This window comes from Myotis daubentonii, chromosome 21, assembly GCF_963259705.1.
Source record: "Myotis daubentonii chromosome 21, mMyoDau2.1, whole genome shotgun sequence".
In the NCBI taxonomy this organism is placed as follows: domain Eukaryota; kingdom Metazoa; phylum Chordata; class Mammalia; order Chiroptera; family Vespertilionidae; genus Myotis; species Myotis daubentonii.
The window spans coordinates 5,077,547-5,365,904 of NC_081860.1; the positions used below are offsets into that span (position 1 = coordinate 5,077,547).

The following is a 288,358-nucleotide window of genomic DNA, read 5'->3' on the forward strand; positions in this document are numbered from 1 at the left end:
GTTTTTATTTATTCCTAATCATTTTTTTCTTATTGAAATAACATCATCGCTCACCTATTGAAGGCAGTTGTTGATAGGATAAGTCAAGTAATAAAAGAAATTGTAACCAAAATGTAGGGATATCTATAGATAATCATTAAACTCAACGTGTATTGAAAAAAATCTGGTCTTTCCTGTTGAACTGTTGCTCTTTTCTGCTCATCTGATGAAGTCCTATTCTTCATGTCCAATCTAAATGCCAGTTAACCACCTGGGAACCAACTAAGCACCTTAGAATTCTCTCTCCCGACTAAGTCTTTACATTCAATCATCACCACAATCATATGAACTTGACCTCTCTACTATCTCTGCTTTATTTTGCTACTGTCACCTGCCCTTTGTCTCCCAGGCTTTTTATATGATTCCCTTCCATCTATCCTCCACATGAGGTGTTAGTAAACTAAGGTCCACAGGACAAATATAAGCTGCCAACTGGTTTTACAAATAAAGTCTCACTGGAACACAGCCCTGCCTACTCATTACAGATTCTCTAGGACTGCTCTCACACTACAATGGCAGCCTTGAGTAGATATGTCAGACCACATGGACTAAAATCAGGCCCTTTGCAGAGAAGGGTTGGTGATTCCTGTTTCATACCACAATGAGAGGGCCCTCATCAAATCTAATCTTGTTCCTCTTCTGCTCAAAACTCCAGTGAATCCCTGCAGTAAGTATTTCTGGCTCTCGACCTTAGTTTTCATTCTTGCTGGAGAACCACAACTCGATATGGACATTCACTGTCCTGATACACAAAGAAGCTAGTATTATCTCCCTAACTTCAAACAGGAAAAATGATTATAGTAAGCCCTCAGAGTCACTAGATTACCACTTACTGGTTTAGGTATGAGCACGCAATTAACCCAAGCCTATAAAAAGATAGGGAAGTCAACTGCAAGCCTCTGAGTTTCTTCCTATTTAAAACAAAGGCATAGGCCTAGCCAGTGCGGTTCAGTAGATGGAGTCCTTGGTCCATTGCACCAAGAGTTCGCTGGTGACATTCCAGGGCAGGGCAGATGCCAGGGTGGCAGGCTTGAACCCAGGAGGGGGTGTGCAGGATGCAGCCCATGGATGTGATGGTTTTCCCTCATTGTTGTTTCTATCTCTCTCCCTTTTCCTTGCTCTCCCTCTAATGTCAACAAAAACATATTTTTTTTAAAAAAATCAAGGAAACACAAAACTCAACATCGCTAATCTGGGAAATGCCAATGAAAGTCATGAGGAAGTAAATCCTCACTCCTCTCAGAATGGCTGTCATCAAAATATAAATAAATAACAAGTGCTGGCAAGGATGTGGAGGAAAGAGAAAGCCTGGAGCACGGTCCATGTGATTGTAAATTGGTGCAGTCACTGCGGGGGAAAAAGCCTCAGCCACATTTTCAAAACTCTAACTCTCATCATGGACTTAAAGTGTCTGACACATACTAAACACCAATAAAATGAATAAATAAGGATAATTGTAAGATGCTAATGAGCTCCGACACATACTAAGCACTATATAAAGTAGAGTAAGTAATAGAAATGAGAAGGATGCTAACAAGATCTTAGAGGGCAATGACTGTTTTTAAAATGCTTCAATTCTGCAACATCAGAATAACACTTAGTACTCGAAAGACACCTGAAAGTTAAAAGGCAGACCATTCAGCTGAAAAAGGAATAACTCAATTTTGACATTTTCTTTGAAAATTCTGTTTAGAAAAACAGAAAAAAATAAAACAGTGACACCTCTTCCATATTATGAGCACCTCCAAGGTCAAAATGCCATTTCAACCTTGTATTTCCTATCATTTGCAAAACCAACTATCCAAGTCCTCTGATAAAGGTCTACTAAGTCCAAGGTGTCCTCATACAGTAAAGATTGTACAATGAACCAGGTGCCACATCTGGCATTTTTGTTATTGGGAAACATTTTTGTACATTTATTCGAATTTGTTGAGTCCCAGGTTGGGCTATTTGAATCTTTGTTATCATTATCATCTGACCAATGGCAACAGAGCATCTTGGTCTAAGGAAATTCCAGTGTCCTGATAATTATCAAATTAATGAAGTCAACATATCTCCTTCTGTTTTGACTTCTGAAGAATTAAGTTGATAATAGTGAAATCTTGTTGGTATAATATAAAAAATAGGCTATGCTTCATATCAGGCATTGTCTTTCTGACGACTGTACAATGTTTAGGTACCTTTTATAAACAATCTCATTGGGATTCTTGCACACTGGCTAAGTGTTGTAGCTCTTATCATTTGCCATAGATTTTGGTACCAGAGAAGTATTGCTTACGTCCTAGATTTATTTACTTTTTTATTGAGAAAAATCACTATGTAATAGCAAGTATTCTATTACTAAATGTAATCAATTCGCAGTTTAAACTAAAGATCCATTTTAGAATAAGTCCAATTTGTTCTTGTGAATTTAGAGGAAACATACACCACCCTAACTTAACATCTTTTTTCTTTTTAACATAAAGATACAATGTGGGATTTTAGGGCCCGAACTAAATAAATGAACTTCTTTTCAAACCATATTGCCCCAGATTTTAAATGACCTACAATTAACTTTGTTAATCAGACTGGATACTATGGTATTAAAAAAGAGATTAAGAAAAACTATATATGCAACTTGCACATAGTTTGGTAATTTTTCCCTGCTCTTTCATTATCAAAACTTCCTTCCTCTTACTTCATACATGGTGGACCACCAAGGGAAATTCACCATCAGAAATCTTACCAGGAGTACAACTTTCAGTTGTTTGGGGTCCTTTTTCTTCAGAAGTTAGTTCTTGCTTACTGTGTACAAAAAATGGTGATAGATAATAGTACTCTCTTAATATTAACATAAAATAGTTACAAATATTGTAAATTCTTAGAATATTTCAGATAATATCAGCACTAATATTAAAACTTTATTTATATGATATACTTTAAATTTGTAAGTTATACAACTGTTTTATGAAGTATGGAATTTAAAAAAGTTGTAACAAGTCATGATTTGTGGGTAGTTCAATGAATTAATTAGAGTTAGCTTGACATTATCACAAATGTCTTGAACTCACACCTCTAGTTCTATATCCCACAGCTATTTCTCCTCAAACAAGTCACTTTTCTTTGGCTCAAGGTCCTCCTCTACAAAAGAAGAATCTTACTACCTTATTTCAGAAGGTTGTCATTAGGATTAAATGAGATGATAGAGCAAAAGTATATGTTCAGTAAAACAGTAAAGAAAACAATAAACTTTATTTGTTGAAACTATTTTTGAATCCCAAATAAATCCCGATGTGAACTTTTCATGGTTTCTAACATCCAAATGTTGCAGTTTTCAGAAAATGTTATGAATTTTGGTTATTACCTGTACTGACATTGTGGTTTATACTTCAGGGCATCTCAGCTATTATGTAACTGACAGCTAAATGGAGGTACTAATATATGACCTCATGCAGTCAGATAACACCATGCTGCCTGCTTTTTGCAGCGAATCATACCAACCACAGAAAACTAACAGAAGCCAGCACCTGGCCTGGACTCCTACTACCCTTCTCTGCCTACTCACACTGTGACCCAGCAGATCTTTATGAGAACGATGCTGAATCTCCCTGGCCACCCCAATTGGTTTGGAAGATGCAATCCTACTGGTCACCCGTGGATACTGATGAGTCATGGATGGGCCCTTAGCAAATTTAAGGACCAATAACCTACTTTTGATTCAGAGCTTTCTGTTGACTGGCTTTGCCGGGGTCCAACCCCAGCAGGTCCAGGGGTCCCCAAAGGTGTGGACGGAGTCGGCGAAGAAGGAATGACACGGAGACAGCGTTCAGTTGATCAGCAGCCTAGCCAGGATCTCCAGCCAAGTTCTGGTCTTGATCTCCAGAGAGGCTCTGCTGTTTATTGTCTTGTTACATCCGTATTTATACCAGTTGATTTTAATCCTGTCAATTTCTATTACAAAGGTTAGGGTGTTTCTTATCTCCATTCCAGGGAGTAAAGATTATGTAGCTTAAGCATGATTGTTTGTAGTGATTAACTACCCGCCTGGCACTTAGTTAAGGAGTTTCATCCCCTCCCTGACTTCAGGGAAAAATTCCTACCTGGGGAAACAACCTTTCTAGGAGAGGCATCCCCTCCCTGACTTCAGGGAAAAATTCCTACCTGGGGAAACAACCTTTCTCGGAGAGGTGACCTTGGTTAAAACACACAGCGCTAAGGGGAGCAAACATATTAAGAACAGTATGCTATATACGCCAGGTCCCTTGAAACATATGCTGTGCAGATGTTTCTTTCCTGCAGCGACTGTGTCAGGCAGCAAGGATGGACCGGCTTCCGGCAAATTCCCCCTTTTTTATTTTTTAAATGCTCACGCATGCAAATCAGTGGCCACCTCTCAGATTGGGCCATTTAAGTCTCGGAAGAAGAGTGGCAAGCAATGATAGTGAGCATAGCGATAAACATAGTGGATGGAGCGCAGAAGGAGCCCCATTCCTGTAGAAGGTTGCCAGCCTCTTCAGTCAAGGGATTTCAGCTGTCCTCAAGTTATTGGTTTGATTGTCTTTGTTGGTCTGGCTAGTGGGCGGCGTCACTGGCGACAGGCTTCCTGAAGCGTCTGCAAGTTGAAGGACTGCATCAAAGGGTCCATCAGGGCCGTGGTTGATGGTGGTGTCGATGTCCGAGGAGGAGTAAGCTGTGCCCTCTGGATCCAGCTGATATGGAAAATGGAGGGTAGTAGAAAAAGAAGAGAAAGCAAAAGAACTACAAGGCATGGAAGTGTTTAGAAAAAAGAGGGAGAAGAAAGGGAAGAAGGCAGCATCCTGACACAGCCCTTTCCTTCAGCTTCCCCTTTCCCTGTGGTCCCAGGTAGAAATGGGAAACAAGTCCTGTTGCAGTGAGAGGGCAGCTTCAGACACAGAACTGAGGACACAGGGCTTGGAAGACAGGACCAAGAGAGACAGAGCCTAGGCCCAGAACCTACACAGAGCATTCTCTAGAGACAGAAGAACTTCGCTGGAGAGAGCATGCTGGAGGATCCTGGAGAGGGACTGGCCTCGGAGCCTAGAGACAGAGCCTAGCGGGAGAACATGGCAAGGGATCCTGGACTGAACCTGACTACAGAGATTGGCAGGAGAACCTGACTGGAACCTGGACACTGAACCTGACTGGAGAGCCTGGACAGAACCTGGCTGGAGAACCTAGCGAGGGAACATGGCTACAGAACCTCGCTGGAGATCCGAAGCAGAACCTCTCTGGAGATCCGGGCTAGAGATCCTGGCTAGGTTGCTGATCAACTGAACGCTGTCTCCGTGTCATTCCTTCTTCGCCGACTCCGTCCACACCTTTGGGGACCCCTGGACCTGCTGGCGCTGGACCCCAACATGGCTTCCATGTGAGGCATAATTTACAATATTTTGAAACCTGAGGTAAAATTAGGTCGCTTGGGAAAGTTTCATTGTAATGGCAAAGAGATCCCTTGAGGGGCCAACTCAGTTATGGAACCTCAGGCAAGCGGGTGCTCACTAGCCTGGAAAGGCCTGAGGGGACCTTCCACTCCCTAAACAAAGATGCTCCACAGGCAGAGAGTGACCTGGAGCACAGATCTGGTGACAAAGGAGAAAGGAGCCTCTGGTCTTCCCCTGCAGCACGACTGGTATCTCTCTGGCAGCTTAGCATGGTTCCAACTAACACCGCTTCTTCTAGCCGAAGCTCTTCCAGTTTTACTGCCCCCAGCTTTCATAAATGTTCTCTCCAAATAAAATTTTACAAAGAGCAAACTATTGTACCTGTTCTCCTCGTCCTGTTTTGCACCTCTGGATATTAAAAATTGCACTATGTTACTCTTGTTTAGAAGTTTAGCAAGTGCAAGTGGTGTGAGGCCACACTGTAAAGCAGAAAAAACAATTTATAATTTAAGAAATTACATAGATCCAAATTGAATATTAAAAATTATGAAATATCCTCTGAACTTACACATATAATATAGAAAGTAAATAAAAAGTAGCCCCTTTTGCCCTGGCCAGTGTTACGCAATGGCTGGAGTGTCAGCCTGCACATGGAAGTGTTGGGAGTTAGATTCCAATTCAAAGGTAAGTCCCTGGGATGCAGGTTTGATCCCTAGCCCCAGAGGGGGCCCATTGTGGAGGCAACCAATCCATGTGCCTCTCACATAGATGTTTCTCTCTCTCTCTCTCTCTCTCTCTCTCTCTCTCTCTCTCTCTCTCTTCCCCCCCTCTCTCTTTCTCCCTCATCTCTCTCTCCCTCTACTCTCTCTAAAATCAATGGGAAAGAATATCCTGTGGTGAGGATTAAAAAAAAAATAAGAGCCTCTTTCTTCTCACCCCTGTGAAGTCACTGGCTGTCCATCCCTTTTAACATGCCCTCCACTCCCTCTTCAATAGATGAACTGCAACATCATTCTCCAAATCTCACTTCCAACATGTACAGTACTGGTTCCAAGAATCCTTGTTCCTATCGTGGTACACTGTCATGACTTTGTTGCCTGTGGATTGGGGCTTCCTCTTCCCACTCGCTCTCACCCAGCTCCCCTTGCCGGGTACTAGGCCTCCTCCTCCCACCCATCCCCAGCAGCACCATTTCCTAAGCGCCTGCCAGCAGAGCAGCCAGTCCACAGCATCACTTCACTCCCCCAGGCCTTCAGTCCTTGGTGGGCTCTGAGCCTATCTCCCACTCCCAGGCACTAACAGGAAGTTCTTCCTTCTGGGGTGGAAGGGAGGCAGAGCTTTGCCCCCTTCCGTGGATGCTACATTTCTCCAGCCCCCTCTGACTGGGCTTTGGAGTTGTTTCCATGGTGACAGGGCCTGATATATTCTATTCAGTGTATGGATGTGAGAAAGAAAATGCTTGTGCCCAGCTGGTGTGGCTCAGTGTTTGAGTGTAGACCCATGAACCTAGAGGTCACAGTTGATGACAGGTCAGGGCACTTGCCAGATTTGTGGGCTCAATATTCAGTAGGGGATGTGCAGGAGGCAGCCAATGGATGATTCTCGCTCATCAACGATGTTTCTCTCTCCCTCTTCCTTCCTATCTCAATACAAACATAATTTTTTAAAAAAATGCTTGTAACTAAACTAAAAACATGTATTTCAAATATTTTGAAAATAAGGTTACTTGAGCTATACCTTGTTTCTCGCTTCAATATCTGCCTTGTCCGAAAGCAGCCTTTCCACTATGGCTATATTGTTAGCACGGACAGCATGGTGGAGCGCAGTGTCGCCTTCAATGTCCACTATATTTGGATCGGCGCCATGGTCTAGCAGCACATTTGCACAGTACGCTTTCCGGTGTTGTAGGGCCTGTCAGTATTATGTCAAGAAATAGGTGATAAGTTCTAGGAATCAAAGTAAACATTCCACAAGTTTCACCAATGACTTTTAGTTCAATGAGATGAATTGATTTTTATTCTAAGTAATTAAATCAAACCCATCTCATTCTTTCACCAATGACTTACAGTCAACGAGGTAAATCCATTTTTATTCTAAGTAATTACATCAACCCCATCTCGTGCTGACATAGTTGGCGAGTGCATACCTGCATCAGAGCTGTCTGATTATCGGCGTCACAGAGGTTCAATTCGCATCCTCTCTTGATTAGGTGTTTCACGATCTTCGAATGGCCATAGGCACATGCCACGTGGAGAGCAGTCCTATGGATGTCAGAGGACTCTTTAGGGACTGAAAGGGCACTGTCTCAAAACACACGTTATCCATGTCATTGAAAACATGTGTCCCTATGACTTCAAAACCAATATTTCTTTTTCTTCTGCAAACAGTGCAATCATTATTAGTTCTCGTTACTCAGCACATTAATGAAGGAGCAGCCTATTTGAGTAGAGAGAAGACCTGGGAATTCAGCTCAACGGGGGTCTGATCCTATCTTAACTGCCACTTATTAGTTATCACTTGGCCTTTCTGTGCCTCAATTCCCTCATCAACAAAATCGTGATAAAAAGAGTAATTATCTCCCAGGACATCACTGTTTGCTTAAATGAGAATCTATGCAAAGTGTTTACTACAGTTCCTAGCACACACAAAAAAGCCGGCTCAATAATTGTTAGATAATGTTAGTGTCATAATTACTACCACTTTATAAAGGCATTTCAATTAAATAAAATGACCTCATTATACCTACTCTGCAGACCTGTTTTAAGGATCAGAAAGAACACAGTATCTCAATGATTCTAAAATGTTTATCTTCTCACACTTTAACACCTCTGACACTGGAATCCAATTTCTAATTCAGAACGTGTTACAACTATTATTGGCAGCATTTTAAAAAGTTTATTGATGTATAAAATACTGGCATCATGCCATCCATGGTGCCTTACATTAAGTGACATAACGGTGAGTACAACAGAGCTCTTGCTGTTCCAATCAATGGTTGGCATTTAAATAAATTTTAGTTCTTAAGAGCCTTATGGGGGAAAGAGACTAAAAAAGCAAAACAAGAATTTTTTTAAAGTAATGCATACTTTGATTTTCAAGAAAACGTAACCCAAAGGAAATGCAGGATTCAAATAAATAGGATGACTCATTTTGTCCAATATTTAGATGTACCTGGTACAGATTGTCTGGAAAACAGACGTTCCCAATGATCAATATTATTTAATACTATTATACTTTTCAAAAGGGCAGGTAACGGTTACCCTTTACAATTTCCTCCCTTCAGAAACACTTTTGTTTTTTTTTTGTGTTTTTTTTTATCTTTAAATTCTTTATTAGTTAAGGAATTAAAATGTGTCATCATCCCCCCCCCATTGATGAAAGCAGGGAGAAAAAAGCTTCAACTGTGATTAAGTCCTAATACTTCCATTTTTAATGTCTCATTTTGCTCATATTGGCCAACATGAACCTTTTAAGAATGAAAAAAGGGTCTGGGGGACAGACTGAAAGGGTCCTGAGTACACTATGTCTGCTACATAATAGATATTCAGGTTATGTTTCATGTACAAATGGATTGAAAGAATGAATAAACAGTGGGAGAGTTCAATATTTTTAAAGAAAACTTTTATAAGTTAAAATGATACTTCTGGAATAGTAATAATCACTTCTATTTTCTACTTTTTTAAAGGAATAATCCAGTTGAAGAAAGACAAATATTACATTATCTCACTTATATGTGGAATCTAATGAACAAGATAAACTGATGAACAAAAAATGTCCAGAGGTATGGATGCATGGAACAGAATAACAGATCTCAGGGTGGGGAAGGGGGAACAGGAAGAGATTAGCCAAAGAACGTATATACATATATGGATAACCCATGGACACGGACAATAGTTTGGGAAAGGCATGTGGTGGGGTGGAGGCTGGGTTGAGGGGGGACAAACATGGAAAAAATAGGAGACATCTGTCATACTGTCAAAAACAAGACAAAAATAAAAAAGTTTTAACTATAAAAAATTATTTTTAATTCATTCTAGAGAAAGAGGGAGGGAGCGGGGGAGAGTGAGAGAGAAAAAAACATCAAGGTGAGGGAGAAGCATCAATCAGTCCCCTCCCATAGGTACCCCGACCAGGGATGGAACCCACAACCTAGATGTGTGTCCTGACCTGGAATGAACCCACACCCTTTCAGGTCAGAGGAGGGGTACCAGACAACACTCCAACCAACTGAGTTATACTGGGCGCTATTTTTGAATTTTGATTTTTATAAACACACAGCTAAAATGATTAATCTATAATCATTTATAGGTAATAAATATATATATAAAATAATATATAAAATAAAACACACATGTGTGTAATTAGATATAAGCATACGCTCTACAGGCACATATAAAAAGCAGCGCAAGTGCCCATCGTCAGATGAGTAAAGATGTAGTACATTTGCACCATGGAATGCTACGCTGCTATAAAAAAGAAGGAACTCTCATGTGCTTTGTGACAGCATGGATGAACCTGCAGATTATTATGCTGCGCAAAATAAGCCAATCAGAGAAAGACAAATACCGTCTGATCTCATTTACATGTGGAACAAAATAAATTAACAAACAAAATAGGACCAGAGGCATGGATATCGGGAACAGACTGACAGATCTCAGAGGGAGGGGGTTGGGGGACTCAAAGAGATTAGCCAAAGAACATATGTGCATATTGGCACAGCCCATGGACACAGACAACTGTGAAGTGAAGGCTAAAAGGGGCTGGGTGGAAAGGCACTAAGAGGGGAGATGGGGGTGGGGGATATCTGTAACAGTGTCAACAATAAAAAGAAACGTAAAAAAAAGATTCCCTTTACTTCTGAAGATACCAATCCTCAAAAATCTTTCAAACGTAAGTCCAAAAAATAGGAAGGAAGCAACCAATTTTATCTGTGCAGGATTCATATTATTGCTCTTCCCCAGGATTATTTCATTCATAATAATACTTACTAGAATTTTTGTACAGGATCCTTGCAGAAATCAGATTTTTTAAAAATGTTCATTTTTAATTCAAATTTTCAGAAATAAATTTTATCACATTTTGCATTTATTTTTGGCTATGATCATAATCTGTTTTTGTGTTTGTGTAACCAGACTGACCTTTTTCTTCTCATTATATTGCTATTTTAAGCAGTGCTGAATAAAACAAACTATGTAAATTGTCTATTTCATAGAGATATTTTAGTATAAATAGAATTGATGGGTATAGGAAATATAAATATGTTTTTAAATGTGTTACTCAGCGCCAAATTGCCTATGGCCAAAGTCAGAAGCAACTTAAACTTTAAGCAGCAGTATAAGGATAATCACTGGTCATCTTCACAAACCTTGTGGATGGAAAATATTATTTTCCTCTTTTAAGTTATATTCCTTTTGCTCCCAAGGACACTAAATATTTTTTCCTTTGTCATTGGTCACTTGCACATATGCAAAAAGTACTTTGTCCACTTTCGAATTAGTTTTTTTCTTGCCAATTTCAAAGAACTTCTCCATAAAGTGAGGACTTTTTTTTCTCTGATAAACATACATTGCAAATATTTTGCTAGTACTTCTTCTTTTAGCCTGCTAATATTATTTTCTGACACACAGAGGGTTTGAATTTTTTATATTGCTCAATCAACCTCCAGGGGTTTGAAGGGTTTATAATCATTTAACAAAGTAGAAATAGCCCTAGCTGGTTTGGCTCAGTGGACGGGGCATCAGCCTGGGCACTGAAGGGTCCCGGGTTCAATTTCGGTCAAGGGCACATGCCCGGGTTGCAGTCTCAGTCCCTAGTGGGGCCCACGGTGTGTGTGCATGATGCAGCCAATTAAGGATTCTCTCTCATCATTGATGTTTCTATTTCTCACTCTCTCTCTTACTCTGTGAAATCAATAAATTTTTTTAAAAAGGAAAAAAGTATAAGTCGGTATTTGTGTTTTCTTCTGGTACTTTTCTTATTTTGTATACCTAAATTTTTTAATCTGGAATTTATTTGGAGGTGATAAAAATCTAGCTAGTTTTCTCCAAATACTCAACAGCTATTTCTCCACCATTTGTCACTGACCTTTTCCTACAAACATGAAATGTCACCAGCATCAAGTTCTAAGTCTTACATATATTTGGGTGTTTGGGCATTTTCCATTCTGTTCCAATCATTCACCTGTCTTTTCAGCTATTAGTAAACAACTACTTTGTGGAAATCTATAGCACACGCTGATATCTAAAATGATCAACCTGTGCCTACTATACAAAAATGTTCTTAATCTCATCACAATGATAAATGATAACATGTAACTTGAAAATTTTAAACCATATCTATTTGCTTGTAAAACTGATAAACATAGCACACATTTTGAGAAATTGAATCTTCCTAAACAGGACCACAGCCATCTTCCCACTTCAAATTCCTTCTGAGGTCGCTCCATAAAGAACATAGGTGAGCCCTGATGTAGCTTGGTAGGTGAGCTTCAACCTATGAACCAGGAGGTCACAGTTTGATTCAGGACAGGGCACAGGTCTGAGTGGTGGGCTCAATCCCCAGTGTGGGGCATGCAGGAGGCAGCTGATGAAACATTCTCAACATTGATGTTTCTATCTCTCTCCCTTCCTCTCTGAAATCAATAAAATATTTTTAATAAAAAACATAGGCATACATTGATATAAAGTGGTTATTGGGTTTTATCCAAAGAACTTTTAACCTAGAGGTTGATCTATTATGGGAATTATCTCTCTCATTATTCACTTTCCTATACTATGCAACATTATGGTATAAAATGTGTACATCAAATATAAAGTGCAATATATGCTCAATTTTGTTTCAATTATTGATATGTAGTTAAATCACTTAAAACTTGCCAGTAAAGGGTTCTGTACGAGGAATTATGAGTGCGTCTTTCTGTTTTTGTTTTTGCTGCTCACAAAGTTGGTCTGAGAGCCCGACCCCAGGTCAGGTGTCCACCAGGGAGGTGCTGCGGGGCCCCGGAGGGGAAGTCAGCCCTGCACCCTGGCTGACAGGAGGGCTGATCTCCAGCTGCTGAGCCCAGGCCAGGGTGTGCCTCTCCCAGGTCTACCCACCTCCTCCCAGTGGACCCCAGGCCCCAGCCTTGCAGTCCCTATTACCTGGCATTCTTGTCTCTTTCGTTCACATCACTTATCCCCAAAAAGAGGATTAGCTCCAATCTCAACCGGTTGTTATCTCTGGCAGCTCTGTGGATCTCATGCAGACTTTTGTCTAGAATGCAGGGATCTCTGAATTCCCTGCCACGGGACCCCTGGCTGGTAGCGCAGACCTTGGCCCCTCTGGGAGGAGTGACCACCTCCCCGCTGGTAGAGGAGCCCATGACCCCTTTGGTAGGGGAGACCTTCGCCCCCCTGATAAGGGATTTCTTGGCCCCGTTGGTAGGAGGGTCCGTAACCCCACTGGTAGGGGAGACCTTCGACCCCCTGATAGGGGGTTTCTTCGACCCCCTGGAAGGGGAGCCCATGACCCCACTAGTAGGGGAGACCGTGGAACCCCTAATAGGGGGTTTCTTGGTCCCCTTCGTAGGGGAGTCCATGACACCACTGTTAGGGGAGTCCTTGGACCCCCTAGTAGTGGTGTTCTTCGCCCCCCTGGAAGGGGAGCCCATGACCCCACTAGTAGGGGAGACCGTGGAACCCCTAATAGGGGGTTTCTTGGTCCCCTTCGTAGGGGAGTCCATGACACCACTGTTAGGGGAGTCCTTGGACCCCCTAGTAGTGGTGTTCTTCGCCCCCCTGGAAGGGGAGCCCTTGCCTGACACGCTGGCATTCTTCAGGAAAGAAAACACTTTCTTCATCCTGGAGAGTCTAGGCTTCAGAGAAGCCTCACCTCCCCTTCACTTTTAGCGCCTTCTGAGCCCAAAACTAGCTCTCCAGCCAACCACCTCCCACCACAGCATTCCAGCAGGGCAGTTGGGCAGTTGGGCAGTTGGGCAGTTTGGAAGTGTAGCGTCTCCCAGCTCAGAATCATTGTAACCAAGCAACAGCTTCTGACATAACTGCCCATGTGCACAGAGCCTTGTGGGCAAGGGCAGCCAGAGCCCATGTGCAAGGCCCAAGCCTCTCAAATCTCAGCAACTGCCTGTGGGCAGGTGTGGGTCCTGTTCAAACTCCCTGGGAGTTGGCCAAGTGTTTCCAGGCACTTGCAAAGGTTACTCGCCACAGTGAAAAGGCAGTCTTTGCCTAAGACCAGGGCTAGGGCGGTGTGGAACTTCAGGATGCTCAAGGTCTGGGGCCCCAGAAAACTCCCCTTAAAAACTTCTCCAAATCTCCTTGTGACTCAGTTTATTTCTCTTCCTCCTCCCTTGTTGCCCCAGCCAAGCTCCATGGAATGTACCTGATGCAAGAACAGATGGATGTTTTCATGGCTTCAGAGACTGTGGCGATATGTGTCTGAAAGTGCAAATTTGTGGGAAACCAGTGCCTGTTCTCCAGATGAAATAAAACCTCTTTCCACGTGCCTCTTAATCCCCCCTGTGGCCCACCTCTTACACTTACATTTCCTTTCCCCCAAATAAATATTTAACCCATCGAAGATTCATTTCGTAGCATGGTATTAACTTTTGAGAACTTCTTGTTAAAAAGGGGCAATTCACCTGTCACAAATCACCTTTTCTCGCCTAGTTTAAAATGTCACTTTACTGTGCATTCAATTCTCAAGTTATGTTTTTAGTTTTGGGGTTTTCTGTTCTCATCCATCAAATGGTCTGCTTCTTTTTGCATCCGTGATACCGCTGTAATAAACCCAGTTCCAAACAAGGGGAGAGGAGCAAAGGGAAGGCCAAATTTCATAGGCATGTCTTTTGTGCAGCTTTGCCAGAAAATGGCAATGTAACACTCCCCCGGGATTTCGCCCCAGAGGGCAGGGGGAAGGGACTGGACAGGGGAAGAGTAGATGCATGCCCAGTCAAGTCTCCGTGAAATAGGGAAGGTACTTACTTGACTGTCAGTAACACCTGGGAACAGGTCATTGGTTACAATAGGTGTGGCCACTGCAAGTGTGAGAAGGTGTAAGACACTTACCTCCTAAACAAAGGAGTTCTCTTTCTTGCTAGGCCCACAATCCTGGCCTGCGGGACTCTCGTGCTCCTGCTTTTGCCCACAGAGCCCAAGGCCGTGTGGACCCCACACACAATGGACTAATGGACTGCAACTAAGCTGATGTCATGCAGGACCCAGCTCCTCCAGGGGAAGGAAACTCTGGACACTGGCTCTGCTTCAAGCTCTGCTGAGTCCCCAGCTGCACATTTTCCAGGCCTGGATTAAGGGACACGGGACTTGGCAAACGCAGGGATGTCAGCCACTCCTCCTCCAGTGTGAGTCTCAGACATTTCTTTTTCTCCAGATATTGTAAGGACCCGACTCCAAGCACCCAGTTGGGAAGGGGATGCCCACTTCCACTGATAACACTGTGTGGGGACTTTAGGTCTCTGAGTGTAAGGGCTGCCAGGCACCTCCCCTGAGCTCGTCAGGTTTAGTATGTGGTCACGTTTTTGTTCACACTTGACCTGTTAAGTCTTTGTTTACTGTCTACTTTCTGCCAACTAGAATGTGCCATCCCTGAGAAAACTAATCATTTTCTTCACCATCTACCTGCATTGCTTTTAGAAGAGTAGATGCTTAATAGTTTCTCATTAACTAAATGACTGAACTATGAAATTGCCTCACTTATATGTCTAATTTATATCTTTCTGTCTCCACCGCTTCTCCACATAGAAATACTTGAAGACAGCTGTATAGGGGTAGAGGAGATTCATGCAACCCTATTTACAAACCCATAATGGATTTTAACTGCTGTATTTTCAGATCTCCCCACATTCTCTCAGGAGACTCCCATCCACAAAGCCACTGGGGTTATTCCAGTCAGTCAGTCCTTGGCTGTGAAAAATGGGGGGGGGGGGGGGGGCAGAAAGGCCCTGTGCATATGCATTACTTCTTGTCATCACTTGATCTTTAGAATATATTCCAGAAGAATAATTGCTGGATCAAAGGGTAATTCCACATGTAAATTACATAGCTATTGCCTAACACCACTCCCATCCCTATCCCCAACCCTACCCACACACTGCACAGGGCGCAGTCCCCATAAGCGCTCCCACTGTCTGTTTCCCCCAGAGGAGGCCTGGGCTGCCCGGGGCCATGCGAGCAAACTGGCTACAGAAAGAGGCCCCGAGACTCATACAAGTTCTCCTGGGGACCCCGAGCCGCTGTGCTCAGCCCTTGGAGGGAAGACACCTGCTGCCGCACCCTGAGGCCGCGGAAGGCTAAGGCTCCATGGATCCGCTCCTGGCGGAGGTCGGACGCCTGCTGCTGCAGGTTGAGCCGCTCCTCGCGGGGGCCTCCCGGGGGCACCGCTGAGCTCCTGGCACAGCCGGTTCCAGAACCCGAGCCCTTCCGGCCGCACCCACAGACACCCGCCCGACAACATCAGCACCCGGGTCCCCTGAGCCAGTGCACAAGGCACCAGGAGATTTGTAAGTTCCCCGTGTGAGTGTAATAAACCGTGTGATCCCAGCTGCATTGCTGTCTCTGCAGTGTATTCCTCCGGCGGTTCTTGTACCGCTAAGTGGAAAGGAAGTAATAAGCCCTCGAGCCTGAGTGCCCCCTAGAGGAGCCTCCACGGTGCAAGACCACTTGCAGTCCCGCCACGGACTCACTCCTGTGCACGCTAATAACATTATAGTGATGATTCAGCTGACGGAAATGAGTCCGCATAGCCTACTGACTGGGACATCACTCAGTCCTCAAGGACTCAACTTCTTTCTTTGCCATTTGGAGCTATCTGTCTTTTTTTTTTTTTTTTTTTTTTTTTGGAGCTATCTGTCTTGAATACTGGGAGGAACATTGTTTTTCTAAAATTGTATCCTATATACAATGTAAAGCCCACTTGCATGATACACTTATAAGATTAACCTGCGTTGCTACTATTCTCCACCATTCAGTTTAAGTTGAAGCATTCAATAGTATATTTATGCCCTGACCGGTTTGGCTCAGTGGATAGAGCATCAGCCTGCGCACTGAAGGGTCCCAGGTGTGATTCTGGTCAAGGGCATGTACCTGGGTTGCAGGCACATCCCCAGTGGAGAGTGTGCAGGAGGCAGCTGATCGATGTTTCTCTCTCATTGAGGTTTCTAGCTCTCTATCCCTCTCCCTTCCTCACTGTAAAAAGTCAATAAAATATATTAAAAAATAGTATATTAAGTGAAGTCAAGGTTTGTAGTATTTGTCCATTTTTTTTCTGGTGTAAATACTCTCATCGTCATCACTTTCAGACTTCAAAAGTGATAGCACTGAATATGGGCTGATGAGATATTTCAGTAGTAAATTATTATATTTTATTTCCAACCGATTGTTACAATAGGTATAAACATGCTCAAGAACTTTCATAATAAAATAGAAAAATAATTGGGAAGTGGCAAGTTTTAATCATTTCTTAAACTTTGTTGTAAGTATAATTGATTTAAAACATACATTTAAAAATATTTTCATTGATTTCAGAGAGAAAGGGAGGGGGGAGGATTAGAAACATCAATGATGAGAGAGAATCACTGATAGACTGTCTCCTGCATGCCTCACAATGGGGATCCAGACCACCACCTGAGCATGTGTCCTGACTAGGAGTGCAACCATGACCTCCAGGTTCATAGGTCAATGCTCAACCACTGAAACATGAAGCAGGGAGTCCCTCGGGGGTGAGGACGACAGAGCCCCAACACGCTAGGGTGTCTGCATGCATGTCTCCGGAGACCAGGTTCAGTGATGCAGATCCGTTTTATTGTGGAATGACAGGGTTATATATAGCATGAGTGGACCAATCAGAGGGAGACACATTATGTTAATGAGATAGTAACTGGATGCTAAAATTTTCCACTCTCTGCTCCCAATAATCAGGGTCAACGTTTCGGAGAAATGATGCAAAATTTATGAACCTAGAGCTATTTTAAGGAAAATTCATAACAATGACACAGAGAACAGGATGAGGCCGACTGAAACCACAATAGAGTGAGTGCCAGCTTAGCAGAGTGATGAGCATGTTGCACACATTCTATCTCATTTAATCCACTCAAAGTCATCGAGGTGTTCCATGAACTCCCATTGACTTAGCTGTAGTTTGGATCTCAGATATGCAGAAATTTAAGGAGTAATCCAAGGTTTTCTTTCCTAAAATTTGGTTCGATGACCTGGCCAGTGTGTCTCAGTTGGTTGGAGCACCGCTGTACACACTGAAAGGCTCTGGGTTCAATTCCCAGTCAGGTTTCATACCTAGGTTGGGTGTTCAGTTCCCAATGGGAATGCCTATGAGAGGGAACCAATTGATACTTTTCTCTAACATCAACATTTCTCTCTCTCTCTCTCTCTCTCTCTCTCTCTCTCTCTCTCTCTCTCTCTCTCTCTTTTCTCATAAGCATATCCTCAGGACAGTATTTAAAGACAAAATGAGTTCCACTAGGTCTTGGAAGGTAATTTTCAAATTTTAGTTTAAATTCTTGCCAAATTTCCCAATAGTTTCAAAGAATAACTTGGAGTAAACTAAACCAGCAATAACATTCCTTTATTTATATAAGCAGTTTTACTGCACCTGAGCCTGGTCCACCTGGCTTAGTGGTTGAGCACCGATCTATGAGCCAGGTCAAGGCACATGCCCCAGTTGTGGGCTCAAACCCCAGGGTGGGTGTGCAGGAGGCAGTCAATCAATAATTCTCATCATTGATTGATATTTCTCTCTCGCTCTCTCTTGCTCTCTCTCTGAAACCAATTATATATGTATACATATATGTATTATATATATATTTATATATATAATGGAATTTATATATATATAATGGAATTCTTTTTTAAAAAATAAAAATAATAAAGGAAGGATAGAGAACTCACCCTGATTAGAGAGGGCAGTGGGTCTCAGCTATGGCTCCACAAAAAAAAACCTGGGAAGGATAAACAGACAAGCCCCCTCTCCTCCTAGGCTAACACCTCTGGTTCTAACACCTCTGGCTAACACCTGTGGGGCCTCTTCCAGAGTGACCAGAAGGTTCTAGGATGATTCTGCTGTACAGTCCAGTCCAGCACCACAGGGTAAGGGTGGAGGATGCTTAACTAACAGGGACTCACTGCACACAGGCCAATCACAGGGTCTCACCACAGAAACACAGTTGCCATTCAATCCCTCGGAACTCTTGCTGACCAGGCCGGTCACCTGACTCACAGCTCCAACTACCTCCCAGACTTCCACGATGGGTCCACGTCCACAGGGAACTCTAAGCACTTAGGAGTAAAAGTGACTCACCAAAGCTCTTTGCAATTTCCTCAGTTTCTCTACAGGCTCAGGGTCATAGCCCAGAACCCTCTGCATGTCATTGTCCTTCAGTACCAACATCTTTTCCAGCATCAAGCGAATCCTAAAAATATAAACACATGAAAGAGAAAGCCATCATTTCAAATTGTATCTACAACTGACCTTCAACTTGGGAAGAAATAAACCTACTCTGCTGGTGGCCATCACTGCTGATAAACCTGATGGTCTCAGGCAGACCAACCCCTCTCCTGCCTCTGCAGCCTTTTAACATCAATCCAGCACTGAGCTTCCACCAGACCTCCCCTGGGGCCTTGACCACTACCCATAAATCTCTGGTTGTTCCTCTCCTGTTCTCCCACCCCCAACTGTTTCCATTGATCCCCCCATTTGCGCTCCTCCCTCCTGACCCTGTGCTCTGGATCACCCCTCCTCTCCATAAGAGTTGCCATTCATTCCCGACTCCTGGACTTTTCACTCTTTTAACTTTTAACCTGGAAATAATGCCATACTGGGAGAAAGGTTGTAGGAACAGTACAGAAATCTCCCAGATATCCCATGTTGCTATTTCTTCAAATTTTGACTTTTTATTGATATTTTTCACATACCATCAAATTCACCCATTCAAAATATACACTGAGTATATTAAGGGTTGTGCATCCATGTCCACAATTTTACATCATTTTCATCGCTCACCAAAAAGCAGTTCCAAATACAATTTCAAAGCCACACCGAAATTCCCCGCAACCCATCAGCCCTAGGCAACCAGGAGTGTAATTTCTACCTCTGCTAACTTCTGTGCTTTTTAGATTGATTTATTTTTTAAAAACATATTTTTATTGCCATAGATGGTTTGACTCAGTGGATAGAGCTTTGGCCAATGGAACAAAGGGTCCTGAGTTTGATTCTGCTCAAGGGCACATTCCTCAGTTGCAGATTCCACCCTGGTCCAGGCCTTGGTTTGGGTGCGTGCAGGAGGCAACCAATCGATGTGTTTTCCTCACATTGATATTTCTCTCTGTATTTCCCTCTCTCTTGCACTTTCTCTAAAAAAAACAATGGAAAATATCCCCCCGTGAGGAAATATATATATATATCTCAAATTGATTTCTGAGAGGATTGAAAAAGGAGAGACGGAAGCATCAATTATGAGAGAATCAGTGATCGGCTGCCTCCTGCAAGCTCCACACTGGGGATGCAGCCAAAGACCCAGGTATATGCCCTGACTGGGAATCAGACCATCACTTCCTGGTTCAGCGGTCGACTCTCCACTACTGAGCCAGGATGGCCAGGTTGAATTCTCTGTTTTAAACCTGACCTCTGTGCATTCAATATGGGGAAACTTCTTCTCTGGAACACTCCAGCCTGGTTCCCATGACCTTCCTCCTGCTCTTCCTACCCTCAACCACTCTTCTTCCCAAAGCTCTGAATGTCAGTGCTTCAACCCTGAGGCCTCCCACCTCAGAGCCTCAGGACCTCCTCAGAGGGCTCAGAACACACCTCCTAACAGTGAACATTTCGGGATTTCAGAAAAGAGCCCATCTTCCCTTTTGAGTGTGGGTCTTCTGCATGTACTGCTGTCCACCGAAGGCACAAGCTGAGAACATGGGCTCACCCTGGCCTTCCCTCGCACCCCTCACCCACCTAGTCAGTCTCCACTGCCACACCCACTGCAACTGAGCTAATCCTCCCACCACTGGCTCCATCTCCCTGCCTGACCACCTCCGTCTTCTACGTTGTAGCCAAAGGGACCATTAGCATGAAATCTTCCTTTGCCATTTTCCCACTCAGAACCCTCTGGTGCCTTTAGGATAAAAGCCCAAATTCTTGCAATGGCCTCTGCCTGCTCCTCTGTGGGCCCCACACAAACCCTTTTCCTGCTCCTCTCACATCCTGGGGCTTCCCTGTCCTCCCCTCCTCTGACCTGCAGAAAAGAAAACAAGGTAGGAGCCATGCTCAGCTCTGCTTTCTAGAAGGGGAAACTGAGGCTTGGAAGGCTCAGGTACAGGGCTGTCCACTGGCTGAGCCGGAAGTCCAGGTGTGCTAACACCTGAGCCCCAAGCCAAATGGCCTTCCTCAGTAAATAATTTTTGAATACATGAGTGTGAAATAAATCAATTCTTAAACTCAAGAACTATCCTGTTTCTTAATAATGAATTCTTTAGGGAACAAAATAATAAATATAACCTGTAAACTCCCCATTGGCACCCCTGCATGAAAATCAACTTGAAGAGCATACTATGACCAGGGCATTAAGCTCAAATATAACCAGAGAGAGAGAGAAAGAGAGAGTGAAATTACCCAGCCAGCATGACTCAGCGGTTAAGAGTCAACCTACGAACCAGGAAGTCGCAGTTTGATTCCCGGTCAGGGCATATGCCCAGGTTTCGAGCTCAGTCCCCTATGTGGGGTTTGCAGGAGGCAGCTGATCAATGATTCTCTCACATCACTGATGTTTCTATCTTTCTCCCTTTCCCTTCCTCTTTGAAATCAATAGAAATATATTTTTGAAAAGAGTAATTAGAATTCTGCAGACATAAAAATAATCTTATATAATAGAAGCGTATTATGTGAACAGTCCACTCCATGGGGAGTTCAACCAGAGGGCGGGCTGGCTGGGGGAATGGAGGGAGTATCCAGCTGCCAGCAGCCAGCTGCTAGGGACCCTACCAGTGCATGGACCCTGTGCACTTGGCCCCTGGTTTATGTATAAATTACTCAGGTTGAATGTTTTCAACACACGATTGGAATTAATTAACTACATCAATTTTTCCTCAAATTTTGAATTTATTTGGTGTCTTCAATATAAACTACAACTTAGGAGAGCGTTTAAAACGAGCAATACCATTCATGTTGCTGAAGTTATTTAGCACTTACATGAGCTCTGATGGGGCTTGCACATACTCTGCGGAGACCTGATGTTTGATTGACAACTGACTCAAGAGCAGCTCAGGGACCGTCCCCATGGGCTGGTGACACACTCTGGGTCCCACGAGGACGCTCCTGTCCCCACAGAACTGGAGCTTCATGGACGCCCATCCGGAGAGCTCATCCCTCTGGCACAGGTTTCAGGGACGCCATGCTCCCGGGCACCATGATGAGGCCCCTGCAACCAGTCCTTTCTGGTGTCCTTCAGGCCACGAGAGAACATTGATGTGCGAAGTGGACCAATGACCTCCTGTGCCCACGTCCAGTGGACGCCTGACCTGCTCAGGTGGTCAGGGTCTATGGCGTTTATTACAACTCGGTGACATTCTGTCTGAGCCCAAACCCTTTGCCTGCGGAGGATCCCGGTCCGTCACAGGGGGACTTGGGCCCAGGAAAGCCCTGGGACAGCGCCCTGAGCTGGGGCCACACAGGGCACAGGCAGGCACGGGGCTCCATCACCCTCTGCAGGGAGGGGGGCCTGGCCTGTGCAGAGGAGTCTTTCTCAGAAACCAAACCCCGACTTCAGAAGGCGCCTCCCTAAGCAGCTGGTCCACGCAGAGTGGGGGGTCCTCAGCCCACGCCCAGAGCCCGAGACCCCCACTTCCCATCTTTGCTGCAGAAGCTGACTGACACCCTGCAGGCAGCACATCTCCCTTCTGGGCTGCCCTACAAGGACGCCTGCAGGACCTCCTCCCCGCAGGGCAGCCCCTCAGGGCTCCGCCCGCCGCCCCCCGACCCACGTCCCTCTCGGGGCTTCCCGGCACCACGCTGCCAGCAGCCACACAGGCCAAACTGTCCTGCACCCCTGGACTCTGCTGTCTACTGGACAAACCCTGCTGACTCCCGGCAGAGGCGGGACTTCCGGGTGGTGCCTGGAGGGCAGAGCACTGCGAGGGGCGACGCGTCGCCCCCTGGTGGCGGGAGGCTGCAATGTGTCCACTGTCAGAACTCTGTGCTCTGAGTAGGTGAGTGCAGAGATGGGCTCTCACTTCACACAGGAAAGCACCGCAGGTCCTGGCACAGAGGCCTCATGCCTGTGGGAAAATGTGCCCTTGGGCCCGGGCGTGCATTTACCAGTATTTACAGGAAATGTCTACTCAGCTTGCTGTTCTGAGACTGGTGTTTCCACTCAACCCCGGGCCTCGATGTCTCCGTGTGCCCTGTGATACCTGTCCTGAGGTGTGTTCTGCAGTGTCCCCACATCCATGCGGACGGGACACAGTGACCGTGGCCTTATTTGGGAATAGGGCCTTTGCAGTTGTAATCAAGTTCAGAGGAGGCCTTGGGTCTTGGATGTCTGGGCCCTTATTGCAGTGACAGGTGACCTTGTAAGAGGGAAATTAGACTCACACGCAGAGAGAAGGTCATGTGACTTGGATGCAGAGATGGGTGGGGAGGATGGGTCTCCAAGCCAAGGAACCAGGGATAGCTGGCACCACCAGAAGCTGGGAGAGGTTTTCCCTTGCAGCCCCAGAAGGACCAACCATGTCCTCACCCTAATTTCTGGGGGTGAGGGTTTCAGAGGCAGTGTGGAGAGCTCTGGTCCCTGCCCACCTGCCCAGATCACTGTCTCCTAAGCTCCTGCAGGGAAGCCACAGTGGAGGAAGGGACTCCCAGCTGAAGCCTCCAGGCTGGGGGTGAGGAGGAGGAGGAGGGGGTGGCTGGGGCATTGGTTCCTCACTGCCTCCCTGGGCACCTACCATCCTGTGCCTTCACAAGTGGACCAGGGCTGATATCTGCCCAGAGGGCCTGAGAACAGGTGTGCAGGGCTGTGCGAGGGAGACTCAAGAGCAGACATGACAATGTTCGTCTTCCATCTGTACCACCTCCTCCAGTGTTGCATATACTCAGCACCCTCACTCTCCCCACCCAAGTCTCTAAAGGCTCTCCCTCCTGTCTTACACCCTGGACAGCATGCCTGTCTCTCATTCAACCATCTCCTGGTGATAATTGGGAAGAGGGACTCAGTCACCCGTTTTGTCACCACATTTAACAGGAACTACATGAAGTAAATCCATTTATTCCCACAGAGTGCTTAGAAGGAGTCTGACCCACAGTAGTTGCAAGGTGAATGAAAGTCAGCACCCTCCCCAGGCATTCAGGGCAGTTGGTGGACAGAAAATTCTGTTTCTCTGGACCTGGTGAAAGGGCTGGTTGCAAAAATAAAACATTCCATTAATGACACAGGGGCCGATGGGTATGCAACAGGGCTTGTGGTAGGGCCCGGGATGCTATACAAATACATTATAAGAAATTGAGGCTGCCATTCAAAAAAGGACTACCTGATTGAGTGAGGTTCGCATAGACACCTTCAGCTTGTTTTACTTGCCAGCATAAAAGAAAACATCATCTAGCGTTCACGTTGGAACCACACTCATCTGTTAGTTGAGGGTAAGCATAGGTTGGCTATAAATATGCCTGGTTGGCAAAATCAATGAGAGCGTTCTAAGGGAATCAATGGGCTGTGTGCATACATGTATATATACGTGTGTGTGTGTGTGTGTGTGTGTGTGTGTGTGTGTATACAGATAAACATATTCCCTCCCCTTCCTCTGGTTGGTTGATAAACACTTGGCTGTATGCTTCCCAAGCTTTTCCCCAACTTTTCTAACTTTCTCACTTTGCTGTTCTCCCCAGGGGGAGTGCCCCTTGTTCCATAGGTGATCCCACTCTCTCTGCAGGCAGACCTCAGCCCAGAGCTGTCACTTGGATATTTCCCACCCCCCAGATCACAGAGCTCTCAGGCCAGGGTAGAGGTACATCTCTGGAGCTCAGTGGGATATGGTTTGGGATGCCCCCTCAGCAATGGGACCACATGGTACTGCCCAGGGACCCACCACCTGGGTGTGGCTGGGTATTTGAATAAAACATCAGAGTTGGAAGCAGCTGAGGGAGTGATGGATACCACACGGGAAAGAGAGTGGGGGATACCCCACATGGTCTGTGTGGAGAGCGGCTACTGTGTTTGGACAGGTTCAAGCTTCAGACTAATAAGAGGCCATGATCCTCTCATGGGAAAGCCACATGCAAGTCCTGGCACAATTATAGCCAAAGGCTATAGTTGTAAGTTTGACCTTATGGTCCGAACCTGTGGTCCATGTCGCTAAGTGAGGTAGGCTGTGGGAGGTTCTTGACAGAGTTCAGGTGCATGTAATTGAGTAGATTAGAAACCTGGGAGAACATTGTAAACATCTGGACCATACCCTTACTTTGTTTCATGGAATCTGACTATAAAAACAGACTCGGCTTGCATGCCGTGGCACTGTCTCTCTAATCAGAGGGCAGCGTCCCACCTAGCCCCAGCTTTATTCTCTTGTCTTTCTTCTTTAATCCTTCACCATTGCCACCCCCCACCCTTTCAGGTTCCCCCATGGCCATGCTGGCACAGCACAGGTCTGGATGGGGGACAGAGGTGATGAGAGGATGAACAAAGAGGCTTTGGTGGGGGGAGGATGGTGAGCCATGTGCTGAGCATTTTGAGTTGGAGGTGTCTTTGGGACATAAAAGCTGGAAATGGATCTGGAGGTTCCCAGGAGAGGCTGGGGCTTGAGGTGTTTGGAGCCTTCTGGGAAGATTGCAATGAAAGTGGCGGATGGGTATGAGCTTGAGCTGGAGGGTGGTAGAACATTGGGTGCATTCTGAGGTGACTTGTGGAGAAGCTAGACCACGAAAGGATGGGAGTAGCTAGTGTAGAGGCTGAGGGAGGAAAGGTTCAAAAAGGAAGGTCACCCAGGGTGAATGCCGAGAGGTTGCATGGGGCTGAAAAGTTGAGGAACACAGGCAGACCAGCTGATAAGCCCCTGCGAAGACCCAGGGAATGGGGTGTGTATGGGACCTGGGATGAGAACAGTCATCTAAGATGGAGTGGGACGATTCCACAGACATTCTCAGGTTCAGGGGACCTATCAAATGTGGGATATGGAGAGAGGTGGGGTCCAGCCTGCACCACAGGCTTTTGGCTTCTGTGATTGACTGCTGGTTTTCTTGAATAATTAGGGAGCCCAGAGGAGCCAGGGAGAGTGGAGGAAGCCTGTAGCCTGGACAGGGGATCTAAGGCAGCCGACCTCAGGTTTGAAGCTTAGGAGTGGAGCTACAGACCTAGGGGACCAGGTGGTCAACCCTGCAGAGGGGGCCTGGAGGGAGGTACCTCCATGGTGAAAGCAGTCAATGAGTGTTTGTGGAAGGAATGAGTGAGTGGCAGAGCGACTGGCAAGTGTGAGCCCTGTCCCAGGGGAGAGAGAATCATGGGACAGAGGCTGAGAGCTCCAAAAGGTGACTGGCCAGTGACAGATCCTGTAAAAGCCAAAGGTGCAGGGGAGGAGGCCTGCAGGTGGTGCTGCTAGTTTGAATCAAAGCATTGGGGAGGGCAGCTAGGCTGAGTGGGCAGCTCCCACAGCTGCAGGACCTCAGGAAAGAATGGGGAAGGAGGCCGGAGGAGGCCCCTTACAGGAGAGGGTTGGTGAGGAAGGAAGGGGACATGCAGGTGACAGCTGGACAGAACACCATTAGATTAGGTCAGGAGGGGATCTCTCCATGCCTTCCTCCCTGCCTCCTTCTTCTGACACTTCCTGGTTGAGTAGGTTTGGAAAAATCCAACGGATCACTTTAAGCTTACCTCCCGTTTTGATATAAATCCCATATAAAAAGGGGATTCAACCATTAGGAAAGTAAAATAAACGCTTTTGCATGGTAAACAGGAAACCTCACTTTCCCATGCTCTCACCTCCTGGCAAAGGGAGCTGGTGGATTCAGGGGCCGGGGAAACTGGGGGGCTGAGCAGGGAGCCCAGAGACCCAACGCCCCAACAGCACTGACAGTGACGACCAGCGAGGAAACCTAGGACTCAATTTTACATCTCATTTTATTACAAGCCCATCCTTGTGTTCCAAGAATCAAGGGCTACTTGATACAGAGCTCAAAGGCTCCGAATATTGACTATGTTAACATTTCTTTCTCAGTACCTTAGCTCAAATGGAAAAAATCTTTATAGAACCCAAATCACCAGGTTTATTCCATCCCACAATGAGCACCTTTAGTAAGCAAGAGGAAACAAAATGTGTCAGGACCACGGCCAAATACACACATGCTTTAATGGAGGTGAAGTAGCTAACACTTGTCCTAAGGGGCACAATCTCATAGCAGCAGCCTCTGGAAAGGCGGTTTGTCATTGCATTGTGAGCATCCCCAAGCCAAAGTGGATTTGTTCAAAAGATACCAGTGGCTGGAGGTACAAACAGGTGTTTCGCATGTGGGGGTGTGACCCTTAGGGCACAGTGTTGTCAATAACAGAACAAATGGAAGCAGCACTGGAACCCCTTCCTCTTTCTACAGCCGCTCGGGCACCGCAGGCAGACAGGAGAGGAGGCCGTTGTCTTCAGAAGGCGTGTTGGTTGTTTGAAGGCTCTGGGTCTGCTTTGGGGTCAGGAGGAGGTGGCCACTATGGGTCCTCTGGCCTTTCAGTATGGGTCATTGGTGGTCTTATATGATTTTTCTTTTTGATGGTTTTGGTATTTTGATTGGGGGGGGGGTTGTGTGGGCTTTTCCTAAATGTGGGAGGGTATTTGGTGGAGGAACTTCTTAAGGGAAGGGAATCTCCAGTATCTGGAAAAGGGAGAAACTATTTTTAAGGGGGTGGGATGTTCAAGGAAGATGAGGACTGAAAACGTTTCAACACAGCCGGGCGGGCCGCTGGACACTTGTCTTTGTTCTTCCCTTTGTTCTTTTTTCTCCAAGCAGCTAAATGGTTATCCCGAGATAACCAGGAGAAGAAGAAAAGAACACAAAACAGCAAATAAATGAACTGAATAACAACGAATGGCGCTACATTGGCTAAATGTATTTGGGAAATCAGAATCCTGTCCAGCCCAGGAGAGATGGAAACAATACCCACGGCACAACCAGAATTAGGACTCGTTGAATCATTTAGGCCCTGACTCCACTTAATTAATTCAGTGGCAACCTTGTTCCATTGTTTTACTTAGCAAGCTGATACATTTACTTAGGAGCTGATACATTAGACCATTTTTCAATTTCAATATATTAAATTATTAAATAAGCATGTTTATTAATTTAGTACTTGGATTTTCTCACTCATCCTTTTTTTATTGTTTTCAGAGAGAGGAAGGGAGACGGAGAAAGAAATACAAAGATCAATGATGTTTCCATCACTGATCGGCTGCGTCCTGCATGTCCTGTCCTTGGAATTGAGCCCACAACCCAGGCAACGTGCCCTGACCAAAATCAAACTGTGACCTCCCGGTTCATGAGATGATGCTCAACCAACTGAGCTACACCAGCTGGGCTTACTCATCCATTTGAATGACAGGCTTCCTGACACCTTGGCTCACACACACTAACTCCTGCTCCTGTTCAAAGCCCTTGGAATACTTAATGGTATGTTTCTGTAGTAAAATTGGCTACCTCAACTATTCACTAATATATTATTTAAATCCTCACTGGAAGGTATTTTTCACATTGACCTTTAGAGCAAATGTGGAAGGGGGAGAGTAGATGGAGATAGAGAGAGAAACATCCATGTGAGGGTGTCACATCCACTGGTTGCTCCTCACATGAATCCCAACTGAGGCCTGGGATCAAACCTGCAACCGAGGCACATGACCTTGACCAGGAATCAAACCCGTGCACCTTCATTCGGTGGGTTGGTGCTCTATCCACTGAGCCAAATCCGGCCAGGGCTAACTAATCATTCTTATACATCTAGCATAAACTCTTATAGAAGGATAAGTTTGAAAATAATGAAAGTACCTACCTCTGCCAAAATGGCTAGGGCTCTACCACTTTTTGATGCCAAAACACTCTCAACATCAAGAATGATTCCTGTTCAGCCCTGGTTTTGCTCTGTGGACAGAAAATAGGCCTGCGGACTAAAAGGTCCCAGGTGTGATTTAGGTCGAGGGCACATGCCTGGGTTGCAGGCTCCAACCCAGTAGAGGGCATGCAGGAGCAGCCAATCAATAATTCTTTCTCATTATTGATGTTTCTATCTCTGTCCCTCTCCCTTCCTCTGTGAAATCAATAAAAAATATATATTCAGAGAGTATTATTCCTGTTTAGATCCATACGCATCCTCTACTCTAAACCTCCCCTTCAGGACCTGTAAATTATAGTCTGACAATTGGTCTAACATTCTGACCATGTCATGTGTATGATCATAACTGATTCACCAGTTCTGATGGAGGATTCATGTTCATACATAGAAGACCCTCCGTTATTTCTTTCCCCCATCGCCACCTGCTGACCACAGCTCACACCACATGATAAGTACCCACTACTCAATCCTGGGGCCACAACCTGGTTCAGCATCTTCAGAGACCAAACCAGCTTGAAGTGCAGGCAGAGCTCACAGGGGTCAAAGTTCAGGCACCATAATCCGTCAGAGCCGGAGTGGGATCCCGACTCCAACACTTATTTCCTGGGCCACTGCTTCACCCTGTCAAACCTCACGTTCCCAGCACTGAATAGGGGATAGGAATTGTGCCTACCTCACCCGGCAGTTAGGACTGAAGGTGGTTTATAAAGCGATTCAACTCCCTGAAGTGTGCTGAGCCCAGGAAGCACCATTGCACGGCTGCCGCTACTATTATTTACCACTGACCTGCTCATTCATGGATCCCAATGACAGTTTGGGTCTGTCAAGCATTTTTTTCTCTGAAAGGTTTGCTAACTCAATTAGGCTGATTATATTCATTAAGTCAATTTAGACAATAACAGAAGTTGAGGTGATAAATGTCACAACATTTAAGGAGCCAATATGAAAACCTCAGGCTAAAGAACCCCTCTAGATAAAACAAATGTTAATAAGCGTCATTATCATTTACCTGCATGTGACCATTTGAGAGAATTCACCTGCTGTAAAGACTGGGAATGCAAGCATTTGTCCCCAAACAGGGGGCATGCATGTGCACACTACATTTTTGCATTTCCACTGACACACCAAAACTTGAAGTGGTGAATGCCACCCAGAAAGGCGTGTGCACATGTCACACTCAGAAGGCGGCTTGTCACACTCCCTAGGTCTTGTTAGGTACTGTAATGCCAGCCACTGCGAGCACATGAGTCTCAGGCTTGGCCCTGTTCTTCAGAAAGCTCTATTGTCCCTCATCAATTTTAACTTATTCAGGGTGCATGCTGGGCAGGTTTATAGGTAAATAATCAACACCATGATATTTAAAGGTGAATTTGAAAACTACACCATGTTTAAGACGACGGCTTTGTTTAATTGATTGTAAGATGCACATTTTCCCCACCTGTTCTCTGAAGTCAGGATGCACCTTTGAGCATCTCTCCCAGTCACTGTCGGCTAGTTGGCAATTCTTACAACGTCCTCATTGTCACCACCCATTCATATCCATGTTATGAACACATAATCGTGCAGCTTTGACTAACAGCTTCTCATATCTGACGATATACATGCAGCACATGCAACTAGAAATCAATTTCGGAACCTCTGGCGCACTCCCATCAACAGAACTAAATGACCAGGTACAGTGTACCCCCTGATGACAGGAATCAAGGCCAGGAAGGTGGGAGGGGAGAACCGATTTTCAGAGGGAAGGCAAGACCAGAGCCTTGAGGCCTTACTGAAGACCTTGTGCATGTCCATTACATGTTAAATGCAGGGGATATCCCTCCAGACATGGCTTGTCCTAGGTCTGGCAGATACAAGGAAACCCAAAAACTTACCCTCTTGAGCGCTCTCTGCATTAACTCTATGGAGATCCGCACTGTACAGTCCAGGACCTACCAACTATATGTGATGGGTAAGGCTCCTCATGCTAGAAGAACTAAATTGTTCTGGGACAAAAGTGCACAACACTGACAAGGGCTTATATTTTATATTTGGTTGTTCACAAACCTAAGAGGAGGAACACCCCCTTCCGGCTCCAACACACATGTGCACACCCAGCACGCCATCTCCGTGGTGCTGATCTGCCCATGAAGGAGACCTGAGATCCTCCCCTTTATTTCCCACCTACAGCCCAGTCACCCCTCTTACCTTTTGGAGGTGGCTCACTGGGGGCATCTTGCTCTTCCACCCAGTATGAGCATGATGGGGTCGCCTCCAGGGGCTCGGGAGGGCTGTGTTGGGGTTGCTTTGCTGGTTCTCCAGAACCGTTGTTTTGGGATTTGAAAAATTTGATGAAGGCTGTGGCTCGAGTCCACCACTTTTTCCTATTAGAGTAGAGGTTCAGGACATTACCAACCCTCACTGTCCCTCCAGCCGGGCAAGTGGCTGTCCGTTTGGGGTTCAGACGGATGGTGCTCTTCTCCACCACCACGATGTTCGTATGTGGGTCTCAGGGGGTGGAGCACTATTCTCAGTGAATTCACACAGACCCAGGGATGGTAGAAGCGTTAGTTGTGGCAGAAACCCACGCTAGCCTCTTGGGAAATGGAACTTCAGATACAACTATCAGGTTCATCACCGGACCTAATCAGAGTGTGTACAGGATTACAACCAATCAATGTGTCTCTCCCATTGATGTTTCTCTACCCGCCTCCTTCCTTTCTACTCTCTCTAAATATCAGTGGAAAAAATATCCTCAAGTGAGGTTATAAAACTAAAAAGAAATAAATGAAAAGAGTGAATTTAAAGGGTAAGTAAAACATTTCAGCTAACCGGAAATAGGGGCATTGGAATAGAATAAGAAGAACTACATGTGGGTTGTAATCCTGGCTCTGCCATAGACCAGCACTGTGCTTTCACAAATTACTGCATTTCCTCATCGATGCCTCATTTCCCTGTCAACAGAAGGGTCAGGCAGAAGGTGGAGATTCCAACAGAGAGGTCTTACAGGATTCATGGTGCTATGACCTCTAGGCTGGGCTGGGACAGGACAATCTGAAGGCCCAGCTCATGGGGCTCAGGCCTGCACCAGAGGAAGCCCTGCTGTACGGAGCAGACCGGCAGTCCCGGGGACCGAGCCGGCCCCCCACCGGGGCTGAGACTCTGCAGAAGGGAAGGTGTTTGTAAACCACCCTGGGGTCCAGAGACTCCAGAGGAATGTCGGGAAGACCTAGATGTCCCTATGATTGAAGACCCTGGGTGCTAGGCAGGTGTCTGGCCCAAGCTTTCTTCCCAAAACAGACACATGGTTTTCCTGGCCCTGAAACCTGGAGACACAACCTGATAGTCCTGCTTTAGTGGCTCTAAACCCGAGACTCTCTGACCCTGAAACAGGCTCATGGCCAGCTGGCCTTCACCGTCCCTCGTATGATAATCCTGAGTACGGAAGGTGGGACTGAAAGGAACTCTAAATTCTTTCAGTGCTGGGAGAGACACGCACACAGGGGACCAGCCAGAGAGAGGAAGATGGGGACCCCACAAACTGGCCACTGCTGTAGATGGCTACAGCTTTCCCCACTCGTGAAAGAGCAAGCTTTCTGTTCTGTGCTTAAGGTACTGCCATTAAGTCAACTCACTTCTGTGGAACAGGACTCCAGGACTCATAGGAATCCATAACTGCTTCCTCTTGCTCTTCTGTTATTGTCGGGAGGTAATTTACTTTTTCTCTGTAAATAGAGGGGAAAGAAAAACAATCTGGTTTTTAAAATAAAACATGTAAATTGACTCACCGGCCCCGCGTGGGACCAGGCCCAGAAGGGTCGGCATTTTCCTGGGATTCAGGCAACACGGTGCTCATGGCCTTACTGATTGTTGACTCGGCAATATGGGGATGGAAGCAGGTGACATGGGACCTGGATCCCTAACACGTCGAGGAGACCTGCTGAAGCATCCAGGATCAGGCTGAAAATCCTCTCAAGGTAGCAAGCCCCGAACCATGTGAAACTCAGGATCGGAAACCCGTGGGCCTCGACAGCTCAGACCCGGGTTTCCTTGCTGGAAAAGGAGTCCTCTGGATCAAGGCAGCTGCTCCAACTCTGTCGGTCATGGAGCTGCCGAGATCCCACTAGTACGAGGAAATTTCCACCAGTTCACCGTGAAGTAAGCACCCAGTTAGTAGTGATGATTTTCAAACTGCTGGACCCCTGACCACCGATCCTGCTCTGCTCCCAGTGCCCTCGGCACTGTGTTGTTCTCTTCCCACAGCTGTGCTGCTTGGCCTTATGCTAGAGCGCTTTCCTGTCTGGCTCTGACCAACCCTGCACCACTAGGTGCACAAACTCACGGAGGGCAGGACCTACAACCCTCCCAGGACTGGGCTAGACTCTGCTCGGAACAGGCTCAGCAAGCCTGCCAATGCCCTGGCCTACTGAGATAAAGAGTCCCCTTCCCTTAGGAGCTGGAGTCCTAGTGGAGGACAGCCCACAGACAGTGAACAGGACAGCTGTGACAGGTGACAGGAGCTCAGGCACAAGATGAAGCCAGTGGTGGTCAGTGGGGGCCTCCCTGAGAAAATATGTGAAGGAGTGGCAGAGTCCAGTTGGAAGGCCTGCTGGGAGCGTGGATTTCCCCTCCCCCCTTCCCCATTTGGGAGATGAAAGGAGGGCACTATAGCTGCTTTGAACAACTGAAATTAGAAAGGGGGGTCCTGGCTGTCTTGTGGGCGCTGTGGCAGGACTTGACCTTCTCCTCAGGAAGCCTCACAGCTTGCCTCCAGCCCCAGACTGCCTTCAGAAGGGCTGATGGGCAGCCCCTTCAGAAAAAATAATTGCCAGAGGGAATTTTGCAGTCCTGAATGCACATACAGAATCCAGGGGCTTAAGCATGTTTGCTTATTTATGAGTAAAAGTGCATCAGTAAGGTCCTTTAGTTTACTCACCACAAGCATAGTTCTCTAGAGAAAATGACAAACACAGAAATGTACAAGGAGAAAGTAATGATGGTAAACTTCCACAGAATTTTAAAAAACTGGTCGCAGGACACAGTATTGGGGCAGCATATGCAATAGAAGAAATACTATTTGAGGTAATGAGGAGCCATAGGCATTTAAAATATATCTGTCTCAGAAATCATCTTTTAGAGAGAAACCAAGATGGCAGCATAGGTTAATGCCGGAGATTGCTGCCTCGAACAACCACTTCAGAGATATAACTAAAGGACAGAACAGACATCATCCAGAACCACAGGAAGGCTGGCTGAGTGGAAATTCTACAACTAGGAGGAAAGAGAATATCATACCCAGACTCAGAGGAGGCGCAGTGCTGAAGTGAAATACTCAGGTGCGGAGTGCCCGCGCGGAGCGGGCTGGCGGCAGAGGGCACGGCTGTTGTTTTCAATCGGGAGGGAGTTTCAGACTCTGAGCTCCAGATCCGGGCGAGTCTCTGGGGACCCAGACTCAAACGGGAGAAGCGCGACTGTCTGGCTTCAGTCGGAACTCGAAGGCAGCTTTCTCTCTGAGGTTTGCAGCAGTTGCTGGGTCTCTGAGAGGCAGAGCCCCTAGGGACGAAACTGAGAGCAGCCATAACTGCTCGCTCTGCCCGCCCTGTTGATCCCCGGGGACCCACCCCGCCCACGCCCGGCGCAGAACCATTTGCCGGATAGCCTCAGGCAAACGCTAGATTAGCACTGCCCTAGAGATCCAGCACAGAAGCTCTCCCACTGCAGACACAGCTGACTCTCATAGCCAGTTAGCCTGGTGGTCAAATCACCCCTGGTATTACCGACAACAATCAAGGCTTAACTACAAGACTGCACACAAAGACCACTAGGGGGTGCACCAAGAAAAGATAAAAAAATGCGGAGACAAAGAAACAGGACGCAAATGTCAGAAATGGAAGATATAGAGCTCAAAACCACACTTTTAAGGTCTCTCAAGAACTGTCTAGAAGCTGCCGATAAACTTAGTAAGGCCCTCGAAAAGACTGGTGAGACCACTGATAAATGTAGTGAGATCCTCAAGAAATCTAATGAGACCCTCGATGCTGTGATAAAGAACCAACTAGAAATTAAGCATACACTGACTGAAATAAAGAATATTATACAGACACCCAACAGCAGACCAGAGGAGCGCAAGAATCAAGTCAAAGATTCAAAACACGAAGAAGCAAAAAACACCCAACTGGAAAAGCAAAATGAAAAAAGAATCCGAAAATACGAAGATAGTGTAAGGAGCCTCTGGGACAGCTTCAAGCGTACCAACATCAGAATTATAGGGGTGCCAGAAGATGAGAGAGAGAAAGCTATTGAAAACCTATTTGAAGAAATAATGACAGAAAACTTCCCCCACCTGGTGAAAGAAATGGACTTACAGGTCCAGGAAGCACAGAGAACCCCAAACAAAAGGAATCCAAAGAGGACCACACCAAGACACATCATAATTAAAATGCCAAGAGCAAAAGACAAAGAGAGAATCTTAAAAGCAGCAAGAGAAAGAAACCAAGTTACCTACAAGGGAATACCCATACGACTGTCAGCTGATTTCTCAACAGAAACCTTGCAGGCCAGAAGGGAATGGCAAGAAATATTCAAAGTGATGAATACCAAGAACCTACAACCAAGATTACTTTATCCAGCAAAGCTATAATTCAGAACGGAAGGTCAGGTAAAGAGCTTCACAGATAAGGAAAAGCTAAAGGAGTTCATCACCACCAAACCAGTATTATATGAAATGCTGAAAGGTATCCTTTAAGAAGAGGAAGAAGAAGAAAAAGGTAAAGATACAAATTATGAACAACAAATATGCATCTATCAACAAGTGAATCTAAGAACCAAGTGAATAAATAATCTGGTGATCATAATCGAATCAGGGACATAGAAAGGGAATGGACTGACTATTCTTGGGGGGGAAAGGTGTGTGGGAGATGCGGGAAGAGACTGGACAAAAATCGTGCACCTATGGAAGAGGACAGTGGGTGGGGAGTGAGGGTGGAGGGTGGGGCGGGAACTGGGAGGAGGGGAGTTATGGGGGGGAAAAAGAGGAACAAATGTAATAATCTGAACAATAAAGATTTAATTAAAAAAAAAAAGAAATCATCTTTTAAATCCCAACGCCAGCCTCCAACAGACTGTCAAACTTCAGAACATCAGAGGAAGTCAGGGGAAGGAGGGGTTAAGGGATCAACCAAAGGATTTATATGCATTCATATAAGTGTACCCAATGGACACAGACACTATGGGGGTTAAGGGCATGTGCTGAGGCATGGGGGTGGCTGGGCAGAACTCCATGGGGGGAAAGGGAGTTATATGTAATACTATATGTAATACTTTAAACAACAAATTATTTTTTAAAAAAAGAATAAAATGAAAAGAACCATGACCTCCTGGTTCATAGGTCAAGTCTCAACCACTGAGATAGATACACCAGCTGGGTTGTATTATTTTAAAATTTTCAAAAATGCATATATCTTTTATTGTTGATAGTATTATCGATGTCTCCCATTTCCCCCCTCTGTGTATATTCTTTGGTGGATCTCTTGCATTCCTCCCACCTTCTTCCCCTCAGAGATCTGTCAGACTGCTCCAGTTAGCCAGGGCTCTGGTCCCATCTAGTCCCTCCCCAGGCATCACTTGCTGGGCCACAACACCTTTATTCACCTATTGGCTGGGATGCCCAGGGCAGTGGAGAAAACTACATTACCCAGAAGGAACTGCATTCATGTAGGCGGAGCTAAAGGGCATTTTGGTGTCTGCGCATCCGGTTAGGGCGGGACTCCCACCTTCCTCCTCCTGGTGGTCATTTTAACCTCTTAGGTCTTTGTTCACAAACTCACAGGCTTCAGGGCGCTGGTCGTGAGGAGGAGGAGTCCTGGGAGTCAGCGAGCCTGCTGTGCGGGGTGTGTCTGAGGCTCCTTGAGCCCAACAGCCCGAGGTTGGGGTCCCCGTGCCTCCCGGACTCCTCTCTGCTCACAGCGTCCCCGCAGCCTGACCCCATTTCACCCTCCAGCCTTGGGGACCGGCCTCTCAGGTCCCGCCGCCCAGGTCCCAGCGCGCAGAATGGTGAGTCCCTCGTGGGTGACACAGGGCTGATGGGGAAAGAGGGTGAAAGGCTGCAGGGCCGCCTTGTCAGGACGTGATGGTGCAACTGAGCAGGGAGGATTCGGAAATCTGGGCCTGTTTGGGGTCTAAAGCAGTGGTTCTCAACCTTCCTAATGCCGCGACCCTTTAATACAGTTCCTCATGTTGTGGTGACCCCCAATTTCATTGGTACTGTTATGCCTAGATTTCAAGATCCCCAATAAAACCACATCAGGGAGCCAGTCAGTCCGATGCAAAAGCAGAGGGTCCTTTTATACAAGCTTGCTTGGTCCCCCCCTTGTCTCCATTACTGGATGCAAGAGAGAGCCCCGAGTTCCAAGAGAACAAAGAATTTATAGGGCTTGGGGTCGGGGGTTGGGACAGGGTGCAGCTGGGGTCTGGTTACACAAAGACAGGGGGGGTGGCCAGCATACTTTTGGCCTTGGGCTAGTTTCCCCCGCTTTCCATTGGCTGAGATAAGGGCAGGCTGAGTGACTGATACACCCTGCGGCTTTTTCTTGGAAGAGGGGTTAAGGACACAGCCATCAGTCCCGCTTTGTCCTTTCATTCCCCTCTTGTCTTGGAACTTCCGGCTCAATTATGCGACGGACTGCATTTCTATTCCACCATTGCTAGAGGCCCGTACTGGGCACACAGAACTATCAACTGAACTATTTTATAAGCTTAACAAATGGTCCGGTGGAAGGGAAAGAAACCATTTTAGCTTTAACAACTTCTATTGAAATAGGATTTTTCTTCTTAAAATTTCTCCATGGCTATTAAAAAGCCAAATCAAGATTAATTTATTTACTGTCCTGATGTTTGCATAAACACAACAAGAATGGTAACTGATTACCTTTGCTGGAATTTCATGGTTGGACCTTAATGTGCCCCATAGGGCCAGGAAGCCAAGCCATCCAGCTGCCATCAGGCCTGCCTGCAGTATCTGCTGAGTTAGGTGAATCCCTCACCTGTAGCAACTCCACCTGAGCCCACGCTCCAGGCTTTAAGGCCCATCTCAGTAGCCCTCCTACTCGTTGCGGCCCAGTGTGTGGGGGTTCCGCAGGGATGCAGAGGCATCTTTACTGCTCCCCTTCTACTCTTACCAACCGCCAGTGACGGTAGGGCATGGGCCTGACTCTCCAGCACCAGCCATCTTCAGGGCTCCCAAGCAGGATACCAGGCTTTCTTCGTGGCATTCTTACTGGCTTTAAGTCTTTAGAGCTCAGACAGGGCTCTTTAAAACCTGATACTCCAGTCAAAGTTTCCGGTTAATAGAATTACTATTGAAAACCGGTCTTATTGATTTCATGCAAAGAAATGTATTGCCATGACTTATTTAGCATTGCCAAATTTCAGAGGAATTATATAAGGAGAAAAACATACTGATCTGCTCTAAGATCTTCTGATTTCCTTGCCAATTATTTTTCAGAGTTATAACAAAACAGTAATTGTTGGCATTAAATCTTCTTTCTATGCATTTTAAACAGGCCTTTTCCAGCTTACTACCCCTGACATGGGCATGGTCACGCAGGCCTGCAAGCAGTACACAGGCTGCCAATTGTCAACTGTCTCTTAACAGTGACCAAAACCTGATGGGCACCCTTCCCTGCCCAGTTGGGCACCTGCCCTCTTGGCAGCTAGACACCCTTTACTTTTGGGGGTCACCCCACACAGTCCCCTTCCAGGACAGCCAACATACATTCAAACCTGCAAAAGAATCAAAGGTCAATATAACATATCAATACAATGAAACATAATATTGGCATCATGGCCACTTCAGGCAGCCAAATCTTCTGCTACTATTTAGGGAGGTGACTAAAGTCCACTCTTTGACCTTTCTATATAAGGTAAAATCGTCCTTGTCTTTCTGAAGCCATGTCTATGAAGATGCAAGCATCATCTGAGTCTATTATACAATTTTCTGCAAGTATAGTCTTTTTCAAGTTGGGATGAGTCCTGGGGTTGTGAATTTCTTTACCCACACCGAGTCCCCAGGCTGGAAAGGATGTACAGAGTCTGAGGTGGCACTGGCAGGGCATTTCGAACAAGCTTATGGGTAGCTTGTAATTTCTCTAAGAGATCACGTCCAAGTAAGGGGTACAGGCATTCTGGCATGACCAGAAACGAATGAGTTACCATGTTCTTTCTGAGATCCACAGTCCTTTTTGATGTCCAAGGAAAAAGGCAGTTTGTCCGGTGGCTCTTAGAACTAGTGTCTTTTTAGATGTTACTGGTCCCATTAGCTCTGTCAAGACTGAATGGGCTGCTTCAGAATACACCAGGAAACTAACCGGGGGTTTTATTTATCTTACAAATATTTATACCTAAGTAGATATATAAATATCAAATAAACATTTATTTTTATACCTTTTCAGTGAACAAGTACTTTTACAGTCTTGGGAATTTTGGCAGATAACAGGAACACTGCCCAAGTCCCCTGATGGGGGCCTGACAAGAACAGATATGGGGGCCTTTGGCTGGGGGGTATAAAGTCTCCATTCTTTCTCTCTCGGCACTGCTAAGGACAGGATCATTGGAGAGGTTTTTTCACCTAGGTAAGGCTGTGCTGAGCCATCTGGGGCAAAAGTGGTTTCTGCTTTCGTTTTGGCTAAAAGGTCTCTGTCCATTAGAGAGACCAGGTCAACTGGTAAATATAGGAATTCATGAACCACCTGATGGCCGCCTAACTGACATCGGCGGGGGCGGCAGAACAGTCTGCAGCTGTGGTACCGGTAGCTCCAATAATGGTGAGGGGAGTTACCTTCTGAGTAACTGCCAAGTGCTCTGCTGCTGTATCAATCATAAAGTTCCCAATCTGGCCCCCGATCTTCATTTTGACCATCGGCTCATGGGGGCTCAGTTGGAAAAAGCCCAGTCTGTCCTAGTCAGAGTCAGCTGTTGTAGCAGAAGATTTGGCTGCCTGAAGCGGCCATGATGCCAATATTATGTTTCATTGTATTGATATGTTATATTGACCTTTGATTCTTTTGCAGGTTTGAATGTATGTTGGCAGCTCAGCTCTGGCCAATAGTGGCTGGGTGGTTTGGATGGTCTTGCCGGCTTCTTCTGGCCTATTTCTGCCCTGCCTGCCTTTTTACTCCTGCTATTAAACCTTACTCTGTCCCTTCTTACACATGTAGAACTGGACCCAAGGCAGCGAGGTTTGAGCAATTTTAAAATTTCTTAATATACATTTTTAAAATAAGGCTTATTTTTTAACTTCATTTGTCCCTGGGTGTGGACAACAAATGACATTAATCAGATTGACATAAACGATTTAACCTTTGTTTTAGGGAGGCAAATGCAAAGCATTCACTCCCAAGTGTCATTGGTTTAGGGAAGATAGGATTTCTGCTTAGTTTCCCTATTTTACTTGTCCCAGCTTACTGGTCTATCATGCATTTAATTTTCTTAATATGTATTCTGGCACAGGAGAAAGTTGTTTTGCTGTACACAGGTAGCTTAACCCCTATATAACTGGGCTTGGACCTCTGCCCAGCAAACTGCAGTCTGTAAGTTTAATATGCAGCCTTCGGTTTTTCTAACCCAACGAGGTTTCGGCCAGTCTCTGAGTCAGACTTCTCCTCTCTTGGAGAATTTCAAAGTCCCGATGGCTCCCAGGTCCAGGGAGAGTGCCGTTTTGTTAACCCTTAGGGCCCTGCTTTTTGCCTTTTTACCAGTTCCCTTTGTGGCAGAGCAGCAATTAGGCCTTTACCAAGGGAGTGCACTGGAAGGGGATATTAGCCCCTCCTCTTCCAGTAGCAACAGGTACTAAACCCTTCCAGTACATTTGCAAACAGGGAGCTTTTGCTAGCTCTATCTGCAGCTTTTTTCTATTTTGCTTGCTGCTGCCTCTTCTCTTAGGGTCGTAGCAGCTCAGCTCAGGCATCCAGCCCCCCTTCTTTGACCTGGCTCTCAGAGGCTGAGTCTGCCTGGCAAACAGTTCTAAATCACCAGGGTGGCTGCAGACTTCGGCTTTGTTCCTCCCCCACCCCCCTTGTCTCAGCCCAGGCTGATTGCTTTTCTTCACAGAGTCAGCCTTGAAAGGTAACGGGTGTATAGGGAGGTTTCTTCCAGACAAAAAGCCTGGAGACTATCTGAAATCCAGTTACAGATGCTTTCAGAATCAGGATTAGAGAGGAAGGGAAAGACCAGGTTATGTTTTCTATAAGGATTCTAATAAATAATTGAAAACAGCAAGTTAAATAAAACACAATCACAGGCAGTAAATTTTTCCAACCTGCAGAGCTGTAAAACCATAAATAACAAGTTCTTTGAAATTTACTATCTTGTTAATTTGCTAAGCAAACAGTTAACTTGAAAAGACTTTTCTCTTGCTCTTTTATAAGCATCTAAGAACTAAGCAATCTTGGAATCTAGCCAGCCTTTGTTAAACTTTTTTGGGTTGCAATTTTATACCTTTAAATTAATTCTAGATTTTTAAACTTTTAACCTGATACAGCAAAATTATACCTCAGAGTAAAGCAATTAAAAGTTTTTTACTGTCTTTTCCTTAAAGCAGGGGGTTTTGTTTTTGTTTTGTTTTGTGTTTTTTTTGTTTTTGTTTTTTTTTTCTGTGCACAGCCAGACAGCATAAAGTAGCTTTCGCTTTACACAGACCAGTTCCAGTCTCCCTTCTCTGTAGTAAATTGGCTAGTCCCACACAAACAAACTTTGTCCCGACCTCATGATGATCAGTGACAAGAAACAGACAAGGGAGGGAGTGACCTGTTTTCATAGATTTTCATTCAAACGGCCACCCAAACGCCACACAAAGGAGGGGGGAAGGCAGTCCCGCTCCCTCCACACTCACACACTTTCACCAGACATTCAGGGTTTAAACAATCCATTCAATTTCTTAACAACTTCCCAACCCCTGAGGGAGCTCTAAAGCCTCCCCCAATCTCCTTGAAATGATCAATCACAATACCCAAAGGAGCAGTCTGAGTCCACCATAATGTCCATCCAGCAAGTCCACAAAATAAAACGGAAACACAAACAACTAAAGGGCCCAAAGAAGTACAGCCTTCCAACTCCATGGAAGCAAAAAAAACGAAAGCTAGACGTTGGCTGCGCACCAACCAGCGGGAGCGACCCGCCTTTTCTCAGATTGAGGGGTTCCTACAGACCTTCCGACTCTGCGGAAGCAAAAATGCCCCCCTTCAGATGGAGGATCGAGGCGTCCCCCAACGCCTCCCGCCCATGGACCCCCAGTGCGTCCACCTTAGACCATGCAGGCGATTACGATTACAGATTTCAGAAGTGAGCTCACACTGGACAGATACAAAACATACAACGACACACAAACACCTACCGCGGTCAGTCAGGCCCTCCGGACTGGGGGTCCCTCGATGGTGTTGGGGATCCTGGACGAGCCCCCAAAATGTTATGCCCAGATTTCAAGATCCCCAATAAAACCACACCAGGGAGCCAGTCAGTCCGATGCAAAAGCAGAGGGCCCTTTTATACAAGCTTGCTTGGTCCCCCCCTTGTCTCCATTACTGGATGCAAGAGAGAGCCCCGAGTTCCAAGAGAACAAAGAATTTATAGGGCTTGGGGTCGGGGGTTGGGGCAGGGTGCAGCTGGGGTCTGGTTACACAAAGACAGGGGGGGTGGCCAGCATACTTTTGGCCTTGGGCTAGTTTCCCCCGCTTTCCCATTGGCCGAGATAAGGGCAGGCTGAGTGACTGATACACCCTGTGGCTTTTTCTTGGAAGAGGGGTTAAGGACACAGCCATCAGTCCTGCTTTGTCCTTTCAGTACAAATTGAACATAATTAAAGCATAGTGATTAATCAGAAAAACAATATGTAATTATATATGTGTTTTCCGATGGTCTTAGGCGACCCCTGTGAAAGGGTCGTTCAACCCCCAAAGGGGTCGCGACCCACAGGTTGAGAACCGTTGCCACAGAGCCTGGTGGTTGCCAGGCTCTCAACCGACCATTTTCTTTCCACAAATTCCTGCAAATGCAGAGTCGATTAGGTGTACGGGTTTGTGGAGCTTATTTCATGGCCTCACACACTTGTGGCCTCGGAGATAGTAGAGTCCTGGGAGTGTCAGCTGCTCTTTTATCCCTTAGACCTGGGGACTTTGAACAGACACTAAGCCCAGCCTCTTAAGGCCAGGACTAGGGCTTCATGATGTGGACCTTGTTTTTGGCAACCAGTGTAATGAAGGCAAGATCCTCCAGACAGGTTCCAGAATGTGCAGAGGCTTGGAGTAAAAAGCGAGATGAATCAGGAGCCCACAGGTATATTTAAAAAAAAAATATATATATATATATATTAGATGTAGAGAGGAAGGGAGAGGGAGAGAGACAGAGAAACAGGATGAGCAAAAAACAAGGATTGGTAGCCACCTGCACAATCCCTACTGTGGATCCAGCCCACAACCCAGGCATGTGACCTCACCAGTGCATGGGTCTATGCTCAACCAACTGAGACACATCAGCCAGGACTGTAGATCACTTTAATACAGGGAATCATGGTCAGGTTGGTAATGGTAGTAGTAGCTCAGAAGGGAAAGTGTGAGCCTGAGGACTGGTTTTCTTGCTGGGGCCACTGTTTGTGGGAGCGGCTTGTCACAACACAGCATTGGGACAGAAGTTGTCATATAGAGTGTGGGGGAGAGATAATGGTTTTGCAGTGGTCAAGGCCTTTAAAAGTTGAGTGGACCTGCGATTAATTGGAGGCCAACGGGAAATTCAAACAAGATGAGGCTAGGGCTGGTACATAACAACTTTTCTAAACTCTCACCAGGATTTTGTTGTGACCCTTGGTGTGGCCTGGCCGTGGGGAGTTGCAGTTAGCCTTGTGGATTAGTTAAGAGGCGTGAGTGGTCATCTGTGAGACTCACTGGGCATGGTGCAGAGAGCCATCGGAGCTAGAACTTGGGTGAAGGTTAAGGGAGAGATGTTGGCTGTGACTAGCGAAGGGACATCAAGTGCAGCATAATAGGAGGTGGGCTATGGATATCTGAGATCTGATTGTTCTTAATAGTTGAGGTTGAAGGGAAAAAAAACAGTCATGCAGAGAGGCCTACATAGCAGGGCTCAAGGCTGCCTCTATGAGTGTGTACTATCAGAGTCTAGGCAGTATTTGATTGTGATTCAATTTGGCAACTGTCCTCTGGACCACACATGCTGAGTAATAAGTAAAAGGCCAGGTGATGAGTATGGGGACTGGGGCTGTGGAAGTGCAGGTTTGAGAGAGGTGTGGTAGAAAGAGTGACATGCACTTGGAGTGAATTCATGGCCACAGAGCCATGACATTGACATAAGAGTGAATGAAGGAAGAGTCTATTTCTGGTGGTCCCTGGATGTAACCATACAGTGAATGTTAGGGTAATTGCCTGTAAAGAAACGGTTTAGGTGCTACATGCTAGGGTAAGAGCTTAGGTGCCATTTAACTAACCACCTGCCTTATGTTGTTGGGAGTCACACACTGGTTGATGGGAATGAGGTAGCATTCATCAGTGTTACCCAGGCTTGTCAATTTCCACTGGCATGGGTAAGGAAGAAGGGTAAGAGAGAAAGAGGTTATGGAGATGGTGAACTATAATTTTGGAAAAGAAGGTGATTAGGAAATAATTTATCCACACCATGGAAAATTTGCATTACGTTTGAAGTTGTGCCTATGGGAATGACGCTGTGTGAGAGAGGTGTTGTTCAAAGAACTATGTGCAGCAGATGGTGAAAACTGATGACCTCTGCACCTTGGGAATGGGATCAAGCTGATGAAGTGTGATGCCATGATTTTGGTGTCATAGAGGAACAATTGGAGGGACTACAAGGCAATTTCCTGAGAAGACCAGTATCAAATCACTCACGCTCTCTTTATGGCCAACATCCCTCTCTAACCTATGTTTTTGATACCCAATCTATGGATAAGAGACAGTGTGGCATCCTTCATGCTGCACAGTTATTTTGAGATTCAACAATGATATTTATGTAAATAGTTAATTTTTTGTTGCTAAGAAATATTGTATTATTTGGATTATCCACTTATCCTTTGATCTGTCTATGGTTTTGTTTATGTTCACGTTTGGGGTTTTATAAATAAAACTAGAGGCCCGGTGCATAAAAATTTGTGGTAGTTGAAGAGCTTCGTGACTTTCTCCACGTCCTCGCCCGGCACGTTGTTGTAGGAGGCCTGCGAGGTCGGTGTCAGCTTCTCCTCCTGGCTCTTCAGGGCATCCACGATCTTGGGGTGGCAATGCCCTTGGTTGACGGCGCTGTGCGCACTCAGGAAATCAAAGCATTTCCTGCCTTCCGCATCCCACAGGGAAATACCTGTCCCTCTCTCCAGGGTGAGCGGCAAGGGGTGGTAAAGGATGTCCCAAAGTTCACGCAAGATTTGAATTTTGCATGAGCATTAACAACAAAAAAATAAAAGCCTAATTTTACTTGGTTTATTGAATCAGATTCTAATATCTGTTGCCCTTTGATTTCAATCCCTTCAATTTCATAAGCATTACCAAGTACCAATTATGGCTCAGGAGCAGGGACAATGAAGACCAATGAAGACCATGGCTTTGCATATGTGCCAGCAAAGCCGTGGAGGCCATTTACCCGATGTGCTATTCCATACATAACCCTATACTGTATACTTTATGAATCAATAAAAAATTTACAATTTCTAATTATAAACCTCTGTTTTCTATCAAAATTACTTCTTGCGTGAATTTTGGGACACCCTTTAGTTGTGAGCGCCATACTTGGCTTCCCATTCAAAATCGTCATCAGATCATAGACAGCCTTGGACCATCTTCTTAGTCGCCACGGATGTAGCAGAAGCCACTGGCGTGTGGGCGCCCGGGCAAAGCCCCGCCACAGTCTGCAGACGAGCTAGCTTGGAAAGCATCGTGTCCGTGGGCAGGAATGCCACCGACCAGCTACCCTTTCTTCCCGCGGTTAAGATGGAAATGCAGATTGTTCAGCCTGGATCCAGGGACGATCTGCTGGGTCCAATAATCCCTGGTGGCGCCTCTGGCTCTGGAACCAGCGGCTACGTCTCGGGGGCAGCACATTGTTTGATTCTTGCATGGAGACTGACTGAGGATGGAACCCACAACCTTGGCTCTATTGAGATGATGCTTTAATCAACTGAGCTCTCTGGCCAGGGAGAAACTTATCGGGGGTTTTTAGTAAACTTAGTCACTAAAGTATCTGAGAATAGATAGATACCAGAACCACTGGGATGAGAGAGAGTGATGGAAGGCAACGGTGATTCTCGGGTCACACATCCCGGAACCAGAGAGGAGGGAGCCTGAATCTGGGTTGTGTCACCTGACAACTGCCCACTCATAATCCAGGACCCCTCAGCAGATATCGGAGAACTGGTTTCGCCTGATTCCCTGCAGGCCAGGCTGCAGGACCTCACCTGCCAGAGGAATCCCACTCACTCCACAGGCACCCTTAAAGCCAAGGCGCTGCCCCAGGTGCGGCCTAAAGGGAAGGGACTGGGGGAGGTTTGCACTAGGGTGTGAGGGACCCATCTCAGCCAGTCCCACACCACTTGTCATTTTCTAATTAATTTCCTTTCAATGTGCACAAGTCCATACACCCAGTCACTAGTAAAATATAATTATATACTACTGAAGTATCTTATGTCCATTTTCAATGCCATCATTTTGGCAGTTTGAATGTGGTGGTGATATTTACACCAGGGAAGTTTTCAACTACTACAAACCTAGACTTTAATGTATAACTAAATGCTTAAACTTAAAGAACACTGGTGGAAAATTAACAATGCAGATTAAATGTGTAAGTGTAATGTACAAGTGGACTATAAATTGTACATAGGGTAAAAATTGAGAAAAACCATTTTGCTTATAGAATTCAAAAACCAAGAATTCCATATGGCCAAAAAATCAGTCGAGTATCTGAGGACTGAGTGAAATTCAAACAGATGTCCTAGAGGCTGAACCGCCCTCCTATTGGTTAGAATAGAATAATAAATTAACTTTAAAAGTAAACAAAAAATCCTGAGCATTTTAACAAAGAAGATGAAGACAGTGAAAGAAATACAGGAAGAAATGATCACCATCAAACATTTTCATGGAAATGAAGTTAAAACAAAAGCGAGTTAACAGTACACTCATTGATGGGGCTAGTACTTAAAAAGATTAACCTTTGCATGTGCTGGCAGAGTTGCATAGAATTTTCTGGGTGGGTGGGAAGGCAAAGTGATTGATCATTTTAGGTCACAGTTCCACATATGTTGAAATGTACCACATTCACTGACACTGGAACAGTTTGATAAGACATACATCTGTAGAAAGAATGGAATACAATATTCTGAGCTGTTTTATTAATAAAACCCCAAACGTAGAAATAACTGAAATTATAGGCAGCTCAGTAGTAAAAGTGGTTATCCATAGAATACAATGTTTTCTAGAAATAAAAAATTAACTATTTATATAAGCGTTAGTGTTAAATCTCAAACCATCTGTGTAGCATGAAGGAAGCCAGTGTTTGTTAAAGAGAATTCACCTTATAATGCCAATAAAATTATGAAAAATATGAACTACTCTATTGTAAAGGAAGGTAAATCAATGTCTGCATGGAGGGTTGGGGAAGCAGAAATATTACAAAATGAATGGAGGTAAATACAGCGTGTGGCAAGTTTAGGTTTAGAGTAGTTGGTGTTGAAAATAATGCACTAATATATAACAACACAAATATAAAAACACCTTTAGAAAAAAGATCATAAACCAGAGCAGAAGAGACCTGAGTTTGCAGGTTGGTGAATAAGAAACCCTCAAAATTTATCAAAGCATAATGTGAGTACCACTATGTCTCTGAAAGAGGTAGCACTTCTAAGCTGAGAACAGGTGCTCTGGATGAATCCTGGGTCAGGTCCATTTTCTAGTCATAGAGAAATGAATGAAGATACTGCCAAGAGCTTGGAGGAACCATAATTACCTCAAGCAGAAGCGAGAACACAGAATACATTCCCCTGAGCACCCAGGGAATGTGACCGATGCACACTCCTCAGGTGAGCCAGGTGTTAGCTGTGAAATCTCTTCAGCGATAAACACTCACAGTGACATCATTTGGGTTGTAGGTCTGGACATGTTAGCAAGTACAACACAGCTCCTTCAAGTCTCACTTGTACCTCAAATTTATGATGAATCTAGAAGAGTGTATGTTCTCATTAAAGGGGTTTACATTCATGTAAATGGGTCCCATAGAGCCCTTTAAGTGTTCTTATTATTAGTGAGAAAAATAAAACATTCCCTGCACATTTACATCTTTTCTCCAGTGTGAAATTTTAGGAGTCTAACCAGGTTATGGTTGTAGCTAAAAAGGAATCCCATACTCACTACACTCACCAGTGTGAACTCTCTTGTCTTCACTGGGGATAGAGCTTTCACTAAAGGATTTCCCACATTCACTACACTCATATGGCTTTTATCCAGTGTGAACTCTGTGGTGTTTAGTGAGGGTAGACCTTTCACTGAAATGCTTCCCACATTCACTACACTCATATGGCTTTACTCCAGTGTGAACTCTGTGGTGGTTAGTGAGGGTAGCCTTTTGTCTGAAATGCTTCCCACAGTCACTACACTCATATGGCTTTTCTCCAGTGTGAACTCTTTGGTGTATAGAGAGGGCAGCCTTTTCTCTGAAATGCTTCCCACATTCACTACACTCATATGGCTTTTCTCCAGTGTGAACTCTGAGGTGGTTAGTGAGGGTAGCCTTTTGTCTGAAATGCTTCCCACAGTCACTACACTCATATGGCTTTTCTCCAGTGTGAACTCTTTGGTGTATAGAGAGGGCAGCCTTTTCTCTGAAATGCTTCCCACATTCACTACACTCATATGGCTTTTCTCCAGTGTGAACTCTGTGGTGTATAGTGAGGTGAGACCTTTGACTGAAGGACTTGCCACATTCACTACACTCATATGGCTTTTCTCCAGTGTGAACTCTGTGGTGTCTAGTGAGGGCAGCCCTTTCACTGAAATGCTTCCCACATTCACTACACTCATATGGCTTTTCTCCAGTGTGAACTCTGAGGTGTTTAGTAAACTCAGACCTTTGACTGAAGGACTTCCCACAGTCACTACACTCATATGGCTTTTCTCCAGTGTGAACTCTGTGGTGTGTAGTGAGGGTAGCCTTTTTTCTGAAATGCTTGCCGCATTCACTACACTCATATGGTTTTTCTCCAGTGTGAACTCTGTGGTGTATAGAGAGGTGAGACCTTTGACTGAAGGACTTGCCACATTCACTACACTCATATGGCTTTTCTCCAGTGTGAACTCTGTGGTGTTTAGTGAGGGCAGCCCTTTCGGTGAAATGCTTCCCACATTCAATACACACATATGGATTTTTTCCAGTGTGAACTCTGTGGTGTTTAGTGAGGGCAGCCCTTTCAGTGAAATGCTTCCCACATTCACTACACTCATATGGCTTTTCTCCAGTGTGAACTCTGTGGTGTGTAGTGAGGGTAGCCTTTTTTCTGAAATACTTGCCACATTCACTACACTCATATGGCTTTTCTCCAGTGTGAACTCTGTGGTGTCTAGTGAGGGAAGCCCTTTCACTGAAATGCTTCCCACATTCACTACACTCATATGGCTTTTCTCCAGTGTGAACTCTGTGGTGTCTGGTGAGGGCAGCCCTTTCACTGAAATGCTTCCCACATTCACTACACTCATATGGCTTTTCTCCAGTGTGAACTTTGTGGTGTCTAGTGAAGTTAGACCTTTTACTGAAGGATTTCCCACAGTCAATACACTCATACCACTTTTCTCTAATGTGAACTCTGTTGTGTTTAATGAGAGTAGTGCTTTCACTGAAGACCTTCCCACAATCAGTACACTCATAGGGCTTTTCTCCAGGGTGAACTCTCCCATGTGGAGGGTGGTTAAACATTTGTCTACACACTTCCCCACATTTATTATACTCATAAATCATATCTCCAGAGCAGAGACCTTTCTGATAAGCAACTTTCTGTTTCTTGCTGTCAGCTCTTTCACATTCAACCCACTGGTGATGTCTTTTTCCACTGAGACATTCCTGTGAAATCTCATTGTTACTGTGTGGCTCCATAGTGTTAAGAGTGGCCTGGTGCTGGAGAAGCCCTAAGATGGCTGGGGAGTCTTCCCCAACCTCCGTCCTAGTTGCAGGCACCTCGGATAAGTAGAAGCAGCAACTGGTCACAGGCAAGGTACAATCCATATGTTCTTTCCAGGGCTTCTCTCCACTGGCATCCTTCTGTTGCTGGTGAGGGTTTGAACTGAAACACAAGTCTCTCAAACATGCATCACTTAAGAACACGTTCTTCTCAAAGTAAACCACTTGTAACTCACTCAGGTGCAAAATATCTTTTAACACTGAGAAGCACGGCTTACACAGATGGGTCCTCTGGGTGGCTGCGGCTGTCTTGGAAGCCCTGACCTGAGAATCTCCTACAGATACACTGTGCTCAGAATAGGCCTTCACATCATCCATCTTACGCCAAGGACCTGAAAACAGAGGAATGATGAGGAAATGAATGACTCTGGTGACAGGGGGAAGTCCCATCATAAAAGTGGGTTGCACATACTACATTGGTTTCATGCAATTGGCTGAAAATACGGATTAGTAAGATGGATTAGTAAGAGGTCACAGTGAAGTTCTTGAGCACTGAAGATCACAAAACAAGGGAGACTTCAACAGAAATAGAGCAAAACATGACAAGCACCACATGGAAGAGAAGTGGCCTGACCAGCTCATTCTGCTGCTAACAGCATTCAGTAGATCAGTGATGGTGAACTTATGACATGCGTGTCAAAGTTGACACGCGAACTCATTCTTTTGGTTGATTTTTCTTTGTTGAATGGCATTTAAATATATAAAATAAATATCAAAAATATAAATCTTTGTTTTACTATGGTTGCAAATATAAAAAAATTTCTATTTGTGACAAGGCACCAGAGTTAAGTTAGGGTTTTTCCAAATGCTGACACGCCGAGCTCAAAAGGTTTGCCATCACTGCAGCAGATCTTCTTTGCTGGTGACATGGGCAAGCTATGCAGAAGGTTGGTTACATCTCATTCCAAGTAAAATTCAATAAACAAGTAGCTGGTATTTTAGGGGTAGTTAAGCATGTACACTGAGTGGCCAGATTATTATGACCAGCCAGATTATTATGAGCACCGCATCAGTACAATGAAATGAATTAGTTATGCAAATAATAATAATAATAATAATAAAAACCTTGAGAGTATTTGCTTAGGAAGTTTTCAATATTCAGTATTTTAGAAGTGTCAAGGAAGTACTGATGGGGTGGTCATAATAATCTGGCCACTCAGTGTATGTGCTCCTTATAACACTTGCATAGGTCCATGTTGTAAAATACTGCAGAAAGAGATGTGCAAAGGAATAGGTGATGTAAAAAGGACACAAAGGCAAAGATAGCCAAAAATAGAAAGTCATTGATGAAATGAGAAGCCAGCAAAGTGCCAAATATGGAAAAGGAAATGTATAAATGAGGGGTGGCCATTGGAACTTGCACCAAACATCATTAGACAGGAGCAGGTTCCTGGTACAATCTGAACACCATCCTTATGTCATAGCTCCCCCGAGCTGCCACTCAGCCAGGCCAGGCTTCCTCTAGGACCATCCTGTACGTTCACCCTGCAGAAACCCAAGGTTCTCCCTGCACCTCCTTCTCTAGAAATACGTACAAACTAAATATTCCAAGTATGAATGAAAGACAACAGAGGTGAGCAGCCATCACTTGCCCATAGCATTCCGCTTGAATAGTATTCACAGAAGGTAATATTACAAACAACAATGGAAGGAGCGTCTTACAAAAACAGCCCCTGGTTCATGTATATAAAGAAGATACCTGGCACAGGCATTCACCAAGGTCCTTATCTACAGGAAAGGTGCAGAAGTGGAAGCCATGGATCTGGAAATAGTCACCCTTCCTGGGTGAGGAAGAACAGGAGGGACCCATTAGGCTGTCTGTAAGATTGCTGACACCCAGACACTTCCTGCAGTTTCTGAGGCAACTGGTGTCAGGGAAGTTTGTGGAGTCTATTGCTCAGGGCTCTCTGAGAGCTCAGCACTGGCAGCCACAGCCCATTTCACAAGACAGTGGGGGAAATTAGCAGAGCCCATGGTCTTGCTTTGAGAGAGAGAGTGCTATGTCTGGAGAATAAATAAAGAGTGGGCATCACTTCAGGACACTAGGAGAGATGAAGGTCTTACCTATGAATGATACAAATGAAAACACTTCCAGCATCACATCACAGTACAGACATCTCTGAGCCTCATCAAGGATCTCCCACTCCTCCTGAGCGAACGCAATGGCCACGTCCTCAAAGTTCATATCCTGTCATAATGAGGACAGTACATCCCATGATAAGATTCTCTCTTGAGAAGCCAATTTGTAACACTCCCCACCCTGCACATCCATCTGCTTCCTCTACTCCCCACATCAGGGAACACAGCAGGCATTAGTCCCATCAAAGTCAATCTCTCCTTATATTCCTACTAGAGGCCCAGTGCACAAAAATTTGTGCACTGGGGGGTGGGGGGGGCTGTCTGTCAGTCCAGGTATGTTGTCTTGCAGTCTGGGACCCCTTGGAGGATGTCCACCTGCTGGCTTAGGCCCACTCCCTGGTGGAGAAGGCCCAAGCTGGTAGTCACACAACCCTCTGGCAGCCCAACAGCCCTCGGGGGATGTCCACTTGCCAGAGGGAGCAGGCGTAAGCTGCAGTTGGACATCCTTAGCGCTGCTGAGGAAGCGGGAGAGGCTCCTACCAACACCGCTATACTGGCAGCCGTCAGCCTGACTTGTGGCTGAGGAGAGCTCCGACTGTGGGAGTGCACTGACCTCCAGGGGGCAGCTCCTGCCCCCTGGTGGTCAGTGTGTGTCATAGTGACCAGTCATTCCCAGTCGTTGTGCTGTTAGGGTCAGTTTGCATATTACCCTTTTATTATATAGGATAGAGGCCTGGTGCATGTGTAGGGGCTGGCTGGTTTGCCCTGAAAGGTGACCCGGATCAGGGTGGGGGTCCCACTGGGGTGCCTGGCCAGCCTGGTTGTGGGGCTGATAGCTGTTTTCAGGCTGGCCACACCCCCTTTAGGGTGGGGAGTCCCACTGGGGTGCCTGACCAGTCTGGGTGAGGGGCTGAGGGCTGTTTCCAGGCTGGCCAAGCCTCCCGGCAATGGAAGCTCCCAGTCTCTCCTTCTTTTCTTTTCTTTTTAAATTCTGGGATTTATTTACCTTCTATAATTGAAACTTTGTAGCTTTGAGAGGAGCTCAGAGCTGGCCAGGGTGGGCGGGAGGGAAGCCTCCTGGTCACTCCAGCTCCGTGGCCATGGCCAGCTGAAAGCAGGTATCTGCGGTTTATTTACCTTCTATAATTGAAACTTTGTTGCTTTGAGTGGAGCTCAGAGCCCGCCGTGGCAAGCAGGAAGCTTGGCTTCCTCCATCATTGGGGCAACCAAGCCTCCTGCTTGCTCAAGCTCTGTGGCTGCCGGCCACCATCTTGTTTGGTTAATTTGCATATAGTCACTCTGATTGACTGCTGGGCGTGGCTTAAGGCATAGCGAAGATACAGGCAATTGGCATGTTTGTCTTTTATTAGTGTAGATTGATGCTGTGTCTCTCACAACAATAAAGGCAGATGAGCACTTATAACATACCTGTGCTCTGGACCTCAAATGAGAGTCAGACTGCCCCTTTTCAATAACAGTGGCTGTCAGTAACATAGGGTAGGATGAGATGTTGCACATAAAGGGAGTGTGAGTGACTTGACACTGGTCTTGTCACGCAATACCCATGTTGTCCTCCAAATTGTCCTTCAAAGACACCAAAATGGTAATGCACATGACACTTCCAACTCCAATCCCAGTTTGCTGAGGCCATCACTTCGCATTACCTGCTGCCTGTAGTTCTTTGATCCACATTTGTCTCACAGCTTCATTCCCAGAGGCACATCTTCACAAATGACATAAATAAGCCATCACAAGGACAGGTTGTTTTCTAACTAGTTTATTTTCTAAAATTCTACTTCACCACCTCTGTAATATATTTCTCTCTCAACCTTCTCTGTTCTCCCTTCCCCATGCTGGTGGAGATTTTCAAGTGCAGGTGACACTGATGTATGCTCTCATTCCTATTGTTCACTGGGTCAGCCCTCAACTACAAATGACAGGTGGACACATATATGTCACCTAAGCTCTGGACCTCGCATGTAGCACCACAACAACCCATCTTGTTAGAAATTATCCTAAAATTTCCCATATCATATCATGAAGACACCATCAGAAATGGACTCCCTTTTCATTCACTCGTCTGTCAATGTTAGTGCCCGGCTGCTCTGGTTTTAGTCCCAGGGACCACACTGATGTCATCATGCCCTGTGGGTGACTGTGCAGCTCAGCCTGGTTCCCCCACCTGCTACACTGACATAAAGGACACCTCCCATACTGTTCTTTGGATCATCCATTGCATGCTCTGCCCTGAAGAGAACCATGGCTGCTAGTCACCACAGGTCCCTGGGCTGTGCTGGTGTTCACATGTGTGTGGACTGACTAGTTGATTAAAACACAAATATTGATTTGAGACAGAGAAATAGGGATTATATATATATATATATATATATATATATATATATATATATATATATTCAGATTATTATGACCAGCCAAATGATTATGACCACCCCATCAGTACAATGAAGTGAATTAGTTATGCAAATAATAATACTAATACCTTGAGAGTATTTTCTTAGAAAGTTTTCAATATTCAATATTTTTGGAAGTGTCAATGAAGTACTGATGGCGTGGTCATAATAATCTGGCCACTCAGTATATATATATATATATATATATATATATATATATATATATATATATATATATATAGAGAGAGAGAGAGAGAGAGAGAGAGAGAGAGAGAGAGAGAGAGAGAGAAACATCGATGATGAGAGAGAATAATTGATTGCCTGCCTCCTGTGCACACCCCACTAGGAATGGAGCCCACAACTGGGCATGTGCCCTTGACTTGAATTGAACCTGGGACCCTTCAGTCCATAGGCTGACGTTCTATCCATTGAGGCAAACAAGCTAGGGCTCATTTTATATTTTTAATTTCTTATTGTTGAAAGAGTTACTTATGTCCCATTTTCAACCCTTTGACCTCTCCAGCCGAACCCCTCCTCCCCCACCCTGGCTTCCACTCCCGCATTGTCTGGGCCCATTGATTATGCTTATACCCATACAAGTTCTTTGGCTGATCTCTTATCCTCCAAACCCCGCTCACCCTCTCATGCCTTTTTTCTGAGGTTTGAAGGTCTCTTTGATGCTTTTGTCTCTGAATCGATTTTTGTTCATCACTTTATGCCAGTGGTCCTCAACCTTCCTAATGCCGCGACCCTTTAATAAAGTTCCTCCTGTTGTGGCGACCCCCAATTTCATTGTTACAAATTGAACATGATTAAAGCATAGTGATTAATCACAAAAACAATATATAATTATATATGTGTTTTCCAATGGTCTTACACGACCCCTGTGAAGGGATCGTTTAACCCCCAAAGGGGCCGTGACCCACAGGTTGAGAACCGCTGGTTTATGCTATTCATTATATTCCACAAATGATGATATCATGTGATACTGATCTTTCTCTGACTGGCTTATTTTGCTTAGCATAATGCTCTCCAGGTAATAAATTCATTTTAAAAATTGTTAAAAGATTCTGAGCAGACATTTTAACAAATATGATAAAGACAATGTGAATATATGTATGAAACAAATGCTCACCATCAAAAATTGTTAGGTAAATGAAAGTAAAACAAAGGTGAGCTAATCCTATACTCATTTATTGGGCTAGTGTTTAAAAAAATTTACCATCGTATGTGCTGGCAGAGTTTCAGAAAAACGGGAATTTTCATTACTGTGGGTGGGTGGGAATGCAAAGGAAATAAGCATTTTAGATCACAGTTCTACATATCTTACAATGTAAAACATTCACCTACACAACAACAGTTTGATCAGTAAAACATACATCTAGATAATGAACTAAACACAATATGCCCAGCAGATTTCTCTATAATACCCCAAACCTAGAAATAACCAAAATCATAGACACATAAAGTAGTAATTCACAGTACACAATTTGTGTTGAATCTCAAAATAACTATGTAGGGTGAAGGAAACCAATATTTGTTAAAGAGCACACACCTTCTAGTGCCTATAAGATTATGAAAAATATGCACTACTGTGTTGTAATGGAAGGAAAATCAATGCCTACTTGTAGGACTGGGGAAGGTAGAGAGAGAGTTTGTAAAAGGGCAGAAGGTAAACATAGGGTATGCCAAAAGTAGGGTTAGAGTTGTTGGTATGGGAAGTAATACAATAATTAACAAATAATAATACAAGAATTTACTCTGCCCTGGTTAGTGTTACTCACTCAGTTAGGCATCATCCCGTACACTTAAAGGTCACTACAACAGGTCAGGCACTAGAACATGTCTTCCTCAAACCCCAGTAGGGGGCATGCAAGAGGCATCAGATTAACATATATCTCTCATATAGATGTTTTTCTCTCCCCTCTTCGTTCCCATTCTCCCTAAAAGAATCAATAAAAGCAATGTTTCTCTCTCCCCCCATCCTTCCCATTCTCCCTAAAAGAATCAATAAAAGTCATGTTTAAAATACTTTTTTAAAAACAATAAACTATGTGTTTTGGGTGCTCACTATTATAAACCTATTTTTGCTCCACCCTGTACATTGGTGACAGATTAAGTTTATTTCATGTGTTTATTTCAAGTCACTAATCATAAATTAGTAGCTGATGTTCAAGAACTATTTAAGCTTGTAGGTGCATCTCATAACACATGTACAGGTCAATGTTAGAGAATACTGAAGATGGAGCAATGCAGAGGAACAGGTGATGCAAAAAGGCCACACAGTTGAAGGTAGTCAAAGGCCAGGAAGTCACAGGTGAAATGACAAGTTAGCACAGTGTCAAGTATGGCAAAAAAAAAAAAAAAAAAGTAGAAATGTAGTATTACCCATTGTGACTAGACAAGAAGAAGAAAAGGCATCCAAATTGGAAAAGAAGTAAAACTGTCCTTATTCTCAGATGACATGATATTGTACATAAAAAAACCCTAAAGACTCCATCAAAAAACTGTTAGACTTAATACATGAATTCGGCAATGTAGCAGGATACAAAATCAACACCAAGAAATCTATGGCCACTGTTCTCAATACTGCCTGGCACTGGCACAAGAACAGACATACAAATCAATGGAATAGAATAGAGAATCCAGAAATCCACCCGAACCAATATGCTCAATTAATATCTGACGAAAGAGGCAAGAACTTACAATGGAGTCAAGATAGTCTCTTCAATAAATGGTGTTGGGAAAATTGAACAGATACATGCAATAAAATGAAACTAGACCACCAACTTACACCATACACAAAAATAAACTCAAAATGGATAAAGGACTTAAGTGTAAGACGGGAAATCATAAAAATACTAGAGGAATCCAAAGGCAACAAAATCTCAGACATATTTCTATACACCAATAGTGAACTTACAGAAAGAGAGACTAAAAAAGCAATCACATTTACCATCACACCAAAAAAATTAAGATACCTAGGAATAAACCTAACTAAAGAGGTAAAAGACCTCTACTCAGAAAACTACAGGACGCTGAAAAAAGAGATAGAGGAAGACATAAACAGATGGAAGAACATACAATGTTCATGGATTGGTAGAATCAACATCATTAAACTGTCCATACTACCCAAAGCAATCTATAAATTCAACGCACTTCCCATTAAAATACCAACAGCATATTTCACAGACCTAGAACGAACTCTCCAAAAATTCATCTGGAATAAAAAAGACCCCGAATAGCTGCAGCGATCCTGAGAAAGAAGAACAAAGTAATGGGGATCTCAATACCTGATATCAAGCTGTATTACAAAGCCACTGTTCTCAATACTGCCTGGCACTGGCACAAGAACAGACATACAAATCAATGGAATAGAATAGAGAATCCAGAAATCCACCTGAACCAATATGCTCAATTAATATCTGACGAAGGAGGCAAGAACTTACAATGGAGTCAAGACAGTCTCTTCAATAAATGGTGTTGGGAAAATTGAACAGATACATGCAATAAAATGAAACTAGACCACCAACTTACACCATACACAAAAATAAACTCAAAATGGATAAAGGACTTAAGTGTAAGACGGGAAATCATAAAAATACTAGAGGAATCCAAAGGCAACAAAATCTCAGACATATGCTGAAGCAATTTCTTCACTGATACAGCTCCTAGACCTAGGGCATTGGAACCTAAAGAGAAAATAAACAAATGGGACTACATCAAAATAAAAAGCTTCTGCACAGCAAAAGAAACCATCAACAAAACAACAAGAAAACCCACTGCGTGGGGAAACATACTCGCCAATGTTATCACCAATAAGGGTTTAATCTCCAACATTTATAGGGAACTCATACAACTTAACAAAAGGAAGATAAACAATCCAATCAAAAAATGGGCAAAGGAACTAAATAGACACCTTTCAAAAGAGGACATTCAGAAAGCCAAGAGACATATGAAAACATGCTCCAAGTCACTAATCATCCAAGAGATGCAAATCAAAACAACAATGAGGTATCATCTCACACTTGTCAGAATGGCTATCATCAACAAATAAACAAAAGACAAGTGCTGGAGAGGATGTGGAGAAAAAGGAACACTCTTGCACTGCTGGTGAGAATGCAGACTGATACAGCCACTATGGAAGACAGTATGGAGTTTCCTCAAAAAGTTAAATTTGACCCAGTAATCCCACTTCGAGGAATATATCCCAAGAAACCAGAAACACCAATCAGAAAGGATATATGTACCCATATGTTCATAGCAAAACAAGTTACCATAGTGAAGACCTGGAAACAGCCTAAGTGCCCATCAGCAGATGAATGGATTAGAAAACTGTGGTACATCTACATGATGGAATACTATGCTGCTGCAAAAAAGAAGGAATTCTTACCATTTGCAGCAGCGTGGATGGAACTGGACAGCATTATGCTAAGTGAAATAAGCCAGTTAATGAACGAAAAATGCCACATGATTTCACTCATTTATGGATAATAAAGACCATTAAAAAACTGATGAACAAAAATAGATACATAGGCAAAGCAGCATCAAACAGACTGTCAAACTACAGCGGGAAGGCTGGGGAGGGTTGGGGGACTGGAGTGGGGGGTAAGAGATCAACCAAAGGACTTGTATGTATGCATATATGCATAACCAATGGAAATAAGACACTGGGGGGTAGGGGAGGTGGAGGGAATGCCAATGGGGGGGGGGAGAGAGACATATGTGATACTCTTTGTAATACTTTAAGCAATAAAATAAAATTTAAAAAAAATAAATAAATAAAAAGAAAAGGTAGAAATGTGCTACTGCCCATGGTACTTGCACGTAAACACTGTTGGAAATGAGCAGGTCCTTGGTATCATCTAAAAACTAACCTTACTTACATCATATCTAGCCCACAGTTGGAACTCAACAGGGCAGGCCTCTTCTGAGACCATCCTGCATGTTCACACTGTAAAAAAATATCAGGGTTCATCCTGCACATTCGTCTCTACAAATACGTACAACAGAAATATTCCAAGTATTAATGAAAGATGACAGAGATAGCCAGCCAGCACTGGTCTAGAGCTTGCAATTGTATTTACAGAAGATGGTATTACAAACAACTGAAGTGTGATCTTGTAAGTACAGTTTAAGGTTCATTTAAGTAAAGACCCTAACCTGGCACAGGCAGTCACCAAGGACCTTTGGCTAGAGGAAGGAGGTAGAAATGGAAGCCATGGATCTGGACAAAGTCATCCTCCCAGGGAGAGAAACAGCAGGTGGGACCCATTAAGCTGTCTGTAAGACTCCTGACTCCCAGACACATCCTGCACTGTCTGAGGCAATGAGTGTTAGGGATGTTTGTGGAGTCCCTGGCTCACGGCTCTCCACAGACCTCACCCACGGCAGCCATAGCACATCTGACAACACATTGGGGAAAGTCGCAGAGCCCATGGTCTGGCTGTAGAAGAGTGAAAGCTACATCAGAGGAATAAAGGAAGAGCGGAGATCATCTCAGGACACTGGGAGAAGGTGAAGGTCTTACTTACAGATGATAACAGTGCAAACACTTCCAGCATCACATCATAGTACAGAAGTCTCTGAGCCTCATCAAGGAGCCCCCATTCCTCCTGAGAGAAGGCAATGTCCACGTCCTCAACGTTCATATCCCGTCATAATGGGGACAGTTCAGCCCGGGACCAGATTCACTCCTAAGTTTCCAACTCTGTCATATTCCATCCTACACATCAATCTGCTCTCTCCACTCTACACACCAGAGAGGATGCCAGGCCTTCATAACATGAAAATCACTGTCATCTTATATTTCTAGTGATATTTTGTCTTCCCACAATAAAGGCAGTTGAGCAGATAGAACATAACTGAGCTATGGGATTCACACGTACGCCATACTTCCTCTTGACAGTAGAGTGGGTGTCAAGAACAGAGGGTAGGAAGAGATGTTGGCCATAAAGAGAGTGTGAGTGATTTGATATTGGTCTTGTCAGGCATTACCTTTGTAGTCCCTCAGATTGTTCCTCAAAGACACCAAAAACATGGCATCACACTTCACCCTCAAACCACAATCCCAGGGTGCTGAGCTCATCGCTTTGTACTACCTGCTGCACATAGTTCTTTGAACACTTCTCTCACACAGCTTCATTCCCAGAGGCACAACTTCAAAGGTAATGCAAATTTGCTGTGGCGAGGACGGGTTGTTTCCTAATTACCTTACTTTCCAAAATTATAGATTGCCACCTCCATAATCCATTTCTTTCTTACCCTTCTCCCTTACCCATGCCCGTGGAGATTTCCAAGCCCGGGTAACACTGATGTATGCTATCTCATTCCTAAGAATCAGTGTGTCTCCCCCAACAACAAAAGGCAGGTGGGTACATAAATGTCACCTAAGCTCTGAACCTGGCAAGTAGTACCAAAACACACCTCTTTTCAGGCAATTACCCCCAAATAACCCTTATTTTATCATCCAGACTGCACCCGAAATGGACTCTCCCTTCATTCACTCTTATGTCAATGTCAGGGTGCTCTGGCCATGAAGTCACACTCCCTCTCCAAGTGCACATCACTCTATCTTCCACACCTCTCTAACACCTCCACTCCTACAGTCCCGGACCCCACAGTCATCTCCTTGCGCTCTTACTTATTACTCAGCATGTGTTGTCCAGAGAATGCTTGCCAAGTTCAAACAGGATCACATACTGCCCTGACTCTAATAGTCCACACTCATAGACGCAGCCTTCAGTCCTGCTATGAAAGCCTCTCTCCATGACTGTTTTTCCTTCAATCTAACCTATGAAGAACCACAATCAGATCTCAGATACCCTGAACCCACCTCCCCTGGTGCTGCACTTGATGTCCTTTCACCAGTCACAGCCAACACCTCTCCACTTAACCGTTACTCAAGTCCCAGCTGTGGATGCCCTCTGTACCATGCCCAGAGAGTCTCACAGATTCAAGTCACTAAGCTAATGCACAAGACTGACTGTTACTCCCCAGCCAGGGCATACTGAGGGTCACAACAATATTCTGGTGAGTGTTTACAGAAATAAATATGTACCAACCCAATCTCCTATTGTTTGAATTACTCTCCAGCCTCCAATTCCTCTCATATCCACTCATCTTTTAAAGGCCCTGGCCACTGCAAAACCATTATCTCTCCCCCACACTCTACATTTCAACTTCTATTGCTATGCTCTGTTCTGATACCCACCTGCCACAAACAGTGGACCAGCAGAAAGCCAGGCTCACAATGTCCCTTCTGAGCTACTAATACCATTACCACAGTGACCATGATTCCCTGTATTAAAGTGATCTGCAGTCCTGAATGATGTGGTTCAGTTGGTTGAGCATAGACCCATGCATTTGTGAGATCTCATGCCTGGGTTGTGGGCTGGATCTATAACAGGGGTTGTGCAGGCAGCAACCAATCCTTGTTTCTTGCTCATCACTGTTTCTCTGTCTCTCTTCCTCCATTTCTACCTCTAAAATCAATCAATCAATCTCTCTCTCTCTCTCTCCATCCTACCTAATAATAGACAAACATGGTAATTGATGGTACCTTCGCTATGCTTCCCATTGGCTAATCAGTGTGATATGCAAATTAACCACCAACAAAGATGGCAGCTAATTTGCATACTGCAGGCAGGGCGGGACAGTGAGAGCCGCCATCCAGGCCCCGTGTGCAACCCCAGAAGCCGCCTGCCTGCCGGCCGTGATCGGATCCAATCCCGGGCTGCAGGCCAGCCCAGAAGAACCAGGCCGGCCCCAGAAGCCCCAGAAGCCACCTGATATGGCAATAACTCTATCAGTAAGCACTCTGAAAGTCAGGGGCATAAATGCACCAATTAAAAGACAGATTATGAGGGTGAATAAAAAACAAAACCCACTTTAAATATAAAGACACATATAGATTAAAAGTAAATGAATTAAGCTGCAGCCTGTTTGCTCAGTGGATAGAGCATTAGCCCGTGGACTGAAGGGTCCAGGTTCGATTCCAGTCAAAGGCATGTACCTCAGTTGCTGGCTTGATCCCCAGTCCCTATCAGAGCATGTGCAGGAGGCAACCAATCAATGTCTCTCTCCCTTTCCCTTTACTCTCTCTAAAATTCAATGGAAAAATATCCTTGGGTGAAGATTAACAAACACAAAGTAAAAGGATTTAAGTAACATTAAAGAGATCATAAGAAAAATATATTCCAAATTTTGTTAGTTGTATAATGGTTATGTTTAAATTATTAACACCTAAGAAATTGGGTGAAGGGTACTTACAATATGCTGTAGTATTTTATAGGTTTTTTTACATGTATGAGATTATTTCAAATTAAAATATTCAAAAATTAAAAATTAATAAAATATTAATTGAAATGTATCTGCATTACATGAAAAATCTCCTAATTGCTTCTAGCACAATTTATTAATTTTTGCTAAAATTTACAGGGGTTCAATTAAAAAATATCTTAATTCTAAATGATATGATAGAAAATATATACTAGTGCAGTTATAACCACTTAGCTGAAAATAAAAATTTAAAGTGACTTTAAAGAAGGGATTAGCCAAAGAAAATATATGCTCTACCCATGGACACAGACAACAGTATGGTGATAGCCAGAGTGAAATTGGGGGTTAAGAGCTGGGTAGAGGGGGAGAAGGGGAGAAATAGGGACATCCTATATAATAATAAAAGGCTAATATGCACCCTGACTGAACGGCAGAATGACCGGTTGCTATGATGCGCACTGGCCACCAGGGGGCAGACGCTCAATGCAGGAGCTGCCCCCTGGTGGTCAGTGCACTTCCATATGGGGAGTGCCACTCAGCCAGAAGCTGGCTCATGGCTGGCCAGCACAGTGGTGGTGGCAGGAGCCTCTCCCACCTCAGTGACAGCACTAAGAATGTCCAACAAATGGTTTAGACCCGTTCCCTTGGGGGCCTAAGCCTTTAGTCGGACATCCCCCAAGGGCTCCCTGACTGCCAGAAGGATGTCTGACTGCAAGCTTAGGCCTGATCCCCCGGAGAGTGGGCCTAAGTCGACAGGTGGACATCCCCCAAGGGGTCCTAAACGGTGAATGGGCACAGGCTGGGCTGAGGGACCTCCCCCCAGTGCACAAATTTTTGTGCACTGGGCCTCTAGTATGTGTGTGTGTGTGTGTGTGTGTGTGTGTGTGTGTGTGTGTGTATAGTGTTTTGTTTTGTTTTGTTTTGTTTTAATCCTACCTGCCAGTTCCTGATTCAGCTCACTCTTCACTCTAAGCTTTTGCATATTCTGGAACCTATACCCTATAGGACCTCCCTTTTGACAACAAGGTCCACGTCATGAAGCCCTACTCCTACCCTTAGGATTCTGGGCTTAGTGTCTGGTCAACGTCCCCAGGGCCAAGGGCTACAAGAGCAGCTGACAGTCCCAGGACACCAGTACGTTAGAGGCCATAAGTGTGTGAGGCCCTGAAAGAATCTCCTCAAACCCGTACACCATTCAACCCTGCATTTGCGGGAATTCAGGGAAAGAAAATGGTCTGTTTAGAGCCTGGCTACCAGCAGGCTCTATGGCAGCGGTTCTTAAACTGTGGGTCATGACCCCTTTGGGGGTCGAACGGCTCTTTCATGGGGGTCGCCTAAGACCATGGGAAAACACATATAATTACATATAGTTTTTGTGATTAATCACTATGCTTTAATTATGTTCAATTTGTAAGAATGAAATTGGGGGTCACCACAACGTGAGGAACTGTATTAAAGGGTCGCGGCATTAGGAAGGTTGAGAACCGCTGGTCTATGGGCTCACCTGCTCATTACCCTTGCCCAGCCCAGAGGGGAGGTGCCCTCCAGATGCCTGTGTTATCTCGGGGCTCAGTCCTCAGTGCTCACTCTGCCAGTTCCCTTATCATTTACAGGACTTCCCCTCCCATCCACAGCTGCTGTCCTCTGTCTTCCGGTCTGTCCTTCCTCTGAGAAAAGTTAGGAAAAGTTAGAATCCGGCCTCAGAATATTCCCTCCTTTTTTCACAACCATCTATGGCCCCGGGTTCTGAAAGTGAAAGTAAAACTCCTCCTGCAAAACCCACACCTCATCTGTTTGTTGCTTTAGACCCAAAACAGGCCCGGGTTTTCCTAATCCTCCTGCCTCAGCCCCGCCACCGTGTTCTTAGAAGGTGGCACTGCAGCCTGTGGCCCTCATCCCCCATCACACCCTGTGTCACCCAGGAGAGACTCACTGTTCTGGATGCGGCTTCCTGGGCAGCGGGACCTGAGAGGCGCCGGTCCCCAAGGCTGGGGAGTTAAACGGGGTCAGGCTGCGGGAACGCTGCCGGCGGAGGAGAGTCCCGGAGGCACGGAGGCCCCACTCCCAGCCTGTTGGTGCTCAACCAGCCTCAGACACACCCCGCACAGCAAGGACGCTGCCTCCTAGGCCTCCTCCTACTCAGGACCAGTGGGCTGAGGAATGTGAAGCTTTGAAGAAACTGAAGGGGTCAAAATGCCCGCCAGAAAAAGGAAGGCGGAAGTCCCGCCCTAACCGGATGCCCTGACAACAAAAGTGCCCTTTAGCTCCGCCCACATCAGGCGTTGCTTTCTGGGTAATGTAGTTTTCTCAAACGCCCACAGGATGGCTAGGTTCCCAGCCAATGACACTGGAGAATAAAGGTGATGTGTTCAGCAAGAGGACCTGGGGAAAGATAAGATGGGACCAGAGGCCTGGTTAACTGGAACAGACTGGCAGATCTCCCAGGAGAGGGCTGTGGGGAGGACTGGGTGAGATCCCCCAAAGAATATATGCACAGGGGAAAATGGGAGACATCTGTAATACTGTCAACGATAAAAAAAAAAAAAAAAAAAAAATTCTTTTTTCAATTTTAAATAACATGCCCAGCTGGTGTGGCTCAATGGTTGAGCATTGACCTATGATCCATGAGGTCATGGTTCTATTCCTGGTCAGGGAACATACATGGGTTGTAGGTTCAATTCCCAATTGGGTGGGGGTGGGGACGTGCAGGAGGCAGCAAATCAGTAATTCTCTCTCATCATTGATGTATTTATCTCTCCCCCTCTCTTCCTCTGTCCAAAATTAATAAAAATAGATTTTTAAAAGTATATACATATATGCATAGTCCATGGACATAGACAGGTCAGGGCACATGCCTAGGTTCGGGAGCTCCATCCCTGTAGGGGGCACGCAAGAGACAGCTGATCAATGATTCTCTCTCATCATTGATGTTTCTACATCTCCCTCTCTCTCTAAAAAATCAATTAAAAAAAGGAATAGTGTTAAGATTGATTTGAGTCAACAACACTGAGGTGAATGAGGGCTATCACACTTCTTTCAAGTTCTCAAAGAAAAATCATGCCTTGGTCTCTCTTTATAGAGTATGTCCCAGGCATAGCTGTGTTAAGCAACAGGAAGGAGCCTAGAGCGGGTCTGCCTCAGCTTGGTCTGTAGAGTTTGAGTTCATTACTTCATGTTAGAAAAGATTTCACAACCCGAGTTCAGAAGATTTTGAGGGCACGTTAATTGAAGCTGGGGATAATGAAAAAATGTAGGCCTTCTGAAAGAACAAGCAACAGCACAGAGACCAGGCGTGGCTCTTTTGCCTCTCTAGGAACATTGTGGGAAATAAATGAGCCCAAGTGAGGCTGCTGTTAGCTCGCTGGGCATTCAGAGTAAAGGAGGTCTTGTGAGCAGATTCAGGGATTAGCCTAGAATGAGCTGCCACTGCTCATTGCTACCCTGGTTACAGCTTGAGTGGGATCCCTGAAAGTCTTAGAAGAGCCCAGCTGGTGTGGTTCAGTGGTTGACTCTTAAACCATGACCCCGCAGGTCACTGATCAATTCCTGGTCAGGACACATGCTCAGGTGGTGGGCTGAATTCATATTGTGGTGCATGCAGGAAGCAATCTAACAGCGATTCTTTCTTATCATGATGTTTCTCTCTCTCTCTCTCTCTCTCTCTCTCTCTCTCTCTCTCTCTCTCTCCCTTCCTCTCTTAAATCAATAAAAATATTTTGAATGTATGCTTTAAATCAATTATACTTACATCAAAGTTTAAAATGTTTAAAACTTGCCACTTTCCATTATTTTCCTATTTTATCATGGATGTTCTTGAGTATATTTGTACCTACTGCCTCAGCATGTTGGAAATGATATGTAATGATTTGGTACTGAAATACCTTATCAGGCCCATGTTCACTGCCATCATTTTGTCATTTTGAAACTGATCATGATGAGAGTATTTTACACCAAGAAAATTGATAAATAGTACAAAACTTAACTTCACTAATGTACTATTGAATGCTTTAACTTAAAATGAATGGTCGAGAATGTTAGCAACATAGATTAAACTTAAAAGTGTATCTTGCAAGTGGGCATTAAATTGTGCATGAGATAAAGTTTGAGAAAAACTGTTTTGCTTTCAGTATTCAAAACATATAGTTCCCATTGGCAAATAAACCAATTGGGTCTTTAAGGAATGAGTGAAGTGAATACAGATGTCTTAGATGCTGAACTGTCCTCCTATCGGTTAAATCCTAATTTCATTTTAAAATTGCAAAAATTTCTGACCAAAACTTTCAACAAAAGAGATAAAGACAGCAGAAATAAATGTATAAAGAAATGCTCACCGCCGAAACTGGTTTGGCTCAGTGGATAGAGCGTCGGCCTGCGGACTGAAGGGTCCCGGGTTCAATTCCGGTCAAGGGCATGTACCTTGGTTGCGGGCACATTCCCAGTGGGTTATGTGCAGGAGGCAGCTAATCGATGTTTCTCTCTCATCGATGTTTCTAACTCTGTATCTCTCTCCCTTCCTCTCTGTAAAAAATCAATAAAATATATTTTTTTAAAAAAAGAAATGCTCACCATAAAAATTTCTTATGGAAATGGATTTAAAACAAAACAAGTTAATACTATACTGATTTTTGGGCCAACAATTTAAAAATAGTAAACATTGCATGTGTTTACAAGGATAAAGAAAAACTAGAATTTTCAGTATTGTGTGTGTCTGGGAAGGCAAAGGGAATGACCATTTTAGATCACAGTTTTGCATATCTTCAAAAGCATAACACGCACCTACACTGTAACATTTAGATACTAAAACATTCATTTATATAAATACTTGAATACAACATATCCAGAAAATTTATTTATAATACCCCAAACCTGGAAATAACAAAAACCATAAACAGATTAATAGTTAAAGTGTTCATATACAGAACACAATACTACTCAGCAATAAAAAAGAATTAACATTTAACATAAGTATTAGTGTTGAATGTAAAATAACTGTGTATCATGAAAGAGACCAATATTTGTTGAAGAATACGTACCTTATAGTGCTTACAATATTATGAAAAATATGAACTACTCTTGTAAGGGAAGAAAATGAATAAATGCATTTAGGAATGTGGAAGGTAGAAGATAGATGATGAAAGACAGGAGGTAAATATAGGGTGTGGTAAAGTAGCTTTAGAGTTGTTGTATGGAAATTAATTCAATAATCCTCTATAATAGAAGGCTAATATGCAAATCGACCAAGGAGTCACTATGACACGAACTGACCACCAGAGGGCATATGCTCAATGCAAGAGCTGCTCCTTGGTGGTTAGCACACTCCCACAGGGGTAGCACCACTCAGACAGAAGCTGGGCTTATAACTGGAGAGTACAGTGGTGGTGGCAGGAGCTTCTCCCACCTCCAGGGCAGTCAGACATCCCCGGAGGGCTCCCAGACTGCAAGAGGGCAGAAGACGGCCTGAGGCACCCCCCGAGTGATGGATTTCATGCACCAGGCCTCTAGTTCATAAATAATAATGCAAGTATAAACTCTTCCCTCAACATTGTACTTCAGTAGGTTGGCACCATCCCTTGCCCTGAAAGGTCACTGGTTCCATTCCAGGTCAGGGAATATACTTTCCTGGATTCCCTTTAGGTGGCATACAGGAGGCAGCTACTTGATGTTTCTCATCTCTCTCTCTCTCTCTCTCTCTCTCTCTCTCTCTCTCTCTCTCTCTTCATCTCTTTTTAAAAAGTCAATGGATATAATTTTAAATATATAGAATACTTATTTTATCCTCACCTAAGGCTTGTTTGTTTTTTTCTCCTTGACTTCTATATAGAGTGGAATGGTAGGAGGAGGTGGAGAGAAAGACAGAGAGAGAGAGATCCTCAAGAGAGAGACACATCAATGGGTTGCCTCCCTTATGTGCCCTGACATGGCCTTAGGATTAAACCCACAACTGAGGTCTTTGCCCTTGACCATAATGGAACCAGGGACCATTTGCTCCTGGGACCAAAGCTCTAACCACTGACTTAACTGGCCAGGTCTTGCAGTCTTAAAACACAGGAATCCAATAAGGGCATCTTGGAAGCTGATTTGGGCTTTCTAAAGATGATTTCTTGAGATAGATTTATTGTAAATGTCCAAGGCTTCTCATTATCTCAAATTTTATTTCTTTTATTCCATATCCTGTCCTGTTGTTGTGATTTTGGCCAGATCCTCTGAAATCCCGTGGATGCTTATCATCAATTCTGCCTCTGTGCATGTCACTTTCCTCTGGGGTCCTATCATTGTGGTGAGTATACTAAAGTACCTTACAGATACACTTTTAAGCAAAAGTGTACCCCACTGGTCTTTTTATTTGCATTCAGTTCTGAAAATTTCCCTCTGTGTACAAAGTACCCATCGGAAGGCAGCCTGGGGCTCAAGGCAAACTGTGCGGCCTCCTGCAGAGAAGGTCAACTCTGTCCACAGGGCCCACAGTTCAGCCATGACCACGCTTTCCGATCCTGGTTGTCCAAACCAACCACAATGACTATCTTCAGCTTCCTGGTCAAAGGACATGCTAAGTTGTGGGTTCCACCCCAATAGGGGGTCTGTAGGAGGCAGTCTATCGATAATGATCTCTCATCATTGATGTTTCTATATCTCTCCCTCTCTCTAACTTCTCTGAAATAAATTAAAACATGTTTTAATTTCTTTATTGATTAAGGTATTACATATGTGTCCTCATCCCACCATTACCTCCCAGACGCTCCTACTCCCTGTTGTCTGTGTCCATTGGTTAGGCTTATATGCATGCATACATATATGTATGTCCTTTCGTTGATCTCTCCCCCTTACCCTCACCCTCCCCTACCTTCCCTCTGGGGTTTGACAGTCTGATCAATGCTTCTCTATCTCTGGATCTGAATGCAATTTATAATCAACTAGTAGCCCGATGCACAAAAATTTGTGCACTCGAGGGGGGTATCCCTCAGTGATTAAACATTTATCGGCACAACACTGACCACATTGGTGGTGGTGGTGGTCTTGTCAGAATGTGTTATATTATGCAGATGAAAATCTATTTAAACAGATTTGATGTAGATCTTTTCAAAGATGGAAGAATTGTCCCTGTCAACTATTTTAGTTGATTCATATCTTCTGTAATTGTCATCATCGCAAAGTTTTCAGTCCCCATGTGGATTGCTGGATATAATAGGTCATGCGCTGTCCCTGTCCTTTGTAGCCTTTGTTACCTTAAGGACCCTAGTTTTCCATTTATATGTTTAAGTACCAACCTTACTGGCTTAAAAATGTAAGCTTTTAACACTGCTCTCTCTGTTCCGTATCCTTCCAAAGAAAAGTGGAGTTGGGTTGCAGCACAGGAGAGAAATTCAGAAGGGGACTATTGAAGTAATGACTGCAGTAGGAGAAGAGGGAACCTATTTCCCTGGCCACAGGCGCTGGTTCCCCGTGACCACAGGGCTGGCAGCTTCTCCGGGTGGCTGCAGCCTGGGAACTCTGGCTGGCAGCTTATCCATCTCCTGGGCTGCAGCCAGCCCCAGGCGCTGGCGCCTGGACCAAAGGTGGGCGGCTTCTACTTTTGGGGCTTCTTCTTCTACTGTACTTACAGGGGGGCAGTCAGTTATGTGTCATGCAAAAATAAGCATCACCAATCGCAGAAGCTGGGTGCGGGACAGGGAAGCCACTGCCGGGATGCTGGCAGCAGCCGCTTCCCTGCCCCACACCTGGCTTCTGTGATCGCCCCTGCACCTGGCTTCTGTGGTCACCTATCGCAGAAGCCAGGTGCGGGGCAGAGAAGCAGTGGCCGGGGACACTGGCGGAGGCTGCTTTCCTGCCCCACCCCCCAGGCTTCTCTGATCACCCTCTGGTGGCAGGGCAAAGGTGGCCTCCAGGGCCGACCTTTGCCCTGCTCCCTGGCTCTTTCCTGCGCCTGGGTTTCTGATCACTGTCTTCCATCCTTCCCCTTTTGCCTCCCATCATTGCAAGTATGCAAATTAATCGCCATCTTAGTTGGCAGTTAATTTGCATATCGCCCTGATTAGCCAATGGGAAGCGTGTCGGAGCTACAGTTAATTACCATGTTTGTCTATTATTAGATAGGATGTTTTTCTTATCTACCTGTGGCAGTATAGGTGTTTTACTTTTTAAGATATGCAGTAATGTGATCTAAAATGGTCCTTCCCTTTGCCTTCCCAGCCACCCACAATAATGAAAATTCTAGTTTTTAATTATCCCTGTAAGCACATGTGATGTTTAATATTTTTAAATTGTAAACCCAGAAATGAGTATAGTGTTAACTTATTTTGTTTTAAATCCATTTCCTTAAGAAATTGTTATAGTGAGCATTTCTTTATGAATTTATTTACACTGTCTTTATCTCTTTTGTTGAAAAGTCTGGTCAGAAACTTTTGCCAATTTTTTTTATAAATATATTTTATTGATTTTTTACAGAGAGGAAGGGAGAGGGATAGAAAGTTAGAAACATTGATCAGCTGCCTCTTGCACACACCCCACTGGTGTGCCAAACCGGTTAGGGCTTGCCAATTTTTTAAAAAATATTTTATTGATTTTTTACAAAGAGGAAAGGAGAGGGATAGAGTGTTAGAAACATTGATCATCTGCCTCCTGCACACCCCCCACTGGGGATGTGCCCGCAACCCAGGTACATGCCCTTGACTGGAATTGAACCTCAGACCCTTCAGTTCAAAGGCGAACACTCTACCCACTGAGCCAAACCAGTCAGGGCACTTTTGCCAATTTTTAAAAGGAATTTACGATTTAATCAATAAGAAGACAGTTCAGCATCTAAAACATCTGTTTTCACTTCACTCGTTCCTCAAGAACTCAACTGATTTTGTTTCCATTTGGAACTATATGTTTTGAAATATTGGAAAGAAAGTTGTTTTTCTCAAATTGTATCCTATATATAATTCATTTTTAATATAATTTTATTGATTTCAGAGAGAAAGGGAGAGATAGAAACATCAATGATGAGAGAGAATCATTGATTGGCTGCCTCCTGCACACCTCCCACTGGGGATCGAGCCCACAACCCAGGCATGTGCCCTTGAATGGAATCGAACCTGGGACCCTTCAGTCTGCAGGCCGACGCTTTATCCATTGAGCCAAACCAGCTAGGGTCCTATGTATAATTTAAAGCCTATTTGCATGATACACTTACAAGATTAACCTATGTTGCTAACATTCTCCAACATTCATTTCAAGTTAAAGCATTCAATACTGTATTAAATGAAGTCAAGGTTTGTAGTATTTGTCAATTTTTCTGGTGTAAATATTATCATCATCATCACTTTCAAACTTCCAAAGTGGTAGCACTGAACATGGGCCTGCTAAGATATTTCAGTAGCAAATCATTATATTTCATTTCCAACTTATTGATACAGTAGGTATGAACATGCTCAAGAACATTCATAATACAATAGTAAAATAATTTGGAAGTGGCACGTTTTCATCATTTTTTTAAACATTGGTGTAAGTATAATTGATTTAAAACATACATTCAAAAAAAATTTTTTTTTTTATTTCAGAGAGGAAGGGAGGAGAGAGAGATAGAAACATCAATGATGAGAGAGAATCACTGATAGGCTGCCTCCTGCATGTTATACAACAGGGATCCAGCCCACCACCTGAGCATGTGTCCTGACAGGGAATCCAACCATGACCTCCAGGGTCATAGGTCAATGCTCAACCATTGAACCACACCAGCCCGGTTATCCCACTCAACCTGCAACTGGGGCAGCAATGAGCAGCGACAGCTCATCGTGAGATAACCCCTGAACTGACGCTCAAGGCCTTCTTTTCTCTGATTCTCCAGTGAGCTGGCAGCAGCGCCCCCATTTGGCTCATTTATTTCCCACAATGTTTCTAGGAGCCAAAGGACCCTCACCTAGTCTCTCTGCTGTTCCTTGTTCCATCCTAAGGCCTAGTTTTTCTTCACTATGCCCAGCTTTAATAAATATTCTCTCAAAATCTCTGAACTTGTTTTGTGAAATCTTTTCTGCATGAAGTCAAGAACTCAAACATTGCAGGCCAACCTGAGGCAGACCCGCTCCAGGCTGCTTCCTGTTCCACAACACAGTTATGCCTGGGACATCCTCTATAAAGACAGAGAAAGGCATGAATTTGCTTACAAGACTTGGAAGAAAATGCCATGACCCACACTCACTTTGCTTTTGTTGAGTCAAATCAATCATAACACTATTCATTTTTTAAATGTCTTTCTTGATTTTTTAGAGAAAAAGGGAGAGGAAGAAACATCAATGATGAGAGAGAGTCATTGACCAGCTGCCTCCAGAATTCCCCCTACTGGGATGGGGCCCCCAACCTGGGCATGTGTGTTGACCTGGAATTGAAACAACGATATTTTGGTTCATGGGTCTACACCCAACCACTGAGCCACGCCAACTGTGAACACTCTTCTTTTTTATTGTTCACTCTATTATAGATGTTCCCAATTTTTGTCATACTCTTCCCCATTTTTCTCCCTCTACCCTGCCCCACTGCTTCTAGGCTCTCACCACATTATTGAATATGTCCATTATTGTATATGCCTATGCATATAAGTTTATAATTTTAAAAAATATTTTTTATTGATTTTAGAGAGTGGAAGGGAAAGGGAGAGATAAAAACATCAATGATGAGAGAAAATCGCTGATTAACTGCCTCCTGCACCTCCCCAGCCCCGTACTAGGAATTAAGCCTGCAACCCATGGCTGTGCCCTGACCAGGAAAAGAACCAGTATTACATGGTGAAGTACGGTAGCAACCATCTCAGGTGGAAATTATAGTTTAACTTTAACCCTGCTGTTTGGCTTATGTACCTATTTGCTTTGTTTAACAATGCACAGGTTATTTTGATTTTCTGAATTATATAAATCATCCCATTGGATTAAATGCCTTATTGATTGTAATGTGAATATCCCATGGGTTGTGGTCATACTGGTCTTAGAAAGCACATTTTTCCTTCACCTGGGAAGGACAGCACAGTTACCCCAAGGTCAGAGGGCTCTGGACCCCAAACTGTAATTTAGATAACATGCCGAAGTTTAACCCGGGTTACCCAAGGGCTCTAGATAATGTGTTTGAACATGTTGTTTAAACTTCTTTTTGCAAACTAGGTTCCTCATTCCAGACCCAAGGGCTCTAGACAATGTATTTCTTTCAATTCAGTGACCCCGAGACCCAAAACTATAATTAACATGCTTAATTCTTCTTCTGTAAACTGCTTTTTGCCAGCCAGGTTCCTCATTCCAAACCCTGGGATGTAATCAATATCTTTGTGATTTTTTGCCTATATAACCTTGGAGCTGCGACCACCTTGTTACTATGAGATTTGGGGAATGGCCCCTCATAGCCCTGGATTGCAATAAATGTGACTCTTTAATTCGACTTCTTGAGGCGTCCTTCTGTGATTCGCAGGGTACATTACAACAATGACCTCATCATTTGCAGAATATAATGAACAGCATAAACCAGGGGTGGGCAAGCTTTTTGACTCGAGGGCCACAATGGGTTCTTAAACTGGACCAGAGGGCCGGAACAAAAGCATGGATGGAGTGTTTGTGTGAACTAATATAAATTCAAAGTAAACATCATTACATAAAAGGATACGGTCTTTTATTTCAATAGTTTTATTCATTTCAAACGAGCCAGATCCGGCCTGCGGGCCATAGTTTGCCCACGGTTGGCATAAACTGATGAACAAAAATAGATTCAGAGACATAGGAGCATTGAACAGACTGACAAACTTCAGAGGGAAGGCAGGGGGTTGCGGTGGGGCGGGTGGGGGGGGGAGAAGGGGGGTAAGAGTTCAACCAAAGGACTTGTATGCATGCATATAAGCAGCACCAATGTACACAGACACTAAGGAGGTGAGGGCATGTGCTGAGGAGTGGGGATGGCCGGGGAGAAGCCAATGGAGGAAAAAGGAGACATATCCTATCTAATAAAAGACAAAAAGGGTAATTAACCATACCTCCGCTACACTTCCCATTGGCTAATCAGGGTGATATGCAAATTAACTGCCAAGAAAGATGGCGGTTAACCGCCAACAAAGATGGTGGTTAATTTGCACACATGGGCACAATGGTGGGAGGCCATAGGGAAAGGATGGTGATTGGAAATACAGGCAGCAGGCAAGAGCCGGGAGGCACTGCCCCTGGCCCTGGATCGGAGAACCGGCTGCCTTTGCCTGCCCCCCTGCGGGTGATCAGAGAAGCCGGAGGGGGGCAGGGAAGAGGCGGGCCCCTGCCTCTTCCCTGGCCGCCCCTACCCTGATCCACAACTGGAGATCCCACAGCAGGAAAGCGTGGCCTCTAGCCAGCCCCCGTGTGTGTCTGCCTGTGGGATCATGGTGGCGATCACGGAGCAGGAAAGGGCGGCCTCTAGCCAGCCCCCATGTGCGCCTGCCAATGGGATCACCACAGCAATCATGGAACAGGAAAGAGCGGCCTCTGGCCAGCCCCCATGTGAGCCTGCCCCTGGGTTGCCCCAGTGATCCCACAGAAAGAAAGGGGGGCCTGCAGCCAGCCCCCGTGTGCGCCTGCCTGCTGGATCACCGCTGCAATCATGGAGCAGGAAAGGGCGGCCTGCAGCCAGCCCCCAGGTGTGCCTGCCCGTGGGTCGCCACTGGGATCCCAGAGCAGGAAAGGGTGCCCCACCCTGGCCACAGCTCAAGGGAGACTACAACATGCAGTGGAGGCCAGGAGCCTGAGAGATCAACAGAGAAGGGGCCTGCTCCAAGCCTCCAGGGTGTGGCTGGGGGCAGGCCCCCAGCAGACACACACACACACACACACACACACACACACAGCGCCTACTCTGAGCCTCCAATGTGGCTGGGAGCAGACCACCAGTGGGGACACACACACACACACACACACACACACACACACACACACACACGACGCCTGCCCCAAGCCTCTGCTGCCAGACTGTGGCCATCAGTAGGACATCCACTGAGGGCTCCCGGACTGAGGGGCAGGCTTGGCTGAGGGAACCCCATCCCCCAGTGCACGAATTTCGTGCACCGGGCCTCTAGTGTAATTATATAGGTAATACTTTCAACAATAAAGAATTTTAAGAAATAAATAAATAAAAACAAACAAAAAAAAAGAATCATGACCTCCTGGTTCATAGCTTGAGATTCAACCATTGAGCCACACCAGCTGGGCTATATTATTTTTTAAAAAAAATTTTTAAGTACATGTATTTTTTATTGCTGATAGTATTGCAGATGTCTCCCATTTCCCCCCTGTGTATATATTCTTTGGTGGATCTCTTGCATTCCTCCCCTCCCTCTTCACCTTGGAGATGCCTCAGTCTGTTCCCTTTAGCCAGGCCTCTGGTCCCATCTAGTCCCTCCCCAGGCATCACTCCCTGGGCCACAACACCTTTATTCCCCAAGTCATTGGCTGGGATGCTAGTATTCCCCGGGCTGTGGAGAAAACTACATTACCCAGAAGGAAATGCGCCCGCGTGGGCGGAGCTAAAGGGCATTTTGGTGTCTGTGCTTCAGGATACCGCGGGACTTCCACCTTCCTCCTCGCGGTGGTCATTTTAACCTCTCAGGTCTTTGTCCGCAGACTCCCAAGCTTCAGGTCGCTGGTTGCGAGGAGGAGGCGGCCTGGGAGGCAGCGCGCCTGCTGTGCGGGGTGTGTCTGAGGCTCCTTGAGCCCCAACAGCCCGAGATCGGGGTCCCCATGCCTCCCGGACTCCTCTCTGCTCACAGCATCCCCGCAGCCGGACCCCATTTCACCCTCCAGCCTGGGGGACCGGCCTCTCAGGTCCCGCCGCCCAGGTCCCCGCGCTCAGAATGGTGAGTCCCTCGGGGGTGACACGGAGCCGATGGGGGAAGAGGGTGAACGGCTGCAGGGCCGCCTTGTCAGGACGTGATGGGGCGACTGCGCAGGGAGGACTCGGGACCCGGGCTGTTGTGGGTGTAAAGGCAGCAGAGAGACGAGGTGAGGGTTTGCAGGAGGCGTTTTACCTTCACTCTCAGGACGCTGGGGACACGGATGTTAGGGTCGCGGGGAGGGACACACCGGGCCCAAAGGGAGAAGAATCATGGATTTACTGGGCCGCCTGGGAGGCCCGGAAACGGTCCTGTTGGGGGACCTGGGAGGCAGAAGCTGGCGCCGAGGCTGGCACAGCGTCGCTGTCTGCTTTTGCTGCTTTTCTGGGCCTGGAGCTGAAATGCACCTGAGGCCTGATGTGATCCTTAGGGAGGAAAGGTCAGGGGTCTCAGTTGCCTGACGAGTTATTTGCTAGGGGAGGGGAGGTACCCTGGGGGCGAGGTTCTTGTTCCCCAGTTTTGCCCCTTGCTGGCATCCAGAGCTTTCTTGTAGGTCCTGAGGCAGGATTTCCAAACAGGATGGAGCAGTGGTTAGGCCCCCTGTGCCAGTTCCATCCTCTGCTGTGATGCCCAGGGTTATGAGGGGAGGGATGATCTGAACTGCCCTCTTGAGTCGGACATGGTGGGGCGACCCTGGTTCTAGGCCAGCTTTTTATTCAGAGAAACCACAACACGGTTGGCTAAACGCAGTACATACTGGAAAAACCACAGCAGGGAGCCTTGCTCTGTTTGGCTAAGAAGCTGCAAGAGGAAGCATTGTGCTAGCCTTGGGGAGCTCGGTCTCGCCTGACTGGAGCTCTGACCTCCTTCCTCATTCTATGTCAGCCAGTTGCCTTTATTTTATTTCACAAGAGGGGCGTAACTGTAACAGTCCAGAAACCAAACAGCAGGGGTAGAGTTAAACTACAGTTTCTACCTGAGATGATTGCTACCATCCTTCAAGACCTAAGGAAGGAATTTCCCTTTTTCTACCTTGTTTGGGGCAGGTGGGGGAGGGGGGGTAAGTTCCACAGGGTGTTCAGAGTGGAGGAGACCTGTTGAGTTATTTGAGATAGGAAAGCAGGTCCATTATCTGATTGCAATGAGGAGCAGAGGGAATAATCTGGGAATGATATGCTGAATGGGAGCTTGTGTGGGCTCAATGGAATTTTCAGACTCAATGGGGAATGCTTCTACCCAGCCTGAGAAGGTATCTATGAGGGTTAAGAGATATTTGGTGTTTTGATGTTTTTTTTGTGTGTTTTTTTTTTAATAGGAGGCATGTGAGTGAAGTCAATTTGCCAGTCTTGTGCAGGGATTTGGTCCCTGGCCTGATGAGTTGGGGGGAGAAGGAGGTCTGATCTAACCTGTGCTTGGGGAGATAGTGAGTGACAAGTAGAACAGGTCTTGGTGACCTCTTGCAGTAGGAAGGCTAGGCTAGGACATGTGATGAGGGGTTGTAGGAGTTGTAAATGTATCCTATACGCAGGGAGTTGTGAATAGCCCATAAGATATCACAGGCCTGTCCCTGGGGAAGGATATATTTTCCCTGAAATTTTAACCATGGATCTTCCTGCATAGCCCCAAGAGCTACTAGGGACTGAAGTTCCTCTGGAGAGTATTTGGGTGTTGTATGGGGTGTAGCTAAGAGTTGGGGAGACGGAGGCTTCCTCTGAGCTACTGTCTCGGCCTCCTGTCTGCTCTGTTATTTCCCTGTATTATGGAATCCCTCCCTACTTGGTGGAGGGCCCAGATTGCGGTCTGATTTCCAGTGGCCTTCCCTTCTTCATCGTGGGCAGGGCACAGCTGGGGATCTCGGGTTTGAGAGGACTTGGTCCAGTGTCCTTCCTTGTTGCATTGGAAGCATGGGCCCGGAAGAGGCTTAGCACCTGACTTACCCTCGGTTGGAGGACCAGTAGATTATTTGGGGTGCTTGAGAGTGGTGGCTAGGAGCTGAAAGGCCTTCACGTGGACCTCAACCTTGGCCTGATCTCACCTTTGTTTTTAGATTTGGGTCTCCGTGTCTCTATTATTAAAGACCTTAACAATCAGGTTAACGGGGTCTTTTTGAGGCGTTTGTGGACCTGTGTCTCCTTTTTGAAGTTTATGGTGTGTGTGGGGGGGCTGATCGGAATATAAAATGGCTGTTCAGAAGGAGGGCTCCCCCTGGGGAGGTGGGTTCTAAGGTGGTAAATGTGCGTGAGGCCTCCGTGAGGCTGGAGAGGAGAGCTGGGTTTTCGTCAGGGCCCTGAGTGATTTCATTAAGTTTGTCATCATTGACCGCCTTAATGGCGGCCTTTTTGAGTCCGACAATGAGACAGACTACAGAGCCTACACCCTGGAGAACTGACCTGATAATTTCATCTTTGGCCCCCGAGTCCTGTCTACAGAGGGCACGGCATGGTCCTGAGCTGCTAGTCAGATGTGCTCCTTCTCCTCTGGGGTGAGAGCGGATGACAGGGTAACTCAGATGTCATGCCAGGTGGTCATGGGACTGGGTCCGGTACTTAAATTCCTGAGTAAAGGGGGTCAGGTCGGGGGAAAACGACCTGAGATGCCTCTCCATCTGTGCGAGGTCAGACATGGAAAATGGGATGTATACCCAGCCAGTACCCTCAGTTCCTGCTCCCTCTCTCAGGGGTAGAATGGGCGCAGGAATAGAAGCAGCTGTTGAGGAAGGCAGTCTTAGGGTGGCCTGAGAGCAAGTGTAAGGTGGGAAAAGGCTGTATTGGAGCTCGAGTTCTTGGGATTTGGGCTCTCAGGGGCTGGGGGAGAAGGTGGTTGCTGGTTCGGAGGGTCTGAGTTTTGGGAATCTACTGCAGATGTGGGAAGTGATGTGTTAGGAGATGGAGGTTGTTGGTGTACTGGGTCACAAGTAGATTCAGAATCAGAAGTGTTAGGGGTATGATGTTTTGTGTGAAGGAGAAAGATCTGATGGGTATAGCAGAACTGAGAAAGAGGATTGGGACCGAAGAGTGAAAATGACCTGGGCATAGGGAATCTCTGACCATTTTCCATTGCAGTGACAGCAGTTATCTGAATTGTGCAATGTGCTAAAACTAAAAGCGCCATTTTTAGGCCATTGAGACTTATCTAGTTTATATTATGGCCAAACAGTGTTACAAAAGAAAATGAGGTGGTTGGGCATGATCTCTCCCGTGAGTGTGCAGAGGGAGTGTAGTGTGGCCCACGAGAGAGGAAGAGTGAGGGACAGACCACAAATCTAAAGGTGACTCTTTAGGTCAGGCACCCCCCAGTAAAACAAATCACCATGAGAAATGAGAGGTGACCCTTTGGACTGGGCACCCCAATCCAGAAGGACCCAAAGCCAAATGGCTGACGAGTCTTCTTGCCTAGCGCTAGGACTTTTAAGATAAGAGACTTTCGAGAAGTCAGTGAGAGAGAGTGGGCAGAAGACCCCAGACGAGGGAAATTGTGGATCATTGTTCACCTAGAGAAGATTGGCCAATGTGGGATGGAGGGTCGGCAGTGGAGAAGGAGAGGTTCCCGATCCGGCTTAATCCTTGGCTGGCTAGGGAAGGAGGGCTAATCCAGGCTGGCAATCGAGTCACCGAGTAGGATTTGGAGGTAAGCCCAGGTTGAGCTGCCACTGCCTGCTGCTGTCCAAGTAGCACACTTAGGGTGACGGGGGCGATGGCTCCCTATCCCCATAGAACCCTCCCAGGTTTCCGCACCAAATGTTAGGATCACTGAAGGAGGAACGCACGAGGTCAAAAAAGGTAAAGAATTATGAATTTACTAGAGGCCTGGTGCACAAATTCGTGCATGGGTAGGGTCCAGCTGGCCCACCCGATTGGGACCAATTGGGGCCGGGCCAGCTGGGGGGAGGTCAGCCGGCCAGCCCCACCCCCGATCGGGGTGAGGAGGGCCGACTGGGGGCTGGGCCAGCCAGGGGGAGAGGACGCAGGCGGTTGGCTGGCCCTGCCCCCGATCGTGGTTGGGGGGCCGATCGGGGCCGCAGTGCGCATCAAAGCAACTGGTTGTTCCAATTGTACTGGCATACTAGTCACTTGGCTTTTATATATATAGATTAGGTCATCTTGATACCAGAAGGGCTGAACCCCAAAAGGACACCATCACCCAAAGACCGGGAGTCAGAGGTTTTTAAAGGACTCTAGGTGGGCTTTTTCTGGGCGGGGAATTCTCTGTTTAAGTCTGGATTCTGGGAAACTCTGGAGGGGAGAGATAACAGTCTTATAGCAAGTGGAATGTGGTCTAAGCAATTAGAATGTTCATTGTGAAATGGCATAAAGGTCAGTTCCCAGGGGAGTGGGTATCGATTCAATTATTTGATGAGACCTAGCAAAAGATGGTTGTGAAAAAAAGGGTGGGGGGACTTTTTCTGAGGTAGGGTTCTAACTTTTCCTAAAATTGCTCAGAGGAAGAACAGACTAGAAGACAGAGGACAGAAGTTGTGGACAGGAAGGGGAAGTCCTGTAAATGATAAGGGAACTGGCAAGAGTGAGCACTGAGGACTGAGCCCTGAGATAACACGGGCATCTAGAGGGCACCTGGCCTCTGGGCTGGGCAAGGGCACTGAGCAGCCTGAGCCCATAGGCTCTCAACAGACTATTTTTTCCCCCCACAAATTCCTGCAAATGCAGAATCAATTAGGTGTATGGGTTTGTAGAGCTTATATCAGGGCCTCACACACTTGTGGCCTCTGAGAGAGTAGAGTCCTGGGACTGTCCAGCTGCTCTTGTAGCCCTTGGACCTGGGGAGTTTGAAAACCCACTAAACCCAGAATCCTAAGCCCCTGATTAGGGCTTCATGAAGTGGACCTTGTATTTCGCAACCAGTGTAATGAGTGGGAGGTCCTCTAGAGCTTAGGTTCCAAAATGTGCAAAGGCTTGGAGTGAAGAGTGAGCTGACTCAGGCACCAGCAGTTATGTTCTTGGAAAAACTAATATAGATATATAGATATATTAGATGCCAAAAGGAAGAGAGAGGGAGAGAGACAGAGAAACAGTGATGAGCAAGAAACAAGGATCGGCTGATGCCTGCACAACCCCTATGGTGGATCCAGCCCACAAACCAGGCATGTGACCTCCCCAGTGCATGGGTCTATGCTCAACCAGGACACATCAGCCAGGACTGTAGATCACTTTAATACAGCGAATCATGGTCAGGTTGGTAATGGTAGTAGTAGCTCAGAAGTGTGAGGCTGAGGACTGGCTTTCCTACTGGGGCCACTGTTTGTCGGAGGGGGTGTCACAACACAACATAGGGACAGAAGATGTCATGTAGAGTGTCGGGGAGAGATAATCGTTTTGCAGTGGCCAAGGCATTTAAAAGATGAGTGGACCTGAGATTAATTGGAGGCCAAAGGGTAATTCAAATAAGATGAGATTGGTTTGGTACATATTTACTTCTCTAAATACTCACCAGGATATTGTTGTGACCCTCAGTGTAGCCTGACTTGGGGAGTAACAGTCAGTCTTTTTGGTTAGCTTAATGGCTTGAATGGTCATCTGTGAGACTCACTGGGCATGGTACAGAGGGCCAGCGCAGCTGGGACTTCAGTCACGGTTAAGTGCAGAGATGTTGGCTGTGACTGGTGAAAGGACATCAAGTGCAACACCAGGGGAGGTTGGCTCTTGTATCTGAGATCTGATTGTGGTTCTTCATAGGTTAGATTGAAGGAAAAACAGTCATGGAGAGAGGCCTTCATGGCAGGACTAAAGACTGCCTCTATAAATGTGCACTATCAGTGTCTGGACAGTTTGATTCTGTTGGAATTGGCAAGCATTCTCTAGACCATACATGCTGAGTAATAAGTAAGAGGGCGAGGAGATGACTGTGGGGTCCGGGACTGTAGGAGTGCAGGTGGGAGGGAGGTGTGGTAGAAAGAGTGATGTGCACTTGGAGAGGGAGTGTGACTTCATGGCCAGAGCACCCTGCCATTGACATAAGAGTGAATGAAGGGCGAGTCCATATCTGGTGGAGTCTGGAAGATAAAATAAGGGTAATTTTAGGGTAATTGCCTGAAAAGAGGGGTGTTTTGGTGCTACCTGCCAGGTACAGGGCTTAAATGATATTTATCTACCCACCAGCCTTTTGTTGTTGGGGGTGGCATACTCATTGTTAGGAATGAGTTAGTCAGGAATGAGACAGGAATGAGGATGAGGCATGGGAGGCAACAGGCAGGTTTGAGGCCTGCTGCTTCACAGAGTCCTCTCTGCTACGGAGTGTGACTCAGCCTCACCCCATTTATCCCTCCAGCCTTGCCTGTGGGTGTCTCTCAGGTCCTGCAGCCCTGGTCGCTGCATCCAGAACAGTGAGTTGCTTGTGGGTGACACAGGGTGTGATGGGATGAAGAGGTTGACAGGCTGTAATGCCACTGTGTAAGGGCTGGGTGATATGACTGAGCCAGGAGGATTCGGGAAACCCAGGCCTGTTTTGTGTCTTAATGCAGCCAAGAACATGAGGCCAAGTTTTCCATGATGAATTTTACTTTCCTTCTCAGTGTGGATGAAAAGGGGCCACATGCTAACCCGACTATCTCAGGGAAGGCCTACATGGCAGCCATGCAAACTCAGAGACCTAAATAACCCCAAAGGAAGGTCTGAAATTAAAACTTAACTAAATGCTGTTTGTGGCAAGTAGTCATGTCCTAGGATAGATTCTTTTCTGACAAAAGTCAATCTTTGCTGAAACCGGTTTGGCTCAGTGGATAGAGTGTCAGCCTGCGGACTGAAAGGTCCCAGGTTTGATTCCGGTCAAGGGCATGTACCTGGGTTGCGGGCACATCCCCAGTAGGAGATGTGCAGGAGGCAGCTGATCGATGTTACTCTCTCACTGATGTTTCTAACTCTCTATCTCTCTCCCTTCCTCTCTGTAAAAAATCAATAAAATATATTTTTTAAAAAAAGTCAATCTTTACCTAACTAAGCCTGTCTGTTGTTTTTTGTATCTATGACAACATATGATTGGAATGTCAAGGTAACTTGTAACTTCCCTTTTTCTGGACCCTTCGGGAATAACCAGTGGGCCAGGGTGGAGACCACAAATTCATTCATTGTTATTATTATCCTGTTAGTGACTGTTAACTATCCTCTACAAACCTATGTAAAACAGCATAGGTCTATCATTTTACTTTTTATCTAATCCCAGAGGTTTCCCTACTTTACTTGCTCTTGCCTCCCTAATATATCACCATTGGATTTCATGTAGCTCACTCACATCTCCTCCTTTGATTGCAGTGTAAAAAAATAAGGGGAAAAAAACACCATTCTCTGGAGCATTATCTCAAAACTTTGAGATTCTGCTTTTGGCCAATTGTATTCAGTTTTGCTAAAATAAACTCACAAAAATTCTTTAAAGTTTTGAATGTTTGTTACTGTTGTGGAACACGAGTGACAGAATGACCAGAACTCCAGACTGATTAAAATTTAGACACTGGCCAGTGTCCACTCCTCCACTCGGGAAGCCCAAGAGAGAAGCGGCCCCAACCATCTGCAGAGTTCAGTATTTAAAGGGGACAACTACATCCGTGTTCAGGTTCCGCATAGCAAGCAAAGCCGTGTTACAAAAGCTAATTGTGTAGTTTTAGCCAAGCTATTCATCCTCCTGTTATTCATTTCTGGGTAATTTAAAGGTCAGGACTATTCTTAATTTTTATCTGTTTGTTCTTTGTGGGCCATTGCTCAGGTTTGTGAGCTCAGTTCCTAGAAACTTTGCACAGGCTGTCAAGCTGCTGAGGCGGCTAGGTCATTAAGCAGGCCTAAAAATTTTCCTACTCTGTAACATTACATTAAGATCAGGAAGGTGGGGCCATCCATGATAGTGACAGAAACAAGGGATATAGTCTGAGACAGGGTTCTAAACTTTAACCCAAAATGCTCAGAGGAAGAACAGACTGGAAGAGAGAGGAGAGCTGTTAGGGACAGGAAGGAGAAGTCCTGTAAAAGTAATGCATCTGGCAAGAATGTGCACTGAGGACTGAGCCCTGAGGTAATGCAGGCATCTTGAGGTCACCTGGCCCTAGGGCTGGGTAAGGCTACTGAGCAGCATGAGTCCATGGATCCTGGCGGTGGTTGACAGTCTCTCAGCAAACCTTAATTTTTCCACAGATTCCGCAAATGCAGAATCACTTACAGGGTACTAGTTTGTGGAACTTATTTTAGGGCCTCCCACTCTGGTAGCCTAAGAGATAGTGGTCTCCTGGGACTCTCCTCTCCTTCGACCTGAGGACCTTGATCAGACACCAAGCCCATATGTTCAGTCCAGGTCCAGTGTTATATGAAGTGGTCCCTGTTTGGGGCAACCAGTAGAATGAGAAGTTGTGGGTCCTCCCAGGCATAGGTCCCAGAATGTGCCATGGCTTGGAGATAAGATGGAGCTGATTTCAGAACTGGCAGGTATTCTTTTTAAAAAAAAAAAAAAAAAAAAGGGAACAGGTAACAATGGGACAGGAGTCAGGTCTAGAGGAACTTTGTGTCTGTTTTGCCTGTTATGGGAGCAATGGGCGATTTGGAGCAGTGGAGGCAGGGGATGTGACCAGGGATCCTTAGATTCTGGGGCTGCAGCATGATGAACAATATGGGCACGAGGGAGGTGGTAGAAATACTAGGAAGATAGTCTTAGTGAGTGTGATGGGAACTGGCCCATGATGGTGGCTGTGGAAGTGGAAGAAACAGTTGCATTATGGATTGGTGTTTTAGATGTGGCCACCTAAATATTCTAATTTTCAGGTTGTGTGTGTGTGTGTGTGTGTGTGTGTGTGTGCGTGCGTGCGTGCGTGTGAGAGAGAGAGAGAGAGAGAGAGAGAGAGAGAGAGAGAGAGAGAGGAGAGTCAGAAAAGTCATGACATTTAGGATTTAGCAGCTGCAGGTGTGGAAGCACCATTCACTGAGATGGAGAAAATCATAGGAGAGTAATATTCCTTGGGGATACAAACACTTTTCTTTCTAGCCTGTTAGAGTCTGAGATTTCAGAGAGCAGTTCATGAGCATCTCCAGCTCTGAGGGGTAGTTTAGGATGAAGACTTCTTCCAAAGCTTGTGGAGAGTTATGGACCAGGAAGGAGTGTAGGTGATTTTTTAAAATTGGAGGCTGAAGAGTAATTCAAACAAGTTGAGACTGGGAATGGTGCATATTTACTTCTAAAACATCCACCAGGAACTTTTTGTGCCATTGGGTGTGGCCTGAGATGTTGCAGTCAGTCTGGTTGATTTGCTTAGGTCCATGAGGGGTCATCTGTGAGACTCACCGGGCATTGGGTAGAGGGCCATAGGTGATGGGACTTGAGTGATGAAGCCTGTGACTGGGGAAGTGACATCAGGTGCACCACCAGTGGAGGTGGACTATGGATATCTGACATGTGATGTGTTCTCAGTAGGTGAGGTTGAAGGAATAGTCAGGGAGGGAGGCCTTCATAGCAGGTTCAAGACAGTTGCTATGACTGTGGACTATCAGAGTTGGTAGAATCCTTGATCTTTGAATTTGACAAGCATTCTCTGAAACACACATGCTGAGTACTGAGTAGAAAACCCAAGAGATGGCTATAGGGGCTGAGGCTCTGCGAGTTCAGGAATGAGAGAGGTGTAGTAGGCAGAGTGATTTGCACTTGGAGAGGGAGTGTGAATTCATGAGGGCAGGGCCCCAATATTGACATATGAGTGAATGAAAAGGGCATCCATTTCTGATGGTGTCTTTATGATATGATATGGGGAATTTTAGGATAATTTCTAACAAGATGGGTTGCTGTGGTGCTACATGCCAGGTCCAGAGCTTAGGTGACATATATGTGCCCACCTGTCATTTCCAGTTGAGGGCTGACCCAGTGAACAATAGGAATGAGAGAGCATACATCAGTGTCACCTGCGCTTGAAAATCTCCACTGGTATGGGGAAAGGAGAAGAGAGAAGAGTCAGAGGGAAATGTATTACAGAGGTGGTGAGTTACAATTTTGAAAAAGAAGCTGATTAGGAAACACCCTGTCCTTGTCATGGCTTATTTGTGTTCCCAGTGAAGTTGTGCCTCTGGGAATGAAGCTGTGTGAGACAAGTGTGGATCAAAGAACTATGGGCAGTAGGTAATGCAAAGTGATGACCTCAGCAAACTGGGATTGGAGTCAGAAGTGTAATGGGCATTACCATGTTGTTTGGTGTCTTGGAGGGACAATTTGGAGGACAACACGGGTATTGCCTGACAAGACCAGTGTCAAATCCATGACATTCTCTTTATGTGCAGCATCTCTTCCTACTCTATGTTCCTGACACCCACTGCTATTGAAAAGGGGCAGTGTGACTCACATTTGAGGATCAGAGCACAGGTATCTTGTATCTGTTCATTTGCCTTTATTGTTGGGGGAAGACACAGCATCAGTAGGAATATAAGGAGAGATTGACTTTGATGGACCAAGGCCTGCTATCTTCTCTGATGTGGGGAGTAGAGGGAGCAAGTAGATGTGCAGGGTGAGGAGTATAACAAGCTTGGAATCTCAAGAGAGAATCTTATCATGGGATGTGCTGTCTCCATTATGACAGGATATGAACTTTGAGGACGTGGCCATTGCGTTCTCTCGGAAGGAGTGGGAGATCCTTGATGAGGCTCAGAGACATCTGTACTGTGATGTGATGCTGGAAGTGTTTGCACCTGTATCATTTGTAGGTAAGACCTTCACATCTCTCCTAGGGTCCTGAAGTGATGCCCACTCTTTATTTATTCTCCAGACATATCACTCTCTCTCTCAAATCAAGACCATGGGCTCTGCTCATTTCCCCCACTGTCTTGTCAAATGGACTATGGCTGCCAGTGCTGAGCTCTGCGGAGAGCTCTGAGCAATAGACTCCATAAACCTCCTTAACACCCGTTGCCTCAGAAACTGCAGGAAGTGTGTGGGTGTCAACACATGTACAGACAGCTTAATGGGTCGCACCTGCTCTTCCTCTCCCAGGGAGGGTGACTATATCCAGATCCGTGGCCTCCACTTCTGAGCATTTCCTGTAGATGAGGACCTTGTTGAATGCCTGAACCAGGGGGTGTTCTTTTAAGACCCTCCTTCAATTGTTGTTTGTAATATTACCTTTCCACAATAATATTGCAAGCCAGATGTCATGGGATAGTGATGGCTGCTCACCTCTGTTGTCAATCATTGATACTCGGAATATTTAGTTTGCACATATTTCTAGAGAATGAGGTTCAGGGAGAACCCTGGTTTTCTCCAGGGTGAACATACAGGATGGTCTCAGAAGATGCCTGGCCCTTCTGAGTGGCTACTTGGGGAAGGTATGACATAAGGATGGTGTTCATATTGTACCTGGAAGCTGCTGCTGTACAATAGTGTTTGGCGCAGGTTCCAATGGCAACACCTCATTTATACCTTTCCTTTTCCACACTTGATACTTTGCTGACTTGTCATTTTATCAGTGACTTTGTAGCTTTGTCTATCTTCGCTTTTGTGTCCTTTTTACATCGCCTGTTCCTCTGCACATCTCTTTCTGCAGTATTCTACAACATGGACCTATGCAAGTGTTATGAGGAGCACATATGTGCTTAAACACCCCTCAAACACCAGCTACTTGTGTATAGAATTTTACTTGGAATGAGATGTAACCAACCTTCTGCACAGCTTGCCCATGTCACCAGCAGAGAAGATCTACTGAATGCTGTTTGCAGCAGAATGAGCTGGACAGTCCACTTCTCTTCCATGTGGTGCTTGCCATGTTTTTGCTCTATTTCTGTTGAAATCTCCCTTGTTTTGTGATCTTCAGTGGTCAAGAACTTCACAGGGGCCTCTTACTAATTTATCTTTCAGGTCTTTCATTTTCAGCCAATTGCACGAAACCAATGTAGTATGTCCAACACACTTTTATAATGGGATTTCCCCCTGTCACCAGAGTCAACATTCATTTCCTCATCATTTCTCTGTTTTCAGGTCCTTGGCATAAGATGGATGATGTGGAGGCCTATTCTGAGCACTGTGTATCTGTAGGAGAGTCTCAGGTCAGGGCTTCCAAGACAGCCGCACCCACCCAGAGGACCCATCTGTGTAAGCCGTGCTTCTCAGTGTTAAAAGATATTTTGCACCTGAGTGAGTTACAAGTGGTTTTCTTTGAGAAGAATGTGTTCTTAAGTGATGGGTGTGTTAGAGACTTGTGTTCCAGTGCACACCCTCACCAGCAACAGAAGAATGCCAGTGGAGAGAAGCCCTGTAAAGAAGATATGGAGAGGTCCTCGCTTGGGACCAATTGCTGCTTCTACTTATCCAAGGTGCCTGCAGCTAGGACGGAGGTTGGGGAAGACTCCCCAGCCATCTCAGAGCTTCTCCAGCACCAGGCCACTCTTAACACCAAGGAGCCACACAGGAACAATGAGATTTCACAGGAATGTCTCAGTGGAAAAAGACATCACCAGTGGGTTGAATGTGAAACAGCTGCCAGCCAGAAACAGAAAGTTGCTTTTCAGAAAGGTCTCTGCTCTGGAGATATGATTTATGAGTCTAATAAATGTGGGAAACGGTTTAGACAAATCTTTAACCAACCTCAACATGGAAGAGTTCACACTGGAGAAAAGCCCAGTGAAGGTACTGATTGTGGAAAGGTCTTCAGTGAAAGCACTGCTCTCATTAAACACAGCAGAGTTCACACTGGAGAAAAGCCCAGTGAAGGTACTGATTGTGGAAGGGTCTTCAGTGAAAGCACTGCTCTCATTAAACACAGCAGAGTTCACACTGGAGAAAAGCCCAGTGAAGGTACTGATTGTGGAAGGGTCTTCAGTGAAAGCACTGCTCTCATTAAACACAGCAGAGTTCACACTAGGGGAAAGCCATATGAGTGTAGTGACTGTGAGAAGTCCTTCAGTTACATGTCTGACTTCACTAGACACCGCAGAGTTCACACTGGAGAAAAGCCATATGGGTGTAGCGAATGTGGTAAGCATTTCAGTCAGAGGACTGACCTTATTACCCACCAAAGAATTCACACTGGAGAAAAGCCATATGCATGTAGTGAATGTGGGAAGCATTTCAGTCAAAAGACTGACCTCACTAAACACCAAAGAGTTCACACTGGTGAAAAGCCGTATGAGTGTAGTAATTGTGGGAAATCCTTTAGTAAAAGCTATAGCCTCAGTCGACACAAGAGAGTTCAGACTCGTGAATGTAGTAAGTATAGTGAATGTGGAAAATCTTTTAGCTACAAACATAAACCAGCTAGACACCCAAGAGTTCACCCTGGAGAAAAGTCATATGGTTGTAGCGAATGTGGTAAGCATTTCACTCGAAGGACTGACCTTATTAAACACCACAGAATTCACACTGGAGAAAAACCTTATGAGTGTAGTGAATGTGGGAAGTCCTTTCGTCAAAGTTCTAGCCTGAATACACATCACAAGAGAGTTCACACTGGAGAAAAGCTGTAAAGGTGCAGGGAATTTTTTACTTTTCTCACTTAGAATAAAAACACTTAAGGAGACTCTATGGGACCCACTTACTTGAATGTAAACTCCATTTATGAGAACATACACTCTGCTAGATTCCTCATAAATTTCCAATACAAGTGAGACTTGAAGGAACTGCATTGTACTTGCTAACATGCCAGACCTACGACCCAAATGGTGTCGCCGTGTTCGTTGCTGAAGAGATTTCACCTCTAACACCTGACTCACCTGAGGAGTGTGCATCGGTCATCATCCCTGGGTGCTCAGGGGAATGTGTTCTGTGTTGTCACTTCTGCTTGAAGTAATTATGGTTCCTCCAAGCCCTTGGCAGTATCTTCATTCATTTCTCTATGACGAGAAAATGGACCTGACCCAGGATTCATCCAGAGCACCCCTTCTCAGCTAGGAAGTGCTACCTCTTTCATGGACATTGTGGTACTCACATTATGCTTTGATAAATTTGGGGGATTCTTACTCACCAACCTGCAAACTGCTTGCTCTCCTCTGCTCTGGTTTAGGATCTTTTTTAAAGGTGTGTTTACATTTGTACCTTTAATTTTGGTTTTATTCACGGCCACAGATGATTTGCAAACACAAATGTGATCTTTCAGCATGTAGAGATGAATATTGTGTTTATCCAAAAATGGATGTGGTTTGGAAGGGACAGCATCATGGCAGGAAATCACTTTTTGTCCAATATTGGCTTATTATTTACTGCAGCCCATGGGCTTGAAAGAAAGGCCACATGACTTTGTGCGTTTAAGTTGCTCAACAGGCAAGAAGTCAAAGCTAGAGGAAGGATAATCCTGTAATCTGTCCCAGATATGTCTTTTGTAATCACTCAGCATTCCTGTTAATTTTAATGTCAATAGTTTGTTGTTGTTTTTTAAATATATAGTTTTATTGATTTCAGTGAGAAAGGGAGAGAGAGAGAGAGAGAGAAATACCAATGATGAGTGAGAATCATTGCTCGGCTGCCTCCTGCACACCCCACCCAGGGGATGGAGCCCACAACCTGGGCATGTGCCCTGACCAGCAATTGAACCGTGACGTCCTGGTTCACAGGTCAATGCTCAACCACTTAGTCACACCGTATGGGCTGATGGCAATAGTCTTCACTGATTGCCAATATTTGCTGCCACTGAGGCAAGGCTGGTCCTCCCAAGAAATGAGGAGAGAGATGGTTGTGACTATATAGAGTTGCCATCTTAATTTTCTAACAACAGAGGGATGTCTAGGATTTATATGGAACCACATCTCAAGGCTTTACTTAGGTTTATATATAACTGACAACCAAGGAAATGCACTTTTCTAATGTGCAATATTTGCTGAGGTTGAACATACAGATAAAGCTGAGAAACCATCACAGGTAAAATTTGCTTCTGTTACCCACATCCATGTGGGGGGGGAAAAGTAGACTTACTGTTGTGAGTGTGCCAAACACACAGTTAATTCTCTTTTTCAAGTAACTATTTTATATATTTTAAAATGTATTTTTTTAAAATATATTTTATTGATTTTTTACAGAGAGGAAGGGAGAGGGATAGAGAGTTAGAAACATCGATGAGAGAGAAGCATCGATCAGCTGCCTCCTGCACACCCCCCACTCGGGATGTGGCCGCAACCAAGGTACGTGCCCTTGACCAGAATCAAACCCAGGACTCTTCAGTCCCCTGGCCGACGCTCTATCCAGTGAGCCAAACCAGCTAGGGCTAAAATGTATTTTTATTAAATGTTGAAAGGAAGGGAGAGAGAAACAGCAATCGCCTGCCTCCTGCATGACCATTCCTGGGGATTCAGGATGGCATGTGCCTGCCCTGGAATCAAACCAGTGGCTTTCAGTGAATGTGATCACGCCCAGTAAAATGAGGCACAGTGGCCATGGAGAGTTTATATTTGTGTTATTATTAATTATTGTATTATTTTCATTACCATCAGTTGTAAACCCACTATTGCCTTACCCTGTATTTACTTCCAATCCTTTGGTCAGCTTTCTGCCTACCCAGCCCTCCATACAGGCATTGATTTACCTTCCTGTACAATAGAGTAGTTCATATTTTTCATAATTTTACTGGCACTATAAGGTGAATTCTCTTTAAGAAACACTGGCTTCCTTCATGCTACACAGATATTTTGAGATTCGAAACTAATATTTATTTAAATAGTTAATTTTTTATTGCTAGGAAATACTGTATTCTATGGATAACCACTTCAACTATTGAGCTGTCTATGGTTTCAGTTATTTCTACGTTTCGGGTTTTCTAAATAAAACAGCTGCGGATATTGTGTTCAGTTTTTCCTACAGGTGTATGTCTTACTTATCATAGTGTTCCAGTGTCAGTGAATGTGTTACATTTTAATATATGGGGAACTGTGATCTACAATGGTCAATCACTTTGCCTTCCCACCCACACTAATGAAAATTCCATTTTTCTGCAACCCTGCCAGCAAAGGGGAAGGTTAATCCTTTTCAATACTAGCCCCATCCGTGAGTATACTGTTAACTTGGTTTTGTTTTAATTCCATTTCCCTAAAAATGTTTGATGGTGACTAATTCTTCACGCATTTCTTTACACTTTCTTTATCTCCTTTGTTAAAATGTCTGCTCAGAATTTTTTACCTACTTCAAAAGTTAATTTCTTATTCTACACAATAGGACAGTGCAGCCTCTAAGACATACGTTTGAATTTCACTCACTCCTCAATGACTCGAGTGACTTCTTTGCCATATGGAATTCTTGGTTTTGAATTCTATAAACAAAATAGTTTTTCTCAATTTTTATCTTATGTCTGATTTATAGCTCACTTGTACCATACACTTATAAGTTTAATCTGCATTGTTAACATCCTCCACCAGTGTTCTTTAAGTCTAAGCATTTATTAATACATTAGGCGAAGTCTAGATTAGTAGTAGTTGACAATTTCCCTGGTGTCAATACTCATCATCACCACATTGGAACTGCCAAAATGATGGCATTGAACATGGTCCTAAGCCATTATGTAGTACATCATATTTTACTAGTGACCGGGTGCATGGATTCATGCACATTGAAAGGAAATTAATTAGAAAGTGGCTGGCGGGGCGGGACTGGGTGAGACTGTCCCCACAAGCCATAGAGCCAACCTCCCACAGTCCCTCCCCAGCCAGCAACACCTGGGGCGGCACCGTGGCTTGAAGGGTCCCTCCCACAGGTGGAGTCCCTCGGCCTGGCCTGGAGGGATTAGGCCAAATCCAGCGCTTCAATATCCCCAGAGGGTTCCTGGATTGTGAGAGGGCAGTTCTCGGGTGACGCATCCCGAAATCCAGCTCCCCCCTCTCTGGTTCTGTGGTGCATCACCCGAGAACCGCTGCTGCCAAGTAACCACAATTCGGCAGCTCCTGCATTGAGCATCTGCAGCCTGGTGGTCATTATGCATCATAGCTACTTGTCAGGCAGTCAGGCAGCTGCTTAGCCTTTTACATATATATTTTTTCAGCATACTGGTAGAGTAGCATTCTTAATGTTTCCTGAAAGAGAGTAAATTCAGCCCTAGCTGGCTTGGCTCAGTGGAAAGAGAGTCGACCTGTGAACTGAAAGGTCCCTGGTTTAGTTCAGATAAAGGGCTCATGCCCAAGTCGTGGGCTCAAACTCCAGTAGGGGGCGTGCAGGATGCGGTGGATCAATGATTCTCTCTCATCAATGATGTTTTGTTTTAAATCCATTTCCCTAAGAAATTTTTATGATGAGCATTTCTTTATGCATTGATTGACACTGTCTTTATCTCTTTTGTTGAAAAGTCTGCTCAGACACGCCAATTTTTAAAATGAATTTATGATTTAATTAATAGGAAGACAGTTCAGCATCTAAAACATCTGTTTTCACTTCACTCTTTCCTCAAGGACTCAACTGACTTCTTTACCATTTGGAACTATATGTTTTGAATACTGGAAAGAAAATTGTTTTTCTCAAATTGTATCCTATGTGCGATTTAAAGCCCACTTGCATGATACTCTTACAAGATTAACAACATTGCTAACATTCTCCACCACTCATTTTAAGTTAAAGGATTCAATAGTATATTAAGTGAAGTCAAGGTTTGTAGTATTTGTCAAATTTTCTGTTGTATATACTTCCATTATCATCACTTTCAAACTTCCAAAGTGATATCACCAAACATGGGCCTGCTAAGATATTTCAGTAGCAAATCATTATATTTTATTTCCAAGTTATTGATACAGTAGGTACAAACATGCTCAAGAACATTCGTAATACAATAGTAAAGTACTTGGGAAGTGGCAAGTTTTAATCATTTTTTAACTTTAATGGAAGTATAATTGATTTAAAACATACATTCAAAAATATATTTTTTATTGATTCAGAAAGGAAGGGAGGAGAGAGAGAGCAACATCAATGATGAGAGAGAATCACTGATAGGCTGCCTCCTGCATGTAATACAACAGGGATCCAGCCCACCACCTGAGCATGTGCCCTGACAGGGAATCCAACCATGACCTCCAGGCTCATAGGTCAGTACTCAACCATTGAATCACACCGGCCAGGCTCTCCTAAGCTTAAGGGATCCCATTCAACCTGCAACGGAGGCAGCAATGAGCAGCGACAGCCCATCCCGGGCTAACCCTCTGAACCTGTGCTCAAGGCCTTCCTTTCTCTGATTCTCCAGTGAGCTCACAGCAGCCCCCCCCCCCTCTGCCTTTGGCTCATTTATTTTCCACAATGTTTCTAGGAGGCAAAAGGACCCTCGCCTATTTTCTCTGCTGTTCCTTGTTCCATCCTAAGCCCTAGTTGTTGTTTGTTTGTTTTTTCGTTTTTCCCAGTTTTAATAAATATTCCCTCAAAATCTGTGAATTCACGTTGTGAAATCTTTTCTGCATGAATTCAAGAACTCAAACACTGCAGGCCAACCTGAGGCAGACCCGCTCCAGGCTGGTTCCTGTTCCACAACACAGTTATGCCTGGGACATCCTCTATAAAGACAGAGCAAGGCATGATTTTTCTTACAAGACTTTCCCCCTACTGGGATGGAGCACCCCCTGCCCCCCGGGTGTGTGCCTTGACCTGGAATCAAACCAGCGACATCTTGGTTCATGGGTACACTCCCAACCACTGAGCTTGCCAGCTGTGCACACCATTCTATTTTATTATTGACTCTATTACAGATGTTCCCAATTCCCCCCACACACCTCCCCCCTTTACTCCCTCTACCCTGCCCCCACTGCTTCTAGGCCCTCACCACATTATTGCCCATGTCCGTGGGCTATGCATATATGTACATACTTTGTTTAAAATATTTTTGTTGATTTTAGAGAGTCGAAGGAGAGGGAGAGATAAAAACATCAATGATGAGAGAGAATCGCTGATTAGTTGCCTCCTGTTGGACTCCACCCCCACACTGGGAATTGAGCCTGCAACCCATGTATGTGCCCTGACCAGGAACAGAACCAGTATCACACGACCTCATCATTTGTGGAATGTAATGAACAGCATAAATTGATGAAGAAAAATAGATTTAGAGACACAGAAGCATCAAACAGACTGTCAAACTTCTGAGGGAAATCAGGGGAGAGAGGGGTTAAGAGACCAACCAAAGCACTTGTATGCATGCATATAAGCATAACCAATGGATGAAGACATATGGGGGGTGAGGGCATGTGCTGTGGGGTGGGGGTGGCTGGGGAGATCTTAATGAAGGAAAAAGGAGACATATGTAATACTATATGTAATACGTTAAACAATAAATAATTTTAAAATATAAGTAAATAAACAAATAAATGTTAAAACAGAACCCTCTCCTCCAGGTTCATAACTTGAGGCTCAGTCATTGAGCCGCACCAGCTGGGCTACATTATTTTAAAAATACATGTTTTTTTTATTGTTGATATTACAGATGTATTCCATTTCCCCTGTGTCTATATCCTTTGGTGGATTTCTTGCATTTCTCCCCACCCTCTTCCCTCTGAGATTCATCAGTTTGTGCCAGTTAGCCAGGCCTCTGGTCCTATCTTCCTCCTCAGGCATTACTTGCTGGGCCACAACACCGAAGTCATTGGCTAGGATGCTGGGCGGTTGGAAAAACTACATTACCCAGAAGGAAATGCGCCCGCGTGGGCGGAGCTAAAGGGCATTTTGGTGTCTGCGCATCCGGTTAGGGTGGGACTTCCTGCTTCCTCTTCGCGGTGGTCGTTTTAAGCTCTCAGGTCTCCACAGACTCCCAGGCTTCAGGGCGCTGGTTGCGAGGAGGAGGCGGCCTGGGAGGCAGCGCGCCTGCCGTGCGGGGTGTGTCTGAGGCTCCTTGAGCCCAACAGCCCGAGATTGGGGTCCCCGTGCCTCCCGGACTCCTCCCTGCTCACAGCGTCCCCGCAGCCGGACCCCATTTCACCCTCCAGCCTTGGGGACCGGCCTCTCAGGTCCCGCCGCCCAGGTCCCCGCGCTCAGAATGGTGAGTCCCTCGGGGGTGACACGGGGCCGATGGGGGAAGAGGGTGAAAGGCTGCAGGGCCGCCTTGTCAGGACGTGATGGGGCGACTGCGCAGGGAGGACTCGGGACCCGGGCTGTTGTGGGTGTGAAGGCAGCAGAGAGACGAGGTGAGGGTTTGCAGGAGGAGTTTTACCTTCACTCTCAGGACGCTGGGGCCATAGATGTTAGGGCCGCGGAAGGAGGCACACGCGGCCCAAAGGGAGAAGAATCATGGATTTACTGGGCCGCCTGGGAGGCCCGGAAACGGTCCTGTTGGGGGACTGGGAGGCAGAAGCTGGTGCTGAGGCCGCCACGGCGTCACTGTCTGCTTTTGCTGCTTTTCTGGGCCTGGAGCTGAAATACCTGAGGCCTGATGTGATCCTTAGGGAGAAAAGGTCAGGGGTCTCAGTGGCCTGACTTGTTATTTGCTAGGGGAGGGGAGGTACCCTGGGGGCGAGGTTCTTGTTCCCCAGTTTTGCCCCTGCTGGCATCCAGAGCTTTCTTGTAGGTCCTGAGACAGGATTTCAAAACAGGTTGGAGCAGTGGTTAGGCCCCCTGTGCCAGTTGCATCCTCTGCTGTGATGCCCAGGGTTATGAGGGGAGGGATGATCTGAACTGCCCTCTTGTGTCGGACATGGTGGGTTACGGGGACAGGTAAAGACTGATATTGGGGGCTACATCCGCATTGGGTGAGCGATAGATGAGGGTAAGATGGGGTCTGGTGGTCTAAACTGGTGGCTGTAACAGGGGACTCCAGCTCATGTGATGGAGGTGTTCCGGGGATGGGTTTTCATCTGGAAAGGTGGCACCATGAGGTGACAGCAATTATCTAAATGGTGCAATGTGTTAAAATTAAAAGTGCCATTTTTAGGCCATTGAGACGTATCATCTAGTTTATATTATGGCCAAACAGTGTTACAAAAGAAAATGAGGTGGTTGGGATGATCTCCCCAGTGAGTGTGCAGAGGGAGTGTGGTGTGGCCCACAAGAGAGGAAGGGTGAGTGACAGACCACAAGCCCAAAGGTGCCTGTTTAGGTCAGGCATCTCCCCAGCTAAACCAATTTCCTGAGAGATGAGAGTGACCCTCTGGACTTAGTGCCCCCACTCAGGAGGGACCCAAAGCCAAACGGTTGAGGAGTCTTCTGGCCTAGTGCTAGGACTTTTAAGATAAGAGACTTTGGAGAAGTCAGTGAGAGAGAGTGGCAGGAGACCCCAGATGAGGGAAATTGTGGATCATTGTTCGCCTAGAGAAGATTGGCTGGTGTGGGATGGAGGGTCAGCAGTGGAGAAGGAGAGGTTCCGGATCCGGCTTAATCCTTGGCTGGCTCGGGAAGGAGGGCTAATCCAGGCTGGCAATCGAGTCACTGAGTAGGATTTGGAGGTAAGCCCAGGTTGAGCTGCCACTGCCTGCTGCTGTCCAAGTAGCACACGTAGGGTGACGGGGGCGATGGCTCCCTATCCCCATAGAACCCTCCCAGGTTTCCGCACCAGATGTTAGGATCGCAGAAGGAGGAACGCACGAGGCCAAAAAGGGTAAAGAATTATGAATTTATTAGGTCATCTTGAGCTAATAAATGGCACCATCACCCAAAGACGGGTAGTCAGAGATTTTAAAGGACTCTAGGGTGGGTGTTTTCTGGGCAGAGAATTCTCTGTTTAGGTCTGATTTTTGGGAAACTCTGGAGGGGAGAGATAACAGTCTTATAGCAAGTGGAATGTGGTCTAAGCAAGTAGAATGTCCATTGTGAAATGGCATAAAGGGAGTGGGTATTGACTCAATTACTTGGTCAGACCTAATAACAGATGGCTGTGAAAAAAAGAGGGACATTTTCTGAGGCAGGGTTCTAACTTTCCTAACATTGCTCAGAGGAAGGACAGACTGGAAGACACAGGACAGCAGCTGTGGACAGGAAGGGGAAGTCCTGTAAATGATCAGGGAACTGGCACGAGTGAGCCCTGAGGACTGAGCCCTGAGATAACACAGGCATCTGGAGGGCACCTGGCCTCTGGGCTGGGCAAGGGCACTGAGCTGCCTGAGCCCCTAGATCAGGGTGGTGGTTGTCAGGCTCTCAGTAGACCATTTTCTTTTTAATATATTTTATTGATTTTTTTACAGAGAGGAAGGGAGAGGGATAGAGAGTTAGAAACATCGATGAGAGCGAAACATCAATCAGCTGCCTCTTGTACACCCCCTACTGGCGATGTATCCGCAACCAAGGTAAATGCCCTTGACTGGAATCGAACCTCGGACCTTTCAGTCCGCAGGCTGATGCTCTATCCACTGAGCCAAACTGGTCAAGGCTAGACCATTTTATTTCCACGAATTCCTGCAAATGCAGAATGAATTAGGTGTACGGGTTTGTGGAGCTTATTTCAGAACCTCACACACTTGTGGCCTCTGAGAGAGTAGAGTCCCGGACTGTCCAGCTGCTCTTGTAGCCCTCGGACCTGGGTACTTTGAAAAGACACTAAGCCCGGATTCCTGTGGGCATGGCTAGAGCTTCATGACGTGGACCTTGTATTTAGCAACCAGTGTAATGAGTGGGAGGTCCTCCAGGACATTGGTTCCAGAATGTGCAAAGGCTTGGAGTGAAGAGTGAGCTGATTCTGAAATCCGCAGGCTTTAATATATATATATATATATATATATATATATATATGATATAGAGTGAAGGGAGAGGGAGAGAGAGAAACAGTGATGAGCAAGAAACAAGGATTGGTTGTCACTTGCGTGACCCTTACTCTGGATCCAGCCCACAAACCAGGCATGTGACCTCACCCGTGCATGGATCAGTGCTCAGCCAACTGAGACACATCAGCCAGGACTGTAGATCACTTTAATACAGGGAATCATGGTCACTGCGGTAATGGTATTAGTAGCTCAGAAGGGACTGTGTGAACCTGAGGACTGGTTTTCTTGCTGGGGCCACTGTTTGTGGGAGGTGGGTGTCACTACACAGCATAGGGACAGAAGTTGTCATGTAGAGTGTGGGGGAGAGATAATGGTTTTTCAGTGGCCAAGCCCTTTAAAAGATGAGTGGACGTGAGATTAATTGGAGGCTGAAGAGTTATTCAGATAAGATGAGACTAGGGCTGATACATTAACTTCTCTAAACACCAGGATTTTGTTGTGTCCCTTGGTGTGGCCTGTATGTGGGGAGTTGCATTGTGGATTAGCTTAGAGGCTTGAGTGGTCATCTGTAAGACTCACTGGGCATGGTGCAGAGGACCATCAGGGCTGAGACTTGAGTGGCGTTAAGAGAGAGATGTTGGCAAGCGTTCTCTGGCACACACATGATGAATAATAAGTAGAAGGCTGAGGAGAGGACTATGGGGGCTGGGGCTGAGGGAGTTCAGGTGTGAGAGAGGTTTGTAAAGAGTGATGTGCACTTGCAGAGGGAATGTGAATTCATGGCTACGGCACCCTAACATTGCCTCAGGAGTGAATGATGGGAAAGTCCATTTGTGGTGGTGGTTCAGTGATCCAATAAGGTGAATTTTAGGGTGATTACCTGTAAAGAGGGTGTTTTTTATAATACTACATTCTAGGTACAGAGCTTAGGTGCCATTTAACTAACCACCTGCCTTTTGTTGTTGGGGCTGACACACTGGTTGATAGGAATGAGATAGCCTACATTAGTGTTAGCCAGGCTTCAAAATCTCCACTGGCATTAGTAAGGGAGAATGGTAAGGAGAAATAGATTATGGAGATGGTGAACTATAATTTTGGAAAAGAAGATGATTAGGAAACAATCTGTCCTTGTAAATTTGCCTCACCTTTGAAGTTGTGCCTCTGGGAATGAAGCTGTGTGGGAGAACTGTTGTTCAAAGAACAGTGTGCAGCAGGTGGTGCAAAGCAATGGCCCCAGCACCTTGGGATTGGGCTCAAGAGGGTGAAGTGTGATGCCATGTATTTGTTGTCTTTGAGAAACAATCTGAGGGACTACAAGGGTATTGCCTGACAAGACCAGTATCAAATCATTTACACTCTCAATTTTTCTTTCTCAATTTTTATTTTGTGTACAATTTAAACCCACTTGTACTATATACTTACAGGTTTAATCTGAAATGTTAAATATGTTAAGTCTAAGCATTCAGTAATGCATTAAATGAAGCCTACATTTGTAATCTTTGTTAATATCCCTGGTGTAAGTACTCTCATTGTTTTGAGGTTCATACTGCCCAAATGATGGCACTGAACATGGACATAATAAGATATTGCAATAGCACATCATTATATTTTACTAGAGACTCAGTGCTCAAAATTTGTGCACTGGGGTGGGGGGGGGGTCCCCTCAGCCCAGCCTGCACCCTCTCCAATCCGGGTCCCCTTGGGAGATATCCGACTGCCGGTCAGACATCCAGCAATCAGACATCCTCTCACAATCTGGGACTGCTGGCTCCCAACCACTCACCTGCCTGCCTGCCTGATTACCTCTAACCTCTTCTGCCTGCCAGCCTGATTGGCGCCTAACTGACCTCCCTGCCAGCCTGGTTGCCCCTAACTGCCCTCCCCTGCCGGCCTGGTCGCCCCCAATGGCCTTCCCCTGCAGGCCTGGTTGCCCCCAACTGCCCTCCCCAGCAGGCCTGGTCCCCCCCGCCCAACAACCCTCCCCTGCAATCCTGGTTGCCCCCAACTGCCCTCCCCTGCCGGCCATGTTGTGGCGGCCATCTTGTGACCACATGGGGGCGGCTATCTTGTATGAAGGCTTGATGGTCAATTTGCATATTGCCTCTTTATTATATAAGATTTCCAATATGCTGATACACCAGTACCAAATATGCTCAAGCACTTTCATAATAAAACAGTAAAATTATTGGGGCATTAACTTTAAACTTTTTTCAAAGTTAGATTTAAGTAGAATTGATTTAAAATGGACATTTTAAAATAAAAAAGTGTTTTTTGGTGTTTCCATACATGCTTGCATCACTAAAACCAAGTTCCTTCTGCCTTTATCAGTGCTTCATTCTCAGCATATAAAATAACCGCTGCAATAATACAATCTGCCTTTGAAACAGCTTAATTGAAATATATCCATGTAAAAAAGACACTTATGCAACCCCATGAATCCTATTCCAGACTTTCTCCGCTTTCTGTCATCATGGTGTTTTTATGTATCTATCTATTCTCAGGTACATTATTGGATTATTTCACTTACAATTCCACACATGTCTGACCAAGCAGTGGGTCAGAGAATCATCTCAATAATGCCATGGTTGCATGTTCCATCCCCTGTCAGGGCGATTACAAGAACCAACCAAAAAATGTATAAAAATAATGGAACTAAACAATTGCCCCCCCCTTCTCTCTCTCTCCCCGCCTCTCTGCCCCATTTTTCTCTCTCTCTAAAATCAATATATATATATGCCTGTGGAGCCATTACAACTTAATGACCAGAATAATGGGAACAACTGGTCAACCAGTCACTATGATGTGCACTGACCACCAGGGGGCAGACGCTCAATGCAGGAACTGCCCCCTGGTGGTCAGTGCGCTCGCACAGCTAACCTCCCACAGCCACCCAACCTCCCCCGGCTGACAAACAGCCCACAGTCCCTCCCCCTGTTCAGCATGCCCCATCCGGCAGCCGGCAGGCCACGTCCAGTAGCTGGCAGGTGCCAGCCAGCAGCTGGCAGGCCCTGGCTGGCAGCTGACCCCGGCCAGGCCTAGGGACCCCACCCATGCATGAATTTCATGCACCAGGCCTCTAGTGTGTGTGTGTGTGTGTGTGTGTGTGTGTGTGTGTGTGTGTGTATCCTAGCTAATAAAAGAGAAACATGGTAATTAGCTGTACCTCCACTACCCTTCCCATTGACTAATCAGGGTGATATGCAAATTAACTGCCAGCCAAGAAGGCGGCCGGAAGCCAGGCAGCTTGAAGCAAACATGAGGCTTGCTTGCTTCAGTGACAGAGGAAGCCAACGTTCCCTGCCTGCCGCTGCCCGCCTCTGAGCTTGCAGTTTGAAACATTGTTACAAATATAGAAGCTAAACAAAACCCCAGAAACCTGCTTTCAGCAGTGGAGGCCTAAGAGCTGGAGCCAAGCCTCAGAGCTAAAGCTGGCCCAGAATAAAAAAAGAAAAAGACAAAAAGGAGCGTTTAAGAGCTTCAGTCACCCGTCAGCCAGAAAACAGCCCTCAGCCCCTGATCCAGACTGGCCAGGCACCCCAGTGGGGACACCCACCCTGGTGTGTGACCAGCTACAAACAGCCATCATCCCCTCATCCAGGCTGGCCAGGCACCCCAGTGGGGATCCCCACCCTGATCCAGGACACTCTTCAGGGCAAACCAGCCGGCCCCCACCCATGCACCAGGCCTCTATCCTATATAGTAAAAGGGTAATATGCCTCCCAGCACCGGGATCAGCGGAGCTGTGAGGCCTCCTGGCACCGGGATCAGTGTGACAGGGGGCAGCGCCCAAACCCCCTGATCACTCTGCGGCTCTCTGTGTGACAGGGTGCAGCGCCCCAACCCCCTGATCGGCCCTGCTCTGTGTCTGACAGGGTGCAGTGCCCCAACCCGCCCCCCCCCCCACTGGCCCTGCTCTGTGTGTGACAGGGTAGAGCCATAACCTCCCCATCGGCCCTGCCCTGAGTGTGACAGTGGCGGGGCCCCAACCCCCTGATCGGCCCTGCTCTGTGGGTGATAGAGGGCGGCGCCCCAACCACCCCCCATGGGCCCTGCTCTGTGTGTGACAGGGTAGAGCCATAACCTTCCCATTGGCCCTGCCCTGAGTGTGACAGGGTGCGGCACCCCAACCCCCTGATCCGCCCTGCTCTTTGTGTGACAGGGGGCAGTGCCCCAACTCCCCTATCGGCCCTACTCTGTGAGTGACAGGGGTAGCTCCCCAACCCCCTGATTGACCCTGCTCTGTGCGTGACAGGGTACGGAGCCCCAACCCCCCTGATGGGCCCTGCTCTGTGCTTGACAGGGGGTGGCGCCGCAACCTCCCCATCGACCCTGCCTTGAGTGTGATGGGGCGGTGCCCCAACCCCCCAATCGGCCCTACCTGAGCATGACTGAGGGTGGCATCACAACCTCCCGATCCGCCCTGCTCTGTGCATGACAGGGGGTGGCGTCCCAACTCCCCAATAGGCCCTGCTCTGAGCCTGACCAGGGGCTGCACCTAGGGATTGGGCCTGCCCTCTGCCACCCGGGAGCAGGCCTAAGCCAGCAGGTTGTTATCTCCTGAGGGGTCCCAGACTGCGAGAGGGCACAGGCCGGGCTGAGGGACCCCCCTTGCCCCCAAGTGCACAAATTTTTGTGCTCCGGGCCTCTACTGTGTGTGTGTGTGTGTGTGTGTGTGTGTGTATATATATGTTTTAATCACCCAGTCAGTCCACACACGTGAAAACCAGCACAGCCCAGGGGCTGTATAGTAACCAGCAGCCAGGGTTCTAATGAACGCAGAGCAGGCATTGATGGAGAGAACAGTAAGGGAGGTGCCCTTGCTGTCAGTGTAGCAGGTCGGGAACCTGGGCTGAGCTGCACAATCCCTCCCCTCCCCCACAGGGGATGATGACATCAGTGTGATCTCTGGGACTAAAAGCAAATCAGCTGAGAGAAGCTGTAGGCCTGGATATGCCCCTTGTGGCCTCTGCACCTTCCAGCCAGGGGTTGAGACTGGACTATTTCAGATTCAGGTGGTTGAGGAGCTCAGATTCCTCTCAGGTGTCAAGGCTGGGAGCAGCAGTGGCAGCTGGGCAGGTGGGTGTGGGCAGGAAAAGGCCCAGGGCAGTTGCCAGGGAGAGTTGGTGCTGGGCCATGTGTGTGGCTCTGAAGGCCTCTCTAGTCCTAGTGCAGGCTGGTGGCCGCTCTGTTCTTTGGGGCCATGGTGAGTGAGAAATGGAGCAAGCTCTGCTGCATATGTTACCGGGAGGTCATGACCTAGGTGCCAGCATGGGCTCCAAGAAAATTCGTTTTTAATGAAATTGGATAGATTGTGTATATTCTATCATAGACTGATTTTTCTCTTAATAATGTGCGATTGTTATATTAAAAATAAAAATAAAAATTCTAATGGCTGGAATGGCTCTAATGTTTGAGTATCCTCCCATGCACAGAAAGGTTGCCCATTCAATTCCTGGTGAGGCACAAGCCAGGTTCTCTGACTGGATGCCCAGTGGGTGGGTAAAGGGGAAGTGGGAGGCAGCTGATCCAGGTTTCTCTCTTTCCCTGTCCCTTCCTCTCTTGAAAAAAATCAAATTATATATATATGTATATATATATCCCCATTTAGATTTAGATTTGTACTCATCAGGAATTGCCGGGAGCCGGTCCATCCTTGCTGTTTCAAGGGACCTGGCATATATGGCATACGGTTCTTAATATGTTTGCTCACCTTCTTGGCGCTGTGTTTTAACCAAGGTCACCTCTCCAAGAAAGGTTGAATCCCCAGGTAGGGATTTTCCCCTGAAGTTAGGGAGGGAATAAAACCCCTCAACTAAGTGCCAGGCGGGTAATTAATCACTTTAACTACGAACAATCATGCTTAAGCTACATAATCTTTACTCCCTGGAATGGAGATAAGAAATGCCCTAACCTTTGTAATAGAGATTGATAGGATTGAATCAACTGGTATAAATACAGATGTAACTAGACAGCAAGACACAGAACTTAGGAGACAGGACTTAGAAGACAGGACCAAGAGAGACAGAACCTAGGCACAGAACCTACACAGAACGTTCTCTAGAGACAGAAGAACTTCTCTGGAGAGAACATGGCAAAAGATCCTGGACAGAAACTGGCCTCAGAACCTAGAGACAGAACCTAGCGAGAGAACATGGCAAAAGATCCTGGACCGAACCTGACTATAGAACATGGCAAGAGAACCTGACTAGAACCTGGTGACTGAGCCTGCCTGGAGAGCCTGGATGGAGCCTGGCTGGAGAGCCTAGCGAGGGAACATGGCCACAGAACTTCCCTGGAGATCCAAAGCAGAACCTCTCTGGAGATCGAGACCAGAACTTGGCTGGAGATCCTGGCTAGGCTGCTGATCAACTGAACGCTGTCTCCATGTCATTCCTTCTTCGCCAACTCCGTCTACGCCTTTGGGAACCCCTGGACCTGCTGGGGTTGGACCCCGGAAAGGAATTATGAAAGAATACTTTATACCTAAGGGGCATTCTCAGCTTCACGGAATCTGAAATAATATCTCAAAACAAGAGATCAGTTGCAGACATTTCCAAGAAACCTGAGACCACCCCACTAACCTAATGTTGTCATTTCCCAACACCACTCAGGCACCCAAAAACCAATATTTGCAATGATGGGCCAGTGACAGCGAACGGAATGCCACCTGTGTGTCCTGGAGAAGGACATTACCCAAAAGGCATTGCATGTAATGATGACTGGGTTTAGCCAATGAAAGCCCAGGACAGGCGCGTTATCCTAGTGCTCATTGGTTTGGGTGTGTCCTCCTGAGTCTTTCTCCTGATGGTCCTTTTGACCTTTTTGTTCTGTTGACATAGCCAGAAGCTCCAGAGTGCTGAGTCACAACGGGGACTAGGAGTGAGTGGCAGTGTCCCCACTTTTCAGGGGTGTGCCTGAGGCTTGTTGATCCCCAATAGGCGGTATGGAGGCCTCCTTCCCACCAGGCTCCTCTTTGCTTACAGAGTTCAACTCAGCCTCACCCCATTTACCCTCCAGCCTCAGGTGCTGGTGCCTATCAAGTCCTCTGCAGTCAAAGTCACAGCGTCCAGAACGTTGAGTCGCTTGTGATTGATACAAGGTGTGTCAGGTGTAAGAGGGTGGCAGGCTGCAATTCCACCATGTAAGGAGGTGGTTATTGTGGCTGAGGTGGGAAGATTTGGGAATCTTGGGCCTGTTTTGTGTCTAAAGGCAACAGAGAGGATGATGCTGTTTTGCATGAGACATTTGAGTTTCATTCTCAGGAACCTGGGGACATCGATGGTGGAGAATAAAATGGGGACATTATCTGAGGTAGGGTTCTAAACTTTTCCCAAAACTCCTCAGAGGAAGAACACACTAGAAGAGAGAGGCTAGCAGTTGGGGACAGGAAGGAGAAGTCCTTTGAAAGATAGCAAACTTGGCAAGAGCGTGCACTTAGGACTGAGGCCCTGAATTAATGCAGGCATCTGAAGGTCACCTGGCCTCTGGGCTGGGCAAGGGTACCAAGCAGCCTGAACCCCTAGATCCTGGCAGTGTTTGTTTGCCAGACTCTGAACAGACCATTTTCTTTCCCTGAATTCCTGCAAACGCAGAATCGGTTATGGTAGGTGTACTGGTTTATGGAGCTTATATCAGGGCCTCATGTACTTGTGGCCTCTGAGATAGTAGTGCCCTGGGACTGTCCAGCCTCTCTTGTAGCCCTTGGACCTGGGTACTTTGAACAGACACTAAGCCCAGAATCCTAAGGCCACAACTAGGGCTTCATGCAGTGGCCCTAGTTTCTGGCAACCAGTGTAATGAGTGGGAGGTCCTCCAGAGCATAGATTTCAGAATGTGCGAAGGCTAGGAATGAAGAGTGAGCTGATTCAGGAGCTTGGAGGTATGTTCTTGGAAAAATAAATAAATACATACATACATATATATATATATACACATTTTTAGATGTAGAAAAGAAGGGAGAGTGAGAGAGACTGAGAAACAGGGATGAACAAGAAACAAGGATCGGCTGATGCCTGCACAACCCCTATGGTGGATCCAGCCCACAACCCAGGCATGTGACCTCACCAGTGCATGACTCTATGTTCAAATGAGACACATCATCCAGGACTGTACATCACTTTAATACAGTGAATCATGGTCAGGTTGGTAACAGTGGTAGTAGCTCAGAAGGGACAGTGTGAGGCTGAGGACTGGCTTTCCTGCTGGGGCCACTGTGGGAGGTGTGTGTCACAACACAGTTTAGGGACCAAACTGTCATGTAGAGTGTTGGGGAGAGATAATAGTTTTGCAGTGGCCAAGGCCTTTAAAAGATGATTGGACCTGAGATTAAGTGGAGGCCAAAGAGTCACTCAAACTAGGTGAGATTGGATTGGTACATATTTACTTCTCTGAATACTCACCAGGATATTGTGATCCTCAGTGTGGCCTGGCTGAGGGAGTAACAGTCAGTCTTCTAGATTAGCTTAGCGGCTTGAATGGTCATCTGTGAGACTCACTAAGCATGGTACAGAGGGCAGCACAGCTGGGAATTGAGTAACGGTTAAGTGCAGAGATGTTGGCTGTGACTGATGAAAGGACATCAAATGCAGCACCAGGACAGGTTGGCTCTTGTATCTGAGATCTGACTCTGGTTCTTCATAGGTTAGATTGAAGGAAAAACAGTCATGGAGAGAGAGGCCTTCATAGTAGGAATCAAAAATGCCTCTGTGAGTGTGGACTGTCAGTTCCTGGACAGTACTGATCCTGTTTGAATTTGGCAAGCATTCTCTGGACCACGCATGCTGAGTAATAAGTAAGAGGGCGAGGAGAGGACTATGGAGGCCCGAACTGTGGGAGTGCAGGTGTGAGAGAGGCGTGGTAGAAAGCGTGAGGAGCACTTGGAGAGGAGTGTGACTTCATGGCCAGAATGCCCTGACATTGACATAGGAGTGCATGAAGGGAGAGTCCATTTCTGGTGGAGTCTGGAAGATAAAATAAGGGTAATTTTAGGGTAATTGCCTGAAAAGAGGGGTGTTTTGGTGCTACCTGCCAGGTACAGGGCCTAAATGATATTTATCTACCCACCAGCCTTTTGTTGTTGGGGGTGGCACACTCATTGTTAGGAATGAGATAGTCAGGAATGAGACAGGAATGAGGATGAGGCATGGGAGGCAACAGGCAGGTTTGAGGCCTGCTGCTTCACACAGTCCTCTCTGCTACAGAGTGTGACTCAGCCTCACCCCATTTATCCCTCCAGCCTTGCCTGTGGGTGTCTCTCAGGTCCTGCAGCCCTGGTCGCTGCATCCAGAACAGTGAGTTGCTTGTGGGTGACACGGGGTGTGATGGGATGAAGAGGTTGACAGGCTGTAATGCCACAGTGTAAGGACTGGGTGATATGACTGAGCCAGGAGGATTCGGGAAACCCAGGCCTGTTTTGTGTCTTAATGCAACCAAGAACATGAGGCCAAGTTTTCCATGATGAATTTTACTTTCCTTCTCAGTGTGGATGAAAAGGGGCCACATGCTAACCCGACTATCTCGGGGAGCGCCAACATGGCCGCCATGCAAACTCGGAAACCTAAATAACCCCAAAGGAAGGTCTGTAATTAAAACTTTTTAACTAAATGCAGTTTATGACCAGTAGTCATAAACTTTATGGCTATATTCTTTTCTGACAAAACTCAATCTTTACCTAACTAAGCCCGTCTGTTTTTGTTTTATTTGTTTGTTTGTTTGTTTGTTTTGCATCTATGGTAACATATTGTTGGAATGTCAGGGTAACATGTAACTTCCCTTTTTCTGGACCTTTCAGGGAATAACCAATGGGCCAGGGTGGAGACCACAAATTCACTCATTGTTATTGTTATGCTGTTAATTAGTGACTGTTAACTATCCTGTAAAAACCTATGTACAACAGCATAGGTCTATCATTTTACTTTTTATCCAATCCCAGAGGTTTCCCCACTTTACTTGCTCTTGCCTCCCATGTCTATCACCATTGGATTTCATGCAGCCCACTCACATCTCCTCCTTTGATTGCAGTGTAAAAAAATAGGGGGGAAAAAACATTTTCTGGAGCATTATCTCAATACTTTGAGATTCTGCTTTTGGCCAATTGTAGTCAGTTTTGCTAAAATAAACTCAGAAAAATTCTTTCAAGTTTTGAATGTTTGTTACATTAAGATCAGGAAAGTGGGGCCATCCATGATAGCGACAAAAACAAGGGATATGGTCTGAGATAGGGTTCTAAACATTTACCCAAAATGCTCAGAGGAAGAACAGACTAGAAGAGAGAGGAAAGCAGTTAGGGACAGGAAGGAGAAGTCCTGTAAAAGTAATGCATCTGGCAAGCGTGTGCACTGAGGACTGAGCCCTGAGGTAATGCAGGCATCTTAAGGTCACCTGGCCCTAAGGCTGGCTAAGGGTACTGAGCAGCCTGAGTCCATGGATCCTGATGGTGGTTGAAAGGCTCTCAACAAACCTTAATTTTTCCACAGATTCCTGCAAATGCAGAATCACTTAGGGGTACTGGTTTGTGGAACTTATTTTAGGGCCTCCCACTCTTATAACCTAAGCAATAGTGGTCTCCTGGGACAGTTCTCTCCTTAGACCTGAGGACCTCGATCAGACACCAAGCCCAAAATGTTTAGTCCAGGTCCCTGTTTGGGGCACCAGTGGAATGAAAAGTTGTAGGTCCTCCCAGGCATAGGTCCCATAATGTGCCATGGCTTGGAGTTAAGATAGAGCTGGTTTCAGAACTGGCAGGTATTCTTTCTAAAAAAAAAAAAAAAAAAAAAAGGGGAACAGGTAACAATAGGACAGGAGTCAGGTCTAGAGGAACTTTGTGACAACTTGGGTGTCTGTTTTGCATGTTATAGGAGCAATGGGAGATTTGGAGCTGTGGAGGCAGGTGATGTGACCAAGGTCTCCTTAGATTGTGTGGCTGCAGCATAATGGACAATATGGGTGTGAGGGAGGTAGTAGAAATAGTAGGACGATAGCATTAGTGAGTGTGATGGGAACTGGCCCATGATGGTGACTGTGGAAGTGGAAGAAACAGTTGCATTATGGATTGGTGTTTTAGGTGTGGCCACCTAAATATTCTAATTTTCAGGATGTGAGAGAGAGATAAGAGTCAGAGAAGTCATGACATTTTGGATGTAGCAGCTGCAGGTATGGAAGCACCATCCACTGAGATGGAGAAAATCATAGTAAAAAAAGTAATATTCATTGGGAATACAAACACTTTTCTTTTTAGCCTGTTAGAGTCTGAGATTTCAGAGAGCAGTTCATAAGCATCTCTGACTCTGAGGGGTAGTTCAGGATGAAGACTTCTTCAAAAGCTTGTGAAGAATTATGGACCAGTAGGAGTTTAGATGATTTTTTAAAATTGGAGGCTGAAGAGTAATTCAAACAAGTTGAGACTGCCACTGGTGCATATTTACTTCTAAAGCATCCACCAGGAACTTTTTGTGCCATTGGGTGTGGCCTGAGATGTTGCAGTCAGTTCGGTTGATTTGCTTAGGGCCATGAGGGGTCATCTGTGAGACTCACTGGGCATTGGGTAGAGGCCAATAGGTGATGGGACTTGAGTGATGAAGCCTGTGACTGGTGAAGGGAAGTCAGGTGCAGCACCAGTGGAGGTGGACTATGCTCATCTGAAATGTGATGTGGTTCTCAGTAGGTGAGGCTGAAGGAATAAACAGTCAGGGAGGGAGGTCTTAGCAGGTTCAAGACTGTTGCTATGACTGTGGACTGTCAGAGTTGATGGAACCCTTGATCTTCTTTGAATTTGCCAAGCATTCTCTGGAACACACATGCTAAGTACTGAGTAGAAAACCCAGGAGATGGTTATGGGGGCTGTGTCTCTGGGAGTTCAGGAATGAGAGAGGTATAGTAAGGAAGAGTGATTGCACTTGGAGAGGGAGTGTGAATTCATGGCGGCAGGTCACCAATATTGACATATGAGTGAATGAAAAGGGCATCCATTTCTGATGGTGTCTTTATGATTTAATACTGGGAATTTTAGGGTAATATGATTAAATATGATTTAATACGGGGAATTCCTAACAAGATGGGTTGCTGTGGTGCTACATGCCATTGCCAGGGTTTAGGGGCTGTATATCTCCCCACCTGCCATATCTTGTTGAGGGCTGACCCAGTGAACAATAGGAATGAGAGAGCATACATCAGTGTCACCTGCGCTTGAAAATCTCCACCAGCATGGGGAAATGAGAAGAGAGAAGAATCAGAGGGAAATATATTACAGAGGCGGTGAACTAGAATTTTGAAAAAGAAGCTGATTAGGAAACACCTTGTCCTTGTCATGGCTTACTTGTGTTCCCAGTGAAGTTGTGCCTTGAGAATGAAGCTGTGAGACAAGTGTGGATCAAAGAACTATGGGCAGCAGGTAATGCAAAGTGATGACCTCAGCAAACTGGGATTGGAATCAGAAGTGTAATGGGCATTACCATGTTGTTTGGTGTCTTGGAGGGACAATTTGGAGGACAACATGGGTTTTGCCTGACAAGATCAGTGTCAAATCCATGACATTCTCTTTATGTGCAGCATCTCTTCCTACTCTATATTCTTGGCATCCACTGCTATTAAAAAGGGGCAGTGTGACTCACATTTGAGGGTCAGAGCAGACACAGCATCAGTAGGAATATAAGGAGAGATTGACTTTGATGGAACCAAGGCCTGCTGTCTTCTCTGATGTGGGGAGTAGGGGAGCAGATGGATGTGCAGGGTGGAGAGTATGACAAGCTTGGAGTCTGAAGAGAGAATCTTATCATGGGATGTGCTGTCTCCATTATGACAGGATATGAACTTTGAAGACATGGCCATTGCCTTCTCTCAGGAGGAATGGGAGATCCTTGATGAGTCTCAGAGACGTCTATACTGCAATGTGATGCTGGAAGTGTTTGCATTTGTATCATTCGTAGGTAAGACCTTCACATCTCTCCTAGGGTCCTGAAGTGATGCCCACTCTTCATTTATTCTCCAGACATAGCACCCTCTCTCTCTCTTTCTGTCAAAGCCAGACCATGGGCTCTGCTAATTTCCCCCGCTGTCTTGTCCATAAGCTGTGGCTGCCAGTGCTGAGCTCTGTGGAGAGCCCTGAGCAAGAGACTCCATAAACCTCCCTAAACCGGTTGCCTCAGAAACTGCAGGAAGTGTCTGGGTGTCAGCAGTCTTACAGACAGCTTAATGGGTCCCACCTGCTCTTCCACACCCAGGGAGGGTGACTATATCCAGATCCATGGCCTCCACTTCGGCACCTTTCCTGTAGATAAGGACCTTGGTGAATGCCTGTGCCAGGTATCTTCTTTACATACATGAACCAGGGGTTGTTCTTTTAAGACCCTCCTTCCATTGTTGTTTGTAATATTACCTTCCCTGAATACTATTGCAAGCCGAATTCTATGGTCAAGTGATGGCTGCTCAGCTCTGTTGTCTTTCATTGATACTCAGAATATTTAGTTTGTACATATCTCTAGAGAAGGAGGTGCAGGGAGAACCCTGGTTTTTTCCAGGGTGAACATACAGGGTGGTCTCAGAAGATGCCTGGCCCTTCTGAGTGGCAACTTGGGGAAGGTATGACAAAAGGATGATGTTCATATTGTACCAGGAACCTGCTCCTGTCTAATGGTGTTTGGTGCAGGTTACAAAGGTCATTCCTCATTTATACCTTTCTTTTTCCACCCTTGACACTTTGCTGACTCATTATTTTATCAGTGACTTCCTAGCTTTGGCTACCTTCACCTTTGTGTCCTTTTTACATCACCCATTCCTCTGGACATCTCTTTCTGCAGTATACTACAACATGGACCTATGCAAGTGTTAGGAGGAGCACATACGTGCTTAAACACCAGCTACTTGTTTATTGAATTTTACTTGGAATGAGATGTAACCAACCTTCTGCACAGCTTGCCCATGTCACCAGCAGAGAAGATCTACTGAATGCTGTTAACAGCAGAATGATCTGGAGAGTCTGCTTCTCTTTCACGTAGTGCTTGCCATGTTTTTCTATTTCTGTTGAAGTCTCCCTTGTTTTGTGGTCTTCAGTGGTCAAGAACTTCACAATGGCCTCTCATTAATCCATCTTTCCGGCCTTTCATTTTCAACTAATTGCATGAAACCAATATAGTATGTGCAATACACTTTTATAATGGGACTTCACCCTGTCAACATTCATTTCCTCATCATTTCTGTTTTCAGGTCATTGGCATAAGATGGATGATGTGAAGGCCTATTCTGAGCACAGTGTATCTGTAGGAGAGTCTCAGGTCAGGGCTTCCAAGACAGCCGCAGCCACCCAGAGGACCCATCTGTGTAAGCCGTGCTTCTCAGTGTTAAAAGATATTTTGCACCTGAGTGAGTTACAAGTGGTTTACTTTGAGAAGAATGTGTTCTTAAGTGATGCATGTTTGAGAGACTTGTGTTTTAGTGCAAACCCTCACCAGCAACAGAAGGATGCCAGTGGAGAGAAGCCCTGTAAAGAAGATATGGAGAGGTCCTCGCTTGGGACCAGTTGCTGCTTCTACTTATCCGGGGTGCCTGCAGCTAGGACGGAGGTTGGGGAAGACTCCCCAGCCATCTCAGGGCTTCTCCAGCACCAGGCCACTCTTAACACCAAGGAGCCACACAGGAACAATGAGATTTCACAGGAATGTCTCAGTGGAAAAAGATATCACCAGTGGGTTGAATGTGAAACATCTGCCAGCCAGAAACAGAAAGTTGCTTTTCAGAAAGGTCTCTGCTCTGGAGATATGATTTATGAGTCTAATACATGTGGGAAAGTGTTTAGACCAATCTTTAACCACCCTCAACATGGGAGAGTTCACACTGGAGAAAAGCCGTTTGAGTGTACTGATTGTGGGAAGGTCTTCAGTGAAAGCACTGCTCTAATTAAACACAACAGAATTCACATTAGAGAAAAGCGATATAAGTGTAGTGATTGTGGGAAGTTCTTCAGTTACATGTCCAACTTCGCCAGACACTGCAGAGTTCACACTGGAGAAAAGCCATTTGGGTGTAGCAAATGTGGTAAGCATTTCAGACAAAGGACTGACCTTATTATACACCACAGAGTCCACTCTGGAGAAAAGCCATATGAATGTAGTGATTGTGGGAAGTCCTTTCGTCAAAGGGCTCACCTCGCTAAACACCAAAGAGTTCACGCTAGAGAAAAGATTATGAGTGTAGTGAATGTGAAAAGTCCTTCAGTCAAAGAACTGACCTCACCACACACTACAGAGTTCACACTGGAGAACACCTGTATGAATGTAGTGATTGTGGGAAATCCTTTAGTAAAAGTGATAGCCTCAGGAAACACAAGAGAGTTCACACTGGTGAATGTAGTTAGTGTAGTGAATGTGGGAAATGTTTAGCTACAAACATAACCTGGTTAGACACCTGAGAGTTCACACTGGAGAAAAGCCGTAAATGTGCAGGGAATGTTTCCTTTTTCTCACTTAGAATAAGAACCCTTAAGGAGACTCCATGGGACCCATTTAAATTAATGTAAACCCCATTTATTAATGTAAACCCCTTGGGGTCCTCTATCAGGTTCATGGATGGATGAAGTGAAGGGCCATAGAACTGCAGGCTGAGTGATGTTGGAGAACTGGGGAAGACTCTGATGGCAGAAAGGAGGAATAGAGTGTGGAGGCACCTTTTTGGGAAGACTCTAAGCCTTCGAGGAATAGCTGGAAGATCTGGCATCCCTGGAAAAGAATACGTGGATGGATACAAATGGGGGAAAGCTGAGGGTGAAGAATACTAGGACCCTAATACACCCCCATGAATGAGGAGCTTGATACCCCTGGAGAGGGCTGGGATGTCGGGTGGTCCTCCTGGTCCCTGAAGAGAAGGTCAATCCCTTGCCCATGTGTAAGCTGGGCTGACACCTAATAGGGAAGGTGCCTGGGGTTGCTCCGAGCATCACTTTCTGTCCTCTGGGCTCTCATTATTTACTGGGTGTGCTTGGACACCCAGGAATAATGGGACAAGGAGGGAAAATTAGGTCCAGTGCTCTCTCCAATGGGGATGGAGAGAACTATGGAGGGACCACATTTAGCACAGGTTCAGGCACAAATAAATGAAAACCCAGGATCAACATTTTGATGTTAATGTCAGCATTTTTACAATCAGCCCCACCTGGTTGAGCGCTCACTCACCTGGGCAATGCAAAAGATAAAGAAACCCGGAGGAAGCATAGTGACTGATGTTAATGTCAAAGAACATGGATGCTGGAATGCTTGCAGTCCTGTACCTTTCATAATCAGCATTCTCTACATGTGGGTCTTCTCCTCGACCATAGTGGGGGAACCGCGGCAGCCAGGGATTTTTCAAAGGTCACACTCAGAAGTGGGCTGTGAGTTCATGACCAAATTCCTTTTACTGAAACAGTGATGAACCAGCAGCCACGGTTCTAATGACTCTAGAGCAGGGGTGGGCAAACCTTTTGACTCAAGGGCCACAATGGGTTCTTAAACTGGACCGGAGGGCCGGAACAAAAGCATGGATGGAGTGTTTGTGTGAACTAATATAAATTCAAAGTAAACATCATTACATAAAAGGATACAGTCTTTTTTTTTTTTTTTAGTTTTATTCATTTCAAACAGGCCGTAGTTTGCCCACAGCTGCTCTAGAGCATGCAATGGCAGAGAGAACAGGAGGGAAGGTGCTTGATGTCAGTATGGAGGGTGGGGAACTGGGTCTTTGCTGTACAATCACCCATAGGAGATGATGACATCTGTGCTCCCTGAGACTAAGACTTAAGGGGTCAGGAAAATCTGTGGGTCTGGACATACCCTTTGTGGTCTCTAACTTCCAGCGAGATGTTAAGATTTCATATTTTAGATTCTATTCCTTGAGGAGCCCATATTCCTCTCGGGTGTTCAGGCTCATCAGAGCAGAATGCTGCTCAAGATTTTAAAGATCTCAAAAAAGGTGATATTTTACATCAGCTCTAGTTGTCAAAATGTCTTATTTTGTATTTCTGCTACCTTAAATTGAAATAAAATGTTAATACTTACCAGAAAAAAACAGTGACGATGATGAGAATATTTATACCAGGAAAATTGCCAAATACTACAAACCTTGACTTCACTTAATGTATTATTCAGTGCTTCAACTTAAAATGAATGGTGGAGAATATTAGCAACTTAGATTAAACTTATAAATGTAATATGCAAGTAGGCATTAAATTGTACATCAGATAAAATTTGAGAAAAACAATTGTGCTTCTATTATTCAAAATATATAGTTCCAAACGGCAAAGAAGTCAGTTGAGTCTTTGAGGAATGAGAGAAGTGAGAACAGATGTCTTAGATGCTGAACTGTCCTCCTATTGTTAAATCATAAATTCATTTTTAAAATTGGCAGAAATTTCTAACCAGACATTTTAACAAGAGATAAAGCTAATGTAAATAAATGCATAAAGAACCACTTACCATAAAAATATCTTAGGGAAATGGGTTTAAAACAGAACAAGTTCACACTATACCGATTTTCGGGCCTACAATTTAAAAATATTAAACATCACATGTGCTCACAGGAATAAAGGAAAACTAGAATTTTCATTATTGTGGGTGGCTGGGAAGGCAAAGGGAAAGACCATTTTAGATCACAGTTCTGCATATCTTAAAAGGTAAAACACTCACCTGTACTGCAAAGTTAGATAAGTAAAACATTCATGTATATAAAAAACTGAATGCAATATTCCCAGAAAATCCTATATAATAGAGTTAATATGCAAATTGATCCTCATGCCATAACGCCGTCACAAGATGGCTGCTCCCACAGCTGAGGTGGGGTTCCCATAACAAGCCACAATGAGAGATCAGCAGGGACCTGAGGCTGCAAGCCCTGGTCGGTGGGGCTTGACAGGATCTCAGGCCCTGCCCCCCGCCCTGGCACAAGGCCGGGGGACCTCAGGCTATGACCCCCGCCTGGCAGGGCTTGACAAGAGACCTCAAATCGTACCCACCACCCGGCGGGGCTTGATGGGGGACCTCAGGCCGTGCCCCCAGCCCAGCGGAGCTTGACAGAGGACCTCAAGGCACACCCTCTGCCTGGCGGGGGACCACAGGCCGTGCCTGGCAGGGCTTGATGGGGGACTTCAGGCCGCACCCCCACCCTGGTACTGGGCTTGGGGACATCAGGCTGCACCCTCCACTCCAGTGATGCGCTGGGGGACCTCAGGCCACGCCCCCAACCCAGCAGGGCTTGACGTGGTACCTCAAGGCACGCCCCCTACCCCGGTGCCAGAATGGGGGACCTCAGGCTGCACCCCTCACCTGGCAGGGCTTGATGGGGGCCCTGGACTTGACGGGTTTGGAGCCAGCTGGTCTGGATCTTGGCCAATGGGGATGGGGCTGGCCGTATCTGGGTTTCGCACGATTTCAAGGTGTGGGGTGGGCGGGGATTTGACTCTGGGTCCTGTGTGTGCCCTAGACTTTTAGGAGGAAAATTTTCATATACATTTTACTAATTTTCTTTCATCTCTGACACTTCTATTACAGGGAAAGGGCAAATAGCAATATTAAAATATTTCCTGTAATTAATGCCTTTAAATGTGCACAAATTTCATGCACCGGGCCACTATTTTATTTATAATACACCAAACTGGGAAATAACAAAAAACATAGATCAATAAATAAAGTGGTTATTCACAGAACACAATACTACTCAGCAATAAAAGACAATTAACTTTTCACATAAGCATTAGTGTTGAATTTCAAAATAACTGTGTAGCAAGAAAGAGTCCAATATTTGTTAAAGAATACACACATTATAATGTTTATAACATGAAAAGTATGAACTAATCTTATAAGGAAGGAAAATCAATAACTACATTTAGAGCTGGGGAAGGAAGAGAGATTATAAAAGGTCAAGAGGTAAATATAGGGTGTGGTAAAGTAGGTTTAGGGTTGTTGGTATGGAAATTAATACAATAGTTAATAAGTAATAATACAAGTATAAACTCCTCCCTTCCATTGTACTTCAGTTGGTTGGGCACCAACCCTTTCCCTGAAAGGTCACTGGTTCCATTCCAGGTCAGAACACATGCCTGCCTGGATGCCCTGTAGGTGACGTGCAGGAGGCAGCAGTTCAATGTTTCTTTCTCATATCACCATTTCTCCCTCTCTCCCTTTCTCTCTTTATAAAAGTTCAATAAAAGAATGAAAAATAAAAGGTCAATAAAAATATTTTAAATATATAAAAGACATTTTTAAAAAGAGAATAAACTTTGTGTTTTTCATACTCACATCTGTAAGCCTACTTTTGCCCTAACCTGTAAATGGGTGAGAAATATGTTTATTTCACATGTGATATTTTTACAGGTTTATCCATATGTCCAAGCTCACCACATAGTACACATTGAGAGAGTGGGTTTTGTTGCATGTCAGTTATAAATATCCAATATAATAAAAGCCTGATATGCTTAAGAGTCTGACCGTCCATTTGACCATTCAACCAGTCACTATGATGCGTACTGACCACCAGGGTGTAGACAATCTGACAGGTAGGTTAGCTTGCTCCTGGGGTCTGGTTAATTGGGACTGGGTGAGATGGACCAGGCATGCCCTGGACCTCTCCTGCAATCCCTCACAGTCCCTTCCCAGCCCGATCGTACATCAGGACTCCTTGGGGGATGTGGGAGAGCCAGTTTCGGCCTGATCCCCGCAGGCAAGGCCGAGGGACCCACTGGTGCACGAATCCATGCACCGGGCCTCTAGTACTTAAGAAAGCCTTAAAGAGTACTTCCAAATAAAGACCTAGATATCCTTGTCTTGTCAGGAAATTAAAATGGCAACCCTATATGGGCCCTACCATTTCCTTATTTCCTGGGAGGACCAGCCTTGCCTCTGGGGCAGCAAATATTGGCAAGCAGTGAAGACTACTGCCATGGAATCAACAGGAATGCTGACTGGTTACAAAAAAATACAACCTGGGATATTATAGGATCAGCCTTCCTCTAGCTCTGAGGTCTTACCAGTTGAGGAAACCTTGAGGTGAACACCCTAGATGGGCCAGGGGACTCCAAAACTCTTTTGTTTATTTATTTATTTATTTTGTTTCTTTTTTCTGCCAATGACTTTCGCCACAGAATACAGGTATATAGGTCCTGAGAATATCTGTACATAAAGATCACACAAGCCACAGACCTTTGATCATTTTTGGATAATGTTCAGAATAGGCATTTTTCATCCCTTTTACTTCAGTCTTTCCCACTCACTATGAAGACAGTGTTTCTGTAATAATTGTGGTTTCATTTAAACCTCAGAGTCTTACAACAACTGACATCACCCTATGAAATTTTATACATGACACATGGCTCCTTTACAGTATGTGTGGAAGAATTCCCCTAAACATTGCTGAGAATTGTATAATACTTACTGTGAACAGAGAATATAATTCATATTGTTCACACAAGCGCAACAAAGGACTCCTATTCTGGGTGACCATTGAACTCACCAATAATAGAGGCACCAGGATGCGAATTAGAACCACAGAGTCATGCAGACTTTCTTCCAAGGCCTTGGCCAGCAATGCAAAATAACCCAATATTGGACAAAGAGTGACTTTCTGCCATTATTATGTGCCTTCGAAAACACAAAGTTTGGGATCCCACAAATGCTGAGTCATACTAATTTTCTCTCTTAAATGAAACATTAAGATTTAAGGTGCTGCCCTGCTCAGGTTGCTAGGTGGGTTAGAGTATCCTCCCATAAAGCATCCCCATCCCCAAAAAATTATGGCCTATTTGATTCCTAGTAAGGGCACATAACTAGGTTGCAAATTTTTTCCTTGTTCAGAAAGCACAGAGGAGGCAATTGATCCATACTTCCTTTCATATCAATACTGTCCCTCCTCTCTGTTCCTCTCTCTCTAAAGTTAACAATCAATTCCCTGGGAGAGAATTAAACAATTAAGGCATTGATGTTTCAAGTATATATAGTTAAATATAATGCTGGGACTGACTAGCAGACCCTAAGCGACGGATGAATGGATTACTCTGACACACATTTCTGTGAAAGAGAAGGCTAAGGGGCTGCTTGGCAGGAGGCACCAAAACAGCCCCGATTGCCTGCTTCCTTAGGCTTTTATTGTAACAACAGCTTGAACTAAAATTAACCTCTAGATACAATCAGCAGGGTAAGTATTCTTGAGAAAGTGCATGCTTCTACAAGGTCAGGTCTAAAAGACTAAACAGAGATTCTAGCAAAACACCCAGGGGCTCGGACTTGTTTGGAAAAGCCAAGGCAGGAACTGCTGCCTTTGGCAAAGTACCCCTAGAGCCCCCAACCTTTTTGAGAATTCTCCTTACAGACTTTCCAACCAAGTCTTGTGCTTTCCCACATCTCCCCCTTTTTGTTCTGCTGGCTGCAGAAGACAGAGGGAGGTGGTGAATTTCTGCTTTGGAATGTCAGGGTCCGCAAAGTGCGTTCACTGCCCGAGTTCTGATTTTGTAGACTATAAGAAAAACAAAGAGAATTACAATGACAGCAATTGTTAGTCCAATCAGGTGCCAACTGATTCTAGGAAACCATGTGGTTCCACTCCAAATGTTCCTTTACCGTATTCAAGCAATAATCTGTGTTTCATGTTTATTGATAGCAAGTAAGGACTCTCTAATTTGCCTTTTAACATGTTTATTTCTTCAGTAAGGTTCTCATGAAAAACTCCCCACAGATGCTTTTTAATATCAATCCATTGATGGTGACGACTGTCCCATTTTAAAGGGGAGACACATATGTGCTTGTGCTCCCAATCGCAATCAAGCACTTGCCTGTATGCTATAGCGCCCTGCCCTTCCCCCAGATATTCAATGGCTGCTTCTATTGCCTGTTGTCTAGCTAATATTTTTTTTTAATCTATGTGCTGTTGTATAGTGAATTCTCTAGTTACATTATAGGCCATATTGTCTACAAATGTGGTAGTCTGCACAGACTCAGAAAGGGCTGCCACAGCGACACTGACGGTAGTAAGAATAACAACAGCTGAGATAATGGCTGCAATGAGCATTCCCAAAAATCTTTTTGGCTGTAATTGACTCAATGCTCTTTCTAAGACTTTGGTAGCTGATGAACCTTGCCATTTCCTAGTGAGATTAACAAGTAGTAGGATTTCTGCTTGTTTCCTAAGTATCATAATAGTGCTGATGGTCAATGAAGTAATATTCTGGGTGGTAATACAGGATGCAAAATAAGCTCCTTCTCCAATCTGCACTAGAAAAGATGAACGATGGTTTATTAGTAGATTGGGGCCCATAACAAAGACAGAGGGGCAAGTGGTGCAAATCAAGCTATTGTCAGTAAGATTATTAGTAAAAGTTATACTATAGTGGCCAGAGGATTTCTGGCAGTCACCGTGCCACAATTTCAAAGGGCTGAAAACATGGTCTAGTTTCCATAAAGTTTCCTGAACTGGCAAGCCTAGTACTTGAGGTCATGGGGAACTCATCCCTCCCTCAGTCCAAACCTCAGGCATGCCTGCTTAACTGGTGTAACTAGCATTAGACACATGGTGAACCAGAATGTCAATATGGTTGGCTTGCAAATGACCATGTGGGCCCCAATCTATAACCTGTTGGTCCCCTAGGACCGTCAAATGGGCATGATTTCCTTGACAAACTTCCCAATGGAATGCCTCAGCAGAGGGGTCCCACCGTTTATTTTGCTTTCACTGAGGGGTGGGAGGCACAGTAGCATTAGTCAGATTACTGCAGGCCAGACTACCTGCTAAGAGAAAGGTTAGCTGGGCTTGAATCTGATCAGGTTTAGGAGTGACATGTAACCAAATCTGATTATGAGCCCTCATACAGTACAGAGAGGAATTGGAGGAGGTAACACATAAGGGTAGTAAATTCGAATGAAAAGAGGCATTTTGAGGGACAGGTGTCCAATGTGTCCCATTTTTAAGACTGCCTATTGGTGGCAAGTCTACTCCCCCTAAGAGGGATGTTAGGTTGTTAGACACAGGAAAAGGGGGGGGGTCCCCCAAGTGAGGGGTCTAAATAAAGGTGGGTCTATAACTTGGGCCCAATATAAGGTGGCAGATGCTGGTGCCCAAAACCAATCAAGAATGCCAAACCATACCGCACAGGAGTTGAGGTGAATCAAGGAAGTCATAGCAAGAAAAAGGTTATCTGCGGTGCGTGGAGCATGAGTATCTTTCAGCAGTTGCTCAGCCTCTGCCATCAGCTTCTTCATCGTTCCCCAGATTATTCCGGGGGCCGTCTGGGTCATCTGAAGGTGCGTCATTTGGGGCTGTGGAGTCCCCAGGCCCAGATTCTTCATTTCTGGGAGAGGATTGGTCCCATGCCATGCCATCATAGGGTTTAATCCGATGAGTTGGAATCCACAGCGGCCCTGTGGGGGGTAGAAACACATGCATATACTCTCCCCCAAGTGAATAATTCATTGGTTCCTTTATAGTTATTAGTGTCCACATCTCGCCACAAGACCTGTAGTTTCTAGTTGGTCCTAAAGAAGTAAAGTGACGCTCTATGGGGGATAGAAAGCAATTATTCAAATTCAAAAATTAAGGGTAAAGAGTGCTTTAGATAGCATCATAGCTGGATCCTTGAGTCCTATATTCCCCCTTTTTTGTTTTACTAGCCTGCTCTTTAAGGTGGAATGGGCAAGCTCGACAATGGCCTGCCCTGTGGATTATAAGGGATTCCTGTGGAATGTTGGATGGACCGATTCCTGCAAAAAGTGGCAAAGGCATGGCTGCTGTAAGCAGGCCCACTGTCAGTTTTTATTTTGGTTGGGATTCCTAAAATGGCAAATGTAACAGATGTTTAACATCATAATGTGTGGATTCGCCGGGAAAAGCATGGGCACTGATCCTATCAGAAGCGTCTATAGTTACATGTACATACCGGAGTTTCCCAAAAGAGGCAATGTGAGTGACATCTGTTTGCCTGTAGGCCCCCAGGATTAATTCCCATGGAGGGTGGTGAGGTGCCTGTCATTTGACTATCAGGACATTGTAAAATAATTTGTTTAGCTATCCTCTGGGGTTCCTGAAATTCCTTGTGTAATTGTCTCCAATTTTGATGGAATCCTTCATGGGGTTGATTGGGCTTCCATTAAGGTAGCTGTCATTACTAAGTTGTCCACTTGTTCCTTGGCCTGTACTAATGGTCCAGGAAGGCAACTGTGAGACCTGATATGAAATATAAAAAGAGGATGTAATTGACCATCTCGTAAGGCCTGGAGGCGAAGGAACTGTGCTAAGAGGGATGGCTCTAATGTAGGCTTAATAAGTGAGGTTTCTAAATTTTGTAAAATATAAACAGAGTAGGCAGAATCACTAACAATGTTCAGGGATTGCGAGGGAAATGTTTCTAGTCCTAAAACCAGTGCCCCAATTTCAGCTCGCTGAGTTGATGTGAAGCCCCCTTGCTTAATGGCACCATCAGGTGGCCAGTTGAATGGCTGCTTTTCTGTTTTTTTCCTGAGCCATCAGTGAACATGGTGAGTTCACTGATGGGATAGGGATATATACATTCTTTTGTTTTGTTTTTTTAACAATTTATGATAATTTTTATTTATTTATTTTTTAAATATATGTCTTTATTGATTTCAGAGAGGAAGGGAGAAGGAGAGAGAGATAGAAACATCAATGATGAGAGAATCATTGATCGGCTGCCTCCTGAACACCCCCTACTGGGGATCAAGCCTGCAACCCAGGCATGTGCCCTTGGCCAGAATCGAACCTGGGACCCATCAGTCCGCAGGCTGACGCTCTATCCACTGAGCCAAGCTGGCTAGGGCATGTACATTCTTAGTGTAATAGAGTAACTTAGTGTGTGACAAAAAATGTCTTAGCACAGAGAGAATGCTCTATCTGCCCTAAGAATTCAGCTAGGACAATTTGTAAATCTATGGAAGTGGAAACTGCTTTCTCTAATTGAGTCTTGGTTAGTGGGAGGCGAATGACTTAAGGATCATGTCCTGTGAGTTTAGCACATCACTGCCTCCCATCTAGGATTAAAAAGCAAATTAAAGCTAGATAAGGTGATAACATTTTGGAGGGAGAATGGGAGCAAAACAACCATTCAGTGAACCTCAATTCAGGAATCAGTTCCCTATAAGTCCTGTAGGCGATTGTCTGGTGGGAAATAAAAAATAATTGAAGAGAATTCTGGGGAGAAATTCTATTTAAATATCGTGTATTGAGGGCATTCTCAACCAAGCGGAGTTCTCCTATCCCTTCAGCAGAGAGCTGTCTTGGGGAATTCAAAGCTGGATCCCCTTTTAATATGTTAAACAGGTTTTGTAAATTTGCTGTGGGAATGCTTAAAACCTGTTCTACCCAATTTATATCTCCCAGAAATTTTTGAAAATCATTTAGGGTTTTTATTTCCCTATTATCGAAGATAACATTTTAGGGTCTGATGGTTCTTTCAGTTAAGATATACCCCAGATATTTCCATGGTTTTGTCACATCTGTACCTTTTCAGGGGCTATTAAAAGGCCTCTTAAGGCCGTTTCCTTTTGTACTAAAGAGTACAAACAATATAACAGGTTCCTATTAGGGGCTGCAAGTACAATGTCCTCCACGCAATGGATGATTTTTCCAGAAGGGAACCGTTGCCTAGTTGGCATAAGCGCCTGATGTACATGATACTGGCACATAGTTAGGCTATTTGGCATTCCCTGTGGGAGGACTTTCCAGTGATATCTCTGAGCAGGTTCCTCATTGTTAATTGAGGGGAGAGTGAATGCAAATTTCTCCCAATCTCAGGTAGCCAAAGGAATGGTATAAAAACAATATTTAAAATCTATTATAACTAGAGGCCTGGTGCATGAAACTCATGCGGGGTGGGGGAGGTTCCCCCTCAGCCCAGCCTGTATCCTCTCCAATCTGGGACCCCTCGGGGGACATCCCTCTCACAATCCTGGATCACTGGCTCCTAATTGCTCACCTGCCTGCCTGCTTAGTGGCCCATAACTGCTCCCTCCTGCCAGCCTGGTCGCCCCTCACTGCCTCTGCATGCCAGCCTGATCGCCCCTAACTGTCCCCCATGCCAGCCTGGTTGCCCCCAACTGCCCCCCTTGCCAGCCTGGTCGCCCCTCACTAACCCACCTGCCGGCCTGGTTGCCCCACGCAACCCACTTGTTCATTCATTTGGTCGTCCCTCATAACTCCCCTGCCGGCCTGGTCACCCCACGCAGCCTCCTTGTTTGTCGCCCCTCACTAACCCCCCTGCTGGCCTGGTCACCCTACACAGCCCGCTTGTTCAGTTGTTTGATTGTCCCTCATAATTCCCCTGCCAACCTGGTCACCTCATGCAGCCTGCTTGTTGGTCGCCCCTCACTAACCCCCCTGCCAGCCTGGTTGCCCCACGCCCACTTGTTCAGTCATTTGGTCGTCACTTACTAACCCCCCTGCCAGCCTGGTCGTAGGCAGCCATCTTGTGAGGGTGTGATAGTCAATTTGTATATCACCTCTTTGTTATATAGGATAATAGGCCATTCTTGTGGGATCGTGGCTGGGGAGGGACATCCAGGCTGGAGAGCCCCCATGAGTTGAATATTAGCATTAATGGCTCCTAAATCATGTAAAAGCCTCTACTTTTTTATTTTTTAGGAATTACAAAAATAGGAGAATTCTAGGGGCAATTAGAAGGTTCTATGTGCTCCAATTCTACCTGCTCTTTCATCAGTAGATGAGCCTGTTGTGATTTTTCTCCCTTTAAGGGCCACTGTTCTACCCATATAGGAGTTTAGCTTAACCAAGTCAAGGGTAGGGGAGATATAACAACAGTGGCCATTTCTAAAAAGGTGTCTGTAATGTTAGCCCCTACTGCAAAAGATCTCGTCCCCACAAATTGACTGGAATTTGTAAGATTAGGAGTTGTATGTAGCCAATTTGCCCATCTGGCCTTTTACAGAGTACAGGCCAAGAACTTTGTAATGTCTGAAAACTTCCCCTATTCCCACTATCCTTTGATCTTATTTTACTGTGGGCCATGAGGAGGTCCAGTCAAGATGCCTAAGTATAGAGCCGTCTGCCCCGGTATCCATCAATCCGGTGAATTTTTTCCCTTGGATTTCTATAGTGAGGAGGGACCGTTCCCTGGTGACTAGGTGATTCCAATAAACCCCTTCTGCCAAACCCTTCTTGGTTTCTCTCCTTTCCTAAAGCATTTGGGACCCTGAGTGATAATAACAACAGTTGTGCGATCTTCGTTTGCACAGGGAAAATATGCAATCCCTTGCATGTCATGAGCACCTGGATTTCTCCCTGATAATCACTATCAATGACTCTAGGTACTGCTGTGACCCCTTTTAAGTTAAGGGTAGAGAGTCCCAAAATGATGTCTACAATGCCCAGTGGCAGTGGCCCCCAAATTCCCGTAGGGACACTTTTAGGGTCATCCCCTTCCTTGAGAATTACTTCTGTTGGGGTAAGCCCAACCCTGGGCTCGCAGCAGTAGCTGCTCAGAGGGAGCAGACGGTGGATTTTCTGTCTGCCTCACGAAGGCCCATCGGTCGTGTCCTGGTTTGTTGCGGGGCCCGGGACTGGCCCCGCTGGGAGCTTCCCTGCAGTGGTGGTAATGAATTGCCATCTCTGTCAAATTTAGATTTACATTGATTGGCCCAATGTCGCTCCTTATGGCAGCAGGCACAGACAGATGGGGCCAAGATTTCTCAGGCCAGGAGGCTGGCATTTTAGTCCTGCAATCCTTTTTTAAATGCCCCCTCCTTTTTCCCCCTACATTGGTAACATTTGGAATCTTTCTTGCCCTTATTCCCTTGAAGGGCTATGGCCAGCATCTGACTCCGGTGGGTTTCTGTTCCTACTAGCCACCAGCTCTGATAAATTCCCCCACTTGTGGTGGCCTTTCCCCTGATGGGCTGTATAGCCTTTTGACAATCAACGTTGGCATTCTCATATGCCAGTTGTAGCAAGAGAATATCTACAGCCTGGCTATGACTTATCTGCCGGCGAATGGATTGAGTAAGGCAATTTACAAAATCAACATAAGATCCCTGTTGTCCCTGGTGTACATTAACAAAAGAGCCTTGCTGGGCTCCACCTTCTGGAATGCGCTCCCAAGCCCGTTGTGCACAGAGAGAGGTTTGGGCAAACACTTGAGGGTGCAGGTCTACTTGCTGTTGGATGGAGCATCGGGGCCATAATATGACCAGTACCTGCTAAGTTATTTTGGTTAGCCTGCTGCTCCCAGATCTCATCATATTCTGCTCTCCGTAATAGATATTGACTGGCATCCAGAGTTGTTTTGGCCCAAGTCTGCCAGTCCCAAGGAGTCATGTGATCATTTTCAGAAACGGCAGTAAGGAGTCCTTTTGTAAATGGACTGTTGACCCCGTTTTCTCTAACACTTTTCCTTATTTCTTTCAAGGTGTTAAAGGAGAGCGGCTCATAAACTCTATTACCTTGTTGATTTTGCATAATTGGGCAAGCCAAAAGCTCTCCTTCTAACATGGCTTGCCTGACACAGGACCCCATAATTAAGAATCTCGTTGATGAGCCTTCCCACACCAGAGGCGGAAGATAGGGAAATATTTCCTCCAGAGGTAGGGCTTTAGTATTACAGGCTCTACAGGTTCCGCTTCAGGGAAGGGGTGGGGGTGGGGGGGAGTAGTAAATTCTCCTGTAGCTCTGTAGGCTTTTGATCTTCAATATGAAATGGGCACAGTGCAGCTCAAATAAAGAGCCCACATAGTTAATGATGATAAGGGCACTCATTTTCTATGGGCTTGATTTCTCTTTAAATTCCTGCCCACTTGTTCCCAGGAATTAAGGGAATTAAGGAACTAAGGTCTAGTGTTCCAGCATCGAGGAACCAAGGATTATAAATTATAACAATCTATAATAATAAAAGGGTAATGTGCTAATTAGACTGGACAGCCAAATGACCTTCCAGACCTCATTCCAGACATCCTTCCCTACGAAGCCATGACAGTGGGGACCAAGGCAGAGGCAGTTAGGGGTGATCAGGCAGGCAGGCAGAGTGGTTAGAGGCGATCAGGCAGGCAGGCAGAGTGGTTAGGGGTGATGAGGCAGACAGGCAGAGTGGTTAGGGGCGATCAGGCAGGCAGGGAGGCAGGCAAGCAATTAGGAGCCAGCGGTCCCAGATTGCAAGAGGGTGCAGGCCGGGCTGAGGGACCGCCCCACCCCCCAGCACGAATTTTATGCACTGGGCCTCTAGTTTTTTAATAAGCCATTTAGTTGTTCTTCTGTAACAGAGGGACAACTTGCTTTTAATAACTGTTTCAGCACTGTGATATATTGCTGCTGTTCTGTGGACAACTTTTGTCCCATTATGAAACCTTAGCTGAGAAAAAATTCCCTTGAACTTGGAAATCCCAAGTGGGACCCAATGACTTACTGCACAGTTAGTTTTTTGAGGGTTCCATTGTGTTTCGTTGTATTCCTTGGTCCTCACATGGGGCACCACTTGCCAAGGCTGACCAGCAGACCCTGAGCAACGAATGAATAGATTACTCAGACACACGTTTCTGTGAAAGAGAGGCTAAGGAGCTGCTTGGCTATAGGCACCAAGAAGCCGTGTTCAATTGCCTTCTTAGACTTTTATTGTAACAACAGCCTGAACTAAAATTAACCTCTAGATACAGTCAGCAGGGTAAGTATCCTTGAGAAAGCACTTACTTCTACACAGTCGGGTCTAAAGACTAAACAGAGAGACTCCAGTAAAATACCCAGGGGCTACTGTGCCTGGTGGCAGTGGACCCCAAATTCTCATAGGGACCCTTTTAGATTCATCACCTTCCTTGAGAATTAGTTCTGTTTGGAAAAGTCAAGGTAGGGGCTGCCGCCTTCAACAAGGTTCCCCTAAGAGGCCCCCGGCCTTTTGGAGAATCCTCTTTATAGACTTTCCAACCAAGTCCCGTGCTTCCCTACATTCCCCGACATGCATTCCTTCACAAGGATCCTGGATCATCTAGATCCTCCACCAATGCACATAATCTTTCGCAAACATTTCCATTCCACACTCTATATTCCCTGTCAGTCATCAGAGTCTTCCCCAATTCCCCACCTTGCTACAGCCTGGGGTTCTATGAACTGACCCTGTGCTTAATCCATCCCTAGAGCCTGAGATGCGACCTCCAGAGGGACACCAGGTGTCTGTAAGAGAAGGTGAAGAAGGGGTTCACCTGGGGGATCGGGGAGAAGAATATATTCACTTTCCCATTGGCTGCACAGACTCAGAGAGAAACATTCAGATAACACAAGCACAGAAACACACAGTTACAGAACACCCGCAGCCTCTGCTGGGCACTCAGGTGCCGGGCTTATGTCCAGGCTCCAGGCTCACACAGACCCACACAGTAGACATGGGCAATACCTTGAAGGGGAACACACACACACACACACACACACACACAGAAACAAACAATTGTGGCCACCCAGACAGTGCCACAGGATACACACAATGGACATTCCTCCATATGCTGGCAGGAAACCCTATCATCAATCCTGTCCCAATACACAATCTCTGTGCCCCGCCAACCTCACATCCCATAATCTATTGTCCCTCAGAGTTCAAGGTCCATCACCTCACTTCAGGAGCAGGGGTCTTCTCTGAACTGGCCAAAATTAAGGATGGGGGACATCACCTGCAATACACCCCTCCACCCAATGTGCTGAGACCAAGGCTCAACTTCTGGAAATGCTTGTATTGCAGAATGTTCTTGCCATTGAATAAAACAAAGCACCGTTACCTGGAGAATCCATGGTATCTCCAGGACTGGCTGGGTGGTGGTATTTCTAATAAAATTAAAGTGGAAAATTACACATAAATGCAAAAGTAGAGAGATTCAAACAATGCCTGTGGGGCCCAGGGGTGTGTGTGGGCTGGCTGGAGGCAGGCGAACTGATTTCAGGGCCTCAAGTATCAGGGGCTGCTCCTGAATATCTAGGAGGAATCTGGGCTCCTCAACCACTAAAATACAAAACACCTCAGTCTCAACTCCTGGATGGATGGGGCAGAGACCACAAGGGGCATGTCCAGGCCCAGAACTTTTTCCAGCCCCTTAGGTTTTAAGTCTCAGGGAGCACTGGTATCTTGATTCCCTGTGGGTGACTGTGCAGCTCAGTCCCAGTTCCCCACCCTCCTCACTGACAGCAGGGGCCCCTCCCCTCCCGTTCTCCCCCTCACTGTGTGCTCTGCCCTTATGAGAACCTTGCTGGCAGCTGGTCTGTGATGGTGTTCACATGTGTTGACTCATCTGGTAAAAAAAAAACAACACCACACACATATATTGATTAGAGATAGTATGGGGTGGGGGGGGGAGAGAAACACCCATTTGTTTTATACATTAATTTTATACATTCATTGTTTGATTCTTGCATGGGCCCTGAGTGAGAATGGAACCTTCAACTTTGGCATTATTGAGATGATCCTTTAAACAACTGAGCTCTCTGGCCATGGCCAATTTTATCGGGGGTTTTAAATAAAATAAGTCACTAAAGTATCTGAGAATAGATAGATACCAGAACTACCATGACGGCAGATAGTGATAAAAGGCTGGGGTAGGATTCATGAAGTTTCATAACTGTTTTCTTTACATGGACACTAGAGGTCTGGTGCAAAAAATTCGTTCATGGGTAGGGTTCCTAGGCCTGGCCAGTGATCAGCGCTGATCAGGCCTTCAGGCTGCCACCTGGGGCCTTCCTTTATTCTGTGCCGACCCCTGGTGGTCAGTGCATGTCATAGTGAGCAATCAAACTCCATCTCCCTGATGAATTCCCAAGGGGGCACTTTGCATATGAGACTTTTAGATATATACTAGAGGCCTGTTGCATGAAGAGATTTGCGCAATAGGCCTTCCCTTCCCTTGGCTGCTGGCACCAGTTTGCCTTTGGCACCCGGGACCCAGGCCTTTGCTCTGGCTGGGCTCTGGCCGGAGCTGGCCCTGGAGCCAGCAGGCTTCACTGCTCCGGCCTTGGGGGCGTCAGGCTTCGCTGCTCTGGCCTTGGGGGCGTCAGGCTTCACTGCTCCGGCCTTGGGGGCGTCAGGCTTCGCTGCTCTGGCCTTGGGGGCGTCAGGCTTCACTGCTCCAGCCTTGGGGGCGTCAGGCTTCACTGCTCCGGCCTTGGGGGCGTCAGGCTTCACTGCTCCGGCCTTGGGGGCGTCAGGCTTCACTGCTCTGGCCTTGGGGGCGTCAGGCTTCGCTGCTCCGGCCTTGGGGGCATCAGGCTTCGCTGCTCCGGCCTTGGGGGCGTCAGGCTTCACTGCTCTGGCCTTGGGGGCGTCAGGCTTCGCTGCTCTGGCCTTGGGGGCGTCAGGCTTCACTGCTCCGGCCTTGGGGGCGTCAGGCTTCACTGCTCTGGCCTTGGGGGCGTCAGGCTTCGCTGCTCTGGCCTCGGGGCCGTCAGGCTTCACTGCTCTGGCCTTGGGGGCGTCAGGCTTCACTGCTCCGGCCTTGGGGGCGTCAGGCTTCACTGCTCTGGCCTTGGGGGCGTCAGGCTTCACTGCTCCGGCCTTGGGGGCGTCAGGCTTCACTGCTCCGGCCTCGGGGCCGTCAGGCTTCGCTGCTCTGGCCTTGGGGCCGTCAGGCTTCACTGCTCTGGCCTCGGGGGCGTCAGGCTTCACTGCTCTGGCCTTGGGGGCGTCAGGCTTCACTGCTCCGGCCTTGGGGGCGTCAGGCTTCACTGCTCCGGCCTTGGGGGCGTCAGGCTTCACTGCTCCGGCCTTGGGGGCGCCAGGCTTCACTGCTCCAGCCCCGGGGCCATCAGGCTTCGCTCTACCGCTTGGAGCCGATGTATGCAAAATAACTGCCATCTTTTTTTGAGTTAATTTGCATACTCTCCTGATTGGCTGGTTAGCGTAGTGAAGGTACAGTCAATTCACATGTTTTTCTATTATTAGTTAAGACTAGAGGCCCAGTGCACGAATTTGTGCACAGGTGGGATCCAGCCTGCAGGGGAGAGGCTTGGGAGGTTGGCTGCTGGCCCTGCCCCTGATTGAGGCTGGGCTGGTCAGGTGGGGGAGGACCAGAGTGCTGATCAGGGCCAAGGCCAGCTGAAGGAAGGGCCACAGGAGGTTGGCTAGCTGGTCTCATCCCCATAGGGCTGGTTGGCTGGCCTCAGTGCGCTTTAGCAACTGGTCATTCTGGTCGTTCAGGTTGTTCCGATCGCTTGGCTTTTATATATATGGATAGATATTTGAAATAAACTATTACAAAGGTAGATTATGTCCTTGCAGCAGTAATTTCATATGCCAGTTAGGAAGCACTGAAAAGTGGAGGAGGATTTTGTTTCAGGGAGGCAGGCATATATGGAAACATAAAAGTGCTTGTTAAAAAATGTGTTTTATCCCAGCTGATATTAATCATGGTTGAGTACAACTTATGAACCAAGAAGTCAGGGTTAGATTCTGGTCAGGGCACAAGCCATGATTGCAGGCTTTACAAACAGTGTGGGGCATGCAGGAGGCAGCTGATCAATGATTCTCATCACTGATGTTTCTATCTCTCTCTCCCTTATTCTCTGAATCAATAAAAACATATTTTTAATATATATGTTAAAACGTATGCTTTAAATTAATTACAATTGTATCAAACTTAAAAATATTTAACACTTGCCACTTCCCAATAATTCAGCTGTTTTATTATAAACTAGAGGCCAGGTGTATGACATTCATGCAACCCAGGGGGGGGAAGGGTTGTCCTTCAGCCTGGCCTGCACCCTTTCACAGTCGGACATCCTTAGTGCTGCTGCGGTGGCAGGAGAGGCTCCTGCCACAACCGTTACACTTGCCAGCCTTCAGCCCAGCTTCTGGCTGAGTAGCACTCCCTCTGTGGGAGTGCACTAACCACCAGGGGGCAGCTCCTGCATTGAGCGTCTGTCCCCTGGTGGTCAGTGTGCATCATAGCGACCAGTTGTTCCACTGCTCGGTCGATTTGCACATTACCCTTTTATTATATAGCATTTTCTTGAGCACATATATTGCTACTTTATTAGTATGTTGAAAATAAAATATAACGATGTACTACTGAAATATCTTATCATGTCCATGTCCAATGCCATTGTTCTGGCAGTTTGAACCTGGTGATGATGAAAGTATTTACACCAGGGAAATTGACAAATACTACAAACCTAGACTTCACTTAATGTATTACTAAATGCTTAGACTTAAATAATACTGGTGGGGAATGTTAACAATGCAGATTAAACTTATAAGTGTATGTTACAAGTGGCTATAAATTGTCCATAGGATAAAAATTGAGAAAAACAATTTTCTTTCTAGAATTGAAAACTAATGCTTCCATATGTCAAAGAAGTCACTTGAGTCATTGAGGAAGGAGAGAAACTCAAACACATGTCTTAGATCAGTGATGGTGAACCTATGACGCGCGTGTCAGAGGTGACACGTGAACTCATTTTTTTGGTTGATTTTTCTTTGTTAAGTGGCATTTAAATATATAAAATAAATATCAAAAATATAAGTCTTTGTTTTACTATGGTTGCAAATATCAAAAAATTTCTATATGTGACACGGCACCAGCGTTAAGTTAGGGTTTTTCAAAATGCTGACATGTCGAGCTCAAAAGGTTCGCCATCACTGTCTTAGATGCTGCACTGTCCTCCTATTGGTAAGAATAATAAATTAACTTAAAAAATAGGCAAAAGATCCTGAGCAGACATTTTAGCAAAGGAGATAAAGACAGTGTAAATTAAAGCAAGAAAAAATGCTCACCATCAAAGATTCTTAGGGAAATGTTATCAAAACAAAAACAAGTTAATAGTATACTCATTTACTGGCCTACTATTTTAAAAAATACCGTCATATGTGCTGGCAGGGTAATATAAAAGCTGGAATTTTCATTACTGTGGGTGGGTAGGAAGGCAAAGAGAATGACCATTTTAGATCACAGATCTGCATATCTTAAAATGTAACACATTCACTGACACTGCAACAGTTAGATAAATAAAACATACACCTGTAGGAAGAACTGAATGCAATATTCCCAGTTTTATTTATAAAACCCCAAATGTGGAAATAACTGAAACCATATACAGATCAATGGATAAAGTGGTTATCCATAGAATACAACATTATTAGCAATAAAAATTAAAATTAGCTATTTACCTAAACATTACTGTTGAATCTAAAAATACCTGTGTAGCATGAAGGAAGCCAGTGTTTGTTAAAAATTATACACCTTATAGTGCCTATAAAATTATGGAAAATATGAACTAATCTATTGTAAAAGGAGGTAAATCAATGGCTGCATGGAGAACTGGAGAATCCGAAAGATTATAAAAGGGCAAGAGGTAAATACAGGGTGTGCAAAGGTAGGTTTATAGTTGTTGGTATTGAAAATAATACAACAGTTAATAAATAATAATAAAAGTATAAAGTCTCCATGGCTACTGTTTCTTATTTTTTTGAGCATCATCACGTTCACTGAAAGGTCATTGGTTTGATTCCAGATCAGGTCACATGTGTGCCTGGGTCTGCAGTAGTGGGCATGCAGGAGGCAGAAGATTGATGTTTCCCTCCTTCTGAATCTTCTCTCTAAAAATCAGTAAAAATAAAATTTTAAATATATAAAACTAGAGGCCCGGTGCACGAAATTCCTGACCAGGTAGGGTGCCTAGGCCTGGCCGGCAATCAGGGCTGATCGGGGCCTTCCTTCCCTGGCTGCTGGTTGCTGGCTAGAGCCTTCCTTTCTCAGCTTCCAGCTGCTGGCCAGGGCCTTCCTTCATTCCATGCTGCCTCCTGGTGGTCAGTGCCCATCATAGCAAGCGATCGAACTCCTGGTCTCCCGTTCAAACTCCCAAGGGGACACTTTGCATATTAGCCTTTTATATAAATAGATAGTTATTTAAAATAAGAAAACAAATTCTGTGTTTTGCATACTCACAACTATAAGCATACTTTTGCCCCACCATGGGTACAGGTAACAGAGAAGCATATTTTACATGTGATGATTTCTGAGCTTTATCCATATGTTCAACCTCACCAAATAGTGCACATTAGAAAAGTGCTTTTCATTGCATGTCAGTTATACATATACCTAAGTAAAGCATTAAAATGTGGTTCCACATAAAAACATAGATATCCCTCTGTTGTTAGAAAATTAAAATGGCAACTCTATATAGACATGACCATCTCTCTCATTTCCTGAGAGAATCATTGTTGCCTCAGTGGCAGCAAATATTGTCAAAAAGTGAAGACTACTGCCATCAGAATGATCAGGAATGCTGAATTGTCAAAAACACATAATCTGGGACTAATCATACGATTATCCTTCCTCTAGCTTTGAGTTCTTGCCTGTTGTGATAACCTTGAGGTGAACACCACACAGCAGTGGTTGTCAACCTTCCTAATGCTGCGACCCTTTAATACAGTTCCTCATGTTGTGGTGACACCCAACCATAAAATTATTTTTGTTGCTACTTTATAACTGTAATTTTTCTACTGTTATGAATCATAATGTAAATATCTGATATGCGGGATGTATTTAGGCAACCCCTATGAAAGGGTCGCTCGACCCCTAAAGGGGTCGCAACCCACAGGTTGAGAACCGCTGCCATCGAGGGACCCAGGAAATCCCCAAAACCATGAGATTCTTTTCTTTTCTTTTTTTTAAAAATATATTTTATTGATTTTTTACAGAGAGGAAGGGAGAGAGATAGAGAGTTAGAAACATCAATGAGAGAGAAACATCGATCAGCTGCCTCCTGCACATCTCCTACTGGGGATATGCCCGCAACCCAGGTACATGCCCTTGACCGGAATCGAACCTGGGACCTTTCAGTCCGCAGGCCGACGTTCTATCCACTGAGCCAAACCGGTTTCGGCCATGAGATTCTTTTCACAACCAATCACTTCAGCTACACAAAGAACAAACAAGCTTCAGGACTGTGTCATTTGTGGATAATGTTCAGAAGAGGCAATTTTCATCCAATATACTGCCGTCCCTTCCACTCACTATGAAAACAGTGTTTGTCCCAATATTACTTGCACGTCACAGTGCTACAACAAATGAAACCAGCCTAAGAAATTTCACACATCATGGCACAGGGCTCTTTCGCAGTATTTAAGACATACTGTGAACGGAGAATATAATTCATATTGTTCACAGAAGCACAACAAAGGACTCTTCTTCTGGGTGATCATTGACCTCACCAATAATACAGGCACCAGGCTAAAAAATTAGAACCAAAAACTCATGCAGATTTTCGTTAAAGGACTTGGTCAGCAATACAAAATATACCAATATTGGACAAATAGTGATTTCTTGCCATTATTATGTGCCTTCCAAAGCTCAGAAAGTTTGGGACCCCACCATATCTGTTCCCCTCTGCGTGTGACAGATCACAACTATCCTTTCAAATCATCCCATGCAGTGAATATAACCCACAAAATTAAAGGTACAAAAGCAAAAAAACACCTTTACTAAAAGATCATAAACCTGAACAGAGGACAGCAAGCAGTTTGTAGGTTGGTGAATTAGAACCTAAAACTCCTCAGAGGATAATGTTAGAAAAATTATAGAAGCACAAAAAAGGACTCCTTTTCTGAGGGACCACTGACCTCACCAACATTAGAGGCACCAGGCTGCAAATTAGAACCACAAAGTTACGCAAACTTTCTTTCATTGCCTTGGTCAAAGGTATAATATAAGCCAATATTGGACAGAGTGATTTTTCTGACATTATTATACGCTTTCCAAAGAACAGACAGTTTGGGACCCCACCATATCTGTGATGATAGATCACAATATTCGTATCAAATCATCCAGAGTGACATTTTTTAAAAAATTAAAGCTACGAAAGAAAAATCATCTTTACTAAATATCATAAACCAGAATTAGAGGACACTAAGCAATTTTCAGGTTGGTGAATTATAAAGTAAAACAATTCATAAAAGCATAATGTGAGACCCACAATGTCCCTGAAAGTGGTAGCACTCCTTAGCTTAGGATATGTAGTCTGGACAAACCCTGGGTCACATGCATTCCCTAGTCAGAGAGAAAGGAATGAAGATCCTGTCAAGAGCTCGGAGTAATCTGAATTTTCCCAAGCACAAGTGAGAACACAGAATACATTTCCCCTGAGCACACAGGGTTTGTGACTGATGCACACTCTTCAGGTCAGCCAGGTGGTAGAGGTGAAATCTCTTCAGCCACACATGCTCACTGTGACATCAATCGGGTGTTAGATCTGGGCATGTTAGCAAGTGCAATACAGCGCCTTCAAGCCGCACTTGTACCTGAAACTTATGAGGAATCTAACAGAGTGTATGTTCCATTAAAAGGGGTTTAAATTTAGGGAAATAGGTCCCAAAGAGTTGCCTTCAGTGTTGTTATTCTAAGTGAGAAAAATAAAAATATTCCCTGCACATTTAACACATCTCTCCAGTGTGAACTTTCAGGTGTTTAATAAGGTTAGATTTTTGGCTAAAAGTTTCCCACATTCAGTACACTCATATGGCTTCTCTCCAGTGTGAACTCTCAGATGTACAGTGAGGTGAGCCCTTTGCCGAAAGGACATCCCACATTCTCTACATTCATATGGCTTTTCTCCACTGTGAACTCTGTGGTGTTCTTCAAGGTAAGACTTATCACTAAAGAACTTCCCACAGTCATAACACTCATATGGCTTGTCACCACTGTGAACTCTCAGGTGTTTAATAAGGTTAGATTTTTGGCTAAAAGACTTCGCACATTCAGTACACTCATATGGCTTCTCTCCAGTGTGAACTCTAAGGTGTGCAGTGAGATGAGCCCTTTGCCGAAAGGACATCCCACATTCTCTACATTCATATGGCTTTTCTCCACTGTGAACTCTGTGGTGTTCTTCAAGGTAAGACTTATCACTGAAGAACTTCCCACAATCATAACACTCATATGGCTTGTCACCACTGTGAACTCTCAGGTGTTTAATAAGGTTAGATTTTTGGCTAAAAGACTTCCCACATTCAGTACACTCATATGGCTTCTCTCCAGTGTGAACTCTGAGATGTCCAGTGAGGTGACTCCTTTGACTAAAGGACATCCCACATTCTCTACACTCATACAGCTTTTCACGAGTGTGAACTCTCTTATGTCCAATGAGGTTAAAGATTCGTCTAAAAACCTTCTTACATTTGTTACACCCATAAAGAAGTTCTCCAGAACAGACACCCTGAATCTGAACAACTTTCAGGTCGTTGCTGCCAGCGTTTTCACATTCACCCCCCTGATGAAGACTTTTTCCATCAAGAAATTCCTGGGAGAGAAACCAAGATGGCGGCATAGGTAAACACCGGAGTTTGCTGCCTCGAACAACCACTTCACAAATACAACTAAAAGACAGAACGGACATCATCCAGAACCACAGGAAGGCTGGCTGAGTGTAAGTTCTACAACTAGGAGGAAAGAGTAAAACATACCGAGACTCAGAGGAGGTGCATTGCTGAAGTAAAATACTAAGGTGTGGAGGGCATGCGGAGCGGGCTGGCGGCTGAGGGCGTGGTTGTTGTTTTCAATTGGGAGGGAGTCTCAGACTCTGAGCTCCAGCTCCGGGAGAGTCTCTAAGGACCCAGACTTAAACGGGAGAAGTGGGACTGTCTGGCATCGCTCAGAACCCTAGGGCAACTTTCTCTCCGTGGGGCTTGCAGCAATTCCTGGGACACTGAGAAGCAGAGCCTCTGAGGGCAAGACTGAGAGCAGCCATAATTGCTAACCCTGCCCTGTTGATCCCGTGGGACCCACCCCGCCCAAGCCCTGCAGGGAGACTTTTGCTGGATAGCCTCAGGCAAAGGTTAGATTAGCACCTCCCTAGAGATCCAGGAGCCAGGAAGCCCAGAGGTCAGAGTGGGACCATCCAGTTTTCAGCTCTGTGGAATCGTAAAAGACACACTCAAGGGGAAGACTCAGTGAGCACCAAAGCCCCATTGAAGCAAATCTAGCCCCAGAGGGGTGTCTCCAGCACAGAAGTTCTCTCACTGCAGACACAGCTGATTCTCACAGCCAATTGGCCTGGAGGTCAATTCCTCACAGTGATAACTACAACAATCAAGGCTTAATTACAACAAGACTGTGCACAAAGCCCACAAGGGGGTGCACCAAGAGTGTCTACCTCAGGTAATTGGGACACTTAGCACAGAAAGGAACTCTATAGACACGGCAAAGCATAAAAAATGCCGAGACAAAGAAACAGGACACAAACGACAGAATTGGAGGAAAGCAAACTACTGGATATAGAGTTCAAAACCACACTTTTAAGGTCTTTAAAGAACTGTCTAAAAGCCGCCGATAAACTTAATAAGGCCCTCGAAAAGACTGGTGAGACCGCCGATAAATGTAGTGAGATCTTCAAGAAGACTGGTGAGACCGCCGATAAATGTAATGAGATCCTCAAGAAATCTAATGAGACCCTCGATGTTGTGATAAAGGACCAACTAGAAATTAAGCATACACTGACTGAAATAAAGAACATTATACAGACTCCCAACAACAGACCAGAGGATCGCAAGAATCAAGTCAATGATTTGAAATACGAAGAAACAAAAAACACCCAACCGGAAAAGCAAAATGAAAAAAGAATCCAAAAATACGAAGATAGTGCAAGGAGCCTCTGGGACAGCTTCAAGCGTACCAACATCCGAATTATAGGGGTGCCAGAAGAAGAGAGAGAGCAAGATATTGAACACCTATTTGAAGAAATAATGACAGAAAATTTCCCCTACCTGGTCAAAGAAATAGACTTACAAGTCCAGGAAGCACAGAGAACCCCAAACAAAAAGAATCCAAAGAGGACCACACCAAGACACATCATAATTAAAATGCCAAGAGCAAAAGACAAAGAGAGAATCCTAAAAGCAGCAAGAGAAAGAAAACCAGTTACCTACAAGGGAGTACCCATACGACTGTCAGCTGATTTCTCAACAGAAACTTTGCAGGGCAGAAGGGAGTGGCAAGAAATATTCAAAGTGATGAATACCAAGAACCTACAACCAAGACTACTTTATCCAGCAAAACTATAATTCAGCAGTGAAGGCCAGATAAAGATCTTCACAGATAAGAAAAAGCTAAAGGAGTTCATCACAACCAAACCAGTAATATATGAAATGCTGAAAGGTATCCTTTAAGAAGAGGAAGAAGAAGAAAAAGGTAAAGATACAAATTATGAACAACAGAAAAGAACCAAGATGGCGGCATAGGTTAACGCCGGAGATTGCTGCCCTCGAACAACTACTTCAAAAGTGAAACTAAAAGATGGAACGGACATCACCCAGAACCACAGGAATGCTGGCTAAGTAGAAGTCCTACAACTAGGAGGAAAGAGAAACGCATACGGACACTCAGAGGAGGCGCAGTGCTGAAGTCAAATTCTGAGGTGCGGAGTGCGCGGAGCGGGCTGGCGGCGGAGGGCGCGGTTGTTGTTTTCAATTGGGAGGGAGTCGCAGACTCTGAGCTCCAGATACAGGCGAGTCTTTAAGGACCCAGACTCAAACGGGAGAAGCGGGACTGTCTGGCTTCGGTCAGAGCGAGTGCAGCTTTCTCTCCGAGCTTTGCAGCGGGTGCTGGGACTCAGAGAGGCAGAGCCCCTGGGGACAGGACTGAGAGCCGCCATAACTGCTCTCTCCGGCCCACCCTGTTGATCCTGTGCAACCCGCCCCGCCCAAGCCCTGCACAGAGGCATTTGCCGGATAGCCTCAGGCAAAGGCTAGATTAGCACCTCCCTAGAGGACAGAAGTTCTCTCACTGCTGACACAGCTGATTCTCATAGCCACTTGGCCTGGAGGTCAAACCCTCCCTGGTATTAGCTACAATAATCAAGGTTTAACTATAAGACTGTGAACAAAGACCACTAGGGGGTGCACCAAGGAAGCATAACAAAATGCGGAGACAAAGAAACAGGACAAAATTGTCAATGGAAGATATAGAGTTCAGAAACACACTTTTAAGGTCTCTCAAGAACTGTTTAGAAGCCGCCGATAAACTTAATGAGATCTACAAGAAAACTAATGAGACCCTCAATGTTATATTGGGGAACCAACTAGAAATTAAGCATACATGGACTGAAATAACGAATATTATACAGACTCACAGCAGACCAGAGGAGCGCAAGAATCAAGTCAATGATTTGAAATGCGAGGAAGCAAAAAACACCCAACCGGAAAAGCAAAATGAAAAAAGAATCCAAAAATGCGAGGATAGTGTAAGGAGCCTCTGGGACAGCTTCAAGCGTACCAACATCAGAATTATAGGGGTGCCAGAAGATGAGAGAGAGCAAGATATTGAAAACCTATTTGAAGAAATAATGACAGAAAACTTCCCCCACCTGGTGAAAGAAATGGACTTACAGGTCCAAGAAGCACAGAGAACCCCAAACAAAAGGAATCCAAAGAGGACCACACCAAGACACATCATAATTAAAATGCCAAGAGCAAAAGACAAAGAGAGAATCTTAAAAACAGCAAGAGAAAGAAACTCAGTTACCTACAAGAGAATACCCATACGACTGTCATCTGATTTCTCAACAGAAACTTTGCAGGCCAGAAGGGAATGGCAAGAAATATTCAAAGTGATGAATGCCAAGAACCTACAACCAAGATTACTTTATCCAGCAAAGCTATCATTCAGAATTGAAGGTCAGATAAAGAGCTTCACAGATAAGGAAAAGCTAAAGGAGTTCATCACCACCAAACCAGGATTATATGAAATGCTGAAAGGTATCCTTTAAGAAGAGGAAGAGGAAGAAAAAGGTAAAGATACAAATTATGAACAACAAATATGCATCTATCAACAAGTGAATCTAAGAATCAAGTGAATAAATAATCTGATGAACAGAATGAACTGGGGATTATAATAGAATCAGGGACATAGAAAGGGAATTGACTGACTATTCTTGGGGGGGAAAGGGGTGTGGGAGATGCGGGAAGAGACTGGACAAAAATCGTGCACCTATGGATGAGGACAGTGGGTGGGGAGTGAGGGCGGAGGGTGGGGCGGGAACTGGGAGGAGGGGAGTTATGGGGGGGGGGGAAAGAGGAACAAATGTAATAATCTGAACAATAAAGATTTAATTAAAAAAAAGATACAAATTATGAACAACAAATACACATCTATTAACAAATGAATCTAAAAATCAAGGGAATAAATAATTTGATGAACAGTATGAACTGGCAATTGTAATAGAATCAGGGACATAGAAAGGGAATTTACTATTCTTGGGGTGGGGAGAAGGGGTGTGGGGTGAGGGAAGAGATTGGACAATAAGCGTGCACCTATGGATGAGGACATTGGGTAGGGAGTGAGGGCGGAGGGTGGGGTGGGAACTGGGTGGAGGGGAGTTATGGTGGGAAAAAAGAGTAACTAATGTAATAATCTGAAAAACAAAGATTTAATTAAAAAAAAAAAAAGAAATTCCTGGGAAATCCCACTGCCACAGTGTAGTTCCTAAGGGTTGAGAGTGGCCTGGTGTTGGGGAATCTCTGAGTTCTATTGAAAGTATTCTCCAACCTTCCTGTTGGTTGAAGGCACCGAAGGTAAGTAGAAGCTGCACCTGTTCACAAAGGAGGCCCTGTCCATAGCTTGTTTCCAGGGCTCCTCTCCACATTCATTCCTCCGTTGCTGGTGAGGGTTTGCAGTGAAACTGACGTCTCCAACACATGTGTCACTACAGATGGCTTTCTGCTCAAAGTATTCTGCATGTGACTCAGTCAGGTGCTAAATATGTTGTAACACAGAGAAACACCGCTTACATAGAAGGGTCTTCTGGGTGGCTGGAGCTGTCTTAGAAGCCCTGACCTGTGACTCTCCTTATATAGATACACTTTGACCAGAACAGGCCTCCTTATCACCCATGTTATGCCAACAACCTGAAAAGTGAGAAAAGGTGAGGAAATGAATGTTGAATGTGGAGACAGGGGGAATTCCAATTGCAAAGGTGTGTTAAATATCACAGTTGGTACATGCAATTGTCTGAAAATAAGAGATGTGCAGGAAGGATTAATAAGAGGCTCTTGTAACTTTCTGGGCTAATGAAGATCACAAAACAGAAAGGCCTCGCCAGAAATATGACACAAAAATGGCAAGCACCACATGGATTAGAATATGGAGCTCCGGCTAATCCTTCAACTAACAGCATTCAGCAGGGCTTATTGACTGGGGAAGGGGGCAAGCTGAGCAAGAGGTTGGTTCCGTCTTACTCCAAGTAAAATTCAAGAAAGGAGTAGCTGGTTTCGAGGACTAATTACCACATATGTGCATCACATAACACGTGTGCACGTCAATGTTGCAGATGACTGCAGAGGCACCAGTGCAGAGAAACAGGGGATGAAGAGGTGAGCAGTCATCACTGGGCCAGAGCTACACAGATTGCTATAGTATTCAGGAAAGAGAATATTACAAACAATTGAATGAAAGCCTTAAAAGAACAGCCATAGTTCATGTAAGTGAAGACCATAACATGACCCAGGTTGCCACAAAGAACCGTTACCCAGAGAAAGAGTACAGAAGTTGAAGCCATGCATATGGACACTGTCAGCCTCCCATGAAGAGAAAGTGCAAGCTGGGACCTATGAAGGTCACTGCAAGACTCCTGACTCTCTGTTTCCTCTACTTTTTGAGGTAACAGGTGTTAGGGATGTTCATGGAGTCCTTTGTTCAGGGCTCTCCATCCAGCTCATCTGTTGGGGACCGTCATGCTGCTGGCAAAGTCTAAGCTGACCAGAGGACATGGCAAAGCCCTGGACTCTACCCTATGTCGATCCTGGAAGGTTTTAAGGTGGAAACTCAGGAAAGGTTTAAGGCTTAAAGAGTTTGCAGCAAAGTGGAATTAGACAAGGCTTGACCGAGGCACGACCTCGGTGGCTAAAAGTGCAGTTACTAAAACATAACCTGATTGTCATAGTAACTGTCAAACATAGATGGATCTAGGCAAAGCTTGCCCAGTCTTGCCCAGCCTGTAACAATCTGCTACTTCCCTATAATGGGCCAAGTCCTAGCAGTGATCTATGAAGCATGACCAGTCACAGCTTAGCTATAAAACAGTGTGTGTAAAGAATAAAGTTGCTGGTGCCTTGTGCCAGTCCTCCCAACCCCGTCTCATGGTCTCTTGTATTTCATCCCATGCCACCTCTACCCGTCGGACCCTCTCCAAGGTGCAGGTCACCGCAGATTGGCGCCTGAACTGGGACTTGAAGGTGGGCTTCGTGAGGACCCCAGAGTTGCCGGCGAAGTCAGAAGTCTCAGTGTTAAGTGAGTTTTCCTGGGGAAATTTGGTTCTAATTAATTGGGAGTAAAAATGGGGCAATTAGAGACCAATGAGTGCTCTCTGTATGCGCAGATGTTAAAGAACATGCTGCAGGCAAGAGGGGCTTGTGTAACAACTTCACAGCTAGAGCGTTTTTTAGATTTTGTGCAGGAAGTCTGCCCGTCGTTCCCTGAGAGAGGGATGGTAAATATAGGAGTTTGGCAGAAGGTCAGACAAAGATTACGTGATTTTCATTCTGCAACTCCCACTCAAACACCGGTTAATGCATTTTTCTTATGGAATTTAATACGGGATTGTTTAAATCCCAGGCATGACCATAATCAACCATCTCTTAAGCCAGAAAAGAAGAAGAGAAATATTAAAAATTGCATAAGGAAGGAAGCACCTGCTCTTAATAATCTGAGAAATACTAGCTGTAAAGGAGTAAAGTTTCTAAGAATAAGGAATTATAAGAAAAAAAAGAGAACTATTAAAAAGAAATTAATCAAATAGTACAGGCCAGTAAGCCAAATGTAATAATTAATATCTCTTAATAATTATAAAAATATATAATCTTTAAATCATATATACACATATATATTTAATAATCTTTCAAGTTAAATTTCAAAACTATAACCAAGAAATGACTTTGGGACATTTCATGGGCCCTGAAATGTTTTCAAAAGTCTATTCTCTTAAAGAATTTTTTAATAAAGCCAATTTAATATACTTAAAATCACATAAAAAGCTTTATTAAATAAAAAATTAATAAATATATATATTTTAAGTTTTTGCCTCTAAGAAAGGGCAAAACAAGTTATTTCATTTAAAATTTCTTAAAATATAGCAATAAATTTTAAGATATAATTTAAAATAACAAAAGCTCCTTGCTACTACATTTTAAATTAGGCTAGAGATAGGCAGTATTTACACCTCGTAAATCAGACATAAAACTTTACTAAATTTACTAACTTTATTAATAAAGATACCTACCATAAAAAGCCAGTATCTTTATAAGCAATTAAATCCTAGTAAAATAAATTCTTCACTCATATTACTAGAATCCCCAAGAACAAAGCATAGTTAAAAGGGCACATCGTTCCCTAAAAAATCAAAAAGAAGGGGGAGTTAGGGGGTCCGTACTCTCCTCACCAAATATTACAACATTCACTATTTACTTTAAATTTTTTAAATCTGGACGCGCAGGGTTTGTCTGCTGCAGATCGACAATAGACCATGGGAGCCCATCGGGCTGCCTTAGTAAAATAGAAAGATCCTAACAGTATGGAGTTGCTAACTTGGGGAAGAGGGTATACTTGTGCTTAAGTTCCAGATGCAGACCCCAGTGACCGAGTTTGCAATCGGAGCTCTGAGGAAGAGGCAGAACACGCTCCAGTGGAGGTGTCCTTGGCAGACCCTTCAGACGGAGATGGCCCCTCCTCACCTAGGTCTCTTTGAAGAGGCTGGATGCCGAAGCTCAAAGCATTCACTCGGAACTCTTCCTAGGGATTGATTTTGGCTTTGATTGCCTTAACTGGAGTTTTGCCAGTGACTTTGGCTGAGGTTCACTAGACTCATAATTGATCCACCAAACTTCACTCCGCAGACTTGGACTAATCCTGATCCTCCTTTAACTACCAACAACTTGGACTATACTCAAGGGACTTGGGTGAGGCCTAATGGACATTTGGGGGACTCTCATTTTCAAGCATTGTTTAACCAGACCATCACCTTGAATGTACCTACTGTTCCTCTGTATATTCCTTAATAGCTTTTATTATGTCTACTATGGTAATTATTTCTTCTGCTATAACATCAGGATTTGCTTTAAAAGATCTCTATCCTTACAGCCCAACAAGTAGATAGTAGGTTACACAACCTGACCTCCAACTAGGAAATGGGGCAAAATTAATTAATGAATACCTTAGTAACGGGATATTATTGATTAATTATAGTTTTATACTAGGGGCCCGGTGCACGAAATTCGTGCACTGGGTGTGTGTGTGGGGGAGTGTCCCTCAGCCCAGCCTGCCCCCTCTCACATACTGGGAGCCCTCAGGCGTTGACCCCCATCACCCTCCAATCGCAGGATCGGCCCCTTGCCCAGGCCTGACGCCTCTGGCCTAGGCGTCCGGCCCAGGGGGCGGGGACCTGCAGTGGCACCGGGGGGCATCGCGATCGCGCGGGCTCCGCCCCTGCCCCTGCAGGATGCCTCTGGCTGAGGTGTCCGGCCTGGGCAGCGGGGACCCACAGCTGCAGCGGCCCCGCGATCGTGGGCTCCGCTTTAGGCCCAGGCAAGGGACCCCTAGCTCCTGGGACTGCCAGCTTCGACTGTGCCCAGCTCCCATCGCTGGCTCCAACCCTACTTCCTGCTATCACTGGCCAGGGCGGAAAAGGCACCTGATTCTCCGATCATGGCTGGGGGGCAGGGCAAATGTGGCCCCAGGGCCGCCTTTGCCCTGCCCCCCAGCTCTTAGCTCTCCCCTGGGTTTCCAATCACTGTCAGTGGCAGGGGGCTTCTTCCTGCTTTCCCTTTCACCTCCCTGCATTGTGCCTACATATGCAAATTAACCGCCATCTTGTTGGCAGTTAACTGCCAATCTTAGTTGGCAGTTAACTGCCAATCTTAGTTGGCAGTTAATTTGCATATAGCCCTGATTAGCCAATGAAAAGTGTATCGTCGTACGCCAATTACCATTTTTCTCTTTTATTAGTGTTGATAATTCACTTATGTTTTAATAACGGCACTTAGTAACAATAATTGATTATATAACTTTAAAATTACATGAGAAAATTATGGCTATATCTAATGCTAAATCTCCTTTGCTTCCACCCTCAGAGGTGGCCAAGCAAATCTTTGACACCCTCGAAGGGTGGTTTTCTCATTTTCATGGTTTGTCTCTGCTATGGAGTGCTGCAATGACAATTAGCGTAATATTAATTATTCTTTGTTTCTTGCCACTCGGCATCCGAATCCTCGGAGCCAGCTTGCGAGCTATCCAGACCTCCATCCATGAGCTTCGACTAAAAAACAAAGAAGGGGGAGATGTTGGAGACCGTCATGCTGCTGGCAAAGTCTAAGCTGACCAGAGGACATGGCAAAGCCCTGGACTCTACCCTATGTCGATCCTGGAAGGTTTTAAGGTGGAAACTCAGGAAAGGTTTAAGGCTTAAAGAGTTTGCAGCAAAGTGGAATTAGACAAGGCTTGACCGAGGCACAACCTCGGTGGCTAAAAGTGCAGTTACTAAAACATAACCTGATTGTCATGGTAACTGTCAAACATAGATGGATCTAGGCAAAGCTTGCCCAGTCTTGCCCAGCCTGTAACAATCTGCTACTTCCCTATAATGGGCCAAGTCCTAGCAGTGATCTATGAAGCATGACCAGTCACAGCTTAGCTATAAAACAGTGTGTGTAAAGAATAAAGTTGCTGGTGCCTTGTGCCAGTCCCCCCAACCCCGTCTCATGGTCTCTTGTATTTCATCCCACGCCACCTCTACCCTTCAGACCCTCTCCAAGGTGCGGGTCACCGCACTCATCCCTGGCAGCCACAGCACATTTGACAAGGCAGTGGGGAAAATTAGCACAGGCCATGTTCCCACTGTGGGAGAGAGAAAGCTTTGCCTGAGGAATAAAGGAAGAGAGGTCATCACCTCAGGACACTGGGAGAACATCAAGGTCTTACCTACAGATGACACAAGTGCAAACACTTCCAGCATCACATCACAGTACAGAAGTCTCTGAGCCTCATCAAGGAGCCCCCATTCCTCCTGAGAGAAGACAATGGCCACGTCCTCAAAGTTCATATCCCATCATAATGGGGACAGTACAGCCCAAGATCAGCTTCACTCCTAATATTCGTAGTCTGTCATACTCCCCACCCTCCACATCCATCTGCTCTGTCCACTCCACACATCAGAGAAAATACCAGGCCTTCATCCCATGAAAGCCATTGTCTTCTTATATTCCTACTGACATTTTGTCTTCCCACTATAATAAAGGCAGATAAGACACCTGAGCTATGGACTCCTGTGTACACCACACTGACTTTTAACAACAGAGTGGGTGTCAAAACCATAGGTTAAAGAGAGATGCTGGCCATAAAGATAGTGTGAGTGATTTGATACTGGTCTTGTCAGGCAATCCCCTCATATTTTTTCTCAAAGACGCCAAATACATGGCATGACACTGCACCCTCTTGACACCAATCCCAAGGTACTGAGGCCATGGTTTTGCACTACCTGTTGCACAGAGTTCTTCTCTCACACAGCTTCATTCTCAGAAGCACAACTTCAAAGGTAATGCAAATTTGCTGTGGTGAGGACAAATTGTTTCCTAATCACTTTTTTCCAAAATTATAGTTCACCACATCCATAATCTTTTACCCCTGACCCTTCTCCCTTACCCATTCCAGTGGAGATTTTGAAGCCTGGGTAATACTGATGTAGGCTATCTCATTCCTATCAATTTATGTGTCACCCCCAACAACAAAAGGCAGGTAGTTTGTTAAATGGCACCTAAGCTCTGTACCTAGAATGTAGCACCAAAACACCCCTCTTTACAGGCAATCACCCTAAAAGTCACTGTATTGAATCATCCAGACCCCACCAGAAATGGACTCTCTCGTCATTCACTCTTGTCAATGTCAGGGTGCTATGGACATCAATTCACATTCCCCCTTCAAGTGCACATCACTCTTTTCCATACGTGGCTTACAGCTGCACTCCCTCAGCCCCAGCCCCCACAGAGCTCTCCTTGGCCTCTGAGTTAACTCAGCATTTGTTGTCCAGAGAATGCTTGCGAACATCTCTCACTTAACCACAACTCATTGCCACACCCGATGGCATTCGGACCATGCCCAGTGAGTTTCACAGATGACCACTGAAGCCTCTAAGCTAATCCACAAGACTGTCTGCAACTCACCAAAAGCAGGCCACACCAAGGGTCACAACAAAATCCTGGTGAGTGTTTAGAGAAGTTAATATGTACCAGCCCTAGTCTCACTTTGTTGGAATAACTCTTCAGCCTCTAAATAATATGAGGTCCACTCATCTTTTAAAGGCCCTGGCCACTGCAAAATTATTACCTCTCCCCCACATTCTACATGACAACTTCTATCTCTCTGCTGTGTCGTGATACCCACCTTCCACTGTGGCCCCAGCAAGAAACTAGACCTCAGGCTCACACTGTCCCCTCTGAGCTACTACTACTGTTACCAACCTGACCATGATTTCCTATATATTTTTTAAAATATATTTTTATTGATTTCAGAGAGGGAGAAGGAGAGAGAGATAGAAACATCAATGATGAGAGAGAATCACTGATTGGCTGCCTCCTGCATGCTCTATACTGGGGATCAAGCCTGCAACCTGGGCATGTGTCCTTGACCACAACTGAACCTGGGAGCCTTCAGTCCACAGGCCGATGTTCCATCCACTGAGCGAAACCGGCCAGGGCTCCTATATTCAAGTGATCTACAGTCCTGGCTGTTGTGTCTCACTTGGTTGAGTACAGACCAGTGATGGCGAACCTATGACACGCGTGTAAGAGGTAACACGCGAACTCATTTTTTTGGTTGATTTTTCTTTGTTAAATGGCATTTAAATATATAAAATATCAAAAATATAAACCTTTGATTTACTATAGTTGCAAATACCAAAAAATTTCTATATGTGACATGGCACCAGAGTTAAGCTGGGTTTTTCAAAATGCTGACACACTGAGCTCAAAAGGTTCGCCATCACTGGTATAGACCCATGCGCTGGTGAAGTCATATGTCTTGGTTATAGGCTACATCCACAATAGGGATTGTGCAGGCTGTAACCAATCCTTGTTTCTTGCTTATCAGCGTTTCTCTGTCCCTCTCCCTCTCCTTTCCTTTCTATATCGAAAATTTACACACATATATATATATTTAAGTATCTGCTGGTTCCTAAATCAGCTCACTCTTCCCTACAAGCCTTTGCACAATCTGTAACCAATGCCCTGCAGGACCTACCACTCATTACACTGGTTGCTAAATACAAGGTCCACTACATGAAGCCCTAGTCATGACCTTAGGAGTCTGGGCTTAGTGTCTGTTCACAGTCCCCAGGTCCAAGGGATACAAGAGCAGCGGGACAGCCCCAGGACACAACTATCTCAGAGGCCACAAGAGTGTGAAGCCCTGAAATTATCTTCACCGTCCAGTACACCGAACTCATTCTGCATTTGTAGGAATTCCTGTAAAGAAAATGGTCTGTTGAGAGCCTGGCAAACACCGCCAGGATCTATGGGCTCAGGCTGCTCAGTGCCCTTGCCCAGCCCACAGGCCAGGTGCCCTCCAGATGCCTGTGTTACCTCAGAGCTCAGTCCTCAGTACTCACTCTTGCCAGTTACCTCACCATTGACAGGACTTCACCTTCCTGTCTTCTGTCTTCTAGTCTGTCCTTTCTGTGAGCAATGTCAGGAAAAGTTAGAATCTTACCCCACAAAATGTCCCTCCTTTTTTCACAACCATCTATGCTCCCAGTGTTCTGAGAGTGAAAGTAAACCTCCTCGTGCAAAACCTACACCCCATCTCTTTATTGCCTTTAGACCCAAAACAGGCCCGGGTTTTCCTAATCCTCCTGCCTCAGCCCGTCCCCGTGTCCTTAAAAGTGGCATCACACCCTGTGCCACCCAGGAGAGACTCACTGTTCTGGATGTGGCTTCCTGAGCGGCAGGACCTGAGAAGCGCCTGTCCCCAAGGCTGGGGGTTAAATGGGGTCAGGCTGCGGGGACGCTGTGGGCAGAGAGGAGTCCCGGAGGCACGGAGGCCCCACTCCCAGCCTGTTGGTGCTCAACCAGCCTCAGACACACCCCGCACAGCAAGGACGCTGCCTCCTATGCCTCCTCCTACTCACATCCAGTGGGCTGAAACCTGTGAGTCCTTGAACTGAAGAGGTCAAAATGCCCGCCAGGAGGAGGAAGGTGCAAGTCCCGCCCTAATGGGATGCACTGACACCAAAAATACCCGTTAGCTCCGCCCACATAGGCCCATTCCTTTCTGGGTAATGTAGTTTTCTCAAAAGCAAAGGGAAGGGCTAGCATCCGGGCGAATGACACTAGTGAATAAAGGTGATGTGGTTCAGCAAGTGGCCCTGGGGAAAGATAAGATGGGGCCAGAGGCCTGGTTAACTGGAACAGACTGGCAGATCTCCCAGGAGCGGGGCCTGGGGAGGACTGGGAGAGATCCCCCAAAGAATATATGCACAGGGGAAAATGGGAGACATCTGTAACACTAGCAACAATAAATACATTGTTTTTTCAATTTCTAAATAATATAGCGCAGCTGCTGTGACTCAATGGCTGAGCGGCAACCTATGAACCAGGAGGTCATGGTTCTATTCCTGGTCAGGGAATATACGCGGGCTGTAGGTTCAATTCTCAGATAGGGGTGAGGTACGTGCAGGAGGCACCTTATAAGTGATTCTCTCTCATCATTGATGTTTCTATCTCCCCTTCTCCCTCCCTCTCTCTAAAATCAATAAAATTATATTTTTAAAGTATAATCATATATGCATAGCCCAAGGACATAGACAATAATGTGGTGAGGGCCTAGAAGCAATGGGGGCAGGGTAGAGGGAGGCAAATGGGATGGAGATGGGGGAAATTGGGAACATCTGTAATAGAGTCAATAATCAATAATAAAAAGAATAGTTTGCCACATGGCATGGTTCAGTGCTTGGACGTGGACCCATGAACCATGAGATCACTGGTTTGATTCCAGGTCAGGCACATGCCCAGGTTGGAGAGCTCATCCCGGCAGGGGGCATGCATGAGGCAACTGATCAATGATTCTCTCTCATCATTGATGTTTCTCCATCTCACTCACTCTCTAAAACAGCAATAAGAACATTTAAAAAATAATAGTGTTAAGATTGATTTGATTCAACAACTCCAAAGTGAAGAGGCACTTTTCATCTAAATCACTGCAATCTTTCACACTCACTATGAACGCAATGTTTCTGTCATACTGGTGCTAACATTTAAACCTCAGATTCATACAAAAAATGACACCAGAGCCCAGTTGATAGAGCATCAACCTGCCGACTGAAGGGTCACAGGTTCAATTCTGGTCAGGGTCACACGCCCGGATTGCAGCTTTGAAGCCCACTAGGGGGCATGCAGAAGGCAGCCAATCAATGATTCTCTCTCATCATTAATTTTTCTATCTCTCTCTCCCTCTCCCTACCTCTCTGAAATCAATTAAAAAAAATAGATATAAAGAATGACACCAGTGTATGAAATTTCATACATCACAGGACATGGCTCCTTTAGTGTATGTGGGGATAATTCCCGTAAACATTGTTGAGAATTATGTAATACTTATTGTGACCAGACACTATAATTAATATTGTGCACAGAAACACCTCAGGTGGGTGGGTATCATCCAGTGCATTGAAACGTCCTGGTTCAATTCCAGGTCGGTGCAAAGCCACACCTGTGGCCCCAGTAGGGAGTGTGCAGGAGGCAGCTCATGTATTTTTATATATCTATCTCCCCCTTCCCAACTCTTTTCCTAAAAAAATAAAATAAAGGTATTTTTTTAAAGCACAAGTGCTGCGGTTTGTGTACTCATAACTCAAAGACCACTTATGCCACACCTTGAATATAGTGACAGATAAAATTATTTCACCTGTGATGTTTCACAGCTTAATTGTAGGTAAAGGCTCAGAAATAACACACGTTAGAAAAGTGTGCTTTCTTGCATATCAGTGCTCATTTCCTGGGAGGAACAGCTTTGCCTCAGTGGCAGAAAATGTTGGCAAGCAGTGAAGACTACTGCCATGGAATTCATAGGAATGCCACAAGAGAGAGTGTGGATTTATGTTCAGAAGAGACACTTTCCATATAATTTACTGCAGTCTCTCTCATCACTATGAATACAGTGTTTCTGTCTCAATGGTAGGTTAACCTCAGAGTCTTACAACAAATGTTACAAGATTATGAAATTTCGTGCTTCATGGCACTTGGCTTCTTTGCAGTACATGGGGAGGAGTTCCCCTAAACATTGATAAGATTTAAGTAATACATACTGTGAACAAAGAACATAATTCATATTGTTCACGGAAGGGGAGCAAAGGCCTCCCCTTATGGGTGATCATTGACCCCACTCATAACCAAGGTACCAGGATATAAATTAATACCACAAAGGTATGCAATCTATCTTTCAACACCTTGGACAGCAATGCAAAATAAGCCAGTTTTGGATGAAGAATGATTTTCTGCCGGCATATTCTCCTTTCCAAAGCACTGAAGCTTTAATGTCCCCACATATACATGCTGACAAATCACAACAGTGCTTTCAAAACATTGCAGGCAGTGAATAGAACCATCACAATTAAAGGTTCAACAGGAAAAACACCTTTAACAAAATATCATAAACCTGAGCCAGAGATGTTCAGATCGGTGAAATAGAACCTAAGCCAATCATCACAACATACTGTGAGAATCACGAACTCCCTGAAAGAGGTACCACTTCTTTTCTGAGGATGGGTGTACTGAAAAAACCATGGACCAGGCACATTCCATAGTCAGAGAGAAAGGAATGAAGATCCTGCCAAGAGTTCAGAGTATTTAGTATTTATTCAAGCTCAAGGGAGCACACAGGGATTGTGACTGATTCACACTTTTCAGTTGAGCCAGGTGGCAGAGGTGAAATCACTTCAGCCACAATCACACATAGGGACATCAATCGAATAGAGGGCCTGGACAGAATAGTAAGTTCAAGTAGCTCCTTAAAGACTCACTTGTACCTGAAACTTATGAGGAATCTAGCAGAGTGTCTGTCCTGATCAAAAGGGATCATATTAAGGCAACTGTGTATCATAGAGTCTCTTTCAGTGTTGTTATTCTGAGTAAGAAAAATGGAACATTCCCTTCACATTTATGGCTTTTCTCCAGTGTGAAGTCGCAGGTGTCTCATAAGGCTATATTTTTGGCTAAAAGATTTCCCACAATCTGTCCACTCATAAGGCTTTTCCCCAGAGTGAACTGGCTTGTGGATAAGGAGGTGACTATTTTGCAAAAAAGACTTCCCACATTCACTACACACGTAAGGCTTTTCTCCACTGTGAACTCTCTTATGGATAAGGAGCTGACAATTTTCACTAAAGCAATTCCCACATTCACAACATTCATAAGGTTTTTCTCCAGTGTGAAATCTCTTGTGGCTAAGAAGGGAATTATAGTAGGGAAAAGACTTCCAAATTTCACCACATTCAAAAGGTTTTTCTCCAGTGTGAACTCTCTTGTGGATGAGGAGCTGCGTATTATCCCTAAAAGACTTCCCACATTGACCACATTCATAAGGTTTTTATCCAGTGTGAACTCTCCTGTGGATAAAGAGCTGTGTATTATCCCTAAAAGACTTCCCACATTGATCACGTTTTTAAGGTTTTTCTCCAGTGTGAACTCTCTTGTGGATAAGAAGGGATTTATTGCGGGTAAAACCTTTCCCACATTGACTACACACATGACGCTTTCCTCCAGTGTGAACTGTCTTGTGGATAAGAAATTGACTATTATACCTAAAAGACTTGCCACATTCAGCACATTAACAAGGTTTTTCTCCAGTGTGAACTCTCTTGTGGATAAGAAGAGAATAATTGCGGTTAAAAGCTTTCCCACATTCACTACACACATGAGGCTTTCCACCCGTGTGAACCCTCTTGTGGATACGGAGCTGACTATTATCCCTAAAAGACTTCCCACATTCACCACATTCATAAGGTTTTTCTCCAGTGTGAACTCTCTTGTGGACAACGAGGTGACTATTTTGCCTAAAAGACTTCCCACATTCACTACATTCATAAGGTTTTTCTCCTGTGTGAACTCTCTTGTGGATAAGGAGCTGCATATTACCCCTAAAAGACTTCCCACATTCACAACATTCATAAGGTTTTTCTCCAGTGTGACCTCTCTTGTGGATAAGAAGGGATTTATTGCTGGTAAAACCTTTCCCACATTCACTGCATTTATAAGGTTTTTCTCCAGTGTGAACTCTCTTGTGGATAAGGAGCTGCCTATTATCCCTAAAAGACTTCCCACATTCACCACATTCATAAGGTTTTTCTCCAGTGTGAACTCTCTTGTGTACAAGAAGGGAATTATTGCGGGTAAAAGTTTTCCCACATTCACAACACTCATAAGGCTTTTCTCCAGTGTGAATTCTCTGATGTCGAATGAGGTTGGAACTCTGACTGAAGGACTTCCCACAATCTGTGCACTCATACCGCTTTACTCCAGAGTGAACTCTTTTATGTCGAATGAGGTTAAAGATTCCTCCATAATTTTTCCTACATTTGCCACACTCTCCAGAACACACATCCTGACATCCAATAACTTTCAAGTTGTGGCTAGCAGCGTTTTCACATTCATTCCACTGGTGATGACTATTTCCACTGAGAAATTCCTGTGAAATCTCACTGCCACAGTGTAGCTCCTCAGTGTTATGAGTTGCCTGGTGCTGGAGAAGCTCTGAGGAAGTTTGGGAATGTTCCTCAACCACCCTGCTGGTTGAAGTCAGCTCTGATAAGTAAAAGCTGCACCTCGTCACAAATGAGGCCTTGTCCGTAGCTTCTTTCCAGGATATCTTTCCCCTGGCATCCCTCTGTTGCTGGTGAGGGTTTTCTATGGAACAGAACTCGCTCACAAATGCCTCACGTATGAAGCCTTTGTGCTCCAAGTGTGCTGCTTGTAACTCATTCAGGTGCAAAATATCTTTTAACACCGAGAAACACTGCTTACAAGGATGGTTCTTCTGGGTTGATGCAGCTGTCTTAGAATCCCTGACCGGTGAATTTCCTTCTAAATATACACTCTGAGAAGCACAGGTCTCCTCCTCATTCTTTTTATGCCAACAATCTGAAAACAGAAAAAAGGTGAGAAAATGAATGTTGATTTTGGTGAGAGAGGGAAGTTGCATTACAATAGTGTTTTGCCCATGACACCTCGGCTTTATGCAATTTTTTGAAAAGAAGAGATGTGCAGGAAGGTTTAGAACAGGCTTCTGCGAAGTTCTGGGCCTCTGAAGACATGAAGGAAGGAAGACCACACCAGGAATATGACACTGAGATGGCAAACACCACATGGAAGAGAGGTAAGACTTCCAGCCCTTCCTTACGCTAACAGTGTTTAGTAGGGCTTGTCTGCAGTTGACATAGACAAGCTCTGCAGAATTTTGTTTATATCTTATTCCCCCAAAAATTCAATAAACGAGTAGCTGTTTTTTGAGGACTACTTAAGTATGTATGTAAACCTCATAACACATGTGCAGGTCAAAGTTGATGAATACTGCAGGGGCCACAGTGCAGAGGACCAGGCGATGGAAAAATGCCACAGAGGAGAACATGGCTGAATGCTAGCAAGTCATATGTGAAATGACATGTCAGAAAGTGTAATGTAGTTAAAAGGAAAGGTAAAAATGAGGTGTAGGCAGTAGCACCTCCATCTGAGCAGTGATGAAATCTAGCTGATTCCTGGTATAATTTGAAAAGAGCCCTTGTGTCATACATTCTGCTAGTTTCCACTCAGCTGGGCGAGGCCTCCACTAAGACCATCCTGCATGTTCACCCTGTGACAAAAAAAACCAGGGTTCTTCTTATACCACCTTCTCTACAAATACACAAAACCGAAATATTCCCAGTATTAGTGAAAGATGACAGAGGCGACCATCCAACCCAGGTTTAGAGCAAATCCACTAGGAATAGTTTTGAGGGAAGGTAATATTACAAACACCAATTGAAGGAGGGTCTTAGAAGAACAGCCCATGGTTCATGTAAGTAAAGAACATAATCAGGCACAGGGCGTCACCCAGAACCTTTATCTGGAGGAAAGGTGCAGAAGTGGAAGCCATGGATCTGGACATAGTCACCCTCCCAGGGAGAGAAACAGCAAGTGGGACCCATTAAGCTGTCTGTAAGACGCCTGTCTCCCAGAGGCATCCTGAAGTTTCTGTGGAAAATAATGTTAAAGAAGATTGTGGAGTTTATTTCTCAGGGCTCTCCACACAGCTCAGCACTGGCATCCAAAGCACATTTCACATGAGGTTGAGGAAAATTTGCAGAGCCCATGGTCTGGCTGCAGGAGAGAGAAAGATACAGGTGGAATATAAAGGAAGAGATGCCATCACCTCAGTCCATTAGGAGAGACGTGAGGGTCTTACCTACAGATGATACAAGTGCAAATACTTCCAGCATCACTTTGCAGTACAGAAGTCTCTGAGGCTCATCAAGGATTCCCCACTCCTCTGGAGAGAAGGCAATGGCCACGTCCTCAAAGTTCATATCCTGTCATAATGGGGATAGTTTAGTCCATTATCAGCTTCTCTCCTAAGATTTAGCATTGATCATACACCACAACTTCAAATCCATCTGCTCCCTAGACTTCTGACTACGAAGAAGATATCAGGCCTTTGTTTCATCAAAGACACTCACTCCTTATATTCCTACTGATGCAGTGTCTTCCCACGACAATAAGGGCAATGAGCGTATAGATCCTGCCTGCTCTCTAGTACAAACATGTTGTCCACACTGCATCTTTCAATACAGTGGGAGTCATGAACATAGGGTACGGAGAGATGATGTCCATAATGAGAGTGTGAGTGATTTGACACTGTTTTTGTCAGGCAATTACCTTCTTGTTCCCTAGATTCTCATTCCAAGACCCTGAACATCTTGGCATCAGACTTTACCCATTTGACACCAATCCTGGGGTGCTGAGACATCTCTTTGCACTTCCTGCCGCAGATAAATCTTTGCACCACACTTCTCTCACACAGCTTCATTCACAGAGTCATAATGCCAATGGTAACACAAATACGTCGTGACTTGGACGGTTTATCTTCATCATCTTCTTTTGCAATACTCCAATTCACCCCTTCAGTAATGTATTTTTCTCTTACGCTTCACCCTTCCCAAAGCCAGCCAAGATGACACTGACGTAGCCTCTCTCATTCCTATTGATCACTGTAACTCTCCTCTACAACAAAAGGCAGGTTGCACATATATTTCACCTATTCCCTGGACCAAGAAAGTTCCACTGTAATCGACCCTCTTTTCAGGAATTAACCTGAAATTCACCATATCACATTATCGAGGTATCACCAGAAATGAACTCCACTTTCATTCACTCTTATGTTGATTTCAGTGGCAATGCAGCCATGAATGCACATGCCCTATCCAAGTACACATCACTCTTCCTACCATAACTCTCTCAAACCTACACTCCCACAGTCCCAGCCCCCATGGTCATCTCCCTGACTTCCTACTCATTACTCAGAAAGTGTGGTTTGGTTAATGCCTGGAAAATTCAAACTCAATTAAGTTCTACACCAACTCTCATAGTCCACACGCAATGAGGCGCCTCCAGTCCTTCCGTCCACACTCAATGAGGTGCCTTCAGTGCTTCTATGAAAACCTCCTTCCCTGATTGTTTTTTTCCGTTCAACCTCACCTATTGAGAACCTGATCAAATCTCAGATATTCAGAGCCCACCTATTCTTGTGCTGCACTTGATATCCCTTTACCAGTCACAGACTTCAGCACTCAAGTTCCATCACCTATGGCCCTCTCTCCCAGGTCCAGTGTGTCTCACATATGACCACTCATTCCCGTATGTAATTTAGTCAGACTACTGACCACACCAGAGCTCTCAACACAATGCTGCTTTGTGATTCACAAGTAAAGATGCAACAGCTGCCTTCCTGTCTTGTTTTAATTGCTCTTTGTCTCCAATTAAACAGAAGAAAAAGTCTTTAAAAAGATGATCTACTACTCTGCCCTGGTCACTACACCCACGACTTTAAGTAGTTTTCTACTGAACTTCTCCTCAGAGTACCAGATGCTCATGAAATGCTCTCTGAAATATCGCACACGAAAACAGACAAAAAATAAAAGTTTTCTATCCTCAATGAACATTACACTTCTACTCTGAATATCTGCATCTCAGTTGATGGTGCTTCCATACCTGCAGCTCCAAATGCAAACCTTCAAGTCATCCCTGGCTCTTACCTGTCAACCTGAAAATTAGAAAATCCACTTGGCTGCACATAAAACAACAACCCAGAATCCAACACCTTATTTCACCCCCACAGTCACCAGCATGGGCCACTTACTGTCATGCTCGCCACAGCAACCTCCATCATAGAATTTGTACCCCCTCCATTCCAGCCATTTGCTTTGTTATTCTTTAGCCACCAGAAGTCTAATGAGACCTGGGTCAGATCACCTGCCTCTGGTGCTCCAAATCTTCCATTACTCCCATCACCTGCAGAACAGACTCCAAAGGTAGCACAAGCTCCTCCAGACCTCACCACTGTCCCTTTGTTACCAGTTCCTATTTTGAAAAATGGACATAAGCCCCAGGTGGTTTGGCTCAGTGGATAGAGCACCAGCCTGTGAACTGAAGGGTCTCGGGTTTGATTCGGGTCAGGGGCACATGCCAGGCTTGGGGGCTTGATCACCAGTGGGGGGCCTGCAGGATTCAGCCCACCAATGATTCTCTCTGATCATTCTGATTTCTATTTCTCCTTCTCCCTTCCTCTCTGGAATCAATAAAAACTGTTTTTTTAAAGGACGCTGGTTGGTTCCTGAATGAGATGTCGTCACTCTAAGCCTTTGCACATAAAGGAACCTATTACTGGAAGGTCTACTCACATCTTATTCCACTGTTTGCCAAAACAGGGATCATTTCAGACAAACTTAGACATGTACTTAGAATTCTGGGCTGGGGTCTCATCAAGGTCCCCAGATATAAGGGCTAGAAGAGAGGCAAGACAATCCCATGATACCACTATCTCAGAAGTTGTAAGAGTGTGAGGCCCTGATATCAGTTCCACAAAACAGCGTCCTTAAACCACCCTGCATTTGCAGGAATCTGTGTTCAGAGAAAGATCTGTTGAGATTCTGGCCACCAACCCAAGGATCCATGGGCTCAGACTGCTCAGTACCGTGTCCCCGTCAATAGGCCCATGTGTCTAGGAGATGATCACATTACTTTAAGACTCAGTCCTCAGTGCACTCTCTTGCCAGTTACCTTATCTTTTATAGGACTTCTGCCTCCTGTTCCCAACTGCTATCATCTCTATTTTTTTAAATATATTTTTTATTGATTAAGATATTACATATGTGTCCTTATCCCCACGTTACCCCCTACCCCCCCCCCCCCGCTCATGCCCTCACCTCCCTCCCCCCCGTTGTCCGTGTCCATTGGTTAGGCCTATATGCTTGCATATAAGTCCTTTGGTTGATCTTTCCCCCTTACCCCCACCCTCCCCTACCATCCTTCCAAGGCCCAACAGTCCAATCAATGCCTCTCCATCTCTGGATCAGTCCTTGTTCATCAGTTTATGTTGTTCATTATATTCCACAAATGAGTGAGATCATGTGGTATTTATCCGCTTTCCAGTTCCATCCATGCTGTGGCAAATGGTAAGAGTTCCTTTTTCTTCTTCCTCTTCTTAAAGAATACCTTTCAGCATTTCAGAAAATGCTGGTTTGGTGGTAATGAACTCCTTTAGCTTTTTCTGATCTGTGAAGCTCTTTATATGACCTTCTATTCTGAATGATAGCTTTGCTGGATAAAATAATCTTGGTTGTAGGTTCTTGCTATTCATCACTTTGAATATTTCTTGCCACTCTCTTCTGGCCTGCATGGTTTCTGTTGAGAAATCAGCTGACAGTCGTATGGGTACTCCCCTGTAGGTAACTGACTTTCTTTCTCTTGCTGCTTTTAAGATTCTCTCTTTGACTTTTGCTCTTTGCATTTTAATTATGATGTGTCTTGGTGTGGTCCTCTTTTGGTTCCTTTTGTTTGGGGTTCTCTGCACTTCCTGGACTTGTAAGTCAATTTCTTTCACCAGGTAGGGGAAGTTTTCTATCATTATTTCTTCAAATAGGTTTTCAATATCTTGCCCTCTCTCTTCTTCTGGTATCCCTATAATTCTGATGTTGGTACGCTTGAAGTTGTCCCAGAGGCTCCTTACACTATCTTCATATTTTTGGAATCTTTTTTCTTTTTCGGTTGGGTATTTTTTGTTTCTTCGTATTTCAAATCTTTGACTTGATTCTTGGGATCCTCTTGTCTGCTGTTGGATCTCTGTATATTATTCTTTATTTCAGTCAGTGTATGCTTAATTTCTAGTTGGTCCTTTTTCATATCCTTGAGGGTCTCACTAGATTTCTTGAGGGTCTCACTAAATTTATCGGCGGTTTCCATAAAATTCTTGAAAAACCTAATAAACGTGGGTTTGAACTCTACATTCAGTCCTTTGCTTTCCTCCATTTCTGTCATTTGTGACCTGTTTCTTTGTCTCCGCATTTTTTTATGCTTCCCTGTATTGGTAGAGTGGTTTTGTGTGCTAGGTGTCCTGTAGGGCCCAGTGGCTCAGCCTCCCCCGTTACCTGAGGTGGACACTCTTGGTGCACCCCCTTGTGGGCTTTGTGCACAGTCTTGTTGTAGTTATGCCTTGATTGTTGTAGGATCACTGGGAGGAGTTGACCTCCAGGCCAATTGGCAGTGAGAATCGGCTGTGTCTGCAGTGGGAGAACTTCTGTGCTGAAGACACCCTTCTGGGGCAAGACTTGCTTCAGTGGGGCTTTGGTGCTCACTGAGTCTGCCCCCTGGGTGTGTCCCTTATGGATCTGAGGAGTTGTAATCTGGATGGGCCCCCTCTGACCACTGGGTACACTGGCTCTTGGAGCTTACCCAGCAGGAGCTATGAAGAGAACTGCAGATTCCCCTTCCTTTTTTGGAGTTTGGAGATGCCCTGACGAGGCCCAGCTGTGAAGCTGCAAGCTGCTGTGGGGCCTTGGGCCTTCTCTTGGAAGTTCTGGGTCTGTGGCCCAGCTGTGGTTTGTTAGGTAATTTTCAGGTTGCAAAGGGCCAGGGCATTCATATGCAAAAGCCTCTGCCACAGCCTGGGTGGGGCAGGGTCTCAGGGAATCAAAGGGCGGAGCAAGGAACTATGGTGGATTCTCAGCCCTGCCCTAGGGGCCACGTGCGTCTCAGTGTCCAGATAATTGCTGCAAGCACCTCTGAGGGAAAGCCGCCCCCGAGTTCCGAGTTCTGCCCGCTGCCAGACAGTCCAGTCTCTCCATGAACGAGTCTTGGGTCCCCAGATACTTCCCGGAACCGGAGTTCAGAGCAGTCGGGAGCTTGTGACTCCCTCCCGATTCAAAAAGACAGCCGTGTCCTCAGGTACCAGCCCCTTTCTGCGCACTCTTGAGCCTCCGTACCTCTGCACTTTACTTCCGAAGCTCCTGACCCTCAATGTGCTTTTCTCTTTCCTTCTAGTTGTAGAATTTCCACTCCTCCAGCCCTCCTGTAAGTTCTGGACGACGTCTGTTCTGTCCCTTTATTGTGTTTCGAAGTTGTTGTAGGAGGCACCAATCTCGGCGTTTCCCTATGCCGCCATCTTAGTTTCTCTCCTAAACACATTTTGACCATCAAAGAGCATGTATGCAGTGGAGGGGAAGAGGCAGTATCTGGTCATCACTCAGATGGTTGAAAAGTTACACCTGAAACCCCGAGTCTCTTTTCTTCAGAAGGTTAAGTGGCAGATGTCACAGCTGAGTTGTCTTGAATGTGCAGTTTCTCAGGAAGCAGATTTTAGTTAAATGTAAGTCACTCCTTTCTAAGTGTCTGCTTGCCGAGGTCCAACCCCAGCAGGTCCAGGGGTCCCCAAAGGTGTGGACGGAGTCGGCGAAGAAGGAATGACACGGAGATAGCGTTCAGTTGATCAGCAGCCTAGCCAGGACCTCTAGCCAAGTTCTGGTCAGGATCTCCGGCAAAGTTCTGGTTAGGAACTCCAGCCAGGTTCTGTGTCCATGTTCTCTTGCTAGGTTCTCCAGGTTCTCCAGCCAGGTTCTGTAGCCATGTTCCCTCGCTAGGTTCTCCAGCCAGGTTCTGTCCAGGTTCTCCATCCAGGTTCAGTCACCAGGTTATAGTCAGGTTCTCTTGCCAATTTCTGTAGTCAGGTTCAGTCCAGGATCTTTTGCCATGTTCTCTCCAGCGAAGTTCTTCTGTCTCTAGAGAACGTTCTGTGTAGGTTCTGTGCCTAGGTTCTGTCTCTCTTGGTTCTGACTTCTAAGTTCTCATCATCTCTCTTCTAGACTATTCCTCTTCTGAGCCGCTTTGGGAAAAGTTTAAAGAACTACCTCACACAATATCCCTCTTTTGGTCAGAACCATTCATGTCCCCAGTATCCTGAGAATGAAAGTAAAACTCCTCCTGCAAAACTCTGCCTCATCTTCTTTGTTCCTTTAGACACAAAACAAGTCCTGGGTTTCCCAAATTCTCCTGGTTCGGTCACACCATCATGTCCTCTCATGGAGGTACTGCAGCCTATGAACCTCTTTCCCCCATCACACCTTTTGTCACACACGAGCTACTCACTGTTCCTGGCAGTGTGACCTGGACTACAGGATCCCAGTGGTGTCCACACACCAGGCTAGACAGTTAACTCCAATGAGGCTGGGTCAAACTCTGTAAGCAGAGAGGAGTCCAGGAGTCGCAAAAGCCCAAATTCTGGCGTGTTGGGGTGCAGCAAACCTCAGACACTCCACTGCATAGGGAGATGCTGCCTCTGATGCCTTGTCCTACTGGAGACCTGGCGCTGGGAAGACTCAGTCTCTGTGAACAGACCACAGAGGTCAACATGAGCACCAGGTAGATGCAGGAACTCCCACCCTCACCCACGTACACCTGGATAATATGCCTGTCCTGGGCTTTCATTGGCTAAATCCAGCCATCATTAGGCGCATAGCCCTTTGGGTAATATACCTTTCCAGGCCTCCCAGGTGTGAATAGGATCCCAATCACTAACTGACTATTGTGAATATTGGTGTTTGGAAGCCAGAATGTTGCTGGGAAATGACAACATTAGGATTGTGTGGCTGGTGGTTGTCTCTGGGGTTTGTTGTCTCCAACTGACTTTTTTGTGAATTTATTTTGAGAGATAGGATGGGACAGGGAAGAGAGAAACTTGGATCAGCAGCCTCCTGTCAACCCCTCACCCTCCCACTGGGAATCCAGCCAGAACACCAGGCTTCTGCCTCATAATGTTGACACTTCATACATTCTTAGAATGTCTGTATTCATTACACATTGTGGAACTATGCAGCTAATAGCTACCGAATGCTTACTACATATGCCAGGCCTGGAATTCAATGCTTTACATGCATTATTATGTCATTTAATCCTCTCTACAAGCTGAGATTTTATGAAGAGCAAATTGAGGCTCAGAGGCTTTATGTAAATTGCCTGATAGTAGAGTTAAATAAAGGCAGGGCTGGAAGGCAAACCCAAATGTATCTAATAACAAAGCTCTGACTTATAACGTTAGGCTCTGCTGCCTCCTGGAGAGCAGAATTGTTACTACACACCCATTAGGACCGGCTTGATCAGTGGGCATTGGTAGGAAAAAAAAATACAGACAATCCCCAGCTGGTTTTGCTCAGTGGATAGAGCACCAGCCTATGAACTGAAGGGTCTCGGGTTTGATTCGGGTCAGGGGTACATGCCAGGCTTGTGGGCTTGATCCCCAGTGTGGGGCGTGCAGGAGTCAGCTCAGAAATGATTCTCTCTGATCATTCTTGTTTCTATTTCTCCTTCTCCCTTCCTCTCTGGAATCAATAAAAACTATTTTTTTAAAGGACGCCGGTTGGTTCCTGAATGAGCTCAGTCTTCACTCTAAGCCTTTGCACATAAAGGAACCTATTACTGGAAGGTCAACTCACATCTGATTCAACTGTTGGCCAAAACAGGGATCATTTCAGACAAACTTAGACATGTACTTAGAATTCTGGGCTGGGGTCTCATCAAGGTCCCCAGATATAAGGGCTAGAAGAGAGGCAAGACAATCCCATGATACCACTATCTCAGAAGTTGTAAGAGTATGAGGCCCTGATATCAGTTCCACAAAACAGCATCCTTAAACCACCCTGCATTTGCAGGAATCTGTGTTCAGAGAAAGATCTGTTGAGACTCTGGCCACCAACCCCAGGACCCATGGGCTCAGACTACTGAGTACCGTTTCCCAGTCAATAGGCCCATATGTCCAAGAGACGATCACATTACTTCAAGACTCAGTCGTCAGTGCACACTCTTGCCAGTTATCTTATCTGTTATAGGACTTCTGCCTCCTGTCCCCAACTGCTATCATCTCTCTTCAAGGCTGTTCCTCTTTTGAGCTGGAGGTATTGCAGCCTATGAACCTCTTTTCCCCATCACACCTTTTGTCACATGGGCAAGGATGTGACCTGTTCTCCAGGGACCAGGAGTTCACAGGACTGTCCCTGTCCTCTCCAGGAATGTCCAGTTCCCTATTCCTTAAAGGGATAATTATGGTACTAAGAGGTCATCCTCTCAGCGTTGCCTCATATTCATCCGTATGCATCAGAAAATGAATTAGGCTTCACGGAAGGCAGCTTTCTCAGGAAGGAACAGCTGCGACCTGTAAGGACTGAGTGTGTGGACACTGATGATTCGGGAAGTATCTAGTTCTATTTCCTAGGGAGCTAGAGTTCTAGTGGAGGACATCCCAAAACCAATGGGGCAAGGTTGGTACAACAGGTGATAAGACAGAAACGTGAAGCCAGGGGGTTCACTGGAGTCTCCCAGAAAAAGCCAGGGAATTCCATGGCCAGCGACTACAGTTACAGCACCCTGCCGGAGCAGAGGCCAAATTGCAGCCCAGACTACAAGAATTACAGCATTTTTATTTGCAAAAACCACAAAGTTACAAAGCCTTGTTTACATAATTACTTCTTGACACAGTATAGCATCATACAGTGACTACCTTCCTATGTGTTCTAGGAACAGAGAGTACAGAGTGCCGGGAAGGGGCCATGAGACCATATCTCAAGACCTGGCATGATGTCAGTACCTTCCTATCTATGTGTTTTAGGAACAGGCAGCACAGCGCGCCTCTTCTGGCCATAGTGCCAGATATGCAGCCCAGTACAGTGAGGGTTAGCACTGAAACAGATGTCTCCAACACGTGCATCACTACAGAATGCTTTCTGCTGAAAATATGCTACATCTGACTCAGTCAGGTGCAAATTATGTTGTAACACAGAGAAACACCGCTTACACAGAAGGGTCTTCTGGGTGGCTGGAGCTGTCTTAGAAGCCCTGACCTGTGACTCTCCTTGAATAGGTACACTTTGACCAGAACAGGCCTCCTTAGCACCCATGGTATGCCAACAACCTGAAAAGTGAGAAAGGATGAGGAAATGAATGTTGAATGTGGAGACAGGGGGAATTCCCATTGCAAAGGTGTGTTACACATCACAGTTGGTACATGCAATTGTCTGAAAATAAGAGATGTGCAGGAAGGATTAATAAGAGGCTCTTATAACTTTCTGGGTAATGAAGATCACAAAACAGAAAGGCCTCGCCAGAAATATGACACAAAAATGGCAAGCACCACATGGATTAGAATATGGAGCTCCGGCTAATCCTTCAACTAACAGCATTCAGCAGGGCTTGTTGACTGGGGAAGGGAGCAAGCTGAGCAAGAGGTTGGTTCCGTCTTACTCCAAGTAAAATTCAAGAAAGGAGTAGCTGGTTTCGAGGACTAATTACCACATATGTGCACCACAGAACACATGTGCATGTCAATGTTGCAGATGACTGCAGAGGCACCAGTGCAGAGAAACAGGTGATGAAGAGGTGAGCAGTCATCACTGGGTGAGAGCTACACAGCTTGCTATAGTATTCAGGGAAGAGAATATTACAAACAATTGAATGAAAGCCTTAAAAGAACAGCCATAGTTCATGTAAGTGAAGACCATAATATGACCCAGGTTGCCACAAAGAACCCAGAGAAAGAGTACAGAAGTTGAAGCCATGCATATGGACACTGTCAGCCTCCCATGAAGAGAAAGTGCAAGCTGGGACCTATGAAGGTCACTGCAAGACTCCTGACTCTCTGTTTCCTCTACTTTTTGAGGTAACAGGTGTTAGGGATGTTCATGGAGTCCTTTGTTCAGGGCTCTCCATCCAGCTCATCCCTGGCAGCCACAGCACATTTGACAAGGCAGTGGGGAAAATTAGCACAGGCCATGTTCCCACTGTGGGAGAGAGAAAGCTTTGCCTGAGGAATAAAGGAAGAGAGGTCATCACCTCAGGACACTGGGAGAACATCAAGGTCTTACCTACAGATGACACAAGTGCAAACACTTCCAGCATCACATCATAGTACAGAAGTCTCTGAGCCTCATCAAGGAGCCCCCATTCCTCTGAGAGAAGACAATGGCCACGTCCTCAAAGTTCATATCCTGTCATAATGGGGACAGTACAGCTCAAGATCAGCTTCACTCCTAAGATTCTTAGTCTGTCATACTCCCCACCCTCCACATCCATCTGCTCTGTCCACTCCACACATCAGAGAAAATACCAGGCCTTCATCCCATGAAAGCCATTGTCTTGTTTATTCCTACTGACATTTTGTCTTCCCACTATAATAAAGGCAGATAAGACACCTGAGCTATGGACTCCTGTGTGCACCACACTGACTTTTATGAACAGAGTGCGTGTCAAAACCATAGGTTCAAGAGAGATGCTGGCCATACAGTTAGTGTGAGTGATTTGATACTGGTCTTGTCAGGCAATACGCTCATATTGTTTCTCAAAGACACCAAATACATGGCATCACACTGCACCCTCCTGACCCCAATCTCAAGGTACTGAGGCCATGGCTTTGCACTACCTGTTGCACAGAGTTCTTTGAACAACACTTCTCTCACACAGCTTCATTTGCAGAAGCACAACTTCAAGGTAATGCAAATTTGCTGTGGTGAGGAAAATAGTTTCCTAATCACTTTTTTCCAAAATTATACTTCACCACATCCACAATCTCTTACCCCTTACCCTTCTGCCTTACCCATTCCGTGGAGATTTTGAAGCCTGGGTAATACTGGTGTAGGCTATCTCATTCCTATCAACCTGTGTGTCACCCTCAACAACAAAAGGCAGGTGGTTAGTTAAATGGCAACGAAGCTCTGTACCTAGAATGTAGCACCAAAACACCCCTCTTTACAGGCAATCACCCTAAAAGTCACTGTATTGGATCATCCAGACACCACCACAGGTGGACTCTCTCATCATTTACTCTTATGTCAATGTCAGGGGGCTGTGGCCATCAATTCACATTCCCTCTTCAAGTGCACATCACTCTTTTCCACACATGGCTCACACCTGCACTCCCCCAGCCCCAGCCCCTATAGTGCTGTCCTGTGCCTCTGAGTTAACTCAGCATTTGTTTTCCAGAGAACGCTTACCAACATCTCTCACTTAACCGCAACTCAAGTCCCATACCCGATGGCGTTCTAACCAAGCCCATTGAGTTTCACAGATGACCACTCAAGCCTCTAAGCTAATCCACAAGACTGTCTGCAACTCGCCAAAACGAGGCCACACCAAGGGTCACAACAAAATCCTGGTGAGTGTTTAGAAAAGTTAATATGTACCAGCCCTAGTCTCACTTTGTTTGAATAACTCTTCAGCCTCTAAATAATATCAGGTCCACTCATCTTTTAAAGGCCTTGGCCACTGCAAAATGATTACCTCTCTCCCACACTCTACATGACAACTTGATCTCTCTGCTGTCTTGTGACACCCACCTTCCACAGTGGCCCCAGCAGGAAAGCTAGACCTCAGGCTCACACTGTCCCTTCTGAGCTGCTACTACTACCGTTACCAACCTGACCATGATTATCTATATATTTTAAAAAATATATTTTTATAGATTTCAGAGAGGGAGAGGGCGAGAGAGATAGAAAGATCAATGATGAGAGAGAATCACTGATTGGCTGCCTCCTGCATGCTCTCTACTGGGGATCAAGCCTGCAACCTGGGCATGTGCCCTTGACCAGAATCTAAGCTGGGAGCCTTCAGTCCACAGGCCTATGCTCCATCCACGGAGCTAAACTGGCCAGGGCTCCTATATTCAAGTGATCTACAGTCCTGGCTGATGTGTCTCAGTTGGTTGAGTATAGAACAGTGATGGCGAACCTATGACATGCGTGTCAGAGGTGACACGCGAACTCATTTTTTTGGTTGATTTTTCTTTGTTAAATGGCATTTAAATATATAAAATAAATATCAAAAATATAAATCTTTGTGTTACTATGGTGGCAAATATCAAAAAATTTCTATATGTGACACGGCACCAGAGTTAAGTTAGGGTTTTTCAAAATGCTGACACGCTGAGCACAAAAGGTTCGCCATCACTGGTATAGACCAGGCACTGGTGAAGTCACGTGCCTTGGTTGTGGGCTGGATCCACAATAGGGATTGTGCAGGCTGTAACCAATCCTTGTCTCTTGCTCATCCCTGTTTCTCTGTCCCTCCCTCTCCCTTCCTTTCTATATATAAAATTTACATATATATATATGTTTATTTAAGTAACTGCGGGTTCCTAAATCAGCTCACTCTTCACTATAAGCCTTTGCACAATCTGTACCCAATGCCCTGCAGGACCTACCACTCAGTACACTGGTTGCTAAATACAAGGTCCACTACAGGAAGCTCTAGTCATGACCTTAGGAGTCTGGGCTTAGTGTCTGTTCACAGTCCCCAGGTCCAAGGGATACAAGAGCAGCGGGACAGCCCCTGGACACAACTATCTCACAGGCCACAAGAGTGTGGAGCCCTGAAATTATCTTCACCGTCCAGTACACCCAACTTGTTCTGCATTCGTAGGAATTCCTGTAAAGAAAATGATCTGTTGAGAGCCTGGCAAACACCGCCAGGATCTATGAGCTCAGGCTGCTCAGTACCCTTGTCCAGCCCAGAGGCCAGGTGCCCTCCAGATGCCTGTGTTATCTCAGGGCTCAGTCCTCAGTGCTCACTCTTGCCAGTTACCTGGTCATTTACAGGACTTCACCTTCCTGTCCTCTGTCTTCTAGTCTGTCCTTCCTCTGAGCAATGTCAGGAAAAGTTAGAATCTTACCCCACAAAATGTCCCTCCTTTTTTCACAACCATCTATGCTCCCAGCGTTCTGAGAGTGAAAGTAAACCTCCTCGTGCAAAACCCACACCCCATCTCTTTGTTGCCTTTACACCCAAAACAGGCCCGGGTTTTCCTAATCCTCCCGGCTCAGCCCCACCACCGTGTCCTTAAAGGTGGCACTGCAGCCTGTGGCCCTCATCCCCCATCACACCCTGTGTCACCCAGGAGAGACTCACTGTTCTGGATGCGGCTTCCTGGGCGGCGGGACCTGAGAGGCGCCGGTCCCCACGGCTGGGGGTTAAACGGGGTCAGGCTGCGGGGACGCTGTGGGCAGAGAGGAGTCCTGGAGGCACGGAGGGCCCACTCCCAGCCTGTTGGTGCCCAACCAGCCTCAGACACACCCCGCACAGAAAGGACGCTGCCTCCTAGGCCTCCTCCTACTCAGGACCAGTGGGCTGAAGCCTGAGTCCTTGAACTGAAGAGGTCAAAATGCCCGCCAGGAGGAGGAAGGTGGAAGTCCCGCCCTAACCGGATGCACTGACGCCAAAAGCACCCGTAAGCTCCGCCCACGTGGGCCCATTCCTTTCTGGGTAATGTAGTTTTCTCCAACGCCAACGGGAGGGCTAGCATCCAGGCCAAGGACACTAGTGAATAAAGGTGATGTGGTTCAGCAAGTGGCCCTGGGGAAGGACAAGATGGGACCAGAGGCCTGGTTAACTGGAACAGACTGGCAGATCTCCCAGGAGCGGGGTGTGGGGAGGACTGGGAGAGATCCCCCAAAGAATATCTGCACAGGGGAAAATGGGAGACATCTGTAAACTAGCAACAATAAATACATTGTTTTTATTTTTTATTTTTAAATAATATACAGCAGCTGGTGTGACTCAATGGTCGAGCGGCAACCTATGAACCAGGAGGTCATGGTTGTATTCCTGGTCAGGGAACATACATGGGCTGTAGGTTCAATTCTCAGTTAGGGGAGAGGTACGTGCAGGACGCAGCTAATCAGTGATTCTCCCTCATCATTGACGTTTTTATCTCTCCTTCTCCCTCCCTCTCTCTAAAATCATTGAAACTATATTTTTAGAGTGTAATCATATATGCATAGCCCAAGGATATAGGCAATAATTTGGTGAGGGACTAGAAGCTGAGGGGGCAGGGTAGAGGGAGGCAAATGGGATGGAGATGGGGGAAATTGGGAACATCTGTAATAGAGTCAATAATCAATAATAAAAAAGAATAGTTTGCCCACATGGCATGGTTCAGTGCTTGGACGTGGACCCATGAACCATGAGATCACTGGTTTGATTCCAGCTCAGGCACATGCCCAGGTTGGAGAGCTCATCCTGGCAGGGGGCGTGCAGGAGGTAACTGATCAATGATTCTCTCTCATCATTGGTGTTTCTCTATTTCCCTCTCTCTCTAAAAAAGCAATAAAAACATTTTAAAAAGCATAGTGTTAAGATTGATTTGATTCAACAACACCAAAGAGAAGAGGCACTTTTCATCTAATTCACTGCAATCTTTCACACTCACTATGAATGCAGTGTTTCTGTCAAACTGGTGGTTATACTTAAACCTCAGAGTCATACAAAAATGACACCAGGGCCCAGTTGATAGAGCATCAACCTGCAGACTGAAGGGTCCCAGGTTCAATTCTGGTCAGGGGCACACGCATGGATTGCAGGCTTGATCCCCAGTAGGGGGCATTCAGGAGTCAGGCAATCAATGAATCTCTCTCATCATTAATGTTTCTATCTCTCTCTCCCTGTCCCTTCCTCTCTGAAATCAATTAAAAATATATATATCAAGATTGACACCAGTGTATGAAATTTCATACATCACAGGACATGGCTCCTTTAGTGTTTGTGGGGAAGAATTCCCCTAAACATTGTTGAGAATTATGTAATACTTATTGTGACCAGAGACTATAATTAATATTGTGCACAGAAACACAACAAGGCCTCCTTTCCAGTGTGAATGTTGACCTCACCAATAATACAGGCACCAGGCTGCAAATTAGAACCACAAAGTCATGCAGATAATTTTACAAGGCCTTGGGCAGAAGTTAAAAAAAAAAAGCCAAAATTGGACAAACTGATTTTCTGCCATTACTATGTGCGTTCCAAAGCACAGAATATTTGGGACCCCATCATATCTATTCACTTCTCCAACTTTCCTTTCTAGTCATCCCAGGCAGTGAATATAATCCCCAAAATTAAAGGTGCAAAAGAAGAAAAAACACCTTTACTGAATGATCATAACCCAGAACAGAGGACAGCAAGCGGTTTGTAGGTTGGTGAATTAGAACCTGAAACAATTCATCACAGCATAATGTGCAAACCACAATGTCCGTGACAGAGGTAGCACTTTTTAGCTGAGGATGAGTGCCCTGGATGACGCCTGTATCAGGTGCATTCTCTAGTTAGAGATAAAGAAATGAAGATACTGCCAAGAGCTCAGAGTTATCACAATTTTCTGAAGCACAAGTGAGAACACAGAATATATTTCCCCTGATCACACAGGGGTTGTGACTGATGCACACTCTTCAGGTGAGCCAGGTGTTAGAGGTGAAATCTCTTCAGCCAGAAATACTCGCTGTGACATCAATTGAGTAGTAGGTTTGTGAAGTTGTTATCCATAGAATACAATACTAGTCAGCAATAAAAAAATTCAATATTCACATAAGCGTTTGTATTGAATCTCAAAATATCTGTAGCGTTAAGGAAACCAGTGTTTGTTTAAAAGTACACTCCTTATAGTGCCTGTAAAATTATGAAAAATATGAACTAATCTAATGTAAAGGACGGAAAATGAATGATTGCATGGAAGACTGGGAAAGTCAGAAAGAGGAATTATAAAAGGGCAAGAGGGATTATAAAATGTAGAGTGTGGGAAATGTAGGTTTAGAGTTGTTGGTATGGAAAATAATACATTAAAATAGCGGAATAAACTCTGCTTTCACCATGTACCTCAGCTCGGTGGGTATCATCCAGTGCAGTGAAACATCCTGGTTCAATTCCAGGTCGGTGCACAGCTCCACCTGTGGCCCCAGTAGGGAGGGTGCAAGAGGCAGCTCATGTATATTTATCTATCTCTCTCCCCCTTCCCTCCTCTTTTCCTAAAAAAATAACAAAAAGGTATTTTTTAAAGAACAAGTGCTGTGGTTTATGTTCTCATAACTGAAAGTCCACTTATGCCACACCTTGAATATAGTGACAGATCAATTTATTTCACCTGTGATGTTTCAAAGCTTTATCTCTAGATCAAGGCTCACAAAATAACACACATTAGAAAAGTGCTCTTTCTTGCTTGTCAGGGCTCATTTCCTGGGAGAAACAGATTTGCCTCAGTGGCAGCAAATGTTGGCAAGCAGTGAAGACTACTGCCATGGAATCAACCGGAATGCTGACTGGTTACAAAAGACACATCCTGGGAATGATTACAGGATTATCCTTCCTTTAGCTTTGAGTTCTTACATATTGAGAAATGACTTTGTGGTGAACACCTTACAGAGACCAGGGGAATCCACAAACCCATTAATTTATTTTATCTGGCAATGACTGCAGCTACAGGAAGCACTTTTGAAGGTACTGAGAAAGTCTGTACATAAAGGTCACACAAGCCACAGGCCAGGAACATTTGTGGATTTATGTTCAAAAGAGACACTTTCCATATAATTTACTGCAGTCTCTCTCATCACTATGAATACAGTGTTTCTGTCTCAATGGTAGGTTAACCTCAGTGTCTTACAACAAATGTCACAAGACTATGAAATTTCGTACTTCATGGCACTTGGCTTCTTTGCAGTATGTGGGGAGGAGTTCCCCTAAACATGGATAAGAATTAAGTAATACATATTGTGAACAAAGAACATAATTCATATTGTTCACAGAAAGACAGCAAAGGCCTATTCTTCTGGGTGATCATTGACCTCACACATAACCAAGGTACCAGGTTATAAATTAAGACCACAAAGGTATGCAATCTTTCTTTCAACACCTTGGGCAGCAATGCAAAATAAGCCAGTTTTGGATGAAGAATGATTTTCTGCCGGCATGTTCTCCTCTCCAAAGCACTGAAGGTTTGACATCCCCACAATATTGCTTCACATCTACATGCTGACAAATCTCAACAGTGTTTTCAAAACAATGCAGGCAGTGAATAGAACCATCACAATTAAAGGTACAACACGAAAAACATCTTTACTAAAATATCATAAACCATAGTCAGCGGTGTTCAAATTGGTGAAATGGAACATAAGCTAATCATCCCATCATAATGTGAGAACCACGAACTCCCTGAGAGAGATACCACTTCTTTTCTGAGGATGGCTGTTCTGGACAAACTCTGGACCAGGCCCACACCTTAGTCAGACAGAAAAGAATGAAGATCCTTCCAAGAGTTCAGAGTATTTAGAATTTATTAAAGCACAAGAGAGCACACAGGGATTGTGACTGATCCACACTCTTCAGGTGAGCCAGGTGTTAGAAGTGAAATCACTTCAGCCACAATCACTCATAGTGACATCAATCGAATAGGAGGCCTGGACAGAATGGCAAGTTCAAGTAGCTCCTTGAAGCCTCACTTGTACCTGAAACTAATTAGGAATCTAGCAGAGTGTCTGTCCTGATAAAAAGGGATCATATTACGGCAACTGTGTATCATAGAGTCTCCTTCATGGTTGTTATTCTGAGTAAGATTAAGGGAACATTCCCTTCACATTTAAGGTATTTCTCCTGTGCTAACTCGCTGGTGTCTCATAAGGCCATATCTTTGACTAAAATATTTCCCACAATCCGTACACTTATAAGGCTTTTCCCCCAGTGTGAACATGCTTGTGGATAAGGAGCTGACTATTTTGCCTAAAAGACTTCCCACATTCACTACACACATAAGGTTTTTCTCCAGTGTGAACTCTCTTGTGGACAAAGAGCTGACTATTTTGCCTAAAGGATTTCCCACATTGACCACATTCATAAGGTTTTTCTCCAGTGTGAACTCTCTTATGGATAAAGAGCTGACTATTGCGGGTAAAAGATTTCCTACATTCACTACACTCATAGGCTTTTCTCTGCTGTAAACTCTGTGGTGTTGAATGAGGGTGGAACTCCGACTGAAGGACTTCCCACAATCTGTACATTCATATGGCTTTTCTCCACTGTGAACTCTCTGATGTCGAAGGAGGGTGGAACTCTGACTGAAGGACTTCCCACAATCTGTACACTCATACCGCTTTTCTCCAGTGTGAACTCTTTTATGTAGAATGAGGTTAAAGATTCGTCTATAATTTTTCCTACATTTTCCACACTCTCCAGAGCACACACCCTGACATTCAACAACGTTGAGTTGGAGGCTGGCAGCGTTTTCACATTCTCCCCATGGGTGAGGACTTTTTCCACTGAGAAATTCCTGTGAATTCTCACTGCCACGGTGTTGCTCCTTATTGTTATGCGTTGCCTGGTGCTGGAGAAGCTCTGTGGGAGTTTGGGAATCTTCCTCAACCACCCTGCTGTTTGAAGGAACCTCTGATAATTTGAAGCTGCACCTGGTCACAAATGAGGCCTTGTCCATAGCTTCTTTCCAGAACGTCTTTCCCCTGGCATCCCTGTGTTGCTGGTGAGGGTTTGCACTGAAACAGAAGTCTCTCACACATGCCTCACTGAAGAAGTCTTTGTGCTCCAAGTGTGCTGCTTGTAAGTCATTCAGGTGCAAAATATCTTTTATCACCGAGAAACACTGCTTACAAGGATGGTTCTTCTGGGTTGGTGGAGCTGTCTTAGAAGCTCTGACTTGTGACTCTCCTTCTATAGATATGCTCTGAATAAAACAAGCCACATCATCATCCTTTTTATGCCAACAACCTGAAAACAGAAAAAAGGTCAGGGAATGAATATTGATTGTGGTGACAGAGGGAAGTTCCAATACAAAAGTGTGTTGCCCATGACACCGTGGCTCCATGAAATTATCTGAAAAGAGGACATATGCAGGAAGGATTAATAAGAGGCTTCTGTGAAGTTCTGGGCCTCTGAAGTTCATAAAGGAAGGAAGACCACAGCAGGAATATGACACAGAGATGGCAAGCACCACATGGAAGAGAGGTAAGACTTCCAGCCCTTCCTCAGGCTAACAGTGTTCAGAAGGACTTGTCTGCTGGTGACATAGGCAAGCTCTGCAGAATTTTGTTTATGTTTTATTCGAAGAAAAATTCAATAAACGAGTAGCTGTTTTTCAGGACTACTTTAGTATAGATGTGCACCTCATAACATAGGTGCAGGTCAATGTTGAAGATTACTGTGGAGGCAGCAGTGCAGAGGAGCAGGTGATGTAAAAATACCACAAAGGTAAACATGGCGGAGTGCTAGGAAATGACAGGTGAAATGACATGTCAGAAAGTGTAAAGTAGGTAAAGGGAAAGGTAAAAATGAGGTGTGGGCAGTGGCACCTGCATCTGAGCAGTGATGGAATCGATCTGGTTCCTGGTATAATTTGAAAACAGCCCTTGTGTCATACGTTCTGCTAGTTTCCACTCAGCTGGGCCAGGCCTCCTCTAAAACCATCCTGCATGTTCACCCTGTGGGAAAAAAAAACTAGGTTCTCCCTGTACCACCTTCTCTACAAATACATAAAACGGAAATATTCCAAGTATTAATGAAAGATGACAGAGGTGACCATCCAGTCCTGGTCCAGAGGAAATCTACTTGGAATAGTATTCACGGAAGGTAATATTACAAACACCAAATTAAAGGAGGGTCTTACAAGAACAGCCCATAGTTCATGTAAGTAAAAAACATAACCTGGCACAGGCAGTCACCCAGAACCTTAATACAGAGGAAAGGTGCAGAAGTGGAAGCCATGGATCTAGACAAGTCACCCTCCCAGGGAGAGAAACAGCAAGTGGGACCCATTAAGCGGTCTCTAAGATGCCTGGCTCCCAGACACATCCTGTACTTTCTGAGGAAAATAGTGTTAAGTAATTTTGTGGAGTTTATTTCTCAGGGCTCTCCACTGGTATCCATAGCACTGGTATCCATAGCACATTTCGCATGAGAGTGAGGAAAGTTTTCTGAGTCCATGGTCTGGCTGTAGGAGAGAGAAAGCTACAGGTGGAATATAAAGGAAGAGATGCGATCATCTCAGTCCATAAGGAGAGATGTGAGGGACTTACCTACAGATGATACAAGAGCAAATACTTCCAGCATCACTTTGCAGTACAGAAGTTTCTGAGCCTCATCAAGGATTATGAGGCATAATTAAAGCTAAAATGCTATAAAAATAATTTGAAAAAATCCCTTTGACTGTATACTCTCAAAGCAAGAAAGTTAAACAACAGTTTCTTTTCTGCTAGCCAGAAAATGTGTGTCTATTCATTTGGGCTTTGAAGTTCAGTGTACTCCACATCTGTGTGCATACATGTGTGGCTAAATGTGTATAATGTATGCAGTGTAGTAGCCCCTAATTTTTTTAACTAGTTTGTCTAAACATTAATCTACTTAACCAATTAGTATACGATTATATCACATTGAACAACTCACATAATTGCTTCTTTGAAATACTGGGAATGTTTGCACATTTATTTGGCTTGTAGAGGACTAAAATATTACCAATAATATATTAACTAGCTTTTTTCTTTTAAGAATATGGCTCTTAATAAACTGCTTTTCTGAGTTCCAGAGCAAAAGTCCCTTTAAAAAAAAATTCTTTTTTTAAAAATATATTTTATTGAGTTTTTACAGAGAGGAAAGGAGAGAGACAGAGAGTCAGAAACATCGATGAGAGAGAAACATCGATCAGCTGCCTCCTGCACACTCCCCACTGGGGATGTGCCCGCAACCAAGGTACATGCCCTTGACCGGAATCGAAGCTGGGACCTTTCAGTCCGCAGGCCGACGCTCTATCCACTGAGCCAAACCGGTTTCGGCTAAAAAAAAAATTCTGAAGCTGACTTAAAGCAGGAAAAATGTCTTCTGACTTGGCCAAAAATATGACATGTATTTTGTATCATTTAAAATTTGAAGGATAAGTCTATAGGGGGCCCTTTGTTGTCAACTGTTCCAGCCAAACTTCCCAAGTGTTTGTTGAAGTATCTCCACTTGACCAGCAGAGGGCACTTTACACACCTCTACATTGCATAGGGAGCAAATGCAGATGATGCAGAAACACAGTGTCCACTCAATATCAGGAAGAGCCCTGAAGATCTTTTTGAAATTCACAAAAATATAGAAAATATGGGCTGTGCCACGAGGTTTCATGTGGGAAGTTATGAGTATGAGTGAAGTCAAATAGGGAGAGAAATGCATTGTACAGATCATCGGCTCACTTCTCCCGTTCCTTTCCCTTTCCCAGCTGAAGAAGGGTTACACCTTTTTACTCGTGGTACTCGGAGCGGCCCGAGACCCAGCCTGGGGGCGGTCCTCCATCCCGGGCTTCAGGAGCCGGGGGAGACCGTTTTCTTTATTCTTTTTATAAATTAATTAATTTATTTTTTAATATGTTTTTATTGACGTCCTACAGAGAGGAAGGGAGAGGGAGAGGGATAGAGAGAAACATCGATGAGAGAGAAACATCCATCAGCTGCCTCCTGCACACCCCCTCCTGGGGATGTGCCCGCAACCAAGGTGCATGCCCTTGGCCGGAATCGAACCTGGAACCCTTGAGTCCAAGGGCCGAGGCTCTATCCACTGAGCCAAACCGGTCAGGGCTTCTTTATTCTTTTCCTGTCTCTCAGAGTGGAGTTGCTAGTGTAAGCCGGCTCTCGCTGGCTTTAAGGACCCTTGCGGGGAACACTGGAGGCTGTGCCTGGGAAGATCCGCTAATCCAGGCAGTGTTTGCGGGGTGAGGCGCCATGGCCCTTTCATTTCTCAGCTACGGGAGGTCTTGGCTCCAGGACGTAAGCCCTCCTTGCATCATTTTTATTTTTCTCCCCCCAACAGTGATTCTCAACCTGAACTGCGCGTTAAAATCACTTGGAGAGTTTTTAACAAAAACCTGGCTGCAACCCAGGTCAACTCAACCAGACTCTGGGGTAAGACCCAGGCATCGGCGGTAAGGTAAGCCTCCCCACCCTGATGTACAAAGACTCTTTCCCAGCAGTCACCCACTTGATGTCAAATGCCCCACCTTAAAGTACCTAAACCTGCCCTAACCCCACATCCTCCTCCGCATTTTTGCTCCTTTTTAAGATATATATGTATATATATTTCTCATCTTTTTGGAGCCCATTTCCCTCTTGTTACAATCATTGAGGACCGCTGCTTACTAAATCCTATAGGTAATTGCAGTTATCATACTGGACCTCTTGGCGTCATTGGCCACTGTTGGCCATTACCTCTCCCCACCCTCTCTGGGTGCTGTTTCTCCTTCACAGGGAGCCTCCTGTTCCAGCCTCTCGTGCAGTCTGTTCTTGGCCCTCTTCTCTAGCCAGCAGTCTCCAAGTGTCCTTCTTAAGAAGAATTAACCACACCTCCCCGACGACCCTAAATTATTGTATTTTACCACTCTGTCTTGGCAGAATGACTGATAGCGGCCCCCTTTCATAGCAACAGTTCCCCATTTGTTATTTTTGCTGTCAAATAATAGGGCAATTGGTAAAATCTAAATAATGCCTGTAAATTATATAATAGTTTTGAAAATCATGCTAATTTCTTCACATATCCACAGCAAAATTATCAAAATCAGTTGATATATGCTGGGGCTCTATAACTTAAGTTTCTAAAATGTTTCCCAGTGATGCAGTTGCTGCTGGGCCTGAAACCATACTTTGAGAACCACTGATGTAAGAAAGTGGCCTTTTTTATAGGAAACAACCCACTAAAATATTTAGGAGTATAGGGGTTTCATGTTTGCATGAAAGAGATTTTTTAAAAACCCACATCCGTATATAGATTAAAAAACTAAAGCAATTGTGGTAAAATATTAACATTTGGGGAACCTGAGTGAAAGGTATATGCAAATTCTATTGCAATTTCCTGTAAGTCTGACATTGTCAAAAAGGAAAAAGAAAAATATGTACTGGTTTACATAATAAATGATATGGTCACCTTGCATTAAGTCTGAGGTATGAGACTTAATGACTCTCCAGTATTTATCATCTAACCTATTCTTCCCTTAATTCCAATTTGGTCTATGGTATATATTACTGCCCACTCACCACCTCCATTTGGATGTCTATTAGGCACTCCAAATTTATTTTTGCTTTCAATTGTTTGTGTCACAATAAACAATCCAACAAAAAGCCCCTCCTGCAGAATTCCATATCTACTGTAATGCCATTCATGGGATTGCTCAAGCCAAAAGCCTTGAAATCACCCTTAACTCTTCTGTCTGTACTTTCAGCACATTTCATGAGTGTAATAATTTCTCACCTCTACTCCACCACCTTAACCCAAGCTACTATCATATAGATGGCCATGTCCTAATCTCAGGAGCCTATGAGTATGTTACTTTATATGGTAATGGGGTTTTGCTTGTGTAATTAAGTTAAGGATCTTGAAGTAAGGAGATTCCTGGATTTTTTTTTCAGATGGAGCCAATATAATTGCAGGGGCTCTTATAAGTGAAAGAGGAACATAGGCGAGTGAGAGAGAAGGAGATATGATCATGGACGCAGGGGTGAGGCTAAGACTGAAGGTGCTGTACTATTGGCTTTGAAGATGGAAAAGGCCACAAGCAGATGGCTTCTTGGAAGTCAGAAACCCCAATTGGGTTTCACTGAGCTAAAATTATGGCGTCAACAGGGCTGCATTCTTTCTAGAGCAGTGGTTCTCAACCTTGGCTGCACATTAGAATCACCTGGGAATCTTTTTAAAAATCCTGATTTCTGGCCTCATCCTCTGGAAATTCTGTTTCTTTGTTACTAATATTGTGGCCCCACCCCATAACAAAGAAACAGAATTTCTGGAGGATGAGGCCAGAAATCAGGATTTTTAAAAAGATCCCCAGGTGATTCTAATGTGCAGCCAAGGTTGAGAACCACTGTTCTAGAGGATCTAGGGGAGAATAGTTTCCTTACCTTGTCCTGCTCCTAGAGGCCTCCTGCATTCCTTGGTTTGTGGCTCCTTCCTCTGTCTTCAAAGCCAGAAGCAGAGCATTTTCCTCTTTCAAACCTCTCCCTAACACTGCTTCCTTCTCCGACGTATATGGATTCTCGTGATTGATTGATTACCTTGGGCCCACCAGACAACCCAGGATAATCATCCCATCTCTAAATCCATAATGTAATCACTCTTCCAAAGTCCCTTTTGTCATGTGAGGAATATATTCAGAAGTTCCTAGAATTATGTAAGCCATTATTCTGCCTACCACATAGCGCCATGAACTTACATGAATGATGAGTATGTTGGAATTTCCTGTTCAGGTCTGGGTCCCACACCAATCAGGACATATTCCCAGAACCAGAACAGTCACCCCATTTATGAAAAAATTGAAGGAACCAGAGAAGTTTATCTAAGAAAAAAGAAGCTTCAGGACTGAACTTTGGGCACTATGGGAACAATGTATTTTCAAACATTGGCTGATGAGGGATTTGGGTTAACTGGATACAGGACCCCAGTGAGCCAGAAATTGTGACAATAAATTATAAACTTTCAGGACATTGGGCTATAATCTTAATCTGGAAATGAAAATAAACATTTTTTAATCATTCACAATCAGAAGACTCTACAATGCAATGTCACAAGATAATCTAACTTATTGTTTCCTGGATAAAAGAAAGCACCCGTATATGTGGTTTAATTGCTAAAGCAAAGTCAACTCAAGAATATCATGGGGATGTAAAGTACAGCCTAGGGAATATAATCAATAATATTGTATAACTGTGTATGGTGCCACCTGGGTACTAGCCTTACCAGGGAGATCACTTGGTAGATTATGTTAAGTGTCCAACCGCTATGCTGTACACATGAAACTAATACAAAATAATATTGAATGTCAACTGTAATTGACAAATTTTTAATTTAAAAAAAAGCAAAGTGGATAATTACCTTGCTAATTTCATGACGAATTTCAAATGACAAATTACAGAGAAGGAAAAGGGTGTTGGAGACCCATTGCTCAAAACCTTTTCATTTCTAATAAAAAGGTCAGTTTTACCTAGAAGTTAACCTAACCTGAAAGACTGGGGGGTACAAAAGGCAAACAGTGATTATGCAATGGGAACAAAGTTGAGATTTTTCCTGATGCTTGCAAGATCATAAGTTAAATTGTATTTAAATAAATGCTTTATGATTGTTTATGATCGTGATGCTAATAAACCATTTCTGACCTCTTGACGCAAAAACAAGGAGTAAGGCAAATGGAGCAGGCTGAATATGTAGCAGGTAAAACTGCGCTTTCAGGTTAGGCATGGAGATTTGTGTCCCCGACCTCCATCTACTAGCCCTGAGGTATCAAGCAAGTAGCAGCGGAACCTTCTGGGGAAATTAAATGAGAGAATACATGCATAGCACTTATGGGAGTCAGCGTTCAAATCAATGTCTGTTCGCTTCAGCTGTTAGGACTTCGCTCTTATTTATGCACTTTTGCAAGAACAGACGCAACTGGAAGAGAAAGAGAGAGAGAGAGAGAGAGAGAGAGAGAGAGAGAGAGAGAGAGAGAGAGAGTTAGTTTAATAAATAAACTCAGTCCCGAAATCAGAGGTAGCGAACAATATGGTACGTTGGTGCCGGTCATCTATTAAATATCAATCCACTCTCCGCCACCAGAGGGTTGCAGCAGAAATAACCGGAAGTGACTCTGCCCCTAACTAACATGGCTTCCAGGTGGTTTCCGTTCTCCTCTCTATGGTTAAAACAATTAGCCTGGGTGGCCTCTCCTGGGTTTACCAGACATCACGGGTTCTGCAAACTACTCCGTCCCTGCCCTCCTTGGAAGGCGGGGCTACGAAGAGATGCTGCTTGGTGATTGGTTGCAGCGCGTTAGGAAGTTGGCCTGCGCACGCCTGGACGTGATTGATTGCCGAGAGGCGGGGCGACTAGACTGCTGAAGAGGTAGCTGCCGCTGTGGGAGAAACATGGGTCAGGCGGCCAAGGAGACAGGGCCTGGGGAGGTGTTGGGTGCGATGCCGACAGGGGAGAGCGGGGATGGGGGGTTTAAGAGCGCAGCCTGACGAAAGTTGTATGGAGTCCTGTAACTGGGGTTCAGGCCCTCCACGGAGGATGTGGCCTTCGCCCCTGAGGAGAAGGGTTGTGCAGGTGTGGAAGCGGGAGGGGGCACCCGTGGTTCCCAGTTCCTAATCGGCTTGGGGACCGAGGGTGTTCAGTCATGCGAGACTTGAGCTCTGCCCGCGTTTCATCTCCCCACTGAGTAGCTGAGTATTTGTCGGAGGGACCCGTTTCCCGTCCGGGGAAAGTGCAGGGGACGCTGCGGCAGCCTGCGCCCCAGCCGCCCGATGGGGTGAAAGGTGTCGTCATGCCATTGGAAGGCACCCAGAAGTCCAGGAACCACGGAACTCAGCACATTCACTTACCGCAGGCAGCGCTCCGCGACACAGAGCAGAGACCCCGGCTCTCTGAATGAGCCTGGGAAGCGGTGTCCTGCCGGGGTCCCATGGTCTCAGGCTCATTTCTCGCCACTGTGACACGTTCCTGGCCGGTGCAGTTTCAGCCACTCGCCATCCCTGACCTTCCATAGCAGCACGGCGGGTTAGACCTGTCCCTGTCCCTGGCGGAAGCACAGGCATTGGGAGGGGGAAATGGCCTGCTACAGTAAAGTGAGGAAAAGCAATGCTATGGCCAATCACAGGGAGCCGCCAAGCAATGCCTCATGTACTGCTGAACTTGGTGTTCTCACTACGGTTTAATATCTGTCACAGCTCCAGTAGAAACGATTGTAAAAGGTTATTCATTTTAAAATTTTATTGAGTTTCCATCACAGCTATTAGTAATACCTAAGACCCAACATTTAGCCTATGCTATTTAGGTCTAGTGGGTGCAACAAGAAACAAATCACCTCTGCCTTCATACAGAAGTCTAGCAGGTCAGAGATTTTTGACAATTACTTAATTAGAATTGTATTAAGTGCTTTGAGCTGAAAATACAGTGTATTTTGTGTGCATATAATTGGGTGGGCTTTAACCTATCTGGAGGGATGCAAAACAATACTTCATAGAAGTTTAAGTTAGGTTGAGACGTGAAGTTTAACTAGCAATAGCTAGGAGAAAAGAGAAAAAGAACATTCCAGAAAGAGGAAGTAGCATATGGAAAGTTCTTGAAATGGAAAATTGCTTGGAAAACTTGAATACAAATGAAAGGATTCATTCCAAAAACACTTTTAGCCAAGCCTATAATGTACAGAAGACACCCATGCCAAGTGCGGAGGATACCAAGGTAACCAAGAAGCCTTTGAAGAAGTATGGTACAACAAGTGAGCCATTAACATAACGTGTAGTAAGTGCCCAATGCTGGGATGTATTCAGGAGGGGCATATAGCCCAGACTTAGAAGGAATAGATAAATAATGACTACAGTGAAACCTAGTACAGAAATTATACCATACAACCTTAAAATTACCTCATTATTAAAAAAAACACACAGCAAAACTGAGGCAAAAAGTCTGAGTAACTTGTCCAAGCTTATAGTAAGTGGCAATGTCACATTCAAACTGATCTGTGAAGAATACATTTCTATATACACTGCCTAAATTTGTCCAATCAGAATAAGTAAATGGGGAAGAGAAGACAATATGTGACTTAGCTTTCTGCTTTTTAATAAAAGTTTATTAACTCCAAGGTGATAGCAGCTCTGATAGCCCCAAGGCAGTAACGATGACCTCAACTTAGGTCCATCTACAAAGACCCCATCCTATATAATAAAAAGCTAATATGCAAATCGACCGAACAGCAGAACAACTGGTCGCTATAACAAGCACTGACCACAGCAGCGGTGGCGGGAGCCTCTCCTGCCTCTGTGGCAGTCAGACATCCCCCAAGGGCGCCCAGACTGCAAGAGGGCACAGGCCGGGCTGAGGGACCGCCCCCCCCAGTGCACGAATTTCATGCACCGGGCATCTAGTTTCCAAATGAGGTCACATTTGCAGGTGCTAGGGATTAGGACTTCAATATGTCTTGGGGATAGATCACATTTTATTTACCCATTTATGAGTTGAGCATTTGGGTGGTTACTTTTTGACACTATTATGAATCGATATTATGGATGTTCATGTATAAAGTTTTGTGTGAATACATGTTTTTGTTTTTCTTGGGTATATATCCAAGCCGGGTCATATGATAACTCTATGTTTAATTTTTGAGCAACTGCCAAACATTTCCAAAGTGGCTGCACCATTTTACATTCCCACCAACAATGTATACATCCCAATAGTTCCACATTCTTGTCAACATTTGTTTTTTACTATCTTTTTTTTACTGTAGCCCTTCTACTGGAGTGAAGTAGTATCACTGAGATTTAAATTTTTTTAAATTTTATTTTATTGTTAAAAGTATTACAAGTAGTAGTACATATGTCTCCTTTTCCCCCCCAATGACCTACCCCCAGCCTCCCCTAGCCCCCAGCACATGCCCTCACCCCCCTCCAATCCCCCCATTGTCTTGCGCCCATTGGTTATGCTTATATGCATACATACAGGTCCTTTGGTTGATCTCTTACCTCCCCCCACAACCTCTCCCCAGCCTAACTGCTGGTAATTTGACAGTCTGTTTGAGATTTAAATTTGTATTTCCCAAATGGCAAATTATGTTGAACATTTTTCTTTGGCCTTAATAGCCATTTGTTTGTCTTCTTTGGAGAAATGTCTATTCAAATCCTTTGCCTATTTAAAAAAATGTTTTATTATTGAGTTGTTCTTTATATGTTCTAGATAACTGGCCCTTTATCAGATATAAGATTTGCAAATATTTTCTCCCATTCTGTGGGATGTCTTTTCTCTTTTTTGATAGTATCCTTTCCCTTTCTCACTTTAAAATAAAATTTTAGTTTTTATAAAGGTGATAAATGTGTAAAGATTAAGAAATAGTTGGCTAGTTGGTTCTGCGTCCTGGTGCTGCATTATTTTGGAGCCCATGTAGTCCCTTCGCTGAGATGCCTGAGGAAACCCAGACTCACAACCAACCGATGAAGGAGGAAGGGGTTGAGACGTTTGCCTTTCAGATAGAAGTTGCCCAGTTGATGTCACTGATCATCAATATTTTCTACTTGAATAAAGAGATATTTCTGAGGGAATTTATTTCAGTTTCATCAGATCCACTGGACAAGATCAGCTGTGAAAGCTTGACAGATCCCAGTAAACTGGACTCTGGGAAAGAGCTACACATTAACCTCATTCCAAACAAATTATGACCAAGCTCTCACTATTATGATTACTGGAAATGAATGGCCAAGGCTGATTTGATCAATCATCTTGGTACTATTGCCAAGTCTGGGACCAAAGCATTAATGGAAGCTTTGCAGGCTGGTGCAGCTATCTCTGTGATTGGCCATTATGGTGTCAGGTTGTAATTAGCCTATTTGGTTCCTGAAAAAGTGCCCGTAATCACCAAATATAACAATGATGAGCAGTATGCCTGGGAGTCTTCCCCAGTAGGATTGTTCAGTTAGGACTGACACAGGTAAACAGAGGTCATCCTGAATCTAAAAGAAGACCAGACCAAGTACTTGGAGGAGAGAAAGATAAAGGAGATTGTGAAAAAACACTCTCAATTTATTGGCTACTCCCTACTTTTTTGTGGAGAAGAACGTGATAAAGAAGTCAGTGATGATGAGGCTGAAGAAAAGGAAGAGAAAGAGGAAGATTAAAAAAAGAAAGAAGAAAGAAGAGCCCAGCCAGTGTGGCTCAGTGATTGAGTCTTGGCTTATGAGCCAGGAGGTCATGGTTCGATTCCACATCAGGGCACAGGCCCCGGTTGTGGTTGCGGGCTCAAAATCTACAGGGGGGCATGCAGGAGCTGGCCGATAGGTTGTTCTCTCTTATTGTTGATGTTTCTATCTCTCCCTCTCCTTTCCTCTCTAAAATAAATAAAAATATATTTTTAAAAAGAAGAAAAGGCTCCAGTGACAAACCTGAAATCAAAGTTGTTGGTTCTAAGCAGAGCTAGTTTTTCTCTTCTAGTTTCATGTTGGCTTATTTTAACAAAATGAGGTCATGTTTGTTGTGAGATGTGTGTAACCTAATGTTTGTTAACGTTGTGGTCTAACTCTAAAGTGTTTAGCTTTCAAGTGGATTCCTTAGTAGACCAAATCTTTTGTCACTGAAATGTTTTGAGATAAACATGGCTAAAACAACTTTCATTCCCTAGGGTCTACTTCTTAAAACTTTATCCCCTGTATTTATCAGCTGCATGTATGGCCTCTAGAAATTAATATACTAAGCTGAACCAGTCTGATGGGAGTAACTATCCATAGAGCTTGTTTTCCAAAGAAAAGTATTATTTAGAGTAGCAAAATTATAAGCTCACCTAGGCATGTTATAAAGCCATTTAAAAGTAACTCAGAGCAAGTTTTGTGAATGAAAATGTAGTGCTCAAGTCACATTGTGCTTAAAAAAAGCTTGTGACTACAGATGAATTAAAAAGAAAGAAATAATGTTACACAAATGCCAGTAGGTATCTACTTCCTTCTACATACTCCTAATTGCTGCTCTCCAGAGATAAGAGCTTTTAATCATTTTAGCTATTCCTTGTGATATTTTCCTCCATGTTTCTAAACATGCTTAAACTACTATTTATTTTCTCTTTGGAGATACTATTTTTTGACTTTTAACATTGGCGGTTGAGGACTAAGCTTTGCCTTACACCCTATTCTTCACAATATACACATTTTGGTGAATCAGTTTTTGTCTCTGATATTATTTGACTATATAAAATTTATCCACAGCTGGGATCTCTAATATAACTATATGAGTACATTGTCTTTAATTTATACTTCTTCTATTTTCTTGAAATTAACTAATTTCATTGTTTTTATCATTGGCTTGTTTTTATCGTTGGCTAGTTTCCTGCATATCTGTTCCCAACCTCTGAGCAAAACTAAAGTCTACCAGTTTTATTTTTTCTCTAGTAACGTCTTTTCTGGATCAGTTCAGCCTTTTCTGTAGTCCAGACTAGTTGCTTTTTCAGCTGGTTGCACAAATGCTGACCTATATTTGTCCTTTACCGTTATCTCTGCCTCTCCTGTGTTGGATCACCTGTCTTTCTGATTCCGATGCTTTTTTCTTAAGTGGTTCATCCCATGTTTTGGTGGAACACATGTAGTGTTCCAAGAAAAGGTGTATGGCATTATGAGACTTTGCATTTCTAAAAAATGTCTCTTTGCCCTTGTTTTAAATGATAATTTGGCTGTGTCTGGTGTTCTAAGCTGGATTTTTTTTTCAAAACTTGAATATAATATACTATTGTCTTCTCACACTGATCTGAGAAGTCAGGTGCCATTTGTTCATTTTTTCTTTAGTTTCAAGTGTCCTAGGAGCTGTATCAGTGAAGAAATTGCTTCGGCATATGTCTGAGATTTTGTTGCCTTTGGATTCTTCTAGAATTTTTATGGTTTCCTGTCATACATTTAAGTCCTTTATCCATTTTGAGTTTATTTTTGTGTATGGTGTAAGTTGGTGGTCTAGTTTCATTTTCTTGCATATATCTGTCCAATTTTCCCAGCACCATTTATTGAAGAGACTATCTTGGCTCCATTGTATGTTCTTGCCCCCTTTGTCAAATATTAACTGAGCATATTGGTTCAGGCCGATTTCTGGGCTCTCTATTCTATTCCATTGATCTATATGCCTATTCTTGTGCCAGTACCAGGCAGTTTTGAGAACAGTGGCTTTGTAATACAACTTGATATCTGGTATTGAGATCCCACCTACCTTGTTCTTTTTCAGGATTGCTTCAGCTATTCGGGGTCTTTTTTTATTCCAGATGAATTTTTGGAGAGTTCGTTCTAGATCTCTGAAGTATGCCGTTGGTATTTTAATGGAAAGTGCGTTGAATTTATGGATTGCTTTGGGTAGTATGGACATTTTAATGATGTTGATTCTACCAATCCATGAACACGGTATGTTCTTCCATCTGTTTATGTCTTCCTCTATATCTTTTCTCAACGTCCTGTAGTTTTCTGAGTAGAGGTCTTTTACCTCTTTAGTTAAGTTTATTCCTAGGTAGCTTAATTTTTTTGGTGCGATGGTAAATGGGATTGTTTTTATAATCTCTCTTTCTGAAAGTTCACTATTGGTGTATAGAAATGCCTCAGGTTTCTTGGGGTTAATTTTGAAATCACAATTGAACTTGCCTGAATTACCCAAAACATCTTCCTTCTCAGCTCTCTTAAGATTTAATATGTTCACCAATTTGTGTATGCTAGTATGTGCCTCACTTTAAGAACAGAAGAAGGCCTCCATATCTTAAGAAAAATGATAAAACATACCAGACAGGTAAAGTTGTTTACTTTGGCAGACTGGTTTTGCAGGGGAATTACTAACTTTTTAACTATATTGTTTTGTTTTAAAGACCTGGGTATTATTTTTGTAAATAAAGGTTTTTAATTTAAAGATAAATAATCAATGTAAAGGTATTTCCAGAAACCCTGGTTTTCATCAGCTACTTTGAAAAATAGTCAATGAAACGAACAGAACAGAATTACTACTTATGTAATTATGTAATTACATACTTGTAATTATGTAAAATGTGATTTTTTTTCTTTTGCTGTCTGACTTCTTATTTTCTTGATAGGTTTTACAGCTCTTTAAAAGATTGCACAGGACCAGACAACCAGTTTTTAAAAATGATCCCAGAGCATTAGAAGGTAAGCTTACTTATTTTCCTTTGGAACAAGTCTATTCTTCAGATGGCTGCTGATATATCCAAGAGAACCTGTATAGTCAAGCCTCATCTTAGGGAATGGCCTTCACTACCTCTTCCCTGATGTTGTTATGTGTTATAAAGATTAGTTTACAATTACACTTTTTTGAGGAGTATACACTTAAAGAAAATTAAAGTCCTTTCTCTATTTTATTATCACAATTTCACACACTCTAGGACTAGAGACTACCATATTGTTAATGCCTTGTGTCATTCTAGAAGTGACAGCACCTAAGAAAGAGAATCTATTCCAAGCAATTCCACATTTAGCATTTCACTGTTTTAAGTGATTTCTATCTTACCTGGTTCTGTGTTGGTCATGTTCACTTCCAATCCTCATACATTTCTAAACCTCTTTACCTAGGTTAAGTGTCTCCACTGTCCCAGGAAATTCTAGTTTTTGTAATTCACCAAAAAGAATTTCTTGAATATTAAAATATATGCCTTATATTGTACTTTACACAAATTCCTCATTTAATTATTATAACAACCCTGTGATATAGTTGCTATTACAGTAAACCCTTGATTTTGTGGAGATTGATTAAACAGGATTATGATTTAATGGAAAAATTTCTAGCCTGGCCAAAACCGGTTTGGTTCAGTGAATGGAGCGTTGCCCTGCGGACTGAAGGGTCCCAGGTTCGGTTCCGGTCAAGGGCATGTATCTGGGTTGTGGGCACATCCCCAGTAGGAGATGTGCAGGGGGCAGCTGATCGATGTTTCTCTCTCATCGGTGTTTCTGACTCTCTATCTCTCTCCCTTCCTCTCTGTAAAAAATCAGTAAAATATATTAAAAAAAAAATTTCTAGCCTGTATTTCATGTGAAATTAATTTAACACCCTATTTATTTGAAAATGCTTTAAACCAAGATTTGTTTATAATTAAATTGATAAATTTGTTGTTTTGTTTATTTGTTATTAAAAAATTGATTTTTAACAAATTTTAGTGAATAAGCCATATGTTTGAAAAATACTAGTAATTTCACCAACATAAATAAATGTTACATATCTACAACCATAGTCTGCATATTTAAATCCAAGAGTGATTGCTCATAAACAATGTTCAGCAAATGATTAGCAATTGATCACAGATACCAAAGCATTAGAAGTTAAGTTTTTGTTTGTTTTTCCTTTGTAACATCCCACGGGGTAATTGGTTCTATTGTTGCATGGCGTGACTTTCTGCAGCAGTTTTCACGCATGCCACCCATCTTCCGACATGAGCTAAGCCATGCCTGCCCCAGACGTGTGCATTTGTTTATTCACAGTGACTGGTGAATGCACACATTTACTAGACCTATTTAGTATAAATTTAAAATTACAGTCATACATGTAGAAAAGTTTTCAGTGAAATTAAACTTTCATACATAATTTTAATTACACAAATGCATCTACATTTGCCAATTTTTTAACATAGACATTTGGAAAACCTGTCTACTGCATATATATAAAAGGCTAATATGCATAGTGTCCCCTCGGGAGTTCAACCAGGAGACCGGGAGTTCGATCACTCACTATGTCGTGCACTGACCACCAGGAGGCAGCACAGAACAAAGGAAGGCCCTGGCCGGCAGCCAGAAGGCCCCAATTTGCTCTGATCACCAGCCAGATCTAGGGACCCTACCTGTGCACCAATTTCGTGCACCAGACCTCTAGTTTTATTATAAAATGGACTGTCAGCTTTAACAGACACCCTGCCTCACCTGAATTAGTCCATTATATCGAGGTTTTACTGTATGATTTCTGTTAAGATAAGAAACTAAAAAATGTGAAAGAATTTGCCCCATATTTACTTAGCAAGAGGTAGAGCTAGGATTCAGCCTAAGCAGTCTGGTTCCAATGCCCAAACTCTGAACCACCTTGCATATTGAAATTCTGAAGCATAAAAGGAAGGTTTTATGACTATTCTCCCATCAAAATAGCATATTTTTGTTGCTTTAAATGTTTTTAAGTGAAGTAATTATAAGAACAGGTAACAGTGTATGTTTACTAAGCACTTTATATGGATCATTCCATGAAATGCTTACAGCAATACAGTAAGGCAGTTTGTTAGGTTCAACTGAATGATGCTGCTGTAATGATGCTGAAGTCTCAGTGGTGTACATGAACAAAAGTTTTATTTATCATTTACTTTACATGTCAGCCACGGTGCTCAGAGCTGCTATATATTTATTTTAATTTGTGTATGTATGTCTGGGTTAATGTGCTTGTAAGTATTGAGTTTTGCCATCTTAAAAACATTTTAAGTTAAATTCTTAGATTTATAGAAACAAAGAATTACATTGGATTTATTGAATCTAATATCTTGAAGTACACCAATGAAATTGGAAGTGAAAAGCAGGAAACAAAAGTATTAGAGTGCTGAAGGTTTATATTAGATTTAATTACAAACTTGCCCGCCTGTCATAAGTTCTCCAAGAGGCTTCTGTAATAAATTTCTGATTTGTATACTTTGTTTTACATGGAGCAAATATATTTCCTCTACTAGAGAAGTAGTCATTCATAATGAATAACATGTAAGTTATTGGGGCAGGAATTGTGAATTAGAAAAGCAAATAACTTTATGTATTTTTCTTTCTGTAGCAGCCAGAATAAAAATAAATGAAGAATTCAAAAACAATAAAAATGAAGCTTCTTCTACGAAAATAGAAGAGGTACAGTAATTGAATTTTTCAATTTTACAATAAAATGCTTGTAAATTGTATTAGCAACTAGAGCAGTGGTTCTCAACCTTCTGGCCCTTTAAATACAGTTCCTCATGTTGTGACCCAACCATAACATTATTTTTGTTGCTACTTCATAACTGTCATGTTGCTACTGTTATGAATCGTCATGTAAATATCTGATATGCAGGATGGTCTTAGGCCACCCCTGTGAAAGGGTCGTTCAACGCCAAAGGGGTCGCGACCCACAGGTTGAGAACCGCTGAACTAGAGGACATGATGAAAATAGAGGGGTTATGTGAAATACAAACCCGATAGTTAAAGCAACTGTAGATAACCTTCACTTGTTTGGTATGGCTCACCTCCTCTGGTCATCTGCCTACAGCCATAAGAAAACAAGTTGCCTGGTAAAAAGAACAAGGATGGTAGCCCTGGTCAAAACAAGAGCAGCTGAATCAACTCAGACACCCACAGAAGTGCTATCTCCACTTAAGGCAACTGACTGAAACTGAAAAGAATGAGTGCTGTGGTACCTCAGAACTATAGAGGAAACACCTAGTCATTTAGCTCAACTAGACAGATTTTTTTTTTTTAATTCCTGTCTTGGCAATGGAAGTTAACCAGCCACAGTTCATGAACGCTCTTGGTTTGACTTTAATATTTGCATTTTAGTCAATTGTTTAAGACAGTCTACTGAAATTAGTCTGTGAGCTCCCTGGTACTCCCAATGCATATTCATTGAAAAAATTCACAATGATTTGTTTCCTGTATGAAATCATGCTGCGTATATACACTATCTCAGTTTTGAGCTTCCTAAATATTCCTGTTTCTAACCTTGGATAAATATAGGGAAAGGACCCATAGGAAGAAAAAGAAAAATGGAAAACTATTTGCAGGGGTAGTTATGATTCCAGAATTGGTTTGATAAAAAGGAAAGTATAAATTAGAGAAATTCTTCTATGTTTAAATAAAATTTCCGAATGTTAATTTTTTTATGAAAATCATTTATATTTTGAAAAATGTATTTTTGAAATAGTAAATATCTATAATAAGCCAACGAGACAAAATGAAATAGCTTAAGAATTTCTATTCCTGTAATATAAACAAAAAAGGGAAAGATTTCCCTTAAGCATATGATAGGGCAAACAGGGACTATGAAATTTTTATTCATGTAGAAGTTAAGATGACATTAGAGTGAAGTTATGAATTGAAGTTAAAAGATATATATGGAGGTTTCTCCTATTTGTTATTTAGTAAACTGATAACAATTTGGCAATTTCTAAATTTTTAAATCATGATTTAAACGTCTAAAATTTTTTACGATTTAAACTGTTTATATCAACTAAACTGAGAAAATGAACTACAACCTCCCAAGTTCATTTTACTTTTAGAGTACTAATTTAACATTAAGCAATCTAGAAATTAGATATTTGTTATATACCAGGGGCCCGGTGCACGAAATTCGTGCACTGGGTGTGTGTGTGGGGGGGAGTGTCCATCAGCCTAGCCTACCCCCTCTCACATACTGGGAAGCCTCAGGCGTTGACCCCCATCACCCTCCAATCGCAGGATCAGTCCCTTGCCCAGGCCTGACGCCTCTGACAGAGGCGTCAGGCCTGGGCAGGGGACCCTCATTTCCCCCCATCACTGGTTCTGCACCCAGCCCAGGCCTGATGCCTCTGGCCCAGGCATCAGGCCTGGGCAGGGGACCCCCAGACCCCTCCGATTGCTGGCTCTGCCCCTTGCCCAGGCCTGATGCCTCGGCCAGAGGCGTAGACCCCCATGACCCTCCGATCGCCTGATCGGCCCCTTGCCCAGGCCTGACGCCTTCACCAGAGGTGTCAGGCTTGGACAGGGGACCCCCATCTCCCCCTGATCACTGGCTCTGGCCCCCGCCCAAGCCTGAGGCCTCTGGCCCAGGAATCATGCCTGGGCAGGGGACCCCCATCTCCCTCTGATCGCTTGCTCCACCCCCCGCCCAAGCCTGACGCCTCTGACCCAGGCTTCAGGCCTGGGCAAGGGGACCATCATATCCCCCCAATCCCCGGCTCCACCCCCCACCCAGGCCTGATGCCTCAGCCAGAGGAGTTGACCCTCATCACCCTCCGATCACCAATCACCGGATCGGCCCCTGGACCAGGCCTGATGCCTCCGGCAGAGGCGTCAGGCCTGGGCAGGGGACCCCCAGCTCCCCGTGGTTGCAGGCTCCGCCCCTGCCCAGGCCTAACGCCTCTGGCCTAGGCGTCCGGCCCGGGCAGCAGGGATCTGCAGCTGCAGTGGCCCCGCGATCATGGGCTCCGCTTTAGGCCCAGGCAAGGGACCCCTAGCTCCCGGGACTGCCAGCTTCGACCGTGTCCAGCTCCCATCGCTGGCTCCACCCCTACTTCCTGCTATCACTGGCCAGGGCGGCAAAGGCGCCTGATTCTCTGATCATGGCTGGGGGGCAGGGCAAAGGCGGCCCCAGGGCCGCCTTTGCCCTGCCCCCCAGCTCTTAGCTCTCCCCTGGGTTTCCGATCACTGTCAGTGGCAGGGGGCTTCTTCCTGCTTTCCCTTTCGCCTCCCTGCATTGTGCCTACATATGCAAATTAACCGCCATCTTGTTGGCAGTTAATTTGCATATAGCCCTGATTAGACAATGAAAAGGGTATCGTCGTACGCCAATTACCATTTTTCTCTTTTATTAGATAGGATAAATACATATGGTACTTTCTACAACTCTTCATATGTCAAATATTTAGTAGCTTTTGGATAATTACATTGTCATATATTAGAGGGTTTGTTAGACTTGGCACCAAAAGGAAACTTAAGCATCCTCTATACCAGCAGTTTCCCAACTTTTTGGCCTCAAGACCCCTTTACCTTCTTAAAAATTGAGTACCCTAAAAAGTGCTGTTTGTGTGTTATACTTATCAGTATTTACTATATTAGAATTTAAAGCTGAAAAATTTAAAATAGATATTGATTGAATCATTTGAAAACAATAGACCCAGTACATGTTAAAAAAATACATTATTTATGAAAAATACTACATTTTCAAAATAATTTAGTTAGAAGAATGGCATGCTTTACATTTTTTAAATCTCTTTCATGTCTGGCTTAATAGAAGTCAGCTATATTCTATCTGCTTCCTCATTCAGCATGTTTTTTAGGTTGAAGTATATGAAGAAAATTCAGTCTCACACAAGTAGTTGGAAAGGTAAAGGAGTATACAATAGCCTTTTCCAAAAATTGTGAATATTCTTTGAAACTATACATCACCAAGTGATAAATTGCCTTAAAGGTTAGTTTCAATGTAGAACTCTATTCCTATTAGTCCAATGGAAGTTATATATTTAAAATATATATATATATATTGGCTCTAGAATTCATACACACCACCTCTCGGTCTCCTCTAGTCCCTTGCTCCTCATTTATCCTTGTTCCCAGCCTTAGACCTGGGACTCCACTCAGCTTCTGCACCTCCAAGGAGGAGGCCCTTTTTCCCCCATTCTCTGCCTTGCCAAGAAGCTTCTCAAGTCTGTCAGCGTCTGAGGTTTTGGTCACCCACAGGCTTTCATGTCAATTAATGGCAGCTCCCTCCTCTTGATGTTCAGACCAATATCCTTTGTGCTGTCTTGACTGCTTTCCTTCTCTCACACTTTAATCTGGCAGCAGATCCTATTGGCTTAACCTTCAAAATATACGTAGAATTCAACCACTTCTCACCCTCCTCATCATTATCTCCAGGTTCAAGTTACCATCATTTCTCACTGAGTTGTTACAACAGCCTCCTCCTGGGTCTTTCTTCTTTTGCCCTAAATTCCTACAGCCTGGTCTCAATACTTTTAAAGGCAGAGTGAACCGTTTGTTTTTTTTTTAAGGCATATTCTATCCTTCCTCTGCTCACAACCTCCATGAATCCTCATCCCATGACCTCTAAGTGCATATCATCTGACCTCTGTTAACTTCCCTCCTCACTTCACTCATTTTCAAGAAAAAAATCTAGCAAATACCCAAGTCTGAATAATCATAATTTGTCTGCCTATCAGTGGTTCATTCAAGTACAAATGGTATTTCATAGAGAAAACTCTACTTCTCACAACTCAAACAGTGTAGAAGGGTCTAGGCCAGTGGTCAGCAAACTGCGGCTCACGAGCCACATGCGGCTCTTTGGCCCCTTGAGTGTGGCTCTTCCACCAAATACCACATGCAGGTGTGCACGTACAGTGCGATTGAAACTTCGTGGCCCATGCGCAGAAGTCGGTATTTTGTGGAAGAGCCACACTCAAGGGGCCAAAGAGCTGCATGTGGCTTGCGAGCCGCAGTTTGCCGACCACTGGTCTAGGCTCTAGTATCATGAAAATAAATTTGACATCATGGATCCTCTGAAAGGGTGTTAAGGTGCCTCAAGTGGTCCACAGTGTTGAGAATTGCTATTCTAGTCCATTTCTTCATTTTGCAAATAATGAGGTCTGAAAATCAGAGTAGGTTATTAAACCAAGGCCATACACTTAATGATAGAACCAGAATTAGAATCCAAGTATTCTGACTCCTAATCCAACACTCTTTCTAGTGTTCAGAACATCCAAGTCTATAAAAGAAAGATTCACTACCACCACCCCAAAAAAGCTATGTGTTTTAAACACATTGTAAAATATATATGTACAACAAAAAAATACTCTAAACCTGTTTTGGATCAAAATATAAACGGGTGGATAAAAGTTAAAAGTGTATGCCTGTCTGAGCTTTCTGCACACTTAGAATGGTTATAAAAAGTTAAAGGCAGATTATTACATAAAAAATTTGTAGTAAACCTATACTTTTCAAAAACAGTACATTCATATGAACCATTGAAAAACACCCGAAGGATTTATTCTGTGTTTGGTTTTCTTAACAGCTAATAAGAATAGGTTCTGATGTGGAATTGTTGCTCAGAACATCTGTTGTACAAGGTATTCACGCAGACCACAATTCACTAAGTAAAGTAAAAGAAAAATGTTTTCTGATTGCAATGTGCTTTAAAATATTGAGCAATTACAGTGCTTTTAATGCTGATTGGTAAAAGAGCTTGATTTTGCCAATGTGGTATATATTATACATATTTGTAAGGCTACCATTTAAAAATACTCAAGTATGAAACTTTGTTTTACCAGATTTTTTCTTTTTAATTTTTTTAAAAAAAACTTTACTGATTATATTACAAAACTACAGTTACACAAACAGTATGACTATTTTTATCATATTTATTTGGGGTTCTTAATATTTCTAGTACCATTTACCACTTACCTAGACTAAGTCTGTTTCTCTATCTTTTATCCTATGACTAGAGGCCTGGTGCACAAAAATTTGTGCACTGGTGGGGTGGGAGATGGAGGATAGAGGGGTGTCCCTCAGCCCCACTTGTGCCCTCTCACAGTCTGGGACCCCTTAGGAGATAACCACCTGCTGGCTTAAGCCCGCTCCCCAGGTGGCAGATGGCAGGCCCAATCCCTAAGTGCCTGCGTGGGTGGCAGATGGCAGGCCGATCCCTAGGTGCCTGTCCTGCCTCCCCAGGTTGTGCTCAGGGCAGGGCCGATCAGGGGTTGTGGCGCCACCCCTGGTCCCGCACGGGGCAGGGCTGATCCGGGGGTTGGGGCGCCGCCCTGTGTGGCACACTCTGCAGGGCGGATCTGGGGGTTGGGGCCCCGCTCCCATTCGCACACAGGGCAGGGCAGATCCGGGGGTTTGGGCCCCGCTCCCAGTTGCACACAGGGCAGGGCTGATCTGGGGGTTGGGGCCCCGCTCCCAGTTGCAAATGGGGCAGGGTGGATCCGGGGGTTGGGGCTCCTCCCTGAGTCGCACATGGGACGCCCGGGTGGGCCGGCAGATCACTGCTGCCCCACCCGGCAGCCTCAGGTCGGGTCGCACATGGGAACCCCCCCCACCCCCCCGCCTAGGATCGCAGATAGCAGGCCCAGATGGCGGCAGGGCAGGTGGGATGGCGCAGTCCCTCCTTGCCTGCAGTATGCAAATTAGCCGCCATCTGTGTTGGTGGTTGATTTGCATATCGCGCTGATTAGCCCATGGGAGGTGTAGCGAAGGTACAGTCAATTACCATGTTTGACTATTTTTAGATAGGATTAGAGTTATTTTAATTCAGAACAATTGGGATTATATGAAATAAAAATAGAGTCTAGGATCCGTCATTAGACCTCAAGACTCTTGGTGGTGCTCCGGCAGAATCTCATTTTATATTACACTAGAGGCCCGGTGCATGAAAGTCCGTGAAATCAAAGGGGTCCCTCAGCCTGGCTTGCGCCCTCTCACAATCCGGGAGCCCTCAGGGGATGTCCAACATGCAGAAAGTGGGCTTAAGCCGCAGTCTGGCCTCCCTCTGCAGGAGGTGACCAGCAGGCTGATCTGTGGACAGCAAGTGGCCCCGCCCCGGATCACCCCTAGGAGACAATCTGATAACGCACTAAACTTTCCCCATTATATGACAGGATATGAACTTTGAGGATGTGGCCATTGCCTTCTCTCCAGAAGAGTGGGGAATCCTTGATGAGGCTCAGAGACTTCTGTACTGCAAATTGATGCTGGAAGTATTTGCTCTTGTATCATCTGGAGGTAAGACCCTCACATCTCTCCTAATGGACTGAGATGATCGCATCTCTTCCTTTATATTCCACCTGTAGCTTTCTCTCTCCTACAGCCAGACCATGGACTCAGAAAACTTTCCTCACTCTCATGGGAAATGTGCTATGGATACCAGTGCTGAGCTATGTGGAGAGCCCTGAGAAATAAACTCCACAAAATTATTTAACACTATTTTCCTCAGAAAGTGCAGGATGTGTCTGGGAGCCACAGATATTAGAGACAACTTAATGGGTCCCACTGGCTGTTTGTCTCCCTGGGAGGGTGACTTGTCTAGATCCATGGCTTCCACTTCTGCACCTTTCCTCTGTATTAAGGTTCTGGGTGACTGCCTGTGCCAGGTTATGTTTTTTACTTACATGAACTATGGGCCGTTCTTGTAAGACCCTCCTTTAATTTGGTGTTTGTAATATTACCTTCCCTGAATACTAAACCAAGTGGATTTGCACTGGAACAGGGCTGGATGGTCACCTCTATCATCTTTCATTAATACTTGGAATATTTCCATTTTATGTATTTGTAGAGAAGGTGGTACAGGGAGAACCCTAGTTTTTTTTTCCCACAGGGTGAATAAGCAGGATGGTCTTAGAGGAGGCGTGGCCCAGCTGAGTGGAAACTAGCAGAATGTATGACACAAGGGCTGTTTTCAAGTTATACCCGGAACCAGATCGATTCCATTACTGCTGAGATGCAGGTGCCACTGCCCACACCACATTTTTACCTTTCCCTTTACCTACTTTACACTTTCTGACATGTCATTTCACCTGTGATTTCCTAGCATTCCGCCATGTTCACCTTCGTGGCATTTTTACATCACCTGCTCCTCTGCACTGCTGCCTCCACAGTATTCTTCAACATTGACCTGCACCTGTGTTATGAGGTGCACATACATACTAAAGTAGTCCTGATAAACAGCTACTCATTTACTGATATTTTCTTCGAATAAGACAAAAACAAAATTCTGCAGAGCTTGCCTATGACACCAGCAGACAAGTCCTTCTGAACACTGTTAGCCTGAGGAAGGGCTGGAAGTCTTACCTCTCTTCCATGTGGTGCTTGCCATCTCTGTGTCATATTCCTGGTGTGGTCTTCCTTCCTTTATGATCTTCAGAGACCCAGAACTTCACAGAAGCCTCTTATTAATCCTTCCTGCATATGTCCTCTTTTCAGATAATTACATGGAGCCACGGTTTCATGGGCAACACACTTTTGTAATGGAACTTCCCTCTGTCACCACAATCAATATTCATTCCCTGACCTTTTATATTTTTCAGGTTGTTGGCATAAAAAGGATGATGATGTGGCCTGTTTTATCAGAGCGTATCTATAGAAGGAGACTCACAAGTCAGAGCTTCTAAGACAGCTCCAGCACCCCAGAAGAACCATCCTTGTAAGCAGTGTTTCTCGGTGTTAAAAGATATTTTGCACCTGAATGACTTACAAGCAGCACACTTGGAGCACAAAGACTTCTTCAGTGAGGCATTTGTGAGAGACTTCTGTTTCAGTGCAAACCCTCACCAGCAACACAGGGATGCCAGGGGAAAGACGTTCTGGAAAGAAGCTATGGACAAGGCCTCATTTGTGACCAGGTGCAGCTTCAAATTATCAGAGGTTCCTTCAAACAGCAGGGTGGTTGGGGAAGATTCCCAAACTCCCTCAGAGCTTCTCGAGCACCAGGCAACGCATAACAATAAGGAGCAACACAGTGGCAGTGAGAATTCACAGGAATTTCTCAGTGGAAAAAGTCCTCACCCATGGGGAGATGTGAAAACGCTGCCAGCCACAACCTCAACGTTGTTGAATGTCAGGGTGTGTGCTCTGGAGAGTGTGGAAAATGTAGGAAAAATTATAGACAAATCTTTAACCTCATTCAACATAAAAGAGTTCACACGGGAGAAAAGCGGTATGAGTGTACAGATTGTGGGAGGTCCTTCAGTGAGAGTTCCACCCTCATTCGACATCAGAGAGTTCACAATGGAGAAAAGCCATATGAATGTACAGATTGTGGGAAGTCCTTCAGTCGGAATTCCACCCTCATTCAACACCACGGAGTTCACAGCAGAGAAAAGCCTTATGAGTGTAGTGAATGTAGGAAATCTTTTACGCGCAATAGTCAGCTCTTTATCAACAAGAGAGTTCACTCTGGAGAAAAACCTTATGAATGTGGTGAATGTGGGAAATCCTTTAGGCAAAATAGTCAGCTCCTTATCCACAAGAGAGTTTACACTGGAAAAAAAGCCTTACGTGTGTAGTGGATGTGGGAAGTCTTTTAGGCAAAATAGTCAGCTCCTTATCCACAAGAGAATTCACACTGGAGAAAAACCTTATGAACGTTTAGAATGTGGGAAGTCCTTTAGCCAATATTGTCAGCTTCTTATCCACAAGAGAGTTCACACTGGAGAAAAACCTTATGGGTGTATTGAATGTGGGAAGTACTTTAGGCAAAATAGGCAGTTCCTTATCCACAAGCATGTTCACACTGGGGAAAAGCCTTATGAGTGTACGGATTGTGGGAAATATTTTAGTCAAAAATATGGCCTTATGAGACACCTGAGAGTTCACACAGGAGAAAAGCCTTAAATGTGAAGGGAATGTTTTATTTTTCTTACTCAGAATAACAACACTGAAAGAGACTCTAAGATACACAGTTGCCTCAATATGATCCCTTTTTATCAGGACAGACACTCTGCTAGATTCCTCATAAGTTTCAGGTACAAGTGAGTCTTTAAGGAGCTACTTGAACTTGCCATTCTGCCCAGGCATCCTATCCAATTGATGTCCCTATGAGTGATTGTGGCTGAAGTGATTTCACCTCTAACACCTGGCTCACCTGAACAGTGTGAATCAGTCACAATCATTGTGTGCTTTTTTGCTTGAATAAATTCTAAGTACTCGGACCTCTTGGCAGGATCTTCATTCCTTTCTGTCTGACTAAGGTATGGGCCTGGTCCAGAGTTTGTCCAGAACACCAATCCTCAGAAAAGAAGTGGTACCTCTTTCAGGGAGCTGTGGATCTCACATTATGCTGTGATGATTGGCTTAGGTTCCATTTCACCAATTTGAACACCGCTGGTTATGAAATATGATATTTTGGTAAAATTCTTTTTCCTGTTGTACCTTTAATTGTGATGGTTCTATTCACTGCCTGCAATGTTTTGAAAGCACTGTTCAGATTTGTCAGAATGTATATGTGAAGCAATATTGTGGGGATGTCAAACCTTCAGTTCTTTGGAGAAGAGAGCATGATGGCAGAAAATCATTCTTCATCCAAAACTGGTTTATTTTGCATTGCTGCCCAAGGTGTTGAAAGAAAGATTGCATAACTTTGTGGTATTAATTTATATCCTGGTACCTTGGTTATGTGTGAGGTCAATGATCACCCAGAAGAATAGGCCTTTGCTGTCTTTCTGTGAAGAATATGAATTATGTTCTTTGTTCACAATATGTATTACTTAATTCTTATCAATGTTTAGGGGAACTCCTCCCCACATACTGCAAAGAACCAAGTGCCATGAAGTACCAGATTTCATACTCTTGTGGCATTTGTTGTAAGACTCTGAGGTTAACCTACCATCGAGACAGAAACACTGTATTCATAGTGATGAGAGAGACTGCAGTAAATTATATGGAAAGTTTCTCTTCTGAACATAAATCCACAAATGTTCCTGGCCTGTGGCGTGTGTGCCCTTCGTGTACAGACATTCTCAGCACCCCCAAAAATGTTTCCTGTAGCTGCAGTCATTGGCAGAGAAAATTATTTGATGGATTTGTGGATTCCCCTTGTCTCTGTAAGGTGTTCACCACAAAGTCATTTCTCAATATGTAAGAACTCAAGCTAAATTAAGGATTATCCTGTCATCATTCACAGGATGTGTCTTTTGTAACCAGTCAGCATTCCTGTGTATTCCATGGCGGTAGTCTTTACTGCTTGCCAACATTTGCTGCCACTGAGGCAAATCTGTTCCTCCCAGGAAATGAGCACTGACATGTAGGAAAGCACACTTTTCTAATGTGTGTTATTTTGTGAGCCTTGACCTAGACATAAAGCTGTGAAACATCACAGGTGAAATAAATTCATCTGTCACTATATTCAAGGTGTGGCATAAGTGGACTTTGAGTTATGAGTACATAAACCACAGCACTTGTGCTTTTAAAAAATACCTTTATTTTATATTTTTAGGAAAAGAGGAGGGAAGGGGAAGAAAGATAGATAAATATACATGAGCTGCCTCTTGCACACTCCCGACTGGGGCCACAGGTGGGGCTGTGCACCGACCTGGAATTGAACCAGGACGTTTCAGTGCACTGGGTGATACCCACCCAGCTGAGGTACACGGTGAAAGCAGAGTTTATTCTGGTATTTTTATGTATTATTTTCCATACCAACAACTCTAAACCTACATTTCCCACACTCTACATTTTCCTCCTGCCCTTTTATAATCCCTCTTTCTGACTTTCCAAGTCTTCCATGCAATCATTCATTTTCCGTCCTTTCCATTAGATTAGTTTATATTTTTCATAATTTTATAGGCACTATAAGGTGTGTACTTTTAAACAAATACTGGTTTCCTTAATGCTACAGATATTTTGAGATTCAATGCAAATGCTTATGTGAATATTGAATTTTTTAATTGTTGACTAGTATTGTATTCTATGGATAACAACTTCACAAACCTACTACTCAAATGGTGTCACAGCGAGTATTTCTGGCTGAAGAGATTTCACCTCTAACACCTGGCTCACCTGAAGAGTGTGCATCAGTCACAACCCCTGTGTGATCAGGGGAAATATATTCTGTGTTCTCACTTGTGCTTCAGAAAATTGTGATACCTCTGAGCTCTTGGCAGTATCTTCATTTCTTTATCTCTCACGAGGTAATACACCTGATACAGGCTTCATCCAGGGCACTCATCCTCAGCTAAAAAGTGCTACCTCTGTCAGGGACATTGTGGTTTGTACATTATGCTGTGATGAATTGTTTCAGGTTCTAATTCACCAACCTTCAAACTGCTTGCTGTCCTCTGTTCTGGGTTATGATCATTCAGTAAAGGTGTTTTTTTTTTCTTTTGCACCTTTAATTTTGGGGATTATATTCACTGCCTGGGATGACTATAAAGGAAAGTTGTGACCTGTCAGCACGGAGAGGTGAACATATATGAGGGGGTCCCAAACATTCTGTGCTTTGGAAGGCACATAGTAATGGTAGAAAATCAGTTTGTCCAAATTTGCCTTTTTAAAAAAAAAAAAAAAATTCTTCCCAAGGCCTTGAAAATTATCTGCATGACTTTGTGGTTCTAATTTGCAGCCTGGTGCCTCTATTATTGGTGAGGTCAACGTTCACACTGGAAAGGAGGCCTTTGTTGTCTTTCTGTGCACAATATTAATTATAGTCTCTGGTCACAATAAGTATTACATAATTCTCAACAATGTTTAGGGGAAATCTTCCCCACATACACTAAAGGAGCCATGTCCTATGATGTATGAAATTTCATACACTGGTGTCATTCTTTATATATATATTTTTAATTGATTTCAGAGAGGAAGGGAGAGGGAGAGAGATAGAAACATTAATGATGAGAGAGAATCATTGTTTGGCTGCCTCCTGCATGCCCCCTACTGGGGATCAAGCCTGCAATCCGGGCTTGTGCCCCGGATCAGAATTGTACCTGGGACCCTTCAGTCTGCAGGTCGATGCTCTATCAGCTGGGACCTGGTGTCATTTTTGTACGACTCTGAGGTTTAAGCATAACCACCAGTATGACAGAAACACTGCATTCATAGGGAGTGGAAAGATTGCAGTGAATCATATGAAAAGTGCCTCTTCTCTTTGGTGTTGTTGAATCAAATCAATCTTAACACTATGCTTTTTAAAATGTTTTTATTGCTTTTTTAGAGAGTGAGGGAAATGGAGAAATATCAATGATGAGAGAGAATCATTGATCAGTTGCCTCCTGCACGCCCCATACTGGGATGGAGCTCTGCAACCTGGGCGTGCGCCTGACCTGGAATCAAAACAGTGATCTCATGGTCCATGGGTCCACGTCCAAGCACTGTACCATGCCATGTGGGCAAACTATTCTTTTTTATTATTGATTATTGACTCTATTACAGATGTTCCCAATTTCCCCCGTCTCCATCCCCTTTGCCTCCCTCTACCCTGCCACCACTGCTTCTAGGCCCTCACCACATTATTTTCTCTGTCCTTGGGCTATGCATATATGATTACACTTTAAAAATATAGTTTTATTGATTTTAGAGAGAGGGAAGGAGAAGGAGAGAGAAAAACATCAATGATGAGAGAGAATCACTGATTAGCTGCCTCCTGCACGTACTTCTCCCCTATCTGAGAATAGAACCTACAGCCCGCATATGTTCCCTGAGCAGGAATAGAACCATGACCTCCTGGTTCATAGGTTGCCGCTCAACCATTGAGTCACAGCAGCTGCGCTATATTATTTAAAAATTGAAAAAACAATGTATTTATTGTGGCTAGTTTAAAGATGTCTCCCATTTTCCCCTGTGCATATATTCTTGGGGGATCTCTCCCAGTCCTCCCCACGCCCCGCTCCTGGGAGATCTACCAGTCTGTTCCAGTTAACCAGGCCTCTGGTCCCATCTTGTCCTTCCCCAGGGCCACTTGCTGAACCACATCACCTTTATTCACTAGTGTCCTTGGCCTGGATGCTAGCCCCCCTCCCGCCCTTGGCGTTTGAGAAAACTACATTACCCAGAAAGGAATGGGCCCACGTGGGCGGAGCTAACGGGTGTTTTTGGTGTCAGTGCATCCGGTTAGGGCGGGACTTCCACCTTCCTCCTCCTAGGGGGCATTTTGACCTCTTCAGTTCAAGGACTCACAGGCCTCAGCCCCCTGGACTTGAGTATGAGGAGGCCTAGGAGACAGCGTCCTTGCTGTGCGGGGTGTGTCTGAGGCTGGTTGGGCACCAACAGGCTGGGAGTGGACCCTCCGTCCCTCCGGGACTCCTCTCTGCCCACAGCGTCCCCGCAGCCTGACCCCGTTTAACCCCCCAGCCTTGGGGACCTGCGCCTCTCAGGTCCCGCCGCCCAGGAAGCCGCATCCAGAACAGTGAGTCTCTCCTGGGTGACACAGGGTGTGATGGGGGATGAGGGCCACAGGCTGCAGTGCCACCTTCTACGAACACGGTGGCGGGGCTGAGGCAGGAGGATTAGGAAAACCCGGGCCTGTTTTGGGTCTAAAGGCAACAAAGAGATGAGGTGTGGGTTTTGCACGAGGAGTTTTACTTTCACTCTCAGAACGCTGGGAGCATAGATGGTTGTGAAAAAAGTAGGGACATTTTGTGGGGTAAGATTCTAACTTTTCCTGACATTGCTCAGAGGAAGGACAGACTAGAAGACAGAGGACAGGAAGGTGAAGTCCTGTAAATGACCAGGTAACTGGCAAGAGTGAGCACTGAGGACTGAGCCCTGAGATAACACAGGCATCTGGAGGGCACCTGGCCTCTGGGCTGGGCAAGGGCACTGAGCAGCCTGAGCCCATAGATCCTGACGGTGTTTGCCAGGCTCTCAACAGACCATTTTCTTTACACGAATTCCTACAAATGCAGAACGAGTTGGGTGTACCGGACGGTGAAAATAATTTCAGGGCTTCACACTCTTGTGGCCTGTGAGATAGTTGTGTCCAGGGGCTGTCCCGCTGCTCTTGTATGCCTTGGACCTGGGGACTTTGAACAGACACTAGGCCAGACTCCTAAGGTCATGACTAGGGCTTCCTGTAGTGGACCTTGTATTTAGCAACCAGTGTAATGAGTGGTAGGTCCTGCAGGGCATTGGTTACAGATTGTGCAAAGGCTTGTAGGGAAGAGTGAGCTGATTTAGGAACCGGCAGGTACTTAAATATATATATCTGTGTGTAAATTTTAGATATAGAAAGGAAGGGAGAGGGAGAGGGACAGAGAAACACTGATGAACAAGAAACAAGGATTGGTTACAGCCTGCACAACCCCTATTGTGGATCTAGCCTACTACCAAGGCATGTGACTTCACCAGTGCATGGGTCTATACCAGTGATGGCGAACCTTTTGAGCTCAGCGCGTCAGCATTTTGAAAACCCTAATTTATCTCTGCTGCCGTGTCACATATAGAAATATGTCACATATAGAAATATTTTGGTCTTTGCAACCATAGTAAAACAAAGATTTATATTTTTGATATTTATTTTATATATTTAAGTACCATTTAACAAAGAAAAATCAACCAAAAAAATGAGTTCGCCTGTTACCTCTGACACACTTGTCATAGGTTCACCATCACTGGTCTATACTCAACCGAGACCCATCAGCCAGGACTGTAGATCACTTTAATATAGGAGCCCTGGCCGGTTTAGCTCAGTGGATGGAGCATCGGCCTGTGGACTGAAGGCTCCCAGGTTCAGTTCTGGTCAAGGGCACATGCCCATGTTGCAGGCTTGATCCCAGTAGAGAGCATGCAGGAGGCAGCCAATCAGTGATTCTCTCTCATCATTGATGTTTCTATCTCTCGCTCCCTCTCCCTCTCTGATATCAATAAAAATATATTTTAAAAAATATATAGGAAATCATGGTCAGGTTGGTACCAGTAGTAGTAGCTCAGAAGGGACAGTGTGAGCCTGAGATCTAGCTTTCCAGCTGGGGCTACTGTGGAAGGTGGGTATCACGACACAGCAGAGAGAGAGAAGTTGTCATGTAGAGTGTGGGGGAGAGGTAATCATTTTGCAGTGGCCAAGGCCTTTAAAAGAGAATGGACCTGATATTATTTAGATGCTGAAGAGTTATTCAAACAAAGTGAGACTGGGACTGGTACATATTAACTTCTCTAAACACTCACCAGGATTTTGTTGTGACCCTTGGTGTGGCCTGGTTTTGGCGAGTTGCAGGCAGTCTTGTGGATTAGCTCAGAGGCTTGAGTGGTCATCCGTGAAACTCACTGGGCATGGTCAGAACGCCATCGGGTGTGGGACCTGAGTTGCGGGTAAGAGAGAGATGTGGTAAGCCTTCTCTGGACAACAAATGCTGAGTTAACTCAGAGGTCAGGGAGAGCACTGTGGGGGCTGGGGCTGAGGGAGTGCAGGTGTGAGCCACGTGTGGAAAATAGTGATGTGCACTTGAAGAGGTAATGTGAATTGATGGCCATAGCCCCCTGACATTGACATATGGGTGAATGATGAGACAGTCCACTTCTGGTGGTGTCTGGATGATCCAATCCAGTAACTTTTAAGGTGATTGCCTGTAAAGAGGGGTGTTTTGGTGCTACATTCTAGGTACAGAGCTTCGTCACTATTTAAATAACCACCTGCCTTTTGTTGTTGAGGGTGACACACAGATTGATAGGAATGAGATAGCCTATATCAGTATTACCCATGCTTCAAAATCTCCACTGGAATAGGTAAGGGAGAAGGGTAAGGGGTAAGAGATTATGGAGTGGTGAACTATAATTTTGGTAAAAAGTGATTAGGAAACTATTTGTCCTCCCCACAGCAAATTTGCATTACCTTTGAAGTTGTGCTTCTGAGAATGAAGCTGTGTGAGAGAAGTGTTCTTCACAGAACTCTGTGCAACAGGTAGTGCAAAGCCATGGCCTCAGTACCTTGGTATTGGGGTCAAGAGGGTGCAGTGTGATGCCATGTATTTGGTGTCTTTGAGAAACAATATGAGCGTATTGCCTGACAAGACCAGTATCAAATCACTCACACTATTTTTATGGCCAGCATCTGTCTTTAACCTATGGTTTTGACACCCACTCTGTTGATAAAAGTCAGTGTGGTGTCCACAGGAGTCCATAGCTCAGGTGTCTTATCTGCCTTTATTATAGTGGGAAGACAAAATGTCAGTAGGAATATAAGAAGACAATGGCTTTCATGGGATGAAGGCCTGGTATTTTCTCTGATGTGTGGAGTGGACAGAGCAGATGGATGTGGAGGGTGGGGAGTATGACAGACTAAGAATCTTAGGAGTGAAGCTGATCTTGGGCTGTACTGTCCCCATTATGACAGGATATGAACTTAGAGGACGTGGCCATTATCCTCTCTTAGGAGAAATAGGTGCTCCTTGATGAGGCTCAGAGACTTCTGTACTATGATGTGATGCTGGAAGTGTTTGCACTTGTGTCATCTGTAGGTAAGACCTGGATGTTCTCCCAGTGTCCTGAGGTGATGACCTCTCTTCCTTTATTCCTCAGGGAAAGCTTTCTCTCTCCCACAGTGGGAACATGGCCTGTGCTAATTTTCCCCACTGCCTTGTCAAATGTGCTGTGGCTGCCAGGGACGAGCTGGATGGAGAGCCCTGAACAAAGGACTCCTTTAACATCCCTAACACCTGTTACCTCAAAAAGTAGAGGAAACAGAGCGTCAGGAGTCTTGCAGTGACCTTCATAGGTCCCAGCTTGCACTTTCTCTTCATGGGAGGCTGACAGTGTCCATATGCATGGCTTCAACTTCTGTACTCTTTCTCTGGGTAACGGTTCTTTGTGGCAACCTGGGTTATGTTATGGTCTTCACTTACATGAACTATGGCTGTTCTTTTAAGGCTTTCATTCAATTGTTTGTAATATTCTCTTCCCTGAAGACTATAGCAAGCTGTGTAGGTCTGGCCCAGTGATGACTGCTCACCTCTTCATCACCTGTTTCTCTGCACTGGTGCCTCTGCAGTCATCTGAAACATTGACATGCACATGTGTTATGAGGTGCACATATGTGGTAATTAGTCCTCGAAACCTGCTACTCCTTTATTGAATTTTACTTGGAGTAAGACGGAACCAACCTCTTGCTCAGCTTGCTCCCTTCCCCAGTCAACAAGCCCTTTTGAATGCTGTTCGTTGAAGGATTAGCTAGAGCTTCATATTCTAATCCATGTGGTGCTTGCCATATTTTGTGTCGTATATCTGGCGAGTCCTTTCTGTTTTGTGATCTTCATTAGCCCAGAAAGTTTCAAGAGCCTCTTATTAATCCTTTCTGCACATCTCTGATTTTCAGAGAATTGCATGTACCAACTGTGATGTGTAACACACCTTTGCAATGGGAATTCCCCCTGTCTCCACATTCAACATTCATTCCCTCACCCTTTCTCACTTTTCAGGTTGTTGGCACAACATGGGTGATAAGGAGGCCTGTTCTGGTCATAGTGTATCTATACAAGGAGAGTCACAGGTCAGGGCTTCTATGACAGCTCCAGCCACCCAGAAGACCCTTCTGTGTAAGCGGTGTTTCTCTGTGTTACAACATATTTTGCACCTGACTGAGTCAGATGTAGCATATTTTCAGCAGAAAGCATTCTGTAGTGATGCACGTGTTGGAGACATCTGTTTCAGTGCAAACCCTCACTGTACTGGGCTGCATATCTGGCACTTTGGCCTGAAGGGGCGCGCTGTGCTGTCTGTTCCTAAAACATAGATAGGAAGGTACTGACATCAGGCCAGGCCTTGAGATATGGTCTCATGGCCCCTTCCCGGCACTCTGTACTGTCTGTTCCTAGAACACATATATAGGAAGGTAGTCACTGTGTGATGCTATACTGTGTCAAGAAGTAATAATGTAAACAAGGCTTTGTAACTTTGTGGTTTTTGCAAATAAAAATGCTGTAATTCTTGTAGTCTGGGCTGCAGTTCGGACTCTGCTCCGGCATGGTGCTGTAACTGTAGTCGCTGGCTCTGGAAATCGGGTCTGCAGTTCAGCCTCTGCTTCAGCAGGGTGCTGTAACTGTAGCCAGCTGGCCAGCGTAATAAAGGCTCTTAAATTTAAATTCTGATTCGGTAGTCTATCTCACTGAGTGAACCCATATCATTTGGAGGTCCCAGCGAGATACTCCAATTCCCTGTGGGAAACGACTACCAAGGAGGCCTCAAGTCTCCGTTTTGGGATCCAGGGAGGCTGAGGAGACTCCACCCAAAGCTTTCAATTCGGAAACCTAGCCACCTGGACTCTCGAGAGAGGTAAGGAAGACCTGTTGTTAAACAGGAATTGGGACATCCCATGGAAGGACCTATACGGAGGTCTGGATGCAGCAGTACTCCTGATTCTGATGCGCGGCCTGGATGGTGGCTGGGGTCTCTGGTTTGTGCTGCTTTAGGCTGCACCGGTTTTGTCTTTCTGGTGTTTGTTATCTTGGTGTTTGTTGTCAAAAAGTCAGCTGCGTCTGTGTGCACCCCGTTGCAATGTTTTTTGAAAAATTTTCAGGACTTCAAGGAGCGAGCTGCAGGTTCTGGACAACCTTCGTTTGCATTTGTCTAGTTTGTTTTGTCTTTGTTCTTTGTTGTCTTTGTCTTTGTCTAAATGGGTTAGGGTCAGTCATCTTCCTCGACCCCCTATCAATTAGGCGAGTAGAAGGGGAGCTTGATCACCTCCCAGGAAACCATAGAGCTCCCTTAGGCAATTAGTCAGGAATTGGTGGAAGTCAAAAACTTGGACTGTCTGGTGTATGAATATAATATGAGAGTCTGTGTGAAGCGAAAGCTACTTTGTGCTGTCTGGCTGTACACATGAGAGTATTTGTTATCTCTTTCTATTTCTCTATCCATTGAGCCAAAGCAGCCAGGGCTACACAGATATTTTGAGATTCAACACAAAAGTTTATGTGAATATTGAATTTTTTTTTGTTCTTGATTAGTATTGTATTCTATGGATAACTACCTCATCTATTGATCTGTCTATAAAATTGGTTATTTCCAGGTTTGGGGTATTATAAATCAATCTGTTTGCAATATTTGCATTCAGTTATCTTTATAGATATGCATTCGACTAATCAGACTATTGTAGTGTAGGTGGATATTTCACATTTTAACATATGCAGAACTGTGATTTAAAATTGTCATGCACCTTGCCTTCCCACCCATACCCAGCATATAAAAATTCCAGTTTTGTTCAACCGTGCAAGGACAGGCAATGGTTAATCTTTTTAAGTAGTAGGTCCGGAATTATCTATATATGAACTTGCTTTTGCTTTCATTTCATTTCCTAAGACTTTCTGGTGGTTAACATTTTTTCATACATTTACTTTCATTTTCTTTATCTCCTCTGTTGAGATGTTGGCTTATAAATTTGCCTTTTTCTAAAATTGCCGAAACCGGCTTGGCTCAGTGGATAGAGCATCGGCTTGCGGACTGAAAGGTCCCAGGTTCGATTCCGGTCAAGGGCATGTACCTGGGTTGCGGGCACATCCCCAGTAGGAGATGTGCAGGAGGCAGCTGATCGATGTTTCTAACTCTCTATCTCTATCCCTTCCTCTCTGTAAAAAATCAATAAAGTATATTTTAAAATTACTTATTATTTTAACCAATATCAGGGACAGTTCACAATCCAAAACATATATTTGAATTTCATTCATTCCTCCATTACTGAATGACTTTTTGCTGTATGGAACTATGGGTTTTGAATACTGTAAACGAAATGTTTTTCTCAATTTTTAAACTATGTACAATTTAAATCCACATGTACCATATACTTACAGGTTTTATATGCATTGTTCACATTCTCCACCACACTTTTCTAAGTATAAGCATTCAGTAATACATTAAGTGAAGTCTAGGTTTGTAATCTTTTTTAACTTCCCTCATGTAAATACCCCCGTTGTGGTTAGTTTCAAAATGCCAAAATGATGGCACTGAACAAGGATATGATAAGATATTTCAGTAGGCAAATCATCATATTTTATTTCCCACATATGACAAGGAAGCAATCATTAACCCCAAGGACATCTATATATCTAAAAGCCTAATATGCAAATTGTCCCCACGAGAGTTTGACTGGGAGACTGGTCACTCATATGACATGTGCTGATCACCAAGGGCCAGCTTGGAATGAAGGAAGTCCCCCGGCTGGCAGCCTGAACGCCCCGTTCAGCCCTGATTGGTGGCCAGGTCTAGGGACGCTCCGCATGCATGCATTTTGTGCACCAGGCCTCCAGTTTATAATAAAATAGTAAAATAAATGGGAAATGCAGGTGGTAAATATTTCTTTAAAGTTTTGTTTACATATTATTGATTTTAAAAATACATTTCAAAATGTTTTTATTGATTTCAGAGAGGTTAGGGAAAGAGAGAGAGAAAGAAATATCAATGATGAGAGAGAATCATTGATAGGCTGCCTCCCACAGGCCACTGACTGGGGTGGAACCCACAGGTCAGCATGTGCTTTGACCAGGAAGCTGACGAGAGTCACCGTGGTTGGTTTTAACAACGAGGATCAGACAGTGGGGTCATGGCTGAACTGTGGGCACTGTGGACGGACTTGACCTTCACTGCAGGACGCCTCACAGTTTGCCTTGAGCCCCAGACTGCCTTCTGATGGGTACCTCTGTACCAGAGGGAACTTTCCAGAACTGAATACAAATAAAAAATCCAGTTGCTGACACTTTTGCTTCAAGGTGTATATGTAAGGTAATTTAGTATACACACCACAATGATAGTCCCCCCGAAGAAAATGACTTACACAGAGGCATCCACAGAAGTTCAGAGGATCTGCCCAAAATTCACAACAATGGGACAGGATATGGAGTAAAAGAGAGAAAATTTGAGAAAATGAGCAGCCTCAGACATTCACAATAAATCAAGCTCAATAAATCATCTTTAGAATGCCAAAATCAGCCTCCAAGATGCCCCTATTGGATTCCTGTTTTTTAAGTAAGACTACATTACCTGGCCAGTTAACTCAGTGGTTATAGGTTTGACTCAAGGTGCAAATTGTCTCTGGTTCCATTACGGTCAAGGGCAAAGACCTCAGCTTCAGGTTGAATACTAGGGCCATGTCAGGGCACATAAGGGAGGCAAGCAATTCATGTGTCTCTTTCTTGCGGATGTTTCCCTCTCTCTCTCCCTCTCTCTCCACCTCCTCCTCCCATTCAACTCTCTAGAAGTAAATGGCAAAATAATTGTATAGCCTGGTGGGGGAAAATAAAACAGAAAGACCGCTAGTTGGCCAATTCATGCTTCCTACTTAGTGTTTTTAGACATTAGAAACAGGGTTTCTCTAGGGAAATCAGTTTCTACTACACCATGGGCTCTACACTCTCCAGTTTCCAAAGTTATGTTGCAATCCCTCAGAATCACCTTCTCTCACAGGTCAGTTAATTTTTATCACTCAAAGACTAACCTAAGTTAAAAAATGAACAGATTATTTTATTCAAAAAGCATTGGGGATTTTCGACCTTAAATAAAAGCAATGAGGGGATCAAGACGATAGCACAAATTGTGTGGGTTTATTCTGAGATTCCTGGTCTTCATTCTAGAAGCCTCTTATGTGAATGAAGACAGACTTCCACTGAGATCAGATGATTCTGGTAAATGTTCTTTATATAGATGTATGTTTTACTTATCAAACTGTTGAAGTATAGGTGAATGTTTTACCTTTTCATATATGCAGAACTGTGCTCAGAGAACATATGCCCGGTATGCACTTATCCTGGCCCTACCATCTCTTCCCAGGCTTTTTCTGGGAGACTATAGTGACCCCCCTGGCTTCACGTTTCTGTCTTATCACCTGTTGTACCAACCCTGCCCCATTGTTTTTGGGGTGTCCTCCACTAGAACTTTAGCTCCCAACGAAAGAGAACTAGATACTTCCTGAATCATCAGTGTCCACACACTCATTCCTTACAGGTCACAGCTGTGCCTTCCTGAGAAATCTGCTTCCATGAAGCCTAATTCATTTTCTGATGCATATGGATGAATATGAGGCAACGCTGAGGGGAAGAACTCTTAGGACCATAATTATCCCTTTTGGGAATAGGGAACTGGACATCCCTGTAGAGGACAGGGACAGTCCTGTGAACTCCTGGTCCCTGGAGAACAGGTCACATCCTTGCCCATGTGGCAAAAGTTGTGATGGGGAAAAGAGGTTCATAGGCTGCAATACCTCCATGCGAAGACGTGACGGTGTGACCAAACCGGGAGAATTTGGGAAACCCAGTGCTTGTTTTGTGTGTACAGGAACAAAGAAGATGAGGCAGAGTTTGGCACGAGTTGTTTACTTTCATTCTCAGGAAACTGGGGACATGAATGGTCCTGACCAAAAGAGGGACATTGTGTGAGGTAGTTGTTTAAACTTTTCTGAAAGCAGCTCAAAAGAGGAAAGACTAGAAGAGAGATGATAGCAGTTGGGGACAGGAGGCAGAAGTCCTATCAAAGATAAGGTAACTGGCAAGAGTGTGCACTGAGGACTGAGTCTTGAAGTAATGTGATCATCTCCTGGACACATGGGCCTATTGACTGGGAAACGGTACTGAGCAGTCTGAACCCATGGGTCCTGGGGTTGGTGGCCAGAGTCTCAACAGATCTTTCTCTGAACACAGATTCCTGCAAACGCAGGGTGGTTTCAGGATGCAGTTTTGTGGAACTGATATCAGGGCCTCATACTCTTACAACTTCTGAGGTAGTGCTGTCATGGGATTTTCTTGCCTCTCTTCTGGCCCTTATATCTGGGGACCTTGATGAGACACCAAGCCCAGAAATCTAAGTACATGTCTAAGTTTCTCTGAAATGATCCCTGTTTTTGGCAAACAGTGGAATCAGTTGTGAGTAGACCTTCCAGTCATAGGTTCCTTTATGTGCAAAGGCTTAGAGTGAAGACTGAGCTCATTTAGGAACCAACAGGTGTCCTTTAAAAAAAACGTTTTATTGATTCCTGAATGAAAGGGAGAAGGAGAAATAGAAACCAGAATGATCAGAGAGAATCATTGGTGGGCTCAATCCTGCAAGCCCCCGACTGGGGATCAAGCCCACAAGTCTGGCATGTGCCCCTGATGAGAATCAAACCCAAGACCCATCAGTTCACAGGCTGGTGCTCTATCCAGTGAGCAAACCAGCTGGGGCTTGTGTCCATTTTTTAAAAAATAGGAACTGGTGCCGAGCCCTGTTTGGCTCAGTGGATGGAGCGTCGGCTTGCGGACTGGGGGGTCCCAGGTTCGATTCCGGTCAGGGGCATGTACCTGGGTTGCAGGCACATCCCCCGTGGGAGATGTGCAGGAGGCAGCTGATCGATGTTTCTCTCTCATCAATGTTTCTAACTCTCTATCTCTCTCCCTTCCTCTCTGTAAAAAATCAATAGAAATATATTTAAAAAATAAAAAATAATAAAATAGGAACTGGTAACAATGGGACAGGAGTGAGGTCTAGAGGAGCTTGTGATACCTTTGGAGTCTGTTCTGCAGGTGATGGGAGTAATGGAAGATTTAGAGCAGCAGAGGCAGGTGATCTGACCCAGGTCTCATTAGACTTCCGGTGGCTGAAGAATAACAAAGCAAATGGCTGTGAGGGAGGTGGTAGAAAGTCTAGGATGGAGGTTGCTGTGGTGAGCATGATGGTTAGTGGCCCATGCTAGTGACTGTGGGGGTGAAAGAAGGTGTAGGATTCTGGGTTTGTGTTTTATGTGCAGCGAAGTGGATTTTCTAATTTTGAGGCTGAGAGAGAGGTAAGAGCCAGGGATGACTTGAAGGTTTGGATTTGGAGCTGCAGGTATGGAAGCACCATCAACTGAGTTGCAAATATTCATAGTACAAGTGTAATGTTCATTGAGGATACGAAACTTATATTTTATCTGTTTTGGTGTGCATATTTCAGAGATTACTTCATGAGCATCTGGTACTCTGAGGAGAAGTTCAGGTTGAAAACTTCTTTAAACTTGGGGTATAGTGAGCAGGGTAGAGTTGTAGATCATCTTTTTAAAAACTTTTTTTTCCTGTTTAATTGGAGACAAAGAGCAATTAAAACAAGATGAGAGTGCAGCTGTTGCATCTTTATTTGTGAATCACACACCAGGATTGTGTTGAGAGCCTTGGTGTGGTCAGTAGTCTAATTTACATACGGGAATGAGTGGTCATATGTGAGACACACTGGACCTGGTAGATAGGGCCATAGGTGATGGGACTTGAGTGTTGATGGCTGTGACTGGTGAAGGGACATCAAGTGCAGCACCAGGAGAGGTGGGCTCTGGATATCTGAGATTTGATGTGGTTCTCAATAGGTGAGGTTGAAGGAAAAAAAACAATCAGGGAGGTAGGTTATCATAGAAGAACTGAATGCTTCTCATTGATTGTGGACGGAAAGACTGAAGGCGCCTCAGTGTGGACTATGATGTTGGTGTAGAACTTAATTGAGTTCGAATTTTCCAGGCGTTAACCAAACCACAGTTACTGAGTAATGAGTAGGAAGTCAGTGAGTTGACTATGGGGTCTGCGACTGAGGGAGTGTAGGATTGTGAGAGTTATGGTAGAAAGAGTAATGTGTAGTTGGATAGGGCATGTGCATTCATGGCTGCAGGGCCACTGAAATCAACATAAGAGGGAATGAAGGTGGAGTTCATTTCTGGTGATATCTGGATAATGTGATATGGTGAATTTCAGATTAATTCCTGAAAAGAGGGTCTATTGCAGTGGTACTTTCTTGGTCCAGAGATTAGGTGAAATATATGTGCAACCTGCCTTTTGTTGTGGAGGGCGGTTGCAGTGATCTATAGGAATGAGAGAGCATACATCAGTGTCATCTTGGCTGGCGTTGGGAAGAGTGAAGGGTAAGAGAGAAATACATTACTGAAGGGGTGAATTGGAGTATTGCAAAAGAAGATGATTGAGAAAAATGGTCCAAGTCACGACGTATTTGTGTTACCATTGGCATTATGCCTCTGGGAATGAAGCTGTGTGAGAGAAGTGTGGTGCAAAGATTTATGTGCAGCAGGAAGTGCAAAGTGATGGCTCAGCAGCCTAGGATTGGTGTCAAACGGGTAAAGTGTGAGGCCAAAATGTTCAGGGTCTTGGAATGAGAATCTAAACAACAACAAGGTTATTGCCTTACAAGAACAGTGTCAAATCACTCACACTCTCATTATGGACATCATCTCTCCGTACCCTATGTTCATGACTCCCACTGTATTGAAAGGCGCAGTGTGGACAACATGTTTGTAGTAGAGAGCGGGTAGGATCTATATGCTCATTGCCCTTATTGTCGTGGGAAGACACTGCATCAGTAGGAATATAAGGAGTGAGTGTCTTTGATGAAACAAAGGCCTGATATCTTCTTTGTAGTCAGAAGTCTAGGGAGCAGATGGATATGGAAGTTGTGGTGTATGATCAATGCAAAATCCTTGGGAGAAGCTGATAATGGACTAAACTGTCCCCATTATGACAGGATATGAACTTTGAGGATGTGGCCATTGCCTTCTCTCCAGAGGAGTGGGGAATCCTTGATGAGGCTCAGAGACTTCTGTACTGCAAAGTGATGCTTGAAGTATTTGCACTTGTATCATCTGTAGGTAAGACCCTCACATCTCTCCTAATAGAATGAGGTGATGGCGTCTCTTCCTTTATATTCCACCTGTATCTTTCTCTCTCCTGCAGCCAGACCTTGGGCTCTGCAAATTTTCCTCAACCTCATGTGAAATGTGCTGTAGATGCCAGTTCTGAGCTGTGTGGAGAGCCCTGAGAAATAAACTCCACAAACTTCTTTAACATTATTTTCCACAGAAACTTCAGGATGCCTCCGGGAGCCAGGCATCTTACAGACAGCTTAATAGGTCCTTCTTGCTGTTTATTTAACTGGGAGAGTGACTATCTAGATCCTTGGCTTCCACTTCTGCACCTTTCCTCCAGATAAAGGTTGTGGGTGACTGCCTGTGCACGGTTTGTTCTTTACCTACATGAACCATGGGCTGTTCTTCTAAGACCCTCCTTCAATTGGTGTTTGTAATATCAACTTCCCTCAAAACTATTCCACGTGATTTGCTCTAAACCTGGGCTGGATGGCCACCTCTGTCATCTTTCATTAATTCTTGGAATATTTCGGTTTTATGTATTTGTAGAGAAGGTGGTACAGGGAGAACCCTAGTTTTTTTTTTTCACAGGATGAACATGCAGGATGGTTTTAGTGGAGGCCCGGCCCAGCTGAGTGGAAACTAGCAGAACATATGACACAAGGGCTCTTTTCAAATTATACCAGGAATCAGCTAGATTTCATCACTGCTCAGATGGAGGTGCTACTGTCTACACCTCATTTTTACCTTTCCTTTTACTACATTTCACTTTCTGACATGTCATTTCACATATGACTTCCTAGCATTCAGTCATGTTCACCTCTGTGGCACTTTTCCATCGCTTGTTTCTCTGCACTGCTGCCTCTGCAGTATTCATCAACTTTGACCTGCACATGTGTTATGAGGTTTACATATATACTTACGTAGTCCTCAAAAAACAGCTACTCGTTTATTGAATTTTTTTGGAATAAGATATAAACAAAATTCTGCAGAGCCAGTCTATGTCACCTGCAGACAAGGCCTACTAAACCCTGTTAGCGTAAGGAAGGGCTGGAAGTCTTATCTCTATTCCATGTGGTGTTTGCCATCTTTGTGTCATATTCCTGGAGTGGTCTTCCTTCCTTTATGATCTTCAGAGGCCCAGAACTTCGCAGAAGCCTGTTCTAAACCTTCCTGCACATCTCTTTTCAGAAAATTGCATGAAGTCGAGGTGTCATGGCCAAAACACTTTTGTAATGCAACTTCCCTCTGTCACCAAAATCCACATTCATTTCCTCACCTTTTTTCTGTTTTCAGATTGTTGGCATAAAAAGGATGATGAGGAGACATGTGCTTCTCAGAGTGTATATATAGAAGGAGATTCACAGGTCAGGGATTCTAAGACACTTCCAGCAACCCAGAAGAACCATCCATGTAAACAATGTTTATTGGTGTTAAAAGATATTTTGCACCTGAATGAGTTACGAGCAGCACACTTGGAACACAAAGGCTTCATAAGTGAGGCATTTGTGAGAGAGGTCTGTTCCAGTGAAAACACTCACCAGCAACAGAGGGATGCCAGGGGAAAGATAACCTGGAAAGAAGCTACGGACAAGGCCTCATTTGTGACCAGCTGCAGCTTTTACTTATCAGAGCTGACTTCAACCAACAGGGTGGTTGAGGAACATTCTCAAACTTCCTCAGAGCTTGTCCAGCACCAGGCAGCTCATAACACTGAGGAGCTACACTGTGGCAGTGAGATTTCACCGGATTTTCTCAGTGGAAAAAGTCATCACCAGTGGGATGAATGTGAAAACGCTGCTAGCCACAACTTGAAAGTTGTTGGATGTCAGGATGTGTGTTCTGGAGAGTGTGGCAAATGTAGGAAAAATTATGGAGGAATGTTTACCCTCATTCGACATAAAAGATTTCACTCTGGAGGAAAGCGGTATGAGTGCATAGATTGTGGGAAGTCCTTCAGTGAGAATTCCAAACTCATTCGACATCAAAGAATTCACACTGGAGAAAAGCCTTATGAGTGTTGTGAATGTGGGAAAGCTTTTACCCGCAATAATTCCCTTCTTATCCACAAGAGAGTTCACACTGGAGAAAAACCTTATGAATGTGGTGAATGTGGGAACTCTTTTAGGGATAATAGTCAGCTCCTTATCCATAAGAGAATTCACACTGGAGAGAAGCCCTATGTGTGTTGTGAATGTGGGAAAGCTTTTAACCGCAATTATTCTCTTCTAATCCACAAGAGAGTTCACACTGGAGAAAAACCTTATGAATGCGGTGAATGTGGGAAGTCTTTTAGGGAAAATCGTCTGCTCCTTATCCACAAGGGAGTTCACACTGGAGAAAAACCTTATGAATGTGGTGAATGTGGGAAGTCTTTTAGGCAAAATCGTCAGCTCCTTATCCACAAAAGAGTTCACACTGGAGAAAAACCTTATGAATGTGTTGAATGTGGGAAGTCTTTTAGGGATAATAAGCAGCTCCTTATCCACAAGAGAATTCACACTGGAGAAAAACCTTATGAATGTAGTGAATGTGGTAAGTCGTTTAGGAGAAATAGTCACCTCCTTATCCACAGGAGACTTCACATTGGAGAAAAACCTTATGAATGTGGTGAGTGTGGGAAATCTTTTAACCAATATAATTCCCTTCTTATCCACAAGAGATTTCACACTGGAGAAAAACCTTATGAATGTGGTGAATGTGGAAAGTCCTTTAGGCAAAATAATCACCTCCTTACCCACAAGAGAGTTCACACTGGAGAAAAACCTTATGAATGTGGTGATTGTGGGAAGTCTTTTAGGCAAAATAGTCAGCTCCTTATCCACAAAAGAGTTCACACTGTAGAAAAACCTTATGAATGTGGTGAATGTGGAAAGTCCTTTAGGCAAAATAATCACCTCCTTACCCACAAGAGAGTTCACACATGAGAAAAACCCTATGAATGTGGTGAATGTGGGAAGTCTTTTAGGGATAATAAGCTGTTCCTTATCCACAAGCATGTTCACACTGGGGAAAAGCCTTATGAATGTACTGATTGTGGAAAATCTTTTAGCCGAAAATATGGCCTTATGAGACACCTGAGACTTCACACTGGAGAATGGCCATAAATGTGAAGGGAATGTTTCATTTTTCTTACTCAGAATAACAACAATGAAAGAGACTTTATGATACACAGTTGCCTTAATATGATCCCTTTTTATCAGGACCGACACTCTCCTAGATTTCTCATAAGTTTCAGGTACAAGTGAGTCTTTAAGAAGCTACTTAAACTTGCCATTCTGCCCAGTCCTCCTATCTGACTGATGTCCCTCAGAATGATTGTGGCTGAAGTGATTTCACTTCTACCACTTGGCTCACCTGAACAGTGTGAATCAGTCACAATCCCTGTGTGCTCTCTTGTGCTTGAATAAATTCTAAATATTCTGAATTCTTGTCAGGATTTTCATTTCTTTCTCTCTGCCTAGGGAATGGGCCTGACCCAGGGTTTGTCAAGAACACCCATCCTCAGAAAAGAAGTGGTACCTCTTTCAGGGAGTTCGTGGTTCTCACAGTATCCTGTGATGATTGGCTGAGGTTCCATTTCACCAATCTGAACATCTCTGGCGCAATAAGAGGACAGTTCACAATCTAAGCTATATATTTGCATTTCACTCATTCCTCAAAAACGGAATGACTTCTTGCTGTATGGAACTATGGGTTTTGAATACTGTAAGCAAAATGTTTTTCTCAATTTTTCACCTATGTACAATTTAAATGCACATGTACCATTTACTTACAGGCTTTATATGCATTGTTCACATTCTCCACCACACATTTCTAAGTATAAGCATTCAGTAATACATTAAGTGAAGTCTAGGTTTGTAACCTTTGTTAACTTCCCTCATGTAAATACCCTTGTTGTGGTTAGTTTCAAAATGGCAAAATGATGGCACTGAACAAGGATATGATAAGATATTTCAGTAGCAAATCATCATATTTTATTTCCCACATATTGATAAGGTAGCAAATGGTATCCCCAAGAACATCTATATATCTAAAATCCTAATATGCATGTTTTCCCCACAAGAGTTTGACTGGGATACTGATCCCTCACTATGACATGTGCTTACCACCAGGGGGCGGCATGGAATGAAGGAAGGCCCCCATCAGCCCTGATTGCTGGCCAGGTCTGGGGACGCTACCCATGCATGCATTTTGTGCACTAGGCCTCCAGTTTATCATAAAATAGTAAACTAATTGGGAAATGCAAGTTTTAAATATTTCTTTTAAAGTTTTGTTTACATATTGATTTTAAAAATACATTTGAAAATGTTTTTATTGAGTGCAGAGAGGTTAGGGAGAGAGAGAGAGAGATAGAAACATCAATGATGAGAGAGAATCATTGATAGGCTGCCTCCCACAGGCCACTGACTGGGGTGGAACCCACAGTTCAGCATGTGCTTTGACCAAAAAGCTGACGATAGTCACTGTGGTTGGTTTTGACAGCCAGGATCAGAAAGTGGGGTCATGGCTGAACTGTGGGCACTGTGGACGGACTTGACCTTCTCTGCAGGACGCCTCACAGTTTGCCTTGAGCCCCAGATTCCCTTCTGATGGGTTCCTCTGTACCAGAGGGAAATTTCCAGAACTGAATGCAAATAAAAAGTCCAGTCGCCGACACTTTCCTTAAAGGTGTATCTGTAAGGTACTTTAGTATACTCACCACAATGATAGCACCCCAGAAGAAAATGACATACACAGAGGCCGTATTGATGATAAGCATCCATAGAATTTCAGACGATCTGGCCAGAATTCACAACAATGGGACAGGATATGAAATAAAAGAAATAAAGTTTGAGATACTGCAGAACCTCGAACATTCACAATAAGTCAAGCTCAATAAATCGTCTCTAGAAAGACAAAATCAGCCTCCAAGACGCCTCTATTGGATTCCTGTGTTTTAAGCAAGACTGCAAGACCTGGCCAGATAATGCAGTGGTTAGAGCTTTGCCTCCAGGAGCCAAAGGTCTCTGGTTCCATTACGGTCAAGGGCAAAGACCTCAGTTGCAGGTTTAATACCAGGGCCAGGTCAGGGCACATAAGGGAGGCAAGCCATTGATGTGTGTCTCTCTTGTGACATTCCTAAGAATTCCATGGCAGTAGTCTTCACTGCTTGCCAACATTTTCTGCCACTGAGGCAAAGCTGTTACTCCCAGGAAGTGAGCACTGATATGCAAGAAAGCACACTTTTCTAATGTGTGTTATTTTCTGAGGCTTTACCTATGGATAAAGCTGTGAAACATCACAGGTGAAATAATTTTATCTGTCACTATATTCAAGGTGTGGCATAAGTGAACTTTGAGTTATGAGTACACAAACCACAGCCCTTGTGCTCTTAAAAATACCTTTATTTTATTTTTTTAGGAAAAGAGGAGGGAGGGGGGAGATATATAGATAAAAATACGTGAGCTGCCTCCTGCACACTCCATACTGGGGCCACAGGTGGGGCTGTGCAACGACCTGGAATTGAACCAGGACGTTTCAGTGCACTGGATGATACCCACCCAGCTGAGGTGTTTCTATGCACAATACTAATTATAGTCTCTGGTCACAGTAAGTATTACATAATTCTCAACAATGTTTAGGGGAATTGTTCCCCACATACACTAAAGGAGACATGTCCTGTGATGTATGAAATTTCATACACTGGTGTCATTCTTTATATCTGTATTTTAATTGATTTCAGAGAGGTAGGGAGAGGGGGAGAGAGAGAGAAACATTAATGATGAGAGAGAATCATTGATTGGCTGTCTCCTGCATGCCCCCTACTGGGGATCAAACCTACAATCCGGGCGTGTGCCCCTGACCAGAATTGAACCTGGGACCCTTCAGTCTGCAGGTTGATGCTCTATCAACTGGGCTCTGGTGTCATTTTTTGTATGACTCTGAGGTTGAAATATAACCACCAGTATGACAGAAACATTGCATTTATAGTGAGAGTGAAAGATTGCAGTGAATTAGATGAAAAGTGCCTCTTCACTTTGGTGTTGTTGAATCAAATCAATCTTAACACTATTATTTTTTAAATATTTTTATTGCTTTTTTGAAGAGTGAGGGAGATGGAGAAACATCAATGATGAGAGAGAATCATTGATCAGTTGCCTCATGCATGCACCCTGCCGGGATGAGCTCTCCAACCTGGGCATGTGCCTGACCTGGAATCAAACCAGTGATCTCATGGTTCATGGGTCCACATCCAAGCACCGAAACATGCCATTTGGCAATCTATTCTTTTTATTATTGATTATTGACTCTATTACAGATGTTCCCAATTTCCCCCATCTCCATCCCATTTGCCTCCCTCTACCCTGCCCCCACTGCTTCTAGGCCCTCACCACATTATTGTCTCTGTCCTTGGGCTATGCATATATGATTATACTTTAAAAATATAATTTTATTGATTTTAGAGAGAGGGAGGGAGAAGGAGAGATAAAAACATCAATGATGAGAATCACTGATTAGCTGCCTCCTGCACGTACCTTTATCCTAACTGAGAATTGAACCTACAGCCCATGTATATTCCCTGACCAGGAATCAAATCATGACCTCCTGGATCATAGGTTGCTGCTCAACCATTGAGTCGCAGCAGCTGCGCTATATTATTCAAAAATTGAAAAAACAATGTATTTATTGTGGCTAGTTTAAAGATGTCTCCCATTTTCCCCTGTGCATATATTCTTTGGGGGATATCTCCCAGTCCTCCCCACGCCCCGCTCCTGGGAGATCTGCCAGTCTGTTCCAGTTAACCAGGCCTCTGGCCCCATCTTGTCCTTCCCCAGGGCCACTTGCTGAACCACATTACCTTTATTCAATAGGGTTATTGGTCTGGATGCTAGCCCTCCCCTTGGCCTTAGAGAAAACTACATTACCCAGAAAGGAATGGGCCCACGTGGGCGGAGCTTACGGGTGCTTTAGGTGTCAGTGCATCTAGTTAGGGCGGGACTTCCACCTTCCGCCTCCTGGCGGGCATTTTGACCTCTTCAGTTCAAGGACTCACAGGCTTCAGTTCACTGGATGTGAGTAGGAGGAGGCCGAGGAGGCAGCGTCCTTGCTGTGCGGGGTGTGTCTGAGGCTGGTTGGGCACCAACAGGCCGGGATTGGGGCCTCCGTGCCTCCGGGACTCCTCTCTGCCCACAGCGTCCCCGCAGCCTGACCCCGTTTAACCCCCAGCCTTGGGGACCGGCGCCTCTCAGGTCCTGCCGCCCAGGAAGCCGCATCCAGAACAGTGAGTCTCTCCTGGGTGGCACAGGGTGTGATGGAGGAAGAGGGCCACAGGCTGCAGTGCCACCTTCTAAGGACACGGTGGTGGGGCTGAGGCAGGAGGATTAGGAAACTCGGGCCTGTTTTGGGTCTAAAGGCAACAAAGAGATGAGGTGTGGGTTTTGCAGGAGGAGTTTTACTTTCGCTCTCAGAACGCTGGGAGCATAGATGGTTGTGAAAAAAGGAGGGACATTTTGTGGGGTAAGATTCTAACTTTTCCTGACATTGCTCAGAGGAAGGACAGACTAGAAGACAGAGGACAGGAAGGTGAAGTCCTGTAAATGGTCAGGTGAGCACTGAGGATTGAGCTCTGAGATAACACCGGCATCTGGAGGGCACCTGGCCTCTGGACTGGACAAGGGCACTGAGCAGCCTGAGCTCATAGATCCTGGCGGTGTTTGCCAGGCTCTCAACAGACCATTTTCTTTACATGAATTCCTACGAATGCAGAACAAGTTGGTGTACCGGACGGTGAAAATAATTTCAGGGCTTCACACTCTTGTGGCCTCTGAGATAGTTGTGTCCAGGGGCTGTCCCGCTGCTCTTGTATCCCTTGGACCTGGGGACTTTGAACAGACACTAAGCCCAGACTCCTAAGGTCATGACTAGGGCTTCCTGTAGTGGACCTTGTATTTAGCAACCAGTGTACTGAGTGGTAGGTCCTGCAGGGCATTGGGTACAGATTGTGCAAAGGCTTATAGTGAAGGGTGAGCTGATTTAGGAACCTGCAGTTACTTAAATAAACATATATATATATATATATATATATATATATATATATATATATATATGTAAATTTTAGATATAGAAAGGAAGGGAGAGGGAGAGGGACAGAGAAACACGGATAAGCAAGAAACAAGGATTGGTTGCAGCCTTCACAATCCCTATTGTGGATCTAGCCTACAACCAAGGCATGTGACTTCACCATTGCATGGGTCTATACCAGTGATGGCGAACCTTTTGAGCTCAGCGTGTCAGCATTTTGAAAACCCTAATTTATCTCTGCTGCCGTGTCACATATAGAAATATGTCACATATAGAAATATTTTGGTCTTTGCAACCATAGTAAAACAAAGATTTATATTTTTGATATTTATTTTACATATTTAAGTGCCATTTAACAAAGAAAAATCAACCAAAAAAATGAGTTCGCCTGTCACCTCTGACACGCTTGTCATAGGTTCGCCATCACTGGTCTATACTCAACCGAGACCCATCAGCCAGGACTGTAGATCACTTTAATATAGGAGCCCTGGCCAGTCTAGCTCAGTGGATGGAGCATCGGCCTGTGGACTGAAGGCTCCCAGGTTCGATTCTGGTCAAGGGCACATGGCCAGGTTGCAGGCTTGATCCCAAGTAGAGAGCATGCAGGAGGCAGCCAATCAGTGATTCTCTCTCATCATTGATGTTTCTATCTCTCGCTCCCTCTCCCTCTCTGATATCAATAAAAATATATTTAAAAATATATATAGGAAATCATGGTCAGGTTGGTAACAGTAGTAGTAGCTCAGAAGGGCCAGTGTGAGCCTGAGATCTAGCATTCCAGCTGGGGCCACTGTGGAAGGTGGGTATCACGACACAGCAGAGAGATAGAAGTTGTCATGTAGAGTGTGGGGGAGAGGTAATCATTTTGCAGTGGCCAAGGCCTTTAAAAGAGAATGGACCGGATATTATTTAGAGGCTGAAGAGTTATTCAAACAAAGTGAGACTGGGACTGGTACATATTAACTTCTCTAAACACTCACCAGGATTTTGTTGTGACCCTTGGTGTGGCCTGGTTTTGGAGAGTTGCAGACAGTCTTGTGGATTAGCTTAGAGGCTTGAGTGGTCATCTGTGAAACTCACTGGGCATGGCCATCGGGTGTGGGACTTGAGTGTCGGTTAAGTGAGAGATGTTGGCAAGCATTCTCTGGACAACAAATGCTGAGTTAACTCAGATGCCAAGGAGAGAACAGTGGGGGCTGGGGCTGAGGGAGGGCAGGTGTAAGCCACTAGTGGAAAAGAGTGATGTGCACTTGAAGAGGGAATGTTAATTGATGGCCACAGCTCCCTTACATTGACATAAGAGTGAATGACGAGAGAGTCCATTTCTGCTGGTGACTGGATGATTCAATACAACGAATTTTAGGGTGATTGCCTGTACTGAGCGGTGTTTTAGTGCTACATTCTAGGTACAGAGCTTCGTTGCCATTTAAGTAACCACCTGCCTTTTGTTGTTGGGGGTGACACACAGGTTGATAGGAATGAGATAGCCTACACCAGTATTACCCAGGCTTCAAAATCTCCACTGGAATAGGTAAGGGAGAAGGGTAAGGGGTAAGAGATTATGGATGTGGTGAACTATAATTTTGGAAAAAAGTGATTAGGAAGTAATTTGTCCTCACCACAGTAAATCTGCATTACCTTTGAAGTTGTGCTTCTGAGAATGAAGCTGTGTGAGGGAAGTGTTGTTGAAAGAATTCTGTGCAACAGGAAGTGTAAAGCTATGGCCGCAGTACCTTGGGATAGAGGTTAAGAGGGTGCAGTGTGATGCCATGTATTTGGTGTCTTTGAGAAACAATATGAGGGTATTGCCTGAAAGACCAGTAGTATCAAATCACTCACACTGTCTTTATGGCCAGCATCTCTCTTTAACCTGTGGTTTTGACACCCACTCTGCTGATAAAAGTCAGTGTGGTGTACACAGGAGTCCATAGCTCAAGTGTCTTATCTGCCTTTATTATAGTGGGAAGACAAAATGTCAGTAGGAATATAAGAAGACAATGGCTTTCATGGGATGAAGGCCTGGTATTTTCTCTGATGTGTGGAGTGGACAGAGCAGATGGATGTGGAGGGTGGGGAGTATGACAGACTAAGAATCTTGGGAGTGAAGCTGATCTTGGGCTGTACTGTCCCCATTATGACGGGATACGAACTTTGAGGACGTGGCCATTGTCTTCTCTCAGGAGGAATGGGGGCTCCTTGATGAGGCTCAGAGACTTGTGTACTATGATGTGATGCTGGAAGTGTTTGCACTTGTGTCATCTGTAGGTAAGACCTGGATGTTCTCCCAGTGTCCTGAGGTGATGACCTCTCTTCCTTTATTCCTCAGGCAGAGCTTTCTCTCTCCCACAGTGGGAACATGGCCTGTGCTAATTTTAATTTTCCCCACTGCCTTGTCAAATGTGCTGTGGCTGCCAGGTATGAGCTGGATGTAGAGCCCTGAACAAAGGACTCCATGAACATCCCTAACATCTATTTCCTCAAAAGTAGAGGAAACAGAGAGTCAGGAGTCTTGCAGTGAACTTAATAAGTCCCCGCTTGCACTTTCTCTTCATGGGAGGCTGACAGTGTCCATATGCATGGCTTCAACTTCTGTACTCTTTCTCTGGGTAACGGTTCTTTGTGGCAACCTGGGTCATGTTATGGTCTTCACTTACATGAACTATGACTGTTCTTTTAAGGCTTTCATTCAATTGTTTGTAATATTCTCTTCCCTGAATACTATAGCAAGTTGTGTAGCTCTGGCCCAGTGATGACTGCTCACCTCTTCATCACATGTTTTTCTTCACTGGTGCCTCTGCAATCATCTGCAACATTGACGTGCACATGTGTTATGAGGTGCACATATGTGGTAATTAGTCCTCGAAACCAGCTACTCCTTTATTGAATGTTACTTGGAGTGAGCGGGAAACAACCTCTTGCTCAGCTTGCCCCCTTCCCCAGTCAACAAGCCCTTTTGAATGCTGCTCGTTGAAGGATTAGCCCGAGCTTCATATTCTAATCCATGTGGTGCTTGCCATATTTTGTGTCGTATTTCTGGCGAGTCCTTTCTGTTTTGTGATCTTCATTAGCCCAGAAAGTTACAAGAGCCTCTTATTAATCCTTCCTGCACATCTCTGATTTTCAGAGAACTGCATGTACCAACTGTGATGTGTAACACACCTTTGCAATGGGAATTCCCCCTGTCACCACATTCAACATTCATTTCCTCACCCTTTCTCACTTTTCAGGTTGTTGGCACAACATGGGTGCTAAGGAGGCCTGTTCTGGTCAAAGTGTATCTATACAAGGAGAGTCACAGGTCAGGGCTTCTAAGACAGCTCCAGTCACCCATAAGACCCTTCTGTGTAAGCGGAGTTTCTCTGTGTTACAACATATTTTGCACCTGACTGAGTCAGATGTAGCATATTTTCAGCAGAAAGCATTCTGTAGTGATGCACGTGTTGGAGACATCTGTTTCAGTGCAAACCCTCACTGTACTGGGCTGCATATCTGGCCCTTTGGCCAGAAGGGGCGCGCTGTGCTTCCTGATCCTAAAACACATTGATAGGAAGGTACTGACAATCAGGCCAGGCCTTGAGATATGGTCTCTTGGCCCCTTCCCCGCACTCTGTACTCTCTGTTCCTAGAACACATAGATAGGAAGGTAGTCACTGTATGATGCTATACTGTGTCGAGAAGTAATTATGTAAACAAGGCTTTGTAACTTTGTGGTTTTTGCAAATAAAAATGCTGTACTTCTTGTAGTCTGGGCTGCAGTTCGGCCTCTGCTCCAGCAGGGTGTAACTGTAGTCGCTCGCCATTGAATTCGGGGCTACAGTTCAGCCATTGCTTCGACAGGGTGCTGTAACTGTAGCCAGCTGGCCAGCTTAATAAAGGCTCTTAAATTTAAATTCTGAGTCGGTGGTCTGTCTCGCTGAGTGAACCCATAACTTTTAGAGGTCCCACCGAGATACCCCACCCACATCCCTGTGGGGAAGGACTACCAAGGAGGCCTCCAGTCTTTGTTCCGGGTTCCAGGGAGGCGGAGGAGACTCCACCCAAAACTTTCAATTCGGAAACCGAGCCACCTGGACTCTCGAGAGAGGTAAGGAAGACCGGTCGTTAAACAGGAATTGGGACGTCCCATAGAAGGACCCTTATAGAGGGCTGAATGCAGCGGTACTCATGGTCCTGACCCGCGGCCACCATGGTGGCCGGGGTCTCTGGTTTGTGCTGCTTTAGACTGCACCAGGTTTGTCTGTGTGGTGTTTGTTATCTTGGTGTTTGTTGTCAAAAAGTCATCTGCTTCTGTGTGCACCCCGCTGCAATGTTTTTTAAAAAATTTTCATGACTTCAAGGAGCGAGCTGCAGGTTCTGGGCAACCTTCGGTTGCATTTGTCTAGTTTGTTTTGTCTTTGTTCTTTGTTGTCTTTGTCTTTGTCAAAATGGGTTAGGGTCAGTCGTCTTCTTCGACCCCCTATCAATTAGGCCCACTCGAAGCGAGTGGAAGGGGAGCTTGCTCACCTCCCGGGAAACCATAGAGCTCCCTTAGGCAATTAGTCAGAAATTAGTGGAAGTCAAAAACTCACACTGTCTGGTGTATGAATATAAGATGAGAGTCTGTGTGAAGCGAAAGCTACTTTGTGCTGTCTGGCTGTACACATGAGAGTATTTGTTATCTCTTTCTATTTCTCTATCCATTGAGCCAAACCAGCCAGGGCTACACAGATATTTTGAGATTCAACACAAAAGTTTATGTGAATATTGAATTTTTTTTTGTTCTTGATTAGTATTGTATTCTATGGATAAATACCTCATCTATTGATCTGTCTATAAAATTGGTTATTTCCAGGTTTGGGGTATTATAAATCAATCTGTTTGCAATATTTGCATTCAGTTATCTTTATAGATATGCATTCGACTAATCAGACTATTGTAGTGTAGGTGGATATTTCACATTTTAACATATGCAGAACTGTGATTTAAAATTGTCATGCACCTTGCCTTCCCACCCATACCTAGCATATTAAAATTCCAGTTTTGTTCAACCCTGCAAGGACAGGCAGTGGTTAATCTTTTTAAATAGTAGGTCTCGAATTATCTATATATGAACTTGATTTTGCTTTCATTTCATTTCCGAAGAGTTTTTGGTGGTGAACATTTTTTCATACATTTACTTTCATTTTCTTTATCTCCTCTCTTGAGATGTTGGCTTATAAATTTGCCTAATTTTAAAATTACTTATTATTTTAACCAATATCCGGAGAGTTCACAATCTAAGACATATGTTTAAATTTCACTCATTCCTCCATAACTGAATGACTTCTTGCTTTATGGAACTATGGGTTTTGAATACTGTAAGGAAAATGTTTTTCTCCATTTTTAACCTATGCACAGTTTAAATGCACATGTATCATATACTTACAGGTTTTATATGCATTGTTCACATTCTCCACCACACTTTTCTAAGTATAAGCATTCAGTAACACATTAAGTGAAGTCTAGGTTTGTGATCTTTGTTGACTTCCCTCATGTAAATACCCTTGTTGTGGTTAGTTTCAAAATGCCGAAATGATGGCCACGAACAAGGATATGATAAGATATTTCAGTATGGCCGAAACCGGTTTGGCTCAATGGATGGAGCGTCGGCCTGCAGACTGAAGGGTCCCGGGTTCGATTCTGGTCGGGGGCATGTGCCTGGGTTGCGGGCACATCCCCAGTGGGAGATGTGCGGGAGGCGGCTGATCGATGTTTCTCTCTCATCGATGTTTCTAACTCTCTATCTTTCTCCCTTCCTCTCTGTAAAAAATCAATAAAATATATTAAAAAAAAAAAGATATTTCAGTATGCAAATCATCGTATTTTATTTCCCACATACGATAAAGTAGCAGTCGGTATCCGCAAAAACATCTATATATCTAAAAGCCTAATATGCAAATTGTCCCCACAAGAGTTTGACTGGGAGACTGGTCACTCATATGACATGTGCTGACCACGAGAGGCCAGCATGGAATGAAGGAAGTCGCCCGGCTGGCAGCCTGAAGGCCCCGATCAGCCCTGATTGGTGGGCAGGCCTACGGACGCTCCCCATGCATGCATTTTGTGCACCAGGACTCCAGTTTATAATAAAATAGTAAAATAAATGGGAAATGCAGGTGGTAAATATTTCTTTAAAGTTTTGTTTACATATTATTGATTTTAAAAATACATTTCACAATGTTTTTATTGATTTCAGAGAGGTTAGGGAAAGAGAGAGATAGAAATATCAATGATGAGAGAGAATCATCGATAGGCTGCCTCCCACAGGCCACTCACTGGGGTGGAACCCACAGGTAAGCATGTGCTTTGACCAGGAAACTGACGATAGTCACTGTGGTTGGTTTTGACAACCCGGATGAGAAAGTGGGGTCATGGCTGAACTGTGGACACTGTGGACAGTCTTCTCCTTCACTGCAGGAGGCCTCACAGTTTGCCTTGAGCCCCAGACTGCCTTCTGATGGGTACCTCTGTACCAGAGGGAACTTTTCAGAACTGAATACAAATAAAAAGTCCAGTTGCTGTCACTTTTGCTTCAAGGTGTATCTGTAAGGTTCTTTAGTATACACACCACAATGATAGTGCCCCAGAAGAAAATGACTTACACAGAGGCATCCACAGAAGTTCAGAGGATCTACCCAAAATTCACAACAATGGGACAGGACATGGAATAGAAGAGACAAAATTTGAGATAATGAACAGCCTCAGACATTCACAATAAATTAGGCTCAATAAATCATATTTAGAAAGCCAAAATCAGCCTCCAAGATGTCGCTATTGCATTCCTGTTTTTTAAGTAAGACTGCCAGACCTGGCCAGTTAACTCATTGGTTAGAGCTTTGGCTTACGAGAGAATGGTCTCTGGTTCCATTACGGTCAAGGGCAAAGACCTCAGTTTCAGGTTGAATAACAGGGCCATGTCAGGGCACATAAGGGAGGCAAGCCATTGATGTGTCTCTCTCTTGCGGATGTTTCTCTCCCTCTCTCTCTTTCTGTCTCTCCACCTCCTTCTACCATTCAACTGTCTCTAGAACTAAATGGAAAAAGAATTGTAGGGTCTGGGGGTGGGGGAAGAAAACAGAAAGACTGCTAGTTGGCCGATTCATGCTTCCAACTTAGTGTTTTTAGACAATAGAAACAGGGTTTCTCTAGGGAAATCAGTTTCTACTACACCATGGGCTCTACACTCTCCAGTTTCCAAAGTTATGTTGCAATCCCTCAGAATCACCTTCTCTCACAGGTAAGTTAATTTTTATCACTCAAAGACTAACCTAAGTTAAAAAATGAACAGATTATTTTATTCAAAAAGCATTGGGGATTTTTGTCCTAAAATGAAAGCAATGAGGGGATCATGACGATAGCACAAATTGTGTGGGTTTATTCTGAGATTCCTGGTCTTCATTCTAGTAGCCTCTTATGTGAAAGAAGACAGACTTCCACTGAGATCAGATGATTCTGGTAAATATTCTTTATATAGTTGTATGTTTTACTTATCAAACTGTTGAAGTATAGGTGAATGTTTTACCTTTTCATATATGCAGAACTGTGCTCAGAGAACATATGCCCCGTATGCACTTATCCTGGCCCTACAACCTCTTCCAGGCTTTTTCTGGAAGACTATAGTGACCCCCCTCACTTCACGTTTCTGTCTTATCACCTGTTGTACCAACCCTGCCCCATTGCTTTTGGGATGTCCTCCACTAGAACTCTAGCTCCCAAAGAAAGAGAACTAGATACTTTCCGAATCATCAGTGTCCACACACTCAGTCCTTACAGGTCGCAGCTGTGCCTTCCTGAGAAAGCAGCCTTCCATGAAGCCTAATTCATTTTCTGATGAATATGGATGAATATGAGGCAACGCTGAGGGGAAGAACTCTTAGGACCATAATTATCCCTTTTAGGAATAGGGAACTGGACATCCCTGGAGAGGACAGGGACAGTCCTGTGAACTCCAGGTCCCTGGAGAACAGGTCACATCCTTGCCCATGTGACAAAAGGTGTGATGGGGAAAAGAGGTTCATAGGCTGCAATACCTCCATGCGAGGACGTGACGGTGTGACCGAACCGGGAGAATTTGGGAAACCCAGTGCTTGTTTTGTGTTTAAAGGAACAAAGAAGATGAGGCAGAGTTTGGCACGAGTTGTTTACTTTCATTCTCAGGAAAATGGGGATATGAATGGTCCTGACCAAAAGAGGGACATTGTGTAAGGTAGTTCTTTAAACTTTTCCGAAAGCAGCTCAAAGGAGGACAGACTAGAAGAGAGATGATAGCAGTTGGGGACAGGAGGCAGAAGTCCTATCAAAGATAAGGTAACTGGCAAGAGTGTGCACTGAAGACTGAGTCTTGAAGTAATGTGGTCATCTCCAGGACACATGGGCCTGTTGACTGGGAAACAGTACTGAGCAGTCTGAGCCCATGGATCCTGGGGTTGGTGGCCAGAGTCTCAACAGATCTTTCTCCGAACACAGATTCCTGCAAATGCAGGGTGGTTTAAGGATGCTGTTTTGTGGAACTGATATCAGGGCCTCACAGTCTTACAACTTCTGAGATAGTGTTATCCTGGGATTGTCTGGCCTCTCTTCTGGCCCTTATATCTGGGGACCTTGACGAGACACCAAGCCCAGAATTCTAAGTACATGTCTAAGTTTGTCTGAAATGGTCCCTGTTTTTGGCAAACAGTGGAATCAGTTGTGAGTAGACCTTCCAGTCATAGGTTCCTTTATGTGCAAAGGCTTAGAGTGAAGACTGAGCTCATTCAGGAACCAACCGGCGTCCTTTAAAAAAAAAGTTTTTATTGATTCCTGAAAGAAAGAGAAAAGCAGAAATAGAAACCAGAATGATCACAGAGAATCACTGGTGGGCTGACTCCTGCAAGCCCCCCACTGGGGATCAAGCCCACAAGCCTGGCATGTGCCCCTGACAAGAATCAAACCCGAGACCCTTCAGTTCACAGGCTGGTGCTCTATCCACTGAGCAAACCAGCTGGGGCTTGTGTCCATTTTTAAAAAAATAAGAACTGGTAACAATGGGACAGGAGTGAGGTCTAGAGGAGCTTGTGATACCTTTGGCGTCTGTTGTGCAGGTGATGGGAGTAATGGAAGATTTCGAGCAGTAGAGTCAGGTGATCTGACCCAGGTTTCATTAGATTTCCGGTGGCTGAAGAATAACAAAACAAATGGCTGTGAGGGAGGTGGTAGAAAGTCTAGGAAGGAGGTTGCTGTGGTGAGCATGATGCTTAGTGGCCCATGCTGGTGACTGTGGGGGTGAAAGAAGGTGTTGGATTCTGGGTTTGAGTTTTATGTGCAGCGAAGTGCATTTTCTAATTTTCAGGCTGAGAGAGAGGTAAGAGCCAGGGATGACTTGAAGGTTTGCATTTGGAGCTGCAGGCATGGAAGCACCATCAACTGAGATGCAGATATTCATAGTAGAAGTGTAATGTTCATTGAGGATACCAAACTTATTTTTTATCTGTTTTGGTGTGTGATATTTCAGAGATTACTTCATGAGCATCTGGTACTCTGAGGAGAAGTTCAGGTTGAAAACTTCTTTAAAGTCGAGGTATAGTGAGCAGGGTAGTGTTGTAGATCATCTTTTTAAAAACTTTTTTTTCCTGTTTAATTGGGGAGACAAAGAGCAATTAAAACAAAGTGAGAATGCAGCTATTGCAACTTTACTTGTGAATCACACACCGCGATTGTGTTGAGAGCTTTGGTGTGGTCAGCAGTCTGACTAATTTACATATGGGAATGAGTGGTCATATGTGAGACACACTGGACCTGGGAGAGAGAGCCACAGGTGATAGGACCTGAGTGCTGATGGCTGTGACCTGTGAAGGGACATCAACTTCAGCACCAGAAGAGGTGGGCTCTGGATATCTGAGATTTGATGTGGTTCTCAATAGGTGAGGTTGAAGGAAAAAAACAATCAGGGAAGGAGGTTTTCATAGAAGCACTGAAGGCTCCTCATTGATTGTGGACGGAAAGAGTGAAGGCGCCTCATTGAGTGTGGACTATGATGTTGGTGTAGAACTTAATTGAGTTTGAATTTTCCAGGCATTAACCAAACCACACTTACTGAGTAATGAGTAGGAAGTCAGGGAGATGACTATTGGTGCTGGGAATGTGGGAGTGTAGGTTTGAAAGAGTTATGGTAGAAAGAGTAATGTGTACTTGGATAGGGCATGTGCATTCATGGCTGCAGGGCCACTGAAATCAACATAAGAGGGAATGAAGGTGGAGTTCATTTCTGATGATATCTGGATAATGTGATATGGTGAATTTCAGATTAATTCCTGAAAAGAGGGTCTATTGCAGTGGTACTTTCTTGGTCCAGAGATTAGGTGAAATATATGTGCAAACTGCCTTTTGTTGTGGAGGGCAGTCACAGTTAGCAATAGGAATGAGAGAGCATACATCAGTGTCATCTTGGCTGGCGTTGGGAAGAGTGAAGGGTAAGAGAGAAATACATTACTGAAGGGGTGAATTGGAGTATTGCAAAAGAAGATGATTAAGAAAAATGGTCCAAGTTACGATGTATTCGTGTTACCATTGGCATTATGCCTCTCGGAATGGAGCTGTGTGAGAGAAGTGTGGTGCAAAGATTTATGTGCAGCAGGAAGTGCAAAGTGATGGCTCAGCACCCTAAGATTGTTGTCACACGGGTAAAGTGTGAGGCCAAAATGTTCAGGGTCTTGGAATGAGAATCTAAGGAACAACAAGGTTATTGCCTTACAAGAACAGTGTCAAATCACCCACAATCTCATTATGGACATCATCTCTCCGTACTCTATGTTCATGACTCCCACTGTATTGAAAGGCGCAGTGTGGACAACATGTTTGTAGTGGAGAGCGGGTAGGATCTATATGCTCATTGTCCTTATTGTCGTGGGAAGACACTGTATCAGTAGGAATATAAGGAGTGAGTGTTTTTGATGAAACAAAGGCCTTATATCTTCTTTGTAGTCAGAAGTGTAGGGAGCAGATGGATATGGAAGTTGTGGTGTATGATCAATTCAAAGTTCTTGGAGAAAAGCTGATAATGGACTAAACTGTCCCCATTATGACAGGATATGAACTTTGAGGATGTGGCCATTGCCTTCTCTCCAGAGGAGTGGGGAATCCTTGATGAGGCTCAGAGACTTCTGTACTGCAAAGTGATGCTGGAAGTATTTGCTCTTGTATCATCTGTAGGTAAGACCCTCACATCTCTCCTAATGGACTGAGATGATTGCATCTCCTCCTTTTTATTCCACCTGTATCTTTCTCTCTCCTGCTGCCAGACCTTGGGCTCTGCAAATTTTCCTCAACCTCATGTGAAATGTGCTATAGATGCCAGTTCTGAGCTGTGTGGAGAGCCCTGAGAAATAAACTCCACAAACTTCTTTAACATTATTTTCCACAGGAACTTCAGGATGCCTCTGGGAGCCAGTCGTCTTACAGACAGCTTAATGGGTCCCACCTGCTGTTTATCTAACTGGGAGAGTGACTATGTCTAGATCCATGGCTTCCACTTCTGCACCTTCCTCCAGATAAAGGTTCTGGGTGACTGCCTGTGCCTGATTATGTTCTTTACTTACATGAACCATGGGCTGTTCTTGTAAGACCCTCCTTCAATTGGTGTTTGTCATATTACCTTCCCTCAAAACTATTCCTAGTGGATTTGCTCTAAACCTGGGTTGCATGGTACCCTCTGTCATCTTTCATTAACACTTGGAATATTTCGGTTTTATGTATTTGTAGAGAAAGTGGTACAGGGAGAATCCTAGTTTTTTTTTCACAGGGAGAACATGTAGGATGGTTTTTTTGGAGGCCTAGCCCAGCTGAGTGGAAACCAGGAGAACGTGTGACACAAGGGCTCTTTTCAAATTATACCAGGAATCAGCTAGATTTCATCACTGCTCAGATGGAGGTGCTACTGCCTACACCTCATTTTTACCTTTCCTTTTAACTACATTACACTTTCTGACATGTCCTTTCACATATGACTTCCTAGCATTCAGTCATGTTCACTTCTGTGGCTTTTTTCTATCACCTGCTCGTCTGCACTGTTGCCTCTGCAGTATTCATCAACTTTGACCTGCACATGTGTTATGAGGTGCACATACATACTTAAGTAGTCCTCAAAAAACAGCTACTCGTTTATTGAATTTTTTTTGGAATAAGATATAAACAAAATTCTGCAGAGCTAGTCTATGTCACCTGCAGACAAGCCCTACTAAGCACTGTTAGCGTAAGGAAGGGCTGGAAGTCTTACCTCTCTTCCATGTGGTGTTTGCCATTTTTGTGTCATATTCCTGGTGTGGTCTTCCTTCCTTTATGATCTTCCCAGGCCCAGAACTTCGCTGAAGCCTATTATAAACCTTCATGAACATCTCTTTTCAGAAAATTGCATGAAGCTAAGGTGTCCTGTCCAAAACACTTTTGTAATACAACTTCCCTCTGTCACCAAAATCAACATTCATTTCCTCACCCTTTTTCTTTTTTCAGATTGTTGGCATAAAAAGGATGATGAGGAGACCTGGGCTTCTCAGAATGTATATATAGAAGGAGAGTCACAGGTCAGGGATTCTAAGACAGCTCCAGCAACCCAGAATAACCATCCATGTAAGCAGTGTTTCTCGGTGTTAAAAGATATTTTGCACCTGAATGAGTTACAAGCAGCACACTTGGAGCACAAAGGCTTCATAAGTGAGGCATTTGTGAGAGAGGTCTGTTCCAGTGAAAACACTCACCAGCAACAGAGGCATGCCAGGGAAAAGATATCCTGGAAAGAAGCCACGGATAAGGCCTCATTTGCGACCAGCTGCAGCATTTACTTATCAGAGCTGACTTCAACCAACAGGGCGGTTGAGGAACATTCCCAAACTTCCTCAGAGCTTCTCCAGCACCAGGCAACTCATAACACTGAGGAGCTACACTGTGGCAGTGAGATTTCACAGGAATTTTTCAGTGGAAAAAGTCTTCACCAGTGGAGTGAATGTGAAAACGCTGCTAGCCACAACTTGAAAGTTGTTGGATGTCAGGATGTGTGTTCTGGAGAGTGTGGCAAATGTAGAAAAATTATGGAGGAATGTTTACCCTCATTCGACATAAAAGATTTCACTCTGGAGGAAAGCGGTATGAGTACACAGATTGTGGGAAGTCCTTCAGTGAAAGTTCCAACCTCATTCGACATCAGAGAATTCACACTGGAGAAAAGCCTTATGAGTGTTGTGAATGTGGGAAAACTTTTACCCGCAATAATTCCCTTCTTATACACAAGAGAGTTCATACAGGAGAAAAACCTTATGAATGTAGTGAATGTGGGAAGACTTTTAGGCAAAATAGTCACCTCCTTATCCACAGGAGAGTTCACACTGGAGAAAAACCTTATGAATGTGGTGAATGTGGGAAGTCTTTTAGGGATAACAGTCAGCTCCTTATCCACAAGAGTGTTCACACTGGAGGAAAGCCTCATGTGTGTAGTGAATGTGGGAAAGCTTTTAACTGCAATTATTCTCTTCTTATCCACAAGGGAGTTCACACTGGAGAAAAACCTTATGAATGTGGTGAATGTGGAAAGTCTTTTAGGGTTAGTAGCCTGCGGCTTATCCACAAAAGAGTTCACTCTGGAGAAAAACCTTATGAATGTAATGAATGCGGAAAGTCTTTTAGGCAAAATAGTCACCTGCTTATCCACAAGAGAGTTCACGCTGGAGAAAAACCTTATTAATGTGGTGAATGTGGGAAGTCTTTTCGGGATAATAGTCATCTCCTTATCCACAAGAGAGTTCACACTGGAGAAAAGCCTCATGTGTGTAGTGAATGTGGGAAAGCTTTTAACTGCAATTATTCTCTTCTTATCCACAAGAGACTTCACACTGGAGAAAAACCTTATGAATGTGGTGAATGTGGGAAGTCTTTTAGGGATAATACGCAGCTCCTTATCCACAAGAGAGTTCACACTGGAGAAAAACCTTATGTGTGTCGTGAATGTGGGAAATCCTTTAGCCAAAATAGTCAGCTCCTTATCCAGAAGCATGTTCACACTGGGGAAAGCCTAATGAGTGTACAGATTGTGGGAAATCTTTTAGCCGAAAATATGGGCTCATGAGACACCTGACCGTTCACACAAGAGAAAAGCCTTAAATGTAAGGGGAATGTTTCCTTAATCTTACTCAGAATAACAACCATGAAGGAGACTCTATGTTACACAGTTGCCGTAATATGATCCCTTTTTATCAGGACAGACTCTCTGGTAGATTCCTCCTCAGTTTCAGGTACAAGTGAGGCTTTAAGGAGCTACTTGAAGTTGCCATTATGCCCAGGCCTCCTATCCGATTGATGTCACTATGTGTGATTGTGGCTGAAGTGATTTCACCTCTACTACCTGGCTCACCTGAACAGTGTGAATCAGTCACAATCACACTGTGCTTTTTTTGCTTGAATCAATTCTAAATATTCTGACCTCTTGGCAGGATCTTCATTCCTTTCTGTCTGACTAGGGAATGGGCCTTGTCCAGTGTTTTTCCAGAATAGCCATCCTCAGAAAAGAAGTGATACCTCTTGCAGGTAGTTCTGGTTCTCACATTATGCTGTGATGATTGTCTTAGGTTCTATTTCACCTATCTGAACATCGCTGGTTATGAAATATGATATTTGGGTAACATTCTTTTTCCTGTTGTACCTTTAATTGTGATGATTCTATTCACTGCCTGCAATGTTTTGGAAGCACTGTTGTGATCTATCACCAGGTAGATGTGAAGCAATATTGTGTGGACGTCAAACCTTCAGTGCTTTGGGAAGGAGACCATGATGGCAGAAAAGCATTTTTCATCCAAAACTGGCTTATTTTGCATTGCTTCCTAAGGTGTTGAAAGAAAGACTGCATACCTTTGTGGTCTTAATTTATATCCTGGTACCTTGGTTATGCGTGCAGTCAGTGGTCACCCAGAAGATGAGACCTTTGCCGTCATTCTGTGAACAATATGAATTACGTTCTTTGTTCACAGTTTGTATTACTTCATTCTTGTCAATGTTTAGGGGACCTCCTCCCCACATACTACAAAGAAGCCAAGTGCCATGAAGTTCAAAATTTCATCGTCTTGTGACTTTTATTGTAAGTCTCTGAGGCTAACCTACCATTGACACAGAAACACTGTATTCATAGTGATGAGAGAGACTGCAGTAAATTATATGCAAATTGTCTCTTCTGAACATGAATCCACAAATGTTCCTGGGCCTGTCTCCTGTGTGACCTTTTTGTACACACATTCTCAGCACATCCAAAAGTGTTTCCTGTAGCTGAAGTCATTGGCAGGTAAAATAATTGAATGGATTTGTGGATTCCCCTGGTCCCTGTAAGGTGTTCACCACAAAGTCATTTCTCAATATGTAAGAACTCAAAGCTAAAGGAAGGATAATCCTGTAATCAGTCCCAGGTTGTCTTTTTTCACCAGTCAGCATTGTTGTTGATTCCATGGCAGCAGTCTTCACTGCCTGCCAATATTTGCTGCCACTGAGGCAATGATGTTTCTCCCAGGATATAGAAACTGACGTGCAGGAAAGTGCACTAACACTGTGAAGCCATCACACGTGAAATAATCTCTGTAACTATATTCAAGGTATGCCAAAAGTAGGCTTTCAGTTGTGAGTACACAAAACACAGCTCTTGTTCTTTTTAAAACATATTTTTAAAATAGCTTTGTTTTATTTTGCTTAGAAAGAGAGGAAGGCATGGGGGGAGAGAGATAAACATCCATGAGCTTTCTCCCACACACCCCTTAATGAGGACCCAGTTGTGTCTGCGGACTGACCTAGAGTTCAACCAGGAACCTTTTAGTTCACTGGATGACACCCATCCAACTGTGGCACAAGGTGAAAGCAGAGTTTATTCCTGTATTTTTTATTCGTTAGTTATTATTTTCCATACAACAACTCTAAATCTACATTTCCCACACTCTTCATTTTCCTCCTGCCCTTTTATAATCCCTCTTTCCGGCTTTCCCAGTCTTTCATGCAATCATTACTTTTCCATCATTTACATTAGATTAGTTTATATTCTTCATAGTTTAGTATGTGCGATATAGTGTGTACTTTTTAACAAGCACCGTTGTTCATAATGCTACACAGATATATTTTAAAAATATAGTTTATTTCTTATCAGAGAGGAAGGTGGGGAGGGGGGAGGGAAAGAGAGGGAAAGAGATAGACATCAATGATGAGAGAGAATCATTTATCAGGTGCCTCCTGCTTGCTCCATACTGGGGATCAAGGCTTCAACCCAGGCATGTGCCCTTGACTGGAATTGGACTTTGGATCCTTCAGTTCACAGGCCGATGCTCATCTATCCACTGAGCCAAACCAGCCTGGGCTACACAGATATTTTGAGATTCAACACAAATGCTATGTGAATATTGAATTTGTTTTGTTTCTGATTAGTATTGCATTCTATGAATCACTACTTCAGCTATTGATCTGCCTATGAAATTGGTTATTTCCAGGTTTGGGGTATCCTATCTAATAATAGACAACCATGGTAATTGACTGTACCTTTGCTGTACCTTTGGCTAATCAGAGCGGTATGCAAATTAACCACCAACATAATGGCAGCTAATTTGCATACTGTAGGCAGGGAGGGACAGTGGGTGCCACCATCCCCACCCCCAAGTGAGGCCACACGTGGTGTGTGGCTCAGGCGGGGCACAGCGATCGTGGGGTAACCACCCTGCGTGCGGTCCCAGCCGGCCCAGGGCTCAGGAGGTGCAAGGCAGACCTCCTGATCCTTTCCCTCAGCAGGCAGGTTCCAATCAATCTTCAGTTTCTACTGAAAGGAATGTGGTCCCTCCATGGGTAGCCTCCCAGGATCTGGACTCGCAGGCTCTGGAGTGGAGACTTCAACAAGGACTTCAGCAACTGCTCAGGGGAAAAACCACCACCTCCCTACTCCACAGCTGCTTCTGTGTCTGCAAGAAACTGCGCATGCTCCTCCCTGTGACATGGGCAGGGCCAGAGCCTGAGTTGAGTGGTTCCACACTAACGATAGCAGCTGGACCAGTGCAGGGTTGGAGGGCAGGAGGGCGACGAAGGAGCAAGGAAGAAGCCCTGGTTCTCTGCTCCTCCTCCCAAAGGCATGGCCCTTGCTGCTGTCATGATAAAAGGAGTTGTGTTCTTCTAACTCTGTCTGGGTAAAGGAAACAAGTGTCTGCTGACTTCTGATCTTACTCTCAGAGCTTCCAGTTAATCCCTCTGGATGCAGCATATCCAACCTCCAAAGGATCCGAGGGGCAGGATCAACCTCCGTTCCATAGCTGAGGAAACTGACCAATAAACACATGTGTCTCATTCCTCAGTGTCAACTCCTACAGAAATCTCTGGGAATGACTCAGATTCTATATCTAAGGGTATATTTTCTTCTCCTTTCACGTTTAATTCAGCCCCAGGAATCAAATAATACAATAAAGAATAAAATGTGTTCAGAGGGCTCAACATTGTACTCCCAGGGCCTTTGATCCTGCACAAACCACAGAGCTCAGTTATCCTTAGATGAAAGGAAAGAGAAACGTGAAAGGTTTCCAAGCTCAGTTAGAGAGACATCTGATAACCACATATTAAGGACACAACATTAACTTAGGGGTGGAAAGGACACAAATGAAATAGGAGATGGAGCCATTTGGAGTGAGCAGGCCAGCAGGGAGGCAGTTGGGGGTGAGCAGGCTGGTGGGGGGGGGTTAGTGGGGGTGAGGACACTGGTACAGGGGGCAGTTGGAGGTGATCAGGCTGGCAGGGAGTCATTTGGGGGCAAGTAGGCTGTCAGTGTTGGGGGGGGGGGAGTTGGGGACAAGCAGGCTGGCAGGCAGAGTGGTTAGGGGCAATCAGGCAGTCAAGCAGGTGAGTGGTTAGAAGCCAGCAGTCCCAGATTGTCAGGGGGATGTCCGACCACCAGTTTAGGCCTGATCCCTGTAAACCTCAGTAGGACATCCTTCCATGGGTCCCAGATTGGAGAGTGTGCAGGCCAGGCTGAGGGACAACCCGCCCACCAAGAGCACAAAGTTTTGTGCACCAGGCCTCTAGTTATAAATAAATCTGATTGGAATATTTTCATTCAGTTATCTTTATAGATATCCATTCAACTAAAACTGTTGCAGTATAGGTGAATGTTTCACATTTTAACATATGCAGAACTGTGATTTAAAATTGTCATGCACTTTGCCTTCCCACCCATGCCCAGCATATAAAAATTCCAGTTTTTGTTCAACCCTGCAAGGACATGCAATGGTTAATCTTTTCAAATAGTAGGTCTGGAATTGTCTATATATGAACTTGCTTTTGCTTTCATTACATTTCCTAAGAATTTGTGCTGGTGAAAAGTTTTTCATACATTTATTTTCGTTGTGTTTATCTCCTTTGTTAAGATGATGGCTCAGAAATTTGCCTGTTTTTAAAATAAATTATTATTTTAACCAATATGAGGACAATTGACAATCTAAGATATATATTTGACTTTCACTGATTCCTCAATAACTGAATGACTTCTTGCTCTATGGAACTATGGGTTTTGAATATTGTAAGCAAAATGTTATTCTCAATTTTTAACTTATGTACAATTTGAAGCCACATGTACCATATACTTACAGGTTTTATATGCATTGTTAACATTCTCCACCACTCCTTTCTAAGTATAAGCATTCAATAATACATTAAGTGAAGTCTAGGTTTATAATCTTTGTTAACTTCCCTCATGTAAATCCTTTCATTGTGGTTAGTTTCAAACTGCCAAAATGATGGTACTGAACAAGGATATGATAAGATATTTCAGTAGCAAATCATCATATTTTATTTCCAACATATTGATAAGGTAGCAATCAGTATCCTCAAGAACATCTACACTAATAAAAGACAAAGATGTTAATTGACTGTACATTTGCTACACCCACCAGCCAATCAGAATGACTACATGGAAATTAACCCTACCAAGATAGCCGTTAATTTGCATATACCGGCTGGGAGCGAAGACTGCAGACAATGTAGAAGGAAGTGAAGCACTGCAGAAGAGAGCAAAGTAGAGGCGGTGGAGACAGTAACAGAGCCCAGCGGCGGAGGCCCCAGGGAAACAAGGCGGGAGTGAAGCCTGCCTCAGTGGGTTTCGGTCCCTTCTCTGCTTCGCTCCAGCCGCAGGAAGCCCTATTCTTGCAGGAATCTTCCTGCAACGGGCCTCTAGTCTATATATATATAAGCCTAGTATGCAAGTTGTCCCCACAGGAGTTTGACTGGGTGATTGATCACTCAATATGACATGCGCTGACCACCAAGGGGCGGCGTGGAATGAAGGAAGGCCCTGCTCACAGCCAAAAGGAAGGGCCCGGCTGGCAGCCGGAAGGCCCTGATCAGCCCTAATTACTGGCCAGGTCTGGGGACGCTACTCGTGCATGCATTTTGTGCACCAGATTTACAGTTTATAATAAAATAGTAAAAGAATTGGGAAATGGCAAGTTTTAAATATTTCTTTAAGGTTGTGTTTACATCTTACTGATTTTAAAAATACATATCAAAATGTTTTTATTGATTTCAGAAAGGTTTGAGAGAGGGAGAGAGAGATAGAAACATCAATGATGAAAGTGAATCATTGATATGCTGCCTCCCACAGGCCACCTACTGGGGTGGAACCCACAGTTTAGCATGTGCTTTGACCAAAAAGCTGACGATAGTCACTGTGGTTGGTTTCGACAACCACGATCAGAAAGTGGGGTCATGGCTGAACTGTGGGCCCTGTGGACGGACTTGACCTTCTCTGAAGGAAGGCTCACAGATTACCTTGATCCTCAGGCTACCTTCCGTTGGGTACCTCTGTACCAGAGGAATTTTCCATAACTGAATGCAAATAAAATGTCCAGTGGCTGACACTTTTGCTTAAAGGTGTATCTGTAAGGTACTTTAGTATACTCACCACAATGATAGTACCCCAGAAGAAAATGACATACACAGAGGCAGAATTGATGATAAGCACCCACAGAATTTCAGAGGATCGGGCCAAAACTCACAACAATGGGACAGGATATGGAACAAATGCAATAATATTTGAGATAATGAAGAGCCTCGGACCTTTACAATAAATGAAGCTCAATAAATCATCTTTAGCCTTTTGGTCGGGGCGGTGGCTACAGCTGCTGAGCCAGAGGCACCCACACTCCCAGCTCCTCTCTGCACCTCCACTCAGATTCCTGCCCTCAGGCCATCTCCTTCACCAAGGACTTCCTCCACCGCCATCTCCTCCACGACAGCCGTGGCTCCTATCGAGCAGGTCAAGCCACTGTTGCAGATGCAACATGCCAGACAGCAGATCACGGCCGACAAGCAGTATGTGGACTGCATCGTGTCCATCCCCGAGGAGCAGGGCGCACTGTCTTTCTGGAGGGGCGACATGGCCAACACCATCTGCCATCCGCTACTTCTCCACCCAAGCACACAACTTCGCCTTCAAGGATAAGGATAAGCAGGTCACCCTGGGGGCGCGGACAAGCACACCCAGTCCTGGAGGTACTTGGCTGGCCACCTCCCTCTGCTTCCTCTGCCCCTGGATTTCACCCGGACCCGGCTGGTGGCGGACGTGGGGATATCGGGCACTGAGCAGAAGTTCAAGGGTCTGGGAGCCTGCCTGGTGCAGATCAGCAAGTCGGACGGCATCCGGGGCTGGTACCAGGGTTTCAGCTTCTCCACGCAAGGCATCATCATCAGCTACCAGGCAGCCTACTTTGGGGTGTACAGCATGGCCAAAGCCAGGCCCCCCTACCCCAAGAACACCCACATCCTCACTAGCTGGACGATCCCCGGTCCGTGACGCCTTGGCAGGCCTGGATTCCTACCCCTTTGGCCCCGGGCGATGGAGGAGGACGCTGCAGTCGGGCGCCAAGGAGCCGGCATCCTGCGCATGCGCACTATCGAGCGCCGGTGGCAGGTCCTCAGGGATGAGGGCGCCAAGGCCTTCAAGGGCGCCTGGTCCAACGTCCTCAGGGGCAGGGGCAGCGCCTTCGTGCTGGTCCTGTCCCTCGAGCTGAAGAAGGGCCTCTAGGTGTCCCGCAGCCCGGACACGGGGCCCCAGGGCCGCGGAGGCCCCTCATGCTTATCGACCATTGACCTTCCAGAAAATTCCAACGTCCCCGCCCGGCCAGATCATGGTAGCACCGGGTTTGTCTCTAGGATGAAACCCTTCTGATCATGACCACTGACACTGCATTCAACGCCTCGATGGTGGGTGGGGGGTGGGCACTCCCACGCCCTGCGGGTTCCCATCCGCCCCCCGCCCCACAGGGCCGCCCCTCCCGGCCTTGCGGGCCTCTGTGGGTAGCTTTTATTTAAAGGGAATCATGTCGCCATCCGTGCTTGCGCACTGTCCTCTGCACAGCGAAGTATCCGCAAATCCCTTCTCTGTAGGGCATTCTGCAAACAATTAAACCCAGACATGGAGGGGAAAAAAAGAAAAAAAAGAAATCATCTTTAGAAAGCCACCATCAGCCTCTGAGGTCTCCAGGGCATTCCTGTGTTTGAGGAAAGACTGGAAGACCTGGCCAGTTCCTCAGTGGTCAGTGCTTTGGCTCCAGGAGTGAATGGTCTCTGGTTCCATTATGGTCAAGGGCAAAGACCTCAATTGGGGGTTTAATCATAGGGCCATGTCGGGGCACATAAGGAAGGAAACCAATGGATGTGTCTCTCCCTTGTGGATGTTTCTCTCTCTCTCTCTCTCTCTCTCTCTCTCTCTCTCTCTCTCTCTATCTATCTCTATCTCTCTATCTCTCTCTCCCCACATCCTCCCACCATTCCATCCTCTCTAGAAGTAAATTGAACAAGAATCATAGGGTGAGGGGGAAAAAAGAAAAAGAAAGACTGCTAGTTGTCTGATTCATGCTTCCTACTTAGTGTTTTTAGACATTAGAAACAGGGTTTCTCTAGGGAAGCACAATTTCTACTTCACCATCGGCTCTACACTCTCTAGTTTCCAAATCTATGTTGCAATCCCTCAGAATCACCTTCCCTCACAGGTAAGTTAATTTTTATCACTCAAAGGCTAACCTAAGTTAAAAAAATAAACAGATTATTCAAAAAGCATTGGGGATTTTTGTGCTTAAATAAAAGCAATGAGGGGATGATGACGATGGCACAAATTGTGTGGGTTTATTCTGAGATTTGTGGTCATGATTCTAGTAGCCTCTTTTGTGAAAGAAGACAGACTTCCACTGAGATCAGATGATTCTGGTAAACGTTCTTTATATAGATGTATGTTTTACTTATCAAACTGTTGCAGTATACGTGAATGTTTTACATTTCCATATATGCAGAGCTGTGCTCAGAGGATATATGCCCCGTATGCACTTATCCTGGCCCTGCCACCTCTTCCCACACTGTCTGAGGGAGACTCCAGTGACCACCCTGGCTTCACGTTTCTGTCTTATCACCCCTTGTAGCAACCTTACCCCATTTGTTTTGGGATGTCCTCCACTAGAATGCCAGCTCCCAAGGACAGACAACTTGATAATTCCTGAGTCTGGAATAGTCAACAGTGTCCACACCCTCGGTCCTCACACATCACAGATGTGCCTGCCTGAGACAGCTGCCCTCCGTGCAGCCTGATTTATTTTCTGATGCATATGGATGAATATGGGGCAACGCTGAGGGGAAGAACTCTAAGGCCCATAATTATCCGTTTTAGGAATAAGGAATTGGACATTCCTGGAGAGGAGAGGGACAGTCCTGTGAGACTCCTGGTCCCTGGAGAACAGGTCACACCCCTGCCCATGTCAAAGCTATGCTGACACCTAATAGAGGAAGGTACCTAGGGATGCTCAGAGCATCACTCCAGAACTTCTGTATCCTGGTAATCTAGTGGGAGTGCATGGCCATCCGGGAGCACTGTGACCAGCAGGAGGAAGGATCCCTAGTGGGGATGGGGTGAACAATAAAGAAACCACATTTAGCACATGTTCATGCACAGAATGAGTGGAAAGCACAGGGTCACCATTGATGTAAATGTCAGCATATTTTACTGTGACCCCTAATGGAGTGCCCACCAGGGCAATTGAAATGATCAAGAGACTTGGAGGCTGGGTAGTGACTGATGTTGATGTAAAAGAACATGGATGCTGGAATGCTTGCAGTCCTGTGTGCTTCCTGATCAACTCTCTTATCATATGTGTCTTCTCCCTCACCACAGTGTAGGAACTAAGACAGCCAGGGATTAAAACAACTTCTCACTCAGTAGTAGTTCTTAGTTTACTGCCAGTGAACAATGAGCAAACGCCTTTTTTTGAAGTTCACGCCTTTGAATCTTGCCCTTGATGGCTTAGGGAAGCTCAGGGACTAAGTGCACCTGGATGAAGAGAAAGCAATCCATGCAGACTAACTCCTGCGGTTATTTCCTACCAAAGTCACCCAGATTGATTGGCACCTTATGGTGTCCTTCATAGGGCCCACCAAGTATGTCAGGTTTCCCTCTTAAAGCCCTGAATGTGGCTACAGCCCCGTGATGTGCTTTGACCCAATAATGTGGTGGGAGTGAAGACTGTCACTACTAACACAAGAGCCCGGAATCAGAGACTGACATTCTCTCTGTTCATTACTACTAACACCTAGAAGTTACCTACATGGTGACTGCACCTTGTTCATTGCTACTAACACCTAGCAGGTACCTACATGGTGGCTGCATCTTTATCCTGGTCCCTGGAGAACCAGGGAGGACATGTGGCATCAACAAGAAAGAGACCTTCTTTAGTATAAGTCACTAAAGCTTTGGGGCTGTTTGTTACTACAACATCTACCGGTTCTAATGGCTGTGCGTTAACAATTCTACTCTCCCGGAGGCAGCAGAGCCTAACATTAGAAGTCAGAGCTCTGTTATTAGAAACACATAGTTTGCCTTCCAGTCCTGCCTTTAATTAACTCTACAATCAGGCAATTTATGTCAAGCATCTGAGCCTCAATTCCCTCTTCATAAAATCTCAGGTTGCAGAGAGAACTAAATGACGTAATAATGCATGAAAAGCATTGAATTCCAGGCCTGGCACCTGTAGTAATTATTCGGTAGCTATTAGCTCCATAGCTTCAAAATGTGTACTGAATACAAACATTCTAACAATGTATGGAATCTCAACTTTTTGTTCTTTGTAGCACTTCAAATTTTGTTTTTAAACAAATAAAATTGGTTTATATATATTCTCTCATAGCCTCATTTGACTCTTAAATAATGTGATATCTTTATATTAAAAATAAAAAATCTGATAGCTGGAATAACTCAGATATTTGAGGATCTTCCCATGATTGGAAAGGTTTCTGGTTATATTCTTCATGAGGCACAAGCCTGGTGTTCTGGCTGGATTCCCAGTGGTTGGGTGAGGAGTCGACAGGAGGCAGCTGATCCATGTTTCTCTCTTTCCTGTCCTATACTCTCTATCAAAAATCAAATTAACCAAAAAATCAGTTGGAGACAACAAACCCCAGAAACTGCCACCAGCCACAGGATCCTAATGTTGCCATTTCCCAGCACCACTCTGGCTCCAAAACACCAATATTCACAATGGTCAGTGAGGGATTGGGATCCTATTTACACCTGGGAGGCCTGGAAAGGTATATTACCTAAAGGGCTATGCTCCTAATGATGGCTGGAGTTAGCCAATGAAAGACCAGGAGAGGCATATTAACCAGGTGTACATGGGTAAGGGTGAGACTTCCTGAATCTACCTTGTTGGGACTTCTTGAATCTACCTGGTGGTCATGTTGATCTCTTTGGTCTGTTCACAGAGACTGAGGCTTCCCAGCACCAGGTCTCCAGTAGGACAAGGCATCAGAGGCAGTATCTCCCTATGCAGTGGTGTGTCTGCGGTTTGCTGAGCCCCAACACGCCAGAATTTGGGCTTTTGTGACTCGTGGACTCGTTTCTGCTTACAGAGTTCGACAAAGACTCATCGAGTTAACCCTCCAGCCTGGGGTGTGGGCACCTCTGGGGTCCTGCAGTCCAGGTCGCACTGCCAGGAACAGTGAGTAGCTCATGTGTGACAAAATGGGGAAAGAGGTTAACAGGTTACAATACCTCCATGTGAGGATGTGATGGTGTGACTGAACTAGGAGGATTTGGGAAACCCAGGACTTGTTTTGTGTCTATAGGCAACAAACAAGATGAGGCAGAGTTTTGCACGAGGAGTTTTACTTTCATTCTTAGGAAACTGGGGACATGAAAGGTCCTGACCCAAAGAGGGACATTATGTGAGGTAGTTCTTTAAACTTTTCCCAATGCAGCTCAGAAGAGGAACAGACTGGAAGAGAGATGATAGCAATTGGGGACAAGAGGCAGAAGTCCTATAAAAGATAAGGTAACTGGCAAGAGTGTGCACTGAGGACTGAGTCTTGAAGAATTGTGGTCATTTTCAGGACACGTGACCCCATTGGCTTGGAAATGGTACTGAGGAGTCTGACCCCATGGATCCTGGGGTTGGTGGCCAGAGTCTCAGCAGATCTTTCTCTGAACACAGATTCCTGCAGATGCAGAGTGGTTTAAGAGTTCTGATTTGTATGACTGATATCAGGGCCCCACTCTTACAGCATCTGTGATAGTGGTATCCTGGGATTGTCTTGCCTCTGTTCTAGCCCTTATATCTGGGGCCCTTGATGAGACACCAAGCCCAGAATTCTAAGTACATGTCTAATATTGTCTGAAATGATCCCTGTTTTTGGAAAACAGTGGAATCATATGTGAGAAGACCTTCCAGTCATAAGTTCCTATATGTGTAAAGGCTTAGAGTGAAGACTGAGTTCATTCAGGAACCAACTGGTGTCCTTTTTAAAAAATATATGTTTTTATTGATTCTAGAGAGGAAGGGAGGAGGAGAGGGAAATAGAAAATCAATGATAGGAGAGAATCATTGGTGGGCTGACTCCTGCACGCCCCCCACTGGGGATTAAGTCCAGAACCCTGGCATGTGCCCCTAACTAGAATCAAACCCCGGACCCTTCAGTTCACAGGCTGGTGCTCTATCCACTGAGAAAAACCAGCTGGGGCTTGTGTCTATTTTCTAAAATAGGAACTGGTAACATTGGGACAGGAGTGAGGTCTAGAGGAGCTTGTGCTACCTTTGGAGTCTGGTCTGCAGGTGATGGGAGTAATGGAAGATTTGGAGCAGCAGAGGCAGGTGATCTGACCCAGGTCTCATTAGACTTCGGGTGGCTGAAGCATAACAAAGCAAATGGCTGTGAGGGAGGTTGTAGAAAGTCTAGGATGGAGGTTGCTATGGTGAACATGATGGTAAGTGGCCCATGAGGGTGACTGTGGGAGTGATATAAGCTGTTGGATTGTGGATTGGTGCTTTATCTGCCGTCAACTGGATTTTCTTATTTTGAGGCTGAGAGAGAGGTAAGAGCCAGGGATGATTGAAGGTTTGCATTTGGCAGCTTCAGGTATGGAAGCACCATCAACTGAGATGCAGATATTCAGAGTAGAAGTGTAATGTTCAATGGGGACACCAAACTTTTATTTTTTGTCTGTATTGGTGTGCGATATTTCAGAGAGCATTTTATGAGCATCTGGTACTCAGGACAAGTTCAGGTTGAAACCTTCTTTAAAGTCGGGAGCGTAGTGACCAGGGTAGAGTTGTAGATCGCTTTTTTAAAAACTTTTTTTCTGTTTATTTGGAGAGCAAAGAGCAATTCAAACAAGATGAGAATGCAGCTGTTGCATCTTTACTTGTGAATCACACACCAGGATTGTGTTGAGAGCCTTGGTATGGTCAGTAGTCTGACTGATTTATATACGAGAATGAGTGGTCATATGAGAGACACACTGGACCTGTGAGAGAGGGTCTTAGGTGATGGGATTTGAGTGCTGAAGGCTATGACTGTTGAAGGGACCTCAAGTGCCGCACCAGAAGAGGTGGGCTCTGGATATCTAAGATTTGATGTGGTTCTCAATAGGTGAGGTTGAAGGAAAAAAACAATCAGGGAGGTAGGTCATCATAGAAGGACTGAAGGCGTCTCATTGAGTGTGGACTATGAGAGTTGGTGTAGAACTTAATTCAGTTTGAATTTTCCAGGCATTAACAAAACCACACTTACTGAGTAATGATTAGGAAGACAGGGAGATGAGTATGGGGGCTGGGACTGTGGGAGTGTAGGTTTGAGAGAGTTATGGTAGAGAGAGTGACGTGTAGTTGGAGAAAGCATGTGCATTCATGGCTTCATGGCCCCTGACATTGACATAAGATTGAATGATAGTGGATTTCATTTCTGGTGATGTTTGGAAAATCTGATATAGTGAATTTCATATTAATTCCTAAAAAGAGGGTCTATAGTAGTGGTACATTCTGGTCCAGAGATTAGGTGAAATATATGAGCAACCTGCATTTTATTGTGGAGGGCCGTTACAGTGATCAATAGGAATGAGAGGGCATACATCAGTGTCATCTAGGCTGGCATTGGAAAGGGTGAAGGGTAAGAGAGAAATACATTACTGAAAGGGTGAATTGGAGTATTGGAAAAGAAGGTGAAGAAGAAAACTGGGTCAAGTCATGATGTATTTGTCTTACTTTTGGCATTTTTCCCCTGGGAATGAAGGTGTGTGAGATTTGTGTGTTTCAAGGACATGTGCGCCAGGAAGTGCAAAGTGATGGCCTCAGCACCCTAGGCTTGGTGTCAAAAGGGTGAAGTGTAATGCCAAAATTTTCAGGGACTTGGAGAGAGAATGTAGGGAACAACAAGGTTATTGCCTGACAATAACAGTGTCAAATCACTCATACTCTCATTATGGACAACATCTATCCATATCCTATATTCATGACACCCACTGTATTGAAAGGCGCCATGTGGACAACATGTTTGTAGTAGAGAGCGGGTAGGATCTATATGCTCATTGCCCTTATTGTCGTGGGAAGACACTGCATCAGTAGGAATATAAGGAGTGAGTGTCTTTGATGAAACAAAGGCCTGATATCTTCTCTGTAGTCAAAAGTCTAGGGAGCAGATGGATATGGAAGTTGTGGTGTATGATAAATGCAAAATCCTAGGAGAGAAGCTGATAATTGACTGAACTGTCCCCATTATGACAGGATATGAACTTTGAGGATTGTGGCCATTGCCTTCTCTCCAGAGGAGTGGGGAATCCTTGATGAGGATCAGAGACTTCTGTACTGCAAAGTGATACTGGAAGTTTTTCCACTTGTATCATCTGTAGGTAAGACCCTCACATCTCTCCTAATGGACTGAGATGATGGCCTGTCTTCCTTTATATTCCACCTGTAGCTTTCTCTCTCCTGCAGCCAGACCTTGGGCTCTGAAAATTGTCCTCACTCTCATGTGAAATGTGCTATGGATGCCAGTGCTGAGCTGTGTGGAGAGCCCTGAGGAATAGACTCCACAAACTTCTTTAACACTCTTTTCCTCAGAAAGTGCTGGATATGTCTGGGAGCCAGGCATCTTACAGACAGCTTAATGGGTCCCCCTTGCTGTTTTTCTCACTAGGGGGATGACTATGTCTAGATCCATGGCTTCCACTTCTGCACCTTTCCTCTAGATAAAGATTCTGGGTGACTGCCTGTGCCAGGTTATGTTTTTTTACTTACATGAATGATGGGCTCTTCTTGTAAGACCATCCTTCAATTGGTGTTTGTAACATTACCTTCCCTGAATACTATTCCAAGTGTATTTGCTCTGGACCAGGGCTGTATGGTCACCTCTGTCATGTTTCATTAATACTTGGAATATTTAGGTTTTATGTATTTGTAGAGAAGGTGCTACCGGGAGAACCCTAGTTTTTTTCCACAGGGTGAACATGCAGGATGGTCTCAGAGGAGGCCTGGCCCAGCTGAGTGGAAACTAGCAGAATGTATGACACAAGGGCTGTGCTCAAATTATACCAGGAACCAGCTCGATTCCATCACTGATCACATGCAGATCCCACTTCCTGCACCTCATTTTAACCTTTCCTTTTAACTATTTTACACTTTCTGACATGTTACTTCACCTGTCATTTCCTATCATTCTGCCATGTTACCTTCGTGGCATTTTTATATCACCTGCTCCTCTGCACTGCTGACTCCTCAGTATTCTTCAACATTGACCTGCACATGTGTTATGAAGTGCCAATACATACTTAAGTAGTCCTCAATAAAATGCTACTCATTTATTAAATTTTTCTTCGAATAAGACATAAACAAAATTCTGCAGAGCTTGTCTATGTCACCTGCAGACAAGCCCTACTGAACACTGTTAGCATAAGGAAGGGCTGGAAGTCTTACCTCTCTTCCATGTGGTGTTTGCCTTTGCCATCTCTGTGTCATATTCCTGGTGTGGTCTTCCTTCCTTTATGATCTTCAGAGGCCCAGAACTTCGCAGAAGCCTGTTCTAAACCTTCCTGCACATCTCTTCTTTTCAGAAAATTGCATGAAGCCGAGGTGTCATGGGCAACACACTTTTGTAATGCAACTTCGCTCTGTCACCACAATCAACATTCATTTCCTCACCTTTTTTCTGTTTTCAGATTGTTGGCATAAAAAGGATGATGAGGAGACCTGTGCTTCTCAGAGTGTATATATAGAAGGAGATTCACAGGGCCCCAGAGCACTGCTCAAATAAGTCACAATCTGAGTCCAAGTCCCTAACTCCCAAGGCAGCCTTTCTTTTACTTACACAAAGATGTTGGTTTATGCCTCTAAAGAAAAACCACTTACCAGACTGATGTTAAGAAGGGCCTATCAAAATGGAATAAAGAAAAAGTATCATGACTACATCTGACAATTACATGTTTTTTCTCTATTTTTAACATTGGAAGAAAAATGATGCTGACTAAATTATAAAAATAATAAAGCGTAATTATGTATTGTATTATATATTAACTAGTGGCCCGGTGCACGAAATTCGTGCACGGGAGGAGGTGTCCCTCAGCCCAACCTGCACCCTCTCCAATCTCGGACCCTTTGGGGGATGTCAACTGTTGGTTTAGGCCTGATCCCAGGATGTCCGACTGCCAGGATCGGGCCTAAACCGGCAGTTGGACATCCCTTTCACAATCCTGGACCGCTGTCTCCTAACCACTCACCTGTGTGCCTGCCTGATTGCCCCTAAGTGCTTCAGCCTGCCAGCCTGATCACCCCCTAACAGCTCCCCTGCCAGCCTGATCATCCCCAACTGCCCTCCCCTGCTGGCCAGATCACCCCCAAGGCTTTTATTAGTATAGCTATGACCCCTCATAGAAAATTTCACTAACCCTGCAGCCCCTGCTCTACTCAGCTCTCCTGCCGCCCACCTGTCAGGAAGCTGCCAGGAGCCTTGATGGGGGCAGTGTGGTTCTGGGGCAGGAGCAGGAGTGTGGGGAGCAGCTCCAGAAAAGTTTAGTAAACCCCAGGCCCCCAGCCCCTCCTTGAGCAGAGCTCAGGGCAGGCTGGAGGCCTGGGTCCAAACACTGCAGCTGCGGAGGCCCCACCCGCCCTGGGCCCCACACTGGGGTCCCGGCTGGGGGTGTGGTTTAGGCGGCTTGTTCGTGCCACCAAGCCCCCCCCCAACCTCCCATAACGCCCCCCCACCCCCCGCCGCCCAGGGTGCACACAGGTGGCTTGGCGGGCTGCCGGTGAAAGCGGGTCGGGGCGTCTGCCTGCAGTCATGCCCCAATCCGCTCTACCCGGAGAGCGGGTTGGGGGCGTGACTGCAGGCAGACGCTGCAGCTGCCCCGCCAGCCCTGGTCTGTCGGCAGGGAGCGGGTTGGGGTCTTGGCCAGTGGGGGACAGCTGCGGTCATGCCCCCCCAGCCCTGGGTTGGGTCGCCCGCCATCCAGGTCACAGATAGCAGGCCTGGATGGTGGAGGGTCAGGCAGAATGGCGCTGTCCCATCCTGCCTGCAGTATGCAAATTAGCCGCCATCTTTGTTGGTGGTTAACCGCCATCTTACTTGGCAGTAAATTTGCATATCACCCTGATTAGCCTATGGGAAGGGTAGCGGTTGTACGCCAATTACCATGTTTCTCTTTTATTAGATAGGACTAGAGGCCCAGTGCACGAATTTGTGCACAGGTAGGGTCCCTCAGCCTGGCCGGTGATAGGGGCCTATGGGGACCTTCTCGCACAGTCCCGATCAGGCCAGCTGGCTGGGGGGAGGGGCCACGAGAGGTTGGCCAGCTGCAGGAGGTTGGCTGTGGGAGCGCACTGACCACCAGGGGGCAGTTCCTGAATTGAGCGTCTATCCCAGGGGTGGGCAAACTTTTTGACTCGATGGCCACAATGGGTTCTTAAACTGGGCCGGAGGGCCGGAACAAAAGCATGGATGGAGTGTTTCTGTGAACTAATATAAATTCAAAGTAAACATCATTACATAAAAGGGTATGGTCTTTTTTTTTTTTTTTTAGTTTTATTCGTTCAAACGGGCCGGATCCGGCCCGCGGGCCATAGTTTGCCCACGGCTGGTCTAGGATATAGGGTGGAAATGATTGTAAAATACCCTACGGTGAGTGAGTAGGAAGGCCGCCAATGCTGTTCTGTGCCAAGATTGACTGTCCCACAGCAGTTTCTCTCCATCACCTGCTCCTTTTGTCCACTCTTCTAAGATGATGCCCAACAGATATCAGGAAGATTTTATGCTCCAGAAATAGGACTCTGATAGTCCTTTACATGAAAAACCAGTCACAGTTTTGTGGTGCAGGGTCTGGCTGGGACTTCTAAAGGGAGGAGGGATGTGACACCACTAAGGGGCAGGGGCAGAAGTGGGGCAGGGTTTTTTTGTCAGAAGGGAGGTGTCTAGCTCTAGTCTTGATGGGGAAGGAGGTTCAGCATAGATTATGGGGTCTGACATTCAGGACTGATGTGTTGAAACCACTTACTCAGTGGTGTCATTGCCCTTTTAGGGTCAAACTTTCCCACTCCTGATGCAGTGATGTATTAGGAAAGACTCAGAAGTCTGCTGAATAAGGAACTTGCCTCTGGGTCAGCCAAAAATCTTAATCAGAGAACCTCTCCCAACACACACACACTCAATGTCTCCAGGCTAAATGGGCTCCTGTATTAGAGAACCTATTCTAACAACCTTGGAATCACTCTAGACTATACATTCTTTTTATGCTGCACATCAGATTTCTTCACTCCTTGAAATGTTCCCCTCCTATGTTTCCCTTCTTCTACTTTAAGTCATGCTACCTTTATTTCTTTGTAATGGCAAAGAACTTTCACTCCAATAAATTCTTTATAGACCTGTCAGTTTAATATTATTAAAACAATTCTTTCATCACCTCATGATGAAAAGCCCAGAAAGGCTATCATTTATCTATGTAATAATACCCAAATTCCTCAGCCTGGAACTCAAGGTCATTCACAATCCACCAATTTTTCATTCTCATTTCCCAACATTTCTCAGTGACTCCTCTTTTACATAATAGGGGGATTCATTGTCCCTGTAACAAACTCCACCCTTTGTCCATCCATGGCTCATCCTCTAACACCATTCACTTTCTTTCCCTCTTCTATCAAAGCCAGTATTGCCAAAGTGTGATGTGTGTATATCTCTAGTGTTAACATAATATAATTAGGTATTAGACAAAACTTTAAATAACTTTAAGATATAAAGTTGAAATAAGTATGTATTAGGGAATAAGCAAATGATCACATCACACCCACAACTTCATGGATATCATTGTCCAGGACTGGCAAGAGCTGGTAATGCCACCGGTAACCCACTTCTACAAACTCTGTAATTATGGGTATTTTTGCATTATAAGGTTTTAAATGGGGTAATTCCATATCCTTGCCAAACTGAATGGTTCAGGAAGGGGCACATGGTTCAATTAAGTCCAATGACAAGAAGTCCAACAGGGACTTTGAGAAAGAAATTTCCAATCAAGAGCTAGCCAGCAGGCGTGACAGCTTCCCTTGCCCCCCCCCCCCCAACCTTTTCTGGATGTAGAAGCTGTAGATATGAAGAGAGAAACTTCTGTACTTACTTTGGTACCATAAGGGAAGGCAGCCTGAGGACAAAGACAGCCCCCATGGTGAGGACAAAGTTGAGAGAACAGAGTATCAAATCTCAGGAAGGTGGGGGTGGGTAGGTGGGAAGAGATCAACCAAAGAACTTGTATGCATTTATGCATAACCCATGGACATAGACTATAGGATGGTTAAGGCCTGGAGCAGTGGGCAGGATCAGGTTAGAAGTGGGCAATGGGGAAAAAAAGGGACATATGTAATACTTTCAACAATACTTAAAAAGAAATTAAAAGAAAAAGAAAAGTCTGACTAGAACAGGTCATGACTCTTAAGGAAAAAAAAAAGCTGTGCTATTAATAGTGAAAATATTTATGACTGATAACTCTAAACTCCCAGTGACTTTACACAGTACAGTTTATTTCTCTCTTATGTAATGATCTGATGCAGGTGGGAGAGGGACCCAGGAACCATGCTCCTTTGCATCCTGTAAGTTCTGTTCAGCACACAAGTCAATGGAGAAGAAGAGAGAGGAACACATGTTGGAAGTAAGGGCTGGATAGAAAGTGGCTCACTTCACTTCCACTCAGCTTCTACTGGCCAGAACTAATCGTAGGACCAGATTAGTTTCATGCCAAACTTTATGCCAAGGAAGTAAGAATTTTGTTGAGGAACCAGCTTTCTCTACACAGTTATAACAAAAAGGCATCTATATAGTTAACTAAATTGGCAAACCTTTATGGACTGTAACAAGGCATTGTGCTAGAGTCAGAGCCTATAATCTGTCTCCTATGAGAATGTTCTAGAGCCCAGCCAGTTTTGCTCAGTGGTTAAGAACTGACCCATGCACCAGGAGGACCCTGGTTTGATTCCTGATCAGGGCACACACCTGAGTTTCAGACTCAATCCCCAGCAGGGGGCATGCAGGAAGCAGCTAATCAATGTGGATGCATCTATGCTTTTCTCTCTCTCTCAAATCATTTTTAAAAAATCAAAAAAAGAATGCTCTAGAGCAGTAGTTCTCAACCTTCTGGTCCTTTAAGTACAGTTACTCATGTTGTGACCCAACCATACAATTATTTTCATTGCTACTTCATAACTGTAATGTTGCTACTGTTATGAATCATAATGTAAATATTTGATATGCAGGATGGTTTTAGGCGACCCCTGTGAAAGGGTCGTTTTGACTGCCAAAGGGGTCGCGACCCACAGGTTGAGAACCGCTGCTCTAGAGACTCAGCATCCTGTTTGTGGCTCCCACCAGAGAGTGACAGGATCACAAGCAACTTCCACGATTCTTCAGAGAATCGTGGCCTCAGATATGATACAGTCCCTATGTACTGGGCCTGGGTCACACCTTTCCAACAAGAAAGTTGTTAGGTGATAGGCATAGACATGAGGAATATGAGAACCCAATTTGTTTTCCGAGTATGAAACATTAGAAAAAGGTATAATGTCTTTGGAGTTTTCCTAAGACTTGCCAAGATAATAGGCTCTGGACAGTCTGCATGTGCTCAGCTGGAAGCCTCCCAGAATAAACTGTGGTTCTTCTATTTTTCATTCAAAATATGTCTTGTCTCAAAGATGTTTCCTCTTACTGGTTGAAAATAGAAGTCTAAGAAAGAAATGAAAATGGTTTTACAATGACAGGTCAAGGCAGGCAGCAATTATTGACAAGGCATGGAAGCTGTGATGGAATGAAACTGATTTTACCATCCTCTTACTTTAAAGAGAATAATTAAGGGCCAGATACTACTCTTTGAAAATTGTTTTGGTTTTGCACTGAGGCCACACTTCCCATGAGCAGTTCTCTGCTTCTGACAGCCACCATTGGCTCAAGAACTCCCTGATGCATTTGCTGAACTTTCCCTTGACTTTATGAAAAAATCAGACACTTCTTCCCAACTTTTTTTCTCTCTCACCTGAGATATGACTTGTGTCACAGTCTGATGTTCCTCAAAGCCTATCCTGGCTTCTTCCTTATTTCTTTTTATGTGGGCATTTTGTGTCAGACCCAGACTGACACAAAAGCTCATGCTTAATATTACTTTGTTGACTATGACTTGAAAAGGAAACACATAGACAAACATATGCATGCCACAAATTTCCAGGAAGGTCAGTCCAAGAACCTGTGAAGAGGGATGTTGGAGAGCTCATGATCCTTGGGGGTACTGGAGAGTGGTATTTGGCTAGGGGAACCAGGGAGTCTGAATTCTATCTCTAGAGGTCCTCAAGAAAAGAACATGTACAGGAAACAATAGCAAGTGGGTAATAGTGTACCATTTTAATATTTATTATTGGCTGACTCAAGCTCAATGAAGAACTCGCTAGTAGGCTGGGCTGGGTTGGGCTTGGGGACCCAACCTAACCTACTCTAAAGATCTAATAGACTCTTCAAAATCTTTAGCTCAAACCTAAATTTCAGAATCCACCTACCCTAAATCCAGACACATAAGATAGGAGACAGCAAGATTACCTAAGCTCAGTTCAGCCAGTGTTGCTGAGTGGTTGAACATCAACCACTGAGGGCAAGATGGAAATATGGGAACCAGGAGGTCTCAGTTCATTCTGGGTCAGGGCACATGCCGGGTTGCAGGCTCCATACCCAGTAGGGGGTGTGCAGGAGACATTTGATCAATTATTCTCTGTCATTACTGATGTTTCTATATCTCCCTCTCCTTTTCTCTCTGAAATATATATATATATATATATATATATATATATATATATATATATATATATATATATATATATATGTATATACATATATATATATGTGTGTATATATATATATATACACATATATATATATATATATATATATATATACACATATATATATATATATATCCTTATCTTATAAAAGAGAAACATGGTAATGGGCGTACGACCGCTACCCTTCCCATTGGCTAATCAGCGAGATATGCAAATTAACTGAAAGCCAAGTTGGCGGCCGGCAGCCAGGCAGCTTGAAACTAACATGAGGCTTGCTTGCTTCAGTGACGGAGGACTCCAACGTTCCCCGCCTCCCTTGCAGGCCTCTGAGCCTGCAGTTTGCACATTGTAACAAATATAGAAGCTAAAAAAAAACACCAGAAACCAGCTTTCAGCGAGCTGGGATCTCAGAGCTGGAGTCAGAGCTGGAGTTCTACATTGTTTCGATAATAGAACCGAAACAAACCAGATACCTACTTTCAGCAGAGGAGGCCTAAGAGCTGGAGCCTCAGAGTTAAAGCTGGCCCAGAATTTAGAAGAAAAAAAAAAGATAAAAAGGAGCGGTTGGGAGCTTCCGACACCCGCCAGCCTGAAAACAGCCCTCAGCCCCTCACCCAGGCTGGCCAGGCACCCCAGTGGGGAATCCTATCCTGAAGGGTGTGTGACCAGCTGCAAACAGCCATCATCCCCTCACCCAGGCTGGCCAGGCACCCCAGTGGGGACCCCCACCCTGATCCAGGACACCCTTCAGGGCAAACCAGCCAGCCCCACCCAGGCACCACGCCTCTATCCTATATAGTAAAAGGGTAATATGCCTCCCAGCACCGGGATTAGCGTGACAGGGGGCAGTGCCCAAACCCCCTGATCGCCCTGCGGCTCTGTGTGTGACAGGGGGTGGGGCCCCAACCTCCCTATCCACCCTGCTCTGTTCGTGACAGGGGAAGGCACCCCAACCTCCTGATCAGCCCTGCTCTATGCCTGATACGAGGGAGCTCCCCAACCTCTGATCGTCCTGCGGCTCTGTGTGTGACAGGGTGCGGTGCCCCAATCCCCCCTCCCCCGTCCTCTATGGGCCCTGCTCTGTGTGTGACAAGGTAGAGCCATAACCTCCCCATCGGCCCTGCACTGAGTGTGACAGTGGCGGCGTCCCAAACCCCTGATCAGCCCTGCTCTGTGGGTGATAGAGGGCAGCGCCCCAACCCCCTGATCTGCCCTGCTCTGTGTGTGACAGGGGGCGGTGCCCCCACTCCCCTATCAGCCCTACTCTGTGAGTGACAGGGGGGAGTTCCTCAAACCCCTGATGGGCCCTGCTCTGTACGTGACAGGGGAGCTCCTCAACCCCCTGACGGGCCCTGCTCTATGCGTGACAAGGGGGAGCTCCCCAACCCCCTGATCGACCCTGCTCTGTGTGTGACAGGGTAAGGAGCCCCAACCCCCCTGATGGGCCCTGCTCTGTGTGTGACAGGGGGCAGCACCCCAACTCCCAAATTGGCCCTGCTCTGTGCGTGACAGGGGGTGGCGCCGCAACCTCCCAATCGGCCCTACCCTGAGCTTGACTGGGGGTGCCATCGCAACCTCCCAATCTGCCCTGCTCTGTGCATGACAGGGGGCGGCACCCCAACTCCCCACTCGGCCCTGCTCTGAGCCCGACCAGGGGCTGCACCTAGGGATTGGGCCTGCCCTCTGCCACCCGGGAGCAGGCCTAATCCAGCAGGGCGTTATCTCCCGAGGGGTCCCAGACTGCGAGAGGGCACAGGCCAGGCTGAGGGACCCTCCCTTCCCCCCGAGTGCACAAATTTTTGTGCACTGGGACTCTAGTGTGTATATATATATATTAAAAAAGAGTACCTCTCACCTGGGAGTTGATTTTGTCTTCCTTTGCCACATAAGCCACAAGGAGAAAAGAAGGAATAAAGTGGGGCATCCTGGAATTTCACACTGATCCCACTCACTAGTCTTGGAAACCAGTCCAATCAGATTACTGTTTCCTCTTCTCAGAGTAGGAGAATAGGGAGGGGTGAATGATCCCCCCTCAGGGAGCATACCTAGATCCTTAATAAAATATATACCAGTAACCTAAGTGCTCCACGCGTGTGTTTTGTGTCAGGAGTCTTATCAGTTAGTGGGACCCCAGAAGTTATACCACAGAGATGGGAGGAAAAGCAGTTATTAAATGCTCAGATTCTGGCATGCAACAGACCTGGGTTCAAATCCTGGTTCCACATTTTGTGAGGTTTGTCAGGTTCCTGAGTCTGAGCCTTCATTTCCTTATCTATACAATAGGAATAATAATGCTATATGACAGATGATTGCATATATTGAGATACAGCATGGAAAATGTCCAGCCTTTCTGGTAGATGGCCACTTACCATGATGGGTGGTGGGGAGGAACCATTCTAGCTGAGAGGATCAGCAGTAGCAGAGATGAATATGAGGACAGGAGAAGACCAGCTGGACGGAGAGAAGAATGCACTTTGCAAGGTCATGGGGAGTGAGGCTGGCTGATATAACAGCCTAGCTCAGTGATGGCGAACCTGTGCCACGCGAACTCATTTTTTTGGTTGATTTGTCTTTGTTAAATGGCATTTAAATATACAAAATAAATATCAAAAATATAAGTCTTTGTTTTACTATGGTTGCAAATATCAAAAAATTTCTATGTGTGACACAGCACCAGAGTTAAGTTAGGGTTTTTCAAAACGCTGACACGCCGAGCTCAAAAGGTTCACCATCACTGGCCTAGGTAAAACAGTCATGTAAGGCTGGATGAAATTCAAACTTGATGCAGAAAGACATAAGGAGACAGAGAAGTTTTTCTAGTAAAGAGTAGTGGTTGGGGATAGGTGTTTACTTAAAATGTTGGTTACAGTAGGGTATAAAGGTTCAAGGGGACTTTCTTTTTGTTTTGTCAGAAATGAGGCTGCATTCTTCTTTCTCTAAGGGTCCTACACACAGGATCCCAGACACAGGATCTACGGCATGGGAGGGAATATTGCATTTCTTCATCTCAAACAATCAGGGATGCTATTAGAGAAACCTGCAGAAGGCTAAGCAGAGTTTGTCTGTTACAATACCAATTGCTTGCAGAATTGTTTTAGCATTCTCTAGCTATAGATGCACTTGCAATGAAGGTACATAAGGAAATAAATGTGACGTGACAGTGTGAAGTCTTATTGAAAAAGTTATTTCCCAAATGTTTACAATTTACATTTTTAAAATCACAACAAATCCAGATATCAGGCACTTGGCCTCTAATTTGTATTCCAACCTACAATACTTGCCTGGCAAGTATTAAGCCACCCACCGTATTCACCAGACCTTGATCCTTAAGATTACCACTTGTTCCAATCGATGGCACATGCACTTTCTGAGCAGCACTTCAAAACGTATGAAGAAGTGGAAAATTGGGTCTCAAAACAAGAAAAGTTCTATTGAGACAGTATCCACAAATTACCTGAAAGATGGGGGAAATGTGTAGCTAGTGATGTACATTACTTTGAATAAAGCATTTTTGATGTTTCTCTTGAAATTATCATTTTTTGATTACAAAATCCACCTTATTAACCGGTACACCTGGTATATAGGTATCAGTTTCAAACGGGACAGAACACATCAGACATCGTCCTGATGCTTTAGGTGGGCCTGCATCTGTTCACTCTAAGGGATGAAGTATGGACACAGACATGTATGTGTCTGATTGATTGCACAGGCAGAGGAAATGCTGTGAAGAAAAACCAAGCCAGAAGCATCCTTCCAAGTCAGGGCTCAGATAGACCTACCACAGTCTGTCTTTTGACAGTGTAATTGGAAAGGGCCCTTAAATTGGACTGGCATCCAAGAACCTCAAAAACCTGGAAGAGAACAGGATGACACTTGGCAAATAACAACTCTACTTTCAGAGAAATGCGCAAAAAGTACTAGCATCAGAAATTCCCACCAGGATTTCTGGCCCTATGGGGTTATGTCAAATACAAGTATTCAAAACATATTGAAGATTCACTATCAGCCTGGCACTCTACAAAAACTTGATAAGAATTATCTCATTTAAACCATCCAATGACTCTATGGTACAGTTTGCAGTTAATCCCATTTTATAGAAGGGAAAATTGAGGCACAAAGAGGCTAAATAACTTGACCAGGGTCTAAAGCTAGTAAGTGGTAGAATCAAAGAAGTATGACCCCAGAGCCTGTACTCTTATCAGATTTGCTTTGCTGCCGTATGGGGATGAAATTACTGGGCAATGAACACTATTAAAACTCTCCAGGGACTGTAGGGCCCACACAGAAACACTTTCCCTGGGATATCCTCTAATACTGTTCTCTCTGCTTTGCTGGAATGTAAATGAGAAAATAACCTGGGTCAACCATGTCCTTGAATTATTTGTGGAAATGTGGTAAAAGGTATTGGTTTCCTGCTATTCACTAATCTAATGCAAGGAATGATTTAATTCATTTCTAACTAGCTTTACAAATGAATTTGGAGGCAGTGCCTCTGGAGCCAGCCTGCCAGGGACAACTACCAGCCTTGGCTCTTTCAGCTAATCTGCCTGACCCTCAGACACTTGATCTGTAGAATATAGCTCCCACTTCAGACGACTGCTGTGAAAATTCAAATACTTGGAAGTGTACTGGGCATGGGAAAGCCCTCAATTAACTGTTACCTTGCTTTCTTTAGAAATTAAGTATTGTTTCATAATGTTACACCTAAAATTCTTGTAGCCAGATATACTTTGGAATTAGAATTTGGGGGATTTTTAGAAAGGAAACAGGGCATCTAGACTGGACACATGTTATGAAAGTCACATAACACGTGGGATTTGGGACAGGGATATGTATGACTTTTTTAAAAAAAATATATCTTATTGATTTTTTACAGAGAGGAAGGGAGAGGGATAGAGAGTTAGAAACATCGATGAGAGAGAAACATCGATCAGCCACCTTCTGCACACCTCCTACTGGGGATGTGTCTGCAACCAAGGTACATGCCCTTGACCGGAATCAAACCTGGGACCTTTCAGTCGCAGGCCAACGCTCTATCCACTGAGCCAAACCGGTCAGGGCAGACTTTTTAATCTCAGTGGGATATCTAGAGATAATAAGCCTCATATCAGGTTTTGTGATGAAGTGAATTTGCTTGACACTACAAATAAATAAATAAATAAATAAGCAAGCTCATTTTTAGAGCTCTTTGCATTTCTGAATGGTGGACGAGAGACTGTAGATTTTAACTGCACTACAGGGGTTTACTGGGCATCTGTTCCCAGCGTTAGCCATGGCCTCATTGAGGTGGGTCTCTCATTTACTCTTCCAGGACTTGCTCACCTCTGCATGTCTCACTGCAGAAAGGACACTGCAGGCCTGACTCATTGTTTTCTTCCCCACCAAGACTTCTTCCTTCGCCCATATTTCTTCTCTTGAATAATGGCTTCCCAGCATCCAGTCCCTTTGGAATCCCACCTCTCTACCCAGCCAACTGCTCTGAGCTGTTGCTGGTGCTTTCTAACTGTCCCTATACCTCTCCCACATTGTCTGGCTGGGACGCCCATTACTGCTATCCTCATTGGTCATTTGTACCTTTTGAAATCCAAGGATGTGTGTATTAAGAAATACACTCCATTGTAGTAGAGCTCAGGAAGTATGTCTCAGCGCTGTGGCGGTTGCAATGGTGTGAGCACACTCCACCATGACATGCTTCCTCGGCACACCAGGAAGTAGCAACGCCCGCCTGAACTAACTCCTAGAGCCACGTGCACAGTACCCCAGCCTTTCAGCCATTGGTCGCCTATAGCAACGTGTCTCCCTTTGATTGGTCGCCTATAGCAACGTGTCTCCCTCTGATTGGTCCCCTCATGCTATATATACCCCTGTAGTTCCTCAATTAAACGGATCTGCGTCAATGACCCTGGTCCCCGGGGTCATGCATGCAGATGCCCTAGTGCGTTGGGGCCCCGTCGTCCTCACCCCCGAGGGATCCCCTGCTTCATCTGGCGCCCGAACGTGGGGCCCCCCCGGAATGGCTGGACGGGTGAGCAACCCTCTACAGTAAAATGGGAAACTTTCCCCCTTCGGCGAGAGCGCCACAAGCACGCGCGCTCCACGCCTTACTGCAGAGCAGGCAAGTTAAGGTCTCTGAAAAGGAACCCCCAACTCATTGGGAGTATCTATTAAAGTCCAATCTGTGGTTAATCAAGGCCCCCATTTGGGACCCCTCCACTTGGGAGAAGGTCTTGAAAAGGATTCGACCCGCTGAGGTCCACGAGGAAAAACCATTACCCCCTTCTCTGACATTCCGGCCTCGTCGCCCAGAAGCCATGTCTCCATCCCTCCCTCCACCCTGCGCTCAGCTCCCAAACCGTCATGGTTTTGTTACTGTTGGTGGGAATTGCAAAAGGCACCACCAACTCCTCCGTTCCACCGTCAACTGTCAACGGCTGCTGCAAAGGGCACCAACTCCCGCATTCCACCTCCAACTGTCAACGGCTCCCTCAAAGGGCACCCAGTGCCTTCACTGACGCTGGGAAGCATTACTGTGCAGCAATAATAAAGTCCCCTAAAACGTCCACCAACCCCACTTATCTTAGATATACTTAACAAGGCTCAGCATAAGTAGGAGAACTCAGAGCTATAATACACGCCCTTCTCTACTGCCAAAATAGTCCAGTCAACTTATTCTCAGATAGTGCTTACACGGTGCATACGGCAAAAAAAATATAGGGTATTCCACCTTAAGAGTTAAAGATACCCCACTAGATCAGAGCCTCCAACTCCTAAAGGACATCCTAGAGAACCGTAAACAGCCCTAATATATCCAACACTTACGGTCTCATACTGGCCTACCAGGCCCACTTTCCCTAGGCAACGCAGAAGCGGACCAACTAGTTCTTACCCTACAACCCATAGAAGAGGCCAGACTCCTACACACCAAATTTCATATGTCAGCCTCCTCTCTCCATAAGCTCTTCCCCCATCTTCCCCTAGCTCAGTGCAAGCACCTCATACGTGCTTGCCGATCCTGTGGCCCTCTACTACCCCTCAGGCCTTTACAACCCAGAGGGGCCAATACCCGAGGACTACAGCCCAATGCCATATGGCAAGCAAATGTCACGCATGTCCCAGCATTTGGCAAATCGAAATATGTCAACACAGTCATAGATACTTGCTCAGGAGCTACGTTCGCCCAGGCCCAAACGGGGGAAAAAGTCAAACATAGCATTGCCACCTTCAAGGCTGCCTTTCTCATCCTTGGATTCCCGTGGGAGGTAAAAACTGACAATGGACCATGCTACACCAGCACTCTATTTCAAGACTTCTTAAAATCACATGACATCAAGCATACCATGGGCATCCCCTATAACCCCCAGGGACAGGCAATTATTGAAAGACTACACAGGGAACTCAAGGCCCAACTGATTAAAGAAAAAGGGGGAGTGATAGGGAGAAATCCTCATGCACTGCTAACCCAAGCCTTAACTACCCTCAATTATTTTCATGTTGATGAGCATGGATTAACCCCTATGTATAAACATGGGGGAGGACTCCGGGACATTCCAACACCTCTTCCTTTGGTCCGGTGGAGAGACCCACTCACTGGAGCCTGGAAAGGCCCCGACCCGCTCTTAACCCAGGGGAGAGGGTTTGCTTGTATTTTTCCAGAAGGCGACAAAAGTCCCGCGTGGATCCCTGCTCGTGACGTCAAACCCTACACCATCAACGATGAGCCGTAGATCGCCACCATTGCCCCCCGTGGAGGAAATGGAGGACCTGACCATAGAAGAGAACCAGCCCCGACGGCGGAGACGACCTGGACACCGATGAGCTCACCCCATCACCTGGGGTGACGTCAAGGCTCTACAGGACCAAGCTGCGCGCATGGCGCCAGAGGGGAACCCTTCGGCAGGAACGTTATTCTTATTAATGTGTGCTATCATCACTGGTAATAGCACAGGTGCACACAGATAAGGACTGTGGACTGTGATACCTCACCCTGGCGTTCTCATGCCAGTTAGTGTTTCCCAGTTTCTAGTGGCACGTGCCTCTGCTACTCCTTTTACCCGTCTATAAGGCCACCCTTCTATCTCCTTCTGAGTAGTGACAACTCCTTTGCTTTGGTGCTAATTAGAAAGGAAGGGGGAGATGTAGTAGAGCTCAGGAAGTATGTCTCAGTGCTGTGGCGGTTGCAATGGTGTGAGCACACTCCACCATGACATGCTTCCTCGGCACACCAGGAAGTAGCAATGCCCGCCTGAACTAACTCCTAGAGCCACGTGCACAGTACCCCAGCCTTTCAGCCATTGGTCGCCTATAGCAATGTGTCTCCCTCTGATTGGTCGCCTATAGCAACGTGTCTCCCTCTGATTGGTCGCCTATAGCAACGTGTCTCCCTCTGATTGGTCCCCTCATGCTATATATACCCCTGTAGTTCCTCAATTAAACGGATCTGCGTCAATGAACCTGGTCCCCGGGGTCGTGCATGCAGATGCCCTAGTGCGTTGGGGCCCCGTCGTCCTCACCCCCGAGGGATCCCCTGCTTCATTCCATCTCTTAATGAGAGGCAATTGATGCTTTTTTATTGAAGATTGCTTTGATGATTCCAGAAAGAAGTGTCCTCTCCTCACCTGACATCCTTTTGTTTGTTGCTTCGTTCATACTCCAGTTCTCCTGTTCATTGTGGATATTGGCTGGGAGGCTGTGTAGCATCATGGTCAGGAGTCCAGGCACACTGCCTCCATCCAGTCCTGCCTCTTGCTTTTGCTTATGTGGTCTCTTTATAAGCCTAGGCTTCCTCGTCTGTCAAGTGAAGGGACTAAAACAGCTTCTTCATTATTTAGCTTCCCTTATTGTGACACAGTCACTGGTTTGCTATACGTAAAGGAAACCATTGAGCAGAGTGCCTGAGAACAGTATTATGTACATTATGCGAGGAAATCTCCACTGAAGAAACATGTCTCGTTCATGGTCCAAATCCTCCACAGTGCTTTTCATAATTTCTCACACATCATAGGTACAATGAACACTTGTCAAATTTAACTTTTCTCCATTATACTCTTCCTTAATATTTAAGTTGCTTCTAGCCCTTTTTGGAGTGAAGGTCTCAGATACTCAAAACAATGAAAAGATTATAGACAAAGTAGGAACATTAGGTTCACAGATATACACAGTGTTTTATTTAAATACGCATGAGTCACAAAGAAATATATTTATTTTTTTTTGAATAGCTCAACCTAAATAAAACCTGGAAAAGTCCAAACCCATCATCGCTACTGAAGAATAACAGAGTGAGGAATGAAGGAAAGAAATCAGAATGACTATCTGGCTGAGACAATGGGAAGCTTCATTAAGGTCTGTTAAGCCCCAAATACTAGGTCAGTTATGGCGGGGGGTGCTTTGAGCTCTGTGAAACTGTAAGTATACATAATTGCACTGTGTAATCCAGTCAAACCTTGGTCCTGTGGTACTCTGCTACCAATCCAGCTGCTGTTCCAGCTGTTTCTTTTCATCCCAAACGGCTCCTCTAGGTTTAAGTGACCGAAGGCAGCAAAGGAGATAGAAACCTTTCCTTTCTCTGGTTTTGGATACCTATGTGACTGACCCTCTGATTAGGTCATCCTCTGCTGTGGCTGTGAAAGCGGTAGCTGGGGAGATGAGGATAGAGGCATAACAGAGACCAAAACAGAAAAACGGCATCTAATCCAAGTTACCAGGTTCAAAGAGGAATGCCCCCCTTTCCAGATGCCTGGCTTCTGGGCATACAGTTGAGCTGCCATGTGAAATTGACAGAGTGAGTGATGAAAGAGAGAGCTTGCCTTCACCTACCATCTTCAGCCCTCAAGGTAGGTGGGCACTTCCAGGACCCCTCAGAATTCCAAGCTGGACACAGTGAAGGCCTAAATATACTGCCCTGAGTGTGCAGGGCTTTTGATGGGGTTTTCTCCCACTAGTCATTTATTCCTAAGAGCACCCAATTCCTTTTGGGGGGAATTGTTTCATGCCATAGTGTGCAATCAAGATATGGTGGCAAATCTGGGTTGTGTGTCCTCCCATTTTGCAATGGAATATTTCAAACCAAGCCCTTGAGCCTTCAGTTTGATCCTGTAAGCAGCCCCAGAGCCTTTTAGAAAATTCCCTTTCTACTGGTTTCCCAGAATAAGTTTCTATGGTTTGAATCAAAGAATGCAAACTCAGACCCCATCTGAAACAAGAATTTTGACCTTGATCTTTCTACTAACATCACTTATATTCCTTCTAGACTAGAGGTGGGCAACCCCTGGCACCTGTGCCAACATGGCACGCCAGTAACTTTTGCTGGCACGCTAAACCCTCTCTTATAATCTTCAATTTGCAATTTTTGTGAACATTTGAATGACTTCGATGTTAAATTACAAGGAACTGGCAAGACATTTGATGTTATGTTTGGTTACATAAAGGCTTTTGAAAAGAAACTGGAAGTCTTTAAGAGGGATGTGGATGGTGAGAGATTTAGATATTTCCCAAACCTCAAGAGGCACATCAAAGACCTCCCACAAGATGACAGAACAGACTGTCAAAGCCTTCAAAAGCTGGTTTTAAACATCATCGAGTGAACTATTGAGCAGTTCTTCTCAAGATTTGCGAAATTCAGAGACCTGGAAGAGACAGCAAAATTCATGAGGTTTCCAGACAGCATGAAACTGGAGGAACTAAATTTAAAAATGCTTTCATGAATAGACATGGCTGACTTTGAAATGCAGTTGATTGAATTTCAGGAGTAGCTCAATTTGGAAGCAGAAATTTATTGACCTTAGAGTTGACTTGGAAAACATTGAAAAAAAGCGATTAAGAACAGGAGTACCATAGAGAAGTGTTGAAAATAAACTATTGAGGACTTCCAATGCCATTCCAGAAAATTGTTTCTGTTTAAAAAACTTTGCAACAGCGTTACTCTCCATGTTTTCATCCAAGTACGGTTGTGAATCTTTGTTCTAAGTGATGCATTTTGTTAAGTCTCGTAATAGGAGTAGGCTGACGGATGAAAGTAGTAGCTTGTGCATCTCTCTGAAGGTCATGAAATATAAACCTGATGTGAAATCTCTGTCATCAGTGATGCAGCAGCAAAAGTCCCACTGATAATGTCAAACGGAGTCATAAAGTTTTCTGTCGGACTGTCAGTGTACATGTATACATTACAAAATAAATGTATTTTTCATCATTATATACTGTGTTTTTGTCGCTCGAGTGAATTTTATTATTTCTTCAAGATTCTTCACATACGTACACCTTAAGAGATACCAAGTAGGCATAAAATGTTCTCAAAAAATTAGGGTTGGCACGCAGAAGAATTTTGAGTCAGAGATTTTGCTGGTTTTGGCACGCACTCACAAAAAGGTTGCCCACCCCTGTTCTAGACCTACTTTCCTTTCAAGCTTCCAGGTGTTAAGGGAGCATTCCCCAGAGAAGTAGGAAAAAAAATGAAAGACACCCATAAGCAAGTAAGCCAGGGAGCCGTGACAGGCAGTTTGAGGAGCAAGTCTGCGCTCACTGAGGGTCTGGAGCAGTTAGGCTGGATAGATCCTGTGGAACTGTGTGGGCTGAGCTGACCAGCTCACTGAAGGCTGGCCAAGCTGAGCATCCAAACTGAGTTTATTTTTTTTTTTGGTTGAAAACCTTTTCTCAAGTGAACTGATATGATTTAATTTTCTGTATCAAGATATAATGCAGTGGTGTCCTCAATGCTTATTTCTTGGGACACACGGACATGTTTGATTCTATACTAATCCCTGTACCACTTGAGTCCATATGTAATTTTTGGCATTCTCCCCTTCCCTGTTTTATTTTGAGTAGTTATCTCTCATTTCTCATTACTAAATTCATGTCTGCACAATGTATGCCTCTTCTACTTTTATGCTGGCTTAGAAACAAGGAAATGAAGCTGGTTAAAACTAAGTGTAAAGCAAGAGTGAAGAGGGATTTGGTTGTGAGTACAGTCCGTACATCTCAGTGCAAGGCATCACTTTTCCTCCTATAAAACCAGTTTTGTGTTGTATTTTGAAATGACAAGGTTATCCTCCAGACACAGGAGATGTTACTGCGTTCAGAAACACATTTTATTTCTCTCAAATTTTACTCAACTTCCTCAGCTGCTTTCCCTCTCACATGAACTGTTCATCATCTCGGCAGAAATCACTGGAAATCACTGAGTTCTATTTTTGTGTAGATATATACATCAGAGTCTTGTCAGAGAGAAGGCATGGAAGATGTATCAGGTAGCTCTTGTTACTTAACAAGTCACTGTGAAACAGGCGTTTAAAGTCACAATCTTTTGTTTATTTGTTCATTTATGATTCTGTAGATCAGAAGTCAGGCTCCACTGAGGTCTTATTCTTACTCCACTTGTGTCACTTGCAGACTTAAGCTGGGACATCTGAGATGGCTGGGAAGACTGGCCCTGTCTTACCTCAAGATCTCTCATCCTCCAGGAGGACAGGGAGCCAGCTCAGGTTCTCCTTGTGGGTGCTGGGTTCTAAGATGATGAGAACGGAAGCGGTGAGGCCACTTGAGACCTAAGCTCAGAAGTCCCACATTGTCACCTCAGCCATAGTCTGTAGGTCAAAGCAGGTCACAAGACCAATCCCAACTCAAGTAGTGGAGAAATACACTACATCTCTGAATGAGAGAAGCTGCAAAGAAATTGTGATTATTTTCAATCCACCACAGCAGGAAACCCCAATTCATTATTTTATGAAGGACCAATTAGGCAAAAAGTCTTCTGATTTTAAAATAATCATCATCTCTGGCCCTGTCTAACATCTCATTATTTGATTAGTGCTTGTGAATTTACAAAATGCTTTCTGTATTTCATTTATCCACATGACAAACTTTTGAAGTGTGTCTTCTCCTGTTTTCAGATAAAAGATTAGAAGCCCAGAGAAGTTAATGACTCCCTCAGGGTCCCAAAGCTATGACGTGGGGGCACCTCCAGTCTATGCTTGTCCCCTGCACTTCTTATGAGGAACTCTATTTCTTTCAAAAGAGTGTGGTCTGCTTGGTTATTATATTCAAGATCAGAAGGGAAGCTGGTTCTTTCCCCCAGTGTGAAGATTGCCAGTTCGGGGCTACCTGTTACAGATGGGCACAGTTTCATCTGGGAGGCACTTTTCCCTAACCATGCATCTGTGCTGACAAATTTCAGAAGAGTTTCGTGGGAGCTCTTTTATACCAGTAACTAAATTGACTGAACTTCAACTAGAAGCATAGACAGCTGCTGCTACTCAGAAAAGCAGGGCTAACAGCCATCTCCCTCAGAAAAGGTAGAAGTCGATAAGGAACTTTCATGGCTGCTAAGCGTATACAGTGAAATTTGCCAAACCTATTCCCTTCAGAAAGCTACAGTAGCTACCCACTCATTGAGTTATGCCTGCCATGGTTCTCTCACACAACTCTTTTTATATTCAGCTGGAAACATGTTTGACCTGTTAAATACTCATCTTTTAAAAAATGATGAAAGGAAAGCTCTGGCCAATTCCGTGAAAATCTTGAGAATTTATTAAAGGGATGTTTTAAAAATGAAATATGCATCATTGAAACAGAACCTCTACACTGGAAAAACAGTGTGAGGGCATATAGAGGGATCAGAGATCATTATTACCCACTGAGAGGGAATGCCAACCTTCACTGACTATTGTGATACATTAGTTACTTACCGAGTGCATTTCTGTGCTTCCTGTGGTTTTTCATCTTAGATGCCAAGGAATCAGAGGTCAGGGTTCTTGGGAAATTGTTCATTGTCCAACACTGTGAATGACAGCACTGAGTTCTCAATTATGTTGTTTTGCAGCTCCCACATTTTTATTGTTGAAGCATTCTTATTTATAACTTCTCTGTTTGCCCCCAATTCTGTGAGAGAGGGCAATTTCCAAACGTATGAGTGGGGAAACAGTCTCTGAGGAGTTAAGTGGCTGTTCTAAATTCACAAATCTAGTCATGTCAAAGGAGGAGCTAAAAACCCATATTATGACTCCTTCCACCTGTCATATTGCTTTTAAAAATATATAATAAGTTATTTTTTTCTGAACATGAAAGAAACCAATGCACTTAAAAACAAAAGACTAAAATAGACAATAAAAATTACCTAAGATCCCCACCCAGAAATGACCCCTGTTCCTCTGCCATCATTTGGCTCTCTTTTCTTTGTGTTTAGTTTGACACAGTTATGTGAATATATAGATTTTACACCTGGTGTTTGTTGTTTAGCTTGTGTTTAAACTTAGGTCAGGAATATTTTTCCATGCTAGTAAAAAAAAATCTTTGAAAATGTAATTGTAAAATGCTGCACTGATATGATGTCATATGTGTTTTCCATAAACCATTCACTCCATGCTCTTTTGTTTGACACACAGAGAATATGTTACTTTTATTATAGTAAATAGCAATAGGGTGAAAAATTAAAGATAAATCTTCTTTTATATTTCTGGGTTTTTCCTTTGATCATATTTTTATGGGACTATATGGTAAAAGCTATTATGATTATGAAGGCACTGGGACATTTTTTTTTAACTATGAATTCTGCATTAAACTCAAGTGTAATTCAGATTGTGCAAGAAAACATCTCAGTAGTAAACAGCAGGGTTCTAACTACTGGAAATTCTTTTCTACTAGAGTTGGGAACATATTCAATGGATAGGGGCTTCATCTCACAGATTAGATCCTCTTCTATAGATATTAATAATTTCCTTAATGGGCTTCACTGTATTACTTCTGTTCACTGTATCCCTGTTCCAAGATTCTGCTATCAAATCCACAAAATTCACCACTATGAGAGTAAAAATGGGGAGTGAAAGAAATAACTCAAGGATAGAAAACTGGTGAGAAGGCTGTTGTAGTTATCCCTTCCTTTACATTTATTCCTTCTGCCTGAAATACTAAACATGGGGTTTGTTTGTAACCCCAACACTTGTTTATTTGCACACTCAATTAATACAAAGAAGTACTCTGCCCACTAGAAACCATAAGAGACTTTCATTTCTAATAAAGTTAATATCAATCTTTAATATCCCACATGAAAAAAAAAACAACTCTTTCGTGGTGCTTTTACTTTTTTACCAAAGTTTAAGGGTCATGGGACCACAAAGAGAGAAAACCACTGTGGTCCATCCCCAGCCCTGATTGGTCCATTTCTTGCTCTGACCTCATAAGGCGCCATTGTGATCCGATTGCCAACCAACCCTATATAAGGTGCTGGCTGAGCCCAGGAAGCTGTGGGTAGACGTGGTTGTTTGGATTTGTTGTTAGTAGTGGATTGGCGGATTGATTGGTTGTTGCTTTTGACCTCTTCCTTCTCCTCATTCTCCTCTTCCCCCTCCTCCTCCTCTTCCTCTTCCTCGCCCTCCTCCTCCTGCTCCCCTCCTACCACTGATCCCCTTCAGTGGAAATTTTTAAATCACCATGTGTGATTTTTTGGAAGACATCCCGGCCAAAGTGGACTGCCAGTTTGGCAATTATGCCCTCCTCAGTAAAATCGGGAGGGGCTCCTTTGGCCAGGTGAGACTGGCCCGGCACCTCATAACCAGCATGAAGGTGGCGGTGAAAATAGTCAACTGTGAAGATCCCGCAGACGTGGCCGAAGAAATTGATTGTCTGAAAGAACTAAACCACCCGAACATCATAAAACTATTTGAGGTGGTCAACACCAACCACCAGGTATACATGTTTATGGAATATGCCCGGGGAGGTACCTTATACAATTATCTAAAGAAGTGGGGTCCTATCTTGGAGACGGAAGCACTAGCCCCATTCCGGCAGCTGCTGTCGGCTGTCCACTACTGTCACCAAAAACATATCGTCCACCATGACATAAAACCCGAAAACATCCTGCTGGACATGGGGTTGAATATCAAACTGGCTGACTTCGGACTGAGTGCTGTGTTCTGCAAGGAGGAGAAACTCAGCATCTTCTGTGGCACTCCCAACTACAAGGCCCCAGAACTGTTCGGGCTTGAACCATACGAGGGCCCGAAGGTGGACGTCTGGAGCATGGGGGTCGTGCTATACAAGATGCTGACCGGAGTACGTCCGTTTGGGGGAAAAACCTTAGAAGAACTGGAGGAGCACATCTTGAGTGGGCACTTTTCTATTCCGGCTTTTCTATCTGTACCGTGCCACACACTCTTAAAGACGATGATCGACATCGACCCCGGCCGAAGACCCAACGTGGGATTTCTTCTAAAAGATGCCTGGGTGAATATCGGGGAGGCTGACCAAATGACCCCATACATTGAACCAGCCTGCACTGACATCGACCCCCAGGTCACTGAAATCATGCGTACACTGGGGTATGAGCAGGAAGAGATAGAGTCATCCCTCACGGAGAAGAAGTTTAATAGTGTGATGGGCACGTACAGGATATTAAAAATGCAACTTAACACCGGCATCCAAACAGTAAAAGTAAGCCCCAGGTCCTCCTGTGACTCCAACATAACAGTTTGTACATCCGAGGGGACTTGGAAATCAGAGACGGAAGGCAGCGACCCTTGGAATACACCAACGAGCCCAGAGTTCAGTGTGCCCACCACCACACCACCGGGGGGCCTGGACTGGGGTATTGCCACCCCTCCAATTAGAGTGGAGGTGAAGAGGGTCATCCGGTCATGCAGTGCGCACTTGCAGAACATCAGCCAGCCTGGCAGTGCGCACCTGCAGAACATCAACCAGCCTGGCAGTGCGCACCTGCAGAACATCAGCCAGGCTGGCAGTGCGCACCTGCAGAACATCAGCCAGGCTGGCAGTGCGCACCTGCAGAACATCAGCCAGGCTGGCAGCGCGCACCTGCAGAACATCAGCCAGGCTGGCAGTGCTCACCTGCAGAACATCAGCCAGGCTGGCAGTGCGCACCTGCAGAACATCAGCCAGGCTGGCAGTGCGCACCTGCAGAACATCAGCCAGGCTGGCAGTGCGCACCTGCAGAACATCAGCCAGGCTGGCAGTGCGCACCTGCAGAACATCAGCCAGGCTGGCAGAGAACACTTGCAGAACACCAGCCAGCATGCCAGCGAACAATTGAAGAGTACTTCCCAGCCAGACACCAGGGGGGAATTAAGGAAACAGAAACTGAAGCCAGAACTCCAAGGTGACAGTAACGTGTTGCCTGTCACCCAGAACAGTAGCAGCCCAAGAAGCTGCAGTGCAGGCACAGAGAGAACCACCAACAAAGGCGAAGCTAGGCCATCTTGTGAGGAGACCCGAGCCTCCTCACCTGACCATAGCCAGCGCAGAAAAGGGATGGTGAGGAGGCTTTTAGGATTTTTAAAAAGATGCTGCTGCTGCACAGGAGAAACTAAAAAACCACGCGTAAAAATTACGCGCGTGGTACCGATTTAACATTCAAACATGGAGTGTCGGTGGCCACGCTTCACACACCAAGACCAAGAGGAAAAGAGGGTTAAATTGGCCACAGACTAAAGAGAAGACAATTCACTGAGTGAGACCATGACCGGACAGTACACCACAGCACACTAGACCAAAAGCGAGGGGAGGTCAGTTCACCGCCGCTCACATGCCAGAACCTGAGGGGAGGACGGCTAACCACAGCTCACTCGGCCAAGACGTGGGTAGGTCTGTTCACCTGCTACAATACAAATAAACCTTGAGAAAATTATCCTAAGTGAAATATGTCAGACACAAAAACAAACATACTGTATGATTCCACTTATATGAGGTACCTAGTCAACCTCAGAAAATAGATTTGGTGGTTTTCATGGGTTGGTGGTAGGAGGAATGGGCAGTTCAAGGTATAGTTTCAGTTTGCAAGGAAAAAATTCTGGGGGTTGGTTACACAAAAGTGTGAATATAGTTAATAATACTGAACTGCAACCTTTTAAAAATAGTTAAGGTAATAAATTGTATGTCATGTGTACTTGACCACAATTAAAAGTTTAAAAAAAAATTTTTTTTAGAAGCAGAAGCAATAGAATCTCAATTTCCTGTTTTGGCAATATATGATATATAGGTAGGGTATTTCCATTGGGGTCACTGGGTGATGTGTACAGAAACTTCCTGTGCTATTTTGCAATTTCTTGTGAGTTTATAATTATTTCTAGATAAAAATGTTTTTTAAACAATACTCAAAAATCATCATTTCCTAATTATTTTACTACGATTTGCAATGAACTGTATTCTTGAGATTTTTTTAAGTTTATTGTACTTCTCTAGTGTTGCACATCACCTCTCCAAAATCTACATTCAGTTGGAAGCTGGAAATCAGTGGGAGTATTTATACCACGAAAATTAGTGAATGCTACAAGCAAGGGCTCCACACTAACAACCCCCAGCCGGTTGTTAAGCTTTTGCCAGGAGCCTGTGGTCCAGGTGTCCTCAGGATTAAAATTAGGTTAGCTCTGAATCCTATGCTTGTGAGAGGATGAGACAAATAAGTGGCGACTAGCTGACCATAGCAGTAACTTAGAAACTTCAAAGCTGGGGATTACACCCCTAGGGGTGTTTCTCCCTAGAGAGCTGTGATAGTTAATGTTTGTGTTCACTTGGCTGAGCTGAGGGAGGCCCAGATAGCTGGTAAAACATTATTTCTGGGTGAATTCTGGAGGCTGTTGCCAGAAGAGATTAGCATTTAAATTGTGTATTAGACTGAGTAAAGAGGATCTACCCTCACCAATGTGGACAGGTATCACCCAATGCATTTTGAGGGCCCGAATAGAACAGAAGGTGGAGGGGAAAATTCTGTTTCTCTTCTGGAGCTGGGATGTCCACTTTCTCTTGTCTTTCTCTGAGTATCAGACATCGGAGCTCCTGGTTCTCCAGCCTTCAGACTCTGGGACTTACACTAGCAGCCCTGGTTCTCAGGCCTTCACATTGGGCTGAATTATACAACCGCTTTCCTGGTTCTCTAAGCTTGCAGACGGCAGATCATGGGACTTCTCGGCCTCCATACCACGGTGAGTCAATTCCTATAATAAATGTCCTCTTACATATGTTTATCTATTTATCTATAGTTTCTCAACGGGCTCTGTTCCCCTGGAGAACTCTGACTAATACAGAGGGAAAGGGGACAGACCTGACCTGCAGGGTTGTTTTGAGAGGCGAGGGTCGACTGAGTGTGCGTTTTCCTGACAGCGGGTTTTCTCATGCTTGGAGCTCTCTCTCCCCCAGGGCTCACCTGCTCTCCATCTCCTGAATTCATTGGAAGTGAAGCAGAGTGGGGGGCGGCGGGGAGGGGGTCTGGCTTTCCTCCATTTCCTGCTCTTGTGGTGGAGACATCTCTTTTCTTTTCATTCCCATTGAAGATTTTATTACACCTGTGTGGCTCTTACATAAAGTGAGGTAAGAGTCCTCGAGGGTTGAGGATCTCAGGGCAAGGCGTTCCACCAGCTAAAGCAGTGGTTCTCAACCTTCCTAATGCCGCGACCCTTTCATACAGTTCCTCATGTTGTGGTGACCCCCAACCATAAAATCATTTTCGTTGCTACTTCATAACTGTAATTTTGCTACTGTAAACAATATGTAATTATAGATGTGTTTTCCGATGGTCTTAGGCGACCCCTGTGAAAGGGTCATTCGACCCCCAAAGGGGTCGCGATCCACAGGTTGAGAACCGCTGGTCTAGAGGCAGTTCTCCCTGCAGTTCACTCCAGTGATGGGAAGGAGTCAGTTGCCCTAGGCTGAGCCCTTTTCTCCTTGATTGTGTCTCACGGAAGTTGGGAAACATTCCTTCCTGGGTGGTGCTCTTGGATGGCTGAATGTGGGAAAGAAACTCAGAATAACTGTTGGATAAGCCAGGTCAGATGCTTGAGTGAGTTTGTATCCGCATTGCTCAAAAGTTCCTATCGCTGCTCTTTTGAAGTTGCAGTTTTGACTGACAACTTGGGCCTTGGGTCTGCAGGCCTTGTCCACCCTGCTGGTAGAAAATCCTTATCCTCTTGCTTTGCGATGTGACTGCTCATAGTTGGGATGAGTTGGTTGAGCGGCCGGTCCGGTTCCTTCTCTTTCCCGCGGCGCCGCAGACCCTTCTCTTCCCCCCGGGGAAACCGACGTGCCCACGAGCGAGGCGGCGCCCGGTGCCTACCTGGTCGTCCTCAAAAATGATTTTGGCGGGGATTTCCTTGCGAATGATCTTCCCGAAGATCGTGTCGCCACCAGGCAGAGCGGCCTGAGCCTTGGCGATCTCATCTGCCTTCGTGGCCTCGATTCCGCCAGGCTACCGGGGGCGCAGCGCGGGCGGAGGGAGGAGCTGGGAGCCGGCCCAAGACCCAGCCTGGGGGAGGTCCTCCATCCCGGGCTTCAGGAGCCGGGGAGACCGTTTTCTTTATTCTTTTTTTAAATTTATTTATTTTTTAATATGTTTTTATTGACGTCTTACAGAGAGGAAGGGAGAGGGAGAGGGATAGAGAGAAACATCGATGAGAGAGAAACATCCATCAGCTGCCTCCTGCACCCCCCCTCCTGGGGATGTGCCCGCAACCAAGATGCATGCCCTTGGCCGGAATCGAACCTGGAACCCTTGAGTCCGAAGGCCCAGGCTCTATCCACTGAGCCAAACCGGTCAGGGCTTCTTTATTCTTTTCCTGTCTCTCAGAGTGGAGTTGCTAGTGTAAGCCGGCTCTCGCTGGCTTTAAGGACCCTTGCGGGGAACACTGGGGGCTGTGCCTGGGAAGATCCGCTAATCCAGGCAGTGTTTGCGGGGTGAGGCGCCGTGGCCCTTTCATTTCTCAGCTACGGGAGGTCTTGGCTCCAGGACGTAAGCCCTCCTTGCATCATTTTTATTTTTCTCCCTCCAACAGTGATTCTCAACCTGAACTGCGCGTTAAAATCACTTGGAGAGTTTTTTTTGTTGTTTGTTTTTTGTTTTTGCCTTTTTATTCATCAGCTTTATTTTGATGTTCAATATATCTGACTTTTTTTTTTAATTGCTTAAAGTATTACAAAGGGTATTACATATGTATCCATTTTATCCCCCCGCCCTAGACAGTCCCCTAGCCTCCCCTATCCCCCAGTGTCTTATGTCCATTGGTTATGCTTATATGCATGCATACAAGTCCTTTAGTTGATCTCTTTCCCCCCTACCTCCTGCCCCCCAACCCTCCCCGGCCTTCCCGCTGCAGTTTGACAATCTGTTTGAGGCAGCTCTGCCTCTGTATCTATTATTGTTCAAAAGTTTATAATGGTCTCTATGGTCCATGAATGAGTGAGATCATGTGGTATTTTTCCTTTATTGACTGGCTTATTTCACTTAGCATAATGCTCTCCAGTTCCATCCATGCCGTTGCAAATGGTAAGAGTTCCTTCCTTTTTCCAGCAGCATAGTATTCCATCGTGTAGATGTACCACAGTTTTCTAATCCATTCATCTACTGATGGGCACTTAGGCTGTTTCCAGATCTTAGCTATGGTGAATTGTGCTGCTATGAACATAGGGGTGCATATATCCTTTCTGATTGGTGTTTCTGGTTTCTTGGGATATATTCCTAGAAGTGGGATCACAGGGTCAAATGGGAGTTCCATTTTCAGTTTTTTAAGGAAACTCCATACTGTCTTCCATAGTGGCTGCACCAGTCTGCATTCCCACCAGCAGTGCACAAGTGTTCCTTTTTCTCCACATCCTCTCCAGCACTTGCCATTTGTTGATTTGTTGATGATAGCCATTCTGACAGGTGTGAGATGGTACCTCATTGCTGTTTTGATTTGCATCTCTCGGATGATTAGTGACTTTGAGCATGTTTTCATATGTCTCTTGGCTTTCTGGATGTCCTCTTTTGAAAGGTGTCTATTTAGGTCCTTTGCCCATTTTTTGATTGGATTGTTTATCTTTCTTTTGTTAAGTTGTATGAGTTCCCTATAAATTTTGGAGATTAGGCCCTTATCAGATATGACATTGGCAAATATGTTTTCCCACACAGTGGGTTTTCTCGTTGTTTTGTTGATGGTTTCTTTTGCTGTGCAGAAGCTTTTTATTTTGATGTAGTCCCATTTGTTCATTTTTTCTTTAGTTTCAAGTGCCCTAGGAGCTGTATCAGTGAAGAAATTGCTTCGGCATATGTCTGAGATTTTGTTGCCTTTGGATTCTTCTGGAATTTTTATGGTTTCCCGTCATACATTTAAGTCCTTTATTCATTTTGAGTTTATTTTTGTGTATGGTGTAAGTTGGTGGTCTAGTTTCATTTTCTTGCATATATCTGTCCAATTTTCCGAACACCATTTATTGACAAGACTATCTTGGCTCCGTTGTATGTTCTTGCCTCCTTTGTCAAATATTAATTGAGCATATTGGTTCGGGCCGATTTCTGGGGTCTCTATTCTATTCCATTGATCTATATGCCTATTCTTGTGCCAGTACCAGGCAGTTTTGAGAACAGTGGCTTTGTAATACAACTTGATATCTTGTATTGAGATCCCACCTACTTTGTTCTTTCTCAGGATTGCTGCAGCTATTCGGGGTCTTTTTTTATTCCAGATGAATTTTTGGAGAGTTCGTTCTAGATCTCTGAAGTATGCCGTTGGTATTTTAATGGGAAGTGCGTTGAATTTATAGATTGCTTTGGGTAGTATGGACATTTTAATGATGTTGAGTCTACCAATCCATGAACACGGTATGTTCTTCCATCTGTTTATGTCTTCCTCTATATCTTTTTTCAACGTCCTGTAGTTTTCTGAGTAGAGGTCTTTTACCTCTTTAGTTAAGTTTATTCCTAGGTAGCTTAATTTTTTTGGTGCAATGGTAAACGGGATTGTTTTTATAATCTCTCTTTCTGAAAGTTCACTATTGGTGTATAGAAATGCCTCAGATTTCTTGGGGTTAATTTTGTATCCTGCTACATTGCCAAATTCATGTATTAAGTTTAGTAGCTTTTTGATGGAATCTCTAGGGTTTTGTATGTATAATATCATGTCGTCTGCAAATAAGGACAGTTTTACTTCCTCTTTTCCAATTTGGATGCCTTTTATTTCTTCTTCTTGCCGAATTGCAATGGCTAACACTTCCAGTACTATGTTGAACAGGAGTGGTGAGAGGGGGCATCCCTGTCTTGTTCCTGTTCTTAGGGGAAATGGTGTTAGTTTTTGTCCATTGAGTATGATGTTGGCTGTGGGCTTGTCATATATGGCTTTTATTATGTTGAGGTATGATCCTTCTACTCCCACCTTGCTGAGAGTTTTTATCAAAAATGGGTGTTGAATTTTGTCAAATGCTTTTTCTGCATCAATTGATATGACCATGTGGTTTTTTTCTTTCAATTTGTTTATGTGATGTATCACGTTTATTGATTTGCGGATATTGTACCATCCTTGCATCCCTGGGATAAATCCTACTTGGTCATGGTGTATGATCTTTCTGATGTACTGCTGGATCTGATTTGCTAAGATTTTGTTGAGGATTTTGGCATCTATGTTCATGAGGGATATTGGCCTGTAATTCTCTTTCATTGTGTTGTCTTTACCTGGTTTTGGTATTAGGGTGATGCTGGCTTCATAGAATGAGCTTGGAAGTGTTCCTTCCTCTTGAATTTTTTGTAGTAGTCTGAGGAAGATAGGTTTTAGTTCTTCCTTGAATGTTTGGTAAAACTCCCCTGTGAAGCCGTCTGGTCCTGGGCTTTTGTTTGATGGAAGCTTTTTGATGACTGCTTCAATTTCTTCCATAGTTATTGGCCTGTTGAGATTTTTAGATTCTTCCTGATTGAGTTTTGGAATGTTGTATTTTTCTAGGAATTTGTCCATTTCCTCCATGTTGTCTAGTTTGTTGGAGTAGAGCTGTCCATAGTATTTTTTAACAATCATTTGTATTTCTGTGGGGTCTGTTGTTATTTCGCCTCTATCATTTCTGATTTTATTTATTTGGGTCCTCTCTCTCTGCTTCTTGGTGAGTCTGGCTAGAGGTTTGTCAATCTTGTTTATCCTTTCAAAGAACCAGCTCTTGGTTTCGTTGATTTTCTGTATTGTTTTTTTGGTCTCTATGTCATTTATTTCTGCTCTAATCTTTATTGTCTCCTTCCTTCTGCTCACTCTGGGGTTTTCTTGTTGCTCTCTTTCTAATTCTTTGAGTTGTAGAGTTAGATGATTTACTACCATTTTTTCTTGTTTTTTGAGATAGGCCTGTAGAGCTATAAACTTCCCTCTCAGGACTGCTTTCATTGTGTCCCATAGGTTTTGGATTGTTGTGTTTTCATTGTCATTAGTTTCCAGGATGTTTTTAATTTCTTCTTTGATCTCATTGGTAACCCAATCAATATTTAATAGCATGCTATTCAGCTTCCAGGTGTTTGAGTATTTTGGGTTGTTTTTATTGTAGTTTATTTCTAGTATTATGCCATCGTGGTCTGCGAAGACTTTTTATGATTTCAATCTTCTTGAATTTGGGGATACTTTGCTTGTGACCCAATATGTGGTCTATTTTTGAAGATGTACCATGAGCACCTGAGAAGAATGTATATTCCTTGGCTTTGGGGTGAAGTGTTCTGAAGATGTCTATTAAGTCCATCTGATCTAGTGAGTCATTTAGGATTGCTGTATCTTTTCTGATTGTTTGTCTATAGGACTTATCCAGTGCTGTCAATGGTGTATTAAAGTCCCCTACTATGATTGTATTGTTGTCGATCTCTCCTTTGATATCTTCCAGGAGTTTTTTTATGAATTTGGGTGCTCCTACATTGGGTGCATATATGTTTACCAGGGTTATATCTTCTTGTTGTATTGATCCCTTTAGTATTATGAAGTGGCCTTCCTTATCTCTTGTTAAGACCTTCACTTTGAGGTCTATTTTGTCTGATATAAGTATTGCTACCCCAGCTTTCTTTTCCTTTCCATTTGCCTGAAAGATATTTTTCCATCCTTTCACTTTCAGTCTGTGTGAGTCCCTTCTAATGAGGTGGGTTTCTTGTAGAGAGCAGATGTATGGGTCATGTTTTTTTATCCATTCAGCCACTCGATGTCTTTTGGTTGGAGCATTTAGTCCGTTTACGTTTAAAGTTATTATTGAAAGGTACTTTTTGTAGCCATTTCTTTTTGTGTGTGTGTGTGGCTGTTTTCTTTCTGAGCTTTTTATTTCTTCTTTTTATACCAGTCCCTTTAGCATTCCTTGCATTGCTGGCTTGGTGGTGATAAACTCCCTTAGCCTTTTTTTGTATGTGAAGCTTCTTATTTCCCCTTCAAGTTTGAATGATAGCCTTGCTGGATAGAGTATTCTTGGATTCAGTCCTTTGCTTTGCATCACTTTGTAAATTTCTGTCCATTCTTTTCTGGCCTGATGTGTTTCTGTTGAGAAATCATTTGACAGTCTAATGGGAGATCCCTTGTATGTAACTTTCCGTCTCTCTCTTGCAGCCTGTAAGATTCTCTCTTTGTCCTGAACATTTGCCATGGTGATTATGATGTGTCTTGGTGTGGGTCTTTTCGGGTTCACCTTGTTTGGGACTCTCTGGGCTTGTGTGACTTTTTTCTTCCCCACCTCAGGGAAGTTTTCTGATATTATTTCTTCGAATAGGTTTTCTAATCCTTGTTCATCCTTCTGTTGTTCTGGTACTCCTATTATTCGTATGTTGTTTCGTTTCATGTTGTCCCAAAGCTCCCTTAGGCTCTCCTCCTGTCTTTTCATTTTTTCCTCCAATTGCAGTACATTTTGGGTGTGTTTTGCTTCCTTGTCTTCTAATTCACTAATTCGGTCATCCGCTTCTCCTAGTCTGCTGTTGATACTTTCAATGGAGTTTTTCATTGCAGCTATATCACTCTTCATTTCTTCTTGGGTCTTACTTAAGTTGTTGATTTTTTCATCTGTTTCTTCTAGCTTCTTCCATATGTTATCGATTTTTTCATCTGTTTCTTCTAGCTTCTTCCATATGTTATCGATTTTTTCATCTGTTTCTTCTTGCTTCTTGAAGAGGTTGTCGATTTTTTCCTCCATCCGGTTTATGCACTCTAGGACCCTTATTCTGAATTCTTTATCTGTCATGTTGCATGCCTCTGTATTACTTAGCTGCTTTTCTGGAGAGTCCTCCTTCTCTTTCCTTTGGGGGTTTCTTTGTCTACCCATGTTTGATCTCACTGACATATCTAGATGTTGTGTCGTTCAGTGGTTGCTCCCTGGGTGGCAGTGACTCCTTGGTCTGTGGTTGCTCTTTGGGCAGTTGCGGTAGCAGCTGCTCTTCAGTTGGCTGCAGCTCCTCTGGTGGGTGCTGTTCACAGCTGTGGTGGCTCTTCTGGCTGGTGGGGCGAGGTTTCATGTACAGCTGCTGTTCCTCAGCAGAGGGTGTGGTGCTCAGGAGGTTGCTGTTGCCTGCATCTGCTGCGTTGATTTAAAGGCACAAAATACAACACAACAAGGCACCACGTACCAGGCACTATACACAAATATATTCATGATATTAATAACCCCAAATAAAGGTG

At 44.7% G+C, this 288,358-nt stretch overlaps 4 protein-coding genes and 1 pseudogene across 6 annotated transcripts; 4 read left to right on the plus strand and 1 right to left on the minus strand.

Moving 5' to 3' along the window:
* The first annotated feature begins 36,225 nt into the window (after nucleotides 1-36,225).
* LOC132222899 (zinc finger protein interacting with ribonucleoprotein K-like) lies at nucleotides 36,226-115,350 on the plus strand. Of its 3 annotated transcripts, none has more exons than XM_059678252.1 (4): nucleotides 36,226-36,537; nucleotides 86,532-86,613; nucleotides 111,607-111,730; nucleotides 113,007-115,350. In XM_059678252.1, the coding sequence occupies exons 2-4, from the start codon at nucleotides 86,548-86,550 to the stop codon at nucleotides 114,176-114,178; spliced, it is 1,362 nt and encodes a 453-aa protein (XP_059534235.1). In that variant the 5' UTR covers nucleotides 36,226-36,537; nucleotides 86,532-86,547; the 3' UTR covers nucleotides 114,179-115,350. The 3 variants fall into 3 exon arrangements, with proteins under 3 accessions (XP_059534235.1, XP_059534237.1, XP_059534236.1); XM_059678254.1 differs by lacking the exons at nucleotides 36,226-36,537; nucleotides 86,532-86,613 and adding exons at nucleotides 95,877-96,157; nucleotides 112,322-112,382; XM_059678253.1 differs by lacking the exons at nucleotides 36,226-36,537; nucleotides 86,532-86,613 and adding an exon at nucleotides 95,877-96,157.
* Nucleotides 45,122-150,742, minus strand: LOC132222877 (zinc finger protein 883-like). Its single transcript, XM_059678215.1, has 3 exons — nucleotides 150,682-150,742; nucleotides 51,769-51,892; nucleotides 45,122-50,036 (listed from the first exon to the last, which is right to left on the minus strand). Exons 2-3 carry the CDS (start codon nucleotides 51,887-51,889, stop codon nucleotides 47,974-47,976), a joined length of 2,184 nt encoding a protein of 727 aa, XP_059534198.1. The 5' UTR covers nucleotides 51,890-51,892; nucleotides 150,682-150,742; the 3' UTR covers nucleotides 45,122-47,973.
* LOC132222892 (zinc finger protein 501-like) lies at nucleotides 87,499-92,012 on the plus strand. The gene is made up of 2 exons (XM_059678246.1): nucleotides 87,499-87,569; nucleotides 88,219-92,012. Exons 1-2 carry the CDS (start codon nucleotides 87,536-87,538, stop codon nucleotides 89,700-89,702), a joined length of 1,518 nt encoding a protein of 505 aa, XP_059534229.1. The 5' UTR covers nucleotides 87,499-87,535; the 3' UTR covers nucleotides 89,703-92,012.
* A 69,442-nt stretch (nucleotides 150,743-220,184) lies between the features above and the next one.
* Nucleotides 220,185-221,935, plus strand: LOC132223018 (zinc finger protein 135-like). Its single transcript, XM_059678414.1, is given in 2 exon segments — nucleotides 220,185-221,367; nucleotides 221,769-221,935. Coding segments are annotated over 2 exon segments (1,350 nt in total).
* Nucleotides 221,936-246,111: 24,176 nt separating this feature from the next.
* On the plus strand, nucleotides 246,112-247,467 carry LOC132223019 (ADP/ATP translocase 3-like; annotated as a pseudogene).
* The last annotated feature ends 40,891 nt before the right edge of the window (nucleotides 247,468-288,358 follow it).

Excerpts from the sequence above, each read along its gene's own strand:
- LOC132222877 (XM_059678215.1), bottom strand. The coding sequence starts at position 51,889 with ATGAACTTTGAGGACGTGGCCATTGCGTTCGCTCAGGAGGAGTGGGAG. Across the intron at positions 50,037-51,768 it reads TTCATTTGTATCATTCATAG|GTCCTTGGCGTAAGATGGAT; the intron begins GTAAGACCTTCA and ends CTCTGTTTTCAG.
- LOC132222899 (XM_059678252.1), top strand. The coding sequence starts at position 86,548 with ATGTTCCTGACACCCACTGCTATTGAAAAGGGGCAGTGTGACTCACAT. Across the intron at positions 86,614-111,606 it reads ATTTGAGGATCAGAGCACAG|GATATGAACTTTGAAGACAT; the intron begins GTATCTTGTATC and ends CCATTATGACAG. Across the intron at positions 111,731-113,006 it reads TGCATTTGTATCATTCGTAG|GTCATTGGCATAAGATGGAT; the intron begins GTAAGACCTTCA and ends TTCTGTTTTCAG.
- LOC132222892 (XM_059678246.1), top strand. The coding sequence starts at position 87,536 with ATGCCTGGCCCTTCTGAGTGGCTACTTGGGGAAG. Across the intron at positions 87,570-88,218 it reads TGAGTGGCTACTTGGGGAAG|GTCCTTGGCATAAGATGGAT; the intron begins GTATGACATAAG and ends CTCTGTTTTCAG.